The sequence below is a fragment of the Schistocerca cancellata genome, chromosome 5 (genome assembly GCF_023864275.1).
Source record: "Schistocerca cancellata isolate TAMUIC-IGC-003103 chromosome 5, iqSchCanc2.1, whole genome shotgun sequence".
Classification (NCBI taxonomy): Eukaryota; Metazoa; Arthropoda; class Insecta; order Orthoptera; family Acrididae; genus Schistocerca; species Schistocerca cancellata.
The window spans coordinates 37,415,957-37,704,314 of NC_064630.1; the positions used below are offsets into that span (position 1 = coordinate 37,415,957).

Here is a 288,358-nt window from a genome sequence, read left to right on the forward strand (position 1 = left end):
TTGGAATGCACAAGAAGCGCATCGTTTGTCATACTTCTTCTTACGGCTTCAAATGCGGAGCACATCGTATCAGACCAACTCAACCGGGGTATTGTTTCTGACTTTCGGGCCAGACAGTGCTGCAGTTAATGGTTGTTTAGTTTGCACTGAACGCGGTAGATGTCGGCTTTAAAAATTCAGCATCCCCAGAAACCGGGGTAATTATTCGAAGGAATTCGGTTGTGACATATGGAGGATGGCTTTGTTTTCTTCTGGTAATGATAGGGGTCGTGCAGATCAAATTCGTTATCCGATGAAAGGGATCTTAGATTACAATGAAATGAATACAGGCATTGATATAAGTCAACAGGAACAGTTGAAAATGTGTGGCCCGACCGGGATTCGAAGCCGGGATCTCCTGCTTACATGGCAGACGCTCTATCCATCTGAGCCACCGAGGACACAGAAAATAGTGCGACTGCAGAGCCTTATCTCTGGCACGCCCCCCGTGAGACCCACATTCGCAACTTATTGTCCCGCACTACATTCATATTTCCCCTGCCCATCATACTCATTACTCGCGGCTTTACTGCTGATCCCGTAAGGGATCGGGCACTGTTTGTGCATCCGCACAGAGGAAGGTGGTCAAATGGGCGGTGAGCCTTAACTATATATATGATCTTGAATTGCCCAAACAGCCATTTTCCGATGTTCAAAACCACTCCATACTGACACAAACGCTTACACATTTCAATAAGACGTTGTCGAAGTTGCCCGTCGATGGTAGAGAAGATGATAATATCATCCAGGTATGCGAAACAAAATGGGAAGCCTTGCAGAACCGAATCGATAAACCACTGCCAGTGCGTGTAGCATTCCGTAAGTCTTTATATGGGGCACTGTACTGTGTAGCACTTGTTTAGGAGCGCCTGGAGGTCTGACCAAAGATGGAAATTGTTGTAGCAGAGCGGCCGGCGTACTTCTAGGTACTCTCTTGTGCCGGCTTGGCGCTGTGAACCGTTGCACTGTCGCAGAGTCGCATAGCAGTCAGGCCAGTAACGCTATCCACTAGTCGAGCTTTCGCAGCAAATGATAATAAGCTAGAAAGTCTGATCCTATGATTACCTCCGAGACGTCGGCGGCGGTGAAATCGCGGACAAAAGAGCGACCGGCTCCGTGATGCTGGCAGCCGGTGAGCCGCGCCTGCGACCAGCTGCCGCTGGCACCTGGGAGAGGAGCCTACTCCTGAGCCCAGCGAGGGAGGTGACCAAGTGGTCAGCGCTCGGAACTAGTATTCGGGAGGACGACGCTTCAAATCCGCGTCCGGCCATCCTGATTCAGGTTTTCCTTGGTTTACCTAAATCGCTTCTGACAAATGCCGAGATGGTTCCTTTGGAAGATCACGACCTATTTCCTTCCCCATCCTTCCCTCATCCGATGGGACTGATGACCTCGCTGGTTGGTTCCCTCCCTCAAACCTCCTGCTCGCCGAATCTGTGAAGCTTTGGTTGACGAATTACTGCCAGATCTCTTACGGTGTCGTCTCTTTAGTTGCTAGCACCGGTCTGCATCAACAGCTTGGTAATACGCCAGAGTGGCCGAGCGGTTCTAGGCGCTACAGTCTGGAACCGCGCGACCGCTACGGTCGCAGGTTCGAATCCTGCCTCCGGCATGGATGTGTGTGATGTCCTTAGGTTAGTTAGGTTTAAGTAGTTCTAAGTTCTATGGGATTGATGACCTCAGATGTTGAGTCCCATAGTGCTCAGAGCCATTTGAACCAATACGCACGCACAGTACATCCACTTGTTCGAATTGAAAGTCTACAACATTTGCATTCTTCATTCCTATTCTTGACCGATTGGTATTTATGTAATAACTTACTGAAGAGTGATGTATTAAATTAATTTTTCTCGAAGTGAGGCAATGAAAATTAATATAATAAATGGTAGAGTAACACAGTTTCAGTTGAATGACGTTAAGTATGTGTAACTGATAACTAGTATGCACCTAAAAGCATAACCTATGATTATAGTGGTTAACAATAGTGCAACTATCTTGCGACCATGAAAGTTGCTCAATTGCTGATGTCAACCCATCCTGTAATGGTACAATTGGTCGCACTGCCATAATTCTCTAAAAGACGTCAAATCTTTATTTGCAGAGTTAATCCTGCTACAAAAATCTACCCCACTACTATCGAAAAATCAGTTGAGTGTGTGTCTTCAGTTTGTATAGTCACAGTGTTGAACCGTATATATCAACTCTGAATAGAAACGCCTCATTTGTGATCATTCTTTTCTGTATAGCAATTAATGTAATGTTTCCTACAGCTGACACTGCAATCTGGAGGGTCTGAGTATCTCTATCGATACCTTCTATTCCTAGGTAGCACTTACGGAAGAATTTTCCATTGCAATATTATAAGACATTTGAGGGAGGACGTAAGACTAATATGTCCTCAGAAATGGCGTACAGATGACTGTATACTCCTTCATGACAATGCATGACCAGAGTCAGTCTTCATTACACATGATTTTTTTTTATTGAAACAAAATGAGAGTTGTCTATTCTCTGCCAGAGTACTGCTATGTGGCATAGGATACTTACCAAGTTGAATTAACGCAGGATACGAAAAAGTTCAAAGGACAGCAGCTCCTTCTGTATCATCAGAAAATAGGGGAGAGAGTGTCATGGATATGCTATGCAAACCAATCATTAAAAGGAAGGCATTTTCGTTGTAACGACGTCTTGTCACGAAATCTTAAATCTCTAATTTTCTCCTCTGAATGCAAAAGTATTGTGTTGACAGCCACCTATACAGGTAGAAATGATCATCGTAATAAAATACGACAAATCTGAGCTCACACAGTAAAATTTAAGTGTTCTTTGTACCCACACACTGTTCAAGAGTGGAAACATAGCGAAATAGTGTGAAAGTGGTTCGCTGAACCCTCTGTCAAGTAAGTATTCTTGGAGAATAGTCATGTAAATGTCGATTCCTCATTCATTGTAGTCACCAGCGTAGCTGTGTGTAACTTCGTCCATCTTCCAAGGTTAAAATCTAACTGAAGAGATGAAGATTTGATAAAGTGGTACTTCAGAGGGTACTGAACATAAAAGAGCAGACTTCCAGAATGCATTTCAGAAGTAGTATGAACGTTGGTATCAGTGTGTTCGATACAAAATGAACGTGTCTGAAAGTGGTGCTGCACAAGAAGCTGTAGGTAAGACATAATAATTTGAATTAATATACTGTAGGGACTTTCCGATACCAACTGATATCTTCAGTTCTATTAGTATGACAACAGTTATAATTATATGAGTTGTGGCAGGATAGTTCAATTGGTAATTACATTACCAACAAAAGTCATGTTCCAGCCTCTAGTCTCAGTCTTGCACACAGATTCAATCCAACAGGACGTTTCAGTTTAAATAATATTGTGTTTTAAAATTCCATTTAATTATTAATTTATTTCAAAACGAACAGATCATTCAGTTCTAACACAATTCACTCCATCATCTGTTTTGTAGTATTGATGAACTACTTTTTGACTGAATAGTTATTTGTAATTTTTTAGGTTAAAGTACAAATTGACAAGGTGTTATATGTAGTTATTGTGGGATTTATTATGAGTCTGCGAAACTTAAATAATAATAAACTAGACAGTAAGTGACTGACATTATCCTTTATGTTTGTATCACCATAATCTGAAATATTTTTTAAAATTGTGATTTAATTAATTTATAATTATAAAATATTTCAGGTCATGGTGGAGTATTTGACAAAGAGAAGGAGGACAAAATTTTGTTTACATTAAATTTTCTGGTCATATTTGTAATGGAAGTAGATTTGATAATAATGTAATTTCTTTTATTTAACTGATCATGGATATGCAATGTTTACATACCACCTATTCCTCTCATTATTCGTTTATCTATTAATTGTTTATTATTAATCATTTCTATTTAAATGAAATAAGCTGTAACAAAGTAGATGTAGTGGAAATTGAATCCAGTAAATGTTAATCATTAGTAATATCTGCTTAAATGAGATAAGCTGTAACAAAGTAGATGTAGTGGAAACTGAATCCAGGAAATGTTTCAAGATATTTATTATTTGTGAAACATTTCACTTACTATGAAAAATAGTTGTGTCAAGTCAATATTTCTTGATTATGTACGTTAATGTAATTGTATTAAATAGTAATCTAAATTTAGTACAACATGCTTTATTTCTTCAACAAACTGAATCAGGATATATGTACATGTATTATTTGTTTTGCTTAGCTCAGTTACATTTTATAGAGTAAATTAATTCTAATCTGCGTAGTAATATAAATAGACATGCATCATGTACTGATCCACATTGTCAGCGATTTGTGACTGTGAATTAGGTTTCTTAAGAGGCTATGTTACTTGAATATAAATCTGAGACCTTCAAACTTTTAGTGGGCTTATACATTTTGTGGGCTTTCAACGTTTTATACAGAATAGAGGATTATAATTTAATATGTAATGGCTTAATGTAATAACCCACACTGTGCAGTACCTGTTTTACTCAGTTTGAGGAGATAAGCCTGCTGTAGTATCTTCCAATTTTGAGATGGTCTGAATGGATTACTTGTAGCTTTTTGAAGTAGGAAGACGAAACAGTTGTCCATAGTGAAGATTCATAGTTAGGGATGTGGAATCACTTTTCATGGCTGTTGTAGGAAAGGTCTGTGGTCATCATTCTGTATATGTTGCATAAAACATCTGTCTTCTATGCCACCGTTGAGACTCTTTACAGGTGAGGTCCTAGGTGAGAAAAGGGGTGTGGAGGGTATGTCTTTTTCATCTATTAACTATTTTTTAGGTTCTAATTACCAACACTCCTTCTCTCCTTTCTCATTTTCCAGAATACAGTAAATTACTCTGACGAGAGTTTTAATTCTCGAAATGTAGCCAGGGCATAACAAGTTTTCGAAACCGTCACTTCTACACAAAATTTGGCGGAAAATAAATTAATTAAAATTGTTTAACATTAAAGTAATTTCGATTTAAAGTAATTTCAGTTAAAGATCATCTCTGTGACCCATTTTTTCTTATGTAGGAGGAGGTTAAGTCTTACATTTTACTGTCTTGTATTAAAGCATATTGAGAAGGACAGCATCATGTGTGATTTTTCGATGGTCAGTGGAAATATTTTTTAAGATATCAAGAAGAAAATGTGAACGATAAATAGCTGTGTACACTAACTAAATATTTTTAAATGATCCTAGGGATCTGGGTTAAAAAAGCAAATATTCAAGCTTCTATGACAGTACCTTGATGTATGGTTCTTTTTCATAAGCCACTTAACATAAATCAAAATGGAGCACTTGCCTGAAGCTTTAAGGACATTGAACTTAGAAACTATGGTGTAGCACTAAGAACTTTATGAACTTGTTACACTAATAATGATTTTCTAATATGTACTTAATGTTAGATCACATGATGGATGATCTTATTGTGAGGAAGATTATCTCCTACATGCATACACAAGGCCTGTACCTTTAATTTAAAAGAATAAGCTATATTATTATAACAATGGAGTAAAATGGCTCTGAGCACTATGGGACTCAACTGCTGAGGTCATTAGCCCCCTAGAACTTAGAACTAGTTAAACCTAACTAACCTACGGACATCACAAACAGCCATGCCCGAGGCAGGATTCGAACCTGCGACCGTAGCGGTCTTGCGATGCCAGACTGCAGTGCCTTTAACCGCACGGCCAGTTCGGCCGGCCTTAACAATGGAGTAGTCGGATATTATATCGTTGTTTTAGAGCTGTTTGTTGTTTTGTTTTCATTCCAGGTCTCTGAAAACCTGAGTAGCATGTTGCAGCCGGTAGCATGTTATCGTCTGTACAGATACGAAATTCTTGACAACACTGCTACCTGCAGTTTTCTATGTATTGAACATATGTGACAGCTCAGATATAATGATGTTCTTCAGGAATATGGAAGGAAAAAATTAATGTTATATCAGTGAGCTAATTGACTGTAAATAACATTTGTTCCCTTGGAGTCAACATCCTGAATGTGGACTGTAGCTTGAATTTGTTCATCTGAGACTTTACACAACCATTGTAATACACCCATAGAATAAAAAAAGCAGATCACCTGATGTGTGTACTGAGACTTTATTAAGCCAAGAAACATACAATGATCGTAAGGACATAATCCAAATATATTCAGAGAAGAGGGTAACCTTGTGGAGCAAGATACTGCAAAATACATACATGACAGAAGACAAGAATTGCCACAGCCATATATATATATAACATAAGTAGAGAAAAATGTTGCATTTCATACAAGTCTGGAATTAAAATTCATAAAAGAAGCAGACACTTTCAAGGCCGAAAAATAGATGTATTGCACCTGCAGATGCATTAACAGACATTAACATATAATAAAATGTAGAAAATAGCTTTTAATATACTGTTGTGCAAAATGTACTCCTCAGATCCAGTGAACACGATCTACTTCTAAATAATAATAACTACTGCACTTCAAAAAGTGAGCTGGGCTCAAAGTAGGACATTTCCTACTAATATAGTAACTAGAATTAAAACTAAAATTACAGCACCATTTTGCTCACGTCCATAGGTTTAACCTTAAAATACCCTACACGTGCCTTCTGGGTGGTGCTAATTGAGCAACAGTGATTACAGGCAGCCAGACTATCCATAGGATCTCCTGGCAATGACATATCAACTAAATAGCAGAAACAGTTCTTTTCAGAGCTCATTAACAAGAAACATTTGACAAACTATCAGACCCCTTCAACTGAATATCGAAAGCATTAGCAGGGCAAAGTGTGACTACCTGTCAAAATTTTTGCTGGACAACAATATCGATGTCGTCGCCATTCAAGAAACTCGTGTTTCCTGCGAAGAAATATTCCGAAGCCGAGGTCGAATTCCTGGATATTTTGCACTTGGTGTAACTTACCACGAGGTGTATGGAATTGCTATGTATGTCCGTAACAACATAAACGAAGCTTCACTGATTTCTGTAAGTGTGGAGGCAGATATACATACAGTTGTTATACAATTGCACGACATTACTATTACAAATGTTTACAAACCACCCAAAACAACATGGCCCGATTTTGTCCTACACACAGGAGAACATCCTGCAATTTACATAGGAGACTTCAGTAGTCACCATGAACTTTGGAAGTACTCTCAAAATGATGAAAATGGGAGCATGCTTGCAGAATGGATCGAAGAGAATAATCTTCATCTAGTGTTTGATGCCAAAGATCAAGGTACTTTCAGGTCAGCTGCTTGGGACAAGGGTTCAAATCCTGACTTATGCTTTGTTAGCTGCAACGAAACTGGCTTTCCCATCAACGTCTCAAGGAAAGTGATAGATGCCTTTCCTCACAGCCAACACAGACCTGTAATAATACAAATTGGCTGCACTGTTCCTGTCATACGATCAACTCCGCACGCTCGATGGAATTTCCAGAAAGCCGACTGGATGAAGTTTTCAACGGAACTGGATAAGACCATTCGATGGATACCTCCATCACATAATAACTATCAACGCTTCGTTTGTGCAGTAACAGCAACAGCTAAAAAGTATAGCCAAGAGGATACCGAAAAGAATATGTTCCAGGATGGAATGAGGAAAGTGAAACACTGTACCAATACTTCCAGCAATGTGGTGACCCAGAGATAGATACGGAACTATTGTCCAGCTTGGACATGTCTCGGAGGCAGAAATGGGCAGAAACAATCAAACCTATGGACTTTACCCACTCGAGCAGGAAATCATGGAGTCTTCTGAGAAAACTGGGAGGAAGTGCACCAGCATGCAGAAAAAATTCCGAAGTAACACCAGACCAAATTGCTTCCCACATCTTTACTACCTCAAGAGTACCTCCTGACAAGAAGCATACAAGACATATCAGACGACAGCTTCGTGACCTGAAAAAGAAGGCATCTCCCTCATCTGAGTATACCCATCCCTTCACAGTTTCTGACATTGACTCTGGACTGAAGGACCTCATACCTCTTAAGGCACCTGGATTCGATAGTATCCATCCAGAATTCCTGATCCGTATGAGAGGAAAAGCTAAGAAATGGCTGGCAGAATTCTTCACTGACATTCTGCTGACTGGTCAACTTCCATCTGAGTTTTTAAGGTGAAGATAATATTTGTTCTGAAACCTGGCAAACCCAGCAACAAGGTAGAAAACTATCGCCCCATTTCCCTACTCAGCTGCTGCTACAAGCTTTTTGAAAGGCTAATATATAACAAAATAAGTAGCGCTATCTTAGAGAACGTTCCAGTTGATCAGGCAGGCATCAGACCAGGGCGTAGCTGCTGTGACCAAGTATTGTCTCTCACATCCTTCATAGAGTCAGGATATCAAATGAAGCAGAAAACATCTGTGGAATTTGTTGATATAACTGCCATCTTCGACACTGTGTGGAGGGAAGGCCTTATCTACAAATTTCTCTGCATCATACCCTGCAGAACAATGGCTCGACTGATTAACAGCATGCTAAGTGATCGGAAGTTCCAGGTAATCACTGGAAGCAACATAAGTAAGGAGAGGAAGCTGAACAACGGATTGCCTCAAGGATCAGTTCTCTCACCCTTACTGTTCAACCTATATCTATCTGATCTACCTGACACTTCGTCCAGAAAACACTGCTAAGCCGATGACCTGGCTCTAGCCATCAAACACCAGGAAATGAAGACAACATAAGAGATTTTAGCCAATTACCTGTCTGCATTAGACAATTACTTCAAAATCTGGAGACTCCAACCCAGTGTGAGCAAAACAGAAGTGTGTTGTTTCCATCTAAATAACCAGTTGGCGAATGTAAAACTGGAAGTAAGTTTCAGAGGCAGAATTCTTCGTCACAACTGGAACCCAAAATATCTTGGTGTCATCCTGGATCGTATGCTATGCTTCAAACAACACCTTCTTAACTTAACTCAAAAGCTGAGGACTCGAAACAACATCCTCCATAAGCTATGCAGAACTACCTGGGGATCTTCAGCAACCATCCTGCGAACTTCAGCTCTGGGCTTGGTATACTCAAGTGCTGAGAATTGTGCACCTGTTTGGATGAATAGTCATCATACAAGGCTTGTTTATACCCAGCTGAATACGACAATGCGCATAATATCTGGCACAATCAGATCTACTCCAGTTTATTGGCTTCCACTGTTAACCAGTATAATGCCTCCTGATCTACGCAGATGTACTGCCCTTATGAGAGAATTCCACAAGATCTCCAAGAATTCTAACCTACCCGTGCATAGCGACCTGCCACTTTTAAATTGCAAGAGACTGAAATCACGTCATCCAACTCTGTGCGATGCTGCTGACATCGTTGCTAAGAATTTCAAACCTCTTGAAGAATGGAAAGGTCGGTGAGAAGCAGTGACAGATGTGCACCTGCATAACATCTTCTCAGGTGCTAAACTTCCAAGTGGATTCGACTTACCACACAAGACCTCGTCTACTCTCAACAGAATCCGTACCAGCCATGGGCGATGCAGGGATGCTCTCTTCAAGTGGAAGAAGCTGCCTGATCCAGCTTGTGACTGCGGGGCTCCATACCAGACTGTTCACCACATTGTCAGTGAATGCAGGATTCGAGCCTATCCAAAGAGGACTTCCTGCTAGCAACTCCAGATGCAGTGCGCTGGATTGAAGGACTGGATATTCAGTTGTAAAGACAATCTTAAGTTTGTTGTGTGTCAATATGTACATATGTATATGTAATTTCATGATATGTCTGTATTAGGCATACACTAAATAATAAATTATACATATATATATATATATATATATATATATATATCTGTGTGTGGGGGGGGGTGTCTAACAATTAAGTACAAATACACCCTGTAGATGCTCTACTAGCATCAAATGTTGACATAATTCATCCATTGTTTACAAATAAAAAAAATACATGTTATGGACTAAATTGCACTTCAGTAGCTGAGGTATAATGAAATCCAGTTACAATTTTGATAACAGAAGACACCCTTAATAGGGAACAGGCAGGAATTCCATTAACATCAAATATTTATTTTTCTTAATGTTCAATTAAAGGGTTATTAATAATTTCAGACAAAGAATGTCTTAACTGTAAGATCAAGTCATTTCTATGATTATAATTATTTTTTGAGTTTACTCCAGTAAAGTTGACTACCACCAATAATGTTGAAAATATGTAAACCATCAGAATATAATAATTATGAATATTAGGATTGTAATGTAATGTTTGAAGAGAAATGGCTTTTCCTTACAATTAACTGAATTATTAGTATTTACTGCCTCTATACATTGTGGAAGTCTGTGATTATCGGAAATAATTACTACAAATCTATTAATAAATCACGTTACTAGTATAAAAATTACAGTAGTTGGTACCAGGTGGAATATTTCACTTGAAAAACTCCTTGTGATGTAGAAAGGAAACAAAATGTATGATAAGCAGAATCTTCCTGTTTATTGGGCACTGAAGTGTGAACTGAGAAGTAATAATATAGATGTAGATGTAGTTCCTGTTCTAAATCCAATGTTGAATCTTAAATACTTACCCATCATCTATATTTTTAGAACTCTATGAATTCATATAATATTATTCTTCCTGATTAACACTTTTCATTATTTATATTTTAATTTTACATTTTTATTGACAATATTGACCGTGCCTAGTACGGAGGCGCGGGTCTCCCGCATCGTTTCTCTACGCTCTATAGAGGAATGTGGGACTTGATCATCATCATCACTGTCAATATTAGTTATTTATCATTTAAGAGTTGTGCCCCTGTGGCAACCCCGTCATCCGATTGTCTGGCGTGGTTGCACGCGTCGTGGTGGTGCTACCGGATTGCAGCGACGAGCCAATGCAAGAATGCTTCTGCCTCAAACCCAGACATATTTATTTTGCCCTGAGAGATGCATTTGTGTCTCTAAAGCCCGGCCCCCAGTCACGTCGTCCGCCACAAGAGACGTGCCCTGGTGTGGTGACATCGACCCCCTGTCGTAACCATTACCACGGTGCAGGGTAGTTTCCCAAAGAGCGAAGCTAGCCCTTACTCATAATCCCCATACGCGTACGTTATTCTGACCCGCCTGTCACCACACTTGCGGCTACAGGCTGTGGCTGTCAATACAGGGCTTCACGTTGCCTTTCTATCACTTCACATTATTTTGCTGAAAGAATTATTTCTTTTCTTAAAGAATGGGCAGTGGCACTATAATAGAGGAGGACATCAGACTGACAAGAGGATGGAGTAAGAAGTACAGCACTAGATAAATACGTAAAATTATTGCATAGCCAACCATGTGCTAAAGTTATCACTAGTTCTGTATGTCTTCAGGGGAAGTTACGAAAACTGATTTGGTATGTCCTAGGTAATGAGGATAAGGGAAATTAACTATCTTCGTAGTCTGTAAAGCGCATCTATGTACATGTGGTTTTCAGATTTTGAATGTGCCTAGTTTAAAATCTTTTTACAATATAACGTGGTATGTCCTAGCTAATGAGGATAAGGGAAATTAACTATTTTCATGGTCTGTAAAGCGCATCTATGTATAACCGAACTAAGGCGCTTCATTATGTTTATAAAGTATATGTTATTTTCAGATTGTCATGTATGTGTCACTGTCAGCCTCTTCTTTGAACGTGCCTAATTTAAAATCTTTTTTACAATATAACGTGTAACACGAGTGTTTTGTCAATGCACTTGTTGTCACACACTTTTTGCTGATTAAGTTTCCACTGGTTGTCAAAATATTTTATCTTTAAATCTGCATTGACCTAGGAGGTGTTTAAAATACCGATAAATTATGCAAACTACCTATACAATAAGACTTCCTTGAGCATGGCAATGTTGACTTTATTCTCGTAAGCTAAGGTCGTAAATTTACGCGGCGGACGTCTTCCGTGGTTATATCAAGCGATCGAGGTAAGAAAATCGTCGCGACAGGTTAATCTCTAACCACACGGTGCTTGTAAATGCATGAAAAAACAGTAGTTACACAGAAAGCAAGTACACAGAGACAGATTATTTCGACAGCAACAGGCAAAAACAGGCTAAGTTATTTGACCTTCACTTAAATAATGAGCTGTAATTGGATTTAATTGTCACATGTCTTCAGATAGATTACTAACTCTTACTGGAACCTAGTTATCACGACTGTTAAGAAGTACCATTATCGTAGTGGTAGTTGTGCGAAGTAAATCTGATGGTGCAGAAATTTAATCTGCATATAAAATTGTTCCAGCAGTACTAACTATCAAGTGTGATCTAAAACTCGAAGCTAGACACTCTCACGGATGACCTACCTCACCCCCATAAGCAAGTGAAAATTTCGGTGAAAACCTGGTTTCATCTGTGTCTCCGTTATTCATTTACATTGCAGGAGGATTCAACTGTCTCACAGTAGACAGGGAAAACTACGCGTATAACTTCATAAGCAGAAGACGAGACAAGACTTGCCGAGGAACTACACTCAAGGCGTTATCAGAAATCCATCTAAGACAGTAAACAGACCCATCGTGAAAATATATTAGATATGTGGGTGATAGACAAAGCGCAACTCTTTCAGTATGTTCATTTATGTACTGTCATAAAACATCATACTGCACTTGTTACAATGGTAATTACCAGGAACAAAAGGCTGTTCCAATAAACTGAAAAGCTAAGTATGTAGTAAACTGAAAAAAGAGTAAGCAACTTCATTTCTTCTGCTGAAATGAAATCAGGCAAGGAGTGTGCAATGGGTCTGTGATAAAAATTGAAGTAAGCAGTTAGTGAAGCAGTCTAAGAGTGGCTCCTCTCATACTCGTTACAGACGTCAGAGATCCGTAGCTGTGTACAAACAGTGACGGCAGGTTTGTTACGAAACAGCACTTGCCGCAGGACGTGTACGAATCAAACTGAAAAAAGTCGGTAGATGGGTATTAACTGATACGAACTTGACTACCAGTGGGGCACCGGGCAGTTTTGGAAGATCCTCGCGAAACTTCAGTCAGACGTTAAAACTTAGCTTAAAACACAGAGTGCATGGACTTGTTGATGAGACAGGAACTGAAGCAGACTGTACCAAAACGAAAGCCGATATGTCTAATTTATTCTTAATTCGAGGGGCATGAAAGGGAAGCAGTGGTTGGGAAAGGAGTGAGACAGGGTTGTAGCCTCTCCCCGATGTTATTCAATCTGTATATTGAGCAAGCAGTAAAGGAAACAAAAGAAAAATTCGGAGTAGGTATTAAAATCCATGGAGAAGAAGTAAAAACTTTGAGGTTCGCCGATGACATTGTAATTCTGTCAGAGACAGCAAAGGACTTGGAAGAGCAGTTGAACGGAATGGACAGTGTCTTGAAAGGAGGATATAAGATGAACATCAACAAAAGCAAAACGAGGATAATGGAATGTAGTCAAATTAAATCGGGTGATGCTGAGGGGATTAGATTAGGAAATGAGACACTTAAAGTAGTAAAGGAGTTTTGGTATTTAGGGAGTAAAATAACTGATGATGGTCGAAGTAGAGAGGATATAAAATGTAGACTGGCAATGGCAAGGAAATCGTTTCTGAAGAAGAGAAATTTGTTAACATCGAGTATAGATTTAAGTGTCAGGAAGTCGTTTCTGAAAGTATTTGTATGGAGTGTAGCCATGTATGGAAGTGAAACATGGACGATAACCAGTTTGGACAAGAATCGAATAGAAGCTTTCGAAATGTGGTGCTACAGAAGAATGCTGAAGATAAGGTGGGTAGATCACGTAACTAATGAGGAGGTATTGAATAGGAGTGGGGAGAAGAGAAGTTTGTGGCACAACTTGACTAGAAGAAGGGATCGGTTGGTAGAACATGTTTTGAGGCATCAAGGGATCACAAATTTAGTATTGGAGGGCAGCGTGGAGGGTAAAAATCGTAGAGGGAGACCAAGAGATGAATACACTAAGCAGATTCAGAAGGATGTAGGTTGCAGTAGGTACTGGGAGATGAAGAAGCTTCCACAGGATAGAGTAGCATCGAGAGCTGCATCAAACCAGTCTCAGGACTGAAGACCACAACAACAACAACAATGTCCCTTTAGAAATGGAAATCAAATGATGTTGCTACAGTTCAGGTGATACAATAATCAATGACCACCATATTAAATTAGCTGAACTTGCTAAAACTCAAGAATGACTCAGTTCACAACCAAGTACTTGTCTTTTTCCATATGCATTTTACAAGTAAATTAGTTTCACCCTCAAGAGTGATAACCAGAGATCCTTTGGGCAGAGAACTACTTCAAGCGCCTGGGAAAGAGTACAGGTCAAGTCCATCCACGAACGATGCCAGTAGAACGGATCCACGGAGGGATCACTCACCAGTATCTGCAGTAGGATTCTAAAACATCTTCTGAGTTGAAAAACAAACACTCTGAGACACAAAGAGACCTTCTGTATAGAACAGTGAAACTATTCCGGAAACATTGGACATGTGAAACCCAGAATGCTACTCACATATAACGTCTGAACAGTGAAAAGAGGTATCTGTATGAATAGGTTGTTTATATGTTCATTGTTTGTTGACTGTCGAAAAACTTTCGGTTCACTGCCAGACTGGGACCCGATTAAGAAAAAATTAAGAGGACATTGAGGCAAGCTACGAAACGATATTGCAGTGTCTGTGTTGTCCTGAAATGCAATGCAAGGTTCCTTGCATCACAATTCGGAATAACACAGGCACCGCTGTATCGTATTTACCCGCGAACACCAGACAAGCGGCTTCCGAGTAAAATGTCTCCCCTGTACGGCATTCAGGGAAATCTAATAGCACCATCATTCGTCCTGTTGCAAGGTAATAATTAAGCGGGTAATATTTGCTGCAATCTCGAAGATTTCGCAGACGATGCTCTTGCATATCAAGAAGTATTGTCTGATAAAAACTAAGGTGATAATCAGCCAGAGTTCAGCAAAATATCAGCTCAAATGTAAAAGGCTAAAGGCTCTTAATTTGTAGAAATGCCACATTGTGTGCTTATGACATGTAGCAGTCATCGAGTTAGTCATGTCATGTCACTATATGGACTGTAATGAGCACATTCGTTTCGTACAAGGTGCAGCAAACCCAGGGTTCTGTCAGAGATTGGAAAACAGCTGTTGGTGTACGGAAGAGATTCTTATAGAACTATTGTATTATCCGTACTAAGACATTGCTCAGGTGTGTGGTATCCGTATCAAGTTGGAATAACAGGGGACGTATCAGGTAGACAAAAGAAAAGCAGCGCTAATGCTCTGAATTATGTCTGACAAATGAGAGACTGTAATCGAAATGCTGAGAAACCTCAACTGGGAAATACTCTAAAACAGAAAAAAAGCATCTCTCGAAACTTAGGTACACAATTCTAAGGACACATCTTTTACGAAAGTTCTGTGTTGGACACTGTGTACACTATGTTTAAGGAGCGGTCTGTTTTTCGTGAACTAAATGTTCCCATTTTCACTTGTTATTTTCTAAAAATTCGAACTGAATTTCAGTTCTGCCACAGATACTGTTGTGCCATCAGCACATAGAATTTCAGCTGAATACTTTGATCCCACTATTACAGATCAAGACCCATCCAAGGAATTGGTTACTGAATACCGTTTTTCGCTAAAAACAGTTTTATGGCCCTGAAAACTAATACAAACTGCGCTTCGAAAAACAGCATTTAAATAATGGTCTATATTCCTCATGCCATGTCAGCTGATTCTGCAGTCTTGTTGTACTGGCGTCATGCCAGGCAACCCACGAAGCGGTGAGACAGCCTTTCCCTTTGTTGTCATTTAGAATTTCCACGCGAATCAGTTTAAAAGCCTTTGCTGGAACTTCACTTGCGCAATTATGCATCTGTCGCCGTGGAGGAGCCGACTTTTCTACAGATATTTCCAACGTAAGGAAAGTCTTTCCCTTTACGAAAGGAGCACATCCCGAAGTTATTGATACCGCTTACGGCCGTTAAACAAAGAAACCTGTCCGACTTATCGTTCGGACAAATTTGATAATTAACTGCCGCAGATGTTAACACGTCGTAGAACACGTAAGTAAATCGTTAAGCGTTATTCTACGAGACAGAGAGATGAACCAGATCGGAAATCAACCTGTGTCTTAGATTAACGAAAAGTAGGCCCATCTGTATTCCATCGATCAACGTGAGTGCTAATTACAGGGGTTTTTCCAAACCTTCCAGGCACGTCTACCCTATTTGTGGATTTTCGCTTCGGAAAACCGATACAGAATCAGTTACAACACACAAAACGCACAGAAGTAAGTTTTTACTACACGCAGACAAACTGCTTGCAAGGAATTCTGTTATTATCGCACTCTTTTACTGATACGGAGGGCATCCCGGAACAGTATCGAAACAATAACATATGGAGGAGTGACGAGTACCAAGCAAGAGCGGATCTAGGAAAAAAAGGCACATTGTGAAAGAAAAGAAAGAAACATGTCGTGCGCAACTGATGAGACTCCTTTAAATCGGTCCTACAAAAGTAACAGCGGTTTTCACCTCTGCAGGCCACGCATATTACAGAATGTATGTCAAATTATTTTAGAATCATAGTCAAAATAGTTTTTCTGCCCTCAGTACTCCAAGGAGCACTAGCACATTTCTGCCAAGAACTTCTGGAGATAATAAAATTAGTGACGTTTACATGGTAGCACTGTACAAGAACACACAACTTAAGTGCTCAGAGCACATTACTGATTCTGCCACAACTGAGGTGAAACAGAGGGCATGAAGCACTCTGCAAACAAGTTACCTTAGACAATGGAGTGAACGAAATGCGTTCGCTCCGTATTAACAACTCGAATTACAAAGTTGAGCAAGAATTAGCTACTTTTCTGACGTTGAACGGTAGGCGACAGACTCAGACACGACGAAAACTACACATGAAAATCCATCACAGTTTCTTCCGTTGTCATGGATGAGTTAATACGTAGAAATCGTATCGAAAGCTAGAAGCGAAACCTGTAGCATTCCTACAAGTTGGTAACATCACGCGATAATCACTGCTGATATACGATGCGATACGCACGGTCTGCTCTCTTCTGGACAACTGAAGTGAATATTTCAGGTAACGCACAGACGCAGAGATGACTTGCTGTTACCGAGGGTGAAGGTCATCCTGGTCGCGAGCGGAAAAAACCGCACTCGATAAACGCAGTGAAGAGCTGATAAAGAAATGCGTAAATACGCGCACGTCGAAGCCTGCCGCATCACATTGTGGTCCACAGCCGGCAAGGTAAGTCCTCTCCGCTCTGCAGTATACTACCCTAGCTAGCACTACCTCCACCCTAAGACATCGCCTTCTTGTGCAGATGCGCTTCTTCCTGCTGTTCGCTGTTGTCATTGGCATCGCCTGCGGCGCAGCGGTGCCCAAGGGTAAGTGTCATCAAATCGTACTCTTAAAGGCCAAAATAACCATTAACGTTTGGTTCTAAGAGAAATTATTTAAGCTTAAGTGACCACGTAATCGTACCAGACATGTGCTGGACAACATATTTTCAAGACGGAAAGGTATTAAAGACGTCAGCTGCCAGTGGGCATTGATTTTTATCAGCGGGACAAACTGGAAATTTGTGTTTTCTGCTCATTAGGCACATGCGCTGACCACCACGCCCTCCGGCTCAGTAGTCAGCTCAACTGCACCGACTACCTCAGTGTGCCTCCCACCAGACCCAGATTCTCAACTATTCCTTCAGTGCAGTTGCACGCCAAGCTCTGTCTCTTACGCGAATCGGCGAGATGCTGCGCGTAATAAGGCTGCACCAGTATTGTGAGGTATCAGTTGAGAATTTGGGCCTGACGGGGTCTTGCTAGGGTAGCCGGTGCAGCTGCGACGAGCCCTGTGTACAGATGGTTCAGTGGTCAGCGTATCTGCCTAATAAGCTGGAGACACGGGCTAGAATCAGAGGGTGACACAAATTTTCAGCTTGCCAGTTGATATAAATATATGCCCATGTCTTTAATTCCTTTGTCAGTTGATTAACGGTGGCTCCAATATCAAAATGGTGTCTGAAAGAACAGAACCCCACACATATAATACATTTTCAGTTATATGAGCTATGCTTCCATAATGACGTGCACAGAAATCTTCGATATGACAAACTTCGTTCCGTGAAGCTACCAGATGCTGGTGTACCTCATAAAAATGTAAGATGTTCGCAGAGAAATACCACATAATTTATTGCGCTTCAGTGAAGCAAATACACTCCTGGAAATTGAAATAAGAACACCGTGAATTCATTGTCCCAGGAAGGGGAAACTTTATTGACACATTCCTGGGGTCAGATACATCACATGATCACAGTGACAGAACCACAGGCACATAGACACAGGCAACAGAGCATGCACAATGTCGGCACTAGTACAGTGTATATCCACCTTTCGCAGCAATGCAGGCTGCTATTCTCCCATGGAGACGATCGTAGAGATGCTGGATGTAGTCCTGTGGAACGGCTTGCCATGCCATTTCCACCTGGCGCCTCAGTTGGACCAGCGTTCGTGCTGGACGTGCACACCGCGTGAGACGACGCTTCATCCAGTCCCAAACATGCTCAATGGGGGACAGATCCGGAGATCTTGCTGGCCAGGGTAGTTGACTTACACCTTCTAGAGCACGTTGGGTGGCACGGGATACATGAGGACGTGCATTGTCCTGTTGGAACAGCAAGTTCCCTTGCCGGTCTAGGAATGGTAGAACGATGGGTTCGATGACGGTTTGGATGTACCGTGCACTATTCAGTGTCCCCTCGACGATCACCAGTGGTGTACGGCCAGTGTAGGAGATCGCTCCCCACACCATGATGCCGGGTGTTGGCCCTGTGTGCCTCGGTCGTATTCAGTCCTGATTGTGGCGCTCACCTGCACGGCGCCAAACACGCATACGACCATCATTGGCACCAAGGCAAAAGCGACTCTCATCGATGAAGACGACACGTCTCCATTCGTCCCTCCATTCACGCCTGTCGCGACACCACTGGAGGCGGGCTGCACGATGTTGGGGCGTGAGCGGAAGACGGCCTAACGATGTGCGGGACCGTAGCCCAGCTTCATGGAGACGGTTGCGAATGGTCCTCGCCGATACCCCAGGAGCAACAGTGTCCCTAATTTGCTGGGAAGTGGCGGTGCGGTCCCCTACGGCACTGCGTAGGATCCTACGGTCTTGGCGTGCATCCGTGCGTCGTTGCGGTCCGGTCCCAGGTCGACGGGCACGTGCACCTTCCGCCGACCACTGGCGACAACATCGATGTACTGTGGAGACCTCACACCCCACGTGTTGAGCAATTCGGCGGTACGTCCACCCGGCCTCCCACATGCCCACTATACGCCCTCGCTCAAAGTCCGTCAACTGCACATACGGTTCACGTCCACGCTGTCGCGGCATGCTACCAGTGTTAAAGACTGCGATGGAGCTCCGTATGCCACGGCAAACTGGCTGACACTGACGGCGGCGGTGCACAAATGCTGCGCAGCTAGCGCCATTCGACGGCCAACACCGCGGTTCCTGGTGTGTCCGCTGTGCCGTGCGTGTGATCATTGCTTGTACAGCCCTCTCGCAGTGTCCGGAGCAAGTATGGTGGGTCTGACACACCGGTGTCAATGTGTTCTTTTTTCCATTTCCAGGAGTGTAGTTATCGGACACACTGATGTAAGCAAGGATGGCTTACACCCAGCAGAAGAATTTTTGAGACTGCCTGAGTAGACATTATTTCAGCAGATTTTATCAAATGAATCGCGTACTGCCATTAAATCTACCTGGGTAAAAAGTAATATGTCCTCCTACAGACATTAGCGACTTAAAAGTACCCCTATGGCGTCGATAAAATACTATATTCTGCATACATAATTTTAAAGCAAAGTAAAGGACAGCCACGTTTGCTGGCAGTAACAGGGCAGCTCGAACCGGCCGCAGTGCCGTCCTCTGCCAGTGGCGTCAGTGAATCCGATGAGGAGGGGCGTGGCGTCACCAGGCGACCCTTCCAACTTGTTCTCCTTCTGACTTTCGGAACGCTCCTTATCACTCAAATAGCTCCTTAATTGCTATAACGATGCTCGGAAACCCTTTCCAAGTCCTTCCAATAAGGAAGAATCTCCGGCAGTACCGGGGATCGAACCTGGGTCCTACACGTATCAGCCAGAGGCTGATCACTGAGCTACCCAAGCAGATAGTTTTTAATGAACACCTAACGCTAATAACACCCAAGACTAGTCAGCAGTACCGAGCGAGGTGGCGCAGTGGTTAGCACAATGGATTCGCATCCGGGAGGACGACGGTTCAAACCCGCACCCGGCCATCCTCATTTAGGTTTTCCGTGATTTCCCTATATGGCTCCTGACAAGTGCTGAGATGGTTCCTTTGAAAGGGCCGGCCGACATCCTTCCCCATCCTCCAATACTCCAACGAGACCGATGACCTCGCTGTTTGGCCTCCTTCCCCCAAGCAAACAAACCCGAACCTAACTAGCCATCAGTAACCGTTGCGCTATATTGCTGCTTCTTCTTGCCAAGTAACAGTCACTAATTAAAACGTGGAGGTATTCTTTTTGAATGAATAATCAACACTGAGGTAAGACCTAGTAACATCATTACATACTTAAGGATTTTGGTTACTCTCTTACATAAAACGAAAACAAAATTTCAGTGTCTTCCCAAAACAAGCCAAGATCCACTTAGAATTATTTACGTAACACGTCCATTCAGTAAGCAGAAGTTCGCTAACGCCTATATTAAAATTACACAGCGCCCAAGCATGAGACAGTCCAGCGCTTCCCGGCCCAGCGATCCAGCCGCAACCTCCAAGATGACCTGAACGACTTCCTGGCCCTCATCCCCGTCGACGAAATCGTCAACATCGTCCTCAACTACGTCGCCAACGACGCTGAGGTGCAGGCCGCCCTCCAGTACCTCATGTCTGACGAGTTCGAGAGCATCGTCGTCTACGTCGACCAGCAGCCCGAGCTGTACGATGTAAGCAAAGCTTCGTTAGACACTTCATACACCTATGAGATGTTACATCACCCAGATTCTCACTGCTCCATTTTTTTCCGCAGCTGCTCAACTTCCTCGAGGACTCAGGCCTTGACCCCTACGGCTTCCTCAACATGATCCACGACTTCCTGGGCATACCTCAGATTTCGAAACCCGCCAGCCGAATGAGGAGGAGCAGCAGGAGCCTCAAGTCCATGCTCGATGAGATCCTCGCCATCCTCCCAGTCGACGAGCTGAAGGCTCTCTACAACGAGAAGCTGGAGACCAGCCCTGACTTTGCTGAACTCATCAACAGGCTCAGCTCGGACGAGTTCCACGTAAGTAGTTATCCTTTCATAGCTGTTGAATGGCTACGAGTGTCCAACATTTTTCTTTTATGTTACCTCTATACTTGACCTCTAACCAGAAATATGACGTTTCCAGCAACTGGTGTTGCGCGTTTTGGAGCTGGACGCTGTGCAGGACTTGATCCAGATGCTGAGGGACGCCGGTATCGATGTGGACGCCATCATGGACTTCATCCGCAATCTCTTCGGCTGGGCTGACTCCGGCTCCTTGAAACTGAGTAAGAATGTTTTCTTTAGTATCATCTTTCAATGAGGCTTGTTATTTTAAGTTTATATTCGCATGTGCCACATATTCTTTTGTCCATTGTGCTCCATATTGTGTGGCGTAATTATACAGTACTAGCTGAGACCAAATATCTCGTAATGTTTTCTGGTATTCCTCTAAAGGAATCGGTGAGCCATGAAAATATTTACTACCGCAGCTTGCCGACATATCTACTCTACTTTAAAATTTCTTTGAGACAGTATGAGGCCGTCATCAAATATACAAAAGAAAGCCGTCAGTAGAGTAAATATACAACTGGTTGCACTTGGAGCTTACATCACAAAAGGGTCAACCCGACCTGCCTATCATCATCTGACCCATCCTTATCCTCATTTTGCATGGACCTTCTCCAACGTTATACTAAAATCACCAAATCATGGACAAACATATAGGACACCTCGTTTCTGTTTTCCACTCTGCTCTCTCTCTGTTATCCTTTCCTGGCTCGTAAAGTTTACACGAATTTCTACATTTCCAGTAAACCCAAGACCCATCTTCGGTAACGACTGCTTGCAGCTGTATCACTGTCAAAATTTCCTATCTTCATCACCAAACATTAAATATTGTTTCCAAGTGTAATTTTAGACGACTCCCCTGCCTGCAGCACGAAACCACCCTTATAATCTGCCCTTCATGCCACCCATAACGCACCGGAAAATACTGCCAACATCAATACCTTTCCTCCCTGGCTTCTGTCCTATCCTCCTCACAAGTACCTCGCACTTACTCGAATTATTTCTTTTCATTACATACATGAAACATTTCTCCTATAGTATTGTCTCCATTCTCCAAATCATACCCAACTTATCAGCATTGTAATAACCCCAAGTCCTCACAACGATAACGTCCCTCATAAATAATTAATATCATAAATGTCGCAATACGGCATCATTGACATTATTTCACAGTCATAAAAATTGTTCTGGTATTTCAAACAACTTCAGTCAAGTCTACAGAGAATTTGAATGTTAGTCTACAGAGCGTTTGAATGTTTGGGACCAGCCCATTCAAAAATAGGGGATATAAATGACACTAAACTAAAAAAATACAAAATAATAACACGTTAAAAACATTTACGATCTTGGCATCAGTGCTTCTGTACTGACTCGAATCATAGTTCTGTGCTTGTACTTGCACCCAGTGCTGTTAGCAACAAGAACAACACGAAAATAATAAGGAGACGTGGTAGGCGGTTAAGGTCTTGTGTCCCATAGACGAGTTTAATTAATGCCCAATACATACTCAGCAAGGTGAAGTGTGTCATTGTAGGTTTCAAGTAAATGAATCCAGAAATCGCATTAAACAATTTATGTAACTGACAGAATAACTCAATGTGGGTGGATAGGCACGAGAAAGAGGGGCTGTTCTATCTAGCGCAGGTTCAGTACTTCAGCCACTACGCGAATCATAATGCTAACGAGAGAACTCCATTTTCCCCAAAAGGCATACGACGGAATACAATGATTATATTATGGAACATTATTTGTGAATTTTGCAGAAAAATTATAAAACTGCTTAAAACCCTGTGATCTGGAAACAATTCTTCTACATCCTACAAAAAAAGAAATAGTGTGTGTACGATATTACACAACTTCTAGGAAAAACCAAAGACACATTGTTCACTTGCTCAGCACAGACTAAACTGTCCAACGTTTTACACTATCATTAAATAGTTATGCAATGAACCACAACAATCTTTGCAACTGTAATGCGACATTCAACATTATTTTGTAAAAGAGCAAAAAATATGCACTGATACGCGACATCTCATTTTCAGAGCCAATCCGAGGTGCAAAGATGATCCAACGTTTCCCAGCAAAAAAATCCAGCCGCAACCTCCAAGATGACCTGAACGACTTCCTGGCCCTCATCCCCGTCGACGAAATCGTCAACATCGTCCTCAACTACGTCGCCAACGACGCTGAGGTGCAGGCCGCCCTCCAGTACCTCATGTCTGACGAGTTCGAGAGCATCGTCGTCTACGTCGACCAGCAGCCCGAGCTGTACGATGTAAGCAAAGCTTCGTTAGACACTTCATACACCTATGAGATGTTACATCACCCAGATTCTCACTGCTCCATTTTTTTCCGCAGCTGCTCAACTTCCTCGAGGACTCAGGCCTTGACCCCTACGGCTTCCTCAACATGATCCACGACTTCCTGGGCATACCTCAGATTTCGAAACCCGCCAGCCGAATGAGGAGGAGCAGCAGGAGCCTCAAGTCCATGCTCGATGAGATCCTCGCCATCCTCCCAGTCGACGAGCTGAAGGCTCTCTACAACGAGAAGCTGGAGACCAGCCCTGACTTTGCTGAACTCATCAACAGGCTCAGCTCGGACGAGTTCCACGTAAGTAGTTATCCTTTCATAGCTGTTGAATGGCTACGAGTGTCCAACATTTTTCTTTTATGTTACCTCCATACTTGACCTCTAACCAGAAATATGACGTTTCCAGCAACTGGTGTTGCGCGTTTTGGAGCTGGACGCTGTGCAGAACTTGATCCAGATGCTGAGGGACGCCGGTATCGATGTGGACGCCATCATGGACTTCATCCGCAATCTCTTCGGCTGGGCTGACTCCGGCTCCTTGAAACTGAGTAAGAATGTTTTCTTTAGTATCATCTTTCAATGAGGCTTGTTATTTTAAGTTTATATTCGCATGTGCCACATATTCTTTTGTCCATTGTGCTCCATATTGTGTGGCGTAATTATACAGTACTAGCTGAGACCAAATATCCCGTAATGTTTTCTGGTATTCCTCTAAAGGAATCGGTGAGCCATGAAAATATTTACTACCGCAGCTTGCCGACATATCTACTCTACTTTAAAATTTCTTTGAGACAATATGAGGCCGTCATCAAATATACAAAAGAAAGCCGTCAGTAGAGTAAATTTACAACTGGTCGCACTTGGAGCTTACATCACAAAAGAGTCAACCCGACCTGCCTATCATCATCTGACCCATCCTTATCCTCATTTTGCATGGACCTTCTCCAACGTTATACTAAAATCACCAAATCACGGACAAACATATAGGACACCTCGTTTCTGTTTTCCACTCTGCTCTCCCTCTGTTATCCTTTCCTGGCTCGTAAAGTTTACACGAATTTCTACATTTCCAGTAAACCCAAGACCCATCTTCGGTAACGATTGCTTGCAGCTGCATCACTGTCAACATTTCCTACCTTCATCACCAAACATTAAATATTGTTTCCAAGTGTAATTTTAGACGACTCCCCTGCCTGCAGCACGAAACCACCCTTATAATCTGCCCTTCATGCCACCCATAACGCACCGGAAAATACTGCCAACATCAATACCTTTCCTCCCTGGCTTCTGTCCTATCCTCCTCTCAAGTACCTCGCACTTACTCGAATTATTTCTTTTCATTACATACATGAAACATTTCTCCTATAGTATTGTCTCCATTCTCCAAATCATACCCAGCTCATCAGCATTGTAATAATCCCAAGTCCCCACAACGATAGCGTCCATCACAAATCAGTAATATCATAAATGTCACAATACGGCATCATTGACATTATTTCACAGTCATAAAAATTGTTCTGGTATTTCAAACAACTTCAGTCAAGTCTACAGAGAATTTGAATGTTAGTCTACAGAGCGTTTGAATGTTTGGGACCAGCCCATTCAAAAATAGGGGATATAAATGACACTAAACTAAAAAAATACAAAATAATAACACGTTAAAAACATTTACGATCTTGGCATCAGTGCTTCTGTACTGACTCGAATCATAGTTCTGTGCTTGTACTTGCACCCAGTGCTGTTAGCAACAAGAACAACATGAAAATAATAAGGAGACGTGGTAGGCGATTAAGGTCTTATGTCCCATAGACGAGTTTAATTAATGCCCAATAAATACTCAGCAAGGTGAAGTGTGTCATTGTAGGTTTCAAGTAAATGAATCCAGAAATCGCATTAAACAATTTATGTAACTGACAGAATAACTCAATGTGGGTGGATAGGCACGAGATAGAGGGGCTGTTCTATCTAGCGCAGGTTCAGTACTTCAGCCACTACGCGAATCATAATGCTAACGAGAGAACTCCATTTTCCCCAAAAGGCATACGACGGAATACAATGATTATATTATGGAACATTATTTGTGAATTTTGCAGAAAAATTATAAAACTGCTTAAAACCCTGTGATCTGGAAACAATTCTTCTACATCCTACAAAAAAAGAAATAGTGTGTTGTACGATATTACACAACTTCTAGGAAAAACCCAAGACACATTGTTCACTTGCTCAGCACTGACTAAACTGTCCAACGTTTTACACTATCATTAAATAGTTATGCAATGAACCACAACAATCTTTGCAACTGTAATGCGACATTCAACAGAATTTTGTAAAAGAGCAAAACAGATGCACTGATACGCGACATCTCATTTTCAGAGCCAATCCGAGGTGCAAAGATGATCCAACGTTTCCCAGCAAAAAAATCCAGCCGCAACCTCCAAGATGACCTGAACGACTTCCTGGCCCTCATCCCCGTCGACGAAATCGTCAACATCGTCCTCAACTACGTCGCCAACGACGCTGAGGTGCAGGCCGCCCTCCAGTACCTCATGTCTGACGAGTTCGAGAGCATCGTCGTCTACGTCGACCAGCAGCCCGAGCTGTACGATGTAAGCAAAGCTTCGTTAGACACTTCATACACCTATGAGATGTTACATCACCCAGATTCTCACTGCTCCATTTTTTTCCGCAGCTGCTCAACTTCCTCGAGGACTCAGGCCTTGACCCCTACGGCTTCCTCAACATGATCCACGACTTCCTGGGCATACCTCAGATTTCGAAACCCGCCAGCCGAATGAGGAGGAGCAGCAGGAGCCTCAAGTCCATGCTCGATGAGATCCTCGCCATCCTCCCAGTCGACGAGCTGAAGGCTCTCTACAACGAGAAGCTGGAGACCAGCCCTGACTTTGCTGAACTCATCAACAGGCTCAGCTCGGACGAGTTCCACGTAAGTAGTTATCCTTTCATAGCTGTTGAATGGCTACGAGTGTCCAACATTTTTCTTTTATGTTACCTCCATACTTGACCTCTAACCAGAAATATGACGTTTCCAGCAACTGGTGTTGCGCGTTTTGGAGCTGGACGCTGTGCAGAACTTGATCCAGATGCTGAGGGACGCCGGTATCGATGTGGACGCCATCATGGACTTCATCCGCAATCTCTTCGGCTGGGCTCAGTGAGGGCGTGTTGCACCATTCTAGATGCATCCTCATAAGTAAATCATAACATCTGCTTTGAAGCCGTGGACTCAAAGAACTTCTACAAATAAATAAATTATCTGAAAGTAAATGTATTTGAATTGGCTGTTCCTAAATCCAGTACATCAGAATCTCAGAGGTATTACAACTGAATATCACTGGTTTCAGTTTTCTGAAGAGTGATGTCTTTTCTAAGGCGTACCTCTGGTAATATCAGGGCTATACTGCTACAAAAATTGATTCCCATTTGCTAATAACCTAAAATGATCTACGTTTACACAATTCGAAAATCTTTTGTTTATGCACGCGGATCGATGAAGACCTATGACGCTTCACGTGATTCGGTATTCGTCATTTACTATCCCTACGACGCTTTGCAGTTTAAGTCAATAGATAGCTGAGAAATCTTCGCATATGACTTCAGAAAGCTATATTAGTCACTCGGTCACACTAAAGAACAGAGTTTAATACAGACATAGCAATATAATCTATAGGCACATGCTCCACGAATCAAATCTCACTCAATATGTACTGGTGATTATATTTGTCACACACAACAGCATAACTGGTACATACATGCGCACTCATGTCTATCATATAGAGTGGTACTTCTGATAGTTCTTGCAAGTGGGTTCAGCATGTACGATTTTCATAACACGGGTCTAGGAACGTCTCATCATTGACTGACAACCTATCACCACAGAATCATCAGCTGAGAAACACAGAGATCAAAACAAAGTTCTTAAAACTACTACCAACTTAAAGCATAACATAGCCACGGGAGACGCATGGGTCTACGAACGTATCACTTACTGACAACCTATCACCACAGAATTATCAGCTGAAAAACATATAGATCAAAACAAAGTTCTTAAAACTACTACTTACTTAGCGCATAACATAACCGTAGGAGAAAATTACCACATACCAAAGTCAGTCTCTGAAGAGCAAAACATTTCAAACGAATACAAACTACTCCCCAACTTGTCACAACGAATAGGCTCTATAAATAAACTGGCACACATCGTGAATGAAAAAAATTGTTCAACACAGTGCTAAAAGTAAAGATCCGTAACCTGAGAGAAATAAATTAAATAAGAAGTGGTCAAAGACGTATGCTTACGTCAGAGGAGGCAGCCTATGAGAACACAGTGGCTGGCACTCATGCCTACATGACCCATTACTGCTCAGACTACATACTAGGCACTACTTTTCCTACAATCTCTACAGAGGCTTCTCACAAATATTGTTTGCAATGGATATTCTAGTGCTGGCAACTCAACACTCTGAATGTCGCATGTAAGTCTAACACTCCCCTGTATCCAGTCTGCCCCCGAGGTGCTAGTCATGCAGCGCCGTGGAAGAGTCGGTGAGAAGTTTTGACCGCTATGAAGACGAAAAGTGTAACTTTTTGAAGATTGGAATCTGTTTGTGAATACGTAGAATTTCAGTACGACGAATGGCATTTCTATTGCAAACTTTTATTCCCATACGGGCAACACTCATATATAAATCTGCTCGTTATGTGAACAAAATGGACATTTCAAGCCTTCTACAGCTGTACAAGTTGACTGTTGATGATGTTACCGTGACGCAGAATCGCGAAGGAACCGTCACAGCTATATCAAGACTGAGGAAACGTAATGCACTGATGGACAATAATCATCTAGGATTGCGTACGGTGGTTGTGAAAAATCACATTAAATCAGTAGAAAGACCCATACGTACGTTCCAGAGAACTATCAGCAGTCCAGCTTACACTATGGCTGTGCGTAGGGAGGTAAAAGGAACAGCGTACAGCGTTCGGACAGCTCCTCAAAAGCCACATACTTCTGTAATCAGTGATACGGAACACTTTGGGTGCTGTAAATGTGGGAGAGAATGTAGCTCTGGTACAGGAATTCCAGACTCTCTGTTACTCTGAGATTTTTGCTGTGTAGTCATGCCAATCTAACCTGTGCTTTTGCCTTTATCTACTGTCTCGTAATTCCTATGCATGTCTTAAACCTTTTATTGCATGCTGGGGTTGTTGGTACAGTGGCTTTAATTAACAACCACAACTCGACTATGACTACAAATTTACTTACTCCACGAGGAACCTGCAATCTAAGTTTAACAATCAACCGATGACGCTAGTCATACCTCGAAACAGCACGATCAGCACAGAGGGCGGCCACCTTTTGTTTTATCATGAGCATATATGAGTTGTCATTTGCTGCTGTTCCTTTAAAGCTTTAATCATTCTTCCCGCAATCTTTTACTTCATATTTCAAATTGTCCGGCCCCGGTAGCTGAGTGATCAGCGTGACGGAATGTCAATCCTAAGGTCCCGGGTTCGATTCCCGGCTGGGTCGGAGATTTTCTCCACTCAGGGACTGCGTGTTGTGTTGTCCTAATCATCATCATTTCATCCCCATCGACGCGCAGGTCGCCGAAGTGGCGTCAACTTGAAAGACCTGCACCAGGCGAACGGTCTATCCGACGGGAGGCCCTAGCCACACATTTCATTTTCAAATTGATATTTGCAACTGGGTTCAACAGAATCTGTAATTATTAGGGAAATGGAGAGGCAATCAAAAGGTGGTTATCCATAATTATTTACATTTATCGGTCTAAGACACCGCCTTCTATACGAAGTTATACAACACTGATTCTTTCAGTTAACAACAGTTATGAATTTTACCTTATTTGGTCGCCTACGTACAAAAGGAAATCAGTTTATGGGGTACGGAGATGGATTAAATTCAGTGCTGTTCCACGTAGTAGCACGCAACGCAACATATTCATACATGTAGACGTAAAAACTACAGGACAGCGAGTCATGGCGGGGGAGGGGGGGGGGAGTACGCGAGGTTGCTATTGCAAGTAATTATGCCAGACTGTATTGTAAGAAAGCGAAGTAAAACGGATTTTTCTGAGGGGCTTAGTATAACTGCACATTGACGAATACGCAAATTACATAGTACAAAATCTGGGTACCTACCGTATCTGATACCGTTTAGCAAATCAAACTACGGAATGACACAACAAATACAATCGAAAAGTAAAGAAGTTGACATAAATTAATGAATTTAACGTCGACGGGCTATTATTCCACGCCGAGAGGTTGACAGAAACGGCTTAGACGGACATGGGGTAACTAACACACAATTGCGGGACACATGGAGTCCGTTAGTATTCGCAAAAGCAACTCATCGAAAATTATCAAATTATTACAGACAACTTGTCTGGGGGACATCAACATCATTTTATCGTACAGCAAGAAATCAAGCAACATCTGAATCATTCTAGATTGAGGTACCACGTGAACCACACTTATGGCCAGACCTAACTTACAAAGGAACAAAAAATTAGACAAAAGTTCTCACAAAAATGGGGATCAAATTTCATAGAATCACTTTTAGAAAACGTTGCGACACGTTAGCACGCTCTGACACCTCACGTGGACTCAGAGCGTATTCCGCACACCCACGAGGCGAGAACTGCAGTTGCAGTGCAAGTCACAAAGAAACTGCCTAAAATTTGTGAAATGAGTGAATGAAGATGCTCTGGCTCGGCTTCCATTTTCATTAATAAATATTTAAGACAATCAACCACCCACAAAACATTAAATTACTAGTTGTTAATCCGCACTCAAAGAAGTGACGCGAACATGTTCTCAGGACTACACTAGAAAGAAACTTTTCTAACATTCGTCTTTAACCCACAGAACTTCAATAATTATGCATCACCTCGAGACGTTCTTTCAAATGAACGGATTTCACTCGCAATTATTCCACAAACAAAATGCAGAGTTGATGGCCAACACTCGTACTCAAAGGTTACGAACACAATTTACCAGTTGCTTTATACCATCAAAATTATGATAATTAAACTATCTTCTATCACTTCTCTGACTAAATTTACTGTCAACGACACAGTTCGAACGCTATCCACGATGACAAAATTCGTTTTTGTACTTTTAATTCACCATATCAGCGAGAGCTTCACAGTAGCGTCCTCACACCAGGCCAGCCCATGCAACAGCGTCCCAGCACGGCGGACTTTCGGAGAAAACGTTTCCTTGTTCGAACTGCCCGAAGAGGATCCTCTCCTATTGGCTGTAACCACCTTCCACCCTCTGCTGTCGACTCCCTTCATCTTTTCCACAGTCTACAGGCAATCTTTTTGCTTAGCTTCCCCATAAGTTATACTTTGACAAAGCCCACTACACTCTATCTTTGGCTAGTCCCTCACCTTCCTGTATCCCTCCACAGTCAAACTGCATGCAGTCATACCAGTGAGGACTAGTAGCTATACATTCTGGGTGTTCACAAATTTTTAAATTCAGATAAATATGAAAGTGCGAAATCAATAGCATCTGCTGTATAACATTTACGGTTATCAACATATTTAATAGAACTTCCGTCTCTGTCAAGAACAATAATAATAATAATTACATCCATAACTTGATAACTTGTCTGAAAAAGGAACAACTGCTTTCGTGAAATTATGTTGTTTTTTACATAATTAAGTACAGAATATGGCAAGAACGAATTGACGTTTAAGCCTTAGCCACTCTCCGTTTCGCATTTTTGAGTAAGTAGGAGTTTTCATGCTTTTTTACTTTTTCGGACAAATGAACATGATCCGTAATTCATGTATTAGTTAACGAATTAACTTCAGGGTCGAAAATCAGGCATTCTTACAGTGCACCCGCACAACAACTTCTTTGTTACATGTTCGCTCGTAATCACGCTTATTTGATTTCGTTACTTTCTTAGAAACGGATCTGGTCTGAAAGGCCCTACTTGATTTGCGGCTAACTTTTCCTGATAATTTTCTTTTCTGATAGTACTTAATACAGGCTCAACAGAGTTAATGTGGACACTGCACAGGAAAGCCGATTCCTGCACAGTAAACAGCCGACTCCAAAGACAAACTGGCGTTTGCGGAAATTATTAAACAGTAGTACTATCTACCAACAAGGTCACTTGACTAGAAAACAAATAAGGCGCTGAGGAGCCGTAAAGGTCAAAACCCGTTGTCCTCGGCCACCTGCGGCGGGGCGCGGTCGGTCGTCTGCGTTCTCTCTATCACTTATCGAAACTCCACCTACTCTCGATATGCTACTTTCCGACGACCCTTCACTCTTTAGTAGCAGATGCGTGCTAGGCAGTGTAAAGTAGCGTTGATGAAACCACTACCTAATACCTACGATACAGAGGACGCGTAACTCAAGTTGAAAGTCAGTTCCTGAAAGTTCATTTTTAAAAAAATCGGGCGTTCGGAGGATGCAGTCTACTTGTAGAAAGCATTTAAAATTAGATTGAATCTGCTTTTTATTCATACGGAAACACATGAAATGGCTATCAAGTCCGTATTTAATATTGTAATGCTCTATCATTCAAAGTTCACTGTCTGTACAACATAGTTTCACTCGAAAAGCAGCCAGAATTTTTGTAAGTCCGACCCGACTGATTTTCGCGTTCAACCAGGTACACCGAGCGAGGTGGCGCAGTGGTCAGCACACTGGACTCGCATTCCGGAGGACGCGTGTGACCATCCTGATTTAGGTTTTCCGTCATTTCCCTAAATCGCTCCAGGCAAATGCCGGGATGATTCCTCTGAAAGGGCACGGCCGACTTCCTTCCCCGTCCTTCCCTAATGCAATGAGATTGATGACCTACCTGTTTGGTCTCTCCCCCCTCAAACAACCCAACTCCCTCCCCCACTCCCCCCATCTCTACCAGGTACCGACCCACAACTATTCGCGAATTAAACATTCGTTTGTTTCAGTGATCTTCTTCAAATGAAGTGCTCGCCAAAGTATTCCGTAGAGCACGAAACATACCACGCAGAATTGTTACTACTGCCAGAAAGTTCACACTCTCTTAACTTTCAAACTATTTAATTTAGAAACACCAAACTTTCATTAAAATGTTCATAACTCCAGTCGCTTCAGTCACGAGGTATTCGAACCGCATTTAAATCACTATTTCTTCATTTTCCAGAGTATTTTTAAGGAGGTATCTAACATCGTGCTATCTGTAGGCCGGTTAGCAAGCGACTTGCTCGAACTATTCTACTCACTGCCCACTCCGCTAGATTCGCGCGGGACCAGTTTAATTCTGATTGGATGTTGATCTAAACGAGCAATCACAATGTTCCTTTCAGATCATTCTCGCGGCTAAACTTGCCATATCCAATCAGTAATCTGATATTAATTAACGTCATTAAAACTTCAATTTCTAGTATATTGGTTTGTCAAAATAAGTGAAATGCGAGATATTCTTCATATTGATAAATAAACTTTCATTCTTGTAAAACAATAAACTGGTAGGCAAGATCGCAGGTATTCTTTTTATTCCACGATTACCGGTTTCGGCGAAATTAAAGCCGCCATCATCGGATCTAGGAAGGGCAGAAAACACTATAAAAGTGGGCTTGGATTCCACTTACATAACATGAACACATATAAATTTAGTTACATTCCGTAGGACACATACAGGTTACAACATCAAGGCAAACAATGGTGATGTTAATAGTTGCCTATAACACGCAGGCCTTACAAAATTGTTGTAAATGTGCTATGTTACGACAGATGCCCACTTGTTACGACTTCTGCACCTCTTGTTACGGCCGTTTGCTACTTGTTAGCAGCAGACACAGTGGCTGCGCCAAAGACTGAGACGGAGTGGAGTTTTACAATTATTTACTGAACTTTCTTTACAATTTCTCCCTCGTCGTCGCTGCCCAGCCTTCACGCAGCGGAGAATGGCAAAATACAGACACGCCGGCGACCGAAGTGTTGCGACGTAAGCGTGGCACAGGTAGCCTTGCTGACAGTAGCAGACTACCAACCGGCTGACGCAAGGACGCACGCAGACTGAGCGCCGAGCGAAGCCTGGAGAGCGCTGAGTAAGGGAAGTGAGGCCAGCACGCTAAGTTACGCTGCAATATACTGCGGGAGTAATAACAAAAAGCTACCACAGAAGGTAAAAAACGTCATCCTTCCGGATGTAAATAGTGGAGCGAATGCAGCAACAGACAGAAGCCATTAGGAAGCAGTTCGGATCTGAGGACGGACGTAGTCCGTGTCCGATTGTTCAATCTTCATAGGTGACGATTCCGGAAGTCTGTTCCAGCTCGCAGGAGTCATCCGTTCGCCACCAAATGTCAACTTCAGCTCTGGAGGTCGGCCGGAGTTCGGTCGGCACCATGGCTGACTAATTACAGCGAGAACTTCCAGCAGGACCGGCCGCAGCGCGGTCTCGGTCACAGGCGCCGCCGGGGACTGACGCCCGGACCTCACAGCAACCCGGCCACGCTGCATGGTCCGTCCATGACGGGACCTCGCGGACATCGCGACTGACGGCTTCCCAGCCGCCAGTGAAGTACATAGCCGACATAAGGTGGCATAACCTTTTGATATTGGGTTTGATAGATGACTGTGGTTCATTTACACGGGGCTACTACATAGCTGTACTTCTTATATTAAGTGGTTTTCAAGACCAAAACCCATAGGCTCATACTCAGTGCGTATTTTATCGGAATGTTTTTTAATATAACACCAGACGGATATGCATTTGTGTAACCCTGCAGTCTTCTTAAATTTGTGTATGACTTTTGGTAGGTTTTATATATGACCAGACAGATGTGCACTTGTGTAACTCGGCAGTCCCAGAAAATCTGCATTTCCTTTCGGTATGTTTTATATGTAATCAGGCAGATGTACATTTTATATGACCGGAAAAATCTGCGCTCATACGCTAGTTGTGTTTTATTGGTATTTTAATATATGACGAGACGGGTATGCACTGTGTAATCCTGTAATGTTCTTAAAATTTGTATATACTCTCGATAGATTTTATATATCACCAGACTGATGTGCTGTGTAAAACCCTACAGATCCCACAAAATATCTATGTATGTTCGTATCTTGTTACGTATAGGATCAGACAGATGTACATTTTTGTAATTTCGCATTTCTCATGATATTTGCATTTGCTTTTCGACATGTCGTATATGTGACCAGGCAAATGCGCAATTGTGTAAGTCTGCAGCATTCATATGTTTTGTATACGTTTACGTGACACAGTAATCCCTAGAGTTATGTACAAGCCCTAATGACGTAATGTTACTACACACGCAGAGCCTGTTATGACGCGAGCTGTGACAATCATTGGCGCCCCTTCTGCTAGCGCCATCTCGCGACGCGGCCTGTAGTGTACGAACTAGAGATGGGGGATCCGCTCTTGAACTAATTCATAGAGTTGAATCTTTCAAAGGAGTGAACAATCAGTGATTCAGAAAAAAAGAACGGTAGCTCCAAACGTTTCCCACGGCAGAGAGAGAGAGAGAGACGGAGCATATCAGCAGCGCCTCTGCTGGTCAGAGCACAGTGCACGCCACACGACACAGCCAGCGCTGGCCTCTGCCCTGCTTCTACCTTGGCTGCCTGCATTGTGCAGTGCCCCATTGGATTTTGTGTTTCACATATGCCGTGCCGTCTCTGTGCGTCGTCTGCCACATGCAGTGTCTGGCGCAGCTTAACTTCGCATCGCACTCTGTCGGCGATCGTTTCAGTCGCACGTCCTGCCCTCTGGGCAGTTGATGCGAGCAACAGGACAGAGAGCCACCTAGCGGATAACATAGGAACTACTTGCAAAAACCTGCTCGCAAGGGAACGGACGTTTTGTTTCGGAGCGGGTGAGTTCACCGCTCCCCCCACCCTCGGAACTCGCCCGCTCAACGCTCACCCCACCGTCTCGACTCTAGCCAGAGCGTTGAGCAAAGCGACTCAGGTGTCACTCTGGTCTCTGCGGTCTCAGCTCATGCAGTAATACAGCTCGCGGCTCGACCTGCTCGACTCAGCGCCTCTGCATCGGAGTTCGTCCCCACTGGATATTGTTCTTCGTAGTAATACCGCTATGTAGATTACATTATTATGTTATGTATACATCAATTGTTTTTATTTTATTTTTATTTGTGTAAACTGATTAGATTAGGTTCCTGACGACTCCTCTTACTATAGGATTTTTATTATGGACACTCGAATTTACGCTTTAATTACGAGCGAACCGATAAACGTATCGCAAAATGTGATACACCAATATTTTCATTGTTTTATTCTGCGTAAGGCTATATGCAGCACTTTCGTTTTACAGTCAAATTTATATTTTTTTTTCTTATTCTGGTACGGATTTTGCGATTTTAGGCGTCTTCGGAAGGAAACGTTCACTTTAAAAATATATGGCTTGCGATGTATTTGTATGAGGTTAATGAAATTTTAATACATTATAGCCAAATATATTGTTAATGTAAATCTCAAGTTACAACATTTTCCGATCACCCAAAAAACCACAATAGTGCAAAATAAATCAATAATCAAAAACTTTGTCACATCGTGGAAATTTCAATAAACAATACAAAATTCTTACTCATTATCTGTGTTACTTCAAAATAGGATCAAATAAGATCAAAATACAGGTATAGTAGTGGAATAAACCAAGTTTAAAGAGCAATGTGCCTTCCATTTATTTTCTATTGTAAATGAGTGGTGAGTCATGAAAAAGAGCTAATTCATTTCAGGGAGTGAACAGTTCTGATCCAATCTCTGAAAAGAACAGTTTTGCCCATCTCTAGTACGAGCAGAGCCAGAGTTGCGGCAGCACCTCGCTTGCGCTTGTATGTGATGGAGACAAATGGTTTGTTGGATTGGATTGTTGTGAGACATGCATGAAGAGAGTCAGTGAGGTTCTGGAAGGCACCGACACCGATGTGGAGCCATGCCGATTCCAGGGCCGTGGCCAGTTGCTCCAGGTTTCTTGGCTGAGGATCCATTTTGCGAACAGCCTGAACGAGTTGGTCCCACAGATTCCCGGCTGGGTTTAAATCCGGTGAGTTTGGTGGCCAGGGGAGTACGATAAACTCACCCTGGTACTCTTCGAACGACGCTCTTTCACTGTCAACTGTGTGAGGCATTGCATTGTCCTACTGCTAGATGCCATAATGTCGAGGAGAAACAAACTGCATGTAGGGATTGTGAGGAAAACGGTTCTCGGTAGCGTAACAAATTTAAGCCATATGGGCCATAACCTGATGCTTTACTAAATCTTGTCATGAGCTGAGCGATATGGGAAGAAAAACTATCAGAGATCTACTTTGCCTCATTTTGACCGTGAATTTTGACTGGTTAGGTTAAAAAAGAATCCATTTTACTTCCAAACTTAACAAAAGTAACGACATCAGAGTTTGGCAACAAACACCAAAAGAAAGAAAGAATACACGAAAAGTCCCGTAAATCAAATCGTAAATAACTAACGAATTACTATAGTTTTATTCAGTTATAACTGTAAGAGCCAACTAAACTCGTGCTTGCTCCTGAGTATGATGTAATATGACGTCTTATTGAATGTAAACACAGTTTACGTAGTTGACGACTATCAGATTTAAAATACCCGCCTGTAATGAGCCTAGCATAGGGTGACCAAATTATTTGCGGTGAAAACCGGGACACATTCACTCGAGTGCCAATGGACACCTCATTCCACATGTACTCAGGTTTCTTAATTTTAAATATTAATGTTTTGTTGATACATTTTGTTAACCCGACTATTATAACTAATAAGAGGATACAAAAGATTGATATAATCTAGATTATCTGTATAATTAATGACATTTAATAAACATATACAGTAATAAAGAAATGTATTACGATTTTACAAAATTGTGCAGCCATTCAACTTTTAATCAATTAATATTAACATGGGCTTTAATATTACTGAGTGCTTGTAGATGGAATTGACTGTCCTTGGAGAAAAGGGTATTTTTCACTGCCTCCAGCCTTCTTGATCATCTCTTTGTTCTTTGAGACACAGTGATAAAACTCGGCACAATCCATTTTGTAGTTGTACAGGATCTGCAGGATTGCTTCAAGAGAGTCCACCTCCATTCAGTTTCTTTCATCAGTCCGCTGGATATTCATGAACGAAAATATTCTTTCCACATTGGCATTATGGGCTGGGATTGCAAATAAATACCCTGCAATTATTACCAACTCAGAGTAATGCTGAAGACAATCACAGCTTTTAAAAAAACTCACCCACTTCTCATTACATTCCAATGGTGTTTTTTTTCATAATTCCACTTGTGAAGACTTTCTTCAACGAAATTTGTCAGTATGCCGAACTTATCAAAGAGAATGGAATCATCGATTTCAATATCTTTACTCTTCAAATAAGAAACTGTCTCTTCAACACTTTCCCATTTTGGCACTCTCTTCAGTAACATCCAATCAAACACCAGTGATGAGGATAAATATGAGGCACTCCACTTGCTGAGATATTCTACACGTCATAAAACTTTTTAACTTCTTCTCTAAAACTTCTTTCCGCTGCTTCTGATACTTCTGCTCTTTTAAGGACAGATTTAACATTAAAAGACATGAACTGATGTTCTCTCCTCTTAGTAACAGTTTCCAGAGTATTTTTCAAAATATCATTTACCGCTATTACACTTTTCGTGCTTCCCTCAATTTCCTTTATCCCATGCTGCAAAGTGCTAAGCTGACGGCGAATGAACCATAAGTAGGCTTCACTTAAAGGGTTACTGGAAAACTGAACCAATATTTTGGGGGCTTTGTCTTCATTTAGGAAAAAATCTTTTAACGGTTCAAAAGGCGGATTACTCTTTCAACTGCTGGAAACAGTGATAACCAGCGAGTTTTAGAGTGACACATTACATTCATATATTCAGTTCCCACATAATCACAGAACTCCTTAAGCCTCTCTGTTCTAACAGTATACATGTAAAAGTGTGAGTATACCTTCATGACGATAGTTTCAACATCACAGCTTAAACTGTCAGCAGATGTCTGCACGCTATTGTGAAAAACATGTGCAGGGCATCCTATGCCTTCGACGTTTTCATGCAATGTTGCCTTTAATTTGGTAAATACGTTGCATTTGCCTTGACTTTTTAAACCACCAAAGTTTGTGTTGGTGTTGTCTCCACAAAATGCCACACGTTTATTTTTCTCAAGATCAAACATTTCGATAGTATTCATACAAAATCTTGAAATTTCGTCAGATGTTTCATTAGGTAGGGAACTCACCTTCAAAATTTTGGTCTGAATTCCCTGATTAATATCGAAAAACTGAACAACAAACGGAAATATTTTAGTGACCTTATGATTGCTGGCATCAGTGGATATCCCGTAGAAAGAAGACTTTTTGATGTATTCAAGGCTTTCCTTTACACTCTGGGGAGCAATAACTCCTTTCACTAAGGCTGACACTTTAGTTCTTGCTGAACTAAACTTTTTTGCAATGGAAGAATCATCAAACATAATGCTGTTAAGCTTGTTAGTACAATCACTAGATCTATAAGTTTGGTGATGTTTTACCGTGTTGTAGGCTAGTGTAAGCTCGGCTGCTCGAACTTTTGTCTCTTCACTTGACTGATATTTCACAAAATAATTTTGTAGAGTTTTACTGCAGCTCGGTGCACTGTATCCGTTAATGTGTTTCTTTGACCTGATGTGATCAACTATGTCGGAACGTCCACCATGACTTATACTAATAAAACAGTCTGCTTCGTAATCAAAACGACCGTTTTTAATGAAATTCCATTCCTTGGAATAACAGTCACTGAATTTGCAGGCACGTTTCGGCACTGCGTTTCACAGTACTGCATCAATAATACCACTAATCTCAGAAAAAACTATTGCAGTTTGTCTGACGAAACATCAACTACTACACTGTTCTGAAAATGAGTGTGTGAGTTAGTGGCGCGACAATCGGACGGTTTCATAGCTCTGTTACAATAATACAACTTACTACTTGTTGGCCAAAGTAGCGTTCAAAGTAAATTATTGCCTGAGTGTGATACTGTGATTACTAGTATGGGACAATGGAGGTTTTAGACAAATAAGCTAAAACATATTAATTTCTTGTGTTGTATTTCCTTTAATATAGCGAAATCCCAAAAATTTGAGAAAGTTTCGCGAAATGTATTTAAAAACTGAATTCCGGGACTTTTGAGAGTCCCGAAACAAATTTTCGGGACACCGGAACCCAGGGATGAAAACCGGGACAATCCCGGTTTTCCGGGACGTTTGGCCACCCTAGCCTAGCAAGCGAGCAGCTTGGTTGTAATGCCACAATTGACGTTGGCGGCCAAATACCAGAATAAAATACGTAAATTCACCTGATAAAGCACTGCCCAAATACGTAAAGGACAATCCTCCAACAGAATACGTAAAAACGCATTAAATAAAAGCTACAATAAAATAAAGGAGGAAGACGGAGGCAGCAATAACTACTGTTTATGGTAGGTCAACAATGTAACACATTTCACCCAAATTACTTGTATTTTAAAGAAAAGCAAGGGTGAAGAAAACTTTACACAAGAGAAAAAGAAATTAAATATAAAACTACACAAAATTTGTTGGGTCTTTACACACAGAGAGCAACTTATCTTTTTGTAGACGATCCGTCAGCGGCAGTTCGTTGGTACTGGCAGTGTAATTATTATGCCTCCATTAGTCATGAAATTCCCATGGCCACATGCTCTTGACTGGTACAGACTCCAAATCGTACTAATATTATCCTCCGTTTTCATACTTTAATGACAGGCTAATCGGACGTAGCAGCTGCTGTATAAAACCCCAGTTCGTAGGTGTGCCATTACGACCCTTCTTGCACAAGCGATTCCGTGATCAACGGCCCTTACACAGATTTAAAACAGAGTAAACTCCACTTTAGCTCGCCCATCGCAAATTTACAGTCCGTCCACTTTTAGGAATCACGATCGCATATTTGGCGAAAACAGTGCCACACGTGACCAGCAGTTTAAAAGCCTCCACAGCGACAGTTAATATTTTGACGCGTGCGGTACTTCATTTAACTTGGAAACGAGGTAGTAACTCGTAAGTATATTCCTTTGTACAATTCTGATATCTGCAAACACGGCGATAATCACAGTCCATTGGCACAAGAACTATCGCTGCAGTTTATATTACTCCACGAAATTCACAGCATACACACTGTGCAACATTTGTTTCCATAACGTCTACGTTGAAGTTATGTCTCAGCCGTAACTGAAAACTAATAACGTGGTCAGAAATTTTCAAGTGCCTCTGCCTATCAAGATTACACAAAACACGAACGCACGCCTCACCGACGCACACTCCTTTAGTGTCAGAGTTCGACTGCCAACTATCGATATCGCTCTCGCTACAGCAGTGTTGCATATTATACTGATGCGCCAAAGAAACTGGTATAGGCATGCGTATTCAGATACAGAGACATGTAAATAGGCAGAGTACGGCGATGCGGTTGGCAACAACAAGTGTCTGGCGCAGCTATTAGAACGGTTACTGCTGCTACAATGGCGGGTTATCAAGATTTAAGTTATTATGAACGTGGTGTTAAAGTCGGCTCACGAGCTATGGGACACAGCATCTCCGAGGTAGCAATGAAGAGGGGATTTTCCCGTACGACCATTTCACGAGTGTACCGTGAATATCAGGAATCCGGTAAGACATCAAATCTTCGACATGGCTGCGACCAGAAAAAGATCCTGCAAGAACGGGACCAACGACGACTGAAGAGAATCGTTCAACGTGATAGAAGTGCAACCTTTCCGCAAATTGCTGCAGATTTCAATGATGGACCATCAACAAGTGTCAGCATGCGAACCATCTAACGAAACATCATCGATATGGGCCAAAGGCCCACTCGTGTACCCTTTATGACGGCTAGACACAAAGCGGATGGACATGGAGATAACCCCATGAATCCATGGACCGTGCATGTCAGCCGGGAACTGTACAAGCTGGTAGAGGCTCTATAACTGTGTGGGACGTGTGCAACTGGAGTGATACGGGATCCCTTACAGTCTAGGTACGTCTCTGACAGAACGTACGTAAGCATCCTGCCTGATCATCTGCATCAGTTTATGTACGTTGTGCATTCCGACGGACTTGGGCCATTCCAGCAGGACAATGCGACACCCCACATGTCCAGAATCGCGACAGAGTGGCTCTAGGAACACACTTCTCAGTGAAAACGCTTCCGCTGGCCACCAAGCTCCCCAAACATGAACATTATTGAGTATATCTACGATGCCTTGCAACGTGCTGTTCAGAAGTGATCTCCACTCCCTTGTACTCTTACGGATTTATGGACAGCCCTGCAGGATTCATGGTGTCAGTTCTCTCCAGCACTACTTCTGACCCTACACGATATTAGGCAGCCGAACTAGTTTCTTTGGCTCTTCAGTGTATAATCTATTGCTGCATTGGTTACCGTTTTCTGGCTGACTCGCTCATTCTCAAAGTACACACCTAAAATTACAAAGACCATATAGTACAGAAAATATTTATACACAGTATATATGTCTATATTACGAGTGCTTATTGTTGACATACCTTGTTATCAATCATAACCAGTTACAGAAGATGGTGCCAAATGGCGCTAACTGTTTCATGCAATAAAGTCAAACTGTGAGCCATCAATACGAATTACATGAAAAATATGTTTTCTATCTCAATGGCGATGAATCATTACAGAAAATGGAGTTACAAGGAAAGAGCCTTCATAAAGATTGTGCATAGATTACTATTTTCAATGAGCAAAGTGTGATTTTACGAGAACAGGTGCACTCTGGGCAACGTTAGGAAGAATGCTAGCGGAATATCCTTTAACCCATAAGGTCCACAAAGGATAACAGCTTTTTGGAAGTCCAGGCCTTAAAATAGTATCAGCTAATAATGTTTTACATCTCAAACAAAAGTTTTACTGTCTAAAATTTGTGAATCAATAGCCTGTTATCTTTAATTAATCAGAATGATCCATACATGTCCAAACGATACAATACAAAAAATAAATGGAATGAATCTCATCACTGAAAGAAAGACCCAGTGCGATTTATGGTAGAGCAGTGTTTGCAAAGCCCAGTTTAAACATCATTTCAGTAGGTTCAGTATCAGACAACGACGCAGATATCTTGACGGTCGAGTCCCAGTCATGTGCAGTTACGTTCACATACAAAACACCTAACACTAACTTCAGTTTTAAGAACCACCGAACTTCCACTCTAAAAAAAAAATGGCTCTGAGAACTATGGGACTTAACTGCTGAGGTCATCAATCCTCTAGAACTTAGAACTACTTAAACCTGACTAACCTAAGGACACCACACACATCCATGCACGAGGCAGGATTCGAACCTGCGACCGTAGCGGTCGCGCGGTTACAGACTGTAGCGCCTAGAACCGCTCGGCCACCCCGGCCGGCCTTCCACTCTCAACCAAATAAGCTAGTAATAAGTGACTTCAAGTACCACAATATGTCATGTGTTTACCAGGAAATCGATATAACTGAGAACAACTGGAAGACTGAATTAAAAAGATGGGATTGTTATTAATCCCAGACCCACAGATGCCACCCTCCTTCAACAGTGCCAGATGGGCGTGTGGATATATCCCAGACGAAATTTTTGTTAATGAGCATCTTGCTCAGCGAGTGAAAAAGAATATTGCTGAGTGAATTCCGCACACACAACATCGACCTATTACTTGTTCTGCTGAAGCACTTCTGAAGTCAGACATTGTTCAGTTCAAAAGACAATTCAACTTCAAGAAATCACAATGTGGGAATTTTACACAAGCACTTGGTACAGAAGTCATAAAATTCGAATTATTTCTAGACACGTATGGTTAAATTGTTAAATGTCCAAGTCATCTCATGCAAATACACTCCAAGAGGATGCAGAAGGGATAATATCCCAGGATTTGATCAATAGTTCAAGTCTCTCTTGGAGAGATACAAACAACAACTTGACAATGGCCCATTCTCTGAGGAAACAACCCAAACAGGCGAAGACCTCCTGCGTTCTGTATCAGCTCTCAGAAGTAAAAAACGGGGCTATATAAAATCGAATCTAGATACGAAACAGAATAGCAGAAAAGCAGCAATTGTTCCTCCTGATCTCTCGAAGATAACTCCTGACAAGTTGCTCATCAATTAATTGTGACTTGTAAGACTGAAGGAGATCTAAAAACTCCAAACTCATAGGACATGCTGATGAGAAATATCACCTCGGCATTCCTTTCACCTTAAAAAATGGGTATAGTGCTCAAGTCTATGAAAGACAACAAAGCTGTAGGTCTAGATGAACTACAAACGCTACAAATAAGGTGTTTGGAACTGCTGCAAATAGTGGGTATTAAATCTTACGTAATCCTGTATTTCAAAATCTCAGATTCCCAAGATCTGGCGCAAAGACGAAGTAGTAGCACATCTAAAGCCTGGGAAAGACACAATAGAAAAATGAACTACCGTTCAGTTTCAATTCTCTGCCATTTGTATAAGATATTGGGACACACTGATACTAAATCGAATATCAGAGTATGTAGTCAAAGGCCTCATAAAAGAGCATTCCGGCTCTCACCAGACTTGCTGTGGACATATTCATAATTTGGTCCAATGCAGTGAGGATGGTTATGAAAGAGGTCAACTTACAATTGTGCGTTTCATTGACCGACAACAGCTTATGATACAGCCTATCGCGTAAGCTGGTTTCAAAAGTGTATTCAGTCACAAAGGTTTACCAGTTAATACAGTTTGCCCAATTTTTACTGCAAAATAGGAAATACTTTGTCACATTGCAAAATAGGAAAAGTCGATGGAGGATTCAGAAAGATGGACTCCCTTACGGAAGTGCGTTGACCCCTCTGTAGTATAACATCCAGGCAAATCACCAATAAATTACCTCTGAAATCAAAGCATTTACTTCTGCAGGTGATACAGCGATTGCTGCCCAAGACCAAACTTGGAAGACGTGGATATAAAGCCGACAAGAGCTCTCGAGAACCTGGCCAAGTACTATGTTAGTAAAGATCGGAAGCTAAATCGTGCAATGACATAAGCTTGTGCATTTCGTCCAAGAAACAGGGAAGCGAAATGAAAACTGAACGTTACTTGAAGACGAGAACAACTTTTCCACTACGACACTCCAGCTTACCTTGGAGTTAAGATGAACCGCTCCCTTACACTCAAAGCCCAATGCGAAGAAATAAATCTCACAGTTTCTGAGCGCAACATCCTCTGTAAACTTACAGGAACCTTCCGTGGCGCTCAACTAAAAGTGCTTACAAGGGAACCTCCCCATCGCACCCCCCTCAGATTTAGTTATAAGTTGGCACGGGGGATAGGCCTTGAAAAGCTGAACACAGATCAATCGAGAAAACAGGAAGAAGTTGTGTGGAACTATGAAAAAAATAAGCAAAATATACAAACTGAGTAGTCCATGCGCAACATAGGCAACATCAGGGAGTGTGTGAGCTCAGGAGGACCGTGGTCCCGTGGTTAGCGTGAGCAGCTACAGAATGAGTGATCCTTGGTTCAAGTCTTCCCTCCAGTGAAAAGTTTACCTTTTTATTTTCGCAAAGTTATGATGTGTCCGTTCGTTCATTGACGTCTCTGTTCACTGTAATAAGTTTAGTGTCTGTGTCTGGCGACCGCACCGCAAAACCGTGTGATTAGTAGACGAAAGGACGTGCCTCTCCAATGTGAACCGAAAACATTTGATCGTAAGGTCCTAGATCAACCGATTCCTCCACAGGAAAACACATCTAATATATTCTATACGACACTGGTGCCGGCATGTGCGTCACATGACAGGAATATGTTGTCAACCCACCTAACTTGTACACTTGGCGAATGGGTAAAAGGATTCTTCTACCTTGCCCGATTTAGGTTTTCTTGTGGATGTCATAATCACTCCCAAAAAAGTGATGAAAACATAAGAGTTTGTCACATAAACTGCAACAAATGAATGCAACAGTTTCACAGTCGCACAGTTTTCCCTGTGCTCTGTCAAAACATATGTTTTGTTTCGATGTTTGTTTAGGTGTAGCGTCCCCATACTACGGCGCAGTTACCTCGCATCGGACGGACGGACGGATAGATAATAATTGTCTGAAAATAAAAAATTAAACTTTTCACTCGAGGGAAGACTTGAACCAAGTATCTTTCGTTCCGCAGCTGCTCACGCTAACCACGGGACCACGGCGCTCCTGAGCTCACCTTATCCTTGATGTTGCCTATCTTGCCCATGGACTACTCAGTTCGTATATGTTGATTATTTTTTTCATAGTTCCACACAACTTCTTCCTGTTTTCTCGATTGATCTATGTTCAGTTTTTCAAGGCCTATCCACTGTGCCAACTTGTAACTAAATCTGAGGGGGATGCGATGGAGAGGTTCCCTTGTTAGAACATCTGCCCTGGCAGTACGTTTCCACATAGCGGAATGTTCTGCACCAGTCTTGACGTACTTACAGAAAATGTCTTATTTCTGTATTGAATTAGAAAAAAGGATTACCCTTTGACGTCACAATTATGTACAAGGGTATTATTTCAAATAACTCAATTTTTTCTGTAACCAGAGTATAAATGTCTTTTATGCATGTAATTAGTTTACAGACCTCCTGAAATGCGATTTCGTTGCGCAATACTATTTAGTTTCTTATTAATGATACAGCAAAGGAAGCTTTTTGGATCACAATCGGCAATATTGTGGGACGGCGGGTGGAAAAATTATTTTATTTTATATTTCTTTTGTATTGCCGTATCTCTACACAGGCTCTCTAACTACAATATTGGCAACCAGAAAGTGATCAGCAAAAATGTGATGCCTGTAATTAGAGTTCACTGTGCCCACTCTGACGGAGAATTTAAGTCATTGATTATTGAAGTTCATTATTCTCAGGATTTAGGATGATGTCTGGAATTCATAGAAAATGCAGTTTACTGTAACAATGTTCACTATATTCTGAAAACGATAAAGCGTAAAATTCCAGACAAATGATTAACCATATCAGCTATTGTACTATCAGAGCTGTTCAGAGTATTTTGTGGATCCTATTATCCGTAGATAACGAAACTGTCCAGTAATCGTTATCGATGTAAATGTTCAAAGTGAATGCAAGCCAAAATCTGATGTGAATACTCATCAAACGCCACGCTAGTAATGGTAGAAAGTCTGCCCTACGGCGACACGTGAAAGAAACGACATACACAAACTGAGACTAAATCACTGGAGTCGTTCCATAAATGACACTTTACCCCAATGCGAACTCATTGTTAAGTGCATATTGAGTTACGTAATACGGCATCCAAGGCTGTTCCTGGCAACTGCACAAACGCGATGTGGCTTCCGACACTGAGTGTGCGCTGATATGAATCTAGAAGAGAACTGGGGCCTTGCTCTATCTCGCATGCTCTTACTTATATGGCCGAAGGCGCAGCCGACAACATTTGACTTACTGACTAGCCGCCGGGCCAAGAAAAACACCACTTCAAGGTACTAAATAATTAATTGCTTCATTCGCTGAAGCAATCAGCACAATTGGTAAGTATCTACAATAAAATTGTAATGTGGCTAGGTTAAATACTTTTGGCGAGAGAATTATCTTAGTTGTACTGCACGCAATAGATGAGCTCTCACCTTGCGCTTTGGAGAGACGCTACAGCTATGCTTTTGTAGCTACCTTTTTGAATTTTCTCACATCTTTGTTATTATAGTGGATCTGCATTCTACCTAAATCTAAACATCCCAGCTTCATCTAATCACGTACTTAATCTATCTTGCTTCCGAACTTTTAGGTCACAAAAACAGAAAATCATGAATCTGAACCAAAATATTACTTTGTGAGATCCAGTATGCTGTTTCCATTAAATTACAATGAAAAAGGAATCCGAATATAAATTTTGAAGTTTCTAGCTCCTTCCTGTTGCGCCGATGATTTTTACATAAAACGTCCAAATTTCGAAACCAAACTGAAACTTAGCACATTGCCATTTTAGCATCATTCCTGACATGCTATCAACTTTTCATATTATTTACTTTAGTTTTAAGGTATTACGCAACATTCTTGACATCATAGCTAGTTACAGCGGACTAGGCTGGCACACAATGAAAAGCATATGAATTTTATATGGCGTGAGTAGGCTGCTTCCCTACATCACCCTGTACTTAATTTTTTTGAATGTAAAAGAAAAAAATTAATTACAAATAGGGAAGCAAGAGTACAACTTAAAACAATACGAAAATAAAAAAATTGAAATTTAAACGTTTAGAAATATTAAGGGAAAACTTATTATCTACTTCAATTATCTAGATTAAAATCGCGAAACTGATAAGAACATCTAAAACATACGTAAATTGCAAGTCTGCAAAATTCATGGCACCAATGGCTTGCATATTAAATTATTCATTAAACAAGTACTAATCGGACGGCATGATACTGCCTAGAAAATCACTCAAAATTTTAAGTAGTTTCGAGAAATCAGTGAAACAATTTGGCATACATATTGCCTCAAATACATAGACACATAAACATGTAAAATTATGAGACCGTCTGGCTCAAGTTTCACTTAATTAGGTGAAAATCTTAAACCTATTAAATTGTCTGTAGATATTTTTACATACATAGGTACAAAGAAAATTCCATTGTTATTCTTGTTACATAAATAAATAATGAAATTTTGTGCACTCACACCATATGTACTCTGCTACCCGAGAAGCCGCTTTATGTGCGTAGCGCACGCTCCCTAACTTACTGATTTTATTGGACGCGCTGGGTGTGTACGGATGTAGAGACATGTACAGGACGGGAAAACATAAACGAAGGTTTAATACAGGAGTAAAAAAGTACGACACTAAAATAAGACCTACCGAAATATGTTGGATGATGTCAAGATGAAAACGTACTTTTTTTTATAATGTCGCCTTTACTTCTTGAAATTTACACACGGAAATAGCTTAATATACAAGGAAATGTAGAAACCAACGTTTGTAAGAGTTTTCTAATAATTGTTTAGCCGTGTTGTAGATTTAATGAAGCTGGGGTTGCAGTACGTGCAGTAGCGGATTTACACATTTGCCGCTAGTAGGCTATTTAAGTTTTGCAGCCCCTACGGACTTCTACAATTCGAAATCCTACTTGAAAATCATACTAATTACAAATTTTTGTCAGTGAAATTGTAACTTTATAATTTGTGCTCTGTCGTCCTAATTACATCACCTTTTCCTGTAATTAATATGACTGTGAATCAGGGTATCGATGTGTCAGTTCCTAGACTATTTTTACAATCCAACGATTTAGTTAAACACTCCACAAAAAATTGTTTTTGGATGTATTCTGAGCTAATAAAAGCTGAATCATGTACATATTCTGAGCTAATAAAAGCTCAATCATGTACCACCAAAAGGCGGGTAAGGTACGCCTCAATACTACTTACACAATAACGTACATTCGGTAAGCGTAATTGAATATTTTTTGCTCTTGTTTACAGTTTAAAAACAATATATTTAATTATCTTGTAACAATCCGGCTGCTGATGACGATGAAATTCAATTTATTAAGTTATGAATGTTTTACAATACCTTTTGCGCGATTTTCTATTCGCAAAATCAACAGTTATATCGTCGTATGAAAACTTGTTCATCAATTCGGACCCTATGCACAGACGATCTAAGGCGTTTAGCTTTTGTTGGCCTGGGGTAGATCTTAAATAATTTTTCATCCGTTTGAAGCAAGAAAAGCTTCTCTCACCCGAAAAATTTGTCGCTGGTGTACAAAGAGCAATGCCAAGTGCTATATCCAAATCTGGATAAACGTTTTGCAAATTCTGTTTTCGCAGGAACATACTTCTCAATGATCCAGAATCTGGTGTTACCAAAATACTTTCAGAAGAAAGGTGCCCTGAACTATGCCAGCCTCTAGATTATTAGCATACATATCTTCCAAGACAAGGCCTTTTTCGGTAAAGGTTGATAATGACAATTCAGATATGAAAACATTTCATTGAACCTGTCGTAAAGCTCCTGCCGTTTCTTTTAACCCTGACGCGAGTATATCAATGAAGGCAAGAAATGTGTTAATCCTGAAAGTACCACTTACAGTTATTCTCATTTCTTTATCTGGTATTTCATCATAACTTTCTCTCCTTTTCGGTTGTCTTTTCCCCATGTCTTTTGTATACTGCTTCCACACGCTTAGTTTCATAACCTTCTCTCCGAAATACTTAAAACTGTCTTGTTCAGCTACGATAAACTTGCAAAGAGATTCATAATGATCGTCAACAGTGATCAAATGTACGGTAAAACCTTGAAATTGAACATTCACATTGTTTACTCAAAAAAAAAATAAAAAAACACATTCCACACAACAACCACCACTGCCGTTTGCAGTTTTTCAAAATACAGAGGCATTCCCGTTGTTTAGTTTCCCGTTACAGTCTTTTCGCAACAATGTTGACCAACGTGTAAGATTTACTCTCTTTGGAGTTTTCCTTTTCTCGATTTCAGTCATTAATTTTTGATAGCGTTGTGTCGAACTTACAAAAAAAACCTTGATTCCTTTGAAGCAACACGAGGAAGCAACAAGCTTCTGTACAAAGTTCAGCAACCGTAGTTGCGAGTAAATTTAAAGACTGGGAAGCAAATGGTGCTTGGCTTTTAATTTTAGCCTGAAAGCCACTGTACACGTGTTCGCGGCATTATCATATGATTTTCCACGACAGTTTCCAAAATTTGTGCCCCATGTTTCGAGTTCCGAAATACTGGCAGAAAACATTTATTCAGCTTTGTGTCGCACTGACGGCAAAAACGAGAAATCTTTCACCCGGTTCGCCTCTTTCCAAAACTTGTCTACTGACGAGAGTATTTTAGTACAATGTGCCATATCTGTTGTTGAATCGATGACTAAGGAAAAATATTGCGCCCTTCGTAACTCGTCTCCAAACTGTTTTAAGACTATATGAACTATCAAGAGAATAAACTCATTGCAAAGGCTCTTTGGTAAGTAACTGGTACATCTACATCCTTGATTCCCACATCGTTCAATATGAGTAGCTGCAAAAAGATCGAATTCGGGCTAACAGTTCCAAAATAAATAATAATTCCGTTATGAGGAACACCGAGCTTTCAGTTTTTCCTCTGAAATCGAAGCCTCTTGAACACAATCCTCCACTACCAGCAATAACCCTCTTCAGAACGTTTCTCCAATAAGTGATTTCTCAACCACTCCGGAAATGCAGTAAATTGTCGAGTCGACCATCAATCACACTTCTAACTTTGAAATTAACGATGCTATGTTTACGACGTGCAGAGTTTTCATGGTGAGCTACTAGGTGTTCTGCATTTTTCCACTCATTAAATCCTTCGTTCTCAAACTGAGCCTTATTCTCCAATGGACCGAATGCCAAGCAGGGCCTGCAATATGCAGACCTTCCACTTTCAGAATAAACCAGCCAATTTCTGTCATTCACTTTTGCTTTTAATTTTTCTTTGGAAGATGCTCAGTGGCAAGAAACAACGCTGATCAGCAGATATGCTTTCACTTTTAGAGAAGTCACAAGACCTGTTTTGATCGAAGCTGTACTTCACGATAATCTCCGTTAAGGTACCGTTGATTTCGCATAAAGCTGGATCTTTGTTTAGATTTACTGATGTTTGCACTTGCTCATCACTTAACGTCTGATTCTGAGACATATTTTCAATTTTTATACTTACTGAAGATTCCTCTACCGTCTCGTCATCGAAAACATTAAAATCCATTTTCTCAAAAGCAGATCGTTCAACAGATGACTGTTGTTGTTGGGCCGCAGAGTTCAAATCCGTTTCATCTTTTCCAGATTGTATTGTGTTCCTGGTCTTTCAGCACTACTTTCACTTCCAATTTTAAAAACTCTCAATCTTTATCGTTTTACAATCTCTTCTTGTGCTTCTTCTTCCATTTCGGCCTTCATTTTATACTCAGCTCTACTAAGTCGCATTCTCCCATCACTTATTCTAACATTTTTTTATTCAAGAACTGAAATAAAAAAGATTACACTGCGGTATTTTTTTTTCTCTAACGTAATCAGCAGTATCCTTTCTTCAGGCTTCAGGCATTGAATAATTACCTAAAGTAAGTACAAGAAATTTATAAAGTATGATATAGCAAAACAAAATCGAAATTTATTTGTATACCTTTCGAAACAGCTATTTATCCAGTTAAATTACGTCCTACTGATTTGTTACAGATAATTTACTGTAACTTATTACGATTACTTTACGGACAGGAGAAGTTATGAAATTATTCGTGCAATCCATGAAACACTTTGAAAAATTATGGCACACAACCAGAAAAATGTGCCACAGAAATATTCGTACTTATTATTGGCCACGATAACTTGACGATTGCGCTTGTGCTGGTTCAAGCAGAGAAAATCGGCACTAGTTGAAAGATATTCGTTTGTCTCCGAGAGCTGCCAACGTTAAGCAGCCCGTAAACTGCAAGTGGTACTGTACACATTGTTAAGAGTAATAGTGCTAGCACGGTTGCAAGCAGGCGACGCTGCCGTCCACTTACCACTCCTCTTCCCCCCACAGCTTCAATGTGATAGACATTGCAGTGCCTGTGTTATTCTGATGACGATGCAAAGTTCCTCTGGTCACGCACGCATGTCCAAAGGAGCAGCCACTGCGGTGACATCAGCCATTACGAAACACATCAAGTTAATTCGCATTTGCGGCTAAGGACTACTATCAGCTGTAGAATGGAATGACGGCAATGAATACCTGTGCCGGACTAGGGCTCGAACCTGGATTTCCCGCTTATCGGGAGCGGTCGCCCTACCATCTGGCTACCCGTGTTCGACTCACGACCAGACCAAAACTTCCATTATATGGATGTACGAATTCAGGTCGTAAACGCATTGTCGACGACGTACGGAACTTCGGATCTGGCCGTGTGCAGTGCACGGATAGCCAAGTGGCATTTCCGCTTCGAGATCCAAGTGGGAAGCTTCTTGTTCATTTCACTTTCCTCGTTACTGTTTTTCTGTCTGCCGAGTGAGTCGTAACACCTCCGATCCGCCTTACTGTCTGTTTGTGTTCGTCTCCCTGCAGCGGCGTCGGCCGCTCCGCTATGGCTACCGTGGTTTCCACGTGTATTCCACGAAAAGGTACTACGAACTTCACTTTTAATAAAACAACGCGACATGTGCAGCCCGGGTCTCTAGAAATCCACGATTTGGCTTGTCGATACAACTCATGTGAACTCTGATCAGGTGCACACCACACCGCTTGTTTCGACGCAGACGAGTACGTGTTTTACGTGCAGTTTATGGATTGCCTTCACGTTGAAAGATTATTGTCGCGACATGGTTCTCAAGTCCCGTTCAATCACCGTGATAATTCCTTTAGTATGGTGTCACTCGCAGATGCTGAAATTGGCTATACCAATGTTCGAGTGTTCAACGTCCCGCCGGAGGTTGATGACAACTTTCTAAAGGACACATTGACTCCCTATGGTACCGTGAAAAACATCCGTCGTCAACGATGGTCTACTCAACACAGATTACAGTGATATAGTGGAATTCGTTACGTGGAAATGCACGTCACACGCAATATTTCATCACATTTAATAGTGTGTAGTTATCGCTTTCGTGTCATGTATACTGGTCAAGAGGGAACCTGCTTCCTATGTAATGAAAGTGGACACGTTCGGTGTAATTGCCCGCGGGGGTTTTTGTATTAAAGCAATCGTTAATACAGCGCCACAAATTGACGGTTGCTGATCTTGTTCCTTCCACTCCCGACGTCTGACCTACTTCTGCTTCAGATCATAATGGACAGAAAGTCAGTTCTGATAAACGTGTAGCTGAATTTCCGCCTTTACCTCCGCGACAGGTTCAGAATCCTATTGCCCCCATGATAGAACCCGTAACAGTGACAAACATGGGACGTCGCACTCAAGATTTGGCGGTGCCATCTGCCCCAGGTTCCCCTGCATCGATTGTGTCCCCTGCTCCTCTCGATGCTACGATACCTCCCATCCGTGGTACGGTGACTGAAACCTAAAGTGCAGAAAACTAAAGATGAAATAGCACTACTACGGCTCGGGGCCCTGTGCACGCTACGGCACATATTCATCGAAGAATAATGAATCCCCTGAGATCGCTTACACGCTGCAAATAAATTGTAGTTTCTGCATTACAGGCCAATCTAGTGGAAATGCAAAAGTAAATCGTTGTATCCAATCCAAAGGGTGAATCTGTGTTCTGTCATTTTTAAATACCTTAAATTTCCTAACAGTTAGAAAGTGCTTATAATTGAAATTATCGTCTCTGTATGTCTGAGCAGGTTCAGGATTGTATGATAATCTATTGGTTTGTGACTGTTCGGAATCTAAGCTACGTACTCTCTGTAAATTACCTAAATTATACTGGCTGTGTGACTGTGAGATATGTTCGGAATGTGTCGTTTTAAAGGCTGAAACATTTTTCATCTCTGTCACTTCTTGCTGTAAAAATGACAATTTTCTACGCAATGTATTGTTAGACGAACCTATCTCACTGATTGTCTGCTGTAAGTTTTGGAATTCGGGTGTTTGATTGAACAAAATTGGTGACGTATCGTCTGTTTTGGTGTCATGGTTATTTTTGATAACGTCAATACGACTGGCCAGTTCATCAAATTTTTCAGTCAGTGCTTTTTACCTGATCGTCATTTTTAGTGTCACAAGCATTAATTTGATTTTGTATTTTACGTGCGGTTTTGTTCAATTTCTTAACGTCTGCTTTGATGGCATCGGGATACTGTATTAATTCCCATTGTTCAAGTTTGCTGGTCACTGTCTGAAAGTCTACTGTGTGTGTGTCTGTTTTTGTTTCAAGATCAGAGATCTCATCATGCAATTCGGTGTTCAACTGTTTGATAGTATTGATTTCGTCTGATACTGTAGCAATGTTGTTGCCTACGTATGTTTTTGCTTTCGTAAACAACTTACACTTATCTTCCTGTCGCTGTGCAGTAATAGTTACCATGACTTGTTTCTTTACTTTGTTCTGTTCCTGTATGAATTTACGGTAACGCGTTTCACTGTTTTGTAGGTGGTGATTAAAACGTTCGTCAATTTGGCTGTTTTGTTCATCAAATTTCTTATCTACTTTCGCATCCAGTGTGCGTGAAAGTTCTGCTGACATTAATTTAAACTCGTCGCGTAACTGTGTTGCGTTTTCTGAACATTGTTTAGCAACTGCACTAATTCCATCTCTAAGTAATTTCGTTGTGGCTGTATGTGTATTACTTAATTCTTGTGCAAGAGATCTAATTTCTTCACTACTGTTCCTAGCACAAGCCTTAATTTCCTCACGTAATTGTTCTTTAGTATCATGACATTGCACGGCAACGGCTGCAATATGTTCACTAAGTTGTTTGAAGTTGTTGTCTTGTCTTTCATTCTGTTGTAGCAATACTGCCATAAATTGATCCAAGCCAAAATTACCGACTCTTTTTTCTGTGCTGTGTGACGGTGTATCTGCATGTGTCACGTTTTGTGTAACCATTTGGTCATTGTCTGATTCACAAAAAGGTTTGCCAACTGTATGTGCACTGTTAGTCACTACATCGGAATCAAATAAATCTGACATATTTTGAGTATTTTGTTCATTTTCGTTAGAAACATTTATCTGTTCACTGTGTAGATTTTGCAAATCATTTGGTCATTGTCTGATTCCCAAAAAGGTTTGCCAACTGTATGTGCACTGTTAGTCACTACATCGGAATCAAATAAATCTGACATATTTTGAGTATTTTGTTCATTTTCGTTAGAAACATTTATCTGTTCACTGTGTAGATTTTGAATATCAGGTGTGTCAAACTGGGCAGCGTTCATCGAATCGGAACGTGCCGCGTCATCAATTGACATTAAATTTCGTGTGAACATAATTGAATTTATTTGTTCATCATTTGCAATAAAATCATTACTTGTGCTCGGCACGCAGTGATTGTCTGTAATTGGGGGATTATCATTAAGACACTGAGTGTCGCTAGTATTATCGGTCAAATTATTCAGGTCGGCTTTATCGCTCATTGCACATCGCGATGTACTGTTAGCAGTTTTTCGCGGCATTTTCACAAATCAAAGTTAAGCACAAAATCAAACAAAGATAAAGCAAAAATGGAACAAATACAATTACAGCAAAGAGCAATAAATTGCCGATGATCTGTGAAAGAAAGAGTGACAAGTTAGTAAATGCGTTGCGCCAGATGCAAACTACCTTTAATATTAGGTAAATAAGAGCAGATATATAACTGACTACTTATCAGAAATTCACAAAAATACGATCCTGGCCGGTTGTCGGCAAGTGTAACCTCCCCACAAAAAAATAATATGAATAGTATTCTCCCAACAGTAAAAAATATAAGTATATAATTCACATTCATCTTAACCTTCCAACAGATACACTCCAAAACCTCCCAAGAGTAAAATTTCGTAACCTCACAATAATACAATGTGACCAAGTTTTCAATAAAATTGTCGCTCACTTGTAACCTTTCAATAATGAATGTCAATTTAAAATGGTGAATTTTGGTCGTCAGCAGCGCTGCGTCATGGCCCTGTAAGATCATTCTGAATAAATTGAAAATTCTTACCTCAATAAGGTCACCGGATTTTTCTGGCACAGCCCTGTGCAATGCTGGCCGATAGATTTGTCATTTATAAAAGGAAACAACTGATTTTTCTTTTCACTAATCGGGATGACCAAGGATTGGATAAATTAGAAAATTCTTTAAATTGAAATGAATGATTGTCAAAAGTTCCTTTTTATGAGACAGATTATTATTAAAAGATTTTTTAAAACATTTACATGGGACTTGATGTAACAATACTACACATGCGCGAGGCTGCTTTTACCTTATATTATATCGCTCAGGCTCCGCCATCGCTCACCCACGACCGGCCCAGCCAACACGATACACCAGACTGCTAGCTAGCAACTACTTACTCCAACTGCTACACAGTTCCTACTGCAGTCAACACTGCTCTTTGGTCTCAGATTCTCTTATAGCTTGTATATCGCAGGCAGCACGTGAGCAATCCATCGAAATTAAATCAGCTCGAGTGCGCTAGCAACAAATTCTTTAATCATGGACCTCTTACACCTTCATCAAGTTTTTCACCTGGGCTCCGACAAAAATCATCGATTACATCCTTCAGTCGAGGTATCCAGCAGGATTACGAAGTAGAACCATCACATCATCGGCGTATGCACGACCAGCTATAGTCCCGCCGGAAAGCGTCCAGCCTGTCAGCTGGGATGCCAGCATCCGAAGTAGGGGCACCAGAGACAACACAAACAAAGTCATCGACAGTGGGCTTCCTTGCGGTACACCCCTACGGATATTTATTGGTGGCGTGAGTTAGCCATTAACAACCACAGAAGCCGAAATACTCGTAAACAGCTTTGAGAGCTCTCGCCATGTGTTAACACTGAAACCAACTGCATCCAGAATCCGAAGTAGAAACTCATTGTTAACACGATCAAATGCCTTATCGAAGTCTAGAAAGCAAGGGAACAAGGAACGGACGTCACAGCACCAACCGAAACCAATTCACGACACTTGGCTATAGGGGTAAGAATGGTGCGACCAGGTACGCAGCTTTGATGTTTTGCTACAATCGTCTCCATCAGAGCCGACATCCTACTAATAACTGCCCTCGCCACGGTCTTATAATCAAAGTTTTACAAAGTAAGTGGGCGAAAGTTATCAGGGGCACCTGGTCCTGTGCGTTTCGGAATTAATTTTTCCTACTTTGAACGAGGTCGGCACTACAATACCCTGTAACGCTTCATTCAAAAGGGAGGTAAAGGTAGCACGCAACAACGGCCAAAAGCGCAACTGCCTCTGGAAGTTCATCTAGACCGGGGGACTTTTGAGAAGGCGATCCGACAATAATTTTGTAAGCTTCCTCAGGCTGAAAGGCAGCTAAGAGCGTTGCATTATGATTAGGTGTAATTGTCGTATCCAAGATGCTGGCAAGTGTCGTAAAAGGTTTCATTGGATTCATCGATATCGTAAATGTCTACACAGTACTGGTGTAAATATGCACTATATCAACTTGCACCATTACGATACATCCATCATTTGACGCGAGATAATGAACAGAAGCGTGTCGGTGACAGGTCTGATGCAGAAGCAAATGATATAAGGAAGTCAGCTTTTCCGTCACCAATGATCTTGGCTTCTATGGGATTTTCAAACCTTCCATTTGTATTCTCTTCAAGATTAACAAATTTGCCTTTACACTTCTAACATCCGATATTCGCAGAGGGGCTTGATCCGAAGCAGTATAAAGTTCACGAAGGATGGAAATATTCATAAATTCTCCGAAAGTCTCGCCCTTTGCCAGCACAGAAACGCATCAAAGTTTCCCTGAGCCTCGGTTTTGCTAGCTGTGTCCACCAGTCAAGGGTGGACGAGTATATCCAGCGTCCTGTAGAGTACGCTCACACCACGTCATCGAGAGAGGGGTCAGCTAGGTGAGCGACGTTTAGCAGCTACGGAGGGCGAAACAATTTGAGTGGTTGAGTTGTGGCCACAGCACAGTCATCCGTAAAGGAAGCCAGGATGACTTCAACATTAAGAATACTATCGCTCAGGCAGTCTAATTAGTAAAACCTATCTAACCTGCCACTAGAAGTCGCAGTAAAGTGGGTAAATTTAACTAACGTCGGGTATTTGCATATCCAAACGTCTTTTAGGAGTGAGGAGCGGACCCATTCATGCAATTCGCGACATTAATTAAAGTTTGGGGATTAATTCGCAGAATACCCGGAGGACTCTTACGCAACATATAAACAATATCCTCTTTATAAAAACGCGAACGATCCACTGCGCGACCAGTGCCGGAAGGGGCATATAAAAGTGCCAAGGTAAGATTAACAAGTTGACAACCTATATCCCTGCCAGAATCCAACATCTCCACGTCAACAATAGGAATGCCTTCGCGAAAGAATAACGCGGTCCCCGTAGAATGTTCGGGTGCTACATTAAAGATCATATGAAAACCAGGTAAATAACACCTCCTGTAAGAAGACTGTGTCTGCACATAAATCATAAATGAACTGACGCAGCGAAGCTAACCGCAGTTCTGATTCCACACGATTAACATTTAAGGAAAGCTCCGTGTAGGTTTTGGTCATTGATAACAGTTATACAGGGATTTACGGAACATAATGAGCAGAATTAGACAGCTAAGCGTCAAGGTTCATTGCGGAGTCCACAAATGAATCAGACATCGGGGGACCAGAACCCCCATACTCACAACCTTTTCTCTTAGATTTCTGACGTGCCGCCGCACGGTCAGGTTGTATACGCTGTTTCTGTCGGCTACGTGGCATGTCAGCCTCTGCAGACGGAGGTGTGGGAGGGGTCGTAGGCACAGCCTTCTGCCCCTCAGAACAAGGGTCATGTACTGCAGGTGAAGTCACTAAGGCGGAAGCATTCTGTGGAAGTACCAATACAACAGGTGATTCCTGATCGCTAATTTTATTCTCCTCATGAGTTGGTGTAGGCGACAAATTCGAGAAACTGCCGGCGTCTGAAGACGAAGGAGCAGGAGGACATTGCGTTGTCTCATACTGCATCGGAGGACACAAAGACGAAGGGGGGTCTCGGCTCCACTTCCACTCACAGGCAGCTCTGGAGGAGTCACTTCACGAGCAGGAGGGATACTATCCTTTATATCTGTCAAAACAACTCTTCAACTAACGATCTATCTAGGATTAAGAATGAGTAAATAAAACCCGATATGGCAAGTTTTACCGAAAGTGACAGCTTTCTTGAGACACTCCCGAAATGGCAAGAACTAGCGGCATAAAATCAATAAGTGACAAAATTTTAATTATCAGTATCGTCAAAATTATCAGCAACAGCAAACACATTTTGGCAACAATAGAGGCTTTTCCCCACAACAGCATCAAAACCAGCCGGTTAACATACCTAACCAACAATGTAGTCTGCAAGGACAACCAAGCTTTAATGTTTCGCCGCCTACACGTATAGCGTCGGCTCCACCAAATAGTAATCCACAGCAACAAGGAAATCACTACGTACAGAAGACACATCATTTCAACACGTATCGCAACGCGCCGTATAGCAATGACTATCATGACAGACGTAAAAGTAATGAGCACAATTTTCAGCGTAACAGTCGTTTTTACCAGCAGCAGAATCAACCACAACAACAGATTATCATGAATGAACCAGACACTAGGTATCATCCCGAATCTAATACGTCAGGACGAAGTAACAGGACAGTACAAATGGTTGAAATGCCACAGCATCTTCTTGCAAATAACATCACGTCAGATAGAATTTGACTAGATACAGTACAGGTTGCAACCTCCAGCAACGTAAGCAATACTTCAGATAGACAGAATCTTGTTCACGAAAATGTTATTACTTTTGACGACATCGGAGACACACTTTTGCATGAAAAACCAGTTATTCAAAAAGCCATTTCCCACCCTGTAATTGAAGTAAGGATTGGAGCATCCACATTTTCAGCAGTAATCGATTCTGGATCACCTATGTCAGTCATAAATGAAGAAACTTTCAGCGAATGTAACAAAGAGAATACCTATCCTGCGTTACCATTAGGCAAAACTAAAGTAAAAGGAGCAGTGTCTGGTAAAGGATTAGATGTAAAATTACAGACACACTTATCGTTTTGTATTGCAGATCATGCGTTCCACTCAAATTTTTGGATTGTTCCCTTATTGACAACAGACGTTATTCTAGGTACGAATTCTTTGGTACAACACGACGCAATTATTGACTTTCAAAATTCCTATTTAATGTTAAAGGATGAAAATGTACAACCGGCATTAGGATTTCAGCACTCTTTATCTGCAGAAGAACAAACAATTAATCGGACAGAGGTCATTTCTGCATCACGTAACATAGACTGTCATTCCACATTGTTCACAGATACGTTTGTTCACAACTACAATACACCAGACGAAGCCGACTATGACGTTATGCAAATGATTTCTGATAAAGTTAAACAGAGCAGTGCAAATACAGACGACGAACGTACAGAGCTACGCAAAATTCTTTTACAGCAAGCTCCAGTTTTTGACAACGTCCCTGGTACTACGTCCGGTTTTATGTATGAATTTCAAGTTAAACAGCACGACACGTTTAAAGCCAAACATTATCCCATTCCATATACTCACAGAGGACAAGTTAAGAAAGAATTGCAAGCTATGCTTGACCAAGGAATTATTGACCCGGCAGTTAGTCCGTACATAAACCCGCTCCATATTGTTAAGAAAAAGGATGGCTCACTTCGCCTTATACTTGATTCGCGTCACATCAATGACATTATTATTAATAAAACAGATCGCCCACAAACACTAGAAGAACTTCTACAGACATTTCATGGTACTGCTGTTTATTCCACATTAGATTTGAAATCGGGATTTTGGCAAAGTCAGCTCCATCCGAACTGCAGAAAGTACACAGCATTTCTCTGTTTTGGTGACTGTTATCAATTTTGTAAATTACCGTTCGGTTTAACAATTTCTTCAGCAGCATTTATTCGCGGTTTGAATAGTATACTTTCGACAGAACTTAAAGACAGAATCACAACATATGTAGACGACATCCTTATTGCAGAAGCTAACTGCTCTGAACACAATCTGATTCTTGAACAACTGTTGCAAACTTTTCGTGCACAAGGACTCACAGTTAATCTTAGCAAATCACACTTTGGCAAAACTTCCATAAAATTTCTTGGACATGTAATTTCAGCAGAAGGCATTGCGCCTGACCCGTAAAAACTTCAAGCTTTACGTGACATTACTGTTCCTACGACGAAGAAACAACTACGCAGCTTTTTCGATTTAATTAACTTTCTCCGTAAATTTATTCGTTACTCTGCTTTAGACACCCCTAGTTTATGCCAGTTGACGGGTAAAAACGCTATTTGGTCGTGGGATAGCCAAGCACAGTCTGAATTTGTCAATCTAAAACAAGCTTTGTTGAACGCACCACTTTTATCACACCCTGATCCTACCAGAAATTTTTCCATTGCCACCGACAGTTCTAACACAGCTTTAGGCGTACACATTTTTCAGGAAATTGAAGAAGACGGTAATACAGTAATTAAAAATATCGCCTTTGCAAGTCGCATTCTGTCACCTGCTGAACGCAATTATTCTGTTACAGAACCTGAAACATTATGTGTTGTATGGGCATTTACCAGATTTACGCATTTTCTTTATGGAAGACATACGACCGTTTACACAGATCATAGATCCGCAAAATTTATACACGACAGGTTAAGCAGATGGAAACTTTACTTACAGGAATTTAATTTTACAATTGTTCACATTCCCGGTACACAAAATATTGTAGCAGACGCACTATCCCGTTCTCTCAGCACCAATCAGCAAGACATCGCAACCAACTTCTGCCAAGCAAATCCTAGCGTCAGTATATTCAACAAGTTGCATTTGAAAATTTCATTTCGTTGTCATTGCGAGACATAGCACAATAACAGAACAAAGACAACGTGTGGAAAGAAATTAAACACCTTTGGCAAGATAGTAATAACGTTACCATTAGAAACCATTACACTGTACGCAATAACATTCTGTTTCGCCGCTCTCACCCTGACAGCAACAACTGGTTATTATGTATTCCTGACGAGCTTGTTAACAAATTAATTTGGTATACTCATTTAAGTTACGCACATTATGGAGCCAGGAAATGTTTTCTTATACTGAGACAGAACTGTTATTTTGCCAACATGGAAAAACGTATTCGACGAGTTTTAACGTCATGTAAAATCTGCCAGAAAGCTAAATCAGACACGACTTCACATATTCCTCCGTTACATCCCATTGTACCTGTTAAATTGAGGCACATGTCCGCTGTAGACATTTTTGTTCCGATTCCCAAATCTAATAGCGGTTTTTGTTACATCTTTGTCGCTGTTCAACTCACTTCGAAATTTGTTACCTTCACTCCGTTACGCAAAGCTACTGCTAAAACTATTTCGAATGCATTTGTAAAAGATTTTTTATTTCATGTAGGGCATGTATTGAAAGTAATTTCCGATAATGGACCGCAATTTCGATCTGCTATATGACACGTATGTTACGAGCTAGAAACATTTCTCCGATCTATATATCCAGGTATCACGCTTCTTCGAACCCTTCTGAACGACTGATGTAATAAATTGGAAAACTGTGTAGAATATACTGCCATAAAAGGCATATTGATTGGGACACACACATATTCTCATTCCAGGATGTAATTAACTCCATACCAAATGAATCTACGAGGTGCATTCAAGTTCTAAGGCCGATTTTTTTTCTAATTAACTACTCACCCGAAATAGATGAAACTGGCGTTATTCCTCGACGTAATCGCCCTGCAGACGTACACATTTTTCACAACGCTGACGCCATGATTCCATGGCAGCGGCGAAGGCTCCTTTAGGAGTCTGTTTTGACCACTGGAAAATCGCTGAGGCAATAGCAGCACGGCTGGTGAATGTGCGGCCACGGAGAGTGTCTTTCATTGTTGGAAAAAGCCAAAAGTCACTAGCAGCCAGGTCAGGTGAGTAGGGAGCATGAGGAATCACTTAAAAGTTGTTATCACGAAGAAACTGTTGCGTAACGTTAGCTCGATGTGCGGGTGCGTTATCTTGGTGAAACAGCACGCGCGCAGCCCTTCCCGGACGTTTCTGTTGCAGTGCAGGAAGGAATTTGTTCTTCAAAACATTTTCGTAGGATGCACCTGTTACCGTAGTGCCCTTTGGAACGCAATGGGTAAGGATTACGCCCTCGCTGTCCCAGAACATGGACACCATCATTTTTTCAGCACTGGCAGTTACCCGAAATTTTTTTGGTGGCGGTGAATCTGTGTGCTTCCATTGAGCTGACTGGCGCTTTGTTTCTGGATTGAAAAATGGCATCCACGTCTCATCCATTGTCACAACCGACGAAAAGAAAGTCCCATTCGTGCTGTCGTTGCGCGTCAACATTGCTCGGCAACATGCCACACGGACAGCCGTGTGGTTGTCCGTCAGCATTTGTGGCACCCACCTGGATGACACTTTTCGCATTTTCAGGTCGTCATGCAGGACTGTGTGCACAGAACCCACAGAAATGCCAACTCTGGAGGCGATCTGTTCAACAGTCATTCGGCGATCCCCCAAAACAATTCTCTCCACTTTCTCGATCATGTCGTCAGACAGGCTTGGGCGAGCCCTAGGTTGTTTCAGTTTGTTGTCACACGATGTTCTGCCTTCTTTAAACTGTCGCACCCACGAACGCACTTTCAACACATCCATAACTCCGTCACCACATGTCTCTTTCAACTGTCGATGAATTTCAATTGGTTTCACACCACGCAAATTCAGAAAACGAATGATTGCACGCTGCTCAAGTAAGGAAAACGTCGCAATTTTAAGTATTTAAAACAGTTCTCATTCTCGCCGCTGGCGGTAAAATTCCATCTGCCGTACGGTGCTGCCATCTCTGGGACGTATTGACAATGAATGCGGCCTCATTTTAAAACAATGCGCATGTTTCTATCTCTTTCCAGTCCGGAGAAAAAAAATCTGAGGCCTTAGAACTTGAATGCACCTCGTACTATGCTATCTCCGACTGTTATATTGAAAAATGTTGAACCACCTAACAAAATTAAAGAATTAGTATCTTTCCCTACATCTCGTCGACTACGTCACCATGAAATAATTGACATTGCGCTCAACAACATCAAACGTGCCGCAGAGCGCCGGAGACGACAGCAGAAACAGATTTGTACACGCCGTGACTTTCACATAGGACAGAAGATATTAGTACGCACACACTATTTATCCAACAGAGGAAAGAGTAGATGCAGTAAATTTGAGCTTCTATACGCAGGTCCATATAGAATTCGCAGCATTCTTCACCCCAATGTAGTACATGTCGAAACTTTGAGAACCAGAAAAAGCAAAGACATTCACCATGTCTCCAATATTAAACCCTTTATTGAATGAACATACTTTATGATTTATCACATTGTAATGCCATTTTCTGATATATATATGACCACTTATGCTATTATATTTACGTGACTTACTGATAATGATCGTATTTTTTCTTGGCAAGTGCCCAGCTAGGTAAGGTTAGCAGGTCGCTTTTCTTGTCGTTAGACATCAGACCGTGCACATTTTCCATTTTTTGTGTATGTGTGATTGTTTTCCTATCGAAAGTAGAAATTTTCTTTGTATGCACTATGAAATCTTTAAGATGTAACAAACACCAGTTGACTTTAACATTTTTGCTTTATGATAACTCAATATCTTGACTATTCTACATTTTTTGCTACTACATTATGATACTGTGTTACATTTTTGCACTTGAAAACTGTCTATGTTTTTGACCTAATATGTTTTCTGTCATGCTATACTGTATGCTTAGTTATATCACTTGAAACAAGTTTTCATTTAATGGGTATATGAATTAAATGTAACATATTAATCCTTATTCGTCATTTTCAGAAAGCAATAACGTGTAAAAGAAATAAATTAAACAAACCACAGTGGTTTGCTATGAAATGGGAATTTCACCTTCGGAATGAACGAAAGAAAATGCAATAACTTGTCATGAAGAGTAAATGCATCAGAATTAACAAGCATTAACAAGAATATACTATACACACTGTATAATAGCAGTCTTAACTAATTATTTTTCTTTCAGAATACGAGGCGATTGAGCAAGTTGTCAGATAGAACTACACATGTTAGTTTTAGTGATGAAATATGCTAGAAGCAAGAAACTCTATACTATATGAAGTAATGAATGATAATGAATAGTTGTATGAAGTAAATGGTAATATGAATATGGATAATGAAGTGTCTATTTTTTTGCAGATGATAATAAATGATGATGAATATTTATATGAAGAATATGGTAATATGAATAATGAAGTTTTTCTTTGCAGATGATGATAATGATGAAGTTTATATATTTTCTATTAATTAAGAGATGCTATGTAGTTATTTAAGTATTTGTTGAAGTTCTTTTTGACAGTATGTCTTATGTCACATAGTATAATGACTGAATGTTTTTGGGAAAGACAACTAAAGTACATACACATTAAGTACACGTTTCATTACCTGTTAATTCGAAGCTTACTACTTTTCAGCATAACATACATTTTTTCTTTCAGCTCAATAATCCACTTTGTATTTTTTTTCCAGGAGAAGCTTTTCATGATATTAATATGCTGTAAGTAGTTAATTATTAAATATGTACTAGTATTTGCATACTTTAACCCAGCTATGTCTTCACATATACTGTACTTGTTTCATAACCTTGCTACAGCTGACTCATGACGAATGACGTTATTAATCCTTATTTCCAGCAGTAACTCAAAAGCAAATATTTCTATGCCCAAGCAATTAATTATCGATCCCAACGCAATGCATTGCTAGCACAAAAAAATAAATTATTACCAGTCCTAACTATTACCGGTATACAACTAAATAATGCTACCAGTTTAAGATATATTTCTAGTCCTAAATATAATGCGAATTTTTCTGATGTATTGCTCCCTTATGTCTATGTATTATTGGACTACAGACCTTGAGTAATAGTTACAATGTGTTACATTTTAAATATGTCTTATGTCACTTGGATGATATCAAATATAAACACTACAATTTGATGCTACATGCAATAACGCCTGTTTTGAATGATGACTTCTGAATAATGCATAATAAATGCCTTGTCACTGGCCAATGAATGCCAATAATTGCTGTAATGAGATGTCTTATAATCTCAATGATTACTGTAAACTGTAATGAGATGACATGATGCTAATAATTACTGTAATTAGATGAGTCATGAATATGCTATACCATTGATTACTGTAATTAGATGACTTAATGAATACTGTTCTGTAATAATTACTGTAATTAGATGTCTTATGATGCCAATGATTACTGTAGCGAAATGACTTATGCATAAATGCAATGCCAATGATTACTGTAAAATATAATAAGATGACTTATGATGCCAATGATTACTACAATTAGATGACTTATGCATAAATGCTATGCCAATAATTAACTCATTTTGAATGATGACTTCTGAATAATGCATAAAAAATAATTTGTAACTGGCCAATGAGTGCCAATAATTACTGTATTGAGATGACTTATGAATAATGTTCTGTAATACTCCATACATACTACTTAAATGCTGTGTAAATAGCCAATGAATGCCAGTAATTGTTCAGATCGGTTGATACACTAGTGCAATTCTATGATGACTAGCATAAGACTTAATGTTCTTCACCTTCTGACCTAATTACCAGCAATTACTGCAATATCCGTTTGTCCTGTCCATTCTCATGATCATGGAGCACTATATTTGGTTTTTGCACTAATTCTACGTTGCTGTAAGAGTATGGATTCTGCAAGAATGTGGTGTTGACATATCAAGCTGTCCACCACCTTGAACGATGGAGATGTTATTATGGTCCTACTGTTTGGTGTACCTACTGTACTACCAAAATGATAACATTGAATATTAATACAACATTTCAGTGTCTTGGCTACACTGATAAATACTTCAGCGAAGAGAACTTCAGTGTCTCACTTGGTGTTGAGCTTCTGTAGAAAGATATGGACTTTCAGTGCAGCTACGTGCAACCTATCGTGCTACAGCCACGATGCAATCCTTCCCATTCCTTTCCTAGTTTTTGTAAAATGTTAGAGACCTATACAGTGCGTATGCACTTTATTTCATTTCCTGATGTATTCAGTTCTTGTAAAAATGCTAAAGGCTTCTACAGTCCGAGTGCACTTTATTTCACTCCCTGATATATTTAATTCATGTAAAAATACTAAAGACTTTTACAGTGTGTGTGCACTTTATTTCATTTGTTGAAGTATTCAGTTCTTGTAAAAAAATGCTAAATACTTATACAGTGCGTTTCTTCATTTCATTTGTTAATATGATCAGTTGTCCTAAATATGCTAAAGATTTTTATAGTGCGTGTGCACTTTATTTCTTTTCTTAATGTATTCAGTACTTGTAAAATGCTAAAGACGTCTACAGTGCGTGTGCACTTTATTTCACTCCTTGATATGTTTATTTGTTGTAAAAATGCTAAAGACTTATACAGTGTATGTGCACTTTATTTCTTTTCTCAATATGTTTAAATTCTTGTAAAAACTTGCTAAAGACTTATACAGTGCGTGTGCACTTCATTTCATTTGTTAATATGATCAGTTGTCCTAAATATGCTAAAGACTTATACAGTGCGTGGGCACTTTATTTCATTTGTTAATGTATTCAGTTCATGTAAATATGCTAAAGACCTCTACAGTGCGTGTGCACTTTATGTCATTTGTTAATATATTTTGTGCTTATTGCGTATACACTATTTCATTTCTTAATATGTTCTGTACTCATTGCATGTGCACTCTATTTAATTTCTTAATATGTTCTGCACTTATCAATATGTATATATTCTGTGACTGTAGACTTAGTAACTAAATAGATTATAGAAAAATTTGTTGCTCATGGCAAGTCCAATTGACTCACCATCGCTGCCAAATTTTTGCACCCCCAGTGGAGGGTTATGTAAGAGGTCCATGATTAAAGAATTTGTTGCTAGCGCACTCGAGCTGATGTAATTTCGATGGATTGCTCACGTGCTGCCTGCGATATGTAAGCTATAAGAGAATCTGAGACCAAAGAGCAGTGTTGACTGCAGTAGGAACTGTGTAGCAGTTGGAGTAAGTAGTTGCTAGCTAGCAGTCTGGTGTATCGTGTTGGCTGGGCCGGTCGTGGGTGAGCGATGGCGGAGCCTGAGCGATATAATATAAGGTAAAAGCAGCCTCGCGCATGTGTAGTATTGTTACATCAAGTCCCATGTAAATGTTTTAAAAAATCTTTTAATAATAATCTGTCTCATAAAAAGGAACTTTTGACAATCATTCATTTCAATTTAAAGAATTTTCTAATTTATCCAATCCTTGGTCATCCCGATTAGTGAAAAGAAAAATCAGTTGTTTCCTTTTATAAATGACAAATCTATCGGCCAGCACTGCACAGGGCTGTGCCAGAAAAATCCGGCGACCTTACTGAGGTAAGAATTTTCAATTTATTCAGAATGGTCTTACAGGGCCATGACGCAGCGCAGTTTGTGTTCTGTGGCTGCACGAAAAGCATAATCAGTAGGTAATCATCCACTGCAGTAGTAGCCCTTGAGCGGCCTGAGCGAGGCATGTCATCGACAGTTGCTGTCTGTCTCTATCTCCTCCATGTCCGAACAAAGTCGCTTTGGTTCACTCCTAGACGCCTGGATACTTCCCTTGTTGTGAGCCCTTCCTGGCACAAAGTAACAAAGCAGACGAGATCGAACTGCCGCATTGACCGTCTAGGAAAGGCTGAACTACAGACAACAAGAGCCGTGTACCTCCTTTCTGGTGGAATGACTGAAACTGATCGGCTGTCGGGCCCCTCCGTCTAATAGGTGCTGTTCATGCACTGTTGTTTACATGTTTGGGCGGTTTTAGTGACGTCTCTGAACAACGGGGTGATGAAAAACCTTTTTTGATGTGTGTAGCTCCGCGTAACCGTAAAAGAGTGTACGTCGGCCCTGTGTGCAATATGGGAAGATCGAAGGAGGAATAGAATTACAGACAAGTGACCCGAACGTCCTTCGGTTCGGGATTACAGAATATGTTCTACAAACATTGTGATATTCCTACAAGAACAGAATGTGGGCTTTCAAATACAAAAATGTGTGATGAAATGGCCCTCAACTACGTACCCTCAGACTCAACGTTGCAATATTAAAATTTTGGGCTCGTTTCGTTGTCTAGGGGCTGGGATACGTAGTTGCCGCATTACAGGCCAAATAATGCTGAGTCTACAGTATACGATGAGAATACACACATGAATCGATTGGTCGAAGGTTTCTATCACTCGGCAATTGCGAATTATAAAAGTAACACATAAATTTATAAATGAAAGATTGCAATTAAATAAAATCTGCAGGTACTGTCTTAACGACTTTAAATGATGAGTACAATATGTGAAGTACTTTTGAGAATGCGGTATATTTCTGCAAAACTCTTATTGCTGTCGATGGACCAGCAATTAAATAAAATATAAGTTGAATAACAGGGAAACAATACATTCCTACTTCGCGTAATTAGTTATGAACAACAACACAGCTCCCGAGATATTCACTTATGAACACATACTACGACTTCACTGCAGAAGCCACGGAAATCACAGAATTTCGCAAGTCGGCACTCCGAAGTATTTCTATCTCTCGCGATCACGCGCAAACTGTCAAGTGTCAAGAACTCTCTGTCCAGCACCTGCCGTGTCCTGTGCCGTACTCAATAGAACTCTCCGTGTGCTGTGCGACTGTCCCTCGCGCCGCACTGTCCACAACTCCTCGTGTCCTCTCCGGAAACGATGCTCTTTCAGACCTCCACACGTCTCTCTTAGTAACGAGCGCTGTGATTGGCTAGAGCGCTCTCTCCATGTCTCCAGCCAACGTATCCAAACAAACGTAATGAAACAGATACGAAATACTGGATTTACATTTAAATACTTGAAATTAAATAAATATTCCTACAGCTGGACCATAAACACGCTCTAATACACATTATTAAATACATAAACAAATTAAATAAACATATGTCAAAGGAGTAGAACAGAAGTAAGCCAGTAGCCTAATGTCTCTGTGCTTCCTAAAACACAGTACATAATTGATCAATTTCTTCATGAATAGTATATATCGGATATAGACAAAGGCATAGATGAATAAATATATTTCTAAGCATGCTGCTACCGTTTTTTGAGCTGGCCGGAGTGGCCGAGCGGTTAAAGGCGCTACAGTCTGGAACCGCACGACCGCTACGGTCGCAGGTTCGAATCCTGCCTCGGGCATGGATGTGTGTGATGTCCTTAGGTTAGTTAGGTTTAAGTAGTTCTAAGTTCTAGGGGACTTATGAGCACAGCAGTTGAGTCCCATAGTGCTCAGAGCCATTTGAACCATTTTTGAAGCGTTTTTTGTGTAACTGTGAAGTACTTATGGCCTGACGCGATCGACAGTAATCGGTCACTTTGACCTCCAATAACTCATATACTATTTAAGTTACATGCCTGTAATTCATACCAATTTAGATTTACACTAATAGCTTTCTAAATACAGGTATATCGACGAAATCAGAAGAACGGTTTAGATTTTGGAAATTCGTTGTTGGGTGTTACTTGTATAATTTATCCTCAGATGCTTTACTTTAAACTAATTAATATATTGAATATCTTATTACACCATCAGTATCGTCGCGGAAATAATGGTAATGTACATGTTTCTTTTTGAGGATTCATCTGGTTACTATTAATTTCTATACGAACTGTGAAATGTCTGCCATCAAGGTTACACAAAGTCCGCCATCTTTGGCACTCCTGCCGGTCTCCTTCCCAGCCAGGCGGCTGGACCATGAGCTGGGGCCACCCCCCTCGTCCGGCTAACGTTCGGCACCACGTGTTGGCTGCCGGGCCCCAGCTGGCCGAGTGGCCCGTGACCCGTGAGGCCACGCCAACTCGGAACTTAGAATATTTTCAGAGCCCCACAGTTTGCCTGTTATCTCACAATAATTTCATCGGTTTTTCACTTACTATTGACTGCACTTGTTTGTACAGGTACACTTTTCTTCGTAAGTAAGACAGATTCTTCGACGAATTTTGCACAGCATACAAAGCATACTTTCAGGTGTATGAAACTCTAGAATTTTTCAAATTTATTAAAAACTGTGGCAAAAATTGAGATAATATATATAAAATTTGAGTTTTTTTCTAAACATGAAGTTTAAAATGTAACACCTCATTCATTTTTCATAAATTGAGTAAACTAGGAATTACTAGCATTAGTATCTGATATTACTTCAAAAATTCTTCGAGTTAATCACATACATCTGAAGATAATTCTTATAATTCTATGTAGGTTAATCTACATTCTTCAAGTAACATCTTATGTATACCAAGGTAGAGGAAAATGACCTTTTATGTTCTCTCTACATATGAAAGATAGAAGCAACAGTATTATTAGGCTGTCTGCTGACGATGCTATTGTCTACAGTGAAGTATGGTCTCAACATTGTCGTAAGGAAATACTGGACTAGTGAAACAGTATTTCCCCTTGATGTACTGAATGACAACTCTTTTTAAATGTGGATAAATTCAAGATAATGCACTCAACAAAGAGAGAGGATATGACAGTGTCTGGTTACACCATCAGCCTGTTCTATTGTTTAAAGATCTTGGGACAAAACACCACGAAGGGATACGAAATGAATCAATACAGCAAATAAGTGATAATTAAGATGAACGGAAGTCTTAGATCTGTTAGGAGGTTTCACTCAAGCAAGACAGTAGTCGCAGTTCTAGAATACTTTTACAGCGTTTGGAATCAGCTAGTAGACATTGTAACACCGAAAATGCAGGATGCATGGCACCTGCTGCCGATCTATAATTTTTTTATCATCATCATCATCATCATCGTCATTTAAGACTGATTATGCCTTTCAGCGTTCAGTCTGGAGCATAGCCCCCCTTATACAGTTCCTCCATGATCCCCCATTCAGTGCTAACATTGGTGCCTCTTCTGATCTTATACCTATTACTTCAAAATCATTCTTAACCGAATCCAGCTACCTTCTCCTCGGTCTGCCCCGACTCCTCCTACCCTCTACTGCTGAATCCATGAGTCTCTTGGGTAACCTTGCTTCTCCCATGCGTGTAACATGACCCCACCATCTAAGCCTGTTCGCCCTGACTGCTACATCTATAGAGTTCATTCCCAATTTTTCTTTGATTTCCTCATTGTGGACACCCTCCTGCCATTGTTCCCATCTACTAGTACCTGCAATCATCCTAGCTACTTTCATATCCGTAACCTCAACCTTGTTGATAAGGTAACCTTAATCCACCCAGCTTTCGCTCCCATACAACAACGTTGGTCAAAAGATCGAACGGTGCACAGATAACTTTGTCTTGGTACTGACTTCCTTCTTGCAGAAGAGAGTAGATCGTAGCTGAGCGCTCACTGCATTAGCTTTGCTACACCTCGCTTCCAGTTCTTTCACTATGTTGCCATCCTGTGAGAATATGCATCCTAATTACTTGAAACCGTCCACCTGTTCTAACTTTGTTCGTCCTCTTTGGCACTCAATCCGTTTATATTTCTTTCCCACTGACATTACTTTCGTTTTGGAGATGCTAAACTTCATACCATAGTCCTTACATTTCTGATCTAGCTCTGAAATATTACTTTGCAAACTTTCAATCGAATCTGCCATCAAAACTAAGTCATCCGCATATGCAAGACTGCTTATTTTGTGTTCACATATCTTAATCTCACCCAGCCAGTCTATTGTTTTCAACATATAATCCATAAATAATATGAACAACAGTGGAGACAGGTTGCAGCCTTGTCTTACCCCTGAAACTACTCTGAACCATGAACTCAATTTAGCGTCAACTCTAACTGCTGCCTGACTATCCATGTAAAGACCTTTAATTGCTTGCAAAAGTTTGCCTCCTATTCCATAATCTTGTAGAACAGACAATAACTTCCTCCTAGGAACCCGGTCATATGCCTTTTTCTAGATCTATAAAGCATAGATACAATTCCCTGTTCCACTCATAACACTTCTCCATTATTTGCCGTAAGCTAAAGATCTGGTCCTGACAACCTCTAAGAGGCCTAAACCCACACTGATTTTCATCCAATTGGTCCTCAACTAATACTCGCACTTTCCTTTCAACAATACCTGAGAAGATTTTACCCACAACGCTGATTAAAGAGATACCTCTGTAGTTGTTACAATCTTTTCTGTTTCCATGTTTAAAGATTGGTGTGATTACTGCTTTTGTCCAGTCTGATGGAACCTGTCCCGACTCCCAGGCCATTTCAATTATCCTGTGTTGCCATTTAAGACCTGAAATTCCACTGTATTTGATGAGTTCCGACTTAATTTCATCCACTCCAGCCGCTTTATTGCACTGCAATCTATTGACCATTTTTTCCACTTCCTCAAATGTGATCCTATTTCCATCATCATTCCTATCCCATTCTACCTCGAAATCTGAAACATTACTGATCGTATTTTCACCTACATTGAGCAACTCTTCAAAATATTCCCTCCATCTGCCCAAGGCATCCACAGGATTTACCAGCAGTTTTCCTGACCCGTCCAAAATGCTTGTCATTTCCTTCTTACCTCCCTTTCGAAGACTGCTAATTACACTCCAGAATGGTTTTCCAGCAGCTTGACCCATAGTCTCCAACCTGTTTCCAAAGTCTTCCCACGATTTCTTCTTGGATACTGCAATTATCTGTTTGGCTTTGTTTCTTTCTTCAACATAACTTTCTCTGTCTACCTGGGTTCTGGTATGTAGCCATTTTTGATACGCCTTCTTTTTCCTTTTACAGGCTGCCTTGACTGTATCATTCCACCAAGTTGTTTGCTTCATCCTACTTTTACACACTACTGTTCCAAGACATTCTTTAGCCACTTCTAGTACTGTGTCCCTGTACCCTGTACCCAGTAATTTTTTAAAATTGTATTTAAATATTTGTAATATAAATGCTTTCTTTTAATAAGTAAGGACATTGCTTCACTGTATGTGTACATTTAGGTAGAAGTCTGTTGACGTTTCATTGTATTTATCTGTGTTTTAATGTGAAACTTATAAGCTCTGGGAAAAAGCGAAAGCAATTGTTATTTGCATCGACTAGCAACGGTAATAGCAGTGCTTGTGCGTTGTAAAATCTTTGGGGTAGGGGATTGTGGCTCAGGGCGCGCGCAGAGAGCGGGAGACGGCTTCCAGCGCTTGCAGTGTGCGGGAAGTGCGGTGTTAACGCTCTCGCAGCAGAGAGTACCATTTTCGGCGGCATCATGTACGCGCGCCGCCAGATGTCTAGAGCAGGAGTACGGACAGTGAACTGGCGGAAGAGGCTGTATTAATTACGATTGCCCGTTCTTATAATTAGCCGTGGCCCCACAACATGCTACTGCCTTCAACAACAGCAGCAGTTCCAGCAACACAGATTCGTCGTAGGCTCCGAGTTTCGTCGCACGCACAGCACTGAAGTAAGACTGTTCATTGGTAGAAACTATTAACGGCTAACACAGCAGCACACCTGAATGTGATTTGATTAATTAACTTTATTTAAATAATAATCAGTTAAATTCAGGGCGATTGTGTCCTCATTTCCCCCAGGCATTGTTACCAAGCAGGATCCTTGTTCCCTTTTTTCCTTATATGCTAACCGAAGTTTGAGAATCTATCACTGGAAAAAATCCAAATCTAAAGAAAATGCACAAATTAAGAGTGCGGAAGTTTTATTTATTTTACATATAGCTTGGATCACATGGCTGTTTGGTTTGCTACGTATTCTAGTATTTAATTCTGTTCAAATCAGTAAAAAAGGCTCAGTTGTTCAGACAATAATATGAAATCCAATTTGAAAATTAAGTAACTGCAATGTAAAAAGTGCTTGCCTTTCTCTAAATTTCTTTAATGACGTTATTTTGATGTCTCTGAAAGTCATTGCTCAATTAACGAAGTTCAATACTAACATACAGTTTAAGTGCATATTTTTAAATCATTACTCGATTGCCTTTTTCAAAATTTAACGAGAAACTTAACGTAAAAGTGACTTCTCAGTTTTCTTTATCATTACATACTCACTTAAAATTAGTGTCAAAAAACGTGACGACCTTCAGTTGTCACGTCAGTATTTAATAATAAATGTTTTTCTTTGTCATCATCTTGTACAGGATTTTGGATGTAAATCGCTCTAGTGGGCTGGCGACCGTAATTGTTTCCTTTTCGTTAATTAGAGTAACTTTTGGATTCATGATCGGTGGTACCCCTTTTCTGTCCAGTGTTGTTCGTGAGTGAAAGCACAAAATAACTTTCAATTTTTCCAAATTGTAGCCCTGTTCGGTTTAATTACTTTTTTATTTTTAGCAGACTTTTCTATCGGAAAGATCGGTGGTATACTTTCATCCTACTTATTGGTATTACTTCTTCGGGAAAGATAGCCTTATCCAATTAGAAAAATTAAATTAGGTATACACGCGACCCACGGTCATATTTTATATAGTAAGCAGGATAGGCCGATTAGTGAGGGGGAGGTTACAACATGATAGCAAACACGAAAATTTCAGAGTGGAAACTTCCTGGCAGATTAAAACTGACCGAGAATCGATTTCGGGAAGATGGTCTTTCGCAGGCAATTGCTCTACCAACTGAGTTACCCAAGCATGACTCACAACCCGTTCTCAAAGCTGTACTTCCATCAGTAACTCATCTCCTACCTTCCAGATTTCGCAGTTCTCCAGAGAAACTATCACTAGACCGCGAAAGGCAAAGTTCCCGCGCTCCAGTCTCTGTCCAGCACACAGTTCTAGTCTGCCAGGAAGTTTCATATCAGCTCACACTCCGCATTCAGAGTGAAAAATTTAATCTGGAATTTTAGAGTCGCACTATAAGGGTCGTGCTTGGTCGGTGTAACCCACACCAAAGTGCAAAGGACATTATCAGCGAAGTGAAATGAATACGTTTGGAGAAAAGGCCAACGTTTTTTCCCACATAATCTTGTTAGACGAATTTAAAGAACCAATACTAATACAAACGATATCGGGGCGCGTCACAATGTCATTCTTCCCTCGCTCCATATAGGACAGAAAACGGCTGATATGGGTACAAAGTACGAGCTGCCACGCACTTTACTGCAGTTTTCACAGTGATTTTGTAAGTGTAGAAACTTTAAGACGACGAAGGACTGCACTTTGATAAATAATATTTCACCGACGGCACTGGCTATAGTCATTCAATCGTTGTAACGAATCCCTGCTTGTGCCAAGCTTACATTTTTCGTGTTGGGGCTGATATTTTCGTCGACAGAATTCAGTTTACAGTTTCTAATCACCAGACGTACACTTTCCAGTCACCAAATTAATCTAAATGATATTGTATTGCACCAGGATATAAGAATCTGCAAGAACACGAGTTCGAACGCAGAACAAGCTTTCAGCATCTCATTTGTATAATAGAGCTATGCATTTAACACTCCTTCCTCGCTTCTCAGAACGTAAGTGGTAAGCACCGAGAAACTAATGTGGCATTCACAGGTTGCTCGTAAGACTTGTTAGTAGACGCGCGACTCTCCGTTTCAATGTACTTACACATGCAGCACGCTGTACTGAGACAATTAAAAAGCATTCTATACTCAGTATCCTCCCTCAGTTCTAAGAAGCTTTCAAAGCTTAGCTTTGCTGGTACCTTTCAGCCATCGGGAGAAATTATCATTCCTAATGTCTAGAATTGGTTATGGGTTTGTATTCTCTTCACAAACAAGAACTGTGAAGTATCTATATCTTCGTCTCAACGGCTCAATTACTTCCAGTTTTAGTCACCTGTAAAACAACATTACATGGTGGTATAAACCATAATCAATGAACTGTGAGATTTCTTCCTTTGTAATATAATACTGAACGGTTTCCCATTTGAAGAATGTTCTCGACTGACGAATTAATACGTCAGTTATTTTACAAACTTCATCTTTAGTCACTAACAGAATTTGGGGAAAGTGGCGATACTCACTTTCACTCTCTCTCTCTCTCTCTCTCTCTCTCTCTCTCTCTCTGCCGGCCGCTGTGGCCGAGCGGTTCTAGGCGCTTCAGTCCGGAACCGCGCTGCTGCTACGGACGCAGGTTCGAATCCTGTCCTGGTCACGGTTGTGTGTGATGTCTTTACGTTAGTTAGGTTTAAGTAGTTCTAAGTCTGCCGGACTGATGACCTCAGATGTTGAGTCCCATAGTGCTTAGAACCATTTGAACCTCTCTCTCTGTCTCTCTCTCTCTCTCTCTCTCTCTCTCACACACACACACACACACACACACACACAATCACACACGAGCGCGCGCGCTTCTAGAGGTATATCCATAACATAAACTAAATCCTAAATTGGTTATTCTGCCAACCCACGTTTATGTCAGAACTTCGTATAGTACATATTTTGGAGAAAAGTGACGAGACCAAAATCTGTTATATATAAAAGGCAATTGTCCTGACTGACGGATTCATCTTTGCCCAGCCCAAACCGACAAGGATATAAACTTGAAATTTGGAGAAGATGTGGATTTTATATTGTAGGCGTTGTTTAAGAACAGACTTTTCGAAAATCCTACCCTAAGGGGGTGAAATTGGGGCTGAATGTTTTTTTTAAACGTATTGGTATTAAGGCAGTTTTGAGGGTAGACATACGAAAATTGGTTTTTGGTTTCTCTGTCAGAAGTAAAGAAATATGTGTTTCAGAATTTTTGAAAAATTTAATGTTATGGGGGTGAAATAGTGCGTGAAAAGATTTTCTTTCGAAAAAATGTCGTTATTATAGAACTACTAAGATATTTTAAAACTATGTGTATGAACAGTGGTGGCTGTCTTCTCGGTTACAAGTAAAAGTAAAATATGTTTTTGGAAAGTCAACCCCTAAAGGGATGGAACAGAGGAAGAGACTTTTTATGAAAATATTTTATTATTGAAGCATTTTTAAATCTAAATCTATTGAAAATTAAATTTGGCTTCTCAGTTACAAATTAAGAAAGACGTGTTTCAATGTTTTAAAATTAAACTCCTACGGGAGTGAAAGTGCGATGAAAGATTTTATGGAAATATTTCGTTGTGCAAGCATTTTTGAAGCCAGGTCTATGAAATTTTGTATTTGGCTCCTCTGTTAGAAATAAAACATACCCAAGTCACTGTTTTTGGAAATTCAACCCCTAAAGGGATGAAATAGGGGTTGAAACGTTCTTTGAAAATATTTCATTGTAAACGCATTTTTAAAGGTGAATCTTTGAAATTCGTGAGGCGCTTCTCGGTTAGAGGCAAAAAAAAAAAAAAAACGTGTTTCAGATTTTCTGGAAATTCAACCCGTAAGGGAGTGCAATAGGGGGTTAAAATTTTTAAGAAAATATTTCGTTACATTAACAAAATTGTAATGTTAAATTTAAGAAAAATGGTATTCCATTTTTCGGTTAGATATTAAGAAATATTTGTTATGGGATGAAAATTGCTATGAAAATATCTCTACAAGAACGGAAAAGGTATGATGGACTTCGGCTACCAGAATCACTTCTTGGTCGGAAGAGACCATGCTTATATGGTCTTAGTTAAAGTGAAAAGCTTCGAAGGTGTTGCAATTTGTGGACAACATAAAAATCCCATTAACAAAAATAAAAAAAATCTCTGCAGGCCGTACAGTCTACGGGAGACAAGCAGCGGCCGCTAAGTTAGTTCAACACAGAAAGTGGAATTAATAATAATCTACACATACGAAACAAGGCATGTCCGCGTACGATGGGCTACGTAAGTCCTCGATTCGAAAGCGTTATCAGATAAAAATGTTAATCTTCGTAGACATTCGAGGGTTCCAGTTGTTATCATAACTCAGAGTACTACTTCCGGGATTTGCCTCATTGCCACAAAAGCAGGTCAAAGACGCAGAATAAAACAAAATATTGATTTTGAGAGTGTGGGTCACCGCTAAGTGGAAAGAAACGATCTCTAGGACATCAGTCAACATTCAGTTATCGGCATGTAACTACCGGGTGGCCGCAATAAGACTGACCCGCAACATACCGACGAGGATTTCGTGGTGAGTAACGGCGCGTGCTCTGTAACGTCACTCAATCAGCCGCCGTGTTGCACACTACATCTCAGTGCACGAAAAACTGAGCATCAAGTGTCCCGATACCACTCCACCCTTTGGTGTTTAAATTACGTTGACATCAAATACTGAAAACATTGTTTTGGCCAACTTGTAGATTTTAATCTTAAAAATATATTAAAAGAAATTAAATTTCCTGTGAAGTCTTTATCTCCATGTTTCTTCTTCCAATAATTACAGTGGTAAATAGTCGCGCTTAAGAAATCACTAACACCGTTTTGGGAAAGAGAGCTGGAGCACTACGATATTGGTAGCGTCCTGACTTTCGGCCCTTAGTTGCAGCATCAGCCAATTTTACAGTATCTCCTGCTGCTCTCGTCTTGAAATGATTTGTTCCATAAATTAAAAAGACTGCATACATTAGACTGTCATATCGTTCAGAATACATTAACTTTTAATGAATCGCGAACGCACGTTTCTACTGTCTGTGCCACATACTCAAATACAGTGTACCTTAATTGAACCAGTGACAAATGACTCCCATTAATCGCTGAAGACGAATTTCTCAAGAAAATGATTCTCTACCATACGCTATTCCGGTTACAATACACAAAGCGATGCTATTTGTCCTCTGGCGTCAGAGTTTGCAGCAACTGCAACTGGTGTGCTTTTTTCTTCAGCCATGTCCACGAGACCTTACAACTAGACGGTTGTGGGTTGTCCAGCTCTGCAAGCTACGTAAGGAAACCGTATGCACGCATTCAACAGTTTCTTCGGTTACTTTCGGCCAACGCGTAGATTTTTCGTTACAGAGACATCCTGCGGTTACAAGCCATACCTACTACAGTAACTTAGGATTGAGTTCACATTTAGCACATCTTTATGAAACTTAGTCCTAAAATGAGAATGTGAAGTTCAACCACAACGCAAGCTTTCTCACTGCTACCGTGTCGGTGTTCTCACGAGGATAAAAACGGAAACAGTTGCAATAAAAGAAAACTTTATGCTTTCTTTGAATAAAAGCGAAGTTCCGCAACGTCACATAAAAAACACGACTATGGCATACTAGTCATTCGCGTATGTTCTGTGTGTTATCGTATTCTGACTATTTGTGATCGTATCATCTGAGGCGGAATTTGGGGATGAGCCCAGATTTTGCTGACGTCGACTGGCCGATGTACCAGCCAGCCCACGGTGGCTCATACGCTGCACGGATTCGATCTGCTTGTTGGTAGCATGCCGGTACGCTGTACGATACGCTACACGATGGGGTCTCAGTCAAGGTTACGCCTACCTGAAAATGAAACTAACCACAGGACCACGCACTACGTCTCTCTTGTACGTATAAAGTAACTTCTTATGAGGAATTTTCCTAGTAATAAGAATGTTTTTAACAATGTTCACATATGGAGGAGATAGCACAATAGGATCGAAGAACAACTGGATCAGTAACTGGGGGCATACTGAGGAGGCTTCAGATCTTGGTGAAGCCGTACCGAACAGATAATTACTCTGAAATTAATGACGGCTTATTAACACAAACAAAAGAAACCTCTCTCAACTACATTTACGGTATTAAGAAGGCATACGATTCCATCCATAGACCCTCACTGTTAAAAAATTTGAGACGTTTCGAACTCCACCCACAATTAATCAAACTTATAAAACTTACCTTAACAAATACAAATTTTAAAATTAAGTTCATAGAGGAACTTTCTGAATCATTCTTAGTAAAAACTGGTTTAAGGCAGGGAGACTGCCTACCACCACTTCTTTCAACTGCACCCTTGAATTCATAATGAGGGAATGATACAAGGACAATCCAAAGAACATTACGGTTGGAACATAAAAAGATGACATAAAGTTGAACTGTTTAGGATTTGCTGATGACCTCGCTCTTCTCGCCAACAATATTCAAGAAACCTTACAAATACAATCATCACAGGAAACAGCCCAGAGTATTACCCTTAGAATATCTTTTGAAAACAGAAGTAATGCTAACGTAACCGCCACTGACAAACAAAATTAGATCTGGAAAACACGACGTAAGAATCGTTGAAAAGTTTAAATACTTGGGCGAAATAATAACACAGAACCTGAATGAGAAACCATCGTGGCAGAGTAGAATAAACAACTGATTAAAACACATCATGTTACTAAGAACACATATAACAAAAAATGCCTCTCCATAGCCATAAAACTGAAACGCTACAAAACAGTCACACAGCCGTAAATAACGTATGCTAGCGAAATTATATTGAAAACAACCAACACTGTAGCAATAGAAAGATTACTCAAAATAGAAAGAAGAGTAGTCACAACATGTACAAATAAAAAATAAGACTGAGTTTGGAGAATAGCTTCAAATGAAACAGTTTATAAAGTAATAGAACCAGCAACAAGTACAATGAAAAAGAAACGGATCTCTTTCCTAGGATAATCGAGAAGGACAACAGAAAATAGAATTAGCAGGAGAATAATTGACAATTTATAGAACAGCAAGAGCGGCATTAGATGGATCACAGAGATCATCATGAAATTACAGACTGCGATGGAGGATTTGAAAGACAATACAGACGCGCTCAAGATACTTCAGGACAAACATACCTCACTAGCAATAAAAATTAACAAAGAGAGAATGGGAAGGGTGATTTTGGATGATGACTAGAGAAGGGCACGATCTCAAGGAATGAAAAAATATTGGGCCAACAAAAACAGAAGAACTTAATTCATAATATTGACTGAAGTAGTCCAGTGACACATAAATTTAGCCATATATGGGTGTAATGATCACTTCTAACAAATCAGTGGTGATTCCCGAAGGGCTGAAATTACGCAAAAGTCGGCGACAAGTATTAAAAATTACCTGTAAAAGAGCTACAGCTTATCCTTCTTCTTGTTTAATTTGGCAGCTGCAGGGGTGATAACGGGAGGACGCAAGAGAGATTAGAATTTAACGTCCCTTCAATGACGGCATCGTCAGAGACGGAACATAAGCGCAAATCAGGGAAGGATGGAGAGGGAAATCGACCATGTAATTTCAAAGAAACCATACCGGTATGAGAAATCATGGACAACGCGAAAACATGAATACAGGAGCCGAAAGGGGCTTTGAATCAGCTCCAGTGTGTTGCCACTGCGCCACCACGCCCAGTGGTAATAATTGTAGGGAGTAGCGAGGCAAGTAAAACTGCGACAGACTTTTTGCTTGTCAAGATATTAATTATGGATCCAAACAGCGTGATTCATTTTTAGGGCAGCTATACGGATCTCCAAAAACATTGCCAAAACGCCCTCGCTTCATGGGACCCCGTAGAGAGGTTTGTGATTTAATCCTGGACGTTCTTTCACTGTCTGGTAATCAAGAACTGTATGGCACCATCTCTTCTCCCTTCACTTGGCATATTATAGCGAGTAAAATTTGTTCTGGCTCTGAGAGCAGCAGTGGGAACCTTCGCGTTGAGCGCCCCCGCAGGCGTCTGTTGGTGAGCCTGTTAGACTTCATGACAAACGATTTTACCAAATTTGCATTTTTATTGAGTACTTAATTTAAATTAGTGAACTATGTTTCATTTAAGAACCCGAGGAGGGCTATGCATCGTTTACGCTATGAACAGCTCTCGCAGTGCGCATCGAGTTTCTTGCGTACAGCATACGAGTAACGCCTATCGTCGTACCTTCCAGCCAACAGGAAGGAGAAAAAAGACACCAGAAAGCTCAAGTACGTACAGCAAGGACAAGCACCTATACGTGCGACACAAAGTTACGAATGTTTACTGCTAAATATTAACAACAGGTGGCGATGACCAAATACAAGAGCCAAAGGAAAACCTCTCGGTCATTTAATTATAATTTGACAAGTCTCATGTGGGGAACTCACAACTTACGAAACAAATGAGTGAAGTATCGACGGTGGAGAACAGCCGGTCGTTGTCACAGAATACGCCGATATCTTACTAAAAACACTCTAGTCAGTTTGCGCGAAGGTGCCGTGTGGATCACATCTCCGTGGCAGTCTGTAAGAACTGCATGTCGGAAAATTAGATTTTGCAGTGGTAAAAGTAATTAATCGTGCCAAAGCCATGGAAAGCATGGAGATTGTCTCACGTCATACATAAGGTTGAGTAAACCAAGACATTGGCGTAGTGCTTCTATAAGTGCATAAACCTTAGTTATAAACATTCGTGAAATAATGGTCGTATTAGGATCCATTTTGGCAGCTGTTCTTTGCAGGGATGAATTTAGCTACAAAAGTTGGTAAGATACAGCGTGACACAAATAACGGGAATGTTTGAAATGAGTAGTAGCAGCCATGGACAGGGGGCAGAACTGCAGGTTGCATGGGGGCTTAATTAAATAAATATGCAAATAATTTTAATTTTCTGTCCGGTTACGCAGCCTCGTAACCGGTTGGCCCTGACTAGTTTTAGTACGCAATCTGACTGCTTAGAATAACAACAAAGAATGTAAGAAAATTTCCGTTAACACAATTAATTAATTAAGTCCCCAGCAACTATCAAACGTACGATACCAAAGCACAAGTGTAACTGTTCTGTGTGTGGAAGTGTGATTCAACGCACGCTTCTGGCACGGTTCTTCTTCAATAAGACAAGAAATTTCAAGTACCATTTATATCGAAGTAATTAAAAGAAAATAGAAATACTATAACTATGGAAGAAAACCAGGATTACACTCTAATACAAGAACTCAAGCCAGATGCTTTGTTGACTGAACCTGTAATGACACATTATTTAAGACATTGAAATAATAAAAAGAAAGGGAAATTTTTTTTACCTCATATATATTAACGAAAAGCACTCTGATCATTACAATATCTCCATTTCGAACAACATCTGCGGTCTAGCTCATCAAAACTGCATAAAACATGGAACAAGCACTCTCCACTACATCTCAACAACAACTCTCCATTATGACCTCTCGACAAGCACTGTCTACCACCGCATCTGAACAACTACTGCCTGTGGAGGCGGCTAAATAATACTCTCTGGCGCAATCTCTGGCGCTGTGGTTCAGTGTAGCCGCCTTTCAAGGTTCGTGACAGTTAGCGAGTGAACAGTCTGCCATTTCAGTAATCATGAATCAGTGGTACGGACAACAGCGTGCGTTAGCCATAAAAATGTTTTATAAAAACAATGATAGTTTGGTAGCGGCGCAGAGGGAATATCGACGTTTTTATAGTTTAGGACGTCATGATGCCGTTCCGTCGAAACACGCGATAAAATGTTGGATTATATCTTTGAAGAGACTGGGTCTGCCCTCAAGAAGAAACCAACAGGACGACCGAGAAATGTGCGTTCTCCAGCGAACATTGACGTTGTACGCGAGTCTGTCTTACGGAGCCCACGGCGTTGAATTCGTAAGCGAGCAGCACTGGTTGGAATGTCTCGGGAGGATGTTCGCAAATTTCTTCAATTTAAAATTTCATCTGTACAAACTACAGGTGGTGCAACAATTGAAGGACAGCCAGTACCTGTTACGATTAGGATTCTGTCGAAAATGATAACAAAAAGAAACAATGACGATGAATTTCTAAACAAGTTGTGGTTGTCAGATGAGGCACATTTTCATCTCACAGGTTATGTGAATAAACAGAACTACAGTTACTGGGCAAACACAAATCCTAAGACGTTCATGAGCGCCCTTTCCACGCTAGCAAAGTGACAGTATGGTGTGGTGTTTCATCACATGCGATTATCGGAGCGTATTATTTCGCAAATGAACCGGGAAACACAATAACTGTCAACGCCGATCGTTACGTAGAGATGTTACGAACTTTCGTTACACCTGCATTGAACAACTTTCCAAACGTTCAAGAAGCCTGGTTTCAACAGGACGGAGCGACATCACACACTGCAAGGCAATGAGTGCCATACGTGCGAGAATTGTTTGGCAACCGTGTGATCTCACGATTCGGTAACATTCCCTTAACCCCTAGATCGCCAGATTTATCCGTCTGTGATTTTTTCGTGTGGGGCTACCTCAAGAGCGAAGTCTACACGATTCGAGCGAGAACTCTGGATGAGTTAAAACAGAGAATTCGGGATGCAACTGAGAGTATCTCAGCTGAGATGTTGCAGCGGCCAATGAGGACACTCAACAGCAGATTTCACGAATGTAGGAGGACGCCATCTAAACGACGTAATTTTGAAGAATGATAAATGCCACCAATGTTTCGTAAATGGCAAAGTTGTAAGGTTTCAATTACTGTGAATGCAATTTCTTTCCTTCATCGCTTCTAGTTTTATTGGATTGTGGAAATGTTCCCGTTTTTTTATGTCACCCTGAATTCCAGCGTCTGCTCACGGGGTGCATGTTGTTGTTGTTGTTGTTGTTGCCTTCAGTCCGCGGACTGGTTTTACGCAGTTCTGCATGCTTATCGATCCTCTACAGCGCTCTTCATTTCTGCCCAACTACTGAAGAATACATCCACTTGAGCCTGCTTACTGTGGTCTCTCTTTATAATATTTACCTATCACGCTCCCTCCATTACCAAACTGATGATTCAGTGAATCCTCAGAACGTATCCTATTGGCCGAAACTTTCTTTCAGACAAGTTTTGTTATAATTTTTTTTCTGCCCAGTTAGATCCTGTACCTGCTCATTAATTACGTAATCTACGCATCTATTGTTCAAATTTCTTCTGTAGAACTACATTTCAGAAGTGTCTATTCTCTTGTCTGAACTGCTAATCGTCAAAATTTCATGTTCGCACATGCCTACACTCCAAATACCTACAGATGGTTCGTCTACGTATGTTTTCTACAAGCAGATCCCTGTAATGTCAGAACAAACCTATGGCGGAGTCACTGCAATCTGTAGATAACTGGAGCTAGTGTCCCATCAAGGTATTTGCATTAAGGTTATGCAGAAAACAATTCTGTCTGGAAGAAAGCTGGAAGAAAGAAGTAAAGGAAAACTAGAAACAACAGAAAGAAGATTATCAACCAACAGCTCAAGAAAGCTGAAAAAAAGAACAGTGGAGGAGTTGAACGAACTTCTTGTTTTTGATAGACTGAAGCAGAGCAGTTTACCTGGATTGGAAGTTGGACACCTGTTACGCTTGTGCAACACCCGTAACAGATTTTTGCGTAATGACCTAAATTTCGGACCTCCCTCAAAAACAGCCGTTGTCCGGCAAAGAGACGGCGTACAGGAAATGGAAGAGCTATCTATTTAGGAATCGTAATCTTACAGGGCAGTGTATACAGTATGAAATAAAAATATCGTAGTGCGATTGAACACAAATTTCTTTTGTCAAAAAGCTGTCAGTATAAATCACAAACTACGATACATCCAGTTTTACTTGGAACTGCTCGACCAGCATACATTCAGAACTATGTGAGCTAACTGCACGATGAAAATAACTGGAAACAAGAGGCGGCAGCACTTCGAGTGTAGACCTATAGATGTATGATAAAATCTATGCAAAATATTTTTAAAATGTGAGAGAAGCATACCACTATACAAAATCTCCAGCAACTTCCTGGACTGTAATCGTCACTGCCTCCTTTCTATCCCCAGAATTCAAAGTTTTATCCCAACAGACGAAAGAAATTTATTTTTATCAACGTATTTTATATTTAAAAAAAACTCAAGTCATTGCATGGGACAAAACATTTTTCACGTTTCGTCTACAAATGTAGCGCATATGACATATTTATTCTAGTTTGAGATTTCTAGTGTATCTTATTATGCAAATTCTGCTTTTACCTCCAAATGTCGTGACGGATTCTAGCTCCTGAGTGAACGAGGTATTGACAGAAAAATGTAATATGGAAATAAAGAAGAAGAAAAACGAAATCCTTGTGTGTAATAAAGTGGCAACAGCAACAAACCTACGTCTGCGTGAGAAGCATCTTAAGCAATCCCCAGCTGGAAAACAGAAAACGGTACTTCACGCAATGAGATGAAAAGCAAAATAGTAAAAACTAAAAGAGCATTCAACAGCGCCAAAAGGCTACCAACATCGTAATATATTAATGTAAATAGCAGGAAACAGTAACAAACACATTTTCTTGGAGCGTTGTCTTATATGGCTAGCAGACACGGACAATAGGGCAGGCAGAACGGGAAAGACCAAGTGCTTTTCAGGCACTGTGTTATAGAAGAATACTGAAGATTTCATGGATAGAGGGGATAACCTGCGAAGATGTTTTCAAGTACATAGGAGGAAAGAGAGCGCTGTGGAGGTCTACCAAGGAACCGGGGTACCTATGGACGAGACCCCTATACGGACACTGTCCCTTCACTGTGAAATTAATAGATGGAAAAATGCCTGGGACGAATGGAAAAGAAAGTCCAAGACTTCAGAACATCAGGTACATAACATAAGATCTGAGTTTGACAACGTGGTTGCAACTGAAGGGACTTGCGGATGACGGTGAAAGATGTAGAATGAGAATGTTGCCAACTAATCTACGGATTGAGAACAAAGGACAAACTGCCGGTCTATAATTAACAAAAACTAGAGAATCATGTTGCGAAAAGTCAGAATTTCGTTCAGATCAATCAGTATGCGGTGCTATTATCTCTTATTATTTTGCATTGTAGAAGTAATTTAAGAGCCTCTATTAAGACTGAGATTTCTCGCGTCTCCAGCAACTGCCACGTTTCAGAAAATGATTAACGACATTGCAAAGCCACTTGCTCGTAATGTTTTCCATTCAACCTAGTTCGTAAGTGATACAAAAAGTTTATGGCCATACTCCCATTTTTACACTTAACTATAATGTTGGTATACACAGGCTTTGAACTTTGAAAACTAAGTATTGGTTTAACTTTTCGTGTAGATAAAGGCTCAGCTCACAAAAGCAGGTTTTTAACTTATGTTCCAAGTTTTCTAATACAGGATGTTCCGAAACTTGCTAATTTCTATATCCTCAAAATAATTGCTAATTTTGAGAATTCAGAAATTAACAATGTAACATACTTTGCATATTTTCACTCTCTGATGTCCTACGGAATAATATTTCGCGGTAACTCAAAAACTTAGGCAAAAAATATTCACTGCTCAAAAGAAAGTGGCTAGAATAATGTGTGGGCTCATAGTCGCACATCTTGTAGGCATCTGTTTAAAAGGTTAGAAATTCTTACAACAGACGTATAGTACATTCACTCAGTAATAAAATTTGTTCTCAGCAACACGGACCAGTTTAAAAACAACAGTGACATTCATGATTATAATACCAGAAGAAATAAAGACTTACGCTGTCCTCTGCTTAACTTATCCTTGGCACAGAAAGGAGTGAAATATGCTGCTGTAAAACTGTTCGGTAAATTACCGGATGACATAAAATGTCTGACAGACAGCAGTAAAAGTTTAAAAAGTAAATTGAAATCATATCTCCTTGACAACTCCTTCTGTATCACAGATGAATTCTTGAATAGCAATAAATAAAACTATAGGTATAATTTGCCATTTAAGGGTATGTGGTAGGCAATAACAATTTTAAGCTTAAAAAAAACCTTGATTCATGTGTGAATTTGTTATGCACTTGACACGTTCCACAAAATAACGGTTACCGTGAGATTGACCAATGGAACACGTAACTAACTAATTAACTAACTTCAAATTAATACATGAGCTAGAGGATATCAAACACTCATGTTTCGATACTAGAGCAACATAACCACAATAATTATTAAGAAATAAAATCTGTGAAATACTAAGCTCAAGTGATGGAAATTTCTGATGCTATGGATGGTTTATATAGAAGATGGCCTGGCGGGCTAATTACAGCAGTGGCATTCGCAGGAAATGCTCAAATGCGCGACCATTGAACTATATGCACTCAGATCATCGTCTGACCATGACTGCTGTGTCCGTTCGAAGATTCCTGCCATGTCCAAAATGGTACCACAGTGACGGCAAATCTATCGACGAGGTGTTCTTCAGTTTATACGACGGTTTGATGCGGCACCTGCAGAGGAACACACCCAGAGACGTTGGGTCAGGTGACCCGGGAGGCGATCCACAGGGCCTTCTCAGCCGATCCTCCTATTCCCGAAGCTGGATGTCAGATGATTCCTCAGAGCAACACTGAAATGGGCTGGCGCCCCACCGTGCTGGGAGTACGGCCTCAATCGTTGCGTTTCCAAGCAGACCTCAAAACCGACCATCTACATATTCCCAGTCAGCGACGATGGCACAACAGCTCACGTCAGAGCTACTGACAAAGTGTTCCATAACATTACAAGGTGACTTCAGAGGCCATATGTTCCTTATCGAATTATGCTTGTTTTGATGTCCTCTACCTGCTTTACTAATTTGAACGAATAGTTTCGGAACTCCATCCATACACATAAGATTGCAAACCTCCTTCCAAAACCCATGCTTCTGTACTAGAACACTACAGCCGCAATAACCATTAAGAAATAAAATCTACGAAATACTGAGCTGGAGTGATCTACACAGATCGCAACAAGAACCTCAAAAATTGTGTGCTGTGTTGTTAGACAGCATCAGGTATCAAAAAAATGTTTCTGAGCACTATGGGACTTAACTTCTGAGGTCATCAGTGCCCTAGAACTGACAACTACTTAAACCTAACTAACCTAAGGACATCACACACGTCCATGCTCGAGGCAGGATTCGAACCTGCGACCGTTGCAGTCGCACCTGTTCCTGACTGAAGCGCCTACAGCCACTCGGCCACCGGGGCCGGCCATGAGGTATCACTCCCCCTATTAACGTTTAGGATACTGTAGTAGAAAATGGTTTTATGTTGTAAGCTGCACCCTGACCAGATGTATGTGTTACGGAATCTATAGAAGATATTCCACGATTTCTAATATTCACTTAACAAGCGTCCTACCATCAAGAACTATTCGGACCAGATAGTTAGGCGTAAATTGTTACTCGACAGGTTTGTGTATTCTCGTCTTCTAGTGTAACCGAAACACGCACAATGCTATTTTTCTGACAAAGCACCAATGTATCGTTATGGATACCATCGACGTCCAAGAAATACGACAAGTAAGCTGCCCAACTAATGCTATTCGCAACTCGCGAAAACCTACTACCAGACGTGCTGCACTCAAACGATACCAGGAAAGCACGAGCAACATGCGGAGTGGTGTGTACCACCGACTCACACGAAGACGACTAAGGCAGCTATTCGCGATAAGGTGCCCCCTGAACAACTAGCTATCAGTTCCCACACTCGGCGTCGATAGTGAGGGAAAAAAATTGCATCAGACCGTCGACGATGGCAGTAATTACCTGATAAGTACTTGTATAAAATGCACCACCCTGCAGTCGGCGGCATCGCACTGCAGTCTCCAGTTGGAAAGGTAAGCCGCTCTGCGCTCTGCAGTAGATTAGACTCGGCTTCCGGCCCGCGTTGCTGCTGCTGACTCGCCGCCTTTCTGTGCAGATGCGCTCCTTCCTGCTGTTCGCTGCCGTTGTGGGGCTCGCCTGCGGCGCTGCGGTGCCCAAAGGTACGTGATCGTATACGTAGTGCTCTCCTCTTATACTACCCCCGCGTAAAAGCTGATTGTTTCTGGAGAACACACACGACGCTGAGAACCAGCGCTATGACATTGCTACTCTACCGTCAGGGGTAATTAAACTTAGAATCAGGTCCCCGATTATGCGCAGATCAAAATTCGTGATCTCCATATTATCCCTCTTTCCACTTAGCTAGCAGGTTTATATTGTTCCAAGAACAAGAACTTTCAAATATATAGCCACATGAAGCTCGATATTTGAAAGTTTGCAGGAAGCACGGCTGCTTCAATTACTCTCACACATTAGACATTCTCTTAAACTGCCAACAGAGTTTGATTTTGGAAGCGTTCCTGTTCAATATGCTCCGACATAGGGTCATTCAGATACCTTACTTCCAAAAAGAACCAGTAGAAAAGCAAACACTAAAACACTTAATAGTGGAAGCAACCTCACGAAGAAGTTTGGAAAGGTGACACGACTTTCTAAATACTGAAAAAAAAGCACTCCGTCTTCAGGCCACGAGTAGCGTACCGGGACCATCCGACCGCCGTGTCATCCTCAGAGGAGGATACGGATAGGAGGGATGTGGGGTCAGCACACGGTATTCTTGAGCGAAGCCGCTACTATTCGGTCGAGTAGCTCCTCAATTGGCATCACGAGGCTGAGTGTACCCCGAAAAATGGCAACAGCGCAAGGCGGCCTGGATGGTCACCCATCCAAGTGCCGACCACGCCCGAAAGCGCTTAACTTCGGTGATCTTACGGGAACCGGTGTATCTACTGCGACAAGGCAGTTGCCATAAATACTGAAAAAACTGTGTCAATAAAGCATTCCTAGGCGGCATAAGTATAGACTGAGAAACAGCGTTAATGCTGTTTTTTAACCTCACAGAGCAGTGATAAGGGTCAATTAAGTTTTAATGATCTGTCATGCTTTCAGCTGACATTTTCTGTATTTAATGCACAAACCCATCTAAAGTCATCGCAACTGTAGACCCTGTTTAGGTGAAGATTATACGAGGGCAGTTCAATAAGTAATGCAACACCCTTTTTTCAGAAACAGGGGTTGTTTTACTCAGCATTGAAATACACCAGGTTATTCTCCAATCTTTTAGGTACACAACACTATTTTTCAACGTAATCTCCATTCAATGCTACGGCCTTACGCCACCTTGAAATGAGGGCCTGTATGCCTGCACGGTACCATTCCACTGGTCGATGTCGGAGCCAACGTCGTACTGCACAATAACTTCTTCATCATCCGCGTAGTGCCTCCCACGGATTGCGTCCTTCATTGGGCCAAACATATGGAAATCCGACGGTGCGAGATCGGGGCTGTAGGGTGCATGAGGAAGAACAGTCCACTGAAGTTTTGTGAGCTCCTCTCGGGTGCGAAGACTTGTGTGAGGTCTTGCGTTGTCATGAAGAAGGAGAAGTTCGTTCAGATTTTTGTGCCTACGAACACGCTGAAGTCGTTTCTTCAATTTCTGAAGAGTAGCACAATACACTTCAGAGTTGATCGTTTGACCATGGGGAAGGACATCGAACAGAATAACCCCTTCAGCGTCCCAGAAGACTGTAACCGTGACTTTACCGGCTGAGGGTATGGCTTTAAACTTTTTCTTGGTAGGGGAGTGGGTGTGGCGCCACTCCATTGATTGCCGTTTTGTTTCAGGTTCGAAGTGATGAGCCCATGTTTCATCGCTTGTAACAATCTTTGACAAGAAATTGTCACCCTCAGCCACATGACGAGCAAGCAATTCCGCACAGATGGTTCTCCTTTGCTCTTTATGGTGCTCGGTTAGACAACGAGGGACCCAGCGGGAACAAACCTTTGAATATCCCAACTGGTGAACAATTGTGACAGCACTACCAACAGAGATGTCAAGTTGAGCACTGAGTTGTTTGATGGTGATCCGTCGATCATCTCGAGCGAGTGTGTTCGCACGCTCCGCCATTGCGGGAGTCACAGCTGTGCACGGCCGGCCCGCACGAGGGAGATCAGACAGTCTTGCTTGACCTTGCGGCGATGATGACACACGCTTTGCCCAACGACTCACCGTGCTTTTGTCCACTGCCAGATCACCGTAGACATTCTGCAAGCGCCTATGAATATCTGAGATGCCCTGGTTTTCCGCCAAAAGAAACTCGATCACTGCCCGTTGTTTGCAACGCACATCCGTTACAGACGCCATTTTAACAGCTCCGTACAGCGCTGCCACCTGTCGGAAGTCAATGAAACTATACGAGACGAAGCGGGAATGTTTGAAAATATTCCACAAGAAATTTCCGGTTTTTTCAACCAAAATTGGCCGAGAAAAAAAAATGTGTTGCATTACTTATTGAACTGCCCTCGTAGTAACACTCCCTGATAAGCCAGAACATGATGACCACCGACCTACTACTGATAAAAACTCGTCCAGGCGATAGCAACGTCACCTGGCAAGGAACGACTGGTAGTCATACGCACGGTGCATGTAACATCAGTAAGTGTCCTGCCCGTGTGTAGAATCGGGAAGACGCGCGATCTATCTGAGTCTGACGGACGGCCCCGAGGCTCGGTAAGAGTATTACGGAAACTGCACGACTTGTGTGGTGTTCGAGGAGTGCCGTGGTGAGTGTCTTCAACACGTGGCGAAACAGAGGTGAAACCACGCCCAGACGTGTGCGGTTGGCAGGCCACACCTCAATACAGATGGCGGTCGTCGTAGGCTGGGCAGACTGGTGAAACAGGGCAAACGGCGGTCTGTGGCGGAACTAACATCAGACTTGATGCTGGGCAGAACACGCACTGCACCGAACCCTCCGCAGCCGACGACCCATGCGTGTGCCAATGTTAGCACCACGACCTCGGTACGTACCACTGAAATGGGCACCTACCATCGACACTGGACACTGGTGCAGTGGCAGAGCGTTCCGTGGTCTGACGAATCCCGATACCTTATTCAGCAGGCGACTGGGAAGGGCGAAGCCGTCGTCTTTCAGGGGAACAGCTCCTTGATACCTGTACTGCGCGACAGAGACAAGCTGGTGGTGGCTCGATTATGCTCTGGGGAACATTCACCTGGACATCCATGGTCCAATGGAGCTCCTGCAAGGCACCGTGACGGCGAAGAAGTATCGAATACTGGTTGCAGACCACGTGCTTCCTTTCGTGGCGATCACGTTTCCCGACACCAGTGGCATTTTTCAGCAATATAATACGCCATGAGAAAAGTCCAGGAGTTTGATGTAGTTGGTTCGAGGAACACAGTGTGTCGAGTTCCAGTTGATGTGCTGCCCCCCCCCCCCCCCCCCGACTCGCCAGATCTGAACCTGATCGAAAACATCTGGGATGTGATTGAGCGTAGCGCCAGAGGTCATCGAGCCCCTATCTGGAACTTACTGGAATTTTAGTTGACTTGTATCTGCAGAAGAGGTGCCAAATCCCTCCAGCGACATACCAAGGTCTCGGTTGTCCAATGCCGCGACGCTCTCCGCCGCTGTTACCCGCGCCAAGTTATGTAGATGCCGATAATGTTGTGGCTGATCAGTGTAGTTCTTTCGCATTTCAACGATACACACGCGTTCAACTATTGCATGTCTTAACCCATATGCGAACAACAAATCTGTACAAATAGTCAAAATGAGAACGGTTTTACTTGCCGGTAACTGTTGCTGTCTACATCTGGTTACCTCATTTCATCATTCGAACACCTTTTAAATAAGGTTTCACCAAATGTCTTAAATATTAAGTCTAAAGACAAAATCATTTCATCGTCGTCAACAAATATAGACAGTGACCCAAAGGCGAATAATAAAAAAACCAACAGGACATAATATGCCTACTTGAATGTAGTTTACTGGTCGCATTACACAAATAGCATTAAAGTAGCTACCGCTGTATTGTACTCTAGAACATGTGTATGAACAATAGTTTTCCAAACTGGCAGGCCTACATCAAGAGAAACACCACCGTTTCCCTGCATCACGATCCAGCCGCAACCTCCAAGATGACCTGAACGACTTCCTGGCCCTCATCCCCGTCGACGAAATCGTCAACATCGTCCTCACCTACGTCGCCAACGATGCTGAGGTGCAGGCCGCCCTCCAGTACCTCATGTCTGACGAGTTCGAGAGCATCGTCGTCTACATTGACCAGCAGCCCGAGCTGTACGATGTAAGCATCGCTCCATTGGACACGTCGTCCACCTACGAGATGTTACATGACAAAGTTTCTGATTGCTCAAATTTTTCCACAGTTGCTGAACTTCCTCGAGGACTCGGGCCTTGACCCCTACGGATTCCTCAACATGATCCACGACTTCCTGGGCATTCCTCAGATCTCAAGACCCGCCAGCCGAATGAGGAGGAGCAGCAGGAGCCTCAAGTCCATGCTCGATGAGATCCTCGCCATCCTCCCAGTCGACGAGCTGAAGGCTCTCTACAACGAGAAGCTGGAGACCAGCCCCGACTTTGCTGAACTCATCAACAGGCTCAGCTCGGACGAGTTCCATGTAAGTCCCAATTACACTGGCACATCCTTGTCAATGTTTGTTAATCACTTCTCGATAAGATCAAATCACTTATCTTCTTGTTTTTCCAGCAACTGGTGCTGCGCGTGGGAGAGCTGGAGGCCGTGCAGAACATGATCCAGATGTTGAGGGACGCCGGTATCGACGTGGACGCCATCGCCGACTTCTTCAGGAGGATCTTCGGCTGGACCTCAAAAGAAAGTAAGTGCTGAATAGTGAACTTTTGTAATGAAAATAAAAGTTTAAATACAGGTTTACAATTTATGTTTAAGCGTTCTATGAATATGTGATTAAGTTACTTGAACCTAGTATTTGTTCTATTATCTATTTGAATGCTATGAACGCACGTCTAACAATGTCGTCACGTATGTGTTTTCCATACGTAATATCTAAGTTGGTGAGAGCTTCAGAGGAAGCATTATACAAAGCTTGACTAGAAAATGGGAAAGACGAATAGTTAGCATTAATAGATGAAATAGTGAAGGCAGCAAAGCATCAAAGAGGTAAAAAGACAAAGCGTAGTAGGGATCCTTGGATAACTCAAGAGATACTGAAATTAATTGATAATAAGAAAAAAATTTAAAAATGCAGCAAAGGAATCAAGTGCAAGGGAATACAAAGTTTAAAAAATGAGACTGACAGGAAGTGTAAAATTGCTAAGCAGGAATAGCTAGAGGACAAACGTAAGGATTTAGAAGCATATTTTACTAATGGAAAGATAGATACCGCCTACAGGAAAATTAAACAGGCCTTTGGGGAAAACAGAAGCTGCTGTATGAATATCAAGAACTCTGATTGTACGTAAACCAGTGCTAAGCAAAGAAGGAAAAGCTGAAAGGTGGAAGGAAGAGATGAAACCAATATTATAGAAAGGGAAGAGAACGTAGATCAAGATGAGATGGGACATACGATATGCGAGAAGAATTTGACAAAGCTCTGAAAGATCTAAGCCGACACAAGGCCCCAGTAGAAGACGATATTCCGTCAGAACTACAGATAGCCTTGGGAGAGTCAGCTATGACAAAACTCTTCCATAGGGTGTGTCCAAGATGTATGACGCAGGCGAAACACTCTCAAGACTTCACGAAAAATGTAGTAATTCCGATTCCAAAGACAGCAGTTCCTATAGATGTGAAAATTACCGAACTATTAGTTTAATAAGTACAACGCGAATTCTTTACAGGAGACTGGAAACACTGGTAGAAGCAGACCTCGGGGTAGATCAGTTTGTATTCCAGAAAAATGTAGGAATACGCGATCCAATATTGACCCTACGACTTCTCATAGAAGATAGGTTAAAGAAAGGTAAACCTACTGTTACAGCAATTGTGGAACTTCGACAATTCTGACTGGAATACTCTGCTTGAAATTCTGAAGGTAGCAGCGGTAAAATACAGAGAACGAAACGTTATTTACAACTTGTACAGAAACCAGACTGTAGTTATAAGAGTCGAGGAGCATGAAAGGGAGGCATTGGTTGAAAAGGAAGTGAGGCAGGGTTCTAGCCTGTCCCCAATGTTATTCAATATCTACATTGAACAAACACTAAAGAAAACGAATGAAAATTTGGAGTAGAAATTAAAGTTCAGGGTGAAGAAATAAAAACTTGGAGTTTGCCAATGACATTAGAATTCTGTCAGAGACAGAAAAGAACATGGCAGAGCAGTTGAACGGAATGGACAGTGTGTTGAAGGGAGGATGTAAGATGAATACCAACAAAAGTAAAACAAAGATACTGGGTTGTAGTCGAATTAAATCAAGGGATGTTAAGGGAACTAGATTAGGAAATGAGGCACTTGAAGTAGTAAATGGGTTTTGCTATTTGAGCAGTAAAGTAACTGACGATGACCGAAGTAAACAGTATATAAAATGTAGACTGGAAATTGCAAATAAATAATTTCTGAAGAAGGGAAATTTTCTATCACCGAATATAAATCGTCAGGAAGTTTTTATCAAGGCATTTATCTGGAGTGTAGCCATGTACGGAACTGAAACATGGACGATAAACAGATTAGATAAAAAGAGAATAGAATCTTTCGAAATCTAGTGCTAGAGAAGAATATTGAAGATTAGATGGGTCGATCACGTAACTAATAAGGAGGTACTGAACAGAATTGGGCAGACAACTAAGTTATGGCACAAGTTGACCAAATGAAGGGATCGGTTGATAGGACACAGTCTAAAAATGGCTCTGAGCACTATGGGACTTAACATCTATGGTCATCAGTCATCTATAACTTAGAACTACTTACACCTAACTAACCTAAGGACGGCACACAACACCCAGTCATCACGAGGCAGAGAAAATCCCTGACCACGCCAGGATAGGACACAGTCTGAGACATTAAGTGATGACCAAGTTAGTAATGTAAGGAAGTGTGTATGTGTGTGGGGAAGGGGGCGGGAATACTAAAAATCGTAGAGGGAGACCAAGAAATCAATACAGTAAGCAGAAAGATGTTGGTTGTGGTAGCTATTCGGAGACGAAGAGGCTTGCACAATATAGAGCAACATGTAGAGCTGCATCGAACCAGTCTTCCGACAGAAGACCACAACAACAATACCTGTAATCTGTAGAATAATATATGTAATGAATATTTAGATATGTACGTTCCACACTTATTCTCAACCACTGGACAGAGTTCAACGAAACCTGGTATGCATATAATTTACTGCATGGAAAGAAGCACAAGATGCACTGAGCAAAAGAAAGGACACGTATCTTGCATAGAGGTGAGAGTGTAAACGGGTTGACATAGAAGCAGATCTCGGAACTGCCTGGAGCAATTTCAACCACAGTGTTTATATACATTACTCATTACTTGTATAACAATACTGTGTGGGTACTATAACCCTAGCCCTCACCTGTAGGGTTGGGTGTCGAGATGAGGAGCTGTGGCGTGTACAAATATTCCATAACGACCTATACTGGTATTGCATCCGCAGCTTTTGGGGTCGCTAGCCTCAGTGGAGACAGTCCTGATGACGTTTCGCCCCTAGGTGTATGTGTGTAGGAAGGGCGGGGATGGGGGACACAGAAATACTGACATGTAATCCCATCTCTTTAACGCCTCAAGCAATTTCTACTAAATGTGGCACACGTAGGCCTATCATTGCAACACGCGAAAAGCAACTGCAACCCCCGTAGCGTCACTAAGGCAGAGGGTGCGATGAAAAGGGGTGAGACAAAAGCATAACTCAGGTACACCTGGAGCAATTTCAGTCAAATTTCGTAAATACATCACTTATGTATGTAAAGGTACTGTGTAAGTAAGATACCACTTTTGCCTTTAGGGATGTGTAAGGTGTATATGCATACATAAAAACGATATTTAAAAAAGTTCTGAAACGATCTACTGATGTTTACTTCCTGTAAGTAGATGACTTAGATTGTTTGTTAAGTATGAGGTGAAGTTAGTTCCTTATCTCTGCTGTTCAGTATGTCAACGACGTCGAGAGGATGAGCACTGGACCAAGCCATATTTTTATCAATGTGTTTAGGGATTGTTTCATCAAGCCACAGGGCTAAACACCATGAACAAATCTAACATCCACACTGGAGTTGTATGGCTAAAACCACGAGAGCGTCAGAGATATGTGTGTGCGACATACATGACGCACGCATACACGGACAAAGCCGTGGGTAAAATGGTAGTTACCTATAAATTATACAAAATGTTTGCTTTTCATTACAATCTTTCGTTCATTTTACGCTCTTACGAACACAAACCCGTTTATATCTTAAATAAAAATTTAGAACAATGCAAATCTTTCAAACTTCTTAGTCTGTCGCCAGGTTGTGTCATCACTTTACAAATGAATACTTGGGGTTTGTGCTCAACCTATTCACTGTGGTGATAGTTTGTACTGGTGATAGAAGGTTACAGACACAAGGGAGAAAGTGAAAAGCATTTCCAGAACGTAGTCACTTCTCTTAATTACCTCTTAGTTAACTGAAAGTATTTTACATCCCATTAAATATATGGATGACACTGATGTTGGGTGCAAATTAATGAGCTACCACTAATACACCATGCCGTTACCCCACCAGACTGTTGCACAGTTCGGTGTGTTGATAGAATAGAAAAACCCATGGAGCTTAAGTGCATGCGTTCTCGGAACGCATGGTTACAAATGGGTAAAGGATTACTCATACAGAATTGTTATACATATTGTATCCACTGATTGCTACACAAATCGAAACCAAGATCTGGCTGTAATATTTATTACGCATTTTTACAGCACCCTACACCACATTCAAGATGATCCAGCGGTTCCCAGTGCAAAAATCCAGCCGCAACCTCCAAGATGATCTGAACGACTTCCTGGCCCTCATCCCCGTCGACGAAATCGTCAACATCGTCCTCACCTACGTCGCCAACGATGCTGAGGTGCAGGCCGCCCTCCAGTACCTCATGTCTGACGAGTTCGAGAGCATCGTCGTCTACGTCGACCAGCAGCCCGAGCTGTACGATGTAAGCATCGCTCCATTGGACACGTCGTCCACCTACGAGATGTTACATGACAAAGTTTCTGATTGCTCAAATTTTTCCACAGTTGCTGAACTTCCTCGAGGACTCGGGCCTTGACCCCTACGGATTCCTCAACATGGTCCACGACTTCCTGGGCATTCCTCAGATCTCAAGACCCGCCAGCCGAATGAGGAGGAGCAGCAGGAGCCTCAAGTCCATGCTCGATGAGATCCTCGCCATCCTCCCAGTCGACGAGCTGAAGGCTCTCTACAACGAGAAACTGGAGACCAGCCCCGACTTTGCTGAACTCATCAACAGGCTCAGCTCGGACGAGTTCCACGTAAGTCTCAATTACAATGGCACATCATTGTCAATGTTTGTTAATCACTTCTCGATTAGGTCAGATCACTTATCTTCCTGTTTTTCCAGCAACTGGTGCTGCGCGTGGGAGAGCTGGAGGCCGTGCAGAACATGATCCAGATGTTGAGGGACGCCGGCATCGACGTGGACGCCATCGCCGACTTCTTCAGGAGGATCTTCGGCTGGGCCTCAAAAGAAAGTAAGTGCTGAATAGTGAACTTTTTAATGATAATAATGTCTAAATACAGGTTTGCAATTTCTGTTGCTTCATTCTACAAATATACGCTTAATTTACTTGAACCTAGTACTAGTTCTATAATCTGTCTGAATGCTGTGAACGACACAAAAATATACTACTGACTTCATGTACTAACGATATCTTGACTTCTGTTTTCCATACATAACGCCAAAACTATCTGTAGAAGAATACAAGTAATGGATATTTAGGTGTATATATTCCACATGATATGCACGGCCATTGGATCGATTTCATCAAATCCTGGTTTACTGATTTACTATACAGGTTGAGACAGAAGCAGACCTTGGAACTTTTTGGAGCAATTTCAACCAAATTTTTCATGTGCGTTACTCATTATTTGTATAAAAATACTGCATGGGTGATATAACTGCAGCTATCACCCATAGCGTTAGGTGTGGATATGAGAACCTGTGCCATGTACAAATATTCCATAATGACCATGCCTTATGGCTGAACACCACAGATAAATCTGACATCCACCCTGAAGTCGTATCGTGGAAACCAGCTGACAGTCCAACATACATGTGCGTCATATCTAATGCAAGCGTACATGGGAAAAGATAAGGGTAAGAACCTAGTTACTTAGATAACATAAATGGTTCTAAATGTTAGGTTTCCATTACAGCCTCACGTCTATCTCTACGCTTGTATGGACACGAGTCCGTTTATAAATAAAAACTTTGGACGAAGCGTAGCCTCACATTTATCTCTACGCTTGTATGGACACGAGTCCGTTTATAAATAAAAATTTTGGACGAAGCGTAGTACTGATGGCATTATTATTAACGTTAGGCTCAGCGAAAACTGTAAAATTTTCGAACTTCTTAGGCTGCCACTACTTTGCGTCAACTGTTTTAGTACGACTGTATGGGGCGTGTGCTAAGCCTCTTCACTGTGGTGATGATTTGTGTTGTTGGTAAAGGTGAAAGAGACAAGAGAGAGCGTAAATTCTTTTTCCAGACCGTAGAGATCTCTTCCTAAATAGCACCTAGGTAACTGAAAGTATTTTACACCCATTCAATATATGGATGTCATTAGTGTTGCGTGCAACTTCATGAGCTATCAGCAATACATTCTTCACTTACCTCTTGAGATGGCTGCTCAGTTTTATGTTTTGTAGCAATAGGCAAACCCCACAGATTAATTAACTGCTTTCTCGGAAGGCAAGGCTGTAACCTTCAACAAAATCACGTCCATGATGAATAACTGTCGTACAACTTGTATCCATCGATTGTTATATAGAATCAAACCATGGTTATTGCAGTAATAGTTATTTCGCATTTTTTTACAGCACCCTTCGCCGCATTCAAGATGATCCAGCGGTTCCCAGCGAAAAAATCCAGCCGCAACCTCCAAGATGACCTGAACGACTTCCTAGCCCTCATTCCCGTCGACGAAATCGTCAACATCGTCCTCAACTACGTCGCCAACGATGCTGAGGTGCAGGCCGCCCTCCAGTACCTCATGTCTGACGAGTTCGAGAGCATCGTCGTCTACATTGACCAGCAGCCCGAGCTGTACGATGTAAGCATCGCTCCATTAGACGCGTCGTCCACCTACAAGATGTTACATGACAAAGTTTCTGATTGCTCAAATTTTTCCACAGTTGCTGAACTTCCTCGAGGACTCGGGCCTTGACCCCTACGGCTTCCTCAACATGATCCACGACTTCCTGGGCATTCCTCAGATCTCAAGACCCGCCAGCCGAATGAGGAGGAGCAGCAGGAGCCTCAAGTCCATGCTCGATGAGATCCTCGCCATTCTCCCAGTCGACGAGCTGAAGGCTCTCTACAACGAGAAGCTGGAGACCAGCCCCGACTTTGCTGAACTCATCAACAGGCTCAGCTCGGACGAGTTCCATGTAAGTCCCAATTACACTGGCACATCCTTGTCAATGTTTGTTAATCACTTCTCGATAAGATCAAATCACTTATCTTCTTGTTTTTCCAGCAACTGGTGCTGCGCGTGGGAGAGCTGGAGGCCGTGCAGAACATGATCCAGATGTTGAGGGACGCCGGTATCGACGTGGACGCCATCGCCGACTTCTTCAGGAAGATCTTCGGCTGGAGTTTTTGAGTTCTTCTCTTCAGACGTCTGCTCAACCAAAGTTAAATTTTCCAAAATATCCTGAATTTTCTCGATCTGCGATGTAAAAGCGACGTAATAAAGGATCATCTGCGTTGTACGACATTTCTTAATTATTATTGTGACTCAACTTCCTGCCACATCATAAAATGACATTCCAGATAATCAGGGACAATTTTATAGTACATTTTGAAGTTAGTATAGTTGAGGAAGATGAGAAATGTGACTGTCACCTCCGGCATACAACCTAATCCTCTAAACCAGGCTTAAACCATCTGAGTTTAACTTCCACAAGAAACGTTACAGTGTTTGGGTTCTTCGTTCCTCATGTAACATGAGTCATTCAGGTATGTTGCAGTAGTAAGAAAGAAAATAGCTTTCGCATGATGTGTCACCAACACAGGTCAATGAAACTTGGGCCATGCATAAAAGAACTGCTACAGTATAGTACAGTACAGTACAACACAGTACGGAAGGTAACTAAAAGAAATACGCTGCGAAGCGTAGAGAAATGACACTTCTTACTGAAAAGGCAGTAATTACATTGAATTCAGTGCGATTCATGATGGCTTCCGGGACACTGCTGATTCGAGCATGCTTCCTCTCCTTGCTGCCCGACTTAGTAAGCGACTTTGTTGCAAAATGTGGCACAGGATTCCTCAGAGGGTGTGTGATCACCACGGGCAGCAATGATTGCACCGCAACATGTCGCCACACTGGCCACAAAGTTGGTCAGAAGGCGGTGAGGCATTCCGTTGCTCCACCAGCGAGGTTAACTGCTGGATGGTCGTTAGTACACGCTGACCTGCTACAATACGCTGCATCCCATACATGCTATATGGGATTTAAGTCGGGGAAACGGGCAATACAGGCAATTCGCTGAATGTCCCCTCGCTCCAAGAGCACCTCCAGAAAAATGCAGTCAGATCCGAATTCACCGTTGAAACGACGCAAGCGGAGGATAAGTTCAGTGTCACAATAACGTTAATCAGTGAGTGAATTGTTTTCAAAGATTTGTCATTGTGCAAAGAGCAAAGGGATTGTACCAACCAGGGGTGGGGTCGCGTGCTCTTCTCGGATCAGAGCACATTCAGTCTGCTTACCGATTCCGGACGCGCCACCATGTGGCCGATACGTACGAACACGTAAGTCGCCCAGGATCATCGTCGAGCATTATTGTACTAGTGGTCCAGGTGTCGTGATGGGGAGGTATAATGTTGCATGGGCGTACCGACCTCCAAATCCTGGAGCATGGTGCACTGATCGATGAACGCCATCTGACTCTGCACTCCTTCACTATGTGAATCTTTTCAAGGGTGTACTCGGGCCCAGCTTCATACCCGACCGCATCGAACAGGTACGTGTAGGAGCACTTGGATTGAAAGGATATTGGGCAAATGGACTGATCTGTCCGTTCCCTCAGGCTTAAATCCCACAGAGCACTTGTAGTGTACGTTGGGCAGACGTCCTACAGTATTTCCACAGGCACCATCGACCATCCACCAGATGTCAATCGCACTGGTGGAGGAATGGAACGGCCTTCCACAATAACTTCTAACAAACTTCGTGGCCAGCATTGGAGGACGTTGCAGAGCATACTGTGCCGTCTGTGGTGATCAGCATCACAGGAGACCATCATAAATCGCCATGACTCCAATGTTATTGTTTTCTTTGTCTAAACGTGTCATTCCGGTTCTTCTAGATTAGATTAGTACTTGTTCCATAGATCATGAATACGACACTTCCTAATGATGTGGAACGTGTCAGGTTAATAAAAGGTGTCTATACAAGATATTACATTAGACAAAATATTACATGACACTCAATAGTTTTTTTTTGTGGAGGTTGGGAAATTACCCACTTACTATATCCAAAAATCATCTAATGAGTAGAAGGAGTTGCCATTAAGAAATTCTTTTAATTTCCTTTTAAATGTTATATGGCTATCTGTCAGACTTTTGATGCTATTAGGTAAGTGACCAAAGACTTTTGTGGCAGCATAATTTACCCCCTTCTGATCTAAAGTTAGATTTAACCTTGAGTAGTGAAGATCATCCTTTCTCCTAGTGTTGTAGCCATGTACACTGCTATTACCTTTGGATTCGTTCGGATAGTTAATAACAAATTTCATAAGTGAATATACACTCCTGCAAATGGAAAAAAGAACACATTGACACCGGTGTGTCAGACCCACCACACTTGCTCCGGACACTGCGAGAGGGCTGTACAAGCAATGATCACACGCACGGCACAGCGGACACACCAGGAACCGCGGTGTTGGCCGTCGAATGGCGCTAGCTGCGCAGCATTTGTGCACCGCCGCCGTCAGTGTCAGCCAGTTTGCCGTGGCATACGGAGCTCCATCGCAGTCTTTAACACTGGTAGCATGCCGCGACAGCGTGGACGTGAACCGTATGTGCAGTTGACGGACTTTGAGCGAGGGCGTATAGTGGGCATGCGGGAGGCCGGGTGGACGTACCGCCGTATTGCTCAACACGTGGGGCGTGAGGTCTCCACAGTACATCGATGTTGTCGCCAGTGGTCGGCGGAAGGTGCACGTGCCCGTCGACCTGGGACCGGACCGCAGCGACGCACGGATGCACGCCAAGACCGTAGGATCCTACGCAGTGCCGTAGGGGACCGCACCGCCACTTCCCAGCAAATTAGGGACACTGTTGCTCCTGGGGTATCGGCGAGGACCATTCGCAACCGTCTCCATGAAGCTGGGCTACGGTCCCGCACACCGTTAGGCCGTCTTCCGCTCACGCCCCAACATCGTGCAGCCCGCCTCCAGTGGTGTCGCGACAGGCGTGAATGGAGGGACGAATGGAGACGTGTCGTCTTCAGCGATGAGAGTCGCTTCTGCCTTGGTGCCAATGATGGTCGTATGCGTGTTTGGCGCCGTGCAGGTGAGCGCCACAATCAGGACTGCATACGACCGAGGCACACAGGGCCAACACCCGGCATCATGGTGTGGGGAGCGATCTCCTACACTGCCCGTATACCACTGGTGATCGTCGAGGGGACACTGAATAGTGCACGGTACATCCAAACCGTCATCGAACCCATCGTTCTACCATTCCTAGACCGGCAAGGGAACTTGCTGTTCCAACAGGAAAATGCACGTCCGCATGTATCCCGTGCCACCCAACGTGCTCTAGAAGGTGTAAGTCAACTACCCTGGCCAGCAAGATCTCCGGATCTGTCCCCCATTGAGCATGTTTGGGACTGGATGAAGCGTCGTCTCACGCGGTCTGCACGTCCAGCACGAACGCTGGTCCAACTGAGGCGCCAGGTGGAAATGGCATGGCAAGCCGTTCCACAGGACTGCATCCAGCATCTCTACGATCGTCTCCATGGGAGAATAGCAGCCTGTATTGCTGCGAAAGGTGGATATACACTGTACTAGTGCCGACATTGTGCATGCTCTGTTGCCTGTGTCTATGTGCCTGTGGTTCTGTCAGTGTGATCATGTGATGTATCTGACCCCAGGAATGTGTCAATAAAGTTTCCCCTTCCTGGGACAATGAATTCACGGTGTTCTTATTTCAATTTCCAGGAGTGTATATATTGTGAGGCTACAGTGAAGATTTCTAGCTCTTTAAATAAGTGTCTGGAGGATGATCTTGGATGAGCTCCAGCAATTATTCTGATTACACGCTTTTGTGCAATGAACACTCTTTTACACAATGATGAGTTACCCCAGAATATGATGCCATACGAAAGCAGAGAATGAAAATAGGCGTGGTAAGCTAATTTACTCAGTTGTATATCGCCAAAATTTGCAATGACCCTAATAGCATAAGTAGCTGAACTCAAACGTTTTAGTATATCCTCAGTGTGTTTTTTTCCAGTTCAACTCCTCATCAATGCATACACCTAGAAATTTTGAATATTCTACCGTAGCTACCGATTTCTGATCGAAGTCTATATTTGTAATGGGGTCATTCCATTTACTGTGTGGAACTGTATATACTGTGTTTTCTCAATGTTTAATGAGAGCCCATTTCCAGAGAACCACATAATGATTTTCTGATAAACATCATTTACAATTTCATCAGTTAATTCTTGTCTCTCGGGTGTGATAGCTACACTTGTATCATCGGCAAAAAGTACCAGCTTTGCATCTTCGTGAATATAGAATGGCAAGTCATTAATATATATTAAGAACAGCAGAGGACCTAAGACCGAACCTTGCGGCACCCCATTCTTGATTGTTCCCCAGTTTGAGAAATCACCAGTTTTTTGCTTATTATGTGAACTCTTTATTTCAACTTTCTGCACTCTTCCAGTTAGGTATGATTTAAACCATTTGAGCACTGTCCCATTCATACCACAGTACTTGAGCTTATCTAGAAGTATTCCATGATTTACACAATCAAAAGCATTTGATATATCACAAAAAAACCCAACAGGTGACTTCCGGTTACTCAGAGCATTTAATATAGCATAAGTGAAAGTATATATAGCATTTTCCGTTGAAAACCCTTCTGGAAACCAAACAGACATTTTGTTATAACTTTATTTTTACAAAGGTGTGAAGCTACTCTATAATACATTCCTTTTTCAAGAATTTTGGCCGAGGCAGTCAGAAGAGAGATTGGGCGGTATTTGTTGACATCAGACGTATTCCCTTTTTTATGCAGTGGTACAACAATGGCATAATTCAGTCTATCTGGGAAAATACCCTGCTTCAGAGAGCTATTACATATGTGGCTAAGAATCCCACTTATTTCTTGGGAACAAGCTTTTATTATCCTGCTGGAAATGCCCTTAATCCCATGTGAGCTTTTATTCTTGAGAGAGTTTATTATCTTCCTAATTTCAGATGGAGAGGTGGGTGGAATTTCAATTGTATCCAATGGAGTGGGTAAGGCCTCTTCCATCAACTGACTTGCTTCTTCTAATGAATATTTAGATCCTATTTTCTCTACAACATTTAAAAAATGATTATTCAAAATGTTTTCGACTTCTGGCTTGTTGTTTATCAAGTTTCCATTCCCTCTGATGGTGATGCCATCATTCTGTACTCTTGGTTATCCTGTCTCCCTTGTAATAATATTCCAAACTGTTTTGATTTTGTTATCAGAGGTATTAATCTCAGACATGATGCACATGCTTCTGGACTTTTTAATAACCTTTCTTAATGTAGCACAGTAGTTTTTATATTATTTGGCTGTTTCTAGGTCATTACTCTTTCTTGTTGTTGGATACAGTTCCCTTTTGTGGTTACAAGAAATTTTTATTCCTTTAGTAAGCCAAGGTTTTTTGTATAGCTTTTTATAATTAGATTTAACTACTTCCTTGTGGAAACAGTTTTCAAATTCTCTTACAAGTGTATCATGAAATAAGTTATATTTTAAATTAGCATCGGGTTCCTTGTACACCTCATCCCACTCTAACTGCTGAAGATTTTCTCTGAAATTTCTAATTGTTGACTCATTAATTGAACGCACAACTTTGGAGGGTAGTTTTGAATTACTGAATGGAGCTATGTCATATACTGTAACTAGCTGAGCATCATGATCAGAAAGTCCATTCTCAACAGAATATTCTCATTGGATATTTCTTTCAGTCACCTTTTGTATTATTCTATAGCAGTTCTCTCTATGTATCGTTCAAGTCTCATCGAGCTATATTGTTTGGTAGTGACACATCACGCGGAAGTTTTGCACATCACTGTATCTTGCATTCTGATATCCACATATTTTTTAAAATGGAAATTATAAGCTTCAGTCGTGTGAATGCCATTTTAAATATATTACATTTCCATTTACTATGGTGCAAGTTTAGTACGTTTCTCCATTCTTCTACACCGTATACTTCCTAAACGTGACTTCAGTGGCGAAGTAGTAGATTTATGTTCCAAAAACAATACAGTGAAAGGGCCTGTTACGCATCCTGCCGAGATGGAAAACATAATACAGTCAAAGAATCTAATTCCCTTTCATCTCTGTTCAGAATTACCCACGAATATAATTTCTGTTCCTTTTTTGGTTCTATCCTAAAAACTGAAACGTCGATTTTTCACATTAATCTTCGATTAAAACCACAGCCTAATTTTGGTCTAGTTCTCCATCTTCGTAGTAAACGTTAGGGCGTAGAACACTTGTTAACTGGTTGACGTTTTGACGCTGATCTATTGCAACACTTTAGTTAAGCACATTATATAATGTGACCGCACGGCCGAGGTATTTAATGATAAATATCTGTTGTCAAGCAGACGAGTAATGCTAAGAGTGAAAGCAATTCCTTTGAGAGTCGAAGATTCAGCGGATGAGCAGGAGAGCTTGTCGAATTCCTGTGTTGAACGTAAATGCGTGAAGACACAGTACGTAATAAGTTACTGCCATAAACAATTCGCCCCACGTGCAGTATCTTGTTATCACGCTAAACTGCAGTCTGAGTCCGATTACCACTGGTATTAAATTTTCTCCAGTACTTGGAAATAATCTTCAAAGTATTCACATTCACATCGGCATTTTTGCAACTGGCTTTAAGAAAAGAATAAAGGGGATCTTTCACCCAATTAAAAATTTTATTCATAGTATATTAACCGAGAAAGCATGGGAGAAATGATTATTAGTATACCATTGTGGGTAGTACAATTGGTCCAACTCACCGTTCCTGCAATGTAAAATGTGTGCAGTTAAAGTTATCTGTTGTTTCCTTAAAAACAGTTATTGCCAATTCTTAGAGTGTTTTCGTGGCACAACAGTATTCTTTAATAGATATAGGTCTTACTTTTGGGAGCTTTTCAGATATCACTGGCGCTTCATATACACTCCTGGAAATGGAAAAAAGAACACATTGACACCGGTGTGTCAGACCCACCACACTTGCTCCGGACACTGCGAGAGGGCTGTACAAGCAATGATCACACGCACGGCACAGCGGACACACCAGGAACCGCGGTGTTGGCCGTCGAATGGCGCTAGCTGCGCAGCATTTGTGCACCGCCGCCGTCAGTGTCAGCCAGTTTGCCGTGGCATACGGAGCTCCATCGCAGTCTTTAACACTGGTAGCATGCCGCGACAGCGTGGACGTGAACCGTATGTGCAGTTGACGGACTTTGAGCGAGGGCGTATAGTGGGCATGCGGGAGGCCGGGTGGACGTACCGCCGAATTGCTCAACACGTGGGGCGTGAGGTCTCCACAGTACATCGATGTTGTCGCCAGTGGTCGGCGGAAGGTGCACGTGCCCGTCGACCTGGGACCGGACCGCAGCGACGCACGGATGCACGCCAAGACCGTAGGATCCTACGCAGTGCCGTAGGGGACCGCACCGCCACTTCCCAGCAAATTAGGGACACTGTTGCTCCTGGGGTATCGGCGAGGACCATTCGCAACCGTCTCCATGAAGCTGGGCTACGGTCCCGCACACCGTTAGGCCGTCTTCCGCTCACGCCCCAACATCGTGCAGCCCGCCTCCAGTGGTGTCGCGACAGGCGTGAATGGAGGGACGAATGGAGACGTGTCGTCTTCAGCGATGAGAGTCGCTTCTGCCTTGGTGCCAATGATGGTCGTATGCGTGTTTGGCGCCGTGCAGGTGAGCGCCACAATCAGGACTGCATACGACCGAGGCACACAGGGCCAACACCCGGCATCATGGTGTGGGGAGCGATCTCCTACACTGCCCGTATACCACTGGTGATCGTCGAGGGGACACTGAATAGTGCACGGTACATCCAAACCGTCATCGAACCCATCGTTCTACCATTCCTAGACCGGCAAGGGAACTTGCTGTTCCAACAGGAAAATGCACGTCCGCATGTATCCCGTGCCACCCAACGTGCTCTAGAAGGTGTAAGTTAACTACCCTGGCCAGCAAGATCTCCGGATCTGTCCCCCATTGAGCATGTTTGGGACTGGATGAAGCGTCGTCTCACGCGGTCTGCACGTCCAGCACGAACGCTGGTCCAACTGAGGCGCCAGGTGGAAATGGCATGGCAAGCCGTTCCACAGGACTGCATCCAGCATCTCTACGATCGTCTCCATGGGAGAATAGCAGCCTGTATTGCTGCGAAAGGTGGATATACACTGTACTAGTGCCGACATTGTGCATGCTCTGTTGCCTGTGTCTATGTGCCTGTGGTTCTGTCAGTGTGATCATGTGATGTATCTGACCCCAGGAATGTGTCAATAAAGTTTCCCCTTCCTGGGACAATGAATTCACGGTGTTCTTATTTCAATTTCCAGGAGTGTATGTCTATGGCAATGTTTTCATTTTGGGTATAGTTAACGAGTACACGTCAACGCGCATGATATGGATCTTACAAGTTGCAACATTACTCCAATACACGCCGTACACTTGTCTTCCACAGATTTCTCGCTTTCTATCTAGGAACCAAGGCCTGCCGTCTGTTTTGCAGTTCGAGTAATCGTTTCATTTCATATCTTCAACCCTCGTTACTCCTACGTATCAATACTAAACGAGGATCTCCAGATGAGAGTCATTAGTCTACAACCAAAGGCTATTACATTTTTATATTTAGTGAAATATGCAACATAACATTTCTCAACATTTATAGTTTGTTGCCACTGTACACACCGGGTAGATGTTCATTCATATTTAAGTTAGATACCTCTGCAATTGTTATTGGATAACAGCGTCTCATACACTGTTGCGTCATCTCTGAGAAGTTATCAACTAATATCATATAATTTGATATGTGCTTGCATTGTGAGAAATATCAATTTGTTTAGTACGTTCGCCTACATAAGTATCTTTGCATGCCTGGAGACATGAGTGGTCCGTATTTTTTGGCTACCAGAAGTAGTACTATCGAGAACCTCTTATCGAGAGCCTGTACCTCTTATATGCTGGTAGAGCTCGGTGGAGCGAGTGAGTCAGAGGCAGAGAGAGAGAATTGTGTCGCTACTGACTGAGGAACCTTGTTTGAGATGCTCCCTGATGTGATTGAGGATAAAGAATGATTTTGAGATGATTTCGTAGACAGACAAAGTTACATGAATATAGTTTTTATTTGCTGCAAGCGCTTACTGTGAAGCATTGTAATGTAAAGATTTTATTTTGTTTAACAATGTCTATATATTGGTACCAACGGTGAACTATCAGGCATGTGTTCTATTTCTCTCTCCCACTACTGTAAGTTAAAATGTTTCATTAGGAAAGCAAAGAGTAAATTTTAAGTTAATTTAAATATTGTGCGTAAAAGTAATTTTGTGGCGTATGATAATGCTGAGGAACAGTTATAGTTCATGCTAATTCGAATCACTTCCACGCCATTAAAAGAATTTAATATAATATCCTAATACTCTTCATTCATTTGCAGACATTTGCCAGGAGCTAGTGCTCACTCTTAAATGAAAATGAAATCTGGTTAAACTTGCAATGTCACGCCCTGCACTATTGCACGGACAATGAGCAGTGTTTCCAAACAGATAAAAAAAGTTTAACTCACAAAAGCAGCTTGAAGTTAGATAAAGCGGTTTCCCGCGCAATGGTTCATTTCAGTTACATGCAGTTCGCCTGTTCATACTCTTGCAGCATGCAGGTAATGTAGATCCGAGTTATCCGTTGGAAGGAGAGAAATCATTTTAGGGCATAAATGAACTTTTTGAGAGAAATTAGAAACAGTTTTCATTCGCAAAATTTTCATACGAATTCAGTAGATGCGTTTTTCTAATTCGGCACAGTTTCAAGACGCAACAGTTAGCTACTGTGTGCTACTGTTTCATGACATAGGCTTTCTGCGCATTATCAATGACGATTCTTTATGCTCAGTCTCGTTTACAGATAGGTTCAGTTAAGATTAATTGGAATAACACTTACTGAAAGTAATTTACACAGTTAATGTTCGTGTTCACAAGCATGGTAGCAAAGGCGATTCTAGCTCAAAGTACATAGGCGACAATGTAACCGGAATTTACAAGTCAGATAGTTTCTAAGTAACACAATGATTGCCATTATTTTCACTCAGTTATAATAGTAGAATTATAGTTAAAAGTTTCCAATTCTTCTAAGAGCTTTCTACGCATGGCGCTGCGTAAATGGTACACCAGCCCATCGGTTCGTTCCACCGCATAATCAGTGTTACTACCTGTGATTTGTGCCAGACTTCTTTCGTTTTTCTAAATATTTACTTGCTTTCACTAGCCACTCTACTGCCACAGATTCGAAAATTTTCAAATATCTATTTCTAATTTTGTTTGGGAGGCTCTGTTGGTTTTCTGTAATTTGATACAAAATGACGTTGAATGAGTTTCCATGTTCGAGCTGTAGTGGTATTCTAGTAGATATACTGATTTTTTCTTTTCCGTTTAGCTGTATTTGTCATTACCTGCTTGAATGAAGTCTACATCTACATATACATCTACATTTATACTCCGCAAGCCACCCAACGGTGTGTGGCGGAGGGCACTTTACGTGCCACTGTAATTACCTCGTTTTCCTGTTCCAGTCGCGTATGGTTCGCGGGAAGAACGACTGTCTGAAAGCCTCCGTGCGCGTTCTAATCTCTCTAATTTTACATTCGTGATCTCCTCGGGAGGTATAAGTTGGGGGAAGCAATATATTCGATACCTCATCCAGAAACGCACCCTCACGAAACCTGGCAAGCAAGCTACGCCGCGATGCAGAGCGCCTCTCTTGCAGAGTCTGCCATTTGAGTTTGCTAAACATCTCCGTAACGCTATCACGCTTACAAAATAACCCTGCGACGAAACGCGCCGCTCTTCTTTGGATCTTCTCTATCTCTTCCGTCAACCCGATCTGGTACGGATCCCACACTGATGAGCAATCCTCAAGTATAGGTCGAACGACTGTTTTGTAAGCCACCTCCTTTGTTGATGGACTACATTTTCTAAGGACTCTCCCAATGAATCTCAACCTGGTACCCGCCTTACCGACAATTAATTTTATATGATCATTCCACTGCAAATCGTTCCGCACGCATACTCCCAGATATTTTACAGAAGTAACTGCTACCAGTGTTTGTTCCGCTATCATATAATCATACAATAAAGGATCCTTCTTTCTATGTATTCGCAATACATTACATTTGTCTATGTTAAGGGTCAGTTGCCACTCCCTGCACCAAGTGCCTATCCGCTGCAGATCTTCCTGCATTTCGTTACAATTTTCTAATGCTGCAACTTGTCTGTATACTACAGCATCATCCGCGAAAAGCCGCATGGAACTTCCGACTCTATCTACTAGGTCATTTATATATATTGTGAAAAGCAATGGTCCCATAACACTCCCCTGTGGCACGCCAGAGGTTACTTTAACGTCTGTAGACGTCCCTCCATTGATAACAACATGCTGTGTTCTGTTTGCTAAAAACTCTTCAATCCACCCACACAGCTGGTCTGATATTCCGTAGGCTCTTATTTTGTTTATCAGGCGACAGTGCGGAACTGTATCGAACGCCCTCCGGAAGTCAAGAAAAATAGCATCTATCTGGGAGCCTGTATCTAATATTTTCTGGGTCTCATGAACAAATAAAGCGAGTTGGGTCTCACACGATCGCTGTTTCCGGAATCCATGTTGATTCCTACATAGTAGATTCTGGGTTTCCAAAAACGACATGATACTCGAGCAAAAAAAAATGTTCTAAAATTCTACAACAGATCGACGTCAGAGATATTGGTCTATAGTTTTGCGCATCTGCTCGACGACCCTTCTTGAAGACTGGGACTACCTGTGCTCTTTTCCAATCATTTGGAACCTTCCGTTCCTCTAGAGACTTGCGGTACACGGCTGTTAGAAGGGGGGCAAGTTCTTTCGCGTCAGAGAGTAGGTCAACATGGTTACTATTTTTTCGACAATTTAATGAAGTGTTTGAGTCAGTCTTGAAGGCACCAACAAATTACTTGCGAGGTGCACACGGAATATAGATTTTATAAGCCTGCTTCAGGAGTATCACTAAGTAACTGTGTTTTGCAAATTATGCTTCCTTGAGTAGCTTTTAGTCTGAAGTACGAGGTGCATTCAAGTTCTAAGGCCTCCGATTTTTTTCTAATTAGCTACTCAACCGAAATCGATGAAACTGGCGTTACTTCTCGACGTAATCGCCCTGCAGACATACACATTTTTCACAACGCTGACGCCATGATTCCATGGCAGCGGCGAAGGCAGAATGGGAGTCTATTTTGACCATTGGAAAATCGCTGAGGCAATAGCAGCACGGCTGGTGAATGTGCGGCCATGGAGAGTGTCTTTCATTGTTGGAAAAAGCCAAAAGTCACTAGGAGCCAGGTCAGGTGAGTAGGGAGCATGAGGAATCACTTCAAAGTTGTTATCACGAAGAAACTGTTGCGTAACGTTAGCTCGATGTGCGGGTGCGTTGTCTTGGTGAAACAGCACACGCGCAGCCCTTCCTGGACATTTTTGTTGCAGTGCAGGAAGGAATTTGTTCTTCAAAACATTTTCGTAGGATGTCCCTGTTACCGTAGTGCCCTTTTGAACGCAATGGGTAAGGATTACGCCCTCGCTGTCCCAGAATATGGACACCATCACTTTTTCAGCACTGGCAGTTACCCTAAATTTTTTTGGTGGCGGTGAATCTGTGTGCTTCCATTGAGCTGACTGGCGCTTTGTTTCTGGATTGAAAAATGGCATCCACGTCTCATCCATTGTCACAACCGATGAAAAGATAGTCCCATTCATGCTGTCGTTGCGCGTCAACATTGCTTGGCAACATGCCACACGGGCAGCCATGTGGTCGTCCGTCAGCATTCGTGGCACCCACCTCGATGACACTTTTCGCATTTTCAGGTCGTCATTCAGGATTGTGTGCACAGAACCCACAGAAATGCCAACTCTGGAGGCGATCTGTTCAACAGTCATTCGGCGATCCCCCAAAACAATTCTCTCCACTTTCTCGATCGTGTCGTCAGACCGGCTTGTGCGAGCCCGAGGTTGTTTCGGTTTGTTGTCACACGATGTTCTACCTTCATTAAACTGTCGCACCCACGAATGCACTTTCGACACATCCATAACTCCATCACCACATGTCTCCTTCAACTGTCGATGAATTTCAATTGGTTTCACACCACGCAAATTCAGAAAACGAATGATTGCACGCTGTCCAAGTAAGGAAAACGTCGCCATTTTAAGTATTTAAAACAGTTCTCATTCTCGCCGCTGGCGGTAAAATTCCATCTGCCGTACGGTGCTGCCATCTCTGGGACGTATTGACAGTGAATGCGGCCTCATTTTAAAACAATGCGCATGTTTCTATCTCTTTCCAGTCCGGAGAAAAAAAATCGGAGGCCTTAGAACTTGAATGCACCTCGTATGTACGTCTGAAATCGAATGTCATTTTACGATATGTGGTTGATGGTGTACGACATATCACCAACTGAAATTTTCCCAAGCACTATTCCTTTTGAGAATTGTGTGTGTGACGAATGCCTGCGAATCCACACCTGTGTCTACATCCGTGCTCCGCAAATCACTGCGAAGATCGTGGCAGATGGTACTTCCCACTGTACCAGTCATCAGAGATTCTTCCCGTTCCATTCATGGTGCCTGGGAAGAACGACGATTTAAATGGTTCTGTGCGTGCTGTAATCAATCTATTCTCATACTCAGGATCCTTGCAGGTGCCATACGTGAAGGTTTATGGCATATTCTTAGTCGTTATTTGAAACCAGTTCTTGAAACTTTGTAAGTAGGCTTGTAACATTCTCATCTGTTTCCTGCTATTGTAAATAATCCCCTTTCACTGTACTCGGACAAAGATGAGTGAGCGCACTGTGTGAGTCGTGGATAAGATCCTTGAATCCGTGTTTAGTTGTATCTGTGGTTCATTTGGAGGTCAGTCAGTCTTGCAGCCCCGGTCATTCTTATTTGAGACTTTGTAGCGAGCATTTGAGCTTTTCAGAGAATGAGATCTTTTTTGTGTGAACCTGGGAGAAATTATCTAGAAGACTTTATTATGGAGAGGGAAACTCTTTTATAATACTTTCTCGTTCTTTATACTGATGGACAAAATTTTGGAGGATTTTAAAGGTAAGGAAGGCATTCGCAAGAATGAAATGTTTGTTTGTCAGAACTATTAATTAAAGGAAATCTTTGTCCTTCAGAGAATTAATAATTTTTATAATTAATCTCAATTTAACTTCTTTGTTTTTAATTATGTCACGAATAACTCAATTGGATGAAATGTTCTTTTCTTTCTTTTCTTTTTCTTAAGAGAATTTTGTAGTTATTGGAGTCTTGTTTTTGTCAATAATCAGAGTGTGATGTCTCAAGAAGGATTTTCTGTCAAATTAAACCCAATTTCACGATTCGTAGTAACGTTTTGAATATTTTGTCGGGTGCGTGTTGCTCCTTACCACACGAAGTCACCGATTGTTTCTGACAAGCAAAAAGAAAGAAATCAGTAGTGGGCAGTTTATTTCCCTTCTGCTGCTGCATCTGCTGATCTGTATTTGCTTTCGATAACGTCAGTAGTTCGGACACCAAACCAGCTTGCTGAGCAAGAGGTAAGTGACTTTTATTTCAGGACAAGCCTCACCTTCCATTCTTGAGCGGACAGCGTGTAGTCGGGATCGTCGGGTATCGTGTTAGCAAGGAGATTAGTTTCAGTGAACAGTGTCGGTAATTTCAAACAGTTATTTTCTTCCGAGTAGAGCAGTAATTTATTTTTGTGGATATTCAAAGTCGAACACTTCACTTCGTATCAAGTATCTTTCACGATGTGTTTCGGTAATGAATTTTAGTTATACAGTTTCCATTGAGCACACAATTAGTTCCTTTTGCCACTTACTTAGATTCAGTTTCTTTATTTCAAATTTTGCATATCACGAAGTTTAAAGTTTTATTTCACGGCACCGTTCACATGCGCAACACAGGGACAACCAGCAACTGAATACGTTATCCAAAGGGCACGTTACATGAGGAGAAAGATTCTGAACTCAATATACTCAGTTTTATTACAAACAGACAAACTTTTATAGAAAGCTCACACACTTCCTGGGGATAGTTTCCGCCTGTCTTCAAAAGTCTGCCAGTTGAGTTTCTTCCGCTTCTCTGTTATCTCTGTGACACTCCAACGGGTCAAACAAATGTTTCACCATTGGTGCTGTCCTTCTCTGTAAACGTTCAAGTAACTCTGATAGCCTTATTTGGTACAGATCCCACAGTTATTTGTAAAGAGGAAGTTTCCCTTATTTTAAAATCATCTCTACGACATGAGATATATCTTGGAGGAATAATACGTTTCTTCTTTCGTCTTGGAATGTTGAATGTTGAAATTTTAAAAGAAAGTCAGCTCCTCGCTTGGATGTCTTGAGCTGGTAAACCATTTCTGCGACGCTCTATAGGAGCTGAGCAAACAAGTTTGTGACGATTAGTGCAGCTCTTGACTGAATCTTCTCTTCCTTTAAGTCGTCTTTTCCAGTTATCTCGGACGAGTGAACGTAACTAAAGGAGCTGTCGAACTAAATTTTGTAAGCACAGCCTTTGTTTATGAACAGTGCTTCCTGAAGATTCCTCCAGTGTTTTCCTTAGTGTTGTATCTGCCATCGCCTCACCACTCGCCTTGGTAACTTGCTCTAAATGTTCGGAAATGTAAAATTTTCCGCTACAAAAAACGAAATAACGTAGTACCTTATGAGAATAATATCAGTGAGTCACTGCTGGAATCAGCCAACTCATACAAATATCTGAGTTTAACACTTTGTAGGGTTATGAATTGGAATGATCACATAGGCCTAGTTGTGGGTAAAGCAGATAGTGGACTTCGGTTTATTGGCATAATACAGGGCTATTACAAATGATTGAAGCGATTTCATAAATTCACTGTAGCTCCATTCATTGACATATGGTCACGATACACTACAGATACGTAGAAAAACTCATAAAGTTTTGTTCGGCTGAAGCCGCACTTCAGGTTTCTGCCGCCAGAGCGCTCGAGAGCGCAGTGAGACAAAATGGCGACAGGAGCCGAGAAATCGTATGTCGTGCTTGAAATGCACTCACATCAGTCAGTCATAACAGTGCAACGACACTTCAGGACGAAATTCAACAAATATCCACCAACTGCTAACTCCATTCGGCGATGGTATGCGCAGTTTAAAGCTTCTGGATGCCTCTGTAAGGGGAAATCAACGGGTCGGCCTGCAGTGAGCGAAGAAACGGTTGAACGCGTGTGGGCAAGTTTCACACATAGTGATGTGAAAGATTCAGTGTTTAAACCTCCTCTACCAAGAAACGTGCCAGAACTGCGAGCTCGCATCAACAATGCTTTCGAACTCATTGATCGGGACATGCTGCGCTGAGTGTGAGAGGAACTTGATTATCGGCTTGATGTCTACCGAATCACTAAAGGGGCACATATCGAACATTTGTGAATGCCTAAAAAAACTTTTTGAGTTTTTGTATGTGTGTGCAAAGCATTGTGAAAATATCTCAAATAATAAAGCTATTGTAGAGCTGTGAAATCGCTTCAATCATTCGTAATAACCCCGTACTTGGGAAGTGCAATCGGTCTACAAAGGAGATTGGTTACAAATCACTCGTGCGACCGGTTCTAGTGTATTGCTCAAGTGTGTGGGACCCGTACCAGATAGGACTAACAGGGGATGTTGAACATATACAGAGAAGGGGAGCAGGAATAGTGACAGGTTTGTTTAATCTGTGGGAGAGTGTCGCAGATATACTGGAGGAACTGAACTGGAAGACTCTTGAAGATAGAGGTAAACTACCCCGAGAAACTCTACTAACAAAGTTTCAAGAACTGACTTTAAATGATTACTCTAGGTACGTACTGCAACCTCCTACGTATCGTTCATATAGGGATCGTGAGGGTAAGATTAGAATACTTACTGCTAGCACAGAGGCATTCAAACAACCATTCTTCCCGCGCTCCATAATTGAATAGAACAGGAACAAACGTAGCCTCTAACATGCACTTCACAGTGGTTTGCAGAGTATAGACGTAGAGATGCAGGTAGTCGTTGCATCTGGTACTGCTGTCGTTAGAGTGCGGCGCTCTAGGTCCAGAACATGAGCTTACGTACACAGCGAGTGACCAAAAAAGACATTGTCCCTGCTTGGCTGACAGCTCGGGAACCCACAATTCACCAAAATTGTATTTGATTCCGCGAGTGCTGTTCTAGATAGCTTTAACGCTCTGATTACGGATTCCATGGTATATTATTTTTATAGGGAAATACAGTACGTACAGTACCCTTAAGAATTTTTGTGATTATGCACATTATATACATATTCGGTGTAGTATCGAACTCAGCACATTAATACACAAAAAAGTCTACATTCAAATAATTGGAAACAGATAGTGCCTTTTTTGTTTTAATGATATTGACACTTGGCAAGTAATCCCTTTGTCGCACATTTCTGCCAGTCGTTGTAGATTTATTACATTATTACATTTTGTAATGAACATTTCTGCTAGTAAGGGGGATAAAGGTGAGCCCATTGCCAGACCATCTGCTTGCTGATAATAGCTCCCTAGAAAATAGAAATAATTTTGATTCAAACAACATTCCACCGTATTAAAAATGTTTGTATACAATGATTGTGGCACAGTATCTACATAGTCTTTCACTGTGAAAAATATAAACCAGTGGCACACTAACATAAGAGGCACGGAGTTCGGGGGCGCCCAGTATAAATTTCCTGGACATTGTTTCAAAGATAGAAGACAGTAACCGTAAATTAAAAAATTACGAAAAGATTCCTTCACTGACACATTCATCCCGGCTTCCTCCCAACATCCTACAACCTACAAATGTGCAGCATTCCACCACATGATCCACCGCCTCCTTTCTATCCCTATGTCCCAAGAAGACTTTGACCAGGAACTTAACACAATAAAAACAATAGCCACGAATAACGAATTAAACCCCAACAGCATTTATAAAATATTACTTAAAAAGGTGAAGAGGGAAGCCAGATCACTATTATCCCCAATGAAAACCACAGGGGACAAACTTGAAAAGAAATTACCTTTTATAGGAAAAACATCAAATAGCATAAGTAACATCGTGAAATCAAAGGGTTTCACTGTGTTTTTCTATGTTCCTCAGACAATAGTTAGGTCGAACGAGTGTTTTGTAAGCCACCTCCTTTGTTGATGGACTACATTTTCTAAAGACTCTCCCAATGAATCTCAACCTGGCACTCGCCTTACCAACAATTAATTTTATATGATCATTCCACTTCAAATCGTTCCGTACGCATACTCCCAGATATTTTACAGAAGTAACTGCTACCAGTGTTTGTCCCGCTATCATATAATCATACAATAAAGGATCCTTCTTTCTACGTATTCGCAATAGGGAATCAGTAATGTACTTGAAATTGGGCTTATAACCCGGAACCTAGGTTGTGCAGTAACATTAATAATAAAACTGTGAAACAGGGCAAAAAAACAGTGTTTGTTTAGCTATCTACAAGGGGGCTTATTCACACACACGATGGATTGCTGAGTTCTTGCAGAGAGTTCCTCAATCATTTTGCCCACACGTTGCGTTACGTATTCATTCCTGAAGTTGTTATGTGGGCTCCAGACACATCAACGTCTTCTGCTGTTATGGGAAGCCGTCTTCTTCCTCCGAGCTTTACATTTCCCTAAGCCTGCTAAGTTTCACTGTAGGCCCGAACAGACGACAAAACATTGTGACCACTGCCAATCGCGACGCTGTTCTGATGGTGTCGCGGGCACGTGACGCGGTAACAAAAGTATGTAAGCGGAGCACACGCGGACAGGGAATCACACTGGCGAAGATACGGGCTGCAAGTGGGGAAATCCATTGAAATACGTAACTCTGACAAAGGGAAGATTATTATGATGTAGAGTCTGTGAACCAGTATCTCGGAAACGGCGGAGCTCATAGAATGGTCACGTACTACTGTCGTGAGCATCTGCGGAAAGGTGTAGAAGGACAGTGAAACTAAGATTAGGTACTAAACGGCTGGACGTCCTCGACTCTTCACAGAACGTGGGGTTCGGAGGCCTGTCTCCTCGGTAAAGTAGGATACATGGTAATCTGTGGCATCTCTGCCAAAAGAGCGTAATGCTGGTACAAGGACTTAGGAGCACAACGTTCACCGTACACTGTTAAACATGGAGCTCCGCAGTAGACCACCCCCACATGTTCACATGTAGACCTAATGACATCGTCAGTTACATTTGCAATGGGCACTGGACCATGGGAATTCGACTGTCGATCAGTGGAAACGTGTTGGCTCTTCGACTGAATCACATTTAGCCACATTAGGTCGATGGTCGTTTACAAAAACGCCATCATCGAGGTGAAAGGCGGCTTGAAACGTGCAGCGCGTCACGGGCGCCGGCTGGGGGGGGGGGGGGGCGGTGTTATGCTATGGCAGACATTCTCGTGCGCTTGCACGGGACCTGTGGCAGTAATCGAAGACATGCTGACAGTTAGGAACCAACTGCATCCCTTCATTTTGGAACACGTATTGTGTTCGAGTATAATGTCTTTTCTCGAGACTAGAAATCTACTCTGTAGGAATCAGCATGGGTTTCGAAAAAGACGGTCATTTGAAACCCAGCTCGCGCTATTCGTCCACGAGACTCAGAGGGCCATAGACACGGGTTCCCAGGTAGATGCCGTTTTTCTTGACTTCCGCAAGGCCTTCGATACAGTTCCCCACAGTCGTTTAATGAACAAAGTAAGAGCATATGGACTATCAGACCAATTGTGTGATTGGATTGAGGAGTTCCTAGATAACAGAACGCAGCATTCCATTCTCAACGGAGAGAAGTCTTCCGAAGTAAGAGTGACTTCAGCTGTGCCGCAGGGGAGTGTCATAGGACCGCTGCTATTCACAATATACATAAATGACCTGGTGGATGACATCGGAAGTTCACTGAGGCTTTTTGCAGATGATGCTGTGGTGTATCGAGAGGTTGTAACAATGGAAAATTGTACTGAAATGCAGGAGGATCTGCAGCGAATTGACGCATGGTGCAGGGAATGGCAATTGAATCTCAATGTAGACAAGTGTAATGTGCTGCGAATACACAGAAAGATAGATCCTTTGTCATTTAGCTACAAAATAGCAGGTCAGCAACTGGAAGCAGTTAATACCATAAATTATCTGGGAGTACGCATTAGGAGTGACTTAAAATGGAATGATCATATAATGTTGATCGTCGGTAAAGCAGATGCCAGACTGAGATTCATTGGAAGAATCCTAAGGAAATGCAATCCGAAAACAAAGGAAGTAGGTTACAGTACGCTTGTTCGCCCACTGCTTGAATACTGCTCAGCAGTGTGGGATCCGTACCAGATAGGGTTGATAGAAGATATAGAGAAGATCCAACGGAGAGCAGCGCGCTTCGTTACAGGATCATTTAGTAATCGCGAAAGCGTTACGGAGATGATAGATAAACTCCAGTGGAAGACTCTGCAGGAGAGACGCTCAGTAGATCGGTACGGGCTTTTGTCAAAGTTTCGAGAACATACCTTCACCGAAGAGTCAAGCAGTATATTGCTCCCTCCTACGTATATCTCGCGAAGAGACCATGAGGATAAAATCAGAGAGATTAGAGCCAACACAGAGGCATACCGACAATCCTTCTTTCCACGAACAATACGAGACTGGAATAGAAGGGAGAACCGATAGAGGTACTCAAGGTACCCTCCGCCACACACCGTCAAGTGGCTTGCGGAGTATGGATGTAGATGTAGATGTAGATGTAGATGTTGTAAGTAGGCTGTTTACGTTTTTTTGTTGGTAACACCACGTAGCGCTCTGTATGAAAATCATTGACTGTGCTGTGTGCAGTCTGTGGCTGGTTGGCATTGTTGAAATATTCGCTATTGTAGTGGTGGGCAGTTGGATGTGAACAACGCATAGCGTTGCGCAGTTGGATGTGAGCCGCCAGCAGTGGTGGATGTGGGGAGCGCATGATCTGGACATGTGTCCATCAGAGACAGTAAATTTGGAAGACTAGATGTCATGAACTGATACATATATTATGACTTTTGAACACTATTAAGGTAAATAAATTTGTTTGTTCTCTATCAAAATCTTTCATTTGCTAACTATGCGTATCAGTAGTTAGTGCCTTCAGTAGTTAGAATCTTTTATTCAGCTGGCAGTATTGGCTCACGCTGTATTGCGGTAGTTTGAGTAACGAAGATTTTTGTGAGATAGGTGATTCATGAAAGGTATAGGTTATTGTTAGTCAGGGCCATTCTTTTGTAGGGATTTTTGAAAGTCAGATTGCGTTGCGCTAAAAATATTGTGTGTCACTTTAAGCACGGTCATTTATAATTTTTCTAAGGGGACGTTTCAATGTCTCCCGCGAAGGCTATGTCATATTTCAGTAGTATAACTGTCTGTGTCTTGGAGCCAGAACCGTGATACAGTGGTTTGAGGAGCATTATAATGAACTCACGTTCAAGTGTTGGCGACCACATTCGCCTGATGTAAGTGCTATGGAACGCATCTGCGTCGCTATCGAGCGCCATCAATGCGTACGCAAATCAGCGGCTCGTTAATTGCGCGAATTGCGTGACCTGTGCGTAGACATCTAAAGTCACATACCACCATAAACCTACCAACAAATTGTCGGCTCTCCGATAAGCTGAATCAGTGATGTATTTCGTTCCAAAGGCGGACAAACAAGCTACACTCCTGGAAATTGAAATAAGAACACCGTGAATTCATTGTCCCAGGAAGGGGAAACTTTATTGACACATTCCTGGGGTCAGATACATCACATGATCACACTGACAGAACCACAGGCACATAGACACAGGCAACAGAGCATGCACAATGTCGGCACTAGTACAGTGTATATCCACCTTTCGCAGCAATGCAGGCTGCTATTCTCCCATGGAGACGATCGTAGAGATGCTCGATGTAGTCCTGTGGAACGGCTTGCCATGCCATTTCCACCTGGCGCCTCAGTTGGACCAGCGTTCGTGCTGGACGTGCAGACCGCGTGAGACGACGCTTCATCCAGTCCCAAACATGCTCAATGGGGGACAGATCCGGAGATCTTGCTGGCCAGGGTAGTTGACTTACACCTTCTAGAGCACGTTGGGTGGCACGGGATACATGCGGACGTGCATTGTCTTGTTGGAACAGCAAGTTCCCTTGCCGGTCTAGGAATGGTAGAACGATGGGTTCGATGACGGTTTGGATGTACCGTGCACTATTCAGTGTCCCCTCGACGATCACCAGTGGTGTACAGCCAGTGTAGGAGATCGCTCCCCACACCATGATGCCGGGTGTTGGCCCTGTGTGCCTCGGTCGTATGCAGTCCTGATTGTGGCGCTCACCTGCACGGCGCCAAACACGCATACGACCATCATTGGCACCAAGGCAGAAGCGACTCTCATCGCTGAAGACGACACGTCTCCATTCGTCCCTCCATTCACACCTGTCGCGACACCACTGGAGGCGGGCTGCACGATGTTGGGGCGTGAGCGGAAGACGGCCTAACGGTGTGCGGGACCGTATCCCAGCTTCATGGAGACGGTTGCGAATGGTCGTCGCCGATACCCCAGGAGCAACAGTGTCCCTAATTTGCTGGGAAGTGGCGGTGCGGTCCCCTACGGCACTGCGTAGGATCCTACGGTCTTGGCGTGCATCCGTGCGTCGCTGCGGTCCGGTCCCAGGTCGACGGGCACGTGCACCTTCCGCCGACCACTGGCGACAACATCGATGTACTGTGGAGACCTCACGCCCCATGTGTTGAGCAATTCGGCGGTACGTCCACCCGGTCTCCCGCATGCCCACTATACGCCCTCGCTCAAAGTCCGTCAACTGCACATACGGTTCACGTCCACGCTGTCGCGGCATGCTACCAGTGTTAAAGACTGCGATGGAGCTCCGTATGCCACGGCAAACTGGCTGACACTGACGGCGGCGGTGCACAAATGCTGCGCAGCTAGCGCCATTCGACGGCCAAGACCGCGGTTCCTGGTGTGTCCGCTGTGCCGTGCGTGTGATCATTGCTTGTACAGCCCTCTCGCAGTGTCCGGAGCAAGAATGGTGGGTCTGACACACCGGTGTCTATGTGTTCTTTTTTCCATTTCCAGGAGTGTATTAAGCAAGTGGTCATAATGTTTTGGCTCACCAGTGTATGTAGGGTCCTAACTTTTCTGATAGCTCGGACGGGAGACGTTAGAAGTCGACTGCCAGGCTCAGTGAGCTGTCCCCCTTCCGAACGGGTCTTCATGTTTTAAAAAGAACAAGTGCAAAAGTCTATATCACAAGCAATTTATTCAAAGTATCGTTAGCAGTCATCTGAATGTTTGAAATTACAGTAATCGAGAGGCAGACAAAGTATTAGCGCTTCTCTCATCCTCACAAGGTATTGGAAAACACTATGTGGTGTAAAGGGGAACGGACTTGCCTGTTAATCCTAGAAAATAGAAAATATGCAATGTAAAAACACAAACGGTGACTGACAACCGGAAGAGACTTTGTCAGAATCGAGTGCCCAGAGAAGCGATTTTTTTTTAATTTTCATCAGGAGATGGAAATTACTGAACGCCTCCCTATTCTGATCACGATTTATGGTTAACGATCTTTCGATATAATTTCTACGATGAGCAAAGGAAGAACTCTTACGCTGCGTGGCTTTGAAGTAAGTCAAGATAACATCGCAAATGTGACCGATAAGAGTAGCGATAGGGCTATAATTAGCGCCTTTAATCGTATTTAAATCCACTGCATACAGCGAAAGCAGTGATTAATCCATCCAGAAAGTGAACGTTGTTACGTGACTTCAATCGAAAATTACTCTTCAAATTAAATGTACCTACAATTTAAAAGTTTTAATCTGAAAGCTGAAATTTACAGTAAATATCGTTCGGAACTCAGCGTTACGAACAACATCTTAAAAACATTGCATTGCTCGAGATGTTTCTTCGAGAGCACATTTTCACTGATAAGATACACTGTATGCAGCAACCTTTTATTATCAATATTCCATGGTATATAATACATCAGGATTACATTGTGAATCTAATGAACTTTTGCATTCTGCTGCACAGATTCTGCGAGTAAAAGGTAAAGCAAAATACAAAATCATATCCTAGACATCGAAAGGTACCACCACTTCTGTCTTACATGGTAACTAACATCAAATAGTCAAAGATGTCCAATTCATTTACCATGCATCTTAGTGCATTCAGCATCTTAGTTCATTCACAATAACTTTACATTGATCTAAAGGTACCTTAAGACTGAAAACCAACACCAACAAACAAAAACACACAGTTGTTGAAGTTCGGCAAATTTGTAACTGTTCTGAGTTTGACAAACTTACAACTTTTGTCAACTGTTGTAAAAACCCAGAAAATGACGCATGTGGGCCGAAAGATTTTTGTTAAAAATAGTAACCCATGAAGTCCATAATCCTGTATTGGAGGAGGATCCTTGTATTGAAGGCGAGGTTTCCAAAATTTTCTCAGAGTGACATGTGAGCAATTCGAAGAACTCTTTGAGAGTATTAGCACTTCATATTCAACTGAAAGACACAAATTTTAGAGTTGCAATATCACCAACAGAACAACGTCGATTTTTGGCAACAGGTGACACATGTACAAATTTATTGTACTCTCATCGAATATCAGTGGCGAAGATTAACGAAACTGTGCCTAGAGTGTGCCGTGTTATCTTGCATGTACTCAAGGATTTTATTATTTTACTATCTATACATTCTTAATACATTAATACACGCAATTATCGACACATACTACATATTCAGTTCCCTCCCAATATCTCACTATCTTGTCGTATCAGTTTGCCTTAGTAGTTGGCGAGCACTTCAACTTTAAGTAAAAAATATAAGTTGCAGGAACCACTTTAAACATATGCACCTACACTCAAACACAATGTACCTTGCCAGCATTTCCCTCTGAAAGGAAGTGATCAAAATATATTCTAATACCCAAAATGAACATCGCTGTCACTGTCTTAAACATTAAAAGACTGTTAAGTTAAAATAATTTATTCATAAAATTATTGAATCAAAAGGCAACCCATAGAGGTTTCTCAACTTTAGTTTCTAATAAAAGCTGAATAGTTACTTCTGTGGAGCAGTCACCGTTATATAAATACAAGAAAGAAACGAAGCAGACGACACGGCAATGCCCAAACGCCAGTCACCCAAATGTTCACTGACCATATGCTGTTAACACGAAACAAAACTTCCCTCAACTAGTTTTACAAACTCGGGATTTCAAACAACTGCTGACAACAGTTGAAAGCTAAGTCCGACTTCAAGCTTACAACTGTTCCGAGCGGAGTGTTTTGGAGATGGTTTTCGGTGTGAAGTTTCCTTAACAAGAAAGCAGCTACGCAGCTGTCAATTTCTATACCGCATTCACTGGGTCTACAACTAAGTCAGACTTCGAGATCTAAACAGTTGTTATCCGCGTGTGTTGGAGACGATTTTCGGTGTGTTGGTACCTTGAAACGGAAACTGCTAAGCATATTCCTAAACCACATACTGTAGTATCTGCTACCTTATTTTACTCACGCAACTCTAGCAAGACGAGCAAGATCAAAGTTATGAAAAGTTACGACATCTTAGTTTGAACTGTTACGTCGGTGAGTAACGATGCAGTATCTCTTGATCTTTCAATGCGATTTAAGGAAGTATTTGATTTACTATAGATAGCAACCAAAAAAGCACTCACCGCTCTTAGACGCACGGTGTTGTTCTGTGTGAAATACCAGTGGCAACAGTACGCTGGAGTGCAGCGGATATTATTTTGTGCGAGACATCGGAGAACTGAGTTTTTTCGGGAGAGAGTCTTTGTAATATCAAGCCAATAGTTCTAACACCCAAATCTCCAGATATCAGACAGTCATATCGGTACCAAACGTTATAGATCGATAGAGTATCAACCAAAACACGGATTTAGTTCGTACTATGTGCTGTAGTCCAGTATAGCATGCATATAAACGGTAATTAAAAGTAACACTAGAACTACGGAGCAAAGGGAAAGTGTATCTGTTCAAATGGCTCTGAGCACTATGGGACTTAACTTCTGAGGTCATCACTCCCCTAGAACTTAGAACTACTTAAACCTAACTAACTTAAGGACATCACACTCATCCATGCCCGAGGCAGGATTCGAACCTGCGACCGTAGCGGTCACGCGGTTCCAAACTGACGCGCTTAGAACCGCACGGCCACACCGGCCGGCCATGTCATTAATCCATTCACACAAGGACAATAGTCTTCTTCCAAATAAAACTGCCCGTTGTTTATACTACCAGTCCAGTCTGCATGATCCAGACGCCGTAGTACTTCGTAATACAGTTTCGATGAAAATAACACTAGCCAACGATGAAAATGTAACTGGGATGAAATAAATCGAGCACGTTGATAACGAAAATGGCAAAGAAAAACTCGAATTAACTCTCATTTCCTAGTCACAGGAGAATGCCTTTAACTATAATATATTTTATTAGAATTCGTTGTCAGTCCTTTTCAATACAGGCTTCGAAATGCCGCTGATGGTAGTGAGAGTGATGAAGTTCCTGGCAACAACAGCTGTGTCTAATTTTTTCACTATTCTTAGCCCGGGCTCGCGACAACAAGGGAAAGGGGAAGAGGGTGAGAGGACCGGAGCGTGTTTCATTTAAGCTCGGTTCCAGTCTGTTACAGGCTGTGTTCTGTTCGTGAGCAGGAAGAAGGTGTTACTGAAGTAAGTGCGTGTGGTAACTGTAATTCCTGTGATGCAATATGCGTCGCAAATGCGTAAACAGTGCTGACAAGTTTTGCTAATTTGCGGACAGGCTTCATCGAAATCGCAAAAGAGGCCAATAAAGCCATATATTAAGGGAGGAGTGTAGACTGTACTTCGGTTGTGAAATCGGGAACCAGGAAAAGCCCCGGACTTCTCATGTATGTTGCATATCTTGTGTCACGAGGTTTCATTCGTGACTGAATCGTAAAAGATCCTCCGTGGGCTTTGCTATACGTATGATTTGGCGAGAACCATCAAACCATGTAAATGATTCTTACTTTTGTATGAGAACTCCATTAACACATGATATTCCTCGACATATCCTGACATAGCATCGGTGACGCGACCATTGCCTCACGGGGACAGACTGGCTGTTCCTGTCCCACCTGACTGTGACACTGCCGAGGGTGGTACTGAAACAAGTGACACCACAAGAACCACGACGCCCAAGCGCTGAAATCACGTGATTTTATAATGGGTGGCCGAGAAAAACATTTCAGAGACACCGCCGCTCAGAATCAACAGGAAAGGACCTCGGGTGTGGCATAAAACACGTAAAGGGCGCCAATGAAACCACTCCTACCTTTAGGACGTTGATTCCCACACGTTTCGCAGTCGAAATCCACAGTTCACTGCGCGGTGGGCTATGTGATGACTTTCTTGACAACCTTTGACACAGCTGACAGCCCCTGACGATTGAACCCTTCACGACGGACCTTATGTGCGAGCAAACTAGAGATGGACCAAACGGCTATTTTGGAGTATTTATTATCACGGTTACAGTTATTTTTCACTACCTAATTCACCAGACGGAGTTACAGTGAAAAACTAGGTGGAATCCACCAGTTTATTTTATCAGTATGGTTCAAATGGCTCTGAGCACTATGGGATTTAACTTCTGAGGTCATCAGTCCCCTAGAACTTAGAACTACTTAAACCTAACTAACCCAAGGGAATCACACACATCCATGCCCGAGGCAGGATTCGAACCTGCGACCGTAGCGACCGTGCGGTTCCAGACTGTAGCGCCTAGAACTGCTCAGCCAGCCAGTATGGCTTTTATCAGTATCATTATAACTGCGAGCAGTGTGAAGTGGTAGGAATGTGTATGAATCGTGCCGCAACCTCAGCTAATTAACTGTCCAGTACATTTCAGTTTATGTTTGAACAGTTATTAGTGTTTCACCGTATACGTATGCAGATTACCGGTCGCTATTAGAAATATTATCTTCGCTATATTATCCTCGCAGCTGCAACAGAAAGTACACGGAACATTGCCACAACACTGTTAAAGTAAAATGTTAAAAGTTCCCTCTTTCTAGTACGAACTAAAATGTACGCTGAATACTGTAGCTAAAATTTAAAGCTCGTGCTGTTCATTCAATGGAATAAGTTTAGTGCCTTGTAATTCAACGCAAAAATATACGTGATATGATACATTCGCTTACTCCTGCATAAGATAGTTTATTTGAAGGAAGTTTCATGAGATCTGGAAAACTGCTAGATTTCTTCATTTCTTCAGCTACCGAGAAGATTTTTTTTTTTGGTGGAGTGGAACGAGTAATTACATTTCTCCAAGTCTTCAGTTTGTTGTGTATATCTTAATTTTTGCGACATTGTACAGAGATTCCAGTGGATGACTGGTTGCGTTAACCTCGAGGGTGTAACAGATTTAAACAATGCAGACGCCATTACTGTACCTTTTTACGCTGTTGATCTAATTCTCGTTCTGGTATCCAGATTTTGAGATTCTGGAGGGCTAACTTCTGTATATAACAGAACCTGAAGATGGTAATGAGCGCACATGGCAAAAACTTTTTCAGTGTTACCTAACATAATAGAAAATTAACTGCCTTGCCCTCTTTGAAAACAAAAATGCATATATTATTCAAATATCTTCGTGTAGTAGCCACAAGTACTAATAGGCCCTAATGTATTTAAATCTATACTTGTATTTAAATTCCACTCACAAATTAAAATATCTGAGCTGATTATTGTCGTAACCATACCCGTATTCATCTGAAGTATGTCTCCATGATATGCTTAATTTGTCGTATACGTCTGAAATGTAAATATTCCATTGTACAATTTTCCTGAATAAAACTGATATGCTTAATACTCTGTAGATATGTTTTCCAAGCTAGTAGCTAAAGACTAATAAAACAAAAAAGCCTATGTGTAATTCAGGTGCATAAATTGAAAAAAACTATTTTTTCTCTTAGTAATGCCACAGAGCTAAGTATCGCCCAATTACACAAGATTTTTGTACTCATAACATGATAACATAAACGTTGATGAGATTGGTCTGTGATACAGCTCTGGCACTTTTTTTATTATAATGAGTCCAATAAGAATTAGGGATATAGTTTACTTCCAGAAGATAGTCAACTATTTTCCATTTTAGATCACCTAAAATACAAAAATACTTCAATAAGCCTAAAATCCCTAAAAATATTAACATATTGCATACTCTTTACAATACTTAATAGCTTTCCGTCCTGTGTATGAGATAAGGCACAGTGAGTGTTTTTCCTCACAGTAATGTCAGAAATTATTAAGCTTATTTTTTGAGAAGATTGGGGATCGGTTACATCTTGTATCACTGCGGACATGAGTTTGGACCGCGTCTTGTACCACTGCTGACATGAGTTTGCTATATTGCCCCAAAATTAGCACAGTATCTTCTTACAAAACTACTCCAAAGCGGTGTGATTTATGGCCAGCGGTTATTTCTGTAGCCATATGAAAATACTTGTTCACTTCAATTACTATCGTCTCTGGAAGTATCACTGGCTTCTACCACCTTTAACTGGAGTCACGATCATCGTTACCAACTTCTAGGTTACCTATAGTGCTACCCCATTCACTCCCAGAGAACAAGAACTGTGAGTGAATACGATAACTGCCACAGAAATATACCGACGTCTGATGGTTATTTCCATAGTCAGACGAATTCCTTATGGCGTCTCCATTTGTATTACCTGCCCAAATCAAATTCACACACTGCGCAGTGGCTGATAAGAACGACCGTACATATGAAATGCCATCACAGTCGCTCCCCACCAGCCATCGCGCTGACGGCAACTTACAAGTTAGTTCGTGAGGTCAGTGAGAGCGCACGAAAGCGCGGTACACATGTCTGTAAACACACGGCGCACAGTCTCACAGATATTTGCGTGAATTATGGAACATCCTCTGGGTTGTCTGTCCCTCTCCTCTGGGGCCAGATCTCAGACGACGCGAAAGCGTCGTACGATCTTTGGTAAACATAAGGCGCGATGTACTGTGGGCAGTTATTAAAATAACTGCTAGTATCAGATGAGCGGCTATTACAGTAATCTCTACTTCTTAGTAACCGGTTATTTCTAGCAGTTACATTATTTTTTGCCTCCTCTACAGCAAAGCCACTGAACGTCATGACGCCCCTTCGGATAGTGGTGCGACTGCAGGTTTTGCTCTAGTGTACAGGGTAGAATCGCTAGGAAAACTTTTGACGAAACTTGAATGCCATCTGGAGTAGCAAAGAGTGTTTTTCAGCCTTCCTGTTGCACAACCTCTTGTGGGGCGACATCATGTCGTCATGGGGGAAAACATCATTGACACATAAAACGGCAAAGGGACATCCCCCCCCCCCCCTGCCCCACACATTTCAGCAGTACTCTTGGTGCCACCTGCTCGCCCTTGTTGAGCACTTGTACAGAGACAGCTCATGGCGGAGTCCAAGGCACTTGCAGGTAGGCAACACCTTGACATCCGTCTGATTCCGCACGCCTCCTAGATGTTGCAAGAGCAGCAGCGTAGCCTAACCTGCAGGCGCTTCGGACTCTCATCACGGATTGTCTCTGCACAGGTACAATTTTAATGTGCTCAACAAAAGTGGAGGGTTGGCACCGAGGGTGTTGCCGAACTGAGTAGTGTTCGAGCGACTTTTTGCCATTTTCTTCACACATGTGTCAATGGTCGCACCCTTTGCTGATTCGGATCACGTCCGAATTTCGTACAATGCTTTTGAACAAGCCCTAATGGTAGCATCCCTTACAGAAGAGCAAAACTTTTGGTCGCACTGCACTTCAAAGGGGTGCTCTAACATTCAGTGGGATTGCTGGCCCAAGATGTTCTTAGAGAAGGGCTGAAGTGTCAACTGTGTCAAAGGCTGTCAAAAACGACGTCCTGTAACTCATAACATTTCGGACTGTCGTTGTCCACTGCGAAATGTGTGGGAATCAATACCATAAGGAAAGGGGTGGGAAGGTTGTAGGCGCCTGTCAGCCATATTTCAAACTTCTACGCCGTAACGGGAAATAATTACGAGGTTTCAAAAAGTGGTGCATTAATTGCGTTGTGCAGTCTATATACGGCACGTACATCGTGTGACATAGCTTACGGATTTGACAGAGGTGTGCATATTTAGGATCTACAGAGTTAAGTACGCAATTGTTTTGACAACCAAAAAAAAACCATGCTGTCATAAAACTGTTTAAGACGGAATAAGGATAAGTTACAAATGTTTCTACACTCCTGGAAATGAAAAAAAGAACACATTGACACCGGTGTGTCAGACCCACCATACTTGCTCCGGACACTGCGAGAGGGCTGTACAAGCAATGATCACACGCACGGCACAGCGGACACACCAGGAACCGCGGTGTTGGCCGTCGAATGGCGCTAGCTGCGCAGCATTTGTGCACCGCCGCCGTCAGTGTCAGCCAGTTTGCCGTGGCATACGGAGCTCCATCGCAGTCTTTAACACTGGTAGCATGCCGCGACAGCGTGGACGTGAACCGTATGTGCAGTTGACGGACTTTGAGCGAGGGCGTATAGTGGGCATGCGGGAGGCCGGCTGGACGTACCGCCGAATTGCTCAACACGTGGGGCGTGAGGTCTCCACAGTACATCGATGTAGTTGCCAGTGGTCGGCGGAAGGTGCACGTGCCCGTCGACCTGGGACCGGACCGCAGCGACGCACGGATGCACGCCAAGACCGTAGGATCCTACGCAGTGCCATAAGGGACCGCACCACCACTTCCCAGCAAATTAGGGACGCTGTTGCTCCTGGGGTATCGGCGACGACCATTCGCAACCGTCTCCATGAAGCTGGGCTACGGTCCCGCACACCGTTAGGCCGTCTTCCGCTCACGCCCCAACATCGTGCAGCCCGCCTCCAGTGGTGTCGCGACAGGCGTGAATGGAGGGACGAATGGAGACGTGTCGTCTTCAGCGATGAGAGTCGCTTCTGCCTTGGTGCCAATGATGGTCGTATGCGTGTTTGGCGCCGTGCAGGTGAGCGCCACAATCAGGACTGCATACGACCGAGGCACACAGGGCCAACACCCGGCATCATGGTGTGGGGAGCGATCTCCTACACTGGCCGTACACCACTGGTGATCGTCGAGGGGACACTGAATAGTGCACGGTACATCCAAACCGTCATCGAACCCATCGTTCTACCATTCCTAGACCGGCAAGGGAACTTGCTGTTCCATCAGGACAATGCACGTCCGCATGTATCCCGTGCCACCCAACGTGCTCTAGAAGGTGTAAGTCAACTACGCTGGCCAGCAAGATCTCCGGATCTGTCCCCCATTGAGCATGTTTGGGACTGGATGAAGCGTCGTCTCACGCGGTCTGCACGTCCAGCACGAACGCTGGTCCAACTGAGGCGCCAGGTGGAAATGGCATGGCAAGCCGTTCCACAGGACTACATCCAGCATCTCTACGATCGTCTCCATGGGAGAATAGCAGCGTGCATTGCTGCGAAAGGTGGATATACACTGTACTAGTGCCGACATTGTGCATGCTCTGTTGCCTGTGTCTATGTGCCTGTGGTTCTGTCAGTGTGATCATGTGATGTATCTGACCCCAGGAATGCGTCAATAAAGTTTCCCCTTCCTGGGACAATGAATTCACGGTGTTCTTATTTCAATTTCCAGGAGTGTATAAGCTTGATTATAGAGATAGTTCCGGCCTTCAGACTGAAGACTGACTGGTTTGATGCAGCTCTCCATGCTGCTCTATTCCGCGTAAAGCTCTTCATCTCTCAATAACAGCTGCAGCTTACATCCATTTGAACCTTCTTACTTTATTCATCTCTTGATCTTCTGTAAATTACACCTCCCCCAATTCACTCCAACATTAAACTGATGATCCCTTATGTCTCAGTGTGTTTCCTATAAACCGATTCCTTCTTTTCATCAAGTAATTTTAGATTCTTTTTCTTCCCAGTTCTATTCAGTAGTTCCTCATTAGTTACGAGTTCTACCCGTCTAATCTTCAGCATTCTTCTGTAGCGAAAATTTCAAAGGCTTCTGTTCTCATCTTGCCTGAAATGTTTATCCCCACGTTTTACTTCTGTACAAGGCTACATACAAAAGCCTTCAGAAAAGACTTCCTAATGCTCAAATTTATATTCGATGTTAACAAAATTCTCCTCCTGAGAAATGCTTTTCTTGCTACTGCCATTCTACATTTTATATCCTCTCTATTTGAGCCATCGTCATTTATTTTATTGCAAAAATAGGAAAACTCATCTACTACATTTAATGTCTCATTTCCTAATCTAATTCCCTTTGCATCACTTTTAATTCGAATACATTCCAGTATCTTTGTTTTGCTTTTGTAGATATTCTTAAATCACCCTTTCAATACACTGCACATACCGTACAACTATTCTTCAAAGTCCTTTGTTGTCCCTGACAGAACTACAATGTGATCAGCGTCTCTAGTTTTTATTTCTGCTCAACAAACTTTAATTACTACTCCAAATTTTTCTTTTTCCGTTACTGCTTCCTCAATGTATAGATTGAACAAATAGGCTACAAAGCTGTCTTACTCCCTTTCCAGTCACAGCTTCCATTTCAGATTCGACTCTTATAGCTAACATCTCGTTTCTGTACTAGTTTTATATAGCCTTTAGCTCGCTGTAATTTACTGCTTTTACCTTCAATACTTCTAAGAACGAATTTCAAATAATTTCATGAATATATTCCAGTCAGCATGGTCAAAAACTTCTCTAAGTCTAGAAATGCTATAAACATAGGCTTACTTTTTTATCTACCTCAGCCCTGCGTCTATTTTGGTGAATGTGGATGTTACAGCATTCAGTTTCCATGCCTTCACCTTGTGGTCGCTGATCCCTGTATCCATCGTGACGGTCCCTCTTTGCTCAGGATTATTTATTGCTAAGAGGTCTAGAATCTTATCACAACCACTTACACCTCGAGTGGGCTCCTGAACTAAATGCTGAAAATAATTTACTGAGAAAACATTTCGTACAATTTCGAATGACGCTACCACCGATTTTAAACATGTCTTTTCGTCCAAAGATGGAGACGAGGTTGAAGCCACCATCGACTATAATTGCATGACTCGGATACCTATTCGAAATTAGATTCATGTTTTCTCTGAAAAGTTCAGTAAATATACCATCTGATATTACTACTATAAGTTTGGTTTCTGTTCTTTCTGACACATTCATGATTCCGTGGAACATGGAAGTAGTGCGCGACGACTTGGGAATTTAGGTTGCTTGGGAAACGTTAGCGAGCGGCCGACGTTATTGACGCAACCGTTCGCGTAAAGCGAGAAATTCGGGTTCGAATCCAAGTCAGAAACAAATTTTCACTTTTCGCCATTGAATTATATCAATTCCCTCATGTGGCTGTCGTTGGTATTTCTGTTTCACCTTGGATATATGGGCTGCGGATTCATGAAGATGTGGTGCCTGTTCTTTCGGACATGTCAGAAAGGATGGAAACCACACATATAACAGTAATTTGTGTACCACTTGACGGTATTTCATTGTAGGAGGTGCATTCAAGTCCTAAGGCCTCCGATTTTTTTTCTAATTAACTACTCACCCGAAATCGATGAAACTGGAGTTACTTCTCGACGTAATCGCCCTGCAGACGTACACATTTTTCACAACGCTGACGCCATGATTCCACGGCAACGGCGAAGGCTTCCTTAGAAGTCTGTTTTGACCACTGGAAAATCGCCACGGCTGGTGAATGTGCGGCCACGGAGAGTGTCTTTCATTGTTGGAAAAGCCAAAAGTCACTAGGAGCCAGGTCAGGTGAGTAGGGAGCATGAGGAATCACTTCAAAGTTGTTATCACGAAGAAACTGTTGCGTAATGTTAGCTCGATGTGCGGGTGCGTTGTCTTGGTGAAACAGCACATGCACAGCCCTTCCCGGACGTTTTTGTTGCAGTGCAGGAAGGAATTTGTTCTTCAAAACATTTTCGTAGGATGCACCTGTTACCGTAGTGCCCTTTGGAACGCAATGGGTAAAGATTACGCCCTCGCTGTCCCAGAACATGGACACCATCATTTTTTCAGCACTGGCGGTTATCCGAAATTTTTTTGGTGGCGGTGAATCTGTGTGCTTCCATTGAGCTGACTAGCGCTTTGTTTCTGGATTGAAAAATGGCATCCACGTCTCATCCATTGTCACAACCGACGAATAGAAAGTCCCATTCATGCTGTCGTTGCGCGTCAACATTGCTTGGCAACATGCCACACGGGCAGCCGTGTGGTCGTCCGTCAGCATTCGTGGCACCCACCTGGATGACACTTTTCGCATTGTCAGGTCGTCATAAAAGATTGCGTGCACAGAACTCACAGAAATGCCAACTCTGGAGGTGATCTGTTCAACAGTCATTCGGCGATCCCCCAAAATATTCTCTCCACTTTCTCGATCATGTCGTCAGACTGGCTTGTGCGAGCCCGAGGTTGTTTCGGTTTGTTGTCACACGATGTTCTGCCTTCATTAAACTGTCACACCCATGAACGCACTTTCGTCACATGCATAACTCCATCACCACATGTGTCCTTCAATTGTCGATGAATTTCAATTTGTTTCACACCACGCAAATTCAGAAAGCGAATGATTGCACGCTGTTCAAGTAAGGAAAACGTCGCCATTTTAAGTATTTAAAACAGTTCTCATTCTCGCCACTGGCGGTAAAATTCCATCTGCCGTACGGTGCTGCCATCTCTGGGACGTATTGACAATGAACGCGGCCTCATTTCAAAACAATGCGCATGTTTCTATCTCTTTGCAGTCTGGACAAAAAAAAAAATCAGAGGCCTTAGAACTTGAATGCACCTAGTATATCTTCAGTGTGGATGCTCCTAGGTCCGAACTCTTGCAGGAATCATGCTAAATGATGAGAGCAGTGAGGACAGCTGACAGGGGGTCGCTATGGATTAGTGTGACGCAAGCTGGGAATATGGGTTGGGCGGGAAGAGTGTCCAGATAGCTGAAGCGGGTTAAGGGGACCGCTCACGTGAAGTAGGACAAATTTTCACTCGTCGCCAGTCAAATATTTCAAAGCCCCCATTTGGCTGACGTCGATATTTCTCTATCATCGTATGTCATCTGAGGCTGGGGGTCGGTAAAAGACACCAATTATTAATATATTCCGAAGTACAACCTCTATCGCAATAATTCACAACAACTATCTAGTTCAATCTCCTTACAAGATAACAGACTTCTAACAGCAATAAACACGCCACATACAACTATCTACTCTTTCTGCCCAGTGTTATATCCTCGGTTAAAACCTCGTCTGACCCTATCACCAACTTTAGTCAGCTTGCGGTACCCGGGACTGAAACCCAGTAAATCCTTTTCCGAAAACCTCTAACTAAGAAAGCCACCCGTTTCACTTTCCACAGTCCCTGCTACCCGTGTAGCCGCCTGCTGTGTGCTGATCTGTTAAGCAGGTCCCGTGACTTCTACACACTATGGCGCAGGTCAAGATTTCTGCAGCTCTGCCTTCAGCTTACAAGCAAGGCTGACGACCTTTACCGCTTCAGATAGTCACAGGAAACCTTAGAGAATCACTTCCGATCCAAAGTGCCACACATCGTTAGTGCTGACATGAGTCAGCACTTGCAGTTGGAGGAATAGATGGTAAAAATTTTATAACTGCGCCATACCTTAGGAACCATGGTGTCAGTTGTTATAATTAAAGGAAGAAATACCAGACGTGTTCCTTCATTTTCGTTGATAAGAAATGGACGAATTTATGGACTAGATGGTTAAAGAAGTCAGAGGACTACACGAGCGTATTACAATAACACACTGATCAAACCAACTTTTGTATCGACGAATACTTCGCTTTTTTCCAAAAGCTTTCTTCTCTTAACAATTATTACAATTACAGATTATTTCTGTAGCACTGTTTAAAGGTGCGTCTCTGATGCTGTTCAGTGGTCTTACTGTTTCGTTACGAAAGCATATAATAATTCTAGAAAAGACAAAACTGTCAATCGCCACACACGAAATCCATTTGTTGTCTTTGTTATCAAGGATAAGAAAACGATCTCTCTGGAGTAGACGATCTTTATGATGATACCACTTTATCGTTTCTTGTGACCTTGCCCGTCATATTGGCATAACGTATCAGCGTTTATCTGTTACGTTCAACGCCAAAAAATATCTTAAGAACTATATCAGTAGGAGTAATCGGTTTCAAAGCGTGGTAAGAGCTGGAGGGAAAGCAGATAAAATCCACGTATCCAAGTAAGCAAGTAAACACTCGACAGATTAAATAACTATTATCCAATAAAGTTTTCATCATGTGATATCACATTCTTTTATCATTAACAGGTCTATCACGCTTGGCAACAGCCAAGGAACATGTGCTCATCAAGTTGCTACGTTATTATTGCCTCGATGTTATCTCGAACCCAAACACTTCTTACAACGCCCACTTTCCGTCAGAAGTGTTCTGAATACGGAAAGACAATTTTCCATTGTTTCGTTTATGGACTGTGTGTAGAGAAAAAGGTTCTGACCCACTGTGTTTCGGGCAAAGCCTTCAGAACATCTGCTTACCAAACATCGTAACTGCATATTTCGAATTCTGCAACCGAGCACGACCACATGTAGCCAGCCTGGCGGTAATAATGGAACAACCACTACAATGAATGAATTCGCGTACCTTTAGACCACTGGATTATTATCCGTCTCCACCGCGGAGGTGACGAATTCGTGGTAGGTGCGTGCATTGTCCCCACTGGTAGGTATATGCAATGTTAGTATATCATCTATACTAATTTCGATTTCATCATCGACGTCTAAACATCGATGACTGGTATGACAGATCTCAGAACACCGATGTAGCTTGACATAGAGGTTGAATCAAGAATTTACAGAATGGCCTAACAAGCAACATACAAATGGATCTATTACTATAAGCATTAACGAGTAAATACAAAGATAATTATATTTATACCTCAAACATTTAAGTGCGCTTATTGTAGTTTTCGATAGTTAGTACAAAATCTGTGATTCTACACATCTACCTTTCAATATAGGCTACCAACGATAGGAGTCTATAGTCCTAATGATTATTTTTTTAGACTGAGAAGAAGTCCATGTAGATTATAGCGGTAACATTATTGTTCCATCGCGCAAATTATTTATTTTTCTTTCGATATTTTGTGCCTTTCATGCGTCAGAAAATTTGCTTTTAGATGCTGTTTCTCCGAAACACAATATAACTTGGTATACACCTGAAAGAAAAATGCTCCTATCGCAGCACAAAACAGGGCAGAGTTATTGGTGTAAATCGTAGAGGGAGACCAAGAGATGAATACACTAAGCAGATTCAGAAGGATGTAGGTTGCAGTAGGTACTGGGAGATGAAGAAGCTTGCACAGGATAGAGTAGCATGGAGAGCTGCATCAAACTAGTATCTGTACTGAAGACAACAACAACAACAGGGGTGTAAAATAAGGGAACTAAGTACTCGATTTATCTGGCAGCTTCAAAGACATTTAAACCAAAATATTTTGACATATGCACGCTTTTTTACTTGTTGGTATAGTACCCATGTCATGTAATATAACATCCTGTCAAGTAAAGTAACATGATACATGATGTCAAGTCGTATAACATGACACATGTGATCTTGTCATCCAATATGACACAGCGTGTCAGGGACTAAATCAACTCCCCCTCCCACCACCCACCCCCTCCCCCCCCACACACACACATAAAAATCAAAAATTGTTTCAACGTTCCCTCAGGAACACATTCACCCCCAGAAGTTTTAGCTATATATATGTATCCACTTCAGCCATATGATATTATATATTGTTTACCACGGCTGGAGAATTTTCTGGATTTTGGGCACTGGATCAGGGACTTCAGCCTATAAATTGCAAGATGCAGGTGTGCCAACACCTTGCAGTTAAGAGAGCTCATTACGCTGGGGAAGTACGGTTAACTCGTAAAAAAGCGCGACTATGACAAGATGCTCTGATTTAAATGTCTTTTAAGCTGCTAGATAAGTCGGGAAGCTAGTCGTCTTAGTGTACATCCATAACTCTACCCAGTACATATTCGCCTTTTTGTGCAATAATTGGAGCATTTTTTTCTGGTTTCCAACTTTTACTCAACCATAATTTTGACAGTAGACTGCCATAATTTAGCAAACGATTTAGATTTTTGTTGAGTCTGGCGACGACTGATTCGGTATAAGTTAACTTATTGCCTTTCGAACTGTGTTGTCTACATCGTAGTAACGGATAAATGTTTAACAAAACAACAGGACGACCATTAATTGCATGTACTCCTATTTCTGTACCTTCTTGCAAAGCTTGAATCGATTAGCACAAATCTGAAACACAGAAGTGGTGAGTGTAAAAAACTCGGAAAAAACTGTTTCTTTTCATGTAAAATCCGAATAAAGCAAGATTTTTGAAAGCGAGTTTTCAATTGAATCGTGAGAACGCTTTTTTTTGTTCGCTTTAAATCGTTTAACAGCATTCAGTTCCCGTAAGAAAAATTTTACGTGCTGCATTTAGTTCGAATTTAAACCCTTGTATCTTGACAAGGGGTAAAGATTATTGGATAAAAATATTATTTTTGACTTTATCTACCTTCGGGCCAAGTTTGAGCTGATTCGTACAAGTTTAAAGGATTGAAGCGGTGCGCCTCAAAAACGTCCCAGAAAAACGTGGCTATTTGCACATAAAACGCGACGAGCGTAAAAAAAATCACAAAAAACGTTTTCTGCACGTATAATCCGAATGTAGCTAAATGTTTGAAAGAGATATTTCAATTTTGTCGTAACAACGCATTTTTTATATGTTTTATTCACTTTAAAGCGTTTCCACACATTCAATTCACGTAAGAACGAATTTTACGTGCTACATTTTGCTCGAAATTGAACTATCATATCTCGACAACGGATAACGATTATTGGATAACGTAAGTTCGTTTTGTCTTTATACATTTATATACCCTCATGCAAAGTTGGATCCGAATTGTCAAGTTCAAAATAGAGCGTAAAAAACATCACAAAAAAATTTTTTACACGTAAAATCCGTATGAAGCTAAATATTTGAAAGCTAGATTTCAATTTTGTCGTAACACATTCTTTTTTTATTCACTTTAAACCGTTTCCACACATTCAGTTCACGTAAGAACGAAATTTACTTGCTACATTTGGCTCGAAATTGAACTATCGTCTCTCGACAAAGGACAAAGATTATTAGATAATACATGTTTCGTTTCAACTTTATTCATTTATCTACCTTCGTGCGAAGTTTGAACCGATTTGTACAAGTGTAATGTACAGAAGTGGTGCGCTTCAAACCCCATCTAGAAAGACATGTTTCTTGCGTGTTTTTGGATGTAAAAACCATTAGCTAAACATTAATTTCAGCCCAACTGAAATCTTTTGCAAAAGGAATAATTGATTGTCACTATTTGCCCGGGCTCCACGTTCGGTTCGGTCGTTTTTAAATTCATTTTCACTAATAATACTGGACACTATTTTATCTTTAATTTTACCCACTTCTTTCATGAGCATCTTGCGCTTTTGTACAGTCGCTTACCTTATGCCAAAGTTCTGTCTGTATCTTATCCACTTTTTCCCAAGATCTTTTTCCACTGATTAGATTTTAGATTTTACTATTACAACTTCGTTTGTAATTTTCCCCATATCCACTCGGGCACATTTTATCATCAATTACTTTTTCAAGGTTACCCATATTTTTTTCAACTTCCTCTTTTACAGCGGAGTCGATTTCAGCTCGCATTGTACCCATATCCGACCGAATTGTATCCGTAACTGTTTGCAGTGTGCCCAAATCTCTTCGTAATGTACCCATGTTTGTTCGAATTGCACTGATATTATTTGCCAATGTATTCATATTATTTTGCAATCACTGGATCATTTGCATTAGATGAGACATCATATCTCCCCCACATTCATTCCCCCTTGCCTGAATTCCTACTAGTTACACTTCCGCGCTCTGATTTCGGAATAACCAGCTGACTTCCGTTTTCAGAATTACACATACTAGGTTCCTGTTTTATATTCGCTAGATCTATTAGTGGGGCTTGAACTTTAGAGTTAAACACTGTCTCACTACTTGCGCAGGCACTTACCTGATCGTTCCCTCTGCCATGATGATGCCGTCGGTTCTAGTGGAAGTCGACACTGAAGACTGCCTGGAGTACTCGAAGAAGCTGACGTCGTACTGCTGTTGATCTGCATCCGCCATTGAAGAAGTCGCCTGATCTAACTGTAGCTGCTGCCGGTTACCGCGTGTTCCAACTAGAGATGGGGGATCCGCTCTTGAACTGATTCATAGAGTTGAATCTTTCAAAGGAGTGAACAATCAGTGATTCAGAAAAAAAGAACGGTAGCTCCAAATGTTTCCCACGGCAGAGAGAGAGAGAGAGAGAGAGAGACGGAGCATATCAGCAGCGCCTCTGCTGGTCAGAGGACAGTGCACGCCACACAACACAGCCAGCGCCAGCCTCTGCCCTGCTTCTACCTTGGCTGCCTGCATTGTGCAGTGCCCCATTGGATTTTGTGTTTCACATATGCCGTGCCGTCTCTGTGCGTCGTCTGCCGCGTGCAGTGTCTGGCGCAGCTTAACTTCGCATCGCACTCTGTCGGCGATCGTTTCAGTCGCACGTCCTGCCCTCTGGGCAGTTGATGCGAGCAACAGGACAGAGAGCCACCTAGCGGATAACATAGGAACTACTTGCAACAACCTGCTCGCAAGGGAATGGACGATTTGTCTCGGAGCAGGTGAGTGGTGGCCGTTCACCGCTCCCCCCACCCTCGGAACTCGTCCGCTCAACGCTCACCCCACCGTTCTCGACTCTAGCCAGAGCGTTGAGCAAAGCAACTCAGGTGTCACTCTGGTCTCTGCAGTCTTAGCTCACGCAGTAATACAGCTCGTGGCTCGACCTGCTCGACTCAGTGCTTCTGCATCGGAGTTCTTCTCTACTGGATATTGTTCTTCGTAGTAATACCGCTATGTATATTACATTATTATGTTATGTATACATCATTTGTTTTTATTTTATTTTTATTTGTTTAAACTGATCAGATTAGGTTCCTGATGACTCCTCTTACTATAGGATTTATATTATGGACACTCGAATTTACGCTTTAATTACGAGCGAACCGATAAACGTATCGCAAAATGTGATACACCAATATTTTCCTTGTTTTATTCTGCGTAAGGCTATATGCAGCACTTTCGTTTTACAGTCAAATTAATATTTTTTTCTTATTCTGGTACGGATTTTGCGATTTTAGGCGTCTTCGGAAGGAAACGTTCACTTTAAAAATTATCGGTTCAGTAGGACAAAGTCCATTCCAAGTAAACACAGTCCACACCTTTACAGATCCACTATCAGCTTGCACAGTACCTTGTTGACAACTTGGGTCCATCGCTTCCTGTTGTCTGCACCACACTCGGATCTTACCATCAACTGTTACCAACTGAAATCGGGACTCATCTGACGAGTCTACGGTTTTCCAGTCTTCTAGGGTCCAACTGATATGGTCACGAACCCAGGAGAGATGCTGCAGGTAATGTTGTGCCGTTAGAAAAGTCCATAGCCCATTAACGCCAATCATCGCGGCATTGTCCTCAGATACCTTTGTTGTACATCCCATATTCATTTTTGCGGTTATTTCTCGCAGTGTTGCTTGTCTGTTAGCACTGACGACCTTATACAGACGCTCCTGCTCTCGGTCGTTAAGTGAAGGTCGTCGACCACTGTGTTGTCCGTGGCGAGAGGTTATGCCCAAAATTTGATATTCTTGGCACACGGTTGATACTGTGGATTTTGGAATACTGAATTTCCTAACAATTTCCGAAATAGCATGTCCAATGCGTTTACAGGTATCTCCAACAACTATTCTACGATCAAAGTTTGTTCATTCCCATCGTGGAGCCATAAACACATGGAAAAACCTTTTCATATGACTCATCTGAGTACAAATGGCAGCTGCTCCAGGGCACTGCTCTTTTATACCTTGTGTACGCGCAATACTACCGCCATCTGCATATATGTATATCGCTATCCCATGACTTTTGTCACCTTACTCTACATTAGTTGGTTCATATCCATTCTTTATTAGGTGTTCAGTAAAGGTAGGATGGCCGTTTTGACATCTGCAGCTTCTTAAGTGTTCTTTATATCTAGTTCTGAAATTTCTACCCAGATACAAATACAATGATTTGCAGTCTTGGCAACCTAACTGGTATATGCCAGCTCCTTGGTATTGGTCTGGATTTTCTATTGCTGTTTCTAAAATGTGATTGAATTGTGTTTCTTGTTCTGTATGCTGTGGGTAATCCTTGTTTTTCGGAATTGTTTTCATTTTTTTAGGTATTTTTTAATCCTGAGGCTGAATTTTTCTATTATTTGGGTGTTATATCCAATGTTTTTGGCAATAGCTGTATTGTTTGTAATTCGGTTTCATACTTTCCTCTGCTAAGTGAGATGTTATTCTGTCAGTGTATCATGTTCTGATAAGGTGGATGGTTGGTTGGTTGGTTTGGGGAAGGAGACCAGACAGCGTGGTCATCGGTCTCATCGGATTAGGGAAGGATGGGGAAGGAAGTCGGCCGTGCCCTTTCAGAGGAACCATCCCGGCATTTGCCTGGAGTGATTTAGGGAAATCACGGAAAACCTAAATCAGGATGGCCGGACGTGGGATTGAACCGTCGTCCTTCCGAATGCGAGTCCAGTGTTCTGATAAGGTGTATAACGGTAGTATGGCGATGTAAGTGCTGTTCTGTCACCTTCTAAAGGCCGCTTACAACACCCACGGTTTCTTCTCTTGTAATTACGTTTAGTACTTGAGATGTTATTCCAATTTCGGTGATTGAAGCACTTAAACACAACTACCTCTTTAACAAGCGCTAGTGACGTCAGATTCCGCATAATGGATAAAGCTCGGTCAAATATAAAGTTATCGTATAGTCTTGGTTGCAGCTTTTCTATTTCGTCAAACTGTGAGTGATAATATTACTGAAAAAACGGTCGCCAGCCAAAATGACGAATCGATTGATGTTATTCAACAAATTCACCAAATTTGGTCTTTACTATATTTTGGTTCTTATTAAAACTTTTTCTCTTCTAATAATGTCTATCACTGAAGGAACAGGCTAATGCACGTAGATAGCTGAATAATGACTGCTTTCAGAATGGGTCACATGCACACACTTAGAAAGTTTTGGTCCATGAAAACAACGGTCGGAACGACAATCTACATCTACATCTACTACATCTACATTTATACTCCGCAAGCCACCCAACGGTGTGTGGCGGAGGGCACTTTACGTGCCACTGTCATTATCTCCCTTTCCTGTTCCAGTCGCGTATGGTTCGCGGGAAGAACGACTGTCTGAAAGCCTCTGTGCGCGCTCTAATCTCTCTAATTTTACATTCGTGATCTCCTCGGGAGGTATAAGTAGGGGGAAGCAATATATTCGATACCTCATCCAGAAACGCACCCTCTCGAAACCTGGCGAGCAAGCTACACCGCGATGCAGAGCGCCTCTCTTGCAGAGTCTGCCACTTGAGTTTGTTAAACATCTCCGTAACGCTATCACGGTTACCAAATAACCCTGTGACGAAACGCGCCGCTCTTCTTTGGATCTTCTCTATCTCCTCCGTCAACCCGATCTGGTACGGATCCCACACTGATGAGCAATACTCAAGTATAGGTCGAACGAGTGTTTTGTAAGCCACCTCCTTTGTTGATGGACTACATTTTCTAAGGACTCTCCCAATGAATCTCAACCTGGTACCCGCCTTACCAACAATTAATTTTATATGATCATTCCACTTCAAATCGTTCCGCACGCATACTCCCAGATATTTTACAGAAGTAACTGCTACCAGTGTTTGTTCCGCTATCATATAATCATACAATAAAGGATCCTTCTTTCTATGTATTCGCAATACATTACATTTGTCTATGTTAAGGGTCAGTTGCCACTCCCTGCACCAAGTGCCTATCCGCTGCAGATCTTCCTGCATTTCGCTACAATTTTCTAATGCTGCAACTTCTCTGTATACTACAGCATCATCCGCGAAAAGCCGCATGGAACTTCCGACACTATCTACTAGGTCATTTATATATATTGTGAAAAGCAATGGTCCCATAACACTCCCCTGTGGCACGCCAGAGGTTACTTTAACGTCTGTAGATGTCTCTCCATTGAGAACAACATGCTGTGTTCTGTTTGCTAAAAACTCTTCAATCCAGCCACACAGCTGGTCTGATATTCCGTAGGCTCTTACTTTGTTTATCAGACGACAGTGCGGAACTGTATCGAACGCCTTCCGGAAGTCAAGGAAAATGGCATCTACCTGGGAGCCTGTATCTAATATTTTCTGGGTTTCATGAACAAATAATGCGAGTTGGGTTTCACACGATCGCTGTTTCCGGAATCCATGTTGATTCCTACATAGTAGATTCTGAGTTTCCAAAAACGACATGATACTCGAGCAAAAGACATGTTCTAAAATTCTACAACAGATCGACGTCAGAGAGATAGGTCTATAGTTTTGCGCATCTGCTCGACGACCCTTCTTGAAGACTGGGACTACCTGTGCTCTTTTCCAATCATTTGGAACCTTCTGTTCCTCTAGAGACTTGCGGTACACGGCTGTTAGAAGGGGGGCAAGTTCTTTCGCGTACTCTGTGTAGAATCGAATTGGTATCCCGTCAGGTCCAGTGGACTTTCCTCTGTTGAGTGATTCCAGTTGCTTTTCTATTCCTTGGACACTTATTTCAATGTCAGCCATTTTTTCGTTGGTGCGAGGATTTAGAGAAGGAACTGCAGTGCGGTCTTCCTCTGTGAAACAGCTTTGGAAAAAGGTGTTTAGTATTTCAGCTTTACGCTTGTCATCCTCTGTTTCAATGCCATCATCATCCCAGAGTGTCTGGACATGATGTTTCGAGCCACTTACTGATTTAACGTAAGACCAGAACTTCCTAGGATTTTCTGTCAAGTCGGTACCTAGTATTTTACTTTCGAATTCACTGAACGCTTCACGCATAGCCCTCCTTACGCTAACTTTGACATCGTTTAGCTTCTGTTTGTCTGAGAGGTTTTGGCTGCGTTTAAACTTGGAGTGAAGCTCTCTTTGCTTTCGCAGTAGTTTCCTAACTTTGTTGTTGTACCACGGTGGGTTTTTCCCGTCCCTCACAGTTTTGCTCGGCACGTACCTGTCTAAAACGCATTTAACGGTTGCCTTGAACTTTTTCCATAAACACTCAACATTGTCAGTGTCGGAACAGAAATTTTCGTTTTGATGCCTACTTGCGTTTCTGAAGGTAAGATCAGCAGCACTACCTCTGAAAACATATACACAAGAAATATTTTACGATACTTTTGTTAGTATCTAAATGATTTCGAAAGGTTGTATACTTGGTTTTTCTCACTTTTATTGAAATAGTTACTTTACGTAATTTCTTGGACAGAAGGTCACAATAGCCAAGTTCACACACTACGTATAATTGTTATTCCCTTTACGTAATTTCAATGCAATCTACAATTCTCCACATTTACTTTAATTGCTGCACTTGAGTGATAATTTAAATTTACTATGAAAGAAAACAATTGTGCAATAATTTTTCACACCAATGGATTCTCGGTTCCTTTCTCTTTAGTATAGGAAAGGATCCATACCTGGAACACTTTAGGTTAAATGAGTAGTTTTGCGTAAAAAAAATTAAAAAAAATGATTATTGAATAAAACACACAAAACATGTCAACACAGCTCGTATACAGAACTATGGACGATTAATTTCAGTATTGTCGTCGTGAGCAACAGTTGCTGAAGCATTGAAGGCACGTAGCGTTTTGCAGCGACGGAGATTATTTCTTGTCTTCGTGGAGTCGAATTATGCGACTTATACCAGCGCAATTATGTGTTTGGCTTTCCTGGGGATCTGCGTCGGTCTAAGAAATTGATGCCTTTTCCATCCAGGAGTCAACACTCGTTGCAGACGTCTGTCTAAGAAATTGATGCCTTTTCCATCCAGGAGCCAACACTCGTAGCAGACGTAATTTTATTTCTTCTCTAAAGCGTTGCAAACATGTACCTCAGCACTTCCCATTCACTGACGTCTATTAAGCGGTTAAACTGTTGCCTTTGTTTAAACATCACTGCGAGTACAGCTCACATCAGCTTTCGTCCCCTGCTTCCACAGTGCCTTACTCATGTCCGACCCACTCCGCTTCTCCCCTCTCCTACCTGCTTCCGTTGGCAGCAAAAAATATCCATCTTTTCCTACCTTCCAGAACGTCGGTAGATCCCTACTGGCTTTCACCTATATTTAACTTTAGCCCTGAGATGGTGTTGACTTCACTTTACAAACAATTATACATAGTTAAATAAAATATACTTATTGTTACTTACAGAACATTATAAACATTTGTTAATTACATATAAACATTAAACTTCACACAGTCATAGAACATTGTCTTCTGTAGACACTCTTATACACTACATACTATACTAATGTCATTCTTTGCTTCAGTAGTGCAAAGTCTCTCGACTTTCAAAAGGTCGATGGTATTACAGGTGCTAGTTTGTGGTTTTGTGAATGGTTTGATGTGGTATATGTAATTGTGTTTGTTGCTGTTCGTTTGCTTTAATGTCAAAATTGTAATTATTGTCACCTCTGTTTATTGTTATATCTCAGAAATGTATTTGTTTTTGTGTTTCCTTTTCTATGTTGAATGGACATTTTTTTATTCTGCTTATGTCTGCAGGAAGTTGATTTATTTTCTCTATTGGTTCATTTATTTTCATATTACTTCATCCATAATCCGCACAAGTAAACAATTTTATATCCTTTCTTTGTAATTATTGCTTCAAAGAATGAGATTCTATGTAGTTGATGAACATATCTGTCAATGTTCTTGATGTTGGGGATCACATCGGAAGGCAACCTTTTTGTAATTAATATTATTATTTTTCAAATTGCGAGTACTTCTGAGATCTAATTACTTTAAGGGTTTCAGTTACTTCTCTAATATTAACCTCAGTGATTTGTTGTGAGTCACAAAATTCACTTCGTTTCATTGTGTCTGCAAAAAGATGGCCTTCCAACTTGTGCTGGAAAATATGGTTTCTCATCTAAAAATAAGAGAATAACAAAAAATTGTTCGATTCCCGGTGGGGTCAGGGATTTTCACCTGCCTCGAGATGACTGGGTGTTTGTGTTGTCCTCATCATTTCATCATCATCCAGGAAAGTGACGAAATTGGACTGAGCGAAGATTGGGTAATTGTACGGGCGCTGATAACCACGCAGTTGAGCGCCCCACAAACCAAACATCATCATCATCATCAAAAAATTGTAATGTAGCAACAATTATTTAATGGAATTATTACATATACAAACGAACATGTATTACAGGCCACTGAAGACGTTCCACAAATAAAACGAAGCGAAACGTGCACGGTGCACTAGAGACAGCCTGTCATTTGGTAGCATTACAGCAGGGCCGGCCTTGGTGCGCACAGTGGGCCCATTTTGGTCGCCACGACTTTCTTCAGTTCCTCAGAATCGTAGTGTAAGCGCTGTACTATTTGTTCGTGGTAGGCCTATAAAGGAAGTTCACACGTCCTGTGGCTGTTTCCGCAAAAAGAGGCAACTAGCGGGCAATCGTCGCAATCCGTCAAAACCGTATGGGAATAACAGAGGAGGATTTATAGTCAAATAATCGACGGCTATCACAAATTTACCATGAAGTAGCATTTATAACAGTATACAGAAAGAAGGGTTTAGCTGATGATGAAAGAACTAAAAATGGAAACACTCGACAAAGATTTCTACGGGATTTAATATTCTCTATATCAAGAGGCACTTGAACACGTGGTGGAATTGGTAGTGCGAAAAATACATTTTCTAGAAGTCGCACACTTGCTATATCGTCAGTTGCAGCAATTGTGGTTCGCACTGAAGAGTGTGAAGACGTTATACATTACTGCAAAGTATGTTGGTTAAATCAGAGGACAAGCCTGGAACGAGTTATGGATTTAGGACACTCTTTTGCTGAATTTCTGAAGGAAGAAGGAGAGCAAGAGCGAAAATTAGAAGGTCTGGAATGGATTGCAGACATTGCATTTTAAATACATTAGACTGCAGACTCCTCTCAGTAAGATATTGCAACGTAAGAAGCAACTCATTTCTGATTTCATGGCGAAAGTGGACACATTTAAAAACAATATCGCACTTTTTGAAGAGATAACTTCTGATACGGAACACCTTCCATTTCTTTAAGCTCACTGACGTTAAACAAAGCGCCAATTTTGAATAATCCATTGTGAAATTGAAAGAATTACAGGAATAGCTTTCTAAAAGTTTGAGAACACTGCCAATCTTGCATCAATTTTTGAACTGTTTTCGAGACCGTTTGGTATTTCAGTTGAAAGTGGTCCTCTACATATGCAGATGAAAGTGGTGGATCTGTAATTCCCGTTTAAAAGACAAAATTCTTTTACGTTAAACAGTCCAGCAATCCTACGTTGTTCTCCTTGGGAAGAATTTCCTTCATAATGAGGTTGCATAAATGATATCAATGTTTCGATCAACATTTGTGCGTGAAAGGCTTTTTTCCATTATGAAACTATATAAGTCACAATTACGTGGCAAACTGAGAGGCGAAAATCTATAAAACAGTTTTCGTCTGTATATATGTTGTCAGTGCGTGCCACATATAAATTTTTTTGTGTCTTCAGCATGCTAAAAATAATTAAATAACACTAAAAATTTTTTTTATACATGTGCTGATAAATTTAAAATATGTAACAGAGCCCTATGCCGCATGCAACTCTTTCGATGTTTCTCGTCCTTCCCCCTCTTTCCCCTCAGACAGCACAGTGACATCCAGGGGGGACACGGCACAAGGTGCCGCACACACAGCTCTTGGCCGTCCCTATGTTAGACGAATCAGTAGTTTTGTACTGTCTTGGGGGTGCTGCTCACAACATGACTGGGACCAGTCATTTGAGTTGCTGTGAACATGAACCACGACGTTTATTTCAACATTCTCTGTGACCAAGTATTGCCCTTTCTTCTACATTTTCATGATGAATGTGCTGCAGACTGACCTGCCTTCCAAGGCTACGAGAGTTGCGTTCACAGGGTTGCATCCACACGATCGTGGTTTGACGATAACTCAAGCATTCTATTGCGTCTCGGCTGCTCCGACTAATCATCCGATCTCAATCCCACAGAAAATAACTGGATCTATTCGGAATATTGCGTTTAATACATCAGTCAATGTCCTTGTATCCTGGTATCCGTAAGGGATCACATTGTCAATGAGTGGCTTCAGCGAGATACAGCATACCTGATGAAAGTTGCAAACGCTCTTCCTTTCCGATCGAGGTCGTTACCAGGGCTATCGGTGCTATTAGCACGATGCATCGTGAGCGATGTGTTTATTAATGCTGAGAAAGTTCTAATTTGTTAACACATGAGGGATGCAGAAATCGTTACATGTGACGCCTTCTGTTATAGGTCATATCGTTACTGGTGAAATGGGACAAAAAGTGAAATTTTAAGGATTTGTCAATAGGTATGTCGTTACAGAAGAAGCGCATGATCCGAGTGGACAAAACTTGCCCAAGAATTTGGTTGTTGCTGTTGTGAGGGAACAATAACGCGTTTGGCTGAAGCCACTTAAAGAACCCCGAGGAAATTGAAATTTAAGTTCACCAAAAGGTGATATTTTGATTCCTATCAGATGAAGTGTCTTAACTACTACGCGCCGACACCGCGCAAGAAATGTTAAACGAGCTTCTTCAAGGATAGAGAACGTCAAGTATGAATTATTTGACTGGCCAGAGGACTGTCAGGTGTAGAAGTATGAAACCTGAATTTGGTTGCAATAATTACACGAATGTTGTTTGAAACTGATAAACAATATTTTATTCAAAATTATATCCATTGCTACTTATACATTTCTCTCATCTCTTCGGCAGACTATGAACGCGACGCCAAAAAAAAAAAAAAAAAAAAAAAAAAAAAAGTTTTTCTTTCGAAGCGAACCAATCAGCGACCTACTTTCGTACATTTTCATACGAACTGAAGCTTTGTTTAGCGAGAGCGTCTCCCAGTGATACAAATAGACGATAATCGAACGGAGCCAGATCTGGAGAATCAGCCGCATGCCCTAGTGTTTCCCAACTGAACGCCTCGATCGTTTCCCTAACCCGTTTTGCTGTGTGTGATGGGGCGTTATTATAAAGCAATAATAGAGCAATATGACTGTATTGCCTTTTCCCATATTCCGGTCGTTTCACGTAATGCTCGATTTAAATCGACCATCTGCTGTTGGTAGCGATCAGCGTTAACGGTTTCGCCGGGTTTTAGCAGCTCATTATAGATTAGACTCTTCAGATCCCACAACAACAGAGCATTGTTTTCTTTTCAAAGCGATTTGGGCTTGAGATTCTCAAAACATATCCATTTTCCATCGTCGGTATTCGATGGAGAAACGACTTCCTTTTGTATATGGCGAGCAGCGTTTCACAAGTGGTCTTTCGAGTTGCTTGCTGGCTTCCATTCAGCTAATGTGGAACCTATTTTCCCACTTTCTGCATCTTTCCCACAACTTTCAACCGAAGAGAAACATCTTTCTGCGTGACTTCAATTGCTCCGCCAGTTCCTGTTGAGTTTAAGAATCATCTTCATCCAATAAGGCCTGAAATTCGTTGTCTTCGAACTTTTTCGGTGGTTTCCCGCGCTCGCCGTTTCTCACGTCAAAATCACAACTTTTGAATTTCTTAAATCTCTCGGAACAGTGTGTTCTCCCACGAGCATTTTCGCCGAAAGCTTCGAGAAACATTCGATGTGATTCTTCGGGAGTTTTCTTCAAATGATAACAGAAAACAAATGCTGTCCGCATATCGTAGTTCGTTGGCACAAAACTCGACATGTTTACGGGTTTTAAACAGATAGCAGTGTTTGAAACTTGTGTTACTGTGTGTTGACATTCGTCGTCAACCGTTACAGGAAGCAGAGGACGCTGCAGATGGAGACTCACAGGCTCTACACTGACGGCTAGCACCACCTGTAGGGAAATTCCGGTTTCATACATCTACACCTGGTTTATTTGGTTCAAATGGCTTTGAGCACTATGGGACTTAACATCTGAGGTCATCAGTCCCCTAGAACTACTTAAACTTAAACCTAACTAACCTAAGGACATCACACACGTCCATGCCCGAGGCAGGATCCGAACCTGAGACCGTAGCGGTCGCGCGGTTCCGGACTAAAGCGCCTGGAACCGCTCGGCCACCACGGCCGGCCCTGGTTTATTTCACAGAGAAACATGTACAGGTAGATGTATTGATGTACTGCATATTTTAACTTTTCTTATAACGCATGCTGCTGTTATTTGTGCAGCTCCATACATGGATCTATCTCGGCATTTGATTGTGAAAAAGATGTCATATTAACGTTTCTCAAACATGTTCTGCTGATGATAATTCCTTGGTCGCCGCAAAGGAGTGATTTCCACTTCCCATGGTATTTCATGGGTGTGGCAAGTGATATGGGAACGTCTTTTAATATGAGATGAAATAGGCTACGGCGAAACTGACGGGTTCGTCGACTTTCGCACTATTCATATATGGCATATTCCTTTATTTTTATTAAAGATTATCCAATAGCGATTTTACTTCTTGAGAATTACGTTTGAGTGGGTTGCCAATTTCACAGACAGACAGCAGATGAAAGCGGGCCGAAGGGCAGCATTAACTTAACGCAGGTTGTAAAAGGTGTCAGCCTGCCGGAGTGGCCGTGCGGTTCTGGGCGCTACAATCTGGAGCCGAGCGACCGCTACGGTCGCAGGTTCGAATCCTGCCTCGGGCATGGATGTGTGTGATGTCCTTAGGTTAGTTAGGTTTAATTAGTACTTAGTTCTAGGCGACTGATGACCTCAGAAGTTAAGTCGCATAGTGGTCAGAACCATTTGAACCATTTTCTTAAAAGGTGCCGCCGACGCCAGGCAGGACAGAGTCCGACGAAGGCTGTTGTGAGTACTGGACAGTGTGAAGGGACACCCGTCGCTAGTCAACAGCAGGTAACTCCAAGACGGCCGGACGGCTAAAGGGAAGTCGCTGGAATACTGCACAAGATGTTCATCGCTCCCACGCTCCTGAAGGATTTTTGTGCGTTGAGTGCTGTGAATTACAGTAGGCGGGAAACAATGAGCTTTAGGCAGAGAATGCAGAGAAGACGGCGTCAGTCTGCCGATACGAGATCCCGCTGGACACTATGCAGGCTCTGTGAAAGCTACAGGCCTTTATGGCTCTACGCTCTCGTCAGAACAAGGCAGGCGATATATATATATATATATATATATATATATATATATATATATATATATATATATATATATATATATAATGCAGGTAGGAATCTTAAGAGGAGCCGGCCGGAGTGGCCGAGCGGTTCTAGGCACTACAGTCTGGAACCGCGAGACCGCTACGGTCGCAGGTTCGAATGCTGCCTCGGGCATGGATGTGTGTGATGTCCTTAGGTTAGTTAGGTTTAAGTTGTTCTAAGTCTAGGGGACTGATGACCTCAGATGTTACGTCCCATAGTGCTCAGAGCTATTTGAACCATTTCTTAGGAGGTTCGTAGGAGACAACAAACTAACGTGCTCCTTTGAGGCACCAACGGGACAGGCCCAAGACACATTCCTTTCTTTAGCTGTAGGACTCTGGGTGAGAAAATGTTGGTAATTCACTGGTCAGTTGGTCTGACGTAGTAGTTTTTCAGAATTGTTGAGAAGTGGAAGGAAACTCCAGGAGAAAAGAGGCTAGGGTCGGCTCTAGAAGAAGGAGCGAATGTTACGAGGGAAGACACGAGGAACTAACATCCACTTCGTCCGCTGCTAGTGAGAGAAGTAGTCATTTCACTTTGCAGCTCTGCCTGGATCGTGATGTAAAGTTTTCGTTAGGCAGCTTTTCGGGATTCGCAGTCATCGTCCGATACAGTGGCCGCTGCCAGCGGCACTGATGGGCGACACAACGGGGCTGTTACAGAAAAAGATGCTGATATCTGCTTCGGCGTTTGCAGGTCGCAGTATACTCAGTAAACGTTAGGAGGAAGACGCCCATTTGCCGTGCATAGTTTTATGAACTCAAATGTTGACACTGTCTTCAGATCTCGGAAACGGATCAGCATGCTAATAACGTAGTACCCTACATTTCGGTTCCTTGTCTCGAATCTCTGCCAATGTTAGTTATTTCTAACTGTTTCATGTTTTTGTGATAACCTGGCAATGAATTGCTCTGAGCACTATGGGACTTAACATCTGAGGCATCAGTCCCTTGGCAATGAATAAGATGCTATTAATCACTTTCGCTTTATAATTCTGTGCAACTTCTGCACTCGTTTTGTGTGAGGATTTATAACAAGCAGTAGAACTTACAGTAACAGTGACTTCCGCTACGTACACATGTCAGCCGGTAACAAAATTACAAAAATTACAGTGTCACTATACCGCCAACCTTTTGAAGTCTATAGAGCCAAACTTAGCGTTAGTGAAAAAAATCCTTGCGTAGCAAAAGATAGTTTACACTCTTCATTGGGCGTCTACGTACCGATACAGATTAATTACCTGAAGGCGGAGGCTGTGGGACTGTACACAGGACGGAGTTTAACAACCTCTCGACGTTACGAAAATGTTCAGTTTAGAAATATACGGAAATCCTGCTGTTGGAAGATATTTTCGCAGAAATTTTGTTATTAAACGTAAGAAAGGTGGTACTGTACAAATCTAGAGGAAACAGTGTGTTGCACTATACACTAAACACATCAGCAGTTGTAGTATCTTAAACAAAACCCTTTAAAATATGATGTTTACGAAAGAGAAGAAACGGTGTCTAAAGAGAAGAAATGGTGTCTCTAGCCTAGTTGCGCAAGACCCTACGATGCTTCACCAAAGAACCACACAATTAATTTAAATCTCTGTCATGATTTTACTCGCTAACTCTGACTGGACACGGGAAGAAAAATTAATTTCTACTCCTTGTTTAGGTATTGTAAGACGTGAACTTCAGCTACAAGCCAATTATTTTGTATCTTAAGATGAAGATGAATAAGTGTGACAACGATATAGGCAGCGTTACAAGAAATACCTTTTTCTTATATTTCAGTTACTTAAGGTTACCCCTGATTAAGATTATTTCCCAGCGGATACACTTTATTGTATTAAATGGAAATGAAGAGCACTAGAAAGTACTATAGTCTAATGTGATAATTTTCTGAACGGCTCGTAACTATTGCCACTGGAATTTCAACAAATTTTATCACTGAGGGCGTAGTGATTTATTTATTTTTTCGCAATCGCCAAAGGCAATGTCATTACCGAATTGATTACGTAGTCAGGTAATAGGTTCTGATAAAAGCAAATAGCAATATTAGACATTGAACAAGTCTCTGTCACAATTTCAGTGCTGATTCGTCTCTCGAATGAGATCATTCAGTGCACTGTACGTCTTGTTGCCATTCTAAACGAGAAGGTCGTGTACCCTGTCTTCATTTTGTCGTCTGACCTTCACAAGCGTTTATTATAACACAAACACAATGCTTTATCTTTACCTCCTCTGAAATAACATACTAAAAGCAAAACTCGCCCATTTCCGAAATAAGGCACCTTTTTTTAAGCTCCTCGTTATATCGCAGCTCTTTACATATCCTCACATAAAGGCTTAACAACAAACGCTGTGTCCGCACGACATTCGCAACTGGAACAGGAATGTGGTGTCTCTGGTACACATAGTACCCTCCTTCAAACACCATCAGGTGGCAGGTCGAATATAGATGTAGATTTAGTTATTCGAAAACGATAGGATGGGTGATCTCGAGTCCAAACTGAAGTTTCCATAACCTTGCTTCCAGGATTTCGTCTGTTGTCTTCTGCCGACTTACTAGCCCCTTATGGCAGAGTAAGTCAGATTCCTTATAAATCATTCTGCAGCTGGCAGCAGCACCAGAAATACCAACGGAACGTATTCAGGTTGCTTTTAGAAACTACTTAAGAACGATGACTACTGATCCTAACTCAAATTATTTTGCGTAAGACTCCACCACGTTTGAAAATTCAGTTTGAGTGGGAAGATCTGCATCACTCACTCTCGATTATGCCATGTAACAACTACAAACTCACCAATAATCTGTAAGACGTTTGCACTAACTCGTAATCGTATAATTGGTACAGCTGAAGAACGTTACTAACTGTCTGACCTTTTTTTGACTGCTTTGCACGTTTCCGCTGATTCTATAGAATGCTGTATCGTAATCTTCTTCACAAGTATGAACACCAGTGTAAAATATTATGGTGTAGTATGAGTTAGAAATCGAAAACTCTCCTGGAAGCGTAAAAATATTTCAAATGGTGTCGTATGTGACTACATTTTTTTCTGATTGTTATTGAACATTAGAGTTTCTTGCACGATAGCGCCTTAGACACCTTTTCACGTTACAGGCATTATCACATTGAACTGTGTTATTTTATTCCTCGGTTTATAATATTGAATCAATCTCTCACTAAAAGTTTACATTTTCAATCACAGATGTATTGTGAAGGTATAAACATTCTTCTTTGTTAGGTAGTAACACTGATTATCAATTCGCTGCGATTATGGTGCGGTGAACGAAGTCAGCCTGCAGTGGACTCGGAGGTGTACGCAGCACTCATAGCGCTGGTCTGGCCTACCTGAGGCGGAACTGCACGCCCTTCAGAGCCTCAGCGTGGGCAGATTGCTGGGGTGCGGTTCCGCCTGCTGAGGGCTGTCATTTTTGTCACTCTGGCACCACACAGTAGCCATCGATCATTCCAAGTTCAAGGGGCTAACAAAAGCTTGGAATAAGTTAGAGTTAGATTTAACGAAAGTTTGACTTACGCAGGCGGAACCAGGAAAATGTCTAAATAAGAGGATAACTTCAAGGAACAGTAATACAGCTTCAATAAGATGCGTGTTTGTGTACACGTGGAAGCAGGAAGTAACAACTATAACACAATTTAAAGGCAGTTAACTTTTTACTTTCATTATCTTTTAGTTATTTCAGAATTCCGAAAGAAATACAAATACAAATTTCTGAGAATACAATAGAAAACTGCAGTACCATTCATTTTTCTCTGATGAACAAACTAAGTCACGAACGCTTGCATTTTCTCCACAAATCTTATTGAAAACGTAGTTATGTCTTTTTTTTTAAGTAAACGAGCCACAGCTCACTAGCGGCGAAACTCTATAGTCTTTTTTAAAGTATATAACCTCCTACAGGCATGATTTGTCCGTTGCGTTGACTAAGAAATTTCAGTGACCCACTTCTCAAGATGCAGGAACTGATCTCTTGGGGTCCTGTGCCTCCATCCAGTAAATTTACTTCTCTGCTTCAGGACTGTAACAACGTGGATGGTAGAATCCCGAAACTTTTCCTAGATGCTATTTTTTTCCACTCGGCATCCCACAGCCTGAATAACACGCTACTTGCCTACGAAAGTCAAACACTTGTACTTCTCTAAGCTATTTTACGACTGATTTATACACTCCTGGAAATTGAAATAAGAACACCGTGAATTCATTGTCCCAGGAAGGGGAAACTTTATTGACACATTCCTGGGGTCAGATACATCACATGATCACACTGACAGAACCACAGGCACATAGACACAGGCAACAGAGCATGCACAATGTCGGCACTAGTACAGTGTATATCCACCTTTCGCAGTAATGCAGGCTGCTACTCTCCCACGGAGACGATCGTAGAGATGCTGGATGTAGTCCTGTGGAACGGCTCGCCATGCCATTTCCACCTGGCGCCTCAGTTGGACCAGCGTTCGTGCTGGACGTGCAGACCACGTGAGACGACGCTTCATCCAGTCCCAAACATGCTCAATGGGGGACAGATCCGGAGATCTTGCTGACCACGGTAGTTGACTTACACCTTCTAGAGCACGTTGGGTGGCACGGGATACATGCGGACGTGCATTGTCCTGTTGGAACAGCAAGTTCCCTTGCCGGTCTAGGAATGGTAGAACGATGGGTTCGATGACGGTTTGGATGTACCATGCACTATTCAGTGTCCCCTCGACGATCACCAGTGGTGTACGGCCAGTGTACGAGATCGCTCCCCACACCATGATGCCGGGTGTTGGCCCTGTGTGCCTCGGTCGTAGGCAGTCCTCATTGTGGCGCTCACCTGCACGGCGCCAAACACGCATACGACCATCATTGGCACCAAGGCAGAAGCGACTCTCATCGCTGAAGACGACACGTCTCCATTCGTCCCTCCATTCACGCCTGTCACGACACCACTGGAGGCGGGCTGCACGATGTTGGGGCGTGAGCGGAAGACGGCCTGACGGTGTGCGGGACCGTAGCCCAGCTTCATGGAGACGGTTGCGAATGGTCCTCGCCGATCCCCCAGGAGCAACAGTGTCCCTAATTTGCTGGGAAGTGGCGGTGCGGTCCCCTACGGCACTGCGTAGGATCCTACGGTCTTGGCGTGCATCCGTGCGTCGCTGTGGTCCGGTCCCAGGTCGACGGGCACGTGCACCTTCCGCCGACCACTGGCGACAACATCGATGTACTGTGGAGACCTCACGCCCCCACGTGTTGAGCAATTCGGCGGTACGTCCACCCGGCCTCCCGCATGCCCACTATACGCCCTCGCTCAAAGTCCGTCAACTGCACATACGGTTCACGTCCACGCTGTCGCGGCATGCTACCAGTGTTAAAGACTGCGATGGAGCTCCGTATGCCACGGCAAACTGGCTGACACTGACGGCGGCGGTGCACAAATGCTGCGCAGCTAGCGCCATTCGACGGCCAACACCGCGGTTCCTGGTGTGTCCGCTGTGCCGTGCGTGTGATCATTGCTTGTACAGCCCTCTCGCAGTGTCCGGAGCAAGTATGGTGGGTCTGACACACCGGTGTCAATGTGTTCTTTTTTCCATTTCCAGGAGTGTATATTGTAGCAATTTACGCATCCTTGAAATAATACGAACGTGAAGAGTGACGAAAAATTATCTCAACAACTGAGTAAACAACTCGAAGTACCAAGTGTTAGATAGCCACTGACTTTGAATTATAGGAAGTTTGCAGGGCAGTCTGTCATGAGTATCACTTCGATATGTCGAGTTTGTCAAAACACATAGGATATCTTCCTTATCGAGATTTTTTCAAGGCATTTGGCAACGATTTTCATTTATCAACAAATTCGATTTATCGAGATTTGAATTAGGCAATAATCCACTACATGTGAATTCTCGTGTCAGTACATCATGTCTTTGCTGGCAGTAGTTCCACATATGTACAGTTAGGATGGCTGCAGCCAGATACGTTACTACTATGTCCCGTCTATCGGCTTCTTAGTGTAGATCACCTCAGTACTTCACTTCTCAGATGTAGCACCTCCTGTTCTCTCATCATAAAGATTTCACTTACCTAATAACGTAGATGTGCCCAACCATGAAAGAAACACCTTCGCAAACTCGTCCCTTGCTCCTTGCTGCTGTCCGCTTACGGGAACAAGCTATCTTGCACTCACCGTACGGGTCAAAGTTCCGTTGCGTTCAAGAACAAGCCGAATCACTTCCTTTTGCCAGCGTCTCAACTGTTCCTTCCAAATCAACATATGAGTAGTTTCCACTCTGTCAAATAGTACACCATATGACCTCATATTTTCCGAGATCTGCTTCTTTCTCTTTTCGTTACCCTGTCTCCCAAAATTTGTTGCTAGTGTTTTATCATGTTTTTCTTGCTCTCCGCCTGCTTCCCCTTCTCGCATGTTCATTGTGACCAGTGTCCTGAGTTTAAATCCACATGATTGCAATCTGCCTTTGTCGATATAATTTTCATAAAGTTATGTACACTCAGCGTTTACTACTGTAGAGACTACTGCTTTCCACTATCTTCTGTTAGATTCTTCTAAGTATTGTATCTCATATTAAACGGAAGATGTGTGTGGTCATCTGATCGTAATGTAAAACATTGCCAGTTGCAGAGCAGAAATGACTGGCCTGATCCTACTAGGATATACAAATTAATAAATAAAAAATTAGAAATAATTTCGTCGTTGTGACGTACAAGACGCGTGGAATGATCACCGAGGAATGCTCGCTGACGGATGCCAGCACTCAGTGATCAGAACAATTGAATATTGAAAAGAGTCGACACAACCAATAATGTACTTAACTGCATAATAATTTCCTCACAATTAAATCATTACCAATGTTGTTTCTGTAAGCACTAACTGAGGTTACCTGCTATCACCGAACGACGACAAATAACTACCTGATCATCTTGTCAACAACAAAAACTTGATAATACGTCTCAGGTAATGCCGAAAGCAGCTGAAAGTTTAGAGTTCATTTCAGACGTTGCACAAACATAGACTCTAGTTGGGTGGAACAGAAATTTCAATTTTGCTTCTTTAAGGAATCAGCCTGTAATTCACCATAGAGTTTTCAGGAAACTACCGGGAACTTACATCAAGGTCGTCGGAGCGGTGTTTGACCACAGTTCACCCACCAATACGAGTGCAGAGTGTCAACCAATGCGCTGCCTCGTTCACTGCAAGTAGTGCCGGGGTCATGTAACATGAACTATGACTGCAGGAAATTGGGTCACATAAGACAGTCTTGCCTTCTTCAACGAAGCTGCCGTCGTAGCCAAGATCGGTAAAGTACCCTTATTTGGTGACACCCGAAGCGTAGGTAGGTGATGCCAGTAACAGTTATCGTCAGTAGTGTTACATTGGCAAGATTGGGAGATAAGGTAGCGAGCGCACAGTTTCTTGTCACTAGGCTCTGTGTAAGCACCTCGAATTAATTTTCTAGCAATTCTGAGGTTTCTCATTCGATACACTGATAATAAGACCATCAGATATATTTTTGTTCTCATCATTGTTACAATCACACTAATATCAAGAACTAACGCTATCATTGGCTCATCATAATTAACAGCGAAAACGAAGCGCCAAGAGTGAATTACACGATAGTAGAACCAAAACGTTCCGGTAAACATGGGTCCGTGAAAGGGCCCTTGAGAATTTGCCGCTGGTACCAGTATGAAATACTGTCGTACTTACGGGAACTGTATTTGAAATGTAAATTTTATATTGTTTCCATCTAACTGGGGCCTAAATTAAAACCATACTCCGTTGGAACAGACTTGGGAAGGAGCAACCGTATCGACCGACCGCCGTGTCATCCTCAGCCGATAGTCATCACTGGATGCAGATATGGAGGGACATGTCGTCAGCGCACCGCTCTCCCGGCCGTTGTGTTTTCGTGACCGCGCTTCTTCTCAATCGTGTAGATCCTCAGTTGGCCTCGCAAGGAGTTATTTCATCCGCTTGCCTGAACCGTCACCCATCGAAGTGTATGCGAAGCCCGAAAACGCTGAACTTCGGTGATATGACGGAAACCGGTGTTACCATTGCGGCAAGACCGTTGGCTCTAATCGAGGCCTATCTGAATAAAAAATACAACTCCGAAAGGTATGTGTTACAATTTACTGTTCACTCGGCGCCTCTTAGAAGGGCTGTTCCACGTGGCGTGCTCGTATTTGGATGCAATACTCTGTATGTGTCTGTAACGAATTGCGAAATCTTTCAAGCACCTATGGATCATGACGTAAAGTTTGACAAACTCTACATTTCCTGCTCTAGTTATTCAACCATATGAACAGGAGTGAGGAACACTTCATTTTTTTAGATGAATCATCATCATCATCATTTAAGACTGATTATGCCTTTCAGCGTTCAGTCTGGAGCATAGCCCCCCTTATACAGTTCCTCCATGATCCCCTATTCAGTGCTAACATTGGTGCCTCTTCTGATGTTAAACCTATTACTTCAAAATCATTCTTAACCGAATCCAGGTACCTTCTCCTCGGTCTGCCTCGACTCCTCCTACCCTCTACTGCTGAATCCATGAGTCTCTTGGGTAACCTTGCTTCTCCCATGCGTGTAACATGACCCCACCATCTAAGCCTGTTCGCCCTGACTGCTACATCTATATATTTCATTCCCAGTTTTTCTTTGATTTCCTCATTGTGGACACCCTCCTGCCATTGTTCCCATCTACTAGTACCTGCAACCATCCTAGCTACTTTCCTATCCGTAACCTCTACCTTGTTGATAAGGTAACCTGAATCCACCCAGCTTTCGCTCCCATACAACAAAGTTGGTCGAAAGATTGAACGGTGCACAGATAACTTACTCTTGGTGCTGACTTCCTTCTTGCAGAAGACAGTAGATCGTAGCTGAGCGCTCACTGCATTAGCTTTGCTACACCTCGCTTCCAGTTCTTTCATTATGTTGCCATCCTGTGAGAATATGCATCCTAAGTACTTGAAACCGTCCACCTGCTCTAACTTTGTTCCTCCTATTTGGCACTCAATCCGTTTATATTTCTTTCCCACTGACATTACTTTCGTTTTGGAGATGCTAATCTTCATACCGTAGTCCTTACATTTCTGATCTAGCTCTGAAATATTACTTTGCAAACTTTCAATCGAATCTGCCATCACAACTAAGTCATCCGCATATGCAAGACTGCTTATTTTGTGTTCACATATCTTAATCTCACCCAGCCAGTCTATTGTTTTCAACATATGATCCATAAATAATATGTACAACAGTGGAGACAGGTTTCAACCTTGTCTTACCCCTGAAACTACTCTGAACCATGAACTCAATTTACCGTCAACTCTAACTGCTGCCTGACTATCCATGTAAAGACCTTTAATTGCTTGCAAAAGTTTGCCTCCTATTACATAATCTTGTAGAACAGACAATAACTTCCTCCTAGGAACCCGGTCATATGCCTTTTCTAGATCTATAAAGCATAGATACAATTCCCTGTTCCACTCATAACACTTCTCCATTATTTGCCGTAAGCTAAAGATCTGGTCCTGACAACCTCTAAGAGGCCTAAACCCACACTGATTTTCATCCAATTGGTCCTCAACTAATACTCGCACTTTCCTTTCAACAATACCTGAGAAGTTTTTACCCACAACACTGATTAAAGAGATACCTCTGTAGTTGTTACAATCTTTTCTGTTCCAATGTTTAAAGATTGGAGTGATTACTGCTTTTTTCCAGTCTGATGGAACCTGTCCCAACTCCCAGGCCATTTCAATTATCCTGTGTAGCCATTTAAGACCTGACATTCCACTGGATTTGATGAGTTCCGACTTAATTTCATCCACCCCAGCCGCTTTATTGCACTGCAATCTATTGACCATTTTTTCCACTTCCTCAAATGTGATCCTATTTCCATCATCATTCCTATCCCATTCTACCTCGAAATCTGAAATGATGAATATAGAGAGAAAAATCCTGAGGGTCGAGGTCAGGTGGTTCTGGAGGGAGAGGTAGTGCTCGGGCTGTTCATCCCACACCGTACCCGGGCGTCACACGCCGTCTCACATGAGCAGCACAATGGGCCGGTGGTCCAACGTGCACGCACCACGGTCCCCAACGTCGCGCGAGGGGAACGTCGTCAAGAAATGCCGGAACATTCCACAGTGGGAAACGAAGGGGTAACCTCGTCCAACAAGTTCTCTTAGAGGAACGCACGGCCCAACGACACACTATCTCATCATACCGCTAACTACTCAATCCAAGAGACACGATGATGGTTTCGAGATTCGTAAACAGCATCTGGCTTTACCCCAAATTTAAGCCTAATTAAATCAGAACTTTTTCTGTGTTGTTGTTGTGGTCTTTAGTCCGGAGACTGGTTTGATGCAGCTCTCCATGCTACTCTATCCTGTGCAAGTTTCTTTATCTCCCAGTACCTACTGCAACCTACATCCCTCTACACCTGCTTAATGTATTCATCTATTGGTCTCCCTCTACGATTTTTACCCTCCACGCTGCCGTCCATTGCTAAATTTGTGATCCCTTGATGCCTCAGAACATGTCCTACCAACCGGTCCCTTCTTCTCGTCAAGTTGTGCCACAAACTCCTCCCCAATTCTATTCAATACCTCCTCATTAGTTACGTGATCTACCCATTTAATCTTCAGCATTCTTCTGTAGCACCACATTTCGAAAGCTTCTATTCTCTTCCTGTCCAAACTATTTATCGTCCATGTTTCACTTCCATACATGGCTACACTCCATACAAATACTTTCAGAAACGACTTCCTGACACTTAAATCTATACTCGATGTTAACAAATTTCTCTTCTTCAGAAACGCTTTCCTTGCCATTGCCAGTCTACATTTTATATCTTCTCTACTTCGACCACCATCAGTTATTATGCTCCCCAAATAGCAAAACTCCTTTACTACTTTAAGTCTCACATTTCCTAATCTAATTCCCTCAGAATCACCCGACTTAATTCGACTACATTCCATTATCCTCGTTTTGCTTTTGTTGATGTTCATCTTATATCCTCTTTTCAAGACACTGTTCATTCCATTCAACTGCTCTTCCAAGTTCTATGCTGTCTCTGACAGAATTACGTCATCGGCGAACCTCAAAGTTTTTATTTCTTCTCCATGGATTTTAATACCTACTCCGAATTTTTCTTTTGTTTCCTTTACTGCCTGTTCAATACACAGATTGAATAACAGTGGGGAGAGGCTACAACCCTGTCTCACTCCCTTCCCAATCGCTGCTTCCCTTTCATGCCCCTCGACTCTTATAACTGCCATCTGGTTTCTGTACAAATTATAAATAGCCTTTCGCTCTCTGTATTTTACCCCTGCCACCTTCAGAATTTGGAAGAGAGTATTCCAGTCAACATTGTGAAAAGATTTCTCTAAGTCTACAAATGTTAGAAACGTAGGTTTGCCTTTCCTTAATCTTTCTTGTAAGATAAGTCGTAAGGTTAGTATTGCCTCACGTGTTCCAATATTTCTACGGAATCCAAACTGACCTTCCCTGATTTCGGCTTCTACCAGTTTTTCCATGCATCTGTAAAGAATTCGTGTTAGTATTTTGCAGCTGTGACTTTTTAATCTGATAATTCGGTAATTTTCACATCTGTCAACACCTGCTTTCTTTGGGATTGGAATTATTATATTCTTTTATATTCTGTTATATTCTTTATACTTTACCTAAAATTATACATTTCAAATGCGTTTACTAGTACAATATTTATTTTATATTTCTGTGATTTGTTATTTATTTAGGTAGCACAATACTTCATACTGAAGTCTATGGCAACTCGCACATTCGCAACCATCTCGCAAACGGTTCATTTTGTGCACCCAAGTATACTGGAACGTTTTTGCTTGTGTTATCATCCACTCCAGTTCACGCACTTGGAGACCAAATCAGAGACGTGTAAGCAGATCTTTTACTACCTCTCAACTGATACACATTCATTATTTAACATTCGCTCTATATATGACGCAATAAATATGTAACGTAGTCAGTCCAAATTTCGTCACCTTACTACGTTAGGATTCGCATACGTAGTGAAAGGTTACGGAAAAGGCTACAAATTGTTATTTATATTCCTGAATTTATGCTCCTCGTCCACGTTAAGTTACAATTAAATTCTTGAAACATACTGAAGCCAATATTTAACATAAATTTTAACGCTTCAAAAACAGAAATACAAAAAAATTTGTTCGTAATTTCCACCCTCACAAAAACTCTGTAAAGTACAATTAATTTTAATGTATTTTTTCTTTCTAACAATGCCAGGTAGTGTCATTATTATGAATCACTTGAAGGTCGTGAATAAACAATCTTTTCAAGCTTTTTCAGCCTTACAAAGATGTGTACCAAAGAATTTGAGCGTCTGTGCAGATAAAAAGCACGTTTCGTGATAACAAACTAAGCATTTCGTGTAACGAATACATTTCTCTGCCGTTGGGTTTTCCCATCTGAAAATACTAAAGTAATCTTCATAAACAGCAAATAAAATCAATGTTTAATAGCAATCCAAATTTCGTTTTCCAGGACGAAAATGGGAACTGCACAGAGGACGAAATTACAAATAGCCTCAGATTTATTATATTCGCCGGTACGGCAACATAGGCTGTAGCCATTATTTACCAGAAACAGCAACACACGACTGAAATAAAGCCCAGTATCACAATACAAATCAGTGCTCACACCATGAAAGACGAAATAAATTGCAGGCTGCAAATTTGACTGCTATCCTAACTCCCCTCAGAATAAAAAGATGAATTCCATCTCACACGCAACCTACACGTGCTCCTGACAACAAACTCTCTCAACAATACAATGGACAAAAAAAATGCCTCTGAGCACTATGGTACTTAACATCTATGGTCATCAGTCCCCTAGAACTTAGAATTACTTAACCCTTTAGTGACCAAATTATTTCCAGAAGTTGTAGACTTTTTATGAACACTTTATTGGGTTAAGAAACTGTTCATAAAATCATAGTTTAAATCTTGAAAGTGAGAGTTTAGCCTACGAGCATAAAAAAATTAGTGGGGACTATTGTTCCCGCCGAACTCTGGAGTAACTTCACTTGCTAATTTAAAAAATGTATTTCCTTTATTTTTTAGTAGGAAAACATTTTAAACATTACATTTATATTTGTATTAGTTCATACTGTCCTTTGAGTTCACTAAGGTGATGTACTATGGAACTTAGAGAAGTGTGGTGCTACACACAAAGGTACATGACAGTTGCTGCACGTGATTTTTGTTCTCTTTTCTTTGTTCTTGGTGCTACATTGGCGGAATCTTCTGTTTTTTCTACCTTTTGTGGGGAAATGAGTTCCAACTTTCTCCAGACAAACTTCATCTGATACTCCAGACACACCTTTTTTTGATGTTTGAAAATGAACAGGCCTTCCTCTTCTCTTGCGGCTTGAGAAGCCAGAGACAAGCTGCCTTGTCAAGTGCAGTCTAAATGTTAGCTGGTCTGCTTCTGTCTTCTGTAGCTTCCACATAACGTAGGAATTGACAACTGTCAAACCCACAAGAAAGAAAGCAGTTTGTGCCACCACTTCCATGAACGACGGCCAACAGCATAACGTTTCACGCAGCTGATCGAATCCATCCACTCCTCCCATTATTTTATAATACTCTGCCACAGCCAATGGGCAGAATACTTCACTTCTGCTTCCACCAACTTACCTTGTAATATTTATGTAATTTTCAGTCAAATCCAGCAAATATACACGAATACTATCTCCCTCATAAATATAAAAGTAGATAAATACAACACAAGTCAGTTCACATGCAAAAGAAAAGCACACTAACCAAAAAACGCTGTAGCGGTCGAAACAGTTGCTAGTTTTCACGTGGGAACTGCGCTTCTGCATTGATTGACTCATAAGGTAGAAATACAACAGCTTTCGCCTAACCGTTGACAATCTACACATAGTTAGCACACTCTAACAGAGATGGTAGCACAAGTTAGAAGTGTGAACACGGATTACCACTGAACTTACAGCGAAAACAAATAAGTGGGATCTATAGTTCCCACTGGTCACTAAAGGGTTAAACCTAACTAACCTTAGGACATCACACAACACCCAGTCATCACGAGGCAGGGAAAAATACAATGGACAGACGTCGTGCATGTACTTGCAGCTAAACATTTGTTACCTACCGTGCAAAACGAAGATCACTGTCTGTCACAACCGAATATCACGGGAATTAATTCACGGCTACAGGAAAACAGTCATCAACGTCCGTGGTTCGACGTGTGAAGTACCCGTAAATGTTCTGCAGTCAAAGTATAAGACGTACCAATACACTGTAAGTTGTGCTAAAGTTGTTTCTAACATTTACCTGCACTCGAGTGTCAGCAGCAAAACGATGTGCCACGCATGGTCTGCAACGGGTGGGCGCCGCGCTGTGGTTTGACCTGCAGTCATAATGGGGTCGGGTATCGCAGACTCATCGGGTATCTTAGAATACCATGAAAACAGTTCGCTTTTACGTACGGTGTGTAGTGGCGACAGTTTCACCGCTTTCTCTGAAAACAACATCTGAAATCTTTCCGATGATGGCTCATCGTATCCTACGACAGCCGGCAAACCACAGTATTCCTAATAATACGTAATAAGGGCAATAACATGGCATCGGCTAAAGCAGACTTCACAGTTGCTGTTGCTACAACTACAAATAAAACTTCGATGATCACTTCCGCACCTCTTGTGGAGATAATTCCACTAATAGTGAAATATTAGAAGAAGAGCGAGCACGAAGTATGTTGTTTACCATTTACGTTACACTTTTCTATTCCAGCAATAAATGTCCCCAGCACGTCATGGTACTTGAAAGTCTAATCACAAGTCTATAAATGCTGCCCTCGTCTTATGAATTGTAATCTGAATTTCCTGTAGTAAGTCCTGAATCACGAAGAAAACCATAGAACTACCCAGAAGGTCTCGTTCGTGGCTTGATCGATGTTATTTAGCTCAAACGGTGAAAGACGAAACACCATATTACAAAAATATGCGTAACATATAAGTGGTAAAATTAGAACTTAATTTTTCTTTACATTTAATACAATGACGCCATGATGCAGCTTATTTTAAACTGACGATTACTAATTTACAAATTTTGCTTGCATATAATAGTTTTGGAGTTTTCCTTCGCATAACGTAGTGTCCAATATTTGTGACAAATCGTCAGTACATTTCGTTGAAAATAATACGTCAGCAATAGGTATGAACGACAAATCACTTTGAAACCATTTTATCTGCGAACTGTTTGTTGAAAATTGTTGTAATGTGTGAGGAAGAAATGTCATTCTATGTTTACGATGAGTTACTGCTTTCAAAAATAAGCCGACAATTGTAGAAATCAGGGTTAAGTAACCTATACTTTAGTCTGTGATTGTTAATTACAAATAGCCAGCATTTTTATACCTGGTGCACAATAGTGTTTGAAGGAAAGTACCAGTCATCTCTGTTACAGTTAACCACATCATGACATCACCAATGTAACATTCCATGCAATGAGGAGCAAACACGCATTCAGTTGTTAGTTCCGTGTTTATCCTCTTCTGCTACATCAGTTTTGTATATAAGAAGAAGTTTGGTCATTGTTCAGAAGAAAACGTTCTCCAGTAACAAAAATTTGATAAATTCGACCACGAAACACAACAACTCGGTGTTACAACGTTAGCTACCACACCATGACCCGGAATTTGAGTTAAGTCCGAAAATAAGCGTACAGCATTGCGGTGTCTACTGAGGACTGATTTTGAAGAAGAGTGGGCGAAGCAGCGTGGATTTTTTTCTGGGTCTTTATGTATAGTAATGCGCTGTAACTTCTTAACCAAGTTTAAGCTGACAACAGAACAACGTCACTAACCGTGATCAAATGGATGTTGCCTTTCATTTTTATCATTCTAGCCATTTTTATTGCCATCAGTGATAATCCCTGGTGAAACCGTATCTTCGTTGTACGCTGCAAATTTTATATTGAACGGATCTGTCCTGGTCGTAGCAAACCGCAATGATTTTTTACTTCCGAATCCTAGCGGTTAGACTAAAATGCGCAAATACCTCAGCCGGTGTCATTAATAGAGAATGTTAACAAACGACTACACAGCGCGCAATACACCAGCCAATTTTGATGGGCTTAATGCTCGAAAAAGTCTAAGTTTTTGCTTCCAAAATGTGCTGAAGTAATTTTGCGGAACAGTACTTATTTTGAATCTGGAATGTCTTAAAGCATAAGTCACGGCTAATTTATGAAAATACTAAAGAAGCCCATGAAACTTTAATAACTCTGATGCTCCATAAATGTATAACCATGAAATTAACTGGTTTCCCGAGGTAACTCTACAGCAACCGTTCAATGATATATCTGAATCCGTCCACTTGACAAATATTTTTATAGAAAAAAAGCAACGGAAGAAACAATGGAACAGACAAGATTAAAACATTAGGCCTTTTCTTCTCATCTTCAACAGCATTATACAAGTAACTGCCTCAGACTCTTCTCTTATAATTCGACGATCACGTATGTTACTCTATGCGCTTTAAAGATTTCAGGCCCCAAAACATGCTTTAATAAAGTGGAACTGACAATCAAGTTGTGAAGCGCTTCATTTTGTATTTATATTTTTCTTTCAATTGTACGAGGTATTAGGAAACTTCAAAAGTCTTTGGTTGTATGAAGCCACTCGATGAACGCTAGAATCTGTAACTGGCTATACTTCTTTGTGGTTATAACGTCTTACGGATTTATTAAAAGTGCTTTTGCTGTTCATTCCAAATCCATACAAATTTTAAATGGAAGTAATCACTCGTTTTAAGGCGTAGCACATTCTATACATGTACTCTCCTAAACAGAATTTGATAACAAGAATACCTTAGATACGTATACATTCTTAGCTGAAGGAAAGCAGTACGAATGACTAGTGGAAGCTTACTCTGCAACACCACACGTAACAGCCTGCACTACCTGTGAGAACCGCCGGTCACTTAATACTTGTAGCGACATAGTAATTCAAGAACTGAAACAACTAACAAGAAATGCCAACAACTGTCAAAAACGCATGCTGTTCATTCTATTAATTGCCGGAATCAAGCCAAGTTGTACTACAGAAATAACACGCCCATGTAAGGAGAAATGCAACTACATGAGTGGAGCTGGCAACTGGGAGGACCATACATTCAGTCTACCGAAATCTCGTGTTAAGAATATTTCTTCCGACATTTCAGAAATTGTTCCTTCTAGAAGTTTATCTAGCCAATCGAGAAGCAAATGAAATAAACTTTAGGTAAATGCTGCGCGCTAATAGTTCCATGAATTAGGTAGTAGCACATTTAGTGCCCTCGATCATGTGCAGTGATTGTGAAGGGACATTATCGAAATGACTCAACCATTATATTATGGTACAGACTCAAACTGTGATTCACATATACTAATTGTGATCGTTATTGAGCCATGATACAACACTATCTTCTAGAAGCGACTACAATAAAACAAATCTGCATCCATCACTGTGCAGAAAAAGAGTTGTATTCAAAGGATAAAGGAGTAAGTCAGAGTACGAAGAAATTACTGACGAATCTGTAATTAATTCACTAATACACAAAAATAAAAGGAGTGCACATACATTCATTAAAAAATTTATAAAATAAGGAAACCCCTAACAAGAGTGTCACGTATGATAATGCAAGAAAAATGGAAGGATTACCCACTTCATATACATCCCCAAATTAAACGAGAGAATGTATCAGCTTTACCATTTCGACTCACTCCCATCCAAAGCAAAAAGGGAGGACTTTGGAAATCTGGCAAGTATCAAAAGTATGCGAACAAAACGTGGGACGTTGGAAATGTGACGGTGAAAGTGGTCCCGTCGTGATACGTACGACTCGTCTCATGCTGTAGTCCATCTACACTCAACAATCATGCAGAGAGGCGCTCCTCGACCAGACAGAGGCAAAGCTGCGAATGGTAATGAACTTAGTAGTCAGCACTGCGGAACACACACGATCCGAAATAAAATGGCAGGCGCCATAAGCTGACTACGTCTTTTACTTGCTATCTCCGTTACAATAAGAAACTTTATAAATCCTTGAGACGTAACAGGCGCCTCATCTTCATCATCTGCACGACATTTCGCAGACAAGTGACCTGTGAGAAGTCGCCGACTGCAGCCCCTTCTGTCTACTGACTATTAAGTGGACTCACTGCTCTGCTCCGTTACTTCATCGCGATAGTGCTATCTCTGTGTCAACACCAATCAGCTCTCAGTCACGGCGTCGCCGATGTGGGAGTACCATCTTCTAAAGTCGAAGGTCGTTGCGATTAACTGATAAAAAAATCGTATAAAAGCTGCCACCCTAGAAGCAGCGGTATCGCAGTGCGGTCTACAGTTGGAAAGGTAAGCCGCTCGCCGCTCTGCACTAGACTAGACTAGACTAGCATAGCTGACGTCGCTTGCCCCTGCTGACGCGCCACTTTACTGTGCAGATGCGCTTCTTCCTGCTGTTCGCTGCTGTCGTCGGCCTCGCCTGCGGCGCTGCGGTCCACAGGGGTACGTACAGTGACAACTCTGCATGACTTGCTGACCGCGTAGGCAGTGGCAGTAGCCTTATAATATAAGAGACAGTAGTGCACAATCATAGGAAATAGCTTGCATCGTAAATACAGCGTCTGCTTGTCGTACACAGCACTCGAGTTCAAGCTATTAGCGATCACTGAATCCGTAAAATAGAGGGAGAAATTTAAGAAGTGTATCATACAATAAAGTCGCGAGAAGAGCATTCTGAAATAGTTGGTAGGAGCATTAGAACACAAAAATTTCCCCAGACTCAAGAACAATGCTTATAGAAAGTGGTAGTAAAGTACCCATTCACCCACACTGTACAACGTGCATATCGCTCATTCGCTTTTCCCAAACGTAAAGATGATGAATGGTCAGAGGTTTGCTTGATCACGACTGATATCGACCGAAATGTTGCAAAATCTGCAGTTGCAGATACGCTCGAAAATTGTTAGTCATCCTGCAAAATAATGCTAATACATGCTCTGAAAGCTATTCAAAACGAGCAGATTGAAAGCCCATTAATGTCGACATTATATTAATTCTGATGGCAACAAACAGATTTGACACACCCTGACGGAACTCTCCATGATATACAGTCTCTATAAAGTAAATTCTAACGAAACAAGGAAAACTTATCATAGGTGTAAAGCACAGCACAGCAATGTAGACAGACAGATGCTAAATGAAATAGAGAGACGCCAAGTGAAACGCGTTTGGCTTATAAACAGCAAAGGGTGAAACATTTAACGACTACCATGGCAGATTCTTCTCGAAAGACTTCTCACGAAACACGAAAGAAATTCGGAAGTAACGGCTGTCAATGCAGCACAATTAATGTCCAATCGAAGTTGAACAAAGTTCTAGTGCCATATCGAATGCTATCAGTTTATACACAGAATTTTAATCATAATATGCAATAGATTCCTCGAACACAAAAAGACACCTGTTCCCAGTAGTTCGAAGAAACCACGGATCACAAGTCTAGAAGAAGGCTGGTAAAAGAGATTAACGAAAGTATCCTCCATAAGCTTCTACATTCGTCTGTTGCAGAATTACAGACTATGTTCTGAGCTCAAGTATTGGTATACTGTAGAAGTATTGGTATCGTGGGTAGCCATAAATAGACGGTTAACAGTTTAGTCAGGAAAAGAATAGAAGCTTCCTAAATGCAATGCCACAGAAGCATGCTGAAAACTGGATAAGTAGATAACGTAAGCAATGAGGAGGCAGTGAATGGAATTGGAGAGAAAATCCACTCATCTCACTCAAGAGCGGTAAAAAACGAAAAATGACCACAATGGTTAGAGGTCTCTTTCACTTGCTGGAGAGCCTCAAAGAGATGTTGACAAACATTAACTGACAGACATCAAACATCCCCCGAAGAACTACATATAATTTTCGAAAAGTCAGAGGATTCTTAGACCATGGAATGGAACGAAGAAGTAACCGTAATACAGTATGTCGTACAATTGAAGGTCCCCTTCGCTACGCTCTTATCAGTGCTTGACAAAGAGCAGATACAGATGTAGATCGAAAGACTTGTCCTTACGCCAAAGCTTACCTATGAAACATATCAATATACTTCATCTGTAGACTATATGGTGTGGTAAGACGCTGAATGTATATTAGATAAATATCAGCCCAAATAAAGATATGTATGAATACATTCATCCACCGCAACATTAGTGAATTGTGATGGCAGAACACTTAATGTGTTGACAATAGCCGGACGAAGTGGCCGTGCGGTTAAAGGCGCTGCAGTCTGGAACCGCAAGACCGCTACGGTCGCAGGTTCGAATCCTGCCTCGGGCATGGATGTTTGTGACGTCTTTAGGTTAGTTAGGTTTAACTAGTTCCAAGTTCTAGGGGACTAATGACCTCAGCAGTTGAGTCCCATAGTGCTCAGAGCCATTTGAACAATTTTTTTGTTGACAATAAAAAGTTTTCCTTGAAATGAACATTAACTTTATTTGAAGGGAAAAACTGTTCATGGCACACGCTAAATTCTCTGTGATGTAGTCACTTTGTATGTGCACAGCTGGCCTACCTGCAAGACGTTTCAATCAATATAAAATTCTTTCATACATACCATTTAATATAGTACTCCAAATCACTAACAGACCCAAAGCCAAATGATCTGAACTAAACCAGTAAAGTTCGGCATCCAAGCTGCATCATAAGAAATCCTTGGAGTCACACTCTGCAACTAGGTTTCATTTACACAGCAAAAAATTTCTATATCAATTCGTCACATAACGATGAAACAGCCGTTTTCAGGCGAAGAATCAGAAACATTCCATTAGGAACATGATTAATATTAAGATTCTAAAACATGGCAACGATATTTTCCTACAGCCTGAAAAATATTATACCCTAAATAAACATCAAATTAACCAAAATTCAAAATTACAGGCCCAAAATCTGAAAAATTTCAACGCTTCCCTACGTCAAAATCAAGCCGAAACCTTCAAGATGACCTGAACGACTTCCTGGCCCTCATCCCCGTCGACGAAATCGTCAACATCGTCCTCAACTACGTCGCCAACGATGCTGAGGTGCAGGCCGCCCTCCAGTACCTCATGTCTGACGAGTTCGAGAGCATCGTCGTCTACATTGACCAGCAGCCCGAGCTGTACGATGTAAGCATCGCTCCATTAGACGCGTCGTCCACCTACAAGATGTTACATGACAAAGTTTCTGATTGCTCAAATTTTTCCACAGTTGCTGAACTTCCTCGAGGACTCAGGCCTTGACCCCTACGGCTTCCTCAACATGATCCACGACTTCCTAGGCATACCTCAGATTTCGAAACCCGCCAGCCGAATGAGGAGGAGCAGCAGGAGCCTCAAGTCCATGCTCGATGAGATCCTCGCCATCCTCCCAGTCGACGAGCTGAAGGCTCTCTACAACGAGAAGCTGGAGACCAGCCCTGACTTTGCTGAACTCATCAACAGGCTCAGTTCCGACGAATTCCACGTAAGTAGTAATCCTTTCACGCCTACTCCGTGGCTTCAAGTGTGAAATAATATTATATATTGTCACCACTGTACTTGACGTGTAACCAGAAATGTGACCTTTCCAGCAACTGGTGCTGCGCGTTCTGGAGCTGGACGCTGTGCAGGAATTGATCCAGATGTTGAGGGACGCTGGCATCGATGTGGACGCCATCATGGATTTCATCAGGAATCTCTTCGGCTGGGCTGATTCCAGCTCCTTGAAACTGAGTGAGAACATTTAAATAAATCACCTCTTAACATGGCTTGTCATTTTGGGTTAACAATCTCACCAATTTTTGGGAATATTTGTCAGAAAATCTCACATTAGAATCCACGACTCTAAGATACTCTCCCAGTTTGCTAACACTACAAAGAATTTACCTACCATACGAAATTAGGAATCCACAAATAACACTGCTGTAAGTTCAGAATGAGATTTGGAAGGTAGGAGACGAGATACTGGCAGAAGTAAAGCTGTGAGGACCGGGTGTGAGTCGTGCTTCGGTAGCTCAGATGGTAGAGCATTTGCCCGCGAAAGGCAAAGGTCCCGAGTTCGAGTCGGTCGGGCACACAGTTTTAATCTGCCAGGAAGTTTCACTACTGTAAGTTCATCTCCAACAGCCACATACATTCAGATCATCTAATACCGACATAACCACCTCACATTCCATTACATTGCATTTAGTCCACAGCAGCAACAAAGGCCTTCATCTGTAATTCATTATATTGTAACTGTTCAGATTTACATTCTCTAACGGTTATATGGTTAATTCCAAGTAACAACAGTGAGCTTGTCTTTTACAGGACTTTACGTCGTAGTCAAGAAGATCCAGCGCTTCCCTGCAAAAAAATCCAGCCGCAACCTCCAGGATGACCTGAACGACTTCCTGGCCCTCATCCCCGTCGACGAAATCGTCAACATCGTCCTCAACTACGTCGCCAACGATGCTGAGGTGCAGGCCGCCCTCCAGTACCTCATGTCTGACGAGTTCGAGAGCATCGTCGTCTACGTCGACCAGCAGCCCGAGCTGTACGATGTAAGCAATGCTCCATTAGACACTTCATATACCTATGAGATGTTACATCACGCAGGTTCTCACTGCTCTGTTTTTTCCACAGCTGCTCAACTTCCTCGAGTCCTCAGGCCTTGACCCCTACGGCTTCCTCAACATGATCCACGACTTCCTAGGCATACCTCAGATTTCGAAACCCGCCAGCCGAATGAGGAGGAGCAGCAGGAGCCTCAAGTCCATGCTCGATGAGATCCTCGCCATCCTCCCAGTCGACGAGCTGAAGGCTCTCTACAACGAGAAGCTGGAGACCAGCCCTGACTTTGCTGAACTCATCAACAGGCTCAGTTCCGACGAATTCCACGTAAGTAGTAATCCTTTCACGCCTACTCCGTGGCTTCAAGTGTGAAATAATATTATATATTGTCACCACTGTACTTGACGTGTAACCAGAAATGTGACCTTTCCAGCAACTGGTGCTGCGCGTTCTGGAGCTGGACGCTGTGCAGGAATTGATCCAGATGTTGAGGGACGCTGGCATCGATGTGGACGCCATCATGGATTTCATCAGGAATCTCTTCGGCTGGGCTGATTCCAGCTCCTTGAAACTGAGTGAGAACATTTAAATAAATCACCTCTTAACATGGCTTGTCATTTTGGGTTAACAATCTCACCAATTTTTGGGAATATTTGTCAGAAAATCTCACATTAGAATCCACGACTCTAGGATACTCTCCCAGTTTGCTAACACTACAAAGAATTTACCTACCATACGAAATTAGGAATCCACAAATAACACTGCTGTAAGTTCAGAATGAGATTTGGAAGGTAGGAGACGAGATACTGGCAGAAGTAAAGCTGTGAGGACCGGGTGTGAGTCGTGCTTCGGTAGCTCAGATGGTAGAGCATTTGCCCGCGAAAGGCAAAGGTCCCGAGTTCGAGTCGGTCGGGCACACAGTTTTAATCTGCCTGGAAGTTTCACTACTGTAAGTTCATCTCCAACAGCCACATACATTCAGATCATCTAATACCGACATAACCACCTCACATTCCATTACATTGCATTTAGTCCACAGCGGCAACAAAGGCCTTCATCTGTAATTCATTATATTGTAACTGTTCAGATTTACATTCTCTAGCGGTTATATGGTTAATTCCAAGTAACAACAGTGAGCTTGTCTTTTACAGGACCTTACGTCGTAGTCAAGAAGATCCAGCGCTTCCCTGCAAAAAAATCCAGCCGCAACCTCCAGGATGACCTGAACGACTTCCTGGCCCTCATCCCTGTCGACGAAATCGTCAACATTGTCCTCAACTACGTCGCCAACGATGCTGAGGTGCAGGCCGCCCTCCAGTACCTCATGTCTGACGAGTTCGAGAGCATCGTCGTCTACGTCGACCAGCAGCCCGAGCTGTACGATGTAAGCAATGCTCCATTAGACACTTCATATACCTATGAGATGTTACATCACGCAGGTTCTCACTGCTCTGTTTTTTCCACAGCTGCTCAACTTCCTCGAGTCCTCAGGCCTTGACCCCTACGGCTTCCTCAACATGATCCACGACTTCCTGGGCATTCCTCAGATTTCGAAACCCGCCAGCCGAATGAGGAGGAGCAGCAGGAGTCTCAAGTCCATGCTCGATGAGATCCTCGCCATCCTCCCAGTCGACGAGCTGAAGGCTCTCTACAACGAGAAGCTGGAGACCAGCCCTGACTTTGCTGAACTCATCAACAGGCTCAGTTCCGACGAATTCCACGTAAGTAGTAATCCTTTCACGCCTACTCCGTGGCTTCAAGTGTGAAATAATATTATATATTGTCACCACTGTACTTGACGTGTAACCAGAAATGTGACCTTTCCAGCAACTGGTGCTGCGCGTTCTGGAGCTGGACGCTGTGCAGGAATTGATCCAGATGTTGAGGGACGCTGGCATCGATGTGGACGCCATCATGGATTTCATCAGGAATCTCTTCGGCTGGGCTGATTCCAGCTCCTTGAAACTGAGTGAGAACATTTAAATAAATCACCTCTTAACATGGCTTGTCATTTTGGGTTAACAATCTCACCAATTTTTGGGAATATTTGTCAGAAAATCTCACATTAGAATCCACGACTCTAGGATACTCTCCCAGTTTGCTAACACTACAAAGAATTTACCTACCATACGAAATTAGGAATCCACAAATAACACTACTGTAAGTTCAGAATGAGATTTGGCAGGTAGGAGACGAGATACTGGCAGAAGTAAAGCTGTGAGGACCGGGTGTGAGTCGTGCTTCGGTAGCTCAGATGGTAGAGCATTTGCCCACGAAAGGCAAAGGTCCCGAGTTCGAGTCGGTCGGGCACACAGTTTTTATCTGCCAGGAAGTTTCACTACTGTAAGTTCATCTCCAACAGCCACATACATTCAGATCATCTAATACCGACATAACCACCTCACATTCCATTACATTGCATTTAGTCCACAGCAGCAACAAAGGCCTTCATCTGTAATTCATTACATTGTAACTGTTCAGATTTACATTCTCTAACGGTTATATGGTTAATTCCAAGTAACAACAGTGAGCTTGTCTTTTACAGGACCTTACGTCATAGTCAAGAAGATCCAGCGCTTCCCTGCAAAAAAATCCAACCGCAACCTCCAGGATGACCTGAACGACTTCCTGGCCCTCATCCCTGTCGACGAAATCGTCAACATTGTCCTCAACTACGTCGCCAATGATGCTGAGGTGCAGGCCGCCCTCCAGTACCTCATGTCTGACGAGTTCGAGAGCATCGTCGTCTACGTCGACCAGCAGCCCGAGCTGTACGATGTAAGCAATGCTCCATTAGACACTTCATATACCTATGAGATGTTACATCACGCAGGTTCTCACTGCTCTGTTTTTTCCACAGCTGCTCAACTTCCTCGAGTCCTCAGGCCTTGACCCCTACGGCTTCCTCAACATGATCCACGACTTCCTGGGCATTCCTCAGATTTCGAAACCCGCCAGCCGAATGAGGAGGAGCAGCAGGAGCCTCAAGTCCATGCTCGATGAGATCCTCGCCATCCTCCCAGTCGACGAGCTGAAGGCTCTCTACAACGAGAAGCTGGAGACCAGCCCTGACTTTGCTGAACTCATCAACAGGCTCAGTTCCGACGAATTCCACGTAAGTAGTAATCCTTTCACGCCTACTCCGTGGCTTCAAGTGTGAAATAATATTATATATTGTCACCACTGTACTTGACGTGTAACCAGAAATGTGACCTTTCCAGCAACTGGTGCTGCGCGTTCTGGAGCTGGACGCTGTGCAGGAATTGATCCAGATGTTGAGGGACGCTGGCATCGATGTGGACGCCATCATGGACTTCTTCAGGAAGATCTTCGGCTGGACTTTTTAAAGTCATACGGGCCTTCCTCCACTCTCAACTGCGAACTGATAACATAGGCACGTTTCCCAGTCCCCGATTTTGATGTAATGAATGCGTAAAAAAAATAAACCTCTGTGCTTAACGTGAGTTGTGATATTTTTATGAAACCCTGAACCCTCTTCAAACACCTAGGAGCTTTGGGGAGTCTCGCAAGAGAAACGTTTTTCGACCATTTAATTACACAATGTAAGGCACGTTTTTAAACTGTGGCTTGCATTTTCTTCTCTCCTAATCGTAAGTGTACTGCAAGACAGTTTTCGTTTATTTGTTGTAAACAGTTATGATAATGTTTCGGCTTTACCTTCAGTTGCCGATATATAAGACTTCTTCGCACTCATTCACTTCCATGTTCAATGAGACAGCGAGAAAGGAACCATTACGTGAAATGAAGGCAACTGTGAAAGAGAAAAAGGAAAAATTGTATATTTTTAGCGAAGATCTGAAAAATGTAAATAGACGAGCACCAGAAGCGAAGGGTGTGGCTATGAAAGTCAAGAAGGTAGCCCAATCAGCCAAACAGTTGGCAGAAGATGTTGAGAAAGCACAGGAAGTAATAAATACGCAATTACAAAAACTCCAGTCTTGGAAAAGGAATTGGACATAGTAAGCAAGGCAGAAAGAACGACAAACTTGCATGGCAAATGCTGGAAGAAGATTGGACAATATTGAGGTCGATGTTGTCACAAAACTAGATGAAGCCGCCGTACTGTTAGATTCGCGCAAGGAGAACTTAATCTCACGCGAAATACAGAAGAGACGCAAGTATCCTGAAAATCTGGAAATAGGTTCAACCAAGAAAAATGAGGAAAATCAATCATTGGTCCTGTCGACTACAGCACAGGAAAGAAAAATTAGCAACGAGAGTGGTTTTTGTGAGCCTATCACGCAACGTTCACGTTTGGATGTGGATGACAGCCTACGAAATAATTGCACTCCACTCAATAAGGTCGCAAGCACCTAACATCAACGAGTTTGTCGGAAGAGAAAGTAGAAGTAGTGAGTCAACAACATACGGGGGACCTGTAGCAGGATACACGGATTCACAAACAGCTGACAGGACATATGTTAGGGTCAAGAAGCATTTCATTTGAAACACTTCCTTTCCATACGGAAATTCGAATTGTGTAGGGAAAAGACAAATCTGTTCATCTCAAGGTGTGGGTATCTCAATTTGGTTTATTACCACCATCATGGTCATTGTAACACAAGCTAGACTTTCTGAGTGCACACTTAGAAGGGGATTCGGCAGTGCAATAAGTGACACCACACAAACGTATCGCTCGTATCAGGAGTTTAAATATGTTTTCCTTGCGATATATTAGTAGAACGGAACTTAAGAGCTCATCGAGGAAGAAATTGAGATGCACAGAGAATTAGAATCAGAGGAGTCCAGTGAAGTTCTTTGACAGTCTTTTACGCAAGAACCAGTACACGGACACGCCATCTAGCATGAACGAAATCATACTATTTTGCTATATAAAATTACATATGAGGTATTAGCAAGAACTGGCCGGCAATTGTGGCAGAGACAGAGAGGCATTAAAAAACAAACATGTTACAGGATCTAGAGTTTGCTTTCAACAAGAATCAGGCGAAGGAAAGATGGAGGGAAGCAGATGACAATAGGCTCAATTCTAATAATTTTCTTGGACCACCTGTAACCTCCTCCTTCCTAATCGACCTATCGGATTGCGACTGACCGTGATCGCGTGTGCCTAATCAAATTTGACACTGAGTAAGGCTATCGCTCCCGAAGGAAAATAATGCCAGTTAGTGGAAGTAAAGTGTACATCTGGCCCTTCTGAAGTAGAATCTACTCTAAGTTTAATCTGAATACTGATAATAATTTTGAAATTAATGGAAGTTTAGTGCAACTGCTGATGATCCCCACAGGGGCAAAAGGATACCACATAATATTTTAATAGAAAAAATACAGATAATAAAAAAATAGTGACTTCCAAAAAAAAGAATAATTAAATTACTACACTATTTGGAGAAGCCTGTCTCTTCGGTACAGAGCTTTCCGTTTCTTCATAAGCGTTTATTTCATGCAGGTTGAGAAGCGTCAAATATTTTCTGCTCTTCCCATTAGCACACCTGCTATATAATCCACTGTCATTCTTCAGTTCATTGTACATTCGACCGAACTGACGTAGCCACACCTACCCCCGTTCCGTGATGCCCTGCGCAATAACGGAAGTTTTATCGGATATTGACTTCTTTAATTCCGTCGGCTGTAATGGAGCCTGCAGTACCGTTGTTGCTTTAGCAGCGGCGGCCTCTTCCTCAATGACCGGTACTCTATTTTCAACGTTATTACGAACAGTGATCGCTTTCGCGACGGCCGTTTCAAATTCAGTTATTGTAACCGCAGCAGCGTTACTCGCTCTGACCTCTTGCACACTCTCTCATCGCCAATTTACCCATTCGTGCCTGTTAGGGTGACGCTGCCTAGGCTTTCTGCTGGCCGCCAAGATCTTCTCACGCCAGTGGGCCCCAAATCGATGCGGCTGATGGTTTCCCTGATTCAAGTTACGTTGTGCAAGACGCCACAGTTGGCTGCGACTGCGACGCTGCCCCTCCTCTTTTCCCACCCTGGAAGACGGCGACACGGCCGCAACACGACTGGAGTCGTCGCTGTTTCCCACCCTGGCAGACGGCGACACGGCCACAACACGACTGGAGTCGTCGCTGTTTCCCAAGCTCCGGTCGGCGGCGGCGGATTCAAATAAATAAGAAAAATAAGAATTCCGATTTTCTTGCTGTAAAAAATACTGTATGTTAATGCAACGAAGTTACATCGGCTCCCAGAGTTAGTTTCGATACAGATTCTCCTTTTACTTTAAAAAATTGAAAAGTATCTCTTCCGTTTTTGCGTCTTTTTTTCGCTGTATATTACTTCTCTATCAATTGTCAGGAAAGTAAAAGGCACAAAAAATTGATGTTTGCGTATCTTACAGTTTCACATCACAGCTTGATAATGAGGAGTCTATTTTTCCGATATTCGTCACAGTTATTCAGATACTTAATTTACAAGTAACCCACTGCATAAAATTTGAATTGTGTACAGTGAAGAATGTGGTCGCTGGCTACTTTATGTATGGTTCACGTTAGGTCATACATCGTTGCGATGAAAAGAAGCTAACATATGGAAATTATTTTTAAAGTTGAGATCAGAATGATATCGATCTCCGTTTCCGAGATTTGGGCTCATATATCTCCGGGAGCGTCGCGACTAGCCGCCAGTTCTGTCGACGCGCAACGAGAATCGTGTGGTCATCACACGATAGAGAATGCATTTGTTTTGTTTCGCTGACACATTTGGACCTAATGAAACCATTTTATGTCATATATTTCTCCGATATGAGTTACTAATATTTCTCCATATGCTCTTGACAATTTCATTTAAAATGCCACGAAATGTAGGTCTCTTAAAGCCAAGTGATCAGGCAGAACCCATTTTCTTGGTTTTGCTGAGGCATCTGAACCTGTTCCAAGCTTTCTTTCTCGTTTATTTCTCTGATACGAGTCCCGAATATTCCTCCATCTGTTTTTGCACATTTCACCTAAAATTCCAATGAAAAATAAGTTTATTAACAATAAGTGCACGATAGCGTCATTGCATTGTTTCAAGTTCTTGACAACAAGATAGGGTTACACCTTAAACATCTCTAGAATTTTCATTCTGAACGTCTACAGTATACACTGGCAGAAATGTGGAAGAAATAATGTCCGTGCTTGTTCACAAAATTTCTCCAAATTATACTTGTCAGTTTCTCCCATGCAGAAACTTTTGGAACAAGCTAAGGCAACTTTCATAGCCGACTGACTCTTTCTTCCCATCCAAATGAACTTCCATATTCTTATATTCTGACAGAATACATAGTTATGGATGACATGAACATTTAATCTTGCCAAGCTGCACTCAAAAGATGTCTCCAGGATTTACAAAAGACGAATTTCAATTGTGAACTGCGTCAGACCAGAAGGGCCTTGTAAAACAGTAGTGCACTTTTGGCACAAGTTTTTTGAGCACCATCTTCTACCAATGAATTGAAGTGAATGTGACAAATTACTTATTGCAGCATACTGTTTGTGCAATCTGTTGAGAAACGCCTTCCTCAAAAACGAACATCTATTTATTACAGAAAGCTGTACAACAATCTGGTGTGGTTTTTCATAACTAGAAGGTATCATCAAGACACCAATGTACCGTTTACTTTCAAAGTGAAGGTATTGTAAAATGTAACTTTCTCGTTGTACTTTATATTGTTCATTTTATAATGTACTTGCCGTTTTCAATTTTTATCGTCACAAAAAAGAGTAATGCGAAAATTGACCTTCAAGTTCATTTTCATCATTCTAATTCTACATCTGTATGGATTATACTGATTTTCATAACAGGTCTGAAAAATTTGCATTAATGGGAAAATATTATACATTTCCCTCACCTGCCAGTTTCAACTGTGCACCAATTTCTTCACAAATTCTGTCTCTGAACATAGTGTCTCCATATTTAGGGTTCTTCAAATCGCAAAGGCAAGGATGTTGCGAAACCAGCTCACAGAGCATCACATCCTGTGAGTGGCTCATTTCAGTTTTCCTTGAGTGGCTCGACATCTTTCTGGCGGCCGTACGTCTTTGTGTCGTCCGACTTCCGTCGCAACACTGCTCACTGGTGCAGTGCTGCGGCAGCTGCCGCAACAGTCGCGCGTCGCATCCCAAACTCGAACTGCGCATGCGCCAGCAGGCAATTTCTGACGTCACGTAGCGACCCGTCGCAGTCGCTAGTGTGCGTCGCGTCTTGGACAACGTACCTTTAAGTACGAAAGGCCCGTTTCTATGCGGCAGTCACAGTTGTTGATTTTTCTCCTGCCTTCAATCATTCTGCTGAGAATCACGTACCATATTCACTGGATACTGGCCTCTGCCATTTCTACTACTATTGTTTCCACTATTACTGTTATTGTTATAGTGGTGTGAGTTATTATTAACAAGGTGGTGGTTACGATTATTGCCATGGTTATTGTTATTATGGTTGTTGCCGGTGATGTAATTGTTACTATCGCCACGGCTTTTAAAAATTTCGCGGTTATTCCTCAAATTATCTTCATCTTCGACTTTTTCTAAAAATTCTGTAATTGTTCGGTAGCTACTGCCTATGTAACTCTGGGAATCATCTAGAAGCTTCTTCCACAACTACCAGACAATCTCCGATTAAGTCCGTCGATCACGTAAATTTTCTAATTTCCGGACCCAATTTTTGCAAATTTCTTTCAACGAGTCGCGAGTTTGTGTCGTAAGATTTTGACTCTACGAAATCATGTCATTCTCTCTCCTGCTTCTGCTCTGACCAATATTCTTTCAAGAAAGCTTTCTTAAATTCTTGAAAGCGCAAGTTCACAACATAGGGGTTTAAACCCTATCGCTTAGCCTCGCTCGCTAGCACGTCGATTACAGTGTTAACTTTTCTCTTATCCGTCCACGGTCATTTGGCAATTTTTAATTAAGTCGTTAGCGTGCAATCCACCCTCTTTTTTGAGGGGATCGAGCTAAGATTTCAGTACTATTAGCGTGACATGACACACAGTGCAACTTCTCATCTAAACTCTTTCCTAGTTCGTTTACTTTTGTAACTACTTTGCAAGTGGTTATCGCTAACGTATAGACTTCCCTATTTTTCTCATCACAAGTGGTCAGCTGTTTCTTCACTCTAGTGTCTATGCCTGATAATAAAGTTTGCAAATTCGTAACCTTTTCCCTATCGTCTTTTCGCACTAATTCTACCCTTTCTGTTACTTTATTTTCAATAATGGGAACAACAGTCTCTTCCAGATTCTCTTCGATCTTCTCTACTTCAGTCTCAAAAGAACTATTTATGTCTTCTATTTCTGACTGTACCTCTGTCATGTCCAGCTTAGTATTACCGATTTCGGTATTCATTACAATTACTTCTTTATTGATTTCATCTTTTTTGTATTAACAACTCCAATATAATTCTTAACAATCTTGACCGCTTTGGTCCTGATCACCCATTTTACTTAACTGTGCATCTATTTTACTGTCAACTGATTTGGAGTGACCATTAATTCAGACATAGTTTATACTGATACGGGCTGAGTATTAATTTTAACATATATTGATTGAGACCGAGCTTTTATTGATTTGGACTAAACATTAATGTTACTGATCAACATGCACCACAAATCTTTTATATTTCCATATGTTATGGATTTTGACTAACTCCAGCTCTTCCTTAATGGTTCCCTCGTATCCACCGTCAATGGGTTCGATTTCTTTATCCGAATACTGTAGCATCTGAAAATGCCAGGAATTCCATCTTTGTCAGTTGCTGTGTTTCGGCAGTAGCGTCTGTGATGCTAGCCGCCGGTTCCTCAACAACTGGTTCCGCTACCAGTGATCTCTTTGTTCTACTGTCGTTAAGCACAGTCAAGTAATCAGTTTGATTTGTGTTCATCATGTTGCCTGTTTTACTGATTCATGCGAGTTTAGAAATTTTGTGGCTTATTTCCACCGCTTACTACTAGCGCGCGGTAGCGACTTCATTCGTAGCGAAAGGATTTAATCCGCTGGGAATCTGCACAATGCAAAGTTCGTGCCAAGAGCAGTACCAAATTGCTACTTTCCTGTCATGGTCGCCATGTGTAACCTCCTCCTTCTAAATCGGCCAACTGGAATGCGATATACTTGACCGTAATAGCGCATGCCTAATAAAATCTTATAGTGAGTAAGGTTATCATTCCCGAACGAAAATAATGCCGGTTAGTACGATGAAAGTGTACAACAGACGCTTCTGAAGGAAGAATCTAGTATAAACCTAATCCAAGTACTGATACTAATTTTGAAATGGATGGTAATTTAGTGCAATCGCTCATGAGCTACACAGGGTGTAAAAAGGTTCCACGTGATATTTTAGTACAAAAAAAATTAGCAAAAGAAGGATAATTAAACGGTTGCCAGCCTACTTCGGCAAAGAATTTTCAGAATCATATGAACAGAATCTTCCGTCAATTCTTCGTAGGACAACATTATAATAAATTAAAAGCACCAGTCTGCTTTTGTTCTACAATATGACTTTTAATAAATGTCTGAAGATGGCCTTGTAAGCCGAAAACCGGTTAACAATAAAAGTAATATTGTAGAACAAAAGCAAACTGGTGCTTTTCATTCATTAATTTTCATAATCTTAAGAAAGGTAACGGAAAAGAAAATTAGGCAAATATTGACTGGTGTGTCAGCGGATGGTTGACATGCTTTTCCACAACACAACAATTCACGAGAAAACAAATGAATCAGAGAGCACTGAGTTTGCAATTACTTATTCTGAAATGCTAAATTTTAAAAGTAAAGTTAACTAAAGTTGCTGGTTAAATAAATGACTGAAACTGAAACTTTGTTTCATAAAAAATGACTTTCAGTAACCTCAGCATAACGTAATGGAAAATTTGGAAAAAGGCCAGAAATTTACTTTTGATTATTGAAAGACTGAATTGAATTTACTTTGCGCGAATGAGCGACTGATTTTACTTTTACCATAACACCAATATATGTACCAGGCCAACAGAAGTCACTCGCTGAGCTAAATCAGAATAAATGAAATTGCGGCCCTTAATTTCTCCTGTATCTTTAGTTATTATTTCTGCCAGTGAAATTTCACGTTACTTTAAGTAACTGAAGTTAATACCCAAAATTATAAATTAGTTACATACAGGGTGTTTCAAAAATGACCGGTATATTTGAAACGGCAATAAAAACTAAACGAGCAGCGATAGAAATACACCGTTTGTTGCAATATGCTTGGGACAACAGTACATTTTCAGGCAGACAAACTTTCGAAATTACAGTAGTTACAATTTTCAACAACAGATGGCGCTGCGGTCTGGGAAACTCTATAGTACGATATTTTCCACATATCCACCATGCGTAGCAATAATATGGCGTAGTCTCTGAATGAAATTACCCGAAACCTTTGACAACGTGTCTCGCGGAATGGCTTCACATGCAGATGAGATGTACTGCTTCAGCTGTTCAATTGTTTCTGGATTCTAGCGGTACACCTGGTCTTTCAAGTGTCCCCACAGAAAGAAGTCACAGGGGTTCATGTCTGGTGAATAGGGAGGCCAATCCACGCCGCCTCCTGTATGTTTCGGATAGCCCAAAGCAATCACACGATCATCGAAATATTCATTCAGGAAATTAAAGACGTCGGCCGTGCGATGTGGCCGGGCACCATCTTGCATAAACCACGAGGTGTTCGCAGTGTCGTCTAAGGCAGTTTGTACCGCCACAAATTCACGAAGAATGTCCAGATAGCGTGATGCAGTAATCGTTTCATCATCATCATCATCATCATCGTTTAAGACTGATTATGCCTTTCAGCGTTCAGTCTGGAGCATAGCCCCCCTTATACAGTTCCTCCATGATCCCCTATTCAGTGCTAACATTGATGCCTCTTCTGATGTTAAACCTATTACTTCAAAATCATTCTTAACCGAATCCAGGTACCTTCTCCTCGGTCTGCCCCGACTCCTCCTACCCTCTACTGCTGAATCCATGAGTCTCTTGGGTAACCTTGCTTCTCCCATGCGTGTAACATGACCCCACCATCTAAGCCTGTTCGCCCTGACTGCTACATCTATATATTTCATTCCCAGTTTTTCTTTGATTTCCTTGTGGACACCCTCCTGCCATTGTTCCCATCTACTAGTACCTGCAATCATCCTAGCTACTTTCATATCCGTAACCTCAACCTTGTTGATAAGGTAACCTGAATCCACCCAGCTTTCGCTCCCATACAACAAAGTTGGTCGAAAGATTGAACGGTGCACAGATAACTTAGTCTTGGTACTGACTTCCTTCTTGCAGAAGAGAGTAGATCGTAGCTGAGCACTCACTACATTAGCTTTGCTACACCTCGCTTCCAGTTCTTTCACTACATTGCCATCCTGTGAGAATATGCATCCTAAGTACTTGAAACCGTCCACCTGTTCTAACTTTGTTCCTCCTATTTGGCACTCAATCCGTTTATATTTCTTTCCCACTGACATTACTTTCGTTTTGGAGATGCTAACCTTCATACCATAGTCCTTACATTTCTGATCTAGCTCTGAAATATTACTTTGCAAACTTTCAATCGAATCTGCCATCACAACTAAGTCATCCGCATATGCAAGACTGCTTATTTTGTGTTCACATATCTTAATCTCACCCAGCCAGTCTATTGTTTTCAACATATGATCCATGAATAATATGAACAACAGTGGAGACAGGTTGCAGCCTTGTCTTACCCCTGAAACTACTCTGAACCATGAACTCAATTTACCATCAACTCGAACTGCTGCCTGACTATCCATGTAAAGACATTTAATTGCTTGCAAAAGTTTGCCTATTATTCCATAATCTTGTAGAACAGACAATAACTTCCTCCTAGGAACCCGGTCATATGCCTTTTCTAGATCTATAAAGCATAGATACAATTCCCTGTTCCACTCATAACACTTCTCCATTATTTGCCGTAAGCTAAAGATCTGGTCCTGACAACCTCTAAGAGGCCTAAACCCACACTGATTTTCATCCAATTGGTCCTCAACTAATACTCGCACTTTCCTTTCAACAATACCTGCGAAGATTTTACCCACAACGCTGATTAAAGAGATACCTCTGTAGTTGTTACAATCTTTTCTGTTTCCATGTTTAAAGATTGGTGTGATCACTGCTTTTGTCCAGTCTGATGGAACCTGTCCCGACTCCCAGGCCATTTCAATTATCCTGTGTAGCCATTTAAGACCTGACATTCCACTGGATTTGATGAGTTCCGACTTAATTTCATCCACCCCAGCCGCTTTATTGCACTGCAATCTATTGACCATTTTTTCCACTTCCTCAAATGTGATCCTATTTCCATCATTATTCCTATCCCATTCTACCTCGAAATCTGAAACATTACTGATCGCATTTTCACCTACATTGAGCAACTCTTCAAAATATTCCCTCCATCTTCCCAAGGCATCCACAGGATTCACCAGCAGTTTTCCTGACCTGTCCAAAATACTTGTCATTTCCTTCTTACCTCCCTTTCGAAGACTGCTAATTACACTCCAGAATGGTTTTCCAGCAGCTTGACCCATAGTCTCCAACCTGTTTCCAAAGTCTTCCCACGATTTCTTCTTGGATGCTGCAATTATCTGTTTGGCTTTGTTTCTTTCTTCAACATAACTTTCTCTGTCTACCTGGGTTCTGGTATGTAGCCATTTTTGATACGCCTTCTTTTTCCTTTTACAGGCTGCCTTGACTGTATCATTCCACCAAGCTGTTTGCTTCTTCCTACTTTTACACACTACTGTTCCAAGACATTCTTTAGCCACTTCTAGGACTGTGTCCCTGTACCTTGTCCATTCCTTTTCCAATGACTGTAATTGGCTACATTCAACTAACTGGTACCTTTCTGAGATCGCTGTTATGTACTTGTGCCTGATTTCCTTATCCTGAAGTTTCTCCACTCTTATCCTCCTACATATGGACCTTACCTCCTGCACTTTCGGCCTCACAATCCCAATTTCACTGCAGATTAAATAATGATCAGTGTCATCAAAGAATCCCCTGAATACACGTGTGTCCCTCACAGCCTTCCTGAATTCCTGATCTGTTACTATATAGTCAATGACAGATCTGGTTCCCCTGCTTTCCCAAGTATACCGGTGAATGTTCTTATGTTTAAAAAAGGAGTTTGTGATTACTAAGCCCATACTGGCACAGAAATCCAAGAGTTGTTTCCCGTTCCTGTTGGCCTCCATATCCTCTCCAAATTTACCCATAACCTTTTCATATCCTTCTGTTCGATTTCCAATCCTGGCGTTAAAATCACCCATGAGCAGAACACTGTCCTTGTCCTTTACTCTAACAACTACACCACTGATTGCCTCATAAAAACTATCCATCTTATCTTGATCTGTCCCTTCACAATGTGAATATACTGACACAATCCTAATTTTCTTGCTAGACACTGTCAAATCTATCCACATCAGTCGTTCGTTTACATACCTTATTGCAACTACGCTGGGTTCCATTTCTTTCCTAATGTAAAGCCCTACACCCCATTGTGCTATTCCTGCTTTGACTCCTGACAGGTAGACCTTGTATTCTCCCACTTCCTCTTCTTTCTCACCCCTTACCCGAATGTCACTAACAGCTAAAACGTCCAGCCCCATCTTACTTGCAGCCTCTGCCAGCTCTACCTTCTTCCCAGAGTAGCCCCCATTGATATTAATAGCTCCCCATCTCATTACCATTTGTTTGCCAAGTCTTATCTTAGGAGTCCCTGGTTTGTCAGTTAGAGGTGGGACTCCGTCACCTCCAAAGGTCCGAGGCATTTTGCTCTGATTGTTGCCAGCATCATATTTAAAGTACCAGGGAAGCAGGTTGCTAGCCTTACTTGCCCCGAGTCCCATTGGGTTTTACCCCTAACGGCTGAGGGACTAACCGGTGGATTTGGTAGTCTTTGCCGTATGAGCACAAAGGTGACCACGACTCAGAATATGTCCGAGATGCCCAGCCTTATTCCAAAGTAACTGGTATCCCGACTGTCGGGACCACTTACTTGGCCACTCATACGTTGCCCGTGGTTCATGAACTAGGACATGACTACAGGAACCCACACCATGAATCGTTTCGGATCTGAAAAATGGGCCAATGATTCCTTTGGAAGAAATGGCGGCCCAGACCAGTACTTTTTGAGGATGCAGGGACGATGGGACTGCAACATGGGGCTTTTCGGTTCCCCATATGCGCCAGTTCTGTTTATTGACGAAGCCGTCCAGGTAAAAACAAGCTTCGTCAGTAAACCAAATGCTGCCCACATGCATATCGCCGTCATCAATCCTGTGCACTATATCTTTAGCAAATGTCTCTCGTGCGGCAATGGTAGCGGCACTGAGGGGTTGCCGCGTTTCAATTTTGTATGGATAGAGGTGTAAACTCTGGCGCATGAGACGATACGTGGACGTTGGCGTCATTTGGACCGCAGCTGCAACATGGCGAACGGAAACCCGAGGCCGCTGTCGGATCACCTGCTGCACTAGCTGCGCGTTGCCCTCTGTGGTTGCCGTACGCGGTCGCCCTACCTTTCCAGCACGTTCATCCGTCACGTTCCCAGTCCGTTGAAATTTTTCAAACAGATCCTTTATTGTATCGCTTTTCAGTCCTTTGGTTACATTAAACCTCCGTTGAAAACTTCGTCTTGTTGCAACAACACTGTGTTCTAGGCGGTGGAATTCCAACACCAGAAAAATCCTCTGTTCTAAGGAATAAACCATGTTGTCTACAGCACACGTGCAATTTGTGAACAGCACACACTTACAGTAGAAAGACGACGTACAGAATGGCGCACCCACAGACTGCGTTGTCTTCTATATCTTTCACATCACTTGCAGCGCCATCTGTTGTTGAAAATTGTAACTACTGTAATTTCGACAGTTTGTCCGCCTGAAAATGTACTGTTGTCCCAAGCATATTGCAACAAACGGTGTATTTCTATCGCTGCTCGTTTAGTTTTTATTGCCGTTTCAAATATACCGGTCATTTTTGAAACACCCTGTAAGTGGTGCTAACACCACACCCAAGTCCACGAAAGGGACGCTTAGTAGAGCGCAGAGCAGCACCAGTTGCAAAGTATCGCCTATAGGCATGGCGTCTGGTGCCCACGAATTTGCCGTCATGTCACCGAGCCAGAAGATCGCTGCGATTGACGAGCTATTAAATGACACTGGGGCGGAATTAAAGGCCAAACACGTATCGAGTAGTGTACTGAATACGATAAGGAATAAAATATTCCCTTTGGCTTTCCAACTCACGTCAGCAGAAGCAAAGGTCGAGCTGCTGCAAGAGCAGAACAAAGATCTACTGCTGACCCAATTAAGGACCTTAGAATTGAGTCTCTCACAGAACAGGTCAACAAACTCGAGGAAGAGAACACAAAACTCGCTGAAATAAACCAAGAGCTCAGGGACCAAATTATGGATCTGACAGGAGAGGTTACTGAACAGGCACAGCAATAGGCCAAGACACTAACATACGCTGCGGCACTCTCCACCGCACCCAAAGAACATAAACGCATTGAGGTGGCAAAAGCCAAGCAGGCAACCACTCTTTTCATAAAGTCTACCAACAACCGAGACACGAAAACAATAAAACAAACGTTGACAAAAAACATCAACCCAAGACGAGACAACCTACACATTAAGTCAATAAGAAACACGAAGACAACTGTGATTGTCGAAGCAACAACACAGGAGGACTGTAGGAAAATAATAGAAAAGACGAAAGATATTGAGAATATCGCGTGTGAGGGGCCCAGAAAGTGGCAACCTTTGGTGATAGTCTATCGAGTGACAGACACTATCTCGGATAGAGAATTTCTTGAGTGTTTATACGACCAAAATCTTAGTGACGATTTTACAAAAGATGAATTCGACAAAGACGTGAAAATCAGATTCCGCACAGGGCCCAAAGGAAAGGAATACAACCATCAAGTGTTGGAAGTCACACCCAGAATTTATTGGTACCTCACCAAAAAAGGAAGGGTGTAGACTTCCAATCCCTATCTGTCAAAGACTTTACGTCAGTGAGCCAGCGTTACAACTGTTGTGACCTTGGCCATACAACCAAAGCCTGCGCAGACACAGGTACGACCTGTTCAAGGTGTGGTAAAAAGGGCCACAAACGCGCGGACTGTCGAGCATCAGAGCCCATCGATTGCATTCCGTGCAGGAACAGAAACCGAATTTGCAATAAGAGAAGGGGTGGCTTCTGCCAGACCTATAAACAGCTGCTTCATAGACTAATTGACAGTACTGACTATGGCAACTGAACATCCCCCTGAGCCAACCAATATGCTCCATAAATCAACCCCTGAAAAAACAAGATCATACAATTCACCATCCACCAGGCACAGAAACCATCTACGTGCAATACTCTGGCGTAAGAGGCAAAAACTATTACCTGACGACTATCCCAACAATGGTCACATTCCAGGCTTGATACACAATACAAACCTGGAGGATAGCCATCATGCAATCACTGAATACATAGACGACCTAACACTCGCAGGATAAATATCACCAGAAGCCGCCAAACTAATCAAAAGACAAATAATGTACTGGATGACATTCCAGACGACCCTTACGAACAGGATAGACGAACTCGAAGACGAACTACTGAGAATAGACATGATAACCCCAAATCCTGATACCGACAGACCAGAAAACCGTACCACACATGACCAACCAAAGCAACTGCACAAAACAGTGTTGCTAACGACTCAAGTTCACCCATCCACTCCAGCACAACGACGCACATACGACACTATAAAATGCGAAGGACGCGTCAAACCAATCAAATTCATACAAGGTGAGACCTTGAACCCAACGGTGCTAAACACAACCGTAACGCAAGCCAGCACAACTGGAGCCGAAACGGAAAACATGGAAAAATCAGACACCTCAGACTGTAATCAAATCGAACGCAAAATAACTCTCTCTGCCTCACTGACAGAGGAAGAAGACGACGTCTATTATTGCCCTTACGCCAGAGATTGTAGTGTTCATAACAATGATATTCGAAACCGTAATACCGACCTTGACCAGGCCACAGCGCCGGCAGACACCACGAATGCCACACAAAGAGCCGCAACAAAAGTCTACAGAGGGTCTTGCAATAGAGGCGACAGTGCGCATAACATACCAAAAGCTGTTATGTCTGTCACAGATAGCGTAGACGAGCAGTCAAGTGGGAACCAAATCACGTCAAATCAATGTAGAATGGAGGCACAAACAACCAACACATCTGATACACATCAAGACTGCACAAACGAAACAACACAAAAAACAAACGAATCATCACAGCCTTTAGGAAACTAAAACCGCATAGAAAACCCAAACAGCCTAAGAGAGTCAAGAAAGTGAAAGCGTGTGACGACCAATCGCGGCAGTCGCAGGCTGCCTCAAAACCTAGTGATACGGAAGTGCATACCCCTGATGATACCAACACCTTCGCAGCCCCCCAACCAACAACCTCAATGCCGACGCCCAAGGAAACCCCCACAACAACCAACGAGGAAGCCAATCCAGCGCCCCCCGCAGAGGTGCACAGCAACGCCACTACACCATCACGACGCGTCACGGCTGCAGAGACGCCAACACACGCCATCGACACCGATAGTTTTAGTTACGACAAGCTAGACATAAATGTAAAATTAAGTAGGCTAGAAAAAAGAGACATCTTAGAGACGGCACAGCGGATGCTCATCCGCACCCTACACCCGTACGGCCAATCTGTTTGTTTCCCTACATCAGAGCAAACCGATAGACTGATTCTCAAAACGGAGAATATTCCAACAGATCCAGACAGCCTACTAGATCTGCTCATGCAGGTGTGCGCCCGCAGGGAGGAACCATTCGATATGGACAAGCTTTACAAGGATCACGTATGGGCTCATGGGAGAACATACTTCGATTACAGTCAAACTGGCAGCAAGTGCTACGCCACCGTTAAACACCCAAACTGCTAATAGCAGAGCTTAATGCTATGCGGAGTATACTTGTAAATTCGGAGCTCCCACGGGTCCTACGTGAACTAAAAAGTGACATTCTGTGCATACAGGAGCCGTACACTAGACAAGGGTATATCCCCAACTTTCCTCCAAGTGAGGTGACAGTTGCGGAGGGGACAGGCTGCATGGCATCTGTGATAATCCTAAACAAAGAAATACATCCAGTCAAAATTACAGAACTCTGTTCCGAGCACCTAGTTACAGTTGAAGTCACACACAAGGGGGATACTTGGATCATCGCGTCGCTGTACGCCCAATTCTGTCATTGCATCAAACCATACGCAGACCTCATCAGAGATGTTGCGCAATACGCTGGCAACAAAAAACTTCTCATCTGTGCAGACATAAATGCCAAATCAACCCTGTGGCATTCAGACAGAACTGACGACAGAGGTAGAATAATAAATGACATCATCCAAGAAAACAGACTACTCGTACTCAACAAGGAAGGACATCACCCGACTCACATCGGACACAACGGTCATTCATCAAACATAGACATCACCCTCGTTAATAATAAAGCCATCAACCACGTACGAGACTGGAGCGTACATGACCAAATCACTGCTAGCGACCACAACATCATCACACTAACCTTAAGTGGTACACCAAATGTCAACACAGAAACACAACCAAAAAGACTATTATTTGTCAAAACAGACTGGTACAGGGCCAGACAAAAAATACATGAGCACATACCGCAAGACATCACAGGCAGTGTTGATTATCAAATCGTAAACGTAAGCTTTACCAACGAGCAATTTCAGATAGAGAAAGACAATTACGACTACACGACTACCGGCTTGCCAAGGACAAATATAAACTTGAGCTGAATAAGACCAGGAAAGACCATTGGAACAGCCATGTAGCAGCACAAACACAACTAAACATTTGGGGGAACCATAAAAAATCGTGACGGAAAACTAAGAGCCCACTGGTTCTGGGAACGCTGCGACAGGAGGATGGTGAGATGACTAAGGGCTGGAGACGCACAGCGGAGTTCCTGCTGAGCAAACTCCTGCCCGACGACATCGCAGACACAGACACACCAAAACATACAGCCCTGAGACGCGAAGAAGACACAGTATACACCACACCAACCGTCACCTGTCCATTTGCGCAGGAAGAAGTGACGACAGCGATCCCAGAACTCAAAAACAAAAAGGCGCCTGGACCGGATGGTATCCACTCTGAGGTACTGAAACAAATTGCACCGCAGATCACCCCGTTTCTCACAACGTTGTTAAACGATGCATTAAGACTGGGCCGTGTGCCTGCAGTGTGGAAGACCTCGAAGGCGGTTATCAAGAAAAAGGCTCCAGACAAAGACCCATCAGACCCCAAGTCATACAGACCAATTTGCCTTATCAATACACTCGGTAAAGTACAAGAAAAACTACTCTGCAAAAGACTACAAGCACACCAAACACTACGGGGACTGACACCACACCAATACGGCTTCAGGGAAGGGAAATCTATAGACGACGCAATTAACAGAGCACTCCAAATAGTACACGACACACCCTCCAAATACACACTTGCAATTATGATAGACATCTCAGGTGCCTTGGACAACCTCTGGTGGCCGGCCTTGTTCAAGATGTTCAGACACCTGCAGGTACTGGAGTCTCTGTATAATAGTTTCATGGACTACTGCAGAGACAGAAAGGTCGTTTGGCAAATGGACAACCAGAAAGTGATTAAACGAATTACAAAAGGCTGTCCACAAGGGTCGATCTGCGGCCCCATCGTCTGGGACATAGTTATAGAACCGCTCCTACAGTTACTAGAGGAGCACATCCTGACAGATGGAGTTGTCGCTTATGCTGATGATCTACTCGTCGTAGTTTCAGCAAACAACCGTGCCCAGCTAGAAGAAAGAGCCAATGGAACACTTAGGATAATAACCCAATGGTGCACAGATAATAAATTAAAGATAGCAGGAAACAAAACAACTTATAAATTGCTAAAGGGTATCCTGCGCAGGAACCCAATATTCAAAATCGGGGACACAAACATAAAAAGACTAGCAGTCACACGCTATCTAGGAGTATACATTGATGAACGATTGAACTTCCACGAACACATGCGAATATGCACAAACAAAGCAGAAAAGATACTAAACAAACTGGCTAGGCTAAATTCGTAACAATTCAGACTACCCCTGTCAGTGACACGAACATACCATTGCGCTCTCTTCGAGTCAGTACTATGCTTTGCTGCCAGTACGTGGGCCCACAGGTTAAATCTCTCAACCAACAGAACCATTGTACGTCGAGGCCAAAGAAGTGTTCTACTTCGACTAACAGGGGCATTCAACACAACATCAAATGACGCACTATGTGTCGTCATGGGAATCTTCCCCATAGATATCACCATCAGGTACCGCGCAGCAATGTACTGGCTTAGGATGGGGAGAATAGACCAGGTTCGGCAGATCACTGGTGTACCGATTGAGACAACACGCCAACTCAGAGCATGGCGAGTGGATACCTGGCAGAGCGAGTGGGCCAACAGCGATAAGGGCCGCCGTGTATACAACTTCTTCCCTGACATCCGGGAAAGACTAAAACTAAAACATATTGATCCCAACCGCGGTATGGTACATTTCATCACAGGACATGGCCCTTATCCCACGCAACTGTACCGCGTGAGTCTGCAGCAGACTAATAGATGCACATGCGGGGAAGAAGGTTCCAAGGTTCCCCTGAACATACTGTCTTCTTCTGCGGACAACGCACGAACATAAGACACACAGTACACATAAATCGCCTCAACATACAGAACGAACTATATGCCATAATACGCGACCCGGAAAGGTGGACTGAACTCAACAAACTAACGGACGAAATCTCGAAGATCCAACAAATAGAATACTTGCGCAACAGACCCTACTGAAGGCAAGTCGGTCCAAACAGACGTCACGATGCCCATGGGGACACAGATATGATTAGCACCACGAGTGATGAATAAGAAACAGATACAGAGCAGGGCACCAACACAGATATTGAAGCGTCCAGCGCGGATGATCCATAGTGTCAACCAAGTCAAATTCAAAGAACAGAGTGGAACAACCGACAAGGGGTGCACAAGTCACACACAATCCTAAAAACAGATTGCACCTTATATGTAAATAGTTAACAGCATCTTCATGTCTAATAAGAGCTTAAAGCTGGGTACCTCTTCAAGGGACCTACGCCTTCCGTTAAGAGGCAGCGCACAGTCTGGATGGAAGGATCTTAATTGTGGTCCCTCTCTTTTGAGCCCAACCCGACGGATACCTATGGTAGATCGGAGAAAACCACCGTTCAGGCTGTGTTGCTGGTGGGACCGGAAGGTGCTAACTGCCACACCACGTATCATTGTAAGTCTCATTTGCTCAGCATGAACTGTTTGTACAACCAACCTACACAACATATACCTCAACCTCCACTACACTAATAACTTCTGATCTGAAGCTTAAAGTTAGGCACCTCTTCAAGGGACCTACGCCCCCTGGTAAGAGGCGGCGCACGTCCTGGATGGAAGGATCTTAATTGTGGTTCCTCTCTTTTGAGCCCAACTCGACGGATACCTATGGTAGATCGGGAAAACTACCGTTCAGGTTTTGTTGTCAGCAGGGCCGGGAGGTGCTTGCGCCTGATGTACTCTACTAGGAGCCTTGTAGGCTCAACACAAACCGTTAGCGTCATTACCTTATTACTTTTACCACAAGTACCCTTTCATTAGCAACTTTGAGCCAAGCACAAAATCAGTTACCTCTCTATTGTATATCGTAAATAGTTTAGCAAGCTGGACATGGAGGTCTTAGTCTTAGTTTCTAGCTTTAACGTACTCTAATCTCTTCTAGTGAAGTTAGTTTTTAGGATGGTATATGTTAAAGGCATGGTGAGCGACGGCCAGCGTCTTGAGGTTCATTCCAAGACCCGGGCCGCCGCCCACAACCAGGTGACGGGCAATATTATACCTACCCCTTCTCTATTCAGTTCTCTCCCTTCCTTCTTTCTAAATATTTAATTTCGTTTTGTTTATTAATATCTTACTTGATTTTGTATTAGTTATAAGTTTTTCTAACGCTGCACACAAAAAAAAAGATATCAAATGGATCTAAGCAAATAGAGCCCGCCTCCACGTGGCGGGACACGGGCAACGGTCTGAGTGGGGACGGGAGCCGGGGTGGTGTTACTTTCAGTCACTCCGGACCCCGGACCCAGTCACAGCGGCTAAGTGGCAACATACGACCCACCATAAGAAATTAGACGGTGGGTCATAAAATACACTCCTGGAAATTGAAATAAGAACACCGTGAATTCATTGTCCCAGGAAGGGGAAACTTTATTGACACATTCCTGGGGTCAGATACATCACATGATCACACTGACAGAACCACAGGCACATAGACACAGGCAACAGAGCATGCACAATGTCGGCACTAGTACAGTGTATATCCACCGTTCGCAGCAATGCAGGCTGCTATTCTCCCATGGAGACGATCGTAGAGATGCTGGATGTAGTCCTGTGGAACGGCTTGCCATACCATTTCCACCTGGCGCCTCAGTTGGACCAGCGTTCGTGCTGGACGTGCAGACTGCGTGAGACGACGCTTCATCCAGTCCCAAACGTGCTCAAGGGGGGACAGATCCGGAGATCTTGCTGGACAGGGTAGTTGACTTACACCTTCTAGAGCACGTTGGGTGGCACGGGATACATGCGGACGTGCATTGTCCTGTTGGAACAGCAAGTTCCCTTGCCGGTCTAGGAATGGTAGAACGATGGGTTCGATGACGGTTTGGATGTACCGTGCACTATTCAGTGTCCCCTTGACGATCACCAGTGGTGTACGGCCAGTGTAGGAGATCGCTCCCCACACCATGATGCCGGGTGTTGGCCCTGTGTCCCTCGGTCGTATGCAGTCCTGATTGTGGCGCTCACCTGCACGGCGCCAAACACGCATACGACCATCATTGGCACCAAGGCAGAAGCGACTCTCATCGCTGAAGACGACACGTCTCCATTCGTCCCTCCATTCACGCCTGTCGCGACACCACTGGAGGCGGGCTGCACGATGTTGAGGCGTGAGCGGAAGACGGCCTAACGGTGTGCGGGACCGTAGCCCAGCTTCATGGAGACGGTTGCGAATGGTCCTCGCCGATACCCCAGGAGCAACAGTGTCCCTAATTCGCTGGGAAGTGGCGGTGCGGTCCCCTACGGCACTGCGTAGGATCCTACGGTCTTGGCGTGCATCCGTGCGTCGCTGCGGTCCGGTCCCAGGTCGACGGGCACGTGCACCTTCCGCCGACCACTGGTGACAACATCGATGTACTGTGGAAACCTCACGCCCCACGTGTTGAGCAATTCGGCGGTACGTCCACCCGGCCTCCCGCATGCCCACTATACGCCCTCGCTCAAAGTCCGTCAACTGCACATAAGGTTCACGTCCACGCTGTCGCGGCATGCTACCAGTGTTAAAGACTGCGATGGAGCTCCGTATGCCACGGCAAACTGGCTGACACTGACGGCGGCGGTGCACAAATGCTGCGCAGCTAGCGCCATTCGACGGCCAACACCGCGGTTCCTGGTGTGTCCGCTGTGCCGTGCGTGTGATCATTGCTTGTACAGCCCTCTCGCAGTGTCCGGAGCAAGTATGGTGGGTCTGACACACCGGTGTCAATGTGTTCTTTTTTCCATTTCCAGGAGTGTATAAGCAGCTAGTGAAAAAAAAAAAAAATCGGGTGTACTGCCGGATGTTTGTGTCGCTCTGTCACAATATTTCGGCCACGTAACTCGTTGCCTTCTTCAGGTGCTACCTGAGACTGCCGTATTGGAGGACCTTGCCCAGTATTTATGCCCAGAGGGCGCTGGGTGCTCTCTCTGCCGTTCGCGTACGCCTGGCGCAGCTTGTAACGTGTTGTCTCTTGCCCGGTGCTACCTCGGACGTCCGCGCCCGGCTTGGTCTCCATCTGTGGCAGCTCTCTGAGGCCCGTCCTTTGTCGGGCGCTACGTTCGCGGTCCACGCCCGCCTGACGCTGCTCCTGTGGTGTTACTACTGCTTGAGGAGTTGCTTGGTTCCTTTCGTTGGGCCCTGATAAGCTCCAGAGCCGGACTCCACGCCGAGCTGAGCTGGTAACCGCTGTCTCGGTTTATTAGGTTGTCTGTGACCTTGATCTCGATGGCCTCCTTTATGACACTGTCCCAAAATCTTAGCATCTGTGTCACAATTTTGGTGTTGTTGTAGTCCATTGAGTGACCGAGCTCCAGATAGTGCTCTGCTATGGCAGATTTGGTTGCCTGTCCGAGTCTGGTGTGCCTCTGGTGTTCTTTGCACCTGACGTCCACCATCCTGGTTGTCTGGCACAGGATGCTGTAAATGCCTGGTTTACGTAGCCCCAGGTCGTCCTTCACACTCCCTAGCATTGTCCCAGTTTTGGGTAGTGGACAGAAGATACTCATTATATCAGATTTTGAAAGAATTCTGCTGATCTTTGCAGAAATGGGTCCACCATATGGCAGGTATGCCACCTTCTTCGCCTCCTCCGGCTCCTCTTCTGTACCCTGTGGTTGGCTGGTAGCACGAAGTGCCCTTTGGATGTCTGTGGAGGCGTATCCATTTCTGCTGAACAGTAGCCGTAGATGTTCTATCTCTGTGACCAGACTTTCCGTATCTGACAGATCCTGAGCCCTGTGAACTAATGTTTTCAAGACTCCATTCTTCTGTGTCGGGTGGTTGGTTCAAAATGGTTAAAATGGCTCTGAGAACTATGGGACTTAACATCGGTGGTCATCAGTCTCCTAGAACTACTTCAACCTAACTAACCTAAGGACATCACATCCTGCCCGAGGCAGGATTCGAACCGGTGACCATAGCAGTCACGCAGTTCCAGACTGAAGCGCCTAGAACTGCACGGCCACACAGGCCAGCTGTTGGGTGGAGGCAACATGGGTTGTAGTTCCTGTCTTCGCCAGGTTCAAGCATCATGTTAACACCAGAATGGCGAACAGAATTAAACACCGAGCCAGCCTCGCACTGGTAAGAGAAAGAGTGCGTGACATGCGCCACCGCCTAGATGTCATGTCCAGGGAGTTGCGGTATCTCCACCCTTCCATAGCAGCTACCCTGACCCAAGAAGACTGGGACCAGGTTGATGGTTCCTCCTGGTTCTTGGCTGAATGCACCACGAGGAAATCAACAGCATGTTAACAGGCCAAGTTTGAGCGCCTTAACAAGAACGTACAACAGGATGGGGACACACGGACAGTGGTCAGCCTGAGTGACAAGCAACTTGATGAGGCCACCTCAAAAGCACTCAGCAAGGGCCTCAACTTTCCAGTGATTCCCAGAAGCATACCTGCTGCAGCCTTCATCAATTCGGTTGAGCAAGTCGTCCACATGCTACCTAAACCTGTCTGAAGAGATCTGCAGGGAGACCTGCCGGGCACTCACCAGGACAAACCCCCCCAAATCCAACATCTCACGCGCGGAGAGGGTGGCACTCAGGTCAGCTACAGGAGGATGACAGCGTTGTAGTTCTGCCAGCGGATAAGGGTAACTCCACAGTCATCTTAAACAAGTTGGATTATGATAGGAAGGTGCAACAACTTTTGGAAGACACTGCTTAGAATCCACTAGATGGCGACCCCACTGACTAGGTGGAAAAGAAGGAGACAGGTTTACCTGAACAGGACATCAAGAGGCTTCATCCCAAAGCACCTGTACCACCAAGACTCTATGGACTCCCCAAGGTCCACAAGGAGGAGGTCCCTCTTCGGCCTACTGTCAGTGACATCGGTGCAGCGACATACCTCACTGCACAATACCTGAAGAAGATACTGGCACCATATGTGGGCAAATGTGCACACCACATTTGGAACTCGGAGGACTTCCTACCATGGCTAAAGCAGCTACACACCGTGGACTCTGAGATCATGGTCAGTTTCGATGTAGTGTCGCTCTTCACACGAGTGCCACTCACTGATTTACTCAATATCATTGGAGAGAAGTTCGATGGTGCCCTGCTCGACCTGTTCAAGCATGTACTGACCTCAACATATTTTCTTTACGGGGGTCAATTTTATGAGCAAATGGAAGGAATGGCAATGGGCAGCCCTTTATCACCAGTGGTAGCCAACCTTTTCATGGAAAGGTAGGAAGAGGAGGCACTTGCATCAGCCACTTACCAACCCAAGTGCTTTCTTAGGTTTGTCGATGACACTTTTGTCATCTGGCCCCATGGCAGGGAGAAGCTAGATGACTTTTTGGAACATCTAAATTCACGCCACCCAAGTATAAAATTTACTATGGAGCTAGAGAAGGATGGACAGCTCCCATTCTTGGATGTCCTGGTCAAGAGGACGGCAGATGGCACTCTGGGGCACAGTGTGTATTGTAAGCCTACCCACACTGACTTATACATTCAAGCCAGTAACTGACACCACCGGCACAAACGAATGGAGTCTTGAAAACATTAGTTCACAGGGCTCGGGATCTGTCAGATACGGAAAGTCTGCCACACAGAGATAGAACATCTACGGCTACTGTTCAGCAGAAATGGATACTCCTCCGCAGACATCCAAATGGCACTTCGTACTACCAGACAATCACAGGGTACAGAAGAGGACCCAGAGAAGGTGAAGAAGGTGGCTTGCCTGCCTTATGCTGGACTAATTTCTGCAAAGATCAGCAGAATTCTTTCAAAATATGATATAAAGAGTATCTTCTGTCCACCCTCCAAAATTGGGACAATGTTAGGGTGTGTGAAGGACGACCTGGGGCTCCATAAACCAGGCATTTACAACATCCCGTGCCAGTGCCATACATTGGCCAGACAACCAGGATGGTGGACGTCAGGTGCAAAGAACACCAGAGGCAAACCAGACTCGGACAGGCAACCAAATCCTCCATAGCAGAGCACTATCTGGAGCTCGGTCACTCAATGGACTACAACAACAAAATTGTGACACAGATGTCAAGATTTTGGGACAGTGTCATAAAGGAGGCCATCGAGATCAAGGTCACAGACAAGCTAATAAACCGAGACAGCGGTTACCAGCTCAGCTCGGCGTGGAGTCCGGCTCTGGAGCTTATCAGGGCCCAACGAAAGGAACCAAGAAACTCCTCAAGAAGTAGTAACACCACAGGACCAGCGCCAGGCGGGCGCGGACCGCGAACGGAACGACAAACGCGGGTCCGGCCCCTAGGCAGCTGCCACGACCACAGATCGTGGGCGAGCCGGGCGCAGTCCTCCGTGGGAGCACCAGGGAGGGGCCAAATCATCAGGAGCAGCACCAGGCGGGCGCGGACCGTGAACGGAACGCCCGACAATGGCCGGGCCTCAGACGCCGGTCCGCATCTTCAGAGTGTCGTCGACTTAGGAAAGGTAGTTTTTTACCAAGGAGGCATTTACGACTAACAGCAGATTAGAAGAAGGAAAGAAGGTGCTTCACGTTTATTTATATGTCATCATGCAGGCGGTGGAGAAAGTAGAATCACAAGAGGAGAGCGATACTTAGCAAGTTAGCGAGCAAGTAGCGCGCTGGGCCGCTTGTAGCGGTCTCTGTCGTGAGACGGAGCACCAAGGCTCCGGATGAGAGGGTTCGCAGAATCCGCAGAGGAACGATACAGATGTCTTGCGTGGCGTTGGAAACGAGCTACGACGTATTCCTCTTGGGCTGCCTCGTGGAGATAGCGAGACGGAAACGTGGCAGGAACGTGAAAAATACGGCGGAGGGCCTTGTTCTGGAGCTGCTGAAGGCGATGAATGTGCTTGTTGGCTGCGTTTCCCCGGACGGCACTTGCATAATCCATCACTGGGCGGATAAAAAGGCGGTAGACCAGAAGCCCGTTCCTAACGGAGAGTGCAGAGCGTTCGTTGAGGAGGGGGTATAAGGCCCCCAGACGTTGATGCACTTCAAGGCGAACTGCAGCGGCTTGCCGTTGCCACGTCAGTTGACGGTCCATGATGACTCCCAGGTAAGTGGCGGCGTCGCTCCACGCGATGTCCACACCAAACAGGCGGATCGGCGGGACTTGCGGCGAGAGTCTCCTAGTGAAGATGACGGCCTGGCTCTTGAGGGCATTAAAGGAGACACGCCATCTTGTCGCCCACGTCTCGAGGTCGGAGCAAGCATCCTGCAACCGACGGTGGAGAGCTGCTGGCCATCGGCTACGGGTGTAGAGAAGGGCGTCGTCTGCGTAGAGGGCCGGGCCTCAGAGTGCTGCCACAGATGGAGACCAAGTCGGGCGCGGACGTCCGAGGGAGCACCGGGGAAGAGACAACACGTTACAAGCAGCGCCAGGCGGGCGCGGACGGCAAAGAGAGCACCCAGCGCCCTCTGGGCATAAATACTGAACGAGATCCTCCAATACGGCAGTCTCAGGTAGCACCTGAAGAAGGCAACGTGTTACGTGGCCGAAATATTGTGCCAGAGCGACACAAATATTCGGCAGTAGACCTGATTATTCCACATGCCAAGATCTCGCCAGGAAAGCCTGAAGAGTTATAGTAAAGAACATTCTTTAACAGATGAAAAATAAAATCCCACTGAAGATGCTGCAACTGCAGTGAAACATGTTTGGGTTAAAAAATAAGATTGTGTTTTGCTAAAGGCAGACGCTATCGTTCCACAATATTCTGGTGTCCTAGGACGGCATTGTCTGAGTATATCCACCACTCGAGCTGCTTATAAACGAAGTGCAATGAAGTCCAGATGCTGCTGTTTTGTCCCTTTGGAAACTAATGGATTTTGTACATCTTTTTAAGTCCAAAACGTACATACCCTCAATTACACTTCCCATATCAGTCATGCATATCATTAGTAGTAGTAGTGTTGGTTCTGACGGATGCAGCTTGTATCATTAGGAAATAGAGCGAAGAAAAACCGACATGAATATTTTCCATAGTTAATACTTTGAGGTACCACCCACACCCTGCTGCATGAAAAAGCACATGAAGAAACAGCAACTTCTTACAATAGAGTAAGCACCACGATCAGTAGCCAGAAGTGACGTAGCTGTCTTACAACTCTGGTAGCATTCCTCTTGCAGAAAAAGTCTTGGTCTTATGTTAGTTTTGCTCATGTGGAGGATAATATAGCAATTTCATCCTAATATCAAATCTCTTGAGAACACCCCCCCCCCCCCCCCGCCCCCCGCCCCCCCCGCCCCCCGCCCCCCCGGTCTTAAGGGTGATACATGTGACATTGGTCGTCTCTCCTACATAACACTCTACCGAATAGCTTCAGTCTGATGAAAGCATTGATTCTTCTCCTTAATACTTAAGGAATAATGTTGTTTGCCGGCCAGAGTGGCCGTGCGGTTCTAGGCGCTAAAGTCTGGAGCCGAGCGAACGCTTCGGTCGCAGGTTCGAATCCTGCCTCGGGCATGGATGTGTGTGATGTCCTTAGGTTAGTTAGGTTTACTTAGTTCTAAGTTCTAGGCGACTGATGACCTCAGAAGTTAAGTCGCATAGTGCTCAGAGCCAATAATGTTGTTTGTGGTAACCATCCAGAATTCAATATATATATTCGACTCCATATGTGAGAACTCAGCTATGTATTGGGATACATATGTTTTGCTGCTTTAATATGGCGGCTCATTGTAATACTTATGTCGCCTTTGTTGGAATATGTGTTACGAAAACCCACTTAGTTTACAGGGAGGGGGGGCAGTTAAAAGTGAATGCAACCTGAGCATAATTTTAAAACCTTTCTCCATCTTGAGTGTTCGGGTCCCTCCAACTAACCTCAATTCCCAGCATTTTCTGGTACTTTTTCCCTAATGTTATGTATTCTCAGTCAATTTAAGTAATTTTTCAAGTCTTTTCACAATTTTAAACCCTAACAAACAGTATCTACAGTGTGCTTCTCTGTACTCTTCGTCATTCGCAACCTTGCGGAGTCCGATAAGAAACAGTAGCTGTATGTCTATTGAAATAATAGTGACACATGCGAGATGACCGCTGTATCTGATGTTTTCCTGGTAAAAATATCCATCTGCCTCTAAACGTATATGGATGCGCGTTATAGCACGATAGGAAGTAGATGGAGTGATTATCTAAGAGGATGAGTGGGAGATGTTGCTACAGTTCATCTATCACGCATTTAACCGTTTTCTCCGTTGTTATCTCGGTCTCACCAGCTGTGCGGTATAGCCTGCGATCGACTCGTATACAATTGCGTGTTCTGTGCGCGACTTAGAACACTATCTACATGTCATCGTTAACAGAAAATTTCTCCAAACCACAGACGTCAGATGACTTCCAACTTATTTGTCATGAGACATGTATATCAAAAGAAAAACTGTCGGTACCCTCCTCTAGACGAACAACAGTTGTAATACTTTTCATTTTCGACCTATCCTAAAGGCATGCAATGGATCATCGGGGAGAGGGCAAGTCTTAGGATTTTTTAGTAGGTTGGTGTATGAGAAGCGCAGATATTCTCAAAGAAAATCAAACTCAACATGGGTATATCAGCAACGTAACCATATACATATGAAAACTGCGGAAAAATATGGAAGATGACATGAAATAGGTAAAGTTCGAGGAAAGCTCGAGGAAAACCGGTGTAATGACGAAAAATTGATGCGAGATGCGTAAAAATTGAGGGAAATACGATGAAATGTGTAAAATCGCAAAACCCTAGTAAAATCACGGAAACTGACTGAGAATACATAAAATTAGAAACAAATATTATGGAAAGAGTACTGAACAAAATCAATAGAATTGTGTATTCTGGATTATGAGAATAGATAGATGCTACATATACACATTCTACCGTATCTTCCTTCGCCGTCGGCGTTGTCGTTGTTACCGTGAGACACCGTTATACCAAGAGGAAAGGCGCGTCGATCTTAGAGCATGAGATATAATGACCTTAAGCCATTGACAACACACAACGATCACGGTAGCACCTGATTCAAGAATAGCTGCAGTAGCTAAGATCTACGAACTATCCCCTGTTGACCAGGTCCCCAAAACTTAACTCGTAACGAGATCCCTTCAAAGCAAATTGTCATAACGATCGTCTATAAAGGCTTCGTACAACGAGAAGAAATGTTACGGTTGATGGAATAACAACAGATACGACCAAACTGTCTTGTCTCTTCTGCTTTATTTAACATAACTTCGTTCACAGTTTCATTTCGCATTCACCACTCATTCACCGAAACCCTTTGATGAACAGTTTTGGTTGCTTAACACCAACAGTCAATGATAATGATACAGCTTTTCTCCTTTTTATAAATTGAAGCCCGATCTCCGTGATATAATAAGAAAAAAAACCGGTCTCAATACCGCGTCCCTCGTGAGATGCGAATAGACTTATCCCGGAATTGACCGCCCTGTAGGTGTACTCAATTTAATGACCACACTTCGTTGCCCGCTATTTCGCGTAACTGAATGTCCATTTGTTAGTCTGATTATACACTGTAGCTATTTAAAATTCGCCCCTATATTTTTCACAACGCACAATTAGCACTTCGTTACTTATTTGTTTTTTTTTTCTAAGAGTAAACGAAAAAAAAGACGCCGTATAATCGGCTTAGTCGACATAAAGCAAAACACCTTAATATGCCCAATTTCACCTCTTCTTATAGGATCGGCTACCTTACTCATTAATTTACTACATATTGTTTCCAATAACACTAAACAGGTATCGCCGTTATATTTGAATTGCATTCAAAAGCATGTTACTACTATTATGACCAACCAAATCGTCACAAATCGCGCGGCGTGCGTTTTTAATGATAACTTTACGCTATTCAATTAAATCGCGCGGCGTGCGTTTTTAATGATAACTTTACGCTATTCAATTAAATCGCGCGGCGTGCGTTTTTAATGATAACTTTACGCTATTCAATTTCCGTTACATCTATCTTGACTCGTAATGTTACAACATCTTAATAGTGGAAATAGGGGGCATTCTAGAGACGTGACGTCGAGGTGAAACGGCAATATTATCCCGTACACGGCCAGTAGGGCCAAACTTCGGACCGTGACTCCCGTGTGCAAGAGTAAGCTTACCAGTGGCGGTAGTAGACAGCGGTAAGACTGTTGCATCTCCTCGCGCTACTGATCGTATTGTTTATTTCCTAGGCACTTCAGTCTGGAACGGCGCAACCGCTGCGGTCGCAGGTTCGAATTCTTCCTCGGGCATGGATGTGTGTGATGTCCTTAGGTTAGTTAGGTTTAAGTAGTTCTAGAAAATTGAGAATGCGCTAGGTGACGATCAGTTTGGCTTTAGGAAAAGTAAAGGGACGAGAGAGGCAATTCTGACGTTACGGCTAATAATGGAAGCAAGGCTAAAGAAAAATCAAGACACTTTCACAGTATTTGTCGACCTGGAAAAAGCGTTCGACAATATAAAATGGTGCAAGCTGTTCGAGATTCTGAAAAGAGTAGGGGTAAGCTATAGGGAGAGACAGGTCATATACAATATGTACAACAACCAAGAGGGAATAATAAGAGTGGACGATCAAGAACGAAGTGCTCGTATTAAGAAGGGTGTAAGACAAGGCTGTAGCCTTCCGCCCCTACTCTTCAATCTGCACATCGAGGAAGCAATGATGGGAATAAAAGAAAGGTTCAGAACTGGAATTAAAATACAAGGTGAAAGGATATCAATGATACGATTCGCTCATGACATTGCTATCCTGAGTGAAAGTGAAGAAGAATTAAATGATCTGCTGAACGGAATGAACAGTCTAATGAGTACACGGTATGGTTTGAGAGTAAATCGGAGAAAGACGAAGGTAATGAGAAGTTGTAGAAATGAGAACAGCGAGAAACTTAACATCAGGATTGATGGTCACGAAGTCAATGAAGTTAAGGAATTCTGCGAAGCAGTAAAATAACCAATGGACGGAGCAAGGAGGACATTAAAAGCAGACTCGCTATGGCAAAAAAGGCATTTCTGGCCAAGAGAAGTCTACTAATATCAAATACCGGCCTTAATTTGAGGAAGAAATTTCTGAGGATGTAAGTCTGGAGTACAGCATTGTATGGTAGTGAAACATGGATTGCGGGAAAACCGGAACAGAAGAGAATCGAAGCATTTGAGATGTGGTGCTATAGACGAATGTTGAAAATTAGGTGGACTGATAAGGTAAGGAATGAGGAGGTTCTACGCAGAATCGGAGAGGAAAGGAATATGTGGAAAACACTGATAAGGAGAAGGGACAAGATGATAGGACATCTGCTAAGACATGAGGGAATGACTTCCATGGTACTAGAGGGAGCTGTAGAGGGCAAAAACTGTAGAGGAAGACAGAGATTGGAATACGTCAAGCAAATAATTGAGGACGTAGGTTGCAAGTGCTACTCTGAGATGAAGAGGTTAGCACAGGAAAGGAATTCGTGACGGGCCGCATCAAACCAGTCAATAGACAAAAAAAAGTAGTTCTAAGTTCTAGGGGACTGATGACCTCAGATGTTAAGTCCCATAGTGTTCAGAGCCATTTTTTCGTTTATTTCTTCCTAAGAAGTCACTGTCTCTTCGTACGCATTTTCGGATGTCGACGATCATTTTGTAGGGCTGTTGTCAACATATCATAATTTCCGAACGTAATCATGTATGATCTTCGTAGACAGCAGTGTAATATACCTCTGGAAATCTATGTAGTGTTTAAGCTACAAAGAATCGATGTTTTCTTTGGTGTGCAAGGTAGTAGTTTTATCACTTTACAGTTTGTCACCATAGTTTATCGTAGAGAAACGTGCGTGGAGAGTTTATGTCATGCGTTGAGGATATATATCTTACATTGGAATATTAACGGAGTTGCATTCCGCAGGACTAATGGCTCGGAAGCCGCACCGCTCTAGCTTTATAGCGTGCTTTAAAAAATGGTTCAAATGGCTCTGAGCACTATGGGACTCAACTGCTGAGGTCATTAGTCCCCTAGAACTTAGAACTAGTTAAACCTAACTAACCTAAGGACATCACAAACATCCATGCCCGAGGCAGGATTCGAACCTGCGACCGTAGCGGTCTTGCGGTTCCAGACTGCAGCGCCTTTAACCGCACGGCCACTTCGGCCGGCGCGTGTTTTAAGTGCAGAACACTGTAGCCTTAGGAATGCATGTGTTTATGTCTGTTTTTATCAACGCCTTCTTGGTACTGAACCGAGACACTAGAACAATACTCCAGAATTGGTAGCGCAGTTGATTTAGATAAAATACTTCAAACTCCGTCCGTCGGGGAGTTCATCATGCATAAAAACCATACGTTTCTCCTTCTTAACCATCTGCTATATCATAACAACATTTTCGTATCTACTGTACACCGATAAGGGGTGTAAACCTCCTCCACATCCGCACGTCTAGAGAAACCTTGTGCACATTGATGGGTATTTACGAACTCAACTTGCTCTACTGCTTCACGAGACGTGAAATGCAGCAGTCTACTTCTGGACAGATGCTGATTAAAAAGAGGTCAGTGTCGTAGGGAGGGTTGGTCATAGACAATGAGAGGAGATCTTTAAGTCTCTAACTTTATCCTAACAATGCGTGAATGCTCTGTGACTCCCATCCTTATAGAGAAAGACGGGCAATCATAATCGTAAATTACACACTATGATCGAAGTCTTAGAAATACGTAGTTCACTGTCCGGTGTACTTCAGTATATATGTTTGAGAATTAACAATGAATGGACACACTGCACTGTCATCTATCTAAATTCGTAATGGTACTCTCACAGCAGTAGAGAGGTGGTTTAGTGATGATACAGAAACTGGGAAGCATGCTGCCATGTCATTGGTTGGCACTGTAAAAAACTGAAAAATTGCTAAAATTTATCTTACTATCAACTGTGATGCTTATTACAGTACATCGACGGTGTCTTTTACATCCCATCTGCCCAGTGCTATGCTGTCGATTACCACATAATGATTGACTGACATCGCTTGTTTAAGATGGAGAAAATTCCTTTTTGGAGGGGAACATCTTCCAGGAATGGCCAGTGCCGAAAGTGATCAGCTAAATCACTGCAATATAAGGAACCAATCAGAATGGAGCACCGACGCATCTGCTATCCTGTCACTGTGAAATATCAATTTAAATGTGGAGGCTCTCACTCATCTTCGGACAGCTGTGTGGAAACGCTCTGCAACACCACAAACCTCCTCCAGTTTCCATATTCTGTGTCTGTCTTTTACTTAAAGTCGTCTTGTATGTGTGTTGTGGGAGCAGCAGCGTAATTTACACCTTGCGATGTCCAGTTTTCTGTGAGAGCCAATGGACCAAAACGTGTTAATGACAGTTTGGAACCTGACACAGACCTCAAATTCGAGGTGTAAAAAAAACAAAATGTATGGCAGGGTAAAAACTGTGTAATATGCTGCTAATGTGCTACAGCAAAGAAAAAAACAATGTAAAAGACAACAAAACAGGAACCCTCTCCTGCGACTGATAGTCTGTGGGATATGGTCCTCCTAGAGTACACGTGATGAAACGTGATGTGCAGGTGATATAGATCACTGAGTGAATCAATACCTGTATATTTAACAGGCTCGCCACATATACTCGAAGCCAGAACATGACGGATGCGGTAAAATCTTAACGAGTTCTCTGTCAGATGAATTCAGTGGAGCTTTAATACACACATAACAAAAAGTTTTGCATCACCTGGGTTCCGAGTTTCTAGAACCGTTACAGAAAATTGGAATAGAGGTCAACATAAACATCATTTCCGCTCTTTTTATTGCTCATGAAAACCACACATTGCATGTTGTACCTTCATACAGAGAGACCTTCAGGGTGGTGGTCCAGATTGCTGTACACACCGGTACCTGTACTATGCAGTAACATGTCAACTTGCACTGATGCATGTCTGTAATCGTCGTGGCATACTATCACAAGTTCATCAAGGCACTGTTGGTCCAGATAGTCCCAACCCCGACGGCGATTCGGCGTAGATAACCCAGAGTGGTTGGTGGGTCACGTCGTCCATAAACAGTCCTTTTCAGTCTATATAAGGCATTTTCGATAAGTTTCATATCTGGAGAACATGCTGGCCACTCTATCCGAGCAATGACATTATTCTGAAGGAAGTCATTCACAAGATGTACACGATGGGGGTGCGAATTGACGTCCATGAAGACGAATGCCTCGCCAAAATGCTGCCGATATAGTTGCACTATCAGTCGGAAGATGGCATTCACGTATCGTACAGCCATTACGGCGCCTTCCGTGACCACCAGCGGCGTACGTCGGCCCCGCATAATGCTACCCCAAAACAGCAGGGAACCTCCACCTTGCTGCATTTGCTGGACGGAGTGTCTAAGGCGTTCAGCCTGACCGGGTTGACTCCAAACACGTCTCCGGTGATTGTCTGGTTGAAGGCATATGCGACAATCATCGGTGAAGAGAACGTGATGCCAATCCTTAGCGGTCCATTCGGCATGTTGTTGGGCCCATCTGTACAACGCTGCCTGGTGCCGTGGTTGCAAAGATGGACCTCGCCATGGACGTCGGGAGTGATTGTTATGGATAATGCACCCTACTGCGCACATTTTGAGTCGTAATATGACGCCACGTAGCTGCGCAGAAAGCATTATTCAATATGGTGGCGTTGCTGTCAGGGTTCCTCCGAGTTGTAATCCGTAGGTGGCGGTCATCCACTGCAGCTTTACAGTAATAGCCCTTGGGCGGCCTGAAAGAGGCATGTCATTGACAGTACCTGCCTACCTGTATTTCCTCCATGTCCGAACAACATTGCTTTGGTTCACTCCGAGACGCCTGGACACTTCCCTCGTTGAGAGCCCTTCCTGGCATAAAGTAACAATGCAGACGCGATCGGACCGCGGTATTGGCCGTGTAGGCATAGTTCAACTACAAACATGAGCCGTGTACCTCATTCCTGGTGGAACGACTGGGACTGATCGGCTGTCGGAATCCCCCCATCCAATAGATGCTACTCATGCATGGTTGTTTGCATATTTGGGTATGTTTAGTGACATCTCACAACAGTCAAAGGAACTGTGTCTGTGATACAATGTTCACAGTCAACGTCTATCTTCAGGAGCGCGGATTGATGTAAAACTTTTTTTGATGTGTGTAGTTCATAGTTTTTTCTGCTGGGTGGTACAAAATAACGATGATGGACAGAATGTTTGATTGACAGACGTGAATGCACCTGATCTCCTTCAGATCGTAATACCTGTAGGTAGGCTGGAGACGCGCAGGAATGCAGTAGCAAAATCCTCGCTCTTCTTTCAGTGCACATAATGTCTTTTACGAGGGCAGTTCAATAAGTAATGCAACACATTTTTTTCTCGGCCAATTTTGGTTGAAAAAACCGGAAATTTCTTGTGGAATATTTTCAAACAATCCCGCTTCGTCTCGTATAGTTTCATTGACTTCCGACAGGTGGCAGCGCTGTACGGAGCTGTTAAAATGGCGTCTGTAACGGATGTGCGTTGCAAACAACGGGCAGTGATCGAGTTTCTTTTGGCGGAAAACCAGGGCATCTCAGATATTCATAGGCGCTTGCAGAATGTCTACGGTGATCTGGCAGTGGACAAAAGCACGGTGAGTCATTGGGCAAAGCGTGTGTCATCATCGCCGCAAGGTCAAGCAAGACTGTCTGATCTCCCGCGTGCGGGCCGGCCGTGCACAGCTGTGACTCCTGCAATGGCGGAGCGTGCGAACACACTCGTTCGAGATGATCGACGGATCACCATCAAACAACTCAGTGCTCAACTTGACATCTCTGTTGGTAGTGCTGTCACAATTGTTCACCAGTTGGGATATTCAACGGTTTGTTCCCGAACTTCTCCTTCTCACACAAGTCTTCGCACCCGAGAGGAGCTCACAAAACTTCAGTGGACTGTTCTTCCTCATGCACCCTACAGCCCCGATCTCGCACCGTCGGATTTCCATATGTTTGGCCCAATGAAGGACGCAATCCGTAGGAGGCACTACGCGGATGATGAAGAAGTTATTGATGCAGTACGATGTTGGCTCCGACATCGACCAGTGGAGTGGTACCGTGCAGGCATACAGGGCCTGATTTCAAGGTGGCGTAAGGCCGTAGCATTGAATGGAGATTACGTTGAAAAATAGTGTTGTGTAGCTAAAAGATTGGGGAATAACCTGGTGTATTTCAATGCTGAATAAAACAACCCCTGTTTCAGAAAAAAAAATGTGTTGCATTACTTATTGAACTGCCCTCGTATATTAACTCGTGTTGCACGTGAAAGCTTCGCTTTGGCGTTAGCCTTACACATCGTACACCTCTGGCGGACATACAACAAAATATCCCCATTTCCAACGAGTGGTCAAAAAAGACTGTCCTGTCCCGCTAACTCAGCTCAACCGGTCTCTCCACTGGGCACAAAGGGTGGTAGATACAGCGCTCCCCGACTTGTGTTCGGTTCCGGCATTAATTAGGATGATCACATGAACGATGCTGCAGGGAGGTCGGGGCAGAGACTGAGGAACAGTTACAAGATGCAGAAGGCCAGTCTAAAGCTGCTTTGGGGTTTTGCTGTAGCGGGTAGGCTCGGAAAAGGTGAGTAGTTTTGAGATATGAGAGGGGCTTGAATATGATTCACCAGTGGCTCTAATCAACAAAAGACGTCTCCATAGGATCGAATGCAAGTATGTGGTTGACTGGATATGCTTGATTCCAAATTGCAGACAGCATTTGTACCAGAAATCGTAACCGCATTTTTGGCAGAGCGACGGTAACATAGCAGGCAGTTATTTTATAGCACAGTCCTTACGCAAAACGTGTGTTGGCGGTTGTAGAGTTCTACTGTGGTCGCTCTAAATGTCGGTTCTCAATAGTGTTCCTCGAAAAGATCATCGTCTTCCCATCAGGGATTTCCGTTTGAAATACCTGGTGAGAATCCGACTACTGAAAAAGAGAAATTACTCGCCTTGCAAAGTGACTGTCATGATCAATTTAATTAATTAGCTGAGTGTAATCCGACTACTGAAAAAGAGAAATTACTCGCTTTGCAAAGTGACTCTCATGATCAATTTAATTAATTAGCATATCAATTTGATGTCAGTGACATGTCACCTGGCAGGTGGAGGTGATCGCTAGCGCACCACGTATATGATTCTTGACTTGGCATTTCTTTCGTCGCGACGATATCTTTTAACGATGATTCAATCTCTCACCTACAGAGGGAGAGACGACCATTGTAATAAAATCAGATGTATTACCGAATCTGTAAAGTGATACGTAATACTGTATAAACCTCATATTTACAACTTCTCTGGACTGTTACCTTAAGATAGAGTCCGAAAGTGAATAGGTGTCCTGTGACAAAAGTAGGTCTTAGCACTTCATCGTGAGCCAAAAATGAGATAATATTCTAGTCCAGTAATGCAGGACGTGACGGATAAGAAAAGATATTTTTCTACTTGATGAAAGAATACTTAAAGGGAATATAGCCTATGCCATAGTCTTGCACAGTATTTTCGCAACTAGTAACGATACTTCAACGATGTGAAACGTATGTATCGTCCGATTTCTTCTATCTTCGAAAATAACTCGTATAAACGGGAGGAATCTACATTTCGCGTGAGAAATTCGAGGTGTATGGTCAGCTACATTGCTACCTCGTATTGGATGAAGTGGGGTTTTTAACTGGGTAGTCTATGTCGGGGTGGAGTTGTTTAGAACTGTTGTGTATGTACAAGCTGCAGGTGTTCGTTTCGCAGTGCATCATGGCTGGCTGCAGCGTTGGTCATAAGGAACTGGCAACCGGAAGAAACGGATTAGCTCAGCCTGTGACGGGAACGAAGAATGCGCCGACATGTCTGATCTTGCCCACGTCAGCGAGGGCTGGCGAAGTTACCAGTGTGCTGTGTGAGAGCGACAGATCGGACGTGTGTGTTGAGAGAAGATTCAAAATGGTGGACGTTTGAGCTGGATGTATTGATAATATCCGAGTTCCTACCATTTCAATCATCCCCAGATGCCCTCCATGGAGAGGGGTGCAGACTTTGGCATACGTGTGCATCCACGACTGCAGCTGCACCCACGGCAGTAAATTTCACCAGCGTCTTTACACGGTGCTGACAGTGTACATGGGGGTGAGCACACTGTGTGTGGACTTTGGTACAGGAGCACGCACAGTGTGTGGTTGTTTTCAGCTATCTCTGACATCTGGTCATGAAAAATTCTGCTATGGGCTGGATCGTGATTTAAATGTGTGATGTTTAGTGCCTCTCAATACATCGCAGTGGGCTCCTTCTTGCAGTGGTAATTGCTGTTGTCTCTATTGTATCAAGTGCCTTCCTCCTTCCTTTCGAATGTAGCAGAGAGAGCCAATCTGGGATTTCTTCAATACTTTTAAAAACCCAATGAAAACATTAGATTCCCGATTTATCAATTTGTTGTTTCCAATAGTCGTACTGCATGTATGCATGCGTTGTGGGTGTGGATCTCTCTCGGCTAGCGCAGACAGGGGCTACGCTGTAGGCAGCGAATGGTTCATGCCTCGCGATCCCTAGTTTGTGTGATCGATAGGTTTCTTTTCATCAGTTATGTTCAGTGGAACTTTTTGGTCGAGGAGAGTGTTTGTGCTCTCAAACGCTGGTGTGTATAAGACGACAGATATATTTATCGCTATGATCTATTTGTGGTGGAAATTTCACTACTTGGTTTGCATAATGTTTATTTGTGGTCTGTGATTGGTTGTATTTAGTAATGTGATACATAATTACTCCATTGGGCGGTTTTGAACTTTGTTTCAGTGCCCTGACGATAGAGACACGCATGGGAGACCCCAAACGGTGGCTACTGGACCGTAGTTCATTCCATTCATGATCTGCAGACCACTTTTGCAGGGTTTAACAGTCAGTGCATTATGACTGCTGCATTTTTCTCGACCTGTACAAAATAGATTTCCGCTGACATTCTAGCAATTTATCCTGATTTAATTAATTAGTCAAACCTAACATCAAAAGTGTGCTTGTATCGGCTAGGGGAGTTTGCTAAGGGATGGAGGAAGAGGAGGTAGAAGAGGAGGAAGGGGGGGGGGAGTAGGGCTGAAATAGGTAAACGACCTGTCAATTGAAAGGAAGGATCATCCCCAGTGGGTCATAGCCTGATATTCAAAGGGGTGATTTATCCCCAGGGGTCTTAATCATCTTAGCAGAAGAATAGGTAAAGAACACGTAAATCAAAGGAGAGCAACAGGTTTGCCCCTGAATGTATATGTGCCCCTGATGGAAGCAACCTGCAATGTGGATCGATGGTGCTGTTGCCCTACTACTCTCACTATCTCTTGAACAAACAAAAAGCAGTGTGTCATAAATTCTTTTCGGACTGTGAAAGATCCATGGTTCAAATGCCTCTGAACACTGTGTAGGGAAGCAGCCTACTCACGCCTGATAAAATTCACATCAGTCTTTCCATTGTGTGCCAGTCAGTCCGCTGTAACTAGTTCTGACGTCATAAATGTTGCGCAATACTTTAAAAATCAAGTAACTAACCTGAAACGTTTCTAGCATGTCAGGAGTAATACTAAATCAATATGTGTTGAATACCAGTTCAATAACTTTAACCATTTTCGAAATTAGGATGTTTTTCTGTAAAAATCATTGGCGCAACAGAAAAGAGCTAGAAACTTAAAAATTTATATTTAGATTCCTTTTGCATAATAATTTAGTAGAAACAGTATTCTGGATCTCACAAATTAAAATTTTAGTTGAAATTCATGATTTTCTGGTTTTTGTCTTAGAAATTAAGGAAGCAAGATAGATTAAGTAGGCGAATAAATAAGGCTAGGATGTTTAAATTTAAGTATAAGGGAGGTCCGCTATAATCATAAAAATGTGAGAAGTTTCAACAGAATAACTATAAAACTATAGCGATAGCGTATCTCCAAAGGGCAAGTTCAGAGCTCGTCTACTGCATGTGGTGTAATGAAATTAATTATCTCGCCCAAAATATTATGACTTAGGCACGTCAGACTTTTATTATGATTACTTACCTGTGTGCGGATTCCATGTTTAAATTGAGAGCTTCATCGGCCATCAGCAAAGAAAGCAATGATTTATTCGATAACTTAAAGTGGTGCATTACTAGCCCAGCGGCTAGTCGGGAGAGCAGATTTGATCAGGCGTTCCCTTAGCCGTCCGCACCGCGGCTTTATATGTAAGAACGCTGCGCAAGAAAAGGCAGGCCCCAGTTCTCTCCAGAGGCTGATTAGCGCACCACCTGTGCCGGGAGTCACGTCGCGTCGGTATCGTTGATATAAACAGCCTCGGATGCAGTAATAAGTTACTCGGGATATGCGTAACCATGAAATCGTTTTCGAGTGAAGTGTTAATTTTGGGATGACGTTAATGATCTATCTTCTGTTTGCGTATGTCGTATTTTCACGTGCCGCCGCGGGGCAGACATTCTACCATTATTTAGCGTGGCGTTTGATGAACATTATCGTCAAATTATGGCGAACATTTACTTAAACATTTAATTTGAACAGTTATAGTGGCATCAGTGCATTAGACTCTGAACTGCTCTGGTAGTTGGATTGTGTGGATTCTTTTTGGTCTGTGACTTTCAGAATATAGTGAACATTTTAGAGAGAATGGTTTTTGATTATGAATCCCAGACAATCTCCTAATTCCTCAGAGCTATAAGCTGTAGCTATAAATGTATTTCTCAGATGAAGTGGGCACTAGGAATTCTAATTACAGGCTTCACGTTTTTCTAATCACTTTCTGGTTGCCAATATTGTAGTTAGAGAGCCAGTGTTGAGAACGGCAAACAGCATAAATACAAAACATTTATTCTATTATTCCACCGGCCGCCCAACAACTGCCAGGCGAATTTGCTGATTTATGCACAAGAATGCATGGAACTGGAATCAATGAAATCCCAAAAATCAGTTGATGTCCACCATATAAGCACTCTGAAGTCCTTCAAGGAATAAGGAGGAGTTTGAGAGGTGGGAGAATGATCCAGGAGTAATGACACTTGTCACTGAATGACTGCTCATGGGAGGCTAGGACTGTCTCACGAAGAAGAGGCAAATGTTACAAAGGAAGACAGGAGGAGCTAAGGTCCACTTCGTCTGCTGCTAGTGAGAGAAAGATTCATTTCTCTTTGTATCTCGAGCATGGTGTAAAGTTTGCATTATGTACCTTCCCAGGATTCACAGACATCGTCCGACACCGTAGCTACTGACAGCAGCACTGGTGGACGATACAACGATGCTGTTTAAAAAATATAATATATATATGTTCAGATATGCAACCAGCTTCGGCGTGTGTAGGTCGCAGTGTCCTCAGTAAACATTAGTGTTAATGAGTATCAGGAAGACGCCCTTCTGGCACGCATAATTTTAAGAACTCAAATTATGTCAGTCACTGTCTTCAGAACTAGGAAACGGATTAGTGTGCTCATCATGTAGTAATATACCTCTCGGCTACTTGTCTCGAATCTTCGCCAATTTTAGTTACTTGTAACTGTTGCACATCCTTACGATAGTTTGTCATGATGTTATAAGTCGCGTTCGTGCTATAATTCATTGCAACTATTGCACTCGTTTTGTGTGAGTATTTGTAATAGGCAATAGAACCTATGGTAACTTCGGCTTCCATTACATACATATCTTACTTGGTAACAACTTTAAATTACGGTGTCCCTGTTCCACCATCCTCTTGAAGCCTGTAGGGCCATAATAAAGCGTTAATAAGAAATCCTTGCGTAGGAAATATAGTTTACTCTTCATTGGGCGTCTACGTACAGATATAGATTAACTACCTACAGGCATAAACTGCGGGACTGTACACAGGATGGAGTTTAACAACCTCTCTACGTTACGGAAATGCTCAATTTACAAATATAAGGAAATCAGTCTGTTAGAAGATATTTTCGTCGAAATTTGGTTATTAAATGGAAGAGAGCTTGTGCTGTACAAATCTAGAGGCTCCAGTGTGCTGCAATGAATTCTAGTATCTCAAACAATACTCTTTAAAATATAGTATTTAACGAAAGAGAAGAAATAGTGTCTGTAGTCTAGTTGCGCATGCCCCTATGTCTGCTACGCAAGAAATGCAAAACAATTAATTTAAATCTCTGTCATAATTTTACTAGCCAACTCTGACTGGAAAGGGGAAGAAAATTAATTTCCACTCCTTATTTCGGTATTTTTATGAACTAATTACTTTGTACCTAAAGAGTACGTCGAATAAATGTGACAATGATATGACCAGCATTACAAGAAATACATCTTTTTTAAATTTCGTTTATTTAAGATTACCCATGATAATGATTATTTGCCAGCAGATACATAGCCTAATCTGCTGTTTTTATTGAACGGTTTGTAACTGTTGTCACTGGAGTTTAAATAACTTTTATCACTGTGGGTGTAGTGATTTATTTGCGTTTTTTGCTTTTGCCAAAGACAGAATGTCATTACTGAATTGATTATGTATTCAAGTAATTGGTTCTGATAGAAACAGATAGCAATAGTAGACAGTGAGCGAGGGTCTGTGACAGTTTCAGTGTTGATTCGTCTGTCGGATGACATCATTCAACACATTGTTGCTCTTGTACTGCCATTCGAAAGGAGAAGGTCGTGTAGCCTGTATTGATTTTGTCGTCTGCCCTTCACAAGCCTTTACTGCAACACGAACACTATACTACACATACTTCATATTTACCTTCTCTTCAACAGACACGCTAAAAGCAAAACTCACCCATTTCCGATAGAAGGCACCATTTTTATAGTCCTCAGTATATGGCAGCTCTTTATAGACACCCCATAAAGGCTTACGAACAAACGCTCTTCCTGCAGAGCTTTCGCAACTGGAACAGGACAGTGGAGAGTGACTCTGGTACAAATAGTACCCTCCTACAAATACCATAAGGTGACAGGTCAAACGTACATTCAGTTGATCACAAAAGGTAGGACGGGTGATCTAGGGGTCCAGGTGGAAGTTTCCATAACTGTGCTTCTAGGATGTCGTTGGTAGCAGGGTACAGAGGGGCACGAGCGCAATATACATATCAGATTATATCAAATTGACACGAAAATTAATTAATCAGGTAATTAACACCCACCCCCACCACGCGCACCACCTCCACCAGATGACGTCATCCGTTTTCGTCAGTCAACACGTAGTCCCAACCCCATCCCTCCTCCCCACCCCTCCCTCTCCCCCTCACCCACCTACACTATTGATGGGAATTTAGAATTTTGGTGGGCATTTCTTTGCCCGAGCGCTGTGCTGACGTCCCATCCCATACCCACCCCGAAACTGGCGGGAAGCTAAAAACAGCGATGCTCTTTCCGAGAGTTGAACCCTGGTCCCTTTGACCGGAAAGCCCAAGTGCACGCAGAGATGCAGGAGAGGTAGGTTACGTTAGTGTACTTTATTTATTATTTTGGTTCGGAAACTGAAGTGAAGAGCGGCCCTAATCAAGTAATTAATCATACAGACCGGTCGTAATTACACAACTATATGCAAAGCAGCTCAAATATTGACAATTCCATACAATTGGTGTTATACTGCTCGGACAAAATTTCACAATACCACTCGAAACAGATGCACCCTTCACGTACAGAGTGGCGATAAAAATGCTGGGGCGTAAGATACTATATTTATTTATTTAATTTTTTTTGTTGGGAAATATATTCAACTGAGGAGATACTGCTGTTGGACAGAGAGGAGTTTAATGAGTGTATTACCCGAAAGCATACAGCTGAGGACTGTAACTGTTGCGTTTTGACACCAGAATTCTCTATGCTAGACAAACACTATGCAGCCTAAGTAACAGAAGCCAATACACAATACCACAAATGATGGCAAAAATGCATTACTGTTCTAATTACACTTGGAAAACGTAGTGAAATAACCAGAAACACGTACTGGGGACAATTGTCATCCCAAAAGAATGCGGAGGGAGCGGTGGTTGAACTTGTGTTCTCCTCGATGGGCGCTCCCGTACTAACGAACTTGGTGGCAGTCTTACGCTTCTTCCCCCTCATCTGTCTCCATCCCTCTCGTCACTGTAGGCACGGATAGTGGCCTGTTCTGTAGTGACGCTGGTGGACCACAAACAGTTCCTTCTAGTGGCATTGATATATTGTCTCCAGTCTGTGGAAATCAGTCATAGATAGCCAAAAGGTAAGAAGCTAACATTTCACGCAACCTATTAAATGTATTTCGCGGAAGGACTACACCCCTCTGGAACAACCACGAAATTCCGGAGAACGCTCCAGATCGCTTTTTCAAACAACTAAACAATAGGGGGTAAAAGTTTGGCCGCTCCAAGTGCAAGTTGTTGGTCTAAAATAAAGTGACACACTTCCACCCAGACATGCTGCCCCCATGGTCAGGGAGGAGGGGGGCAACTCTATCAGCAAACACACACAGACTAGGCACACCCGCAATACCTCCAATAGCCATGTCGCTCCGCGACGGAGGACACATTTACATTTCATCAACGCAACTCCTATAATCAACCATGTTTTAAAAAGGAAAACACAATCGGGACGATAATAAACGTCGTCTTTCAACTAAAATACGTGCAGTTCATTTCCTTTTAGTTTATGAGAAACATCGATATAGTTTTCACATTCGACTGCAGGATATAATTCTCATCTCATTATTTTGTGATATCCAACAAAGTACACCACCACCAATTACAAACGATCAGAGGCCTATACATGTGCACACTGCATAAAATTGGGAAAAACTTTCAATATTTTGCTACAAAAACTACCGATCACAGAATAATGTCCTCGTTATTAGAAAACCATCATCGGAGTAAAGACAAGCGAGAATTTAAACGCCAGAAAAAATTTTTGTTAAGCAGTTTGTTTCAGCTTGATGGATGAGTTACACGAGCTGAGAGCGAGTCTCGTGTTAGAATCATTGGCTGATATGTCGGAAAAAAACATCATTTTACGTTCAACAACAACATGCTGAAATTCAAGGGTACATTGCTTATATTTTACTTTTATTTATTTACACGTCAAGTTCCGTAGGACCAAATTGAGGAGCAAATCTCCAAGCTCATAAAACGTGTCAGTACATGAAATTATATCACAAAAGTAATAACAGATAAATATAAAATGTTTATGAACCCGAAAAAAGTCAATCCATAAGTTTAAGTAAACGCAATCAACGATACAACAAGAATCAGCTTACTTTTCAAGGAACTCCTCGACAGAATACTAGGAGTGACCCATAAGGAAACTCTTCAGTTTCGATTTGAAAGCGCGTGGATTACTACTAAGACTTTCGAATTAGAGTGGTAGCTTAATGAAAAATGATGCAGCAGTATACTGCACACCTTTCTGCACAAGAGTTGAGGAAGCCCGATACAAATGCAAGTTTGATTTCTGCTGAGTGGTACCTGAGTGAAAGCAGCTTATTTTTCGGAATAAGCTAATATTGTTAACAAGAATTAACAGTAAGCAAAATATATATTGAGATACCAATGTCAAAATACCGAGACTCGTAAACAGGGGTCGACAAGAGGTTCACGGACTTACACCTCGTATTGCCCAAACAGCCCGATTGTCAGCCAAAAATATCCTTTTAGAATGGGAAGATTTACCCCAGAATACAATACCATACGACATAAGCGAATGAAACTAAGCAAAGTAGACTAATTTTCGTGTCGAACGATCACTCGCTTCAGATACCGTTTGAATAGTAAAAATGGCAGCATTAAGTATTTGGTCAAGATCCTGAACGTGGGCTCTCCACAACAGTTCACTATGTATCTGAATACCTAGAAATTTGAACTGTTCAGTTTCACTAATCATATGCCCATTCTGCTAAATTTAAACGTCGGGTTCCGTTGAATTGTGTGTTAGAAACTGTAAAAACTGAGTCTTACTGTGATTTAGTGTTAGTTAATTTTCTGCAAGCCATGAACTTAGGTCATGAACTGCGCTATTTGAAGCCGAGCCAATGTTGCAAACAACATCCTTTACTACCAAGCTAGTGTCATCAGCAAACAGAAATATATTAGAGTTACCCATAATACTATAGGGCATATCATTTATACAAATAAGGAACAGGAGTGGCCCCAACACTGATCCCTAGGGGACAGCCGCACCTGACCGTACCCCACTCAGACCCCACATCACAGCAATTCTCAACATTGTGAATAATGACCTTCTGCTGTCTGTTGATAAAGTAAGAGGTGAACCAATTGTGAGCTACTCCCTGTATTCCGTAATGGTCCAACTTCTGGAGCAAAATTTTGTGATCAACACAATCAAACGTCTTACTTCAATCAAAAAATATGCCTAGAGTTCGAAACCTTTTGTTTAACCCATCCAGTACCTCACAGAGAAAATAGAATATAGCATTTTCAGCGACTTCTAGAGACGAACTGTACATTTGACAGCGAAACGTGTGATATGAAATGATCAATTATCCTTGCACATACAACATGTTCAATAACTTTACCAAACAATGATGGCGCACACGTAGGTCTAAAATTGTCTACATTATCCCTTCCTCCCTCTTTATAAAGCGGCTTTACCACTGAGTACATTAACCGTTTTGGTCTATTGGTTCAAATGGAATACCGGTTTTTACGTACATAGCCACTCCTCCACCCTGAAAAGAACTCCCTGAAACACAGCCAGCTAATTTGTATCCAGGTAAAGAAAGCCTCTGAATTGTCAAATTATTTAAGTGGTATTCTGACACACCAATAATTTCAGAATCAACATCTGCAAGCAGTTCACTAACTTTATCTCTAATACCTCTTATATTTTGATGAAATACGCTAATTCCTTCTCTACTTGAAAACATGACATCCTCTGAAGGTGAGCCCTTAGTGAGAGGGACTTCTTTTAAGCAGGTAATACCTATCAGCTGACTTCAATCAGCTCTAACACCAACAGGAAATTTTCCATGAGTGATCCCACCACCACCCACTACACTGTCACCTATAAGCTTTGCCAGCCTACCCTCCCCTTACCTATTGAGGTGCATTCCATGCTGTTTTGTATACCATGGTTCAAATGGCTCTGAGAACTATAGGACTTAACTGCTGTGGTCATCAGTCCCCCAGAACTTAGACCTACTTAAACCTAACTAACCTAAGGACACCACACACATCCAGTTTACACTTTATAATTCGACCTTTTTGCTTCATACGTCCGCCCTGCCGACATGTCTGTAAACTTTCTATCATACAGTAGATTCTTGTGTTCTAGTGTTAAAGCAATTTTATCATCATAGCCAGTTTCATGCTATTTACTCACATGTCAGGAAAAAAAACACTATCATTCCTACGTTCACAACGAGCTATCGTTCAAGTAGTTTACACTTTATAACTAGAGATTATGAACTACGAAATAATGCAAAACTTGCGGTGACTCTTATTTTTGTAAACACACAATGGTGACGATAATAATAAAAACAGTTATGTTCACGAGAATAGATACAGCTGATTCCTATTACTTTTATGAGCAAAATCGCAGTAATTTCGAGAGAAATCTCTCCATCCAAACTTTAACCAACTATACCACTCATTAAATAGATTCCCCTATAAAATTTTACCACGTCTCTCTCATTCCATATATAGAAAAAACAAATAGCATCTGTGTGTTGACACCAAGAGCATTAGATATACACGAATAGCCCCATTGGAGCTGGAGTCTTATGCTCGAAATCGCTTGCACAGACCTCGTTAAAGGTTTGTCGACTGTACTGGAGGAAGACTATACCCAGCGGACTGTCAATCACAAGAGAGGATTCCTGTGTTGGTCCTTGATAATCAGTTTGATTTATTATTTTTTCGGCTGTAACACATCCAAGCACGGTACGACTACAGTTTTGTTCACCGCCATACACTTTGTTTTTCTACTACGACTTCGAAGTCTGAGTCAGGCGCTAAAACGATATTAACACATTTCGATCCTTTGGCTCTTAGCGGATGTCACGGTGTTCCCTTTCGACGAGCATTGTTTCTTCATTTTGCGGTCATGTATATGTTTACTGTTCCGGTATTGACCATCGCCAAAAGGTGCCACTCACAACACACCCGGGGTAGTAGAAATAAACTTGGGGTACTGTTATCTCACGGGTGAAAAAAAAAAAAATAAAAACATGTGGAGGTCATCGCAGCATATGGAAACAGGAGTCTGCAGCATTGAGGAACGCTTCCAAACAATTGTTTGAAGGAGGTGACTTCTACATTTAATACCATGCTCAACAGTGACAAGTAGCAGATATCCAGTGTTCCACCAAGGCTCCCTCCATCTCAATCAAGTGGTGTCAGTCAATCATTAAGCGGTAATCAACAGCATACCAGTGGACGGATGGAATAGGAAAGAAACTGTTGATATGGGACGATATACTACAATGCACACCGCAGTTGGTAGAATGATAAATCTTAGCAACTTTATCTGTTGTTCCGTAATTTCAATGCCAGATACTGACACAGCAGAATGCTTCCCAATATCTTCATTATCGCTAAATCATACCTCCACTACTTTGCAAGTACCATATACCAGATTGCGAATGCAGTTAGATGAATGGAACACATCATTTCCACCATATACACCAAAGTATACCAGACAGCGTCTTATACTGATGCAATTAGGTTATCTACATATTTCCAGCGCATCGATCATAATGCAGAATTTACGATTACGACTGTCCATCTTTCATTGTGAAGATGGGCGTCACTGAATATTGATGCATTCGTGAGGTAAAGTCGGAGGTTGTCATTTAGCAATTCTCCCTGCAACACCATTGTTACCCATGACGCCCATTCAAAAGTACAAGATCTCTCCAGATACATGCACATCTAGGAGGGTAGCGCCTCTTATCGGTGTACAGTAGACATAAGAGAGTTGTGGTGACATAACAGGTGATTAAGAAGAAACGTATGGTTTATACATGAAAGAGCTCTAGATGGATGGAGATTGAAAAATTTCACATAAATCAATCGTGGTATCAATTCTAAAGCATTATTCGACTGTCTGGAGTCAATACCAGGAAGGTACCAGCATAAGAGAAACGATTGTGGAATGTAAACACACAGTCCATGGTTACAAAATTCTGCACCTAAAAATAGGTTATATTGTTAATGCCATATGGTTTCCTAAGTATTTCTCCTGCAGAATGCAACGCTCTTAGTACTCTAATGCAAGATATATTTGTAAAGTATCAAACACGCGATGACCTTTCAAGTTCTCTACTCCAATCACTGTGCTGACGAACCTTAAAATGATAATACTGTTTCCTTCTACATTATTTACACTATTCTGGTATCCTAGGATAGCATCGTCAGTGTATAACCACTGCTCAAGCTGATTATAAATCAACTAGAATGAAGTCCGAAGACAGCTGTTCTGTCTCCAAGGAAATTAATGGATTTTAAGCGTCATTTTTAAGTCGGGAACTTACGTACCCTCAATCACATTTCTCGCATTATCCATGCTTATAATTAGTAGAAGTACCGATTTTGACCCTTGCGGCTATGTCTCACTAGGAAATAGAGCGGGGAATAACCAACATGAATATTTTCGACAGCTGATACATTGAGGTACCACCTTCACACTGCTGCAGGAAATGAACACAAAGAAATAGCACGTAAAGTACCCAAAAGAGATATAACAGTCTTATAGGTGTTTACTCTAGCATCTCGACAGGTCTGGTAGCATACTTCCTGCACAAAGAAGTCCTAGTATTCGGTTAGGTAGTTTTGTTCTTGTGTAGGACAATACAGCGATTTCGTACTAACACCACATCTCTCGAATGCGACCCCCTCACACTATTTAAAATGATGTATGTGTCACCAGTCTACTCGCCTACAGAACAACCTAGCGAATGGTTTAAGTCTGATAAACACATTGCTTATTCTCCTGATTGCTTAAGGACTAACATTGTTTGGTAGATACGGCCATAGTTCAGTTATAGATGGGGATACATATGTTTTGCGTGCTTTAATATGGCGCCTCTGTGTAATACTTACGTCGATTTTGTTGAAGCATATGTTTCGTAAACCCATGTAGTTTACAGGGGCAGTGGGAGCATTAAAACTGAATGCAGCCAGAGCTTAATTTTTAATTTATTCTCGGTCTTGAGTGTCTGGGTACATCAAAACCACTACAATTCCCCGCATTTCGTCGTGCTTTTTCTCTTATTGTATGTATTTTAGCGACTTTAAGTAATTTTCCAAATTTTTTCGCGATTTAACTATTGCTTCGTATTTCCCTTAATTTTACGTACTCCCCATCAGTTTGTCGTAATTATACCAGGTTTCCCTAGATTTTTACCGATTTTGTCGCTTTTTCATACTTTTTTTACGTTTTTCCCTATATGTATATGGTCATATTGTTGGGATACCGATGCATTGTTTCATTTTATACGAGAATATTTGCGTGTCCAATACGCTAGCCTACTAAAAAAATCCTAAGAATTCCTCTCTTCCCGGTGATCAACATGCACGCATTTTGGATAGGTAGATCATGAAAAGTATAGTAACGCTCTCCTCGTACCTGGACTAGACTCTGATAGGAAACTCTTAGTCTGGAAACAAACCCATGTACTGCTACGGCGGCGCATCTGAGAGCCTGTCTAAAGACTCATGTAGCGATGCACTTGATGCAAACTGGAACTCTGACACAGTTCTACACACTCATTCATCTGACTTCCATTGTACTGAGTAGAGATCTTCAACGGGAAGTTGACGAGTGTACAGAGTTGATTTCTGCTGGTGTTCTTATATTTTTTCCGTACGTTTATGCTCGTATTCCTTACTAGATGAGCTTCGCTACTTTAGTTTACACCTTTCAACTGTGATTCGTCCACACAACCACGTCAGTATATCTACAAACTGTAGATTTCTGGTATTTTTTTATCATAGTAGTATGTTATTCGTTAGTTGACAGTGTGTCGACAGCACTTAGCATCCTGGAATGTGAGAGTTTTCCTTCCCCGTACCTAAACAGTGCTCATCCATGGCAACGTCAGTTATACACAAACAGTTAGCAAGTTATGAATTAGAAACGCAATCCTCTGCCGCTGACAACTCTGCACACATACAGCTACACATGCATATTACCAATCGCGAAGTCTCGATTTCAACCGCATACACATTGTTTTCGACAGCGTTACAGATGCGAAAATAGCGAAAAACTCGTCACAAAACGATTCTGTGTGGGATGTATGTGGTGTCACCGCCAGACACCACACTTGCTAGGTGGTAGCTTTTAAATCGGCCGCGGTCCGCTAGTATACGACGGACCCGCGTGTCGCCACTGTCAGTGATAGCAGACCGAGCGCCACCACACGGCAGGTCTCGAGATACGTACTAGCACTCGCCCCAGTTGTACAGCCGACGTTGCTAGCCATGGTTCACTGAGAATTACGCTCTCATTTACCGAGACGATAGTTAGCATAGCCTTCAGCTACAGTTGCTACGACCTAGCAAGGCGCCATATTCAATTCCTATAATACTTCTGTATCTTCAAGAGCAATGTTCTACAAATGTGGATTAAAGTTAAGTATTCCAGAAGCTACGTACTTTTCTTTATAGCATTCATTACGTATCCTGTTTCAGACCTCACGCCAGCCTGCGTGAGCTTATAGCGTGCATTTCGGCCTCCTCTAAAAACAGTGTTGGCAATTCTGCCGACACTTCAATGTAAACACATTTAAATTCATCCTGCTAAAGGGCATAACATCTACGATGCAAATTATGTTGCTGATATTTCGTAACATTCTACAGAAAAAGCAACAAACCGAGGCATCCTGCTGCACATGTTACACCTCCCTTTATACTCTTAAAGATTCACAGTGATGGCTCACCATCATTCCAGTTCCACTATTTTGTGTGCTACATGTTCGGCGGAAGGTTGGAGACAGTCCTTCGTGAGTATTATTATTATGTACTCTATAGAACAGCATATTAATTGGACCTGTGAAGGGAGGAAAAAACATTCAGAGGACGAGAAATCGGTGAATTATGTTCTGAGAACGACACAATTGGCATTTCGTAGGACAAGGATCGATCGCTGATCGCTTCCTATACTGCGATCGCAAAGTCATTAAGACGCTCTGTCGCGCAACTAGTGGTGTGCCTGGATCCACACTTCCCACCCTCGCTCCCCTCCCCATATCAAACAGCAGCCCCCACAGTCTGCATTGATGACACCCGCCCCATAGGACACTGCCTCACCCGTCTACTGAACTGCTGCGGGGGTTTGAAGTGAAAAAGCGTCGTGTCACACACGCCCATAACTCTCACGCAGTCTCAGATGACACAACCCCGCCTCGTGCTCCACTTGGCGGGGTGTCCGGCGATGTGCGTGATGACCGCGGCACTGGAGGGTGGCAGCCAACAGTTGAAAATCGGCAGAAGATTGTAATACACAATGCCGTTCTTAAGGCTGACTTTGCTGGGAATCTATCACAAACAACAGATTTGTTTTCGAAGAATAGCGCCTTCCTCCACAGCTCTGGGCTAACGAAAACAACAAGTTATATTTCGAGGGATGCAGCTAACACTGGGATGCCAGACTATCTATCTGTCTCAGAATGAACAAAGAGTGTTTTTCTAAAGATAATAGATGCATCCAATTTTCTAGCTATTTGTCAGCAAACAGAGAATGATGGTCTCAGGATTTTTTTTTCCTGCCTTACACTAGCCACCTGCAACATGCCACACTAATGTGCTGTTCTGTACCATATGTAAAATATAAGTCACGAAGGACTGTCGCCATTCTTCCGTCGAACATCTAGCACACCAAATAGTGCAAATGGAATGATGATGAGCCATCATCGTCGATCTTTAACAGTGTAAAGGGAGGTGTCACAGGTGCAACGCGATGCCATGGTTCGTTGTTGTTACTGGAGAATCTGGACGATATTGTTATGAAATATCAGTAATACAACTTGCATCGAAGATGTTATGACCTTTAGCAGGATGAATTTAAATGTGCTTACATCCGCTACACAATCATTTTGCGAAAATTTTTGGTTATTTGCAGGGCTGTGGCACTGTCGAAAATAACGTGAAAGCTCTTGAAATCGAGACTTCGTGATTGGTAACATGCAAGCATAGTCTCCATATGTATGTGTGTAGAGCTGTCAGTGGTGGACGGTTGCGATTCTAAAGCATAACTTGCTAACTGTTCGTTTATAAATTACGTTGCCGGGGTTGGGCACTTTGTAGGTATGGTGAGGCGAAACTCTCACGTTCCAGAATGCTAACTGCTGTCGACACACTGTCAACTAATGAATAACGCGTTACTAGGATTAAAAAAACCGATATCTACAGTTTATAGAGATCCTTATATGGTTATGGAGATGTTTCAGAGTTGGAACGTGTAAACAGAATTAGCGAAGCTCATCGAGTAAGCATTAACAACATAAACGTATGGGACAAAATATCAGAGCAGCAGCAGAAATCAACTCTGTACAAATGTCAACTCCCTGTTGCACATCCCTACACAACAGAGCGGATATCAGATGAATGTGTAGAGCTGTGCCCGACTTTGAGATTCCATCAAGTGCATCGTTACATGAGTCTGCAGATAAGCTCTCTGATGCGTCATACCAGTACACGGACTTGTTTCCAGATTACGAGTTTCGAACCTGAACTACTCGTTGAGACTCATCTAGGTACGAGGAGGTGTTACTATTATTTTTATAATATTCCTAGCCAAAATGCGTTCATGTAGATCATTGGGAAGAGGGCAGTTCTTACGATTTTTAGTAGTCTCGTGCATAGGACATGGAAACATCCTCGTATAAAATCAAACAATGCATGAATATGTCGGCCGGCCGGAGTGGCCGAGCGGTTAAAGGCGCTACAGTCTGGAACCGCACTACCGCTACGGTCGCAGCTTCGAATCCTGCCTCGGGCATGGATGTGTGTGATGTCCTTAGGTTAGTTAGGTTTAAGTAGTTCTAAGTTATAGGGGACTTATGACCACAGCAGTTGAGTCCCATAGTGCTCAGAGCCATTTGAACCATTTTTTTTAACCATGAATATGCCGTATAGTGAAAACTATAAAAAATATGAAAAAGTGACAAAAAGTCGTTGAAATACAAGGAACTGAGGTGGGTCGGGGGTACTCAAACACTCAAGAACGAGAAAAACTTTAAAATTATGCTCTGGCTGCATTCGGCTTTAACCCTCCCCCTGTAAACTATGTACATTTTAGTAACACATACTCCAACAAAGGCGACATAAATATTACACAGAAGCCCTATATTAAAACATGGAAAAATACATACCAAAATCCATAACTGTGTTCTCACAAATGGAATATAGATATTACTGCACTACGGCCAATTCTTACAAGCAAAGTTACTGCTTACGTACTACGTAGAAGGATTAATGTGTTTATCAGACTTAAGACGTTCCCTAGAGTGTTCTGCAGGAGAGTGGGCTGGTATCACATTTAAAAGTGCGAGGGGGTGCACTTGCTCACGTGACACAGACTTCGGAGTCATGTTAGAAAAACAGTGTGTACGGCAGTGTACAAAACTGTTGTCGTACCCTGCTTCGATGTGTTACACCCGAAAAAAAACAATGTATTAAACTGATTATGAATGACCAATACAGGAACCCTCTTTTATGGTTGATAGTCCGCTGGATATGGTCTTCCTCCAATACAGTCGACAACACTTTACCGAAATCTGTGCATGCCACTTTGAGTACCGACTTTCAGCTCCAATGGGGCGATATGTGTATGTATCATATGGTCAGTGTCATCACACAGATGGTATTTGTTTTTTCGATATACTAGAAGAGAGAGCTGCGGTAAAAACTTAATAGAAGGTTCTGTTGTAAGGAGTGGTATAACTGGTTACAGTCTGGATGCAGAGTGTTCTCTCAAAACTCACCGATTTTGCCCATAAAACAAACAGGAATCAGCTCTATCTGTTCTCGTCGAATCATGACTGTTTTTGTTATTATCGTCACGATTGTGTGTTAAAAAAACAGGTGTCACCGAAAATCCTGTGTTATTTCATAAATCATAATCTCTAATTATAAAGTAGGCACCACTTGCATTATAGTTCGTTGTGGAACCTATAATGACAGCATTTATTTACCGACATATGAGTAAATTGCGTGAAAGCGGCTGTGATAATCAAATTGTTTACAGCACTACAATACAAGAATCTACTGTATGATAGAAAGTTTACAGACATGTCGGTAGAGGGCAGCTATAGACAAAAATGTCAAATGTAAGCACACACACAGTAACTGGTTTAGGTGTAATAGGAAAGAGAGAGACAGAAATAGAGATGAGGTAAAATCTGTTACAAGACAGGCTCCCACGATTTGTTTCGCAAGTGCATGTGTGATATAGCTTTGAATTGGTAAAACGGAACGTGCTGTAGTGTACAAAACAGCAACGTCCTCTTGAATTATAGCATGTTGTTGTTGAATGTAAAATGATTGTTTTTTCCGAAATATGAGTCAATGGCTAAGATGTTTTTTCTCCAGAGTTTAAATTATAGCTTTTTCTTTACTCCGATGATAGTTTCGAAATGATGAGGACATTCTCCGGTGATCGGCAGTTTTCGCAGCAAAATAGTGGAAGCTTCTTTTCCCAATTTTATGCACGGTGGACATGTATAGGCCTCTGATCATTTCTAATTGGTGCTGCAGTACTTCTCTGGATGTTGCAGAGTGATGAGATGTGAATTATATGCTGCAGTCAAAAGTAAAAGCTATACCGATTTTGCTCAGAAACAAAAAGAAAATTAACTGCGCCTACTTTCGTGGAAAGAGTAAATTCAGTGTCGTCGCGATTGTGTTTTCCCATTTTTAAAGATGCTTGGTTTAAGAGTTGTGATGACATTAAATAAAAGTGCTCTCCTTTGCAGAATGACAGTCCTACTGGAGGCGTGTCTAGTGTGTGTGTGCGCCCCTCACCGTGGGGGTGGCGTGTGGGGGTGGGGCTGCCTCGATCTGATTTAGATGAACAAGCTCCACTTGGGGCAGCCGTCCTTTTATCTCCTACTGTTTAACTGACTGTACAGGATTTTGCTTCGGTGACGGACCACCGCCTCAAGGTGATCAGTGACTGAAGCGAACTCGTGTCACGCCAGAAGGGCGGAAGGCCGCAAAGCAGGTCGAGGCGGAAGAGGTGTCTCTTTGAAAAAGTGATCTCGAGCATTCTCCAGGATTTCATTGTTGTTCCAGCGGGACATAGTCTTTCCAAGAAATATGTTTGACAGATTCCGCTAAGTATTCCCTTCTTACCATTTGGCTATCTGTGACCGATTTCCGCAGACTGGAGACAGTATACCAGTACCACCAAGAGGTACTCTTTGTGAAACACAAGCAGCATTATAGAACAGCCTTCTATCCCTGCCTACGGTGAGGAGAGGGAGGGAAGGAGAGAGGGAGGGACGAGGGGTGGAAGGGGGTAAGAAAGACCGCCTCCAAGTTGGTCAGTTCACGAGCGTCCATCGGGGAGAACGCACATTCAACTACCGCCCTCTCTGCAGTCTTTCGGGATGACAATTTTACTCATTACATGTATTGCATTATGACCCATTCATTACGAGTGCTGGTTATTTCAAGACACTTTCGAAGTGTAATCAGAACAGTTGCGCATTTTTGCCACCAGTTGTCGTGTTGTGTATTGGCTTCTGTTACTTGGGCTGCACAGTGATTGTCGAGCATGGGTCTGTAGAGAACTCTGATGTCAAAACGCAACAGTTACCGTGCCCAGCTGTATGCTTACAGGTAATACACTTACTAAACTCCTCTCTGTCTGACAGCAGTATCTCCTCAGTTGAATATATTTCCCAACAAAAATTAAATAAATAAATAAAGATAGTACCTTATGCCAAAGCATTTCTCCCGTCAACTTGTAGGTGAAGAGTAGTCTCTGAGTGCGTCTTTTGCGAATTTCGAGCGGTACTGTGAATTTTTTTCCCAGCAGAATAACGTCAGTCGTATGGCACTGTCAATTTCTGAGCTGTATTACAATTTTAGGCTGTCCTTGTATAGCGCTAAGCATATAGTTCTACAATTAGAGCCGATCTATTAGAGTAATTATGTGATTATCTTCATTTTTACTTTACTTCATTTCCCAACAAAAATAAATAAAGTACGCTAATCTGACTTACCTCTCCTGTATCTGGGTGGTTTCCACGTGTTGGGGGGAGGGAGGGGGTGCACTTGGGCTTTCCGTCTAGGAGCATCAGGGTTCAAGTCCCAAAAACGCAAAAACGGACTGTCATTTTCAGTTCGCGGGTGGTGGGGTAGGGTGGGATGTCAGTACAGTCCTAGGGCAAAGAAATTTCCACCAAAGTTCGAAATTCCCGCCAAAATTAGAAATTCACACTAAAATTCGGAATTCACACCAAAATCGAAATTCCCACGAATAAGATAGATGGGGAAGCCGAGTGTAATGGCTGGGGAGGGGGGAGGGTGCTGGGACTCATGTGTAGGCTGACGAAACCATATGACGTCATCTGGTGGTGTGGATGGTCTTGGCCGGGGGGGGGGGGTTGGGATGGTAATTAATTGAACAATTTTATTAACTTGCATATGGATGTGAGATCAGTTTGGTACTAAAATTGCGCTTATGCCCCCAGTACCCTACTGCTTATGTCAGTTATATTCTGCTGATTTACTAGTCCCTTATAGCAGAGGTAAACAGATTCTTTAGAAATCGTTCTGCAGCTGGTTGGAGCATCATAAAATATCAGCGGAAAATGTTCACGTTGCTTTTAGAAGCGATTTAAGAACCATGACCACACATCTTAACCCTAATTATTTTGCGTAAAACTTCACCATATTTGAAAATTCAGTTTGAATGTGACGAGCTGCATCACTCACTCGCGTTTATGAACTTCCTGCCATGTAACAACTACAAACTTACCAACAATGTGTAAGAGGTTTGCACTAACTCGTAATCGTATAACGGGTACACCTTAAGAACGTTACTAACTGTTAGATCATTTTTTGACTGCTTTGCACGTTTCCGCTGATTCTATACACTGCTGTGTCGTAATCTTTTTCACAAGTATGAACACTAGTGTAAAAGATTATGGTATAGTATGAGTTATAAATCGAAAACTCTCCTGTGAACATAAAAAGATTTCAAAAAGTGTCGTATGTGACTAGATTTTCTTTTTTGATTGTTATTGAACATTCGAGTTTCTTGCACTACAGCTCCATAGGCACCTTTTCATGTTTCAGACACTATTACATTCAATTGTGTAATTTTATTGAAATAACAAGACGGAATTATTGATATACTGCTTATCAAGATCTGTGCTGGAAGATAACGTCTTTCTGATGTTGTTTGTTACTTGCAGAAACGTTATTATGAAGTACATAGATTAAACACTCGTTAACTGTTTTCTCCACGCTATCGTGATACGCTTTTCACTGACGTGAAACACTACCACAAAGATGACCTAAGATGTTTCATAGAAGCCGAAAAAGAAGTTATCTTATAGCTTTCCGACAAATTAATTTCGAGGGCGATAAAAATATCCACCCGCTAGATTTCTGGAACGATTTTGAAGATGTGATTCCACCAACTTGGTCTGAACGAGAGAAAATCTCATTTATTAGAAGCCATTTAGCAGGTGACGCCATGCGTTGGTCAGCTGATGTTATGTTGAAGTGTAAAACATTGGCGGAATTTAAAACAGATTTCATTAATGAGTATTGGTCTAGTAATAAGCAAAATGAAGTGTTTAGAGAAATTTGGAGTGGAAAACGCTTCAATGCAGGCAAGGAATCTATTAAAGAGTTTGCTAGGTCATGGATCTCACGTTTGTCACATTTGTCCGAAAAGCTAAAACCTGAAATGATAATACTAGGTCTTGAAGCCAAACTGCCATGGTATTGGCAAACTAGAATTATATCTGCCCCTAGAGACAATCTGGATCGTTTCATTGAATATTTGGAACGTGTAGAGCGTGTGGCTGCCAATGAGGAGCAAGCACGTAATAACAGAAATGGTAAAAACACTAGTCATAATTTTAAGAACGAGCAGAATGGCAATGTAAACATCAGAACAGTAGGTGTTCGCCATCCTAAGAGAGGTAGGAATTGGAGAAATAATTATCAGAACCAACAATGGCATCCAAATGATAGTAATTTTGTTCCGAACAATATTATGCAGGTAAACAACAGTGCGGAAAGCAATGCTGTGCCAGTTAACTATAATGGAAATAAAGGAAACAGTAGTAAGTCGAGGCAGGAAAACTTGTTCCCGTCGACACTGGCGCTCACCAGGCGGTTATTTTTCCTAAGCCAGTAATTACAGTAATTGGTAAAACAGATCAGAATACCCAGGCTGAACATGTGGATGAGGGGTCGGTAGCATCTACGGATACAGCAGAAATATTAGATCACTCACAGTATTTGATAGACACCGCGTTAGAGACGCTTTCTAAGTGGGAAGAGAAAGAGAAGGCGCAGCAGTGTAACGGTAGGGAAGAGCTACAAAATACTGAATTGTCAGGTGAAGAAGCAGAAGAAATTCATGCTTATGTTTTCGATGAGGATAATGTGCTCTTATCTAAAGTGCCTGTCCAGGATATTGATTAGGACAGGAGGTAAGTGAGAAGGTAGAGGATAGCCTGTTCGGGGTCGATGAACTCAGTAGCTGTGACCACTTGTCACTTGAGAAGGAACCCGACGATAATAGTGAAAGTGGTTTAGCTGTAACTAGTGTTATGCCCGGTCTGGAGGCGCAGAATCACTCAGGCTACAGTAATTTGGGTCATGTTCAGCAAACTAAATGTAATTAAGTCGTGCGGTGTTTCGATTTAAAATTAATAGACCGACTGGAAAAGGCAGCTGAAAATGTAGTTCAGGAAATCCCTACACACTTTGACCTAAATGTAATGAAGACAGATGTCGATCACTTTAGTTGGAGACAAATCCAAAAGGAACTATTGGATGAGTTTGAGGAACCACCTGTACAAACTAGAATAAGCCACCCTATAATAATAGTGAGTATGTTGGGTATCAATGTACGTTGTCTCTTAGACAGTGGAAGTGAGGTGAGTGCGATATCTCAGTCCTTCTTTGATGCGTTACCTGGTAAAGACGAGCTTACAGTAGTGAGGGTATCAGGACTAAGAGTAATTGGTGCTACTGGCAAGGTGTCGAAAACGGTAAAGCAAGAAGCTTTGCTGCCCTTTGGTATTAATGGTAATTTAATTGATCGTCCATGCTTAATTGTAAACAATCTCAGTATTGAGGTTTTAATTGGCATAGATTTCTTGTCGAAATATCAGAGTGTTGTTGACTTTGAAAGAAGCCAGTTAAAATTGGTCTTGCCGATAACCGGAGTAATTACGGTACCTTTTATTGAGAAACATGTAGTAACTAAGGATGAAACTTGGGAGCTGCCTATACGAATTCTGAAAAATAGGAGATACTGGGACGAAGGTGTTAATCTTAGTAAAAGTAAGCTTAACACAGAAGAAAAAGGAGCAATTATTTTGGACAAAATAGAAGCTAAATTGCAGGAAACCGATAAAATTTCAGCTAATCAGAAGGAAGAACTGAGACAGGTTTTAAAAAGGCATCATAAGGTATTTTCAAGTCGACCTGGCGTGGTCAAAGGTTATGAATGTCAATTAAAGGTGAAACCTGGACAAATGTTTTTCAGGAAGCCATACCAAATACATGTAGCTAGGAAGGAGGCGGTTCGAAAGGAGATACAGAGAATGCTAGAGTGGGGTGTGATAAAAAGCGGTCAGTGAGTACAATAATCCTCTTGTTGTCGTACCAAAAAGAGACGGGAGTCTCAGATTGGTCTTGGACGCTCGTTGGTTGAATGAAATAGTGGTAAGGGAAAGTGATAGACTGCAGAATATGGACGAGTTATTGCAAAAGTTCCGGGGAGTAAAATTCTTAACTTGTATGGACATCACGTGCGGATATTGAAATTTTTCACTGGCGGAAAGTTCAAGGAAGTACACAGCTTTCTTGTACGAAGGAGTTTGTTACCAATGCCGTGTGGTACCTTTCGGACTTAATATCTCTGTTTGTGCCTTCGTGCGTATGATGTGCCATGTTTTAGGACCAGCCTTAATTAATAAAATCACAGTCTACGTAGATGATCTGTTAATAGCAACTCCTACCTGGGAAGAACACATAGTTTTATTAGAGGAAGTGTTAGAGGCTATTGAGAGAGGTGGCATGAAACTAAAGATTGAAAAGACAGAGTGCGTTAAAGAGGAAATAGGTTTTTTGGGATATATGATAAGTGGGAAAGGTATTCTGCCTGACCCAGGCAAGCTAGCAGTCATTAAAAAATTTGAGGCTCCCAGAAACAAGAAGCAGTTGAGATCGATGTTCTGTCTTTTCGGCTTCTATAGGCGTTTTGTTAGTGATCAGGCTTTTAATGGGCCCTGTCTTCACCTCCTGCTGAAAAAGAATACCCCTTGGGTTTGGGCAGCAGAATGTCAACAGGCGTTCGAGGTGCTTAAACAATCTTTAATTAATAGTCCTATTTTATATCATCCTGATTTTGAAAAACCATTCTGTATGTCTGTTGATGCTAGTGGCCATGGTATAGTTGTGGAGATATTCCAAGTAGAAATAGAGAACGAACAAGAAGTGCACAAGACTATAGCTTTCGCAAGTCGATCTTTACAGGCAGCAGAGAGAAATTATGGCATCTCAGAACTAGAAGCATTGGCAATTGTATTTGGGGTACAGAAATTTGAGCAGTATTTATTAGGTCACAAGATAATTGTTTACAGTGACCATAAGCCGTTGACCTTTTTAAAGACCTGTAAATTGAGGAATGCTCGTTTGGTAAGATGGTCGTTGTATCTCCAGCAGATTGACCTTGAGGTTAGATATATTCAAGGGAAAGATAATCTGGTAGCTCATGGGTTATCTAGAAGTGCGGAACTCTGTGACGACGCGGGAATTACAGCAACAGACCTAAGTGAAGTACGAATGTTTGCGTTGCACCATGTAAAGGAAGAAAGTGCATTAAAGAGGGTTATTAAGAACTTGAGACGTGCGCAGAATGCAGATGACCAGCTGAAATTAGTAAAGAGCTATTTGGGAGATGCGAACTATCATAAGGTTTCGCAATACTACTGTCTGCATAAAGGTATTCCGTTTAGGAGGAAAAAGGTAGGTGTTTCTGAGTGGAAGCTGTGCTTTCCCTCACAACATGTAGGCTTACTAATCGACTAAGTACACCTGAGGTATGGGCACTATGGTGCAAAGAAGTGCCTTGCAAAATTAAAAGAGAAAGTTGTGTTTGACAACATGTACCGCCGTGTTGCCAAGCGTCTAGCATCTTGTGTAGTGTGCCAGAAAGTCCGTGCTGCTAACACAAGAATACAAGGGGATATGCATTCAGTAGAGCCAACTGAAACGCTAGAATTACTGGCTTGTGATTTTTTTGGCCCTCTTCCTGCTTCGAGAGGTGGGTGCACCCATGTATTTGTTGTTGTGGATGGATTTAGTAAATATGTTAAGCTATACCCAATTAAAAGAGCAAATGCAAAAACGTTGGTAGAAAAGTTGGAAAAAGATTTCTTCGTGAATGTTGGCGTTCCGAAGAATTTGCTGTCAGACAATGGGCCTCAATTTACTTCTGATAGATTTAAAGAATGTCTGGATAAGGCCGGAGTGAAACATCTGAAAATATCTACGTATTTCTCCCAAGGTAATATGAGTGAACGTATTATGAGGGAATTGAATAGGCTTTGCAGGACTTATTGTGCTCGGAAACACTCAAGTTGGGCAGAGCACATGAAGTATTTTGAGAATGTAATTAACAACTTAAGGCATGATGCAACTGGTTTTGCGCCTAGCGAATTGATGTTTGCCCAAGAACCGCACAATGTGATAGCAGATATGGTAGAATTCCCTATTCTAACGCAAATATCCACAGACGAGAAGAAGTTAAAGGCTAGGGCAAATATAAGAAAAAGAGCATTGGAAAGGAAGAAGCGTCATGACGCAAAAGCTGTACCCATCAGTTTTGAAATAGGTCAGTTAGTCCTTGTCAAAACCAAGGAAAAAATCAAAGAAAATAAATGCAGAAACAGAGAAATTCCCGTTCGTATACCAAGGACCTTTCAGGATCATAGGAAAACCACATGCCAATGCATATAGGCTAGAGTACCCTAAAAGTAAAAAGCTATTAGGTCTCAGGAACGTGATCGACCTAAAGAAGTTCATAGGTAGTGAATGAATTCTGTAGGGAGGAGGTTGTTCTGTAACCTCTACACAGTGTGGCAGCTGTGCAGTCCCAGCTGTGTGAGATCTTCTTTCCTTTTCAGATCTCACTCACTCTTCATCTTTTCTATCCACCTAAAATTTCGACCTCTTCTTTCCAACACATTAAATTTTCCGTTATGGTTATCAAGCCAATAATAAACTAATGAATTCTATAGGGAGGAGGTTGTTCTGCAACCTCTACACAGTTTGGCAGCTATGCAGTCCCAGCTGTGTGAGATCTTCTTTCCTTTTCAGGGCTCACTCATTCTTCATCTTTCCTATCCACCGAAGTTTCGACTCCTTCTTTGCAATACAAAAATTTTCCGTCATGGCTATCAAGCCATGTGTTCTGTAACCATTCTATCCTCCGATTAGTGAAAAAAAACCTAATCTGACAAACCTAACAGTGACATAAACAACAGAGAAGTATGATGTAATTAAGATACAAATATATTTGAGTAACAAGTATGTATAGAACCCTGGTAATATTATAAGTACAAAGTTGTGTTATTGGAAATGGTCCACCAACAGTAATTTAAAAAGATATACAAATTCGTGTACAAGCAGGATCTGAAGTGGCAGTGAAACCTATTGTATGCTGTAGAGCCAACTAATTAATAGTAAAAGAGATTGCTTAGTGTTATGAAAAATATGCAGATAAGTTGTAAGAATGAACTCACCTTGTGTAGCAAGGAATGGCAGTGTAATAGAATTGAACAGTGTTTGTGGTTGAGACGTGAAGGACACGTCCCTGAAGTATTTATAAGGTTGGAGCTGGCCATTATTTTATTGTTGGGTGTGCGGTGACACACCTACATGTATTGAGGTTATGAGTTGGAGGTGTGAATGCGACCATAGTTACCCTTACGTTAGATGAGACAGAGCAGCTCATGGCGTCCTATAGGTTTAAGGAATTTAGCATTACGCTCGTCCATAATTACTTAATGCACTTTAGTGGTAGGTCGAGAGAGACTACCTGTGGTTTCAGCGTCCGATCGAGTGGAAATGGATTGATCCGTGAGCAAACTGATCAGCTGCAATACACTATAGATATGAAATAAATGTGCTATCCTATGCATTAAACGTTAATAGAGTGAGTGTTAAATAAGTACATACACTAGCAACATAATTGAGTAACATAATGGCAGACATGAAACATTATTTATAGTTCAGCATAAATACACTTCGATGAAGTAAGTACCTAATTGCAGATGTGGAACTGACACAGCAGCAGAGGACAAATAAGTGGATTTAGTAATCAACTAAACGTAGTGTGTTTTGAACACTCAGAACTGTACTGTTACCACAAGTTACTCACATGTACAAAGAAGTTGAGAAGACAACTACTAATCAAATATACTCATACTATCTTTAAGAATAAGGTAATCGAAGATGAGTCAGTTAAGTAAATAAAATACAGATTTGTCAGGAATGTACCGAGCATTGGTTCAGTGTTCCGGCCCGGAAATGATAAATTGAGATTAAATAGGATTTATGATTGTATGCCTTGAGCATAAATTTGCTCTAGTACGTGACTAACGACGTTTTGAGCCATTTGTTTACCGATTTTATGACAGTTAAGTAACTGCGAGAGTAAAATTGAAAAGTTCTGTTAACTTTGTTCTAGTAACATATTGAAAGATAAAATGTATATATCCCCATTCCATTGTGACCTACCCTTAGATATTAAGTGAACAGAGTCTGAGGCACTCTTTTTGTTTGTTCTACAGGAAAAACCAGATAATGGCAGCCTGGTAGCTGCGTGAAACCGTGGAGTGACTTGGACACAACTCACAGTGACCCCTCCCCTTTCCCTATGTAATTTAGAGTGAACGTGAAGGACGCACACCATAGCAACTTCCCCTCCTCTACCCATGTGAATGGAAGTGTAGAACGCCAGCCAAAGCGGCTACAACCAAGTGTGTAAAAATGAAATTGTCACGATTTGTGAAATTTTCTTTCAGGTATAGAAAAGACTGCTAAGATTTAAGTATCTGTTTATGTATCATGAATAACTGTGTTATTTTCTTTGAATTTGTATATGTAAAAATGCATTTAATGAATTTAAGATTTTCATAATTTTACATATTTTATGTGTTTGTCTGTCTAAGGCAATATGTATGCCAAAGCGTTTCATTGATTTTGCTTAAATTTTGAGTGATAATGTTGCTTATTAAGCAGTGAACATCCCAGCAATTTAAATAATTGTTAATATTTCTATATGTTTACCTTTCAATTTTAATTTTTCATAGGGAGTTAAGCTGTACTCTTACTTCCCTTTTTGTAATTAATTTTTTTCTTCCCATTTACATTCAAAAAAAATTAAGTAGAGGGTGATGTAGGAAGGCAGCTTACTCACGCCATATAAAATTCACATCAGTCTTTGCATTGTGTGCCAGCCAGTCCGCTGTAACTAGCTCTGACGTCATAAATGTTGCGCAATACTTTAAAAATGAAGTAAATAACCTGAAACGTTTCTAGCATGTCAGGAGTAATACTAAATCAATATGTGTTGGATATCAGTTCAATAACTTTAACCATTTTCGAAATTTTGACATTTTTCTGTAAAAATCATTGGCGCAACAGAAAAGAGCTAGAAACTTAAAAATTTATATTTAGATTCCTTTTTCATAATAATTTAGTAGAAACAGTATTCTGGATCCCACAAATTAAAATTTTAGTTGAAATTCATGATTTTCTGGGTTTTGTCTTAGAAATTAAGGAAGCAAGATAGATTAAGTAGGCGAATAAATAAGGCTAGGATGTTTAAATTTAAGTATAAGTGAGGTCCGCTATAATCATAAAGATGTGAGAAGTTTCAACAGAACAATTATAAAACTATAGCGATAGCGTATCTCCAAAGGGCAAGTTCAGAGCTCGTCTACTGCGTGTAGTGTAATTAAATTAATTCTCTCGCCCAAAATATTTGACTTAGCCACGTCAGATTTTTATTATGCTTACTTACCTGTGTGCGGATTGCACATTTAAATTGAGAGCTTCATCGGCCATCAGCAAAGAAAGCAATGATTTATTCGATAACTTAAAGTGGTGCGTTACTAGCTCAGCGGCTAGTCGGGAGAGCAGATTTGATCAGGCGTTCCCTTAGCCGTCCGCACCGCGGCTTCATATATAAGAACGCTGCGCGAGCGAGGAAGGCCCCAGTTCTCTCCAGACGCTGATTAGTGCACCACCTGTGCCGGGAGTCGCGTCGCGTCGGTATCGTTGATATAAACAGCCTCGGATGCAGTAATAAGTTACTCGGGATACGTATAACCATGGAATCGTTTTCGAGTGAAGTGTTAATTTTGGGATGACGTTAATGATCTATCTTCAGTTTGCGTATGTCGTATTTTCGCGTGCCGCCGCGGGACAGACATTCTACCACTATTTAGCGTGGCGTTTGATGAACATTATCATCAAATTATGGCGAGCATTCACTTAAACATTTATTTTGAAGAGTTATAGTTGCATCAGCGCATTAGACTCTGAACTGCTCTGGTAGTTGGATTGTGTGGATGCTTTTTTGGTCTGTGACTTTCAGAATATAGTGAACATTTTAGAGAGAATCTTTTTTTTTATTATGAATCCCAGACGATCTCCTAATTCCTCAGAGCTATAAGCTGTAGCTGTAAATATATTTCTCAGATGAAGTGGGCACTAGGAATTCTAATTACAGGCTTCACGTTAGGCTAATCACTTCCAGGTTGCCAATATTGTAGTTAGAGAGCCAGTGTTGAGAACGGCAAACAACAGCATTAAATAAATAATAGGAACATTTAGTAACAATTATTCCACCCGCTGCCCCACATATGTTGCTAATCGGCTGGGAAAGCATCTTTTCTACATTAAATTCTACAAAACATCTGCATAATAACATTAAATTCCACCCGCCGCCCCACATATGGTGCATCGGCCGGGAAAAACAAAACATTTATATAACAATTAATTCCACCCGCCGCCCCACAATTGCTTTATAAAACTGAATCAATTTCTCACTAAAAGTCCACATTTTGAATCGCAGATGTAGGGTGAAGTTATAAACATTCTTCCTTGTTAGGTAGTAACACTGATTATCAGTTCGCTGCGATTATGGTGCAGTGAACGAAGTCAGCCTGCAGTGGACTCGGAGGTGTACGCAGCACTCATAGCGCTGGTCTGGCCTACCTGAGGCGGAACTGCACGCCCTTCAGAGACTCAGGGTGGGCAGATCGCTGGGGTGCGGTTCCGCCTGCTGAGGGCTGTCATTTTTGTCATTCTGGCACAACACAGTAGCCCTCGATCATTCCAAGTTCAAGGGGCTAACAAAAGCTTGGAATAAGTTAGAGGTAGATTTAACGAAAGTTTGACTTACGCAGGCGGAACCAGGAAAATGTCTAAATAAGAGGATAACTTCAAGGAACAGTAATACAGCTTCAATAAGATGCGTGTTTGTGTACACGTGGAAGCAGGAAGTAGCAACTATAACACAATTTAAAGGCAGTTAACTTTTTACTTTCATTATCTTTTAGTTATTTCAAAATTCCGAAAGAAATACAAATACAAATTTCTGAGAATACAATAGAAAACTGCAGTACCATTCATTTTTCTCTGATGAACAAACTAAGTCACGAACGCTTGCATTTTCTCCACAAATCTTATTGAAAACGTAGTTATGTCTTTTTTTTTAAGTAAACGAGCCACAGCTCACTAGTGGCGAAACCTTCAATGCCAACTACAGTCTTTTTTGAAGCATATAACATCCTACAGGCATGTTTTGTCCGCTGCGTTGAGTAAGCCATTTCAGTGACCATTTCTTAAGATGCAGGAACTGACCTCGAGGGGTCATGTGCTTCCCTCCAGTAATCTTACCTCTCTGCTTCAGGACTGTGGACAATGTTGATCATGGAATCGCTTCCAAACAACTGTTTGAAGGTGGTGACTTCTACATTTAATACCATGCTCAACAGCGACAAGTAGCAGATATCCAGTGTTCCACCAAGGCTTCCTCCATCTCAACCAAGTGGTGTCAGTCAATCATTAACCGGTAATCAACAACATACCAGTGGACGGATTGGATGGGAAAGAAACTGTTGATTTGGGACGATATACTATAATGCACACCGCAGTTGATAGCATGATCAATTTTAGCAATTATATCAGTTGTTCGTTAATTTCAATGCTAGCTAATGACACAGCAGGAAGCTTTCCAATATCTGCATCATCGCTAAATCATCCCTCCACTACTCTGCAAGTACCACATACTGGATTGCGAATGCAGCTAGATGAATGCAATACATTATTTCCACCATATACACCAAATTATATGGGACAGCGACTTATACTGATGCAATCAGGTTATCTACATATTTCCAGCGCATAGATCATAATACAGAATTTACGATTACGACTGTCCATCTATCATTGTGTGGATGGGCGTCACAGAGTATTCACGCATTCGTAAGGTAAAGTCGGAGGTTGGCAGGTTCCTGCCCCATTGTCCTTGAGCAATCCTCCCTGCAACACCATTGTTACCCATGACGCCCATCCAAACGTACAAGATCTCTCCAGATGCATGCGCGTCGAGGAGGGTAGCGCCTGTCATCGGTGTACAGTAGACATGAGAGAAGATTAAGAAGAAACGCGTAGTTTATACATTAAGGAGCTCTAGATGGATGGAGATTGGAAAATTTCATAGAAATCAATCGTGATATCAATTCTGAAGCATTATTCGACTGTCTGGAGTCAATACCAGGAAGGCACCAGCATGAGAGAAATGATTGTGGATTGTGAACACACACTCTTACGGTTACACAATTCTGCACGTAAAAAATGCTATATTGTTAATGTCATATGGTTTCCTATTTATTCCTCGTGCATAATGCAACGCTCTTACTACTATAACGCAGGATATATTTGTAAAGTATCAAATACACCACCACCTTGCACCTTTCCCACCCCAATCACCATGGTGACGAACCTTAAAATGATTTACTGTTTCCTTCTACACTATTCTGGTGTCCTAGGATGGCATCGTCAGTGTATATCCACTGCTCAAGCTGCTTATAAGCCTACTAGAATGAAGTCCGAAGACAGCTGTTCTGTCTCCAAGGAAATTAATGGATTTTATGCGTCTTTTTTCAGTCGGAAACTTACGTACCCTCAATCACACTTCTCGCAAAATCGATACTTCTAATTAGTAGTAGTATGGATTTTGACCCTTGCGGCTATGTCTCACTAGGAAATAGAGCGAGGATAACCATCATGAATATTTTCGACAGCTGATACGTTGGGGTACCACCCGCACACTGCTGCAGGAAATGAACACAAAGAAATAGCACGTAAAGTACCCAAAAGAGATATAACAGTCTTATAGGTGTTTACTGTAGCATCACCACAGCTCTGATAGCATACCTCTTGCACAAAGAAGTCCTGGTATTCGGTTAGGTAGTTTTGTTCGTGTGTAGGATAATACAGCGATTTCGCATCAACACCACACCTCTCGATAACGACCCTTTCACACTGTTTAAAATGATGTATGTATCATCAGTCTACTCTCCTACAGAACAATCTAGCGAATGGCTGAAGTCTGATAAATACACTGCTTATTCTCCTAATTGCTTCAGGAATAACATTGTTTCGGAGAGCAGGCCATAATTCAGTAATATCTGTACTCGATTGCATGTGTGAGAACACAGTTATGGATTCGGATACATATATTTCAATTGATTTAATACGGCGCCTCTGTGTAATACTTACGTCGATTTTGTTGAAGCATATGTTTCGTTAACCAATGTAGGAGGAGGGGGGGGGGCATCAAAATTGAATGCAGCCAGAGCTTAATTTTTAATCTTTTCTCGGTCTTGAGTGTCTGGGTACATCAAAACCACTTCAGTTCCCCGCATTTCGTCGTACTTTTTCTCTAATTTAATGTAGTCTGAGCGAATTTAAGTAATTTTAAAAATTTTTTCGCAATTTCACGTATTTCGTCGTATTTCCCTCAATTTTAGGTACTTCCCACCAATTTGTCGTAATTATACCAGGTTTTCCTAGATTTTTACCGATTTTGTGAATTTTTCATACTTTTTTACGTTTTTTCATAGGTATAAATAGTCATATTATTGGTGTACCGATGCATTGTTTCATTTTATATGAGAATATTTTCGTGTTCCATATACCACCCTACTAAAAAAAATCCTGAGAAATCCTCTCCTCCAGGGGGTCTACATGCGCGCATTTTGGATAGGCAGATCATGAAAAGTACAGTAACGCTCTCCTCGTATCTAGACGAGACTCAACGAAGGGTGCAGATTGGAAACCCTTAGTCTGCAAATGTCATGTGTACAGAGTTGATTTCTGCTGATGTTGTGATATTCTTTCCTATAAGTTTAAGCTTGTATTGTTCACCAGATGAGCTTCGCTACTTTAGTTCACACCTTTCAACTGTGATCCGTCCACACAACCACGTCAGGAAATCTACAAACTGTAGATTTCGGGTATTTTTTTTATCTCAGTAATATGTTATTCGTTAGTTGACAGTGTGTCGATAACACTTAGCATCCTGGTATGAGAGAGTTTCTCTTCCCCATACCAACTGAGTGCTCATCCCAGGCAACATCAGTTATAGACAAACAGTTAGCAAGTTATGAATTAGAATCGCAATCGTTTCCTGATGACAGCTATGCACACATACAACTACACATGCATATTACCAATCGCAAGTCACGATTTCAACCGCTTACACATTGTTTTCCACAGTGTTACAGACCCGCAAATAGCGAAAAAGCAAAACGATTCTGTAGGGGATGTAAGAACATTTAAATTCATCCTGCTAAAGGGCATAAAGGGCAAGTTATGTTGCTGCTATTTCGTAACAATATTGTCTATATTCCCGAGTAATAGCAACGAACCAAGACATCCTGCTGCACCTGTGACACCTCCCTTTATACTCTTAAAGATCTACGGTGATGGCTCATCATCATTCCAGTTCCACTATTTTGTGTGCTACATTTTCGACGGAAGAATGGCGACAGCCCTTCCTCACTATTATTTCATATATGGTACAAAAAAACACATTCTTTTGGCTTGTTGCAGGTGGCAGGTGTAAGGGAGAAAAAAATCCTGAGACAATCATCCATTGTTGGCTGGTAAATGGCTAGAAATCTGGATAGTTGTCTTATTTTTAGAAAACCACCCTTTGTTCATTCTATTACACAAAATAGTGGCTCTGGAATGATGATGAGCCATCATCGTGGATCTTTAACAGTGTAATGGGAGGTGTCACAGGCGCAGCGGGATGCCATGGTTCGTTGTTATTACTGGAGAATCTGGACAATATTGTTATGAAATATCAGTAATACAACTTGCATCGAAGATGTTATGACCTTTAGCAGGATGAATTTAAATGTGCTTACATCCGCTACACACTAATTATGCAAAAATTTTTGGTTATTTGCAGGGCTGTGGCATTGTCGAAAATAACGTGAAAGCTCTTGAAATCGAGACTTCGTGATTGGTAATATGCAAGTATAGTCTCCATATGTATGTGTGTAGAGCTATCAGTGGTGGACGATTGCGATTCGAAAGCATAACTTGCTAACTGTTCGTTTATAAATTACGTTGCTGGGGTTGTGCACTCTGTAGGTATGATGCGAAACTCTCACTTTCCAGGATGCTAAGCGCTGTCGACACATTATCAGCTAATGAATAACTTATTACTAGGATAAAAAAAATACCCGAAATCTACAGTTTGTAGAGATCCTGATATGATTATGAGGATGTTTCAGAATTGGAACGTGCAAACAGAATCAGCGAAGCACATCTGGCAACCATTAAGGGCATAAACGTATTGGAAAAAATGTAACACCAGCAGCAGAAATCAACTCTGTACAAATGCCAACTCACTGTCGCACATCGCTACATAACAGAGTGGAAATCAGATGAATGTGTAGAGCTGTGCCAGACTTTGAGATACCATCAGGTGCATCGTTACAAGAGACTGCAGATAAGGTATCTGATGTGTCATAGCAGTACACGGACTTGTTTCCAGATTGCGAGTTTCCAACCTGAACTACTCGTTGAGACTCATCTAGATACGAGAAAGTGTTACTATAATTTTTATAATATTCCTAGCCAAAATGCGTACATGTAGATCATTGGGAAGAGGGGAGTTCTTAGGATTTTTAGTAGTCTGGTGTATAGGACATGCAAACATTATCGTATAAAATCAAACAATGCATGAATATGCAGTAATTATGAGCGTACATATAGTGAAAACTATAAGAAAATACGAAAAAGTGACAAAAAGTCGTTAAAAAGCAAGAAACACCTGGCATAATTACGACACATTGATGGGAAATACGTAAAATTGAAGTAAATACTACGAAATACGTAAAACCACGAAAAAAATACAAAATAACTGAAATTGTCTGAGAATACATAAAATTGGAGAAAAAGTACCATGAAATGCAAGGAACTGAGGTGGGTCGTGGGTACGCAGACACTCAAGAACTTGACTTCGAAATCATGTTAGACAAACAAAGTGTACGGCAGTGTAAAAAACTGTAGTCGTAATCTGCTTCGATGTGTTACAGCCGAAAAAAAACAATGTATTAAACTGCTTATGAATGACCAATACAGGAACCCTCTTTTATGATTGATAGTCCGCTGGTCTTTCTCCAGTACAGTCGACAACACTTTACCGAAATCTGTGCATGTGACTTTGAGTACTGACTTTCAGCTCCAATGGGGCGATATGTGTATGTATAATATGGTCAGTGTCAACACACAGATGGTATTTCTTTTTTCGATATACCAGAAGAGAGAGCTGCGGTAAAAACTTAATAGAAGGTTCTGTTGTATGGAGTGGTATAACTGGTTAAAGTCTGGATGCAGAGAGTTCTCTCAAAACTCACCGATTTTGCCCATAAAACAAACAGGAATCAGCTCTATCTGTTCTCGTCGAATCATGACTGTTTTTATTATTATCGTCACAATTGTGTGTTAAAAAAACGGGCGTCACCTCAAATCCTGTGTTATTTCATAAATCATAATCTCTAATTATAAAGTAGACACCATTTGCATTATAGTTCGTTGTGGAACCTATAATGACAGCATTTATTTACCGACATATGAGTAAATTGCGTGAAAGCGGCTGTGATAATCAAATTGTTTACAGCACTACAATACAAGAATCTACTGTATGATAGAAAGTTTACAGACATGTCGGTAGAAGGGAGTTATAGAGCAAAAATGTCAAATGTAAGCACACAGACAATAACTGGTTTCGATGTAATGGGAAAGAGAGAGACAGAAATAGAGATGAGGTAAAATCTATTACAAGACAGGCTCCCACGATTTGTTTCGTAAATGCATCTGTGATATAGCTTTGAATTGGTAAAACGGGACGTGCTGTAGTGTACAAAACAGCGACGTCCTCTTGAATTATTGCATGTTGTTGTTGAATGTAAAAAGATAGTTTTTTCCGACTTATGAGTCAATGGATTAAAATATTGTATTATCGAATGCTATTTTGCATATCTGGAATGTTTGTAATACACGTTTTGCTTGACGGTTTGTTTATAGAAACTAATTTGAACATGGGAAACGCTCTCTGGTCGTGCAATTTGTCCATCAAGCAGAAAGAAATCGCTTAACAAAGATCTTTTTTCTCCAGAGTTTAAATTATCGCTTTTTCTTTACTGCGATGACAGTTTCGAAATAATGAGGACGTTCTGCGGTGATCGGTAGTTTACGCAGCAAAATAGTGGAAGCTTTTTTCCCCAATTTTACGCAGGCTGGACATGTATGTGCCTCTGATCATTTCTAATTGGTGCTGCAGTACTTCTCTGTATGTTGCAGAGTGATGAGATGTGAATTATATGCTGCAGTCGAAAGTAAAAGCTATGACGCTTTTGCTCAGAAACTAAAAGAAAATTAAATGCGCCTATTTTCGTGGAAAGAGTAAATTTAGTGTCGTCGCGATTGTGTTTTCCCTTTTAAAAGATGCTTGATTTAAGAGTTGTGATGACATTAAATAAAAGTGCTCTCCTTTGCAGAATGACAGTCCTACTGGAGGCGTGTCTAGTGTGTGTGTGCGCCCCTCACCGTGGGAGTGGCGTGTGGGGGTGGGGCTGCCTCGATCTGATTTAAATGAACAAGCTCCACTTGGGGCAGCCGTCCTTTTATCTCCTACTGTTTAACTGACTGTACAGGATTTTGCTTCGGTGACGGACCACCGCCTCAAGGTGATCAGCGACTGCAGCGAACTCGTGTCACGCCAGAAGGGCGGAAGGCCGCAAAGCAGGTCGTGGCGGAAGAGGTGTCTCTTTGAAAAAGTGATCTCGAGCATTCTCCAGGATTTCATTGTTGTTCCAGCGGGACATAGTCTTTCCAAGAAATATGTTTTACAGATTCCGCGAAGTATTCCCTTCTTACCATTTGGCTATCTGTGACCGATTTCCGCAGACTGGAGACAGTATACCAGTACCACCAGTAGGAACTCTCTGTGGAACACCAGCAGCATGATAGGACAGGCTTTTATCCCTGCCTACCGCGAGGAGAGGGAGGGAGAGAGAATGGGATGGATGAGGGGTGGAAGGGGATAAGCAAGACCGCCTCCAAGTTGGTCAGTTCACGAGCGCCCATCGAGGAGAACGCACGTTCAACTGCCGCCCTCTCTGCAGTCTTTTGGGATGGCAGTTTTCCTCATTACATGTGCTGCATTATGACCCATTAATTATGAGCGCTGGTTATTTCACATTTTCGAAGTGTAATTAGAACAGTGATGCATTTTTGCCACCAGTCGTGGTACTGTGTATTGGCTTCACTAGTTTCGAGTGGTACTGTGAAATTTTTTCCCAGCAGAATAACACCAGTCGAATGGCACTGTCAATTTTTGAGCTGTATTACAATTTTAGGCAGTCCTATATGTGGTGTCACCGCCAGACACCACACTTGCTAGGAGGTAGCCTTTAAATCGGCCGCGGTCCACTAGTATACGTCGGACTCGCGTGTCACCACTGTCAGTGATTGCAGACCGAGCGCCGCCACACGGCAGGTCTAGAGAGACGTCCTAGCCGAGACGATAGTTAGCATAGCCTTCAGCTACGTCATTTGCTACGACCTAGCAAGGCGCCATTACCAGTTTATATTGAGATTATAAATCATGTATCAACAAGAGCGATGTTCTCCAATTATGGATTAAAGTTAATTATTACATCAACTTCGTACTTTATTTATTAGACCCAACTCCTTTAATTGTTCCAGACCTTACGCCAGTCTGCGTGAGCTTAAACGCGTGCATTTCGGCCTCCTCTAGCAACACGGTGTTGGGTCTTCTGCCAACACAAAACTATATGTAAGCATATAGTTGTACAATTAGGGCCAATCTGTGTGATTAATTATGTGATTAGGACCCATCTTTACTTCAGTTTTCCAACCAAAATAAATAAAGCACACTTAGCTGACCTACCTCTCCTGTATCTGGGTAGCTTCCATGTGTTGGGGGCGGGGGAGGGGGGGCGTGCACTTGGGCTTTCCGTCCAGAATCACCATGGCATCACCATTTTTAATTTCCTTCAGTTTCAAGAGCTTCTGGATGTATGATTGTGTTAAGGGGTTCACTTGGGCTTTCCGTCTAGGAGGATCAGAGTTCAAGTCCCAGAAAGGGCACAGTCAGTTTCATTTCGCAGGTGTGGGGGTTGGGTGGGATGTCAGCACAGCCCTAGGGCAAAGAAATTCCCACCAAAGTTCGAAATTCCCACCAAAATTCTAAATTCACACTAAAATTCGAAATTCACACCAAAATCGAAATTCCCACGAATAAGATAGACGGGGAAGCCGAGTGTAATGAGTGGGGAGGGGGGAGGGTGCTGGGAGTCATGTGTAGGCTGACGAAACCATATGACGTCATCTGGTGGTGTGGATGGTCTTGGCCGGGGGGGGGGGGGTTGGGGAGATAATTAATTGAACAATATTATTAACTTGCATCTTGCATATGAATTTGAGATCAGTTTGATATCAAAATTGCGCTTGTGCCCCCAGTACCCTACTACTTAGGTCAGTTATCTTCTGCTGACTTACTAGTCCCTTATAGCAGAGACAAACAGATTCTTTAGAAATCGTTCTGCAGCTGGTTGGTGCACCATAAAATGTCAGCGGAAAATGTTCACGTTGCTTTTAGAAACGATTTAAGAACCATGACCATACATCTTAACTCGAATTATTTTGCGTAAAACGTCACCATATTTGAAAATCCAGTTTGAGTGTGACGACCTGCATCACTCACTCGCGTTTATGAACTTCCTGCCATATAACAACTACAAACTCACCAACAATGTGTAAGAGGTTTGCACTAACTCGTAATCGTATAACGGGTACAGCTTAAGAACGGTACTAACTGTTAGATCATTTTTTGATTGCTTTGCACGTTTCCGCTGATTCTATACACTGCTGCGTCGTAATCTTTTTCACAAGTATGAACACTAGTGTAAAAGATTATGGTATAGTATGAGTTATAAATCGAAAACTATCCTGTAAACATAAAATGATTTAAAAAAGTGTCCTATGTGACTAGATTTTCTTTTTTGATTGCTATTGAACATTCGAGTTTCTTGCACTATAGAGCCATAGGCACCTCTTCACGTTCCAGACATTATTACATTCAATTGTGTAATTTTATTTCAATAACAAGGCGAATCTATTGATATTTTACTTATCAAGATGCTAGAAGATAACATCTTTCTGATGTTGTTTGTTGCTTGCAGAAACGTAATTCTGAAGTACATAGATTAAATACTCGTTAACGGTTTTGTCCACGCCATCGCGATACGGTTTGCACTGACGTGAAACACTACCACGAAGCTGACTTAAAAATTTTTACGAAAACCGAAAAAGAAGTTATCTTATAAGCAGGCGGAACCAAGAAAAAGTCTAAATAAGAGGATAACTTCAAAGAACAGTAGTACAGCATCAAAAATTTGCGTGTTTGTTTACACGTGGGAGCAGGAAGTAACAACTAGATCACAAATTAAAAGGCAGTTAACTTCTTACTTTCATTATCTTTTATTTATTTTAAAATTCCCAAGGAAATATAAATATAAATTTCCGAGAATACATTAGAAAACTGCAGTTACATTCATTTTTCTGTGATGAACAAACTAAGTCACGAACGCTTGCATTTTCTTTACAAATCTTATTAAAAACATAGTTATGTCTTTTGGTAAGTTAGCGAGCAACAGCAACTAGCGGTGAAACCTTCCATGCCCACTATCGTGTTTTCTGAAGCATATAACCTCCTACTGGCATGTTTTATCCGTCGCGTTCACTAAGAAATATCAGTGACCACTCCTCAAGATGCAGGAACCAACCTCTTATGGTCCTGTGCCACCCTCCAGTAATCTTACCTCTCTGCATCCCGAGGCCTTAATAACACGCTACTTATCTCCGAAAGTCAAACACTTGTACTTCTCTGAAATCATTTTACGAGTGATTTTATGTTGTAGTAAGTTGTGCATCCTTGAAAAAACGGAGTCGTGAAGAGTAACGACAAAATTGTCTGAGCAACTGACGAAACAATTCGAATTACTAAGGATCAGATAGCCGCTGACTTAGAATTATAGGCAGTTTGCCGGGCATTGTGTCATGACAATCCCTTCAATATATCGAGACTGTCAAACCACATAGGATTTCTTCCTTATAGAGATTTTTTCAAGGCATTTGGTAACGAGTTTGATTTATCGACAAATTCAGTTTATCAAGATTTGAATTAGGCAAGAGTCGACTATATATGAATTCTCGTGTCGTTGCATCCATGTGTTTGCTAGCGGCAGTTCCACATATGTACAGCTAGGACAGTCGCAATCAATTACGTTACGTAACTACCAGTACGCTATGTCCCTTCCATCGTCTTCTCAGTGTACATCACCCCAGTACTTCACTTCTGAGATCAAGCACCTCCTGTTCTCTCATCATAAATACTTCACTTATATAATAACGTGGATGTGCCCAACCATGAAAGGAACACGTTCGCAAACTCCTCCCTTGCTGCTGTCCGCCAATGGAACAACCTACTTTGCTCTCACCGTGCAGTTTAAGGACAAGCCGAATCACTTCCTTTTGGCAACGTCTCAACTGTTGCTTCAAAATTAACGTATGAGCAGTTTCCACTTTTAAAACAGTATAGCAAATCCCTACAACTTTTCCGAGACCTATTTTCTTCTCTTCTCGTTACTCTGTCTCTATCCATTTGTTGCTTGTGTTCTATGGTGTTCCTGTTGCTCTCTCCCTTTTTCGCCTTCTCGCATGTACCTTGCTGCCAGTGCCCTACGTTTAATTTCACCTGACTGTATCAGTCTCTATCAATCTAATTTTCATGAACTAATAATAACTCAGATTCTACTACTGCACAACTACTATTTTCCCCTAACATCTTATAGGTTACTCTAAGCCTGGTACCTCATATTAAATGTAAGATATTTTACAAAATCTGTGTCGTCATGTGAACGTCATGTAATATACACTCCTGGAAATGGAAAAAAGAACACATTGACACCGGTGTGTCAGACCCACCATACTTGCTCCGGACACTGCGAGAGGGCTGTACAAGCAATGATCACACGCACGGCACAGCGGACACACCAGGAACCGCGGTGTTGGCCGTCGAATGGCGCTAGCTGCGCAGCATTTGTGCACCGCCGCCGTCAGTGTCAGCCAGTTTGCCGTGGCATACGGAGCTCCATCGCAGTCTTTAACACTGGTAGCATGCCGCGACAGCGTGGACGTGAACCGTATGTGCAGTTGACGGACTTTGAGCGAGGGCGTATAGTGGGCATGCGGGAGGCCGGGTGGACGTACCGCCGAATTGCTCAACACGTGGGGCGTGAGGTCTCCACAGTACATCGATGTTGTCGCCAGTGGTCGGCGGAAGGTGCACGTGCCCGTCGACCTGGGACCGGACCGCAGCGACACACGGATGCACGCCAAGACCGCAGGATCCTACGCAGTGCCGTAGGGGACCGCACCGCCACTTCCCAGCAAATTAGGGACACTGTTGCTCCTGGGGTATCGGCGAGGACCATTCGCAACCGTCTCCATGAAACTGGGCTACGGTCCCGCACACCGTTAGGCCGCCTTCCGCTCACGCCCCAACATCGTGCAGCCCGCCTCCAGTGGTGTCGCGACAGGCGTGAATGGAGGGACGAATGGAGACGTGTCGTCTTCAGCGATGAGAGTCGCTTCTGCCTTGGTGCCAATGATGGTCGTATGCGTGTTTGGCGCCGTGCAGGTGAGCGCCACAATCAGGACTGCATACGACCGAGACACACGGGGCCAACACCCGGCATCATGGTGTGGGGAGCGATCTCCTACACTGGCCGTACACCACTGGTGATCGTCGAGGGGACACTGAATAGTGCACGGTACATCCAAACCGTCATCGAACCCATCGTTCTACCATTCCTAGACCGGCAAGGGAACTTGCTGTTCCAACAGGACAATGCACGTCCGCATGTATCCCGTGCCACCCAACGTGCGCTAGAAGGTGTAAGTCAACTACCCTGGCCAGCAAGAACTCCGGATCTGTCCCCCATTGAGCATGTTTGGGACTGGATGAAGCGTCGTCTCACGCAGTCTGCGCGTCCAGCACGAACGCTGGTCCAACTGAGGCGCCAGGTGGAAATGGCATGGCAAGCCGTTCCACAGGACTACATCCAGCATCTCTACGATCGTCTCCATGGGAGAATAGCAGCCTGCATTGCTGCGAAAGGTGGATATACACTGTACTAGTGCCGACATTGTGCATGCTCTGTTGGCTGTGTCTATGTGCCTGTGGTTCTGTCAGTGTGATCATGTGATGTATCTGACCCCAGGAATGTGTCAATAAAGTTTCCCTTTCCTGGGACAATGAATTCACGGTGTTCTTATTTCAATTTCCAGGAGTGTATATAAATGACCTAGTAGATAGTGTCGGAAGTTCCATGCGGCTTTTCGCGGATGATGCTGTAATATACAGAGAAGTTGCAGCATTAGAAAATTGTAGCGAAATGCAGGAAGATCTGCAGCGGATAGGCTCTTGGTGCAGGGAGTGGCAACTGACCCTTAACATAGACAAATGTAATGTATTGCGAATACATAGAAAGAAGGATCCTTTATTCTATGATTATATGATAGCAGAACAAACACTGGTAGCAGTTACTTCTGTAAAATATCTGGGAGTATGCGTGCGGAACGATTTGAAGTGGAATGATCATATAAAATTAATTGTTGGTAAGGCGGGTACCAGGTTGAGATTCATTGGGAGAGTCCTTAGAAAATGTAGTCCATCAACAAAGGAAGTGGCTTACAAAACACTCGTTCGACCTATACTTGAGTATTGCGCATCAGTGTGGGATCCGTACCAGATCGGGTTGACGGAGGAGATAGAGAAGATCCAAAGAAGAGCGGCGCGTTTCGTCACAGGGTTATTTGGTAACCGTGATAGCGTTACGGAGATGTTTAACAAACTCAAGTGGCAGACTCTGCAAGAGAGGCGCTCTGCATCGCGGTGTAGCTTGCTCGCCAGGTTTCGAGAGGGTGCGTTTCTGGATGAGGTATCGAATATATTGCTTCCCCCTACTTATACCTCCCGAGGAGATTACGAATGTAAAATTAGAGAGATCAGAGCGCGCACAGAGGCTTTCAGACAGTCGTTCTTCCCGCGAAGCATACGCGACTGGAACAGGAAAGGGAGGTAATGACAGTGGCACGTAGAGTGCCCTCCGCCACACACCGTTGGGTGGCTTGCGGAGTATAAATGTAGATGTAGATGTAGATGGATGTTTATGTATACGCGTCTTTCGTTAAACCAATTTCCGGCGGTGGTGGTACGGCCACACTACTACGCGATGGTATCTAACCAACGGATATTCAGTTTTTGCCATCAGCGAGAGGCATTGCGCTCAGCATCGGCGCAGTCCGTCTAGTGAATCTGTATGCCCCGTCTGGTACTTCGAAGCGTCGAGAGCGAACACTGTATTACTCCACTGAGGTAGCTCCATTGTTTCAAGGCGCTACAGAGCACCTGGTGGTGGGCGGGGACTTTAACAGTGTCTTACGCCCTGAGGATCAGATCCCTCACCATGTCCCATGTCCAGCCCTACATGCTATGGTCAGAGATCTCGCTTTGCATGATACATCGTCGCTAAACTATGGTGACCGCCGCGGATATACACACTCCACCAGCCACTCGGCCAGCAGTTGGACTGGACTAATGTCTCCCGAGGTCTTCGGGCAGCAACTGTCAGTGCTGAGCTGTGGCCCACTGCATTCAGAGACCATCAGGCCTTCATCTGCACCGTGACGCTGCCACGACAACAGACGAGCCGTAGTAGAGGACCTTGGACTCTTAACATTCTCCGGGAAGAGGCTTGCCGTACAGCCGTCACTGAAACTTGGCACAAATACTTGGCAGGGTTATCGAATGATGTTTAAGCAACAGAGATGTGTTTGGGACTCTTGCTGTTCATAGTGTATTTGCCTCGTAAAACTAGCACTCGGTGTAGAATGTATACAGAGGATATGAAATGCAGACTGGAAGTGACAAGAAAAGTGTTTCTGAAAAAGAGAAAATTGGTAACATAGAATATAGATTTATTTTCTGAAAGTATTGGTATGGAGTACTGGTAAACAGTTTAGACACGAAAACAAAATAAACTTCTGAAATGCGTTGCCACAGAAGAATGCTGTAGATTAGATAGGTATATACCGTAACCAATGAGGAGATACTGAATAGACTTGGAGAGAAAAGAAATCTGTGGCTAAACTTGATTAGACCATGTTGATACATGTTGAGAGACATCGAGGGATCACCAACTTAGAGCTGGAATGAAGTGCTGACGGTAAAAATCGTAGAGGGAGAGCAAAAGATGAATAGAGTAAACGGATTCACAATAATGTAGGTTACAGTATTTATTCGGAGCTGACGAGACTTGCACAGGAAGTAGCATGGAGTGCTGCATCAAACAAGTATTCGGACTCGAGAGCACAACAACACGAAGAATGACACACAATGGTTAGATGTTTATTTCCCCTGCGGGAGCGCCTCACATAGATGTTGAAAAACATTAACTGACATACACCAAACATCCCCCGAAAGACTACATATAATGACTGAACAGTCAGAGGATTCCAGGACTGTGGATGGAATAAAAGCAGCCGTAATACAGCATGTCGTACAGTGAGAGGTACCCTCCGCTACGCACTTAACCGTGCTTGCCAGAATGCAGATGTAGATGGAGGTGAACAGACATTTCTCTACACGAAGTCTTACCAAGAAAAGATAAATATTTTTCACCTATATCCTATATGCTGTGGTAAGACGCTGAATATATTTTACATAAATATCAGCCAACGCTACGACATGTAGGAAGCCATTCATCCATCACTCTATCAGTGATTTTTGTAGGGAGAACTCTCAATATGTCGACAATAAAACTTTTCTATGCAACGAATACTATCCTTATGTGACGGGGAAAACTGTTCATGTCACACGCTCAGTTGTCTGTCATGTAGTCACTTTGTATGCACACAGCTGCCCTACCTGCAGCACGTTTCAATCAATGTAAAAATCATATTTACCATTTAATATAGTACTTCAAATCACATACAGACTCTAAGTGAAATGATCTGAACTTAACCAATAAAGTCCGGGATTCAAGTTGCGTAGACAGCAATCCATGGTGTCACACTCTGCAGCTACGTTTCAGTCACGAAGTAAAAATCCTCTATTTCAAATTCGTCACACAACGATGAAACCGCCATGTTCAGGTAAAGAACCAAAAACATTCAATTTTGAAATTAATTGAAGTTAACCTAATAAAACAAGACAAAGCCACTTGCTACAATGTGAATAAAAATATATCATAACGCTAAATAAATTTAGAATTATTCAAAATTCAAATTTACAGGACTAAAAACTGAAAAATTTCAACGCTTCCCTACATCGAAATCCGGCCGTAACCTCCAAGATGACCTGAACGACTTCCTAGCTCTCATCCCCGTTGACGAAATCGTCAACATCGTTCTCAACTACGTCGCCAACGATGCTGAGGTGCAGGCCGCCCTCCAGTACCTCATGTCTGACGAGTTCGAGAGCATCGTCGTCTACGTCGACCAGCAGCCCGAGCTGTACGATGTAAGCAATGCTCCATTAGACACTTCATATACCTATGAGATGTTACATCACGCAGGTTCTCACTGCTCTGTTTTTTCCACAGCTGCTCAACTTCCTCGAGTCCTCAGGCCTTGACCCCTACGGCTTCCTCAACACCATCCACGACTACCTGGGCATTCCTCCGATTTTGAAACCCGCCAGCCGAATGAGGAGGAGCAGCAGGAGCCTCAAGTCCATGCTCGATGAGATCCTCGCCATCCTCCCAGTCGACGAGCTGAAGGCTCTCTACAACGAGAAGCTGGAGAGCAGCCCTGACTTTGCTGAACTCATCAACAGGCTCAGCTCGGACGAGTTCCACGTAAGTAGTTATCCTTTCATAGCTGTTGAATGGCTACGAGTGTCCAACATTTTTCTTTTATGTTACCTCCATACTTGACCTCTAACCAGAAATATGACGTTTCCAGCAACTGGTGTTGCGCGTTTTGGAGCTGGACGCTGTGCAGGACTTGATCCAGATGCTGAGGGACGCCGGTATCGATGTGGACGCCATCATGGACTTCTTCAGGAATCTCTTTGGTTGGGCTGATTCTGGCTCTTTGAAACTGAGTAAGAACTTTCTTTAAAAAGTCACCTTTTAACATGGCTTGTCATTTTGGATTTACATACGCCCACGCTTTTGGGAATATTTGCCAGACAATCGTATATTAGTATCCAAGACACTCATAAGTGGATTTGAAGACACTCTCCTAGTTTGCACAGAGAACGGACCTGCCATACGAAATTAGGAATTCACAGACTTTATTCCTGTACTTTAATCTATAACAGCCATACAAATTCATATCAAGTCTTGCTGTACATGTTCCATAGATCATTTCAATGATTACTTGAAGAAAATGATGTGGAACGAATCAGTTTAAAGGATATGTATACATGATTAGTGTTAACATTAAGCAACACATTATTATTTTTGTCCTCCTCTTAAAACTACACTTAATTTTCTATTGGTCACAATTTTTAAATAGAAATCCGTGAATGGACTAGAAGGAGTTGTCCAGGAGAAATGATTTTTAATCAGATTTATAAGTTGCTTCGCTACCAGTCTGATATTTTACGTTATTGGGGAGCAAACGCTTAAAAATATTTGGTGATGTATTTTGAGCCCCTTACTGAATCACTGACAGGTTTAACAATGGGCTATAAATGTCATTTTTCCTCCAGTGTTGTAGGCTTGTGTGTCACTGTTCTTATCAAATTGTAGTGGATTATTTACGACAGACTTCACAAGCGACTACATCTATTGTGATGCAGGTGTTAAAACGCCTATCTTCTTGAAAAGGTACCTACAAGATGTTCATGTGTCTACACCACATATTATTCTTACTGCTTGCTTCTGGGCGATCAACAATTTCTTTCTAAGTGATGAGTTACACCAGAAAATATCTCCATACATCAGTCAGTGGAAATATGCAAAATATGTCAGTAGGTTATAGTTTGTTTCCAAGATCAGCAGTTATACAAAGAGTAAAAGTAGCTGAGCTTAACTGTTGGAGAAGCTCGGTAGATGCTTTTTCCAGTTCAAGTTTTCGTCGATATATACATCCAGTAACTCCACTGTGTTTATTAGCTCATATGCTACATCAATTCTTGTGCGTCTATTTGTTGTACAGAACTGAATGTAGTGCTTTTTTTTTCAAAATTCAGGGTGGTTCTATTTTCAGAGAACTACAAAATAATCATTTGGAAAAATCATTTACCACCTCTTTTGTTGCTCTTTCTCTCTCTCTCTAATATGATTTATTGTAACTCTTGCATGGTCTTCAAAAAGTACTAGCTGTGCTCGTTGACTGTTACGTGGAAGTTCACTAACATATGAGGGTTGGAACTTTAATAGTGTCAGATATTTATTTATAACCCGTACAAAATAGATACGTGTTTCAAAGTTTTACAGACCTTCAAAGTAGTCACCAGCATTGTGTATAAACCATTGCCAGCGATGTGGAAGTCATAGGATACTCTTAGCGGTACCAATTGTGTTGAGAATTCGAGCAGCGCGGTCTATTGCCTGACGAAGTTGTAGCAGTTCTGAAGCGAATGCCGCGAAGCGTTTCCTTCAGTTTAGAAACCGAGTTCAACTTACGAGTGCTTAAGTCACGGGAGTTCAGTAGGTGGTATAGCACTTAGCAGCCCCATCATTCAAACAAGTCAGTAACAGCTTGCACTGTACGTGTTTGAGCATTGTCCTGCAAAAAGATGGTCAGGTCCTGCAGAAAGAGTCATCACTTCTGTCTCTACGCTGTTCAGTTTTGGAACACAAACTACGACCAGCTTATTGTTATGTGGCATTTGTCTTCAGTGGCAGCAAAAGCCATTAGTTGTAATTAAAATACACTCCTGGAAATGGAAAAAAGAACACATTGACACCGGTGTGTCAGACCCACCATACTTGCTCCGGACACTGCGAGAGGGCTGTACAAGCAATGATCACACGCACGGCACAGCGGACACACCAGGAACCGCGGTGTTGGCCGTCGAATGGCGCTAGCTGCGCAGCATTTGTGCACCGCCGCCGTCAGTGTCAGCCAGTTTGCCGTGGCATACGGAGCTCCATCGCAGTCTTTAACACTGGTAGCATGCCGCGACAGCGTGGACGTGAACCGTATGTGCAGTTGACGGACTTTGAGCGAGGGCGTATAGTGGGCATGCGGGAGGCCGGGTGGACGTACCGCCGAATTGCTCAACACGTGGGGCGTGAGGTCTCCACAGTACATCGATGTTGTCGCCAGTGGTCGGCGGAAGGTGCACGTGCCCGTCGACCTGGGACCGGACCGCAGCGACGAACGGATGCACGCCAAGACCGTAGGATCCTACGCAGTGCCGTAGGGGACCGCACCGCCACTTCCCAGCAAATTAGGGACACTGTTGCTCCTGGGGTATCGGCGAGGACCATTCGCAACCGTCTCCATGAAACTGGGCTACGGTCCCGCACACCGTTAGGCCGTCTTCCGCTCACGCCCCAACATCGTGCAGCCCGCCTCCAGTGGTGTCGCGACAGGCGTGAATGGAGGGACGAATGGAGACGTGTCGTCTTCAGCGATGAGAGTCGCTTCTGCCTTGGTGCCAATGATGGTCGTATGCGTGTTTGGCGCCGTGCAGGTGAGCGCCACAATCAGGACTGCATACGACCGAGGCACACAGGGCCAACACCCGGCATCATGGTGTGGGGAGCGATCTCCTACACTGGCCGTACACCACTGGTGATCGTCGAGGGGACACTGAATAGTGCACGGTACATCCAAACCGTCATCGAACCCATCGTTCTACCATTCCTAGACCGGCAAGGGAACTTGCTGTTCCAACAGGACAATGCACGTCCGCATGTATCCCGTGCCACCCAACGTGCTCTAGAAGGTGTAAGTCAACTACCCTGGCCAGCAAGATCTCCGGATCTGTCCCCCATTGAGCATGTTTGGGACTGGATGAAGCGTCGTCTCACGCGGTCTGCACGTCCAGCACGAACGCTGGTCCAACTGAGGCGCCAGGTGGAAATGGCATGGCAAGCCGTTCCACAGGACTACATCCAGCATCTCTACGATCGTCTCCATGGGAGAATAGCAGCCTGCATTGCTGCGAAAGGTGGATATACACTGTACTAGTGCCGACATTGTGCATGCTCTGTTGCCTGTGTCTATGTGCCTGTGGTTCTGTCAGTGTGATCATGTGATGTATCTGACCCCAGGAATGTGTCAATAAAGTTTCCCCTTCCTGGGACAATGAATTCACGGTGTTCTTATTTCAATTTCCAGGAGTGTATATTGAACTGATCAGATACCTGTTCTCTAAAGGTTATGTGGTTAATTACAAGTAACAACACTCAGCATGTCTTTATAGGACACATTGTCCCAGTGAAGAAGATCCAGCGCTTCCCAGCAAAAAGATCCAGCCACAACCTGCAGGATGACTTGAATGACTTCCTGGCCCTCATCCCCGTCGACGAAATCGTCAACATCGTCCTCAACTACGTCGCCAACAACGCTGAAGTGCAGGCCGCCCTCCAGTACCTCATGTCCGACGAGTTCGAGAGCATCGTCGTCTACGTCGACCAGCAGCCCGAGCTGTACGATGTAAGCAACGCTCCATTAGACACTTCATACACCTATGAGATGTTACATCACACAGGTTCTCACTGCTCCATTTTTTTCCTCTGCTGCTCAACTTCCTCGAGTCCTCAGGCCTTCACCCCTACGGCTTCCTCAACACCATCCACGACTTCCTGGGCATTCCTCAGATTTCTAAACCCGCTAGCCGAATGAGGAGGAGCAGCAGGAGCCTCAAGTCCATGCTCGATGAGATCCTCGCCATCCTCCCAGTCGACGAGCTGAAGGCTCTCTACAATGAGAAGCTGGAGACCAGCCCCGACTTTGCTGAACTCATCAACAGGCTCAGTTCGGACGAGTTACACGTGAGTAGTGACCCTTTCATAGCTATTGAATGGCTTCGATTGTGCCGCCGTTTTTTTTTTTGTATTGCCTCTGTACGTGATCTGTAAATGTAAATATGACCTTTCCAGCAACTGGTGTTGCGCGTTTTGGAGCTGGACGATGTGCAGGACTTGATCCAGATGCTGAGGGACGCCGGTATCGATGTGGACGCCATTATGGACTTCTTCAGGAAGATCTTCGGCTGGACGTTTTAAAGCCACCGAGTCTTCCTCCACTCTCACCTGCGACCTGATAATATAAGCACATTTTCCAGTCCCCGGTTTTGATGTAATCAATGCGTAAAAAAATAAACCTCTGTGCTAAAAGTTAATTGTGATACTTTTTGTGAAACTCTGTGAGTCTGAAACCTCTTTCAATACCAAGTAATTTTAGGCTGTCTCGTAAGACAAATGTTTTTCGACCATTTCAGAACAAAACGTAGGCCAGATTTTGAAATCATTGCTTGCATTTTCTTTCCACCTAGTCCTAAGTGTGTTGCACATCAGTATTGACTTATTTGTTGTAAACAGTTTTAATAATGTTTCTGCCTTACTTTCAGATGCCGATATGTGATACCTCTTCCCACTCACTCACTTTCATATTCTGTGGTCTTTTTCCTTTTCTGTGACAACTCTTGAGCTGATGTGTCTTTAGAGAAAGACCTCTAAGTATATATCTATGTAGCCGCTTAAATTCCATTACTTGTTACACGATGACTCTTATGCATGGTGCGGTGGATGGATGTTTAGGTACCTGTGGTGATATTTCATTTATTGTCTTATTTGAAGGTAAATATCAGTTAAAATGTTGATCTGGCTACCATAGTTCCGCTGCAGGAACTGGAAATGGAATACCCTTAGTTTCATGTGATTTTTGAACATACTTATTTAATGAGTTATGCTACTATGGGGTCCAAAGTAAAGTTTGAAGTACTGTATTCTGAAATATCACGTTTACGAAGATTTAACAGATCTAATAGTCTTGTTTCGTAAATAATTGCTTCTGAGATGTATACTTCAAGTTTTAAATAACATTAACCTGTTGTTAACGTTAACAGAATCACTGTGAATGGATTCATGCAGTACTGTAATAAGTGCTGAAAATAATTTCTCTGTCAAGGCATTAACCACTTCAAACGATTGATTGGTATATAGTCAAGGGCATTAAAAGTTAGCCTTTTCGAGACTTGACCAATAAAAGGAACGAATCGATCTTTAAAAATTTCCACAGTCCGTAAAAACAGTTAATGGAAAGAGGGTGAAGCTTCCTGAATTTGGACGTTCCATGCCATCTGACATTTTGAGGTAGTAGAATATTAACGCGTGTAGGCAACAACTGGCTCTCGGTAACACTCACTGTCTGCACATCACAGTAGGAAGATGACGATAATTACAAGTAAATGATTACTAATAGTGGAGCACTACTGACACGGACACAAGGTTCTTTTGTCAATTTAATTATAGGAAATTACTACTGTTAAAATAGTTATGAAGTAATAGTATCTTTTGTACTGATTATTATTTGCATTCTCAAGGAATATCCACTACCCTATATTATTTAGCTCCAATGGAATATGTGGTATCTGGAGCTATTCTAGTTTGAATAATTGTAGCCAGTTGCCTATTTTTTTGGCTGTTATTGTAATATGACATTTAAATTTGGCTCAACAATGAGCATGGGGACCCAGAAACCAATTTATCGGTAGATTCAGGCCGTGGCTGAACAGTTCAGTCACAACCCAGAATGAAAAACACTGTTAATTGCATTACACATGAAACTGCAATTAAAAGGATGTTTTAAGTGATGCTTTAACCGTCCATTCATGAAAAATATGTGGAATATTTCAAAACTTACGCTTACAAAATATTTACGAACGTTACAACTCTACAAAGTTTGTCAACGCTTGTTAAGGAAAATAATAGTGCTTCAGTTCAGTAAAGCAGGATACTCGGATTCATTGTAGCACTTGCGACAGGACCCTGATCCCTAAGGATCAAATACGGTGGCTGTACACAAAGTTCACACAACGCAAAATTATTACTGAAAACTAAACCTTATATCTGGGCCGGCATCTCGTGGTCGTGCGGTATCGTTCGCGCTTCCCACGCCCGGGTTCCCGGGTTCGATTCCCGGCGGGGTCAGGGATTTTCTCTGCCTCGTGATGTGTGTGATGTCCTTAGGTTAGTTAGGTTTAAGTAGTTCTAAGTTCTAGGGGACTGATGAGCTAAGATGTTAAGTCCCATAGTGCTCAGAGCCATTTGAACCTTATATCTGGTCCACACAATTATACAGCACTCAACTGCTAATGTGACATCAAGGTGATGGCAGCGTCGATCTGCTGTGTTATTAAACAAAGGGCGGCGAAAGTATGCATGGCTCTTCCTGTCTGACGAGCTCTGAAAATTCTCTTCTCAGCGTCAGATTTTCATAGTAAAGAGCAATGCCATAAATAATAAGCCGCATTACTTGCGTATCAGAGACCGTATTTTGGTTCTTCTCGCTCTTTCAGTTTTACGAGATGCGCACGCATTTCTTGCTAGCCACCACCACATACGGGACTTGCAGTTCGACCGCCAGGTCCACATCTTCGATTCACGCCTAGCCAGTTCCATTGCGGAGGGACTTCCCCTTAAGTTTTACATGGTTACGAACCTGCTTTCCCTAAGCATCAATCAGTAGCATATAACATTTTCATTCTTTTACAGCACATTACTTTGACATTGCATCCATATATTAATTACAATTACATAAATTATTATAAATATATAATAAAACATTTACATGGATGTCACATCAAAGAGCATAGTTACACATAAATCACATTAAATAAAAACAGAAAAAGAAGTTAGATAAGATCATTACATGTACTATGGACAATAGTGTTGCTACTTGTCCCTCAAGAACAATATATTTTATTGGCTCCATAGCCTTTCTCGTTTTCCACGCACAAGTGATTTTAAGTATGCATCCATTAAGATGATCAGTAACAGCTTGCACTGTACGTGCTTGAGCATTGTCCCGCAAAATGATGGTGAGGTCCTACAGAAAGTGTCATCACTTCTGCCTCTATGCTGTTCATTTTTGGAACACGACCTACGACCAGCTTAGAGAAAGAAGTGATGACACTTTCTGCAAGAGTGAATTTTTCACTCTGCAGCGGAGTGAGCGCTGATATGAGATTTCCTGGCACGTTGTAAATGTGTGTCGGACTAGGACTCGAACGCGGGGCCTTTGCCTTTCGCCGGAAAGTGCTTTACCAGCTGAGCTACCCAACTACGACTCACGACCCGGGTAGTCAGGGCAGCTCAGTCATGCTTCGTAAAGGTCCCGGGTTCGAGACCTAGTCCGGCAGACATTTTTAATCTGTCAGGAAATCTCATATCAATGCGTTCTCCACTGCAGAGTGAAATATTCATTATGGAGTACTACGTCCCATAAGAACATGGGACATATCTATTTAGAATCTCAGTACATGAGCATTTAAAATCCAGGAAAGAACTTAGTGTAATATGTTACGCTTTAATGGTTCTTCAAAGCTACTCTCAGCACGAGATGAGTCTGGAGATGACAACGTCCCTAAGGATTCTCAAATCTGTCATTTATGTTTCAAGTGGACAGCATTGCTGCCCACACCGCACTCTGAATTACATTCTGTTGAAGAAATTTGTGGAAGCGACAAACCATGTGTGGCTAGTCGGCAGATACTAAACAAGCGCTTGTACCTCTTGCACGTGCGTGACGCATAGGACGGCCGCATATCCAGTGGCGAAAGGATCTGAAGTCTGGGAGCGACAGCGTTGTATTTCGGTGCATAAGAATCAGGGGAGTAAAGTACACGGCGTCTCAGCAGCAAGAAAGCTATAAACTTTAAATAATACGACAAAAACGTAGAACCACAAACGCTACAAACAAAACTGACGAATCATTTTAAAACTCTCGAGAAAGCCTAGAATTTCGATGAAAAATTCTTTCAGTTGCTGTACTTGAACAAAGGCATCTACATCTACATTTATACTCCGCAAGCCACCCAACGGTGTGTGGCGGAGGGCACTTAACGTGCCACTGTCGTTACCTCCCTTTCCTGTTCCAGTCGCATATGGTTCACGGGAAGAACGACTGCCGGAAAGCCTCCGTCCGCGCTCGAATGTCTCTAATTTTACATTCACGATCTCCTCGGGAGGTATAAGTAGGGGAAAGCAATATATTCGATACCTCATCCAGAAACGCACCCTCTCGAAACCTGGACAGCAAGCTACACCGCGATGCAGAGCGCCTCTCTTGCAGAGTCTGACACATGAGTTTGCTGAACATCTCCGTAACGCTATCACGCTTACCAAATAACCCTGTGACGAAACGCGCTGCTCTTCTTTGGATCTTCTCTATCTCCTACGTCAACCCGACCTGGTACGGGTCCCAACTGATGAGCAATACTCAAGTATAGGTCGAACGAGTGTTTTGTAAGCCACCTCCTTTGTTGATGGACTACATTTTCTAAGGACTTTCCCAATGAATCACAACCTGGCACCCGCCTTACCAACAATTAATTTTATATGATCATTCCACTTCAAATCGTTCCGCACGCATACTCCCAGATATTTTACAGAAGTAACTGCTACCAGTGTTTGTTCCGCTATCATATAATCATACAGTAAAGGATCCTTCTTTCTATTTATTCGCAATACATTACATTTGTCTATATTAAGGGTCAGTTGCCACTCCCTGCACCAAGAGCCTATCCGCTGCAGATCTTCCTGCATTTCGCTGCAATTTTCTAACGCTGCAACTTCTCTGTATACTACAGCATCATCCGCGAAAAGCCGCATGGGACTTCCGACACTATCTACTAGGTCATTTATATATATTGTGAAAAGCAATGGTCCCATAACACTCCCCTGTGGCACGCCAGAGGTTACTTTAACGTCTATAGACGTCTCTCCATTGACTATATATGACGGTATTATCTGTTCCCGAAAGAACAGTTACCGTGGATGACCATGTAGCTTTGCTAGAAATGAAATGATAATTAAATGGACACCCTAGCTGCAAGCAGGCGTTGATATACTTCATTGGGGACATGTTGAAAATGTGTGCCCCGACCGGGACTCGAACCCGGGATCTCCTGCTTACATGGCAGACGCTCTATCCATCTGAGCCACCGCGGGCACAGAGGCTAGTGCGTCTGCAGGGACTTATCCCTTGCACGCTCCTCGTGAGATCCACATTCCCAGCATGTCCACACCACTACATTCGTAGTGCGCCTAATAGGTGTTTGCCCATCATACTCATTACTCGTGGCACCCCGCGGTGGTTCAGATGGAACAGCGTCTGCCATGTAAGCAGGAGATCCCGGGTTCGAGTCCCGGTCGGGGCACACATTTTCAACATGTCCCCAATGAAGTATATCAACGCCTGCTTGCAGCTAGGGTGTCCATTTAATTATCATTTCATTTCTAGCAAAGCTGCATGGTCATCCACGGTAACTGTTCTTTCGGGAACAGATACTACCGTCATATATAGTTAAAAATATGGCTTCCCGGCCATTGACCTTCTTGTGCGAACGCACACGCTATGCCCGAACTCGTACGGGACTTGTTAGATTAATCTGCCATGAGTAATGAGTATGATGGGCAAAAATCTATTAGGCGCACTACGAATGTAGTGGTGTGGACGTGTTGGGAATGTGGATCTCACGGGGAACGTGCAAGGGATAAGTCCCTGCAGACGCACTATCCTCTGTGCGCGCGGTGGCTCAAATGGATAGTGTCTGCCATGTAAGCAGGAGATCGTGGGTTCGAGTCCCGATCGGAGGCACACATTTTCAACATGTCCCCAATGAAGTATATCAACGCCTGCTTGCAGCTAGGGTGTCCATTTAATTATCATTTCATCTCTCCATTGAGAACAACATGCTGTGTTCTCTTTGCAAAAAACTCTTCAATCCAGCCACACAACTGGCCTGATATTCCGTAGGCTCTTACTTTGTTTATCAGGCGACAGTACGGAACTGTATCGAACGCCTTCCGGAAGTCAAGGAAAATGGCATCTACCTGGGAGACTGTATCTAATATTTTCTGAGTCTCATGAACGAATAAAGCGAGTTGGGTCTCACACGATCGCTGTTTCCGGAATCCATGTTGATTCCTACAGAGTAGATTCTGGGTTTCCAGAAACGACATGATACGCGAGCAAAAAACATGTTCTAAAATTCTACAACAGATCGACGTCAGAGATATAGGTCTATAGTTTTGCGCATCTGCTCGACGACCCTTCTTGAAGACTAGGACTACCTGTGCTCTTTTCCAATCATTTGGAACCTTCCGTTCCTCTAGAGACTTGCGGTACATGGCTGTTAGAAGGGGGGCAAGTTCTTTCACGTACTCTGTGTAGAATCGAACTGGTATCCCGTCAGGTCCAGTGGACTTTCCTCTGCTGAGTGATTCCAGTTGCTTTTCTATTCCTTGGACACTTATTTCGATGCCAGCCATTTTTTCGTTTGTGCGAGGATTTAGAGAAGGAACTGCAGTGCGGTCTTCCTCTGTGAAACAGCTTTGGAAAAAGGTGTTTAGTATTTCAGCTTTACGCGTGTCATCCTCTGCTTCAATGCCATCATCATCATCCCGGAGTGTCTGGATATGCTGTTTCGAGCCACTTACTGATTTAACGTAAGACAAGAACTTCCTAGGATGGCTGACATGTACTCATGATACACTTGTAATAATCCTGTGATATGTGTCAATGTTGTGTTAAATGCACGTGTGAAGTGACGCAAAATGCAGGTGATTCTGCCTCAGTGTAATACGGTTCCACACTCAGGTGTAGGCACTGTGAAAGGTTCAGCAGCCTCTGCTGCTTTGATTTGGTAGCCTTGCCAGTGACCACTACCACCGCTTCATCCACACTCTACAGCTGACTTTGTCGCAGGTGGGTGACTGGACGCACACAGGGGAGGTGCTGGCCGCCGCATCTTAGTTGCCAGTTGCCCCCAAAGAGTGTGACTAACCATCTGCATTGTGTGTCGTCGATTAATTGTGGAAGGCAGTAATCCTCTGACTTTTCTTAAGATTCGTCCTACTGTTGACAAGCACCTATAATCCCATTCAACATGTTCCTCTAATGTTAGCCAGGCAAACTGTCCAGGTGAAAGTTAATGTATTTTGTCCCAATGATAGTCACCCAGTATAAGAATTTTGAGTCATATTATTTACTCTTATTTCCAATGGTTCAATACATGTATAGCCTTCGACATAAAATCTTCCCACTGGCCGGCCGCCATGGAGACTAAGTCCGAGTCTTCACTTAAGGCTCCAATAAAACGGATCGCCCCTCAGTCCAGCCATCTGTACGATCTGGCAATACTGTGGGATACAGAAATGTGTGGAAGAAGTGTTGTCTTCCTCTCGTTCCTCCACAGTGACGTATCCGCTCGTGGTCCACGATCCCAGACGGGGTCTTTCGGCTATTAACGCAGTACGATCATTAAAAGTCAGCCTGCGGTGGCGACGGTTTTCGTGCCTCCAGGTGAGCAACGTGCTGGGGCAGGAAGTGTTTACATCGGTGCGGTGAGTAGCGAGCATACCTTGGCTGTAATTGTGACATCTCCCGGGCAGACTAAAACGGATGAATGGCTCAAACTGACAGAAAAGGTACTCTGAAATGAAACTTCCTGGCAGATTAAAACTGTGTGCCGGACCGAGACTCGAACTCGGGACCTTTGCCTTTCGCGGGCAAGTGCTCTACCAACTGAGCTACCCAAGCACGACTCCCGCCCCGTCCTCACAGTTTACTTCTGCCAGTATCTCGTCTCCTACCTTCCAAACTTTACAGAAGCTCTTCTGCAAACCTTCTGCAAGAAGTAAAGCTGTGAGGGCGGGGCGTAAGTCGTGTTTGGGTAGCTCAGTTGGTAGAGCACTTGCCTGCGAAAGGCAAAGGTCCCGCGTTCGAGTCCCAGTCCGGCACACAGTTTTAATCTGCCAGGAAGTTTCATATCAGCGCACACTCCGCTGCACAGTGAAAATCTCATTCTGGAAGGTACTCTGAAGTTTACCTTTGACAAGAATTTTCCTAGACCAAACTCATTTGAAGCAGAATCATAGCTAGAAGACGCCAAAATCACTTTCGATGGTAAAAACTCTTCATCCGAACAGTCCTCGGAAGGCCCAACAGTAGCGACCGATCACCGTGTCATCTTCTGCTTGTAGACGTCATAGGATGAGGATATGGGGGGCATGAGGTCAGCACATCACTCTCCTAGCCGTTGTCAGTTTTCGTGATGTGCAGCCTCTATTTCTCATTCAAGTGGTTCCTCAATTACGCTAAAAAGGATTGAGTGTACCCAGCTTGCCAACATCACACGACAGACCCGATCGGTCACTTATCCAAATGCTAACCACGCCCAACGGTGCTTAACTTCGGCGATCTAAAAAGAACCAGTATAACCACGGTGGCAAGGCCGTTGGCTTCGATGATAATGTGAGTACTACTTCCTCAGTAGTGAAAAGTGTTGACTACGTCAAAATGAATATCTCTAAAATATCTGATACAATAGTAAAATATTGTGGGGGGGTTTTGAAATTCAGACACAGGGGCAGTAATGTTCGCGAAGAAGCAGTTCGGTGTGCAGGACTTGGCATTCGCGCACTTTTCATCTTCTTTAGTTTCCTTTCTTTCCTGTTATTCTGGTCTCCTTTGTATTGCATTCAGTAGCTCTTTGAGCTTCGGTGAAACGTTGTCTGTCCACTCGCAGCAGCCCACTTGTCATGTCGTGCCCAGTTTTTATGCCTAGTCTGCTCATGGTTTTTAATCTGCTTGTTGCTCCACCATTAAAAAGATATTAAGGCGTCAATTGCACCAATATCAAAAGCTGACATATCAACAAAAAAAAGTTTTTGCAAGCGTTCCCGAATGCAACTCTTGAAGCTTTCATTCAGATTATGTGGTTTGCCATGTAAACATTTTTCCAGGAGTTTAGAATCTGAAGGATCTCTACTGTCTTTAGTTCTAACACGACAGTTTCTGGGATGGGGTTTGCATGTGTATGTTTTTGTCCAGTTGCTGCACACCTATTATACATGCACCATGAAGTATTTCCTTTCGATCAGAAGCCACGCTGAGAATGCTCATCAGTGGATTTTTTTGTGATACAAAGTTGCCCATATTTATTTTCTCATCTCACAGTCATTATCGCTACTTCTTCTGACGGCTAGACTAAACTTTTCTGTGAAGTTTTCTATTTCTGATCTGATGAGTACGTCTTTTCCACCAATTGCTTTGCTGTGAGAGAGGTTTTTTTCCTGTCATGTCCTTGGAGAGTTTCCTAAGTCTTCCCCCATTCTCTTTTGAAATGTCCTATACACTCTTTTTTTATAATTCCTGTTTCGCCACATGGTTCAGCAGCCACAACACTACTTAAGGCTTTAGAGTCACCAAGCTTGAGCTGGTGAGTGTATCGCATACCACGTCTAGCAAATGACCTATTAAAAATAGAAACTGCCCCCTTGCTTTCCTTACCACCACTAAAGCTTTCAAACTTTTTGACACATTTGTGTACATTTTCCTCGTTGACACAACTTTGGCAGTGTTTCATCAGACATTCACAGTACAGCACCTTGCCTGTATCTACAGAGGTAACTGTGACAACTCCATGTATGACCTCTCTTCTGCCGGTAATCAACTAATGTAGCAACAGTATCACTAGATAGGCAAAAACACACATCAAAAAAAAGTTTTGCATCACTCCGGTTCCCAGAACTCCTGAAGACAGATATTGACTGTGGGTATTGTATCACAGACACAGTCAATTTGACTGTTCAGAGATGTCACTAAACTCGCCCAAAGATGTAAACAACCATGCATGAGCAGCGCCTATTAGACGGAGGGGTCCGAAAAGCCGATCAGTTCCAGTCATTCCACCAGGAAGGAGGTACACGGCTCACGTTGTCTGTAGTTCAACCATGCCTAGACGATCAATACCACGGTTCGATAGCGTCCGCAATGTTACTTTGTGCCAGGAAGGGCTGTCAACAAGGGAAGTGTACAGACGTCTCGAAGTGAACCAAAGCTATGTTGTTCGGACATGGAGGAGACACAGACCTGTCGGAGCTGTCGGTGGCGTGCCTCGCTCAGGCTACCCAAGGGCTACTACAGCAGCGGATGACCGCTACCTACGGGTTATGACTCGGAGGAACCCTGACACAAACGCCATCAGGTTAAATAATGCTTTTCGTGCAGCCACAAGACGTCGTGTTACGACTCGAACTGTGCCCAATTGGCTGCATGATACGCAACTTCACTCCCTAAGTCCATGGCGAGGTCCATCTTTGCAACCACTACATCATGCGGCGCGGTACAGATGGCCCCAACAACATGCCGAATGGACCGCTCACGACTGGCATCACGCTCTTTTCATCGATGAGTGTCGCTTATGTCTTCAACCAGACAATCATCGGAGACGTGTTTGGAGGCAACCCGGTCAGGCTGAAAGCGTTAGACACACCGACCAACGAGTGCAGCAAGGTGGAGGTTCCTTGCTGTTTTGGGGTGGCATTAGTGGGGCCGACGTACGCCGCTGGTGGTCATGGAAGGCGCCGTAACGGCTGTTCGATACGTGAATGCCATCCCTCGACCGATAGTACAACCATATCGGCAGCATATTGGCGAGGCATTCATCTTCATGGACGACAATTCGCTCCTCCATCATGCACATCTTGTGAATTACTTCCTTCAGGATAACGACATCGCTCGACTAGAGTGGGCAGCATGTTCCCCACACATGAACCCTATAGAACATGCCTGGGATGGCTTGAAAATGGCTCTCTGTGGACGACGTGACACACCAACCACTCTGAGGGATCTACGCCGAATCGCCGTTGAAGAGTGGGACAATCTGGACCAACAGTGCCTTGATGAACTTGTGATAGTATGCTACGACGAATACAGGCATGCATCAGCGCAAGAGGGCATGTTACTAGGTATTAGAGGTACCGGTGTGTACAGTAATCTAGACCACCACCTCTGTAGGTCTCACTGTATGTTGGTACACAACATGCAATGTGTGGTTTTCGTGAGCAATAAAAAGGGCGGAAATGATGTTTATGTTTATCTCTATTCCAGTTTTCTGTACAGGTTCCGGAACTCTAGAAACCGAGGCGATACAAAACCTTTTTTGATGTGTGTATCTACAGTTTCTTTCGCTGAACTCTGCATAGATGCTACACTGACTTCTTTAGGGCATTATGCAAACTTTGTAACACCTCTCAAATTTAACGTGTGACGGTGGGAGATCCGTCATAGCACAGAATATCTGAGCTGCTTTGCTTCCCTTCCCCACCTCTTGGCATAAACAAGTTGAATATTCGCTTCACTATATTTTGTGCATGTGACTGGAGATGTCATTGTACATTTCGTTACTTTACACACTGGATATTCCATTACAATTTCGCTGGATAGGCCTCTTCTCCTACATAGGTCATCACTAAACGTAAGGAATTTTCACTATTGTAGTATTTACGTTCATCAACAAACAGGAATTCTGAGCGCTTTCACTTACTAATTAACCGTTATTTTCACTATTTACAACACCAACATGTCCAATCTGGGTAGGGTGTTTGAGCTTGCGTTTTTAAGCTCTGCCTGGAGAACTTTTAGGTCTAACGTCACTTCGCTGTGGCGTAACAATTTCTTCATTTTTTCCGACTTCTAAAAACATAGAATGAAATTTTCACTCAACAGCGGAGTGTGCGCTGATATGAAACTTCCTGGCAGATTATAACTGTGTGCCGGACCGAGACTTGAACTCTGGACCTTTGCCTTTCGCGGGCAAGTGCTCTACCAACTGAGCTACCCAAGCACGACTCACGCCCCGTCCTCACAGCTTTACTTCTGCCAGTACCTCGTCTCCTACCTTCCTAACTTTACAGAAGCTCTCCTGCGAACCTTGCAGAACTAGCACTCCTGAAGGAAAGGATATTGCGGAGACATGGCTTAGCCACAGCCTGGGAGATGTTTCTAGAAACATCCCAGTCGGCTCTCAGCCGTGATACCGTGCGGACGGTCTCGGCGCGCCGGGCAGTGCTCCGTAGGTGTTGTTGTTTACCCGCTAGCGCGCGGTCGCGTCGTTGTATTGCCTTATAGCAGGCTGTTCCAACCGAGCTCCAGGGAGCCGGAGTGCTCCGGAGCGCTCACTGCGGCAGCTCGGAGCTCGCGTGGAGGGGGAAAGCGAACTCACTGCCTCCTGGCCGCATGCAGCCGCAACTGACGCAATAATCCGTGTTCAATGACAGCTATGATTAGCCGCGGGAGCCCTGTACCTCTATTGGAGGATACCTTTCTATTCATTGAGAGGGATGGTCGTCCGCAGTGTCTTGTATGTCATAAAGTAATTAATTCTGCGAAGAGGTACAATATACAACGACATTATACACATCTTCACGCAGCGCACTACGATCAGGTAGAAGGCGTTGCACGCAGAGAACTGGTGCCCAGGCTTAAGAACGACATACCAGGAGACGTTAAGTTTAAAAACGGTTTCGTAATACGGAGGGTATCAAAACATGCAACATAGTTCGTGATCTGTAATGCATTTATAATTTTCAGGTGAATGAGAGCGGAGAAAACACTACTGAGTCTGCAATTCGAGCAAGCTGCAGGGTGGCTCACATCATTGCGACGAGTGGCAAGCCGTTTTCGGTGGGACCACTCGTAAAATCGTGCATGGTAGCCGTTGCAGAATGTTTGTTTCCAAGGGAAGTGCAGGCAATTGAAGGGGTTTGCCTGTCGAAGCAAGCAATGTCTCGTCGAATCCTAGACATGGCAGCAGATTTAGAGACACAGCTCAGGAAAAAGGCGGAGAGCTTTGTTGCATTTTCGCTAGTGCTTGACGAAAGCACCGACATATCGGACTGTGCTCAGCTTGCAGTTTTTGTGCGTGGAGCTGCAAGTAACTGAAGAACTCTTGGATGTGGTACCACTCGATTACACCGCAACAGGACGTGACATTTTTGAAGCTGTTTGTGAATCAGTGGACAATATGAATTTGCCGTGGGATAAGCTCCATTCTGTAGCGACAGACGGTGCACCACAAACTATCGGGTGTCACCAAGGTTATGCTTCTCGTTTGAAAAATAAACTCAGGGACGAATTCGGGAAAGACATTTTGACTCTTCATTGTTTTATTCACCAAGAGGCACTGTGCGCAGAAACAATAGAGCTAGGTGGCGTAATGAAAGATGTCGTGAAGTGTGTGAATTTTGTGCGGCGTCACGGTATGAATCATCGCCAATTCAAAGGATTCCTGAAAGATATGGAAGCGGAGTATGGGGATATACCTTACCACAGTACAGTTCGTTGGCTGAGTCGGGGAAAATTTCTTGATGTTTTCTTTGCCATTCGTGAGGAAATAACCCTTTTTCTCGAAATGAAAGGGGAAGAAATGCGTTTTCTGAAAGATATAAAATGGATATCAGAGCTGGCGTTCCTAGCTGACATAACTATGCATCTAAATAATGTAAATCTGTCATTGCAGGGCAAAGGGCAGCTAATGGTTGACATGCACGACCAGATCAAAGCGTTCATGCAAAAGTTACGTTTATTTGAGAGGCATATGAATAATGGACATTTAACGTTCTTCAATCGTCTTGCTTCTTTAAAACTACCTGAAGGTACTACTTTCGGCGATTACCAAGCAAAGTTAAAGCAGCTCATCACGTCGTTTGAAACACGATTCCGAGACCTCACTAGTTTGGAAATGGAACTTAAGGTGTTCAGCATGCCTTTTTCAGTTTCCCCCGATGACTTGTCATCATTACTTCATTTGCAGATTATTGATTAGCAAAATTCAACTTTGTTGAAAGACAGGTGCTACAACACGTTGGATTTGTCATGATGGTATCGTTCATTACAGCAAAAAACATTTCCAAAGCTTCACAACAATGCTGCTCAGATCATGGGCATGTTTGGATCTACGTATTGTTGTGAGCAGCTTTTCTCAGCAATGAAAAGAGTAAAAAGTAAGGAACGATCGTTTCTTCAGGATGCAACAATGAAGGCCATCCTCCGCATTACCGCTGTGAACACTTTGACGCCTGATGTTTTCGATCTTGTAATGAAAAGAAAAGTCAAGCTACAGAGGCCCAATAAATTTAGTATGCAATTTCTTATAAAACAGTTGTTTCTTATTTATTTCCTGAACATCGTATTTCCTGGTGTAGCATGTCACCACGTCTTAGGAGCTAAAAGTATGAGGTTGTCGATCTTGTAAGACGCAACTGGCACATCAAAACGCTTGCCTTGCCGCCTGCCTCAGCCTGCTGTGCCACCTGCCGGCGTGCGGGCCCACTTGAAAAAAATGGTTCAAATGGCTCTGAGCACTATGGGACTTAACATCTATGGTCATAAGTCCCCTAGAACTTAGAACTACTTAAACCTAACTAACCTAAGGACATCACACAACACCCAGCCATCACGAGGCAGAGAAAATCCCTGACCCCGCCGGGAATCGAACCCGGGAACCCTGGCGTGGGAAGCGAGAACGCTACCGCACGACCACGAGATGCGGGCGGGCCCACTTGAATGGTCACAGCGAGCGACACGGCTCCCTGGAGCAGGGTGCGCTCCGCGGCTCACAACAGAGCCGACGAGCTGGAACAGCCTGCCTTATAGTACCTGTACCGACCCGCCATGGCGTTCTCACATCTAAAAGCTACAATCAAACTAACGTTCAACGCATCGTACACGAGACCGAAGGCCCATGAAATTGAACGGTTTCTATGAGACATCATGCACATAGAACCACAAGAAGTGATAGGCATTCATCTGTCTATTGTAACCAGCACAGTGTACTTCAAACTGATTGACGAAGCGGCCTGCGACAGATTACTCCAACGATCTGCAAACGGCTTTCGCTTCTGTTACCCAGACGGTAATATGAGCGTGGTAGGAGTTGACCATGCTGGTCTGGGGGTGCGTACCGTGCGCATCTTTGAACTACCGTTCTAAGTTCCTGCCAACCTAGTCGTTGATGCGCTGCGGCCATACGGCACAGTTCTGAGCCACACAGAGGAGAAATGGAACACATTCGAAACGTACCCTGTCCTTAACGGGGTACGACAAGTGCGCATAGAACTTAAGAAGCACGTTCCATCATATATTTTCGTTGGTGGCTGCCGCGCAAATGTTATATATGATGGACAACCGAAGACCTGCTCGGGCTGCGGCCAGGAGGGCCATGTTAGAACTGAGTGTGTCTCTTGGTGATTGGGCAGACGATATGGAGGCAGATGATGCACAGCAAACATCGATATCTCCACCAGAGCCCATGGCTGACATTGAGCCCGGAGGGCTCTGCCAGTCAGGAACTCATACGGCACAGTAATGCACAGCATGCAGATGGATGGCTGTGTGGTGTGTGAGATCACTGTGGACTTGCACCGGCACACTGCCTCCGCCACTTGATGTCTCAGTCTACCGCGTGGGAACAGTCAATGTAAATGGTGTCCACTCCACTGTCAACACCCGCATGTTACACGACAGGATCAGAGCGGCAGACTTGGACATTGCCATTTTCCAGGAGGTCCTTCCCGAGCTGCGTTTAGACCTATATGGCTACACCACCTACAGCCTATCCTCTGGTGACGGCGCAGGAGGAACGGCCATCCTTCTCCGAGATGGCATAGACGCGACGGACGCGGCGTACTTGCCGAACGGGCGAGGCATCGCACTCACACTTGGCGCAGTCCGCCTCATTAACGTCTACGCTCCCTCCGGTAATTCGCACCGTGGTGACAGGCATGTCTTCTATTCGGAGGATGTGTCCCCACTTTTGCAAGGAAATATGGACCATTACATAGTGGGCGGCGACTTTAACAGTGTTCTGCGGCCCGAGGACCAGATATCGCATTACGTCCCATGCCCGGCTCTACAAGCATGGATACGTGACCTCGCGCTCCACGACACATGGCTCTTACATCATGGGACCCAGAGTGGATATATGCACTTTACCAGCCATTCTGCCAGTCGTCTGGACCGGATCTACGTCTCGCGTGCCCTCCGCACGGCAACCTGTGATGCAGAACTCTGGCCGACGGCCTTCACGGACCATCTCGCGTACATCTGCACTGTCACCTTACCCCGACAACTCACAAGACGCAGCAGGGGCCCGTGGACGCTGAACGTCTCCCTCCTTCGCGAGGAAGCGTGTCGGCGAGCAGTCACTGACACGTGGCGTCGATGTCTCAGGCGCCTGCCCATGTATGCTTCCACGTTGCTGTGGTGGCTGGGATGTGTCAAACCTGCACTCCGAAAGACCTTGATGGCCTATGGGCGTGGCAGATCGAACTGGCAAAGGGCAACATCGGAATTTTACTATACAGCGTTACGTGAGCTGGCGACGCAACCGCCGTCTCCCGAACGTCAGATGTCCGTACAACGCATCAAAGCTCGTCTACTTCACATCAGGACAGAGTAGCTAGAAGGTGTACGCATCCATGCGCGAGTGCAAGACTGTATCCCCAATGAAACGGCGTCAGTGTATCACATTGTGCGCGAGAGGCGCCACCGCAAACGTCAGCTCACTACGGCGGTAAACACGGAGGAGGGCGGGGCGGCCGCGCAGTGACACAAACGGACATCGCGCACACGTTCGCCAGACAATATGGAACCTTGTACATAGACGATCCGCGAAAAGCACGTGATTATGACGAGCTGTTGCACGATTTTCCCGCCCCTCTGCACGTGGCATCCGATGATAGTCTGCTGTTGCCCATTACACCCGACGAGCTGACATCGGCTTTGGCACGTGGAGCACCGAACAAGTCGCCTGGACCGGACGGTTTACCCCTGGAATTCTACCGCACTTTTTACGACCTTATGGGCGACAAGTGGCTCCAAATGTTTCAAGACCTGATCCGTCCTGATTTCACTGTCCCCACAGAATTCACAGAAGGCATCTTGATCCCAGTACCGAAACCGAATGGTGGTTGTAGGTGGCAGGACTTTCGCCCACTCACACTCCTCAACAACGACTACAAATCTTCACCCGTATCCTCCGCGCGCGTCTCCACACCGCTATCGGGAAAGCCATCCACACCGATCAAACATGTTTAGGTGGTGTCAGCTACATTCATACGGCGTTAGGAGCATACCGCGACGTAATTGCTTTGACGGCGGCCTGCAAAATACGAGGCGCCCTTGTCGCCGTAGATTTTGACCACGCATTCGACCGCGTCGACCACGGCTTCTTACGCGCAGCTTTGCAACAGATGGGCCTCTCTCCGGAGTCTGCACAGGTGGTCCTTCGACTGGTCCACGGAGCGCGCTCCCGCGTGATGGTCAACGGTTATCTGTCTGGTCACATTGTTGTTGAACGGTCAGTCCGACAAGGGTGCCCCCTGGCGGGTATATTATTTGCTGCAGCGCTTGAACCAGCTTTACATGGTCTACGGCAGCGATTAACTGGTATCTCCTTGTGAGACGTGACCTTTCGTTGTGGTGCATTCGCCGATGATGTGGTGTTCCTGGCCAGATCAGAGGATGAAATGCATATGGCGCTACAGTGGCTACGCCAGTACGGGGCGGTCGCTGGGAGCGTCATCAACGTGAAGAAGACAAAATACACGGATGTCGGAGGAGGGCTTTCCCACACAACGGCGGTGCCCTTTGACAAGGTGCCCGTACTCAAGTGTTTAGGAGTGCAATTCTATAGCAATGTCCGCCGCACGGCGGCGGCTACGTACCGCCGGCTCCTACACCAGACACGTGCTCTGCTGCAGGACAACAAACTGCGTCGCTTGGATATGCTCCTCAGAACACGTTATGTCAACACCTATCTTGTCTCAAAGCTGAACTATTTTGCGCATATCCTTCCCTTCACGGCTACGATGGCCGACAGATTTCAAGCAGCATATGGACATTTCGTAAGCACCGGTCTGGTTTTTAAAGTCCGATACGCCACCCTGACACTACCACAGCGGGCGGGCGGTATCGGTTTAATTCATGTATATAACCGTGCGCGATCGCTTTATCTCAACACTATGCGTCGCACATGGATCTCTGCCCACGCCACTCTGACGGGCACCCTGATAGCGGAAGTGGCACCACACTCTCTGCATCCCCCGGTTTCTGTAGGACACATTTCACCGGCACTCACCCACATCAGAGAGTTCTTGATTGACTTCAGCTACTTACTGTCAGAACTTTCGACGACACGGAAGCCCAGCACAAAAGACTATTATCGCCTCTATCAACAGCAGCAACCTGTAAATACGGTCGCCCACAAACATCCTGAAGTTGCCTGGAACACGGTGTGGCGAGCGGTACACACGCCTTTCCTACCTACGACGGTGCGTTCATTGTGGTACGTGGTTGTGAATGGGAAGTTCACTACTCGTCAGAGGCTACATTCCATACATCTGACGGACGACCCCTTGTGTCCGACATGCTCAGTCGCTGACTCGGACGCACACCGTCTGACGTGTGCCGCGACCAGCGAGTGCTGGCTACTGACGCAGCGCATGCTGGCGTTACTCTTGCGGCGATTGCCGGAGTCTATCTCCCCTGATGATGTATTGCGCCCCGACGGCGTATACTTTCCATCAACCAAAACGAACGCCGTTAACTGGCTAAAAGGCATGGCCGTTGATGACGACACATGCAGCTTTCAGCCGCCACCCGAAGTACAGAACTCGTTTCGCAAATTATTTAGGTTCATTATTTGCGGTTCCTCCTGCTCACTGGGGCGTTCCGGGTATGAGACGCTGAAAATGAAGAAGAATCCTGGAGCATATTGATCCTCTACGGACGGAATAGGGGGGAACCCCTCCCAACAGACGAGAAAACGACTCGGACGCTTGGCTACGGCAGTTGTAGGATCTTTCTTTGTAATGATACAAAAATAAATCTATAAATACAATTAAAAAAGCTGGTAGAGCACTTACCAGC

The 288,358-nt window shown here is 42.7% G+C and overlaps 2 protein-coding genes and 1 non-coding gene across 8 annotated transcripts; 2 read left to right on the forward strand and 1 right to left on the reverse strand.

Annotated features, from left to right (window-relative positions):
- The first annotated feature begins 17,234 nt into the window (after positions 1–17,234).
- On the forward strand, positions 17,235–182,144 carry LOC126188871 (uncharacterized). Of its 6 annotated transcripts, none has more exons than XM_049930526.1 (21): positions 17,235–17,270; positions 17,347–17,410; positions 20,772–20,998; positions 21,082–21,336; positions 21,443–21,584; positions 23,409–23,641; positions 23,725–23,979; positions 24,086–24,227; positions 26,053–26,285; positions 26,369–26,623; positions 95,540–95,669; positions 99,711–99,859; positions 102,000–102,083; positions 177,359–177,613; positions 177,720–177,861; positions 178,438–178,670; positions 178,753–179,007; positions 179,114–179,255; positions 179,832–180,064; positions 180,147–180,401; positions 181,902–182,144. In XM_049930526.1, exons 2-21 carry the CDS (start codon positions 17,347–17,349, stop codon positions 182,025–182,027), a joined length of 3,810 nt encoding a protein of 1,269 aa, XP_049786483.1. In that variant the 5' UTR covers positions 17,235–17,270; the 3' UTR covers positions 182,028–182,144. The 6 variants fall into 6 exon arrangements, with proteins under 6 accessions (XP_049786483.1, XP_049786482.1, XP_049786487.1 ...); XM_049930525.1 differs by lacking the exon at positions 180,147–180,401 and adding an exon at positions 181,541–181,795; XM_049930530.1 differs by lacking the exons at positions 102,000–102,083; positions 177,359–177,613; positions 177,720–177,861; ... (2 more) ...; positions 179,114–179,255; positions 180,147–180,401 and adding exons at positions 100,026–100,280; positions 100,370–100,499; positions 101,851–101,999; positions 181,541–181,795 and having other exon boundaries at positions 99,711–99,943; positions 179,981–180,064.
- Positions 182,145–260,465: 78,321 nt separating this feature from the next.
- LOC126188354 (uncharacterized) lies at positions 260,466–269,643 on the forward strand. Its single transcript, XM_049929952.1, has 7 exons — positions 260,466–260,589; positions 264,745–264,971; positions 265,054–265,308; positions 265,415–265,556; positions 268,839–269,064; positions 269,127–269,409; positions 269,518–269,643. The coding sequence occupies exons 1-7, from the start codon at positions 260,466–260,468 to the stop codon at positions 269,641–269,643; spliced, it is 1,383 nt and encodes a 460-aa protein (XP_049785909.1).
- Positions 269,644–274,516: 4,873 nt separating this feature from the next.
- On the reverse strand, positions 274,517–274,591 carry Trnat-ugu (transfer RNA threonine (anticodon UGU)). The gene has a single exon. It is a non-coding gene; the product is annotated as a tRNA-Thr (tRNA).
- Between the last annotated feature and the right edge of the window lie 13,767 nt (positions 274,592–288,358).

Coding starts and splice junctions, on each gene's coding strand:
- LOC126188354 (XM_049929952.1), top strand. CDS start 260,466: ATGGCGCTAGCTGCGCAGCATTTGTGCACCGCCGCCGTCAGTGTCAGC. Junction 260,590..264,744: donor CGACAGCGTGGACGTGAACC/GTATGTGCAGTT, acceptor TCAAATTTACAG/GACTAAAAACTGAAAAATTT. Junction 269,065..269,126: donor GTCGACCAGCAGCCCGAGCT/GTACGATGTAAG, acceptor TACATCACACAG/GTTCTCACTGCTCCATTTTT.
- LOC126188871 (XM_049930526.1), top strand. CDS start 17,347: ATGCGCTTCTTCCTGCTGTTCGCTGTTGTCATTGGCATCGCCTGCGGC. Junction 26,286..26,368: donor AGCAGCCCGAGCTGTACGAT/GTAAGCAAAGCT, acceptor TTTTTTCCGCAG/CTGCTCAACTTCCTCGAGGA. Junction 178,671..178,752: donor AGCAGCCCGAGCTGTACGAT/GTAAGCAATGCT, acceptor TTTTTTCCACAG/CTGCTCAACTTCCTCGAGTC.